This window comes from Xenopus laevis, chromosome 4L, assembly GCF_017654675.1.
Source record: "Xenopus laevis strain J_2021 chromosome 4L, Xenopus_laevis_v10.1, whole genome shotgun sequence".
NCBI lineage: Eukaryota > Metazoa > Chordata > Amphibia > Anura > Pipidae > Xenopus > Xenopus laevis.
The window spans coordinates 97,060,942-97,283,174 of record NC_054377.1 but is presented as its reverse complement, the minus strand read 5'-3'; the positions used below and the strand labels follow the sequence as shown (position 1 = coordinate 97,283,174).

Here is a 222,233-nt window from a genome sequence, read left to right as displayed (position 1 = left end):
TCTCTATGGTCGCGCCGTCACTACAAAAAGACAAAGGTATGGTTGATTTATAATAAATTACAGTTACATTATTATACCACATATAAGAATAGGGGGACAGAAGTATAGAATGAAATAGCTGCATATTTAAGGTTGAGGCATAGTGATGCTTTATTTACAGAGCTGATTGTGCCAGTGAGATTGCTACAGATATATAATTTATATAAATATTCTTAATTTATACATAGGGATTATTTTACAGCTATCATCTTCTTATCCAGATGCAAAAATAATGTGAAATAAAACAGAACAGAATATTTATTCAGATACAATAAGGCTGGGGCTATACTGGAGCAGCACCTTCATCTAATGGCAGAATTATCAAATATTCTTTAAAGTCAACCACACTAAAAACAGTCCCTTCTACCCTATGCAACTAAATTTCCATAGATTTTGTTCTATGTGACATAACTTACTGTATAACACGATAATAGTCGTGCAAGAATTCTTTCCAGAACTCTGGAAGCTTGCATTTGGGCTGTTCTTGATCTATATCCTTGTGTTCCAATTTTTCCAGATATGTCTCACAAATTTTAATAGCCTTCAAAATAATGTCAGATTTAAGGCTTTGTTTTTCAGTGGTCTTTCCAGCTTCTGGAGATAAAGAAAAAAAAAGAAAAAAATGATTATTAAAGTTGTCTGAATAATACAAATACAGATTACTGTGGTAATTACCTATTCACCATGTTGCCCAGTGCACGGTGCACTGGCAGATGAGACGAGGCAGATGAGTGCAGAAGATTTCATACAAATCCCGCAAATGATCAGATATATTGTGTGTGGCCCTTGTCTATTTGGTCTGTGAGCTGATTGGTCAGAGAACATAGGAATTACCCCATGTATGGCTCCCTTTACAAAGCCATAAAATATGAAAATAGCAAGGGCCTGTTTAAAGGTAGGTACCCAAGGATTACAAAATGAATTCAGAGAAATGGCCCACAATTTTTTTTAGAATTCTTGTATAGAACTCTTAAGTCTTTACACTCAGTGAGGAGTAACTGGTCAAAAAAAGTGTTAGCTATTAAGCATTTCATAGGTTTCTATAGCCTTCTTGAGCAAAAGTAATTTTATACTTTGGCAAAGAAATACAAGTTTCCATCGATTTATTTTCCTTGTTAAAGTGGTGGTTCATCTTTAAGGTAACTTTTAGTATACTATGGCTAATTTGAAGCAACTTTATAATTGGTTTTCATTATTTATTTTTTATAGTTGTCTTTCAAATGAGTGTCACTGACCTCTTCTAAAAAGCAAATGCTCTGTAAAGCTACAAATGTATTGTTAATGCGGCTTTTAATTACTAATCTTTCTATTCAGGCCCTCTCCTATTCATACCCCAGTCTCTAATTCAAATTAATGAATGGTTGCTAGGGTAATTTGGACCCTAGCTAACAGATTACTTAAAATGAAAATTGAAGAGCTGCTGAATAAAAAGCTAAATAGCTCAGAAATCTTAAATAATAAAAAATGAAAACCAACTGCAAATTGTCTCAGAATATCACTCTCTACATCATACCAAAAGTTATCTTTACCCTAGTCATATCAGTGATATAGACTACATAGAGCATCATCACAAGAAACATGTTGTAGAAACACTACTCTATAGGAATAAGTTGCATGTTGATAGGAACATGTGCTGTATATATATCATAGCGCCTAGTTAAAGTCGTAGCCAATGGAATTCATGGAACCCTCCATAGCATACACAGTTCACTTACCTAACCACTCATCACGTCTTAATATCCACTGTTTCTGTGCAGGTTTGGGTTTATCAAATGGATAAGATGGAATGTTGGAATCTGACACCCACTTTAAAATGCCACGGGCAGCTGTCTGAATAAAGTCATCTAAAGGAACAAAAGGATAGTCTGTTGTAAAATGAAATCAGAAAGAACTGCCATAGGGCAGATGTTCTGAAAAAAATTTTTTCATTCAGTTTTATGATAACTGAAACATAATTACTGCTGAAAAATAAAACGACTGCCATCTCCCCATATTAAAATAAGTAGGTCTTGGCAAAAGCCAAAGATATCAGTGCTCTTACCGATAAATTCTAGTTGTTCATCTTTCTGCCTCAGTCTGTAGCATCGTGGGACGAATGAGTACGGATCTATATCAGCAAACCAACGCATGCTGCTCAAAAGGGTGCACAACCCAGCCTAACAGAAAGACACAGAGTTAGTGAAATCATAAACCATACAGCTTTGGAGATGTGAACAAAATATTTATAAAAAAAAATGTATATGTACTATGAATTCGTGAAAACGTGAGATTGGATAGGCATTTCAGGGGTGTGGAAATAAGACTTTGGTTAAAGGGGTACTTCATCTTTAAATTTACTTTTAGTATGATGTAGAGAGTAATATTCTGAGACATTTTTATTTGTGGGTTTTGAGTTATTTTGCTTTTTATTGAGCAGCTCTCAATTTGCAATGTCAGCAACCTGATTGGTAGGGTCCAAATGACCTTAGCAACCATGCATTGATTTGAATAAAAGACTGGAATATGAATAGGAGAGGCCTGAATAGAAAGAAGACAGATGAGTAATAAAAAATAGCATTAACAATACATTTGCAGCCTTACAGAGCATTTGTTGGGGTCAATGATCCCCATTTGAAAGCTGGAAAGAGTCAAAAAAAGAAGGCTAATAATTCAAAAACTATAAAAATTAAATAATGAAGACCAATTGAAAAGTTACTTAGAATTTGTCATCCTGTAGCATACTAAAAGTTAACTTAAAAGTGCCCCTTTAAGGTTATTATAGTAGCCAATTAGGGTGCAAAGTTTGATGAGAGTGCAATTCTATTTTATATACCAAATAACAGAATGGTTTCATGTCTATATATATGTACAAGGGGCTCACCTTAGTTGTGAAGCATTTAGAGTTTTGAAAATGGTTTATAATTTGATCCTCGCTGAGTAAATCGTATTTTATTGCGTCAGACCTTGGGAACCAGAGGAAGTTGGGATTTACAGCGAAGAGAATCTTTGCCTACAGAAGAGAAATACACATATTTATGATCAATATTCACTTATGAAAAGAGTGTTTCACTAAATCTAGAACTATAAAATATGAAAAGATTGTTTCACTAAATCTAGAACTATAAGATAATATTAAATGCACAGCTTTCTTCTTTTTACTTGTTGTCCTGTTGGAAAGGACTTCCTAGTGGACTTCCACTCTTTCATTTAACATATTAGGGACCCATAAAAAATCCCTGTGTTACATACATATGAACTCCTACTAAAAGAGATAAAATAGCCCTCTTAGAAGTAATATTCTGTACCCACGGTATGCTAATCTCCCACCCCCATATGTATGCTAATCTCCCACCCCCATATTTTACTCTATATGAAAGATCAGCCATATTAATAAACTTGATATAATTAGCTTTAAAGGAAAGTTAGAGAAATTAAAGTATAAGGTTCCATTAATAAACCATAGCAGAGCAAGCTCAAAAAGTTGGGTTTACCATAAATCTCATGTTTCCCTCTGAATCCACCAATTTGTGGACGTCGGAAGCTGAAAAGCAAACACAAAGATTTCATTTACATAATATTCTCATAATCCAGTAAGTACATGTCGAGATAAAATAGAAAATCTCATCTATACATATATGTTTAATTTCACCAGATTAACACAACTCTAAAAATCCCATAGAAATAAATAGAACGAGATGGAATTTTACTGTAGATCGTTTTAATTTCTAAATCTGCCCCTAAGACATTTATCAAAGAATTCAAAATCTGAAATGTGCACATATTTAGAAAAAATCTTGACAATTCAAAACTTCATTGGTTAAAAAAGTAATATAATGCTCCAATACAGTGAAATCACATGCTACCCTCTAATTCAATGAGATTTTTTCAATTTAATCTCAAAAACTCAAAATTCAATTGAATTATGACTTCCACTGACTTTTAATGAATTTGGCAGCTTTTAAAAAGTTTTTGAATTTCTTGCACTTCATGAATCTTAAATATTCACAATACAATTTGGATAGTAAAACCCAAATCATGGTAAAAAAAAAAACTAATTTAAGGGGGTTATTTATCAAAGTCCGAAATTTATCTCAATATTTTCTGCTACAAACTCAAATCTGCTCTAGTTTGTTAAGCTTATTTATTATTACATTTTCCCAAAAATTTGCTTTGTGGGAAAATCTGATTTTCACTATTTTTTTGGATTTTTTACCCAAAAACTCAGATTTCTTATGCTTTTTGCCTGAAAACTCGGGGTATTGCACAAAACCCAGTGCACATCAAAAAATCATTAGGACTTCTCCCATTGACTTATATGCAACCTCGACAGGTCTGAGATGCTGGATTTTCAGATTTTGACTTTTTCATCCTTGGGGTTTAATAAATTCTGAAAAATTTGCGTTTTTTTAAGTCCAATTTTATTAAAAAAACAAGCAAACAAATTTTTCGTGATTTTTGCTTTTGGAGTTTAGTAAATAACCTCTAAATGTTGATAAACCTGCCCCTTAAATTGGGTGCCTCTCTGGAGGCAAGCACTTCAGCCTAAGCTCCAGTAATATTGGGGACTGATAAAAAGTTTTTCATGGGACTGTATAAAAATTCCATATTATACTGCCTTAGCTATATGTCTCTACATGCTAAATACATTTTGAAACAACATGGATAAAGCTCAGGCAGTGAATAGGGCCAGAGACTTTGATTTTAAAGTAAAAAATCACTTTAAAGTGAACTGCATGTAATAGGATCTAGTAATGATGTGTGGGCTGGCCCAAAGCCCTTGGGTTGCACAGGTTAGGGTTGACTTCCGCACAATCATTGCGAATTTACAATGCCCCACTTCCACCTCTATAAAAGCCAAGCTGTAATGGGTCAGAGTACGGTGCAGAAGGGGCAGGCTAGGGGTGGTTGCGGGTCAACTTTCGACCCCACATAACTAGCATCTAGAGATTTCCAAGTGGTTTATGTTGCACCACCATATTTACCCACTGTATCCCTTTAAGCAGCCTTACCTTTTTTCAAAATTGTCTTTTCCACCCATCCTCTATTCTGCAGGCATTTCCGCAGAACAGGATAACAGCCGGAAATACTGAATATCTTCTTGTCCTGTGAGTTTGAAGAAACACATACATTAATAAAGACTGCCCAACAAAATACTAGAAGCTGTAATTGAGACTCTTGTTCTAACTTTTACATTTTTTGATGTGAAAAAAGTAAATATAAAATGACATATATTGAACCCCTGCTAATGCAGCAACATATGACTGGGGAGTGCTGTACATACATTGCAAAGTCTAGACAATAAATTCTATTGATAGTTTATCACACTAGGGGGCATATTTATCAACGGTCGAATTTCGAATTGAAAAAAAATTCAAATTTCGAAATTTGAATTCAAAAAGACCAACCGAAATTAAGTTGAAATTTTTTTGGTCGAATAGGTCCGGTTTCCATCGAATAGGCCTGTATTCGCCCGAATTCGAATCATTCAATTCGAATGAATAACGCATTAGATTGAATTCGATTTGAAATTTTTCCCAAAAAAAACTTAGATTTTAGTCCACCAAATGACTCCAAATAGGTTCTAGGAGGTCCCCCATATGGTAAAACAGCAATTTGACAGGTTTTAGATGGCGAATGGTCGAAGTCAAATTTTTAAAGACATGATAAATGTCGATATTCTAATTTTTTTTAAATTCAAATCGAATTTGGACTATTCCCTAGTCAAAGTACACAAAAAAATAGCTTGAAATTCTAATTTTTTTCATTTGAAAATTCACCTCGACCTTTGATAAATCTGCCCCTAGTTGTAAGTCGGAATTTAAAGTTCCGCTACGTGAAAAAATCTTTGAGCAAAGCAACCTTTTACTGGCAGTGAAAGGGTTAACTGTGAAATAAAGCACAAATTCCTAGTACAGTTATTATAAAACTAACCTTTATGGCTGTGTCTACCTTCCGGGGTCTTCTTGTAACTTCCATGTTCTTCGTTGTCTCACAAATCAAAGCTGTGTATGGACAAAAGAAATTGTCAACAGAATCCAAAATTTTAAACTCTTAAATTTTTTCATCTATGAAATCATATAGGACCACACATATATCCGCTAACAGATAGATTGTAACTAGTGAGTTGGTTATTTTCCCTGAGTTTATCGCTGGGTATTGTTCCACATAAATGTGTTAAATAGGAATCCATCGCCGCCTAACTAAAGTGCAAAGCACTAGAATGGGATCTAAATTAAGCATTAATTGTTGCTAATCACAAAGTTTATATATGCAACCTACAGTAAGTGCAAATGCTAATGAATTGTGTGCAATTGCAGCTATACAAACTAGGGATCCCTGGAATTACTCTCAGCCTGAGCCTGGCAGTAACTCAAAACTCTAATGTTTGCTTATTAAAAAATCAGATTATATAAACTTGATTGAATACAATTGTGATAAAAAAAAACTTGAATACCTGGAATGTGTGAGTTTATAAGCTCAAAAAATCTTTAAAAATCTTGAATAAAAAAAATTGCTTGAATTTTGCCTAGGACAATTGGCATTGAAATCAAGGGGCTGATTTATCAAAGGACGAATTGAAAATTCTAATTTTTAAATCAAAATTTTAAGTTTATTTTAGCAGTGGCGTAACTACCGGGGGACCTGAGGGTGCGATTGGGCCAGGGCCCGCACCCCCTCAGGGCCCCCCGGCAGCTTGTGCGCCACGAATTCTGGGTGGTTCCGGGCGTACGGAGGCGGCGGGGGGGGGCCTGGCTGCACGTCCCGCGCCAAGGCCCACCCCCTCTAGTTATGTTGCTGTATTTTAGTGTAATTCAACTAGAGAATAGTCCAAATTGGATTTGAGGTAAAAAAAAAATGTAAAATTCGAATTTAGAAATGTATCATGTACTGTCTCTTTAAGAATTTAAAACGTGCAGAATTGGTGTTTTAACCTATGGGGGAACTCCTACAATCAATTTGGAGTCATTGAAAATCTAATTTTTTTCGATTCGAGTTTGCAGGTGGATTCTATTCACCTGAATATAAAAAATGTTTTAATAAATTTGGATTGGTCATTTTTATTTGAATTTCAAGTTGATGGGAGTTGATGGGAGTTTTTAGAAACGCCCAAAAAAACTTGAAATTTTAACCTTGATAAATATGACCCTAAGGGGCATATTTATAATAGGGTTGAATTTCGAATTGAAAAAACTTCGAAATTCGAATTCAAAAAGACCAACCAAAATTAAGTGGAATTTTTCAATCAAATAGGTCCATATTCGGCTGAATTTGAATCGTTCAAATCAAAGTAATAGCGATTTCTTAATCAAAAACTTAGAATGACTCCCCCATAGGCTAAAACAGCAATTCTGCAGGTTTTAGATGCGAATGGTCGAAGTCTAATTTTTAAAGAGATAATACATGATAAATTTCGATATTCTAATTTTTGAATTTTTTTCAAATTCAAATCAAATTTGGAACATTCCCTAGTCGAAGTACACAAAAAATAGCTTGAATTTCAATTCGAAAATTCAACTCGACCCTTGCTAAATCTGCCCCTAACTTTTAAGCTTTTAGATGCTGAGGTTTTTTGTACTTAATAAATACCAAACATTCAAGTTTTTGAAAATATGTCTATTTGTGAGTTTTTATGCAAAAAAATTAGAATTGTGCCAAAAATTTGAATTCAAATTAGGGATGCACCGAATCCACTATTTTAGGGTTTGGCTGAATCCTTTGTTAAAGGTTTGTCCGAATACCAAACTGGATAAACCCCTAATTTGCATATGCAAATTAGGGGAAAGAAATGAAGGGGAAAGAGAACCATATGCTCAGTGTGCAGTCAAACAATTTATAACTTCCTTTTGTGTGATGATTTTTTAGATTTGGTTCAGCCAGGTTGGATTCAGCTGAATCTGAAACCTGCTGAAAAAGGCAAAATCTTGGCCAAATCCCAAACTTTGAATTTGGTGCATCCCTAATTGGAATGTTCATAAATGACTCCCATAGTGTTATGAAAAATTATCCTACTTTTAGCAGGACACTTGAGATAACCATGGCAAAAGAATGAGGGATGGCTTTGCCTGGATGTTTTGGAGTTATCTGGCATTATTATGAGAACTGGTAAGGTGTAAAGATAAAATAAGAACACAAAAAGAGTACATAGTTATGGACACTGGTGCTGTATAAATAAATAACAGCAGAAATTAGTATGGGGTTTTGGGGCAGAAATTAGTATCTTTTGTTAAGTCTTTCAGTGAGTGCTGTTGCTTGGCTACTTACCATCACATTCAGGCTGTTTCGGTTTCATTAGAGAAGTTGATAGTTTTGTTTGCGGCATTTCAGGTTTCTGCAGAGGCACAAAAAAAAAATTATAGACCATCATAATATTTATGGCACAGATGTGGAATCTATTATCCAGAATTCAAGATATATACTTTGAAACATTATGAGGCAGATATATCAAGGGTCAAATTTAGTTTTTTCAAGTTTTTTTGAACTACCATAACTTTGAAATTCGAATAAAAAAAAGGCCAACTGAAATTTATTTTAAAAAATCTGTTATTTTTGCAGTTGAATAGGCTGTATTCGATCATTTGAATCGAAGTAAGATAGAATTCGATCGAATTCGATTGGAAGTATTTTAAAAAAAACAAAACGTTGATTTGACTCCATATGGGTTCTAGGAGGTCCCCCATAAGCTAAAACAGCAATTCAACAGGTTTTAGATGGCAAATAGTCGAAGTTTGAGAGACAATACATGATAAATTTTCATATTCCAATTTTCAAATTTTTTTAAAATTCAAATCAAATTTGGACTATTCCCTAGTTGAAGTACACAAAAAAGATTCTAATTTTTTAACTTTGAATTTTCAGTTTTGACCCTTGATAAATCTGCCCCTAAATCCCAAACACTAAACTCAACATGGTTTTATCTTTCAATATGAACTAAAACGTCTTATTATCAGGACTGTATTTTTGTCCGTTGCCAACCTAGGCACCCTACAACACTGATCCCTGACTGTAAAAGGGTACCCCCTCCATATCTATGGAATACTCTGTGATGCTAGGGCCCATGGCCAATGGAAAATGTCTTATGTGCTCAAGTTAAAACTAGCTCTGACTGAGAAACCTGTGGTAGTGGATTATTGTCCTACCCATTAATTGGCTTATCACTGTATTTCTCCCTATTTCTCTATCTATTTCGATAAAACTAATTCCATGAAAAGTATTAAGAGATCAGAATATAAAAAAGCGTGAATGAAAAAAACACTGAACGATCCGTAAAAGAATACAAATACCTCTAAAACGTCTAAAATTCAAGTTGTTTGTACAATTTCTAGCAAAAAAAAATCTGAAAACCTCTAGAAAAAAAGGTCCAATAGCGCCCATTGACTTCTATGTGACCATGACTTCTTTTACTTGGATAGATTTTTTTTATTTTTGTGGTTTTACACTTAATAAATCTTGAACTTTTTGAGTTTTAGAGAGAGAAACAGATTTTTAGAGAAAAAAACATTTGATTTAGATTTTTTGAAAAAAAAGGAAATCTGAATTTTAGTAACAAATCGGTCCCTAACACTTACCCTATAGATTCTCGGTTGTCTCCAGATGGAATATATCAGATGTTACAATCTGTGGAAAAAGTACCGTACAGGAGAGCTAAATTAGTTATAATTGAAATATTATAATATTCTATTGACCACCCAGGAGAAGCTAAACTAGTTCCCTTGCCAATGTTATGACAATACCCACCCTAATATGAAGTTAGTCTATACTGTATAAATCCTAATAGCTTCTATTTTCTTGATATATGGATGCTCACTATCAAACACACAAATGCACAAGCAACATTCTATTTCTAACACATGTTCTTACTCAATCTAGTGTAAACTAGTCTATAAATGGACAGTGCAGATAGAGCAGCAGCACTCACCTGAAGATGGAGAAAAGCGGGAATCAAAGGAATAAAAAAAACCTCTAGATTGCAGAGTAGATATAGAGCAGAGATGAGTTCCTGTCTGTATCTATCACTGGTCACTAGAGAATGAAGCAAACTGGTTTGGATCGGTAGACCATAAATTGGTTACCATGGCAATGTCATTGTGGCATCACATCAAACAAAACAAACAAACTGGTTACCATGGCAATGTCATTATGACATCATATCAAACAAAACAAACAAACTGGTTACCATGGCAATGTCATTATGACATCATAATAAACAAAACAAACAAACTGGTTGCCATGGCAATGTCATTATGACATCATATCAAACAAAACAAACAAATTGGTTGCCATGGCAATGTCATTATGACATCACATCAAACGAAACAAACAAACTGGCTACCATGGCAATTTCATAATGACATCACATGACATCAACCAGTAGGAGATAAACTGGTATTATTGCATTATTATCACAAATGACATCATAATGCAATCTTGTAGTCCAGTATAAATTTAGTCTCAACTGTATAAATGTACAATATTATTATAATTATAAATTATATAGCTTCTGTTTTACTGACTGTGTCATCTTATAACCACATGACTACCCAAATACCCTTCCTACACTTTTTCTTACTTTGACAAATCCCTAAATTCCTTTCAATCTACTGTAAACATTCAACAAATGGTCACATTGATAGTGAACTAGAAGTAACTCAAAACAGCAGAAAACAAAAAGAATTTTATACTAAGATAGTAAAAGGAGAAAAATCGCAATCTACATCTAGTCCCCCCCAAGAAATAAAGGAAAATTGCCATACAGGAGAGCTAAATTAGTTATAATATTCTATTATATGGAAATGACCACCCAGAAAGAAATACAGGTATGGGATTCATTATCCGGAAACCCATTATCCAGAAAGCTACACTTATCACATTTATTTGACTTCAAACAACATCAATAAATGGCCTAGTTCAAAACCTGGTTTTAGATCCCCCCTACCGACATTGTGGACCCCCCTCAGCCCCAAACATCTCATAAAGGTGAGTGCACTGGGGAGAGGGGGGAGCAGCAGCAATCTGCCTCAGGCAGCGGAGGGGCCAGGATTGCCCCTTACAAGGGCACTGTAGAATTACCGGCAGCCTGGACCAGATGGTTATTATAGGGTTCCTATAGTTGGTTATATCAATATCACTTGATTTGCTTAATGTTGTTGAAATTGGTGTGCACCAGAAGTGACCCCATTTGAGCACAAATGCAGGAAAAACATTTGCCACAACTTGCTCTATATTGGTGTATTGGTTGCAGTTAAGAGAACTAAGTGTGAGCTTGCAGTTATGCTGGAATAATTGGAGAAAATGCCTCGTTGTGGAAAGAACACTGGCATGTCCAAATTTTGCAAATGTACAAATCATTCTGCAAAGTGGCAACATCCTGCATGGAACTTGTAATTCTGCACAATTTAGTTTCATCAACAAAATTGAAACAGTACTTTCAATGCCCTCCTCCAGGTCATTAATAAACAAGTAGAAAAGCAAAGGACCAAGTACACACCATTGTGGTACTCCACTAACAACACTGGTCCAATTAAAAAATGTTCCATTTACCACCACTAGTGATGGGCGAATCTGACCTGTTTCACTTTGCCAAAAATTTGCGAAACTGAAAAATTCGCCAAGATGCAAGTCTATGGGCGTCAAATTTTTTGTCACGCAATTTGGCGTTTCAATAATCCTTACTTTAACCATTAACCTTCTGTGTGGTAGGAAAGGCCCTGAAATAATTTGCTGGGGGTCAAAAAGGTTTAATTACACAACTGCTTAAAGGTATACAATATAGCCAGCTACTTTTTATACCTCCCTGACCAGCAATACCTGGAGCAAATCCCATATGACTAGGATTTGAAAGCATTTCTGTAGCTTCAGCTTCTGCAACGGATTTTTCTATCCACCTTAAATGTTAGATATGGGAATTTTGGCCATTGCTGTTTTCCACCTTAGTATGTCAGTGGTCAAAATGCCCTGGTTGCCATGGACCTAAGAAAGGAAAATTAACTTCCAGATCAATCTAGATTGACTTAACCAGACTCTTCAAGATCTGTCACCTGATAACCTTTACCCCATATCGTATTGCAAACTACATCCTAAATTACACATGTGACTGTTATTTGACAACTTTTTGATAAAATGGCTGTGACTGTGACAAATATTCGATAAAGAAAATTAAAATCTGAATTTATTGTTTAGAAATTGTATTAATATAAAATGTATAATATATAAACATCATTATTAAAGAAATACTCAGCATGGTCATGCTGAATACACTATTGGATTGTATCTCTGGAGATACAAGAAGTTCATACTGTGACAAATCTAAAGGTCTTATGCTTTGTGCAGTTTAGCCCACCACCCTAAACTGCACAAAGGCAACATACTTCTTCACCAACCCACTAGTCTTGGGCTGTCGTGATCTTGATGTACTATTTTACTTAGAAAATTATCTCATTTTATTTGCTTCCAAAAATCTGAAGGAAATTCAGTTGCTTTAAATGTTTTATATAAGGGTTTGTGGCAAGTATATGTCTGTCCCTTGCAGAATAAACAGCACAGAGGTTTAGATTTTCTCACTGTATCTTTTACTGTGCAATGCTTTTGTAAAGTAGGCTTGATTATTGGATGGAGATTGACTCTCACAGTTTTCTGGGTGGCTTTGGTTGCTTATAATCTAGGTTGGGAAGCCTTGGCACACTATAGTCTATTTATTTTGGTACCACAATAACCTTTGCTTTTATGGACTTGGCTCCCCCTTGATATCCCCCTTGATATCATCTAGTACTATTCCTAGGAAGTATATCTATCTTCTTAGAATCGCGAGGAACTTCCAACATTATTTTCGTTTCATTATAGGCTACTGAGTCATCTGGCTTGCTGGAACTCTGCCAGTAATCTTTGATGACCCCAGGAGTACTGTATAGCGCTTCTCTAGCAGGCACTGTTGAAATGAAATTTTGGGAATTTCAATTGCAGGCTAAAATAAAATGTGGTAAAATAGTTAGTTGTGCTACAAAACTATCATTGTTCTAAAAAACACAAAATGCATTTAGCATTTTGAAATTGGTTTATAATTTGATCCTCAATAGTATTTTATTGCATCAGACCTTGGGAAACAGAGAAAGTTGCGATCTACAGCTAAGAGATGCTTTGCCTACAGAAAAGAAACACATATTTATGATCGATATTCACTTATGAAAAGATTGTTTTGCTAAATCTGAAATCAGGGCCGGGCTTAATAGGATTGGACTGATTGCGCCCAATCAGACCCCGCACAGTTCTGGGGGTATTTATACATGGAATTGCCACCGTGCTGTCCTGCTGTGAGTTCTGGGGATATTCATACATTAAATTGCTACTTTGCTGCCCTGCTATGAGTTCTGGGGGTGTTTATACGTGAAATTGCCATTGTGTCATTGTGCTTTGATTTCTGGGGATATTTATACATAATACTGACACTGTGCCATCCTGCTATGAGTTCTGGGGGTATTTATACATGAAATTGCCACTGTGCCATTCGGCTGTGATTTCTGGGGATATTTGTTCATGGAATTGCCACTGTGCCATTCTGCTATGAGTTCTGGGAGTGTTTGTACAGGAATTGCCACTTTGCCATCCTGCTATGAGCTATGGGGGTATTTATATATGAATCTGCCACTGTGCCATCCTGCTATGAGTTCTGGGAGTATTATACACAGAATTGCCACTGAGGTTAGATTGGGATCTACCAGTAGACCTTTGAGTTGGTGATCAGTAGGTCTCAAGGCACTGTCAACAAACAGCTTGTCTAAATCACCCTTATTTTTATTCAGATATTTATTCTGTTAACGTTGCATAAGAAATAGTTGTTTTTTAAATATAGTACTATACATTCTATTATAAATTAATATATTTAAATAATAATTTCCATGTAACAGAATGCTAACAGTGATATTATGGATGTAGATCAGAATGGAACATAATCACTATGCACAACTTTCCCTTGTTTGTTATAGTTCTACAAGAGCAGTGACCAGCTCTGTGTTGTAGCTCCCACCCCCTCCAACTATAGTCAGGTGATCCCACTGGTGTCTAATAAAAGGGCAGCCAAGTTTGGGAGTTTTACTTTGAAAGCAGCTAGTAAGTTGCAGGTAAAACGTATTCGTCCCTTTTATAAAATGTATAATTAAACCATAGAATTCTTAATGAATCAGATGAAAATTGAGCATAGGACTGGCCAGATATGGGATGACTTTGACGTAGTTGGCCAGCTTAAATATATTGCAATATATGGACAAACAATCCCTGTTTTGTTTAAAGGGTAAGGCATTTTTCGGTAGCAGTATGCACAAAATGTCTCTGTCTTAAATATATTGATAATGGGTTGAGTGCAGAGGAATCTTGTATTTGTCTATATGTATTTTGTGGTCACACCCTCATTGCACCCCCGCCTAATGTTTTTAAAAACTAGTGGTGAGCACAACTTTCCCTTGTTTGTTATAGTTCTACAAGAGCAGTGACCAGCTCTGTGTTGTAGCTCCCACCCCCTCCAACTATAGTCAGGTGATCCCACTGGTGTCTAATAAAAGGGCAGCCAATTTTGGGAGTTTTACTTTGAAAGCAGCTAGTAAGTTGCAGGTAAAACGTATTCGTCCCTTTTATAAAATGTATAATTAAACCATAGAATTCTTAATGAATCAGATGAAAATTGAGCATAGGACTGGCCAGATATGGGATGACTTTGACGTAGTTGGCCAGCTTAAATATATTGCAATATATGGACAAACAATCCCTGTTTTGTTTAAAGGGTAAGGCATTTTTCAGTAGCAGTATGCACAAAATGTCTCTGTCTTAAATATATTGATAATGGGTTGAGTGCAGAGGAATCTTGTATTTGTCTATATGTATTTTGTGGTCACACCCTCATTGCACCCCCGCCTAATGTTTTTAAAAACTAGTGGTGAGCACAACTTTCCCTTGTTTGTTATAGTTCTACAAGAGCAGTGACCAGCTCTGTGTTGTAGCTCCCACCCCCTCCAACTATAGTCAGGTGATCCCACTGGTGTCTAATAAAAGGGCAGCCAAGTTTGGGAGTTTTACTTTGAAAGCAGCTAGTAAGTTGCAGGTAAAACGTATTCGTCCCTTTTATAAAATGTATAATTAAACCATAGAATTCTTAATGAATCAGATGAAAATTGAGCATAGGACTGGCCAGATATGGGATGACTTTGACGTAGTTGGCCAGCTTAAATATATTGCAATATATGGACAAACAATCCCTGTTTTGTTTAAAGGGTAAGGCATTTTTCGGTAGCAGTATGCACAAAATGTCTCTGTCTTAAATATATTGATAATGGGTTGAGTGCAGAGGAATCTTGTATTTGTCTATATGTATTTTGTGGTCACACCCTCATTGCACCCCCGCCTAATGTTTTTAAAAACTAGTGGTGAGCACAACTTTCCCTTGTTTGTTATAGTTCTACAAGAGCAGTGACCAGCTCTGTGTTGTAGCTCCCACCCCCTCCAACTATAGTCAGGTGATCCCACTGGTGTCTAATAAAAGGGCAGCCAATTTTGGGAGTTTTACTTTGAAAGCAGCTAGTAAGTTGCAGGTAAAACGTATTCGTCCCTTTTATAAAATGTATAATTAAACCATAGAATTCTTAATGAATCAGATGAAAATTGAGCATAGGACTGGCCAGATATGGGATGACTTTTGACGTAGTTGGCCAGCTTAAATATATTGCAATATATGGACAAACAATCCCTGTTTTGTTTAAAGGGTAAGGCATTTTTCAGTAGCAGTATGCACAAAATGTCTCTGTCTTAAATATATTGATAATGGGTTGAGTGCAGAGGAATCTTGTATTTGTCTATATGTATTTTGTGGTCACACCCTCATTGCACCCCCGCCTAATGTTTTTAAAAACTAGTGGTGAGCACAACTTTCCCTTGTTTGTTATAGTTCTACAAGAGCAGTGACCAGCTCTGTGTTGTAGCTCCCACCCCCTCCAACTATAGTCAGGTGATCCCACTGGTGTCTAATAAAAGGGCAGCCAAGTTTGGGAGTTTTACTTTGAAAGCAGCTAGTAAGTTGCAGGTAAAACGTATTCGTCCCTTTTATAAAATGTATAATTAAACCATAGAATTCTTAATGAATCAGATGAAAATTGAGCATAGGACTGGCCAGATATGGGATGACTTTGACGTAGTTGGCCAGCTTAAATATATTGCAATATATGGACAAACAATCCCTGTTTTGTTTAAAGGGTAAGGCATTTTTCGGTAGCAGTATGCACAAAATGTCTCTGTCTTAAATATATTGATAATGGGTTGAGTGCAGAGGAATCTTGTATTTGTCTATAATCACTATGTAGACCCAGCATTACTAAAGAATGGGCACTCCTGGTCTAGAGGGTCCTGCCAAAATGGTTCCAATTGGGCCCCGCAGTTGGTAAGACCAGCCCTGCAAATACATGAATTAGCCACACATTTATGTGTATGTGTGTAACCAAACACGGCTGCCCATACTAGACGTTGCCACCTTTCCGTGTGGCTGAGACGGGCAGGAGGGTGGGGCTGTGACATCAGTGGGTGGGCTGTGACATAGGTGGGAGTGGCTATGACATCAGGGGCAGGGCTATCAAGGAAATCCTGTCGGTTTTCCTTATTTGGAAAACCGGGCAGGAAGTTTTGACCCGGGCGGCCCTTCAAAATACCGGGCAGTCTGGTTCAAGGTGGCAACCATACGTTTCCTCCTGGTGCAGCAGGCAGCATAGCTCACCCTACTCGCATTTATAGGTTAAATTTTATTGTTTCCCCAATAACAGGGAAATTAACAGGGAAACAATTTCCCATAACAGATATGTGCCCTAATGGTGATAAGACCATAAGGGGTATATTTATCAAAGAGTGAAGTTAGAGATCTCCACAGTCCTCTAGAGTGAAATACTGCCTCTCTCCATTCATTTCTATGGGATTTTAAAGGCGTATTTATCAAAGGGTGATAGTGAAAGTTCATTTGATGAATACGACTTTAAAAATCCCATAGAAATGAATGGAGAGAGGCATTATTTCACTCTAGAGGACGGTGGAGATCTCTAACTTCACTCTTTGATAAATGTACCCCTTATGGTTGTCTTTGTTGCACATACGTTCTTTCCTTCTAGTTTTTGTTTATAAAGGCTACCAACTAAGGGCTTATTTTACTTTATATAAACCTACAGCACTTGAGAGCAATTAGGGAAGCACAAGTCTCCCTAAAGCAGAATTATGCAAGGCCTACATACATTCGCTCGTAGGCTGAAGCTGTTGCTACAAGCTGCTGTTCTCTCAGCTTTGAATTAGCACAGTCTGACTGCAACATGCTCAAACGCCTGAGCACCAGGGCACAGCTTTTTTCTGTGGTTTTGTTTTGTTTTATTGGTTCACCCCGACCGACCTCCATGGAAAGCTGCCAACCAGCAGGCGGACTGGACGAGCTATGCGCCACAATGAATGCGCAGTAGGCGATCTGCCATTGGTTCCTATAGATCTGGGCGGAGGCGTTGTCATGGTTCCCTTCATGGCGTCTAAATGCCTGGCAAAGTAAAGTTGACGGAGTTTCATGTACGTGTGCTGAAATGTGTGGGACTCGCAGGCCATTAACACTGAGACTTTGGTGAAATGGAGTATGATTGGCTTTCTTGAAGTCCCAGAGAAGACAAATCATGTCCGTCACGGGTTTCCCTTCACCGCCTGTGCAGCCAAGACCCTCAGGAAGAAGGGAGCTGCCCAGTCGAAGTTTGGTGCCACTGGTACAGAGCAGTACAGGTATGGCAGTCTGGCAGAGTTAGCAGATCGATAACATGGCGATGATTCAGAAGCATCGTGTATTGGCCTTAAAGAGGAAGTCCGCAAAAACATAACTTTAAGCTTTTTGAAAAGTAATTTCTAGCAACTTTGAAATTAAAAAATATGCAGACTTTTTATAGTTTTTAATGGTTTCTGACAGTTCCCTAAGCCTAGCCCCTTGCTCTCCTGCAGATCTCTGTGACTACTTTGCTGAGCTGGCTGACTACTGTTACTTTGTATCAACAGCCAGCTGTCCTCAGCCTGCATCCTCCAAACCCCACAATTCTCTGCACATGTGATTTCAATAAGGAAGGGAACATCATAGTGCAATGCATTGTGGGTTATGTAGTTCCTGCATGCTGTCTATAAAGGTCCCCATAGATGAAAAGATTTTTCTTTGTTGAACGACTGACCGATTTTAGCGAAATCCGACCAATCCATCAAATTATCCTGAAGTTAGTGGGAATTGAATCTTACGATTTTTCGTCCAATATCTGTCAGAAAATTGATCGGCCAGGTTAAAAAAAATGTATCGGTCCCAGTGCAATCTATCTATGTTTGCAGGGCCAAGCAGGCAGCTACCCTTCAGTTTTCCTAACAATATTGCCTGAAATGGTCTTTTTAGTTGATGGACAAATCGTTTCTAGATAATCGTGGTCCCACGATAACGAAAAGATCTTTTAAAGATCTTTACATCTATGGCCAGCTTAAGCTGTGGAGTAGTTGTTACAATTTGTAACATCAGTGTTTAGTCCCTCCTTCCCTGTCAGGATTTCAAATGATGCAGATAGAAAAGAACAGCTCGACTGCAGCATAGAAAACGACATTTATTCATACTTTTTGAAGAAACACGTAACTGTGATGAATATATTAGGAGTTTCTGTTATGTGGGCCTCTTTATCAAGTTTTGGTTTGGAAGTTGGAGTTCCCCTTTAATAACAATGGATATTATTATTATTTTTTATTTTGTAAGAGAAATGTGGAGACCCTGGGCAAAGCCACCCTGGCACGATATCACAACATAAAGACTACATCCCAAGAGAAATTCTGCAAATTCTGACATCTGCTAATAGTGCTCCAGAGAAACTTGATTTGGCACCACTCGCAAAAACCCGGAAAGATGCAAAGGTGTGTACAGTTTGTGTGAACTGCAGGCATGTCGTTATGCCAGAATACTTACATATTTTGTGTTAATGCAGCATATAATATGCAAACATTATGCTGTAAATAGCATTATTGGAAATAATGTGAATAGAAACAAGCAAAAAGAAATCAGATAGGTGTGCTTGACTGCTTGTGAGAGAGGATGCATTAGATACATTCACCCAACCTTTTTCAACGTGGGGATTGTTTTTAGTGAAGTTATCATGTCCGCATCTACTACCTCTTGTGTTACAGGGAACATGGAACCTTATTGCATTATGCATATGCTTTCCTTATTCTAACAACAGAAAAGTAACAAAGTCTAATTACATATATTAATGTGCACACTCTTCATTGTCAGCAGACCTCCTTACTTTTGGTGCAGGTGCTCCTTTCATGCAATGGGTCCAGGTTCACCATTTGATCCAACCACTTGCTTAAAATCAACACAACAAGTCAACACTCTGAAGGAGGATGCAAATCAATTTGTTTGTGTTTATTCAGAGGTAACGCACAACACTGCCATTGCACACCTAAGGAAGGGCTCCAGTCCATTCTGCAACTTTGTGCCTTACCCTTAATATTACTATGGGTCAACCCACTTTGTGGTAATTTTAAGCAAGTGCTTACTGCACTAGCCTCTATAGATCTGTCAGCTATTATAGTTATTAACATGTATTTATAAAGTGCCAGCATATGTTATTATTTAACACATTAAATACTTCTGTAATTAAAAAGAAATGTGTGTTTAGGTGTGTCTTCGTCCTACTGATAATGCCTGGCACCACCAGCTCAGAAGGAGCAAGTTCAACCACTTGATTGACCAGCCAGTCTGTCTTAAAGGAGCTGGGAGGTAAGTAAACTTTAGATATCCTCACATTTAGATCTAAATTCTTTAAGTAAGTCATACACAAATCAACATTAAATACTGACTTGACAGCTTGTGGTATGGGAATGCCAAAACCTGTGCCAAAATTTGTGTTGGATGAGAATCACATCATTATTTGATGTAATTATCTTGTCTTTTGTCATCCAGGTGGCCATATGGGTCATGGATTTGCTAGTTTGGCAACCACATTAAACAAGTATGTCATTTCATGCATGGCCATCTTAACAAATGTAGACATCCTTTAGCTCCTCAAGAGGGCACATCCATATTGACAAAAATTACAACAAATAGCAATGAGTATGTTTCATGTGGTCAGTTTGCTGTTTTAACAAAACTGAAATGTATTTGGCACTACTGGTTTGTATTTGCATTGAAAAGTTATAGTAGTTGAAATATATGTCTTGTATGCTTAAAGGTGCCCATACACAGGCTGAAAAAAGTTGCTGCCAGATGATGTTGGCAGTTTATTGGCTCATGTGTTGGGCCCACCGACGTTCTTCCACAACTGATATCTGGACGAAAATCTGACAGTTTTAAAAATCCCGTCAGAGTGAGGACCGCATCGGTTTGTTGATAGCATCCTCACTTAGACCACCTGTATTCCTGTCCTTGCGACCTTAACGTGGTTTTATTGGGGAAAGATCCTCTTGTTGGGTGACCTCATCATGCAAGCAGATTTTCAAGTGGGAGGCATCATAGGTTTTGGTAGCATCTTTGCAAGGTGAAATACACTGATCGACCAAAATTTCCTAATTGCTGCAGGCCTTTGTTGTGGGTGTAAGTTAGCAATCTGATAAATACACTTCTAAAAATCCCATAGGAATGAATAGAAAGTGGGTGTTTTTTTTGTGGTGAGGACTAATCTCACATTTTGATAAATCTGCCTCTGCAAAGAATTTTCATACAAAACACAATGAAAGATTGTTTAGCTGCAGATAAGAATTATTGTTAGAAATATGTTCTTTTGTAGTGTATAACGTTCTACAATGTTTCATGTTTCTAGGGACATCTCCTTCCTCTATGATGTTATTCTTTCCGATAAAAGATCAGTTACATCTTTGCAGCCCATCAGCTGCAACAATGACATGCCTCAGGTAGGTTTTAAATTCAGTGTAATACAAACATCCTGTAGTAAATAGGTACAGGTATTGCTATTTCTGCTTAGACAAGCCCTCTCACCTATGTGGGTTTCAGGTATTCCTTTAGAAACCAATAATGCTATTCAAAAAACACAACATGACTCTACAATGGAAAAATTAACTCTATTGCAATACATTGAGGGAAATCTCATATTGTTGTACAGGTGTGGGACCTGTTAACCAGAATGCTTGGACCTTTTAGATGAGGGGTCTTTCTGTATTTTGGATCTCCATAGCTTGCCTACAAAAATGCTAATTTAAACATTAAATAAACCCAATAGGGATTGTTTGCCTCCAATAAGGATTTATTATATCTTAGTTGGGATCAAATACAAGGTACTGTTTTATTATTACAGAGAAAACGCAAATACTTTTTAAAAATTTCAATTATTTGATTAAAATGAGTTCTATGGCATTTTAGGGCCCAACCACCACTCCACCGAGTGTGCCTTCAAGGAAGCAGATGCTGTGCTTTTCATTGCAGATCAACAGAGCTAGGGGAAGAGCTGCTTCTCTCAGTCTGAAAAAATAACAAAACGCAGGTTGAAAGCAGCAGAGCCAATGTCCCGTGTGCCCTGGCCTGGTCACCTTCTGTGCAAGGATCTGATAGGTTGGAGATACTGTTTGCAGTGGTTTTCTGACACTGCCGCAGCCTAAAATGAAAGTTGTATGCTTTAGTGTAGTAGCCAGTGAAGGGGGCAGAGTTTAGGGGGCTGTGATATGAGTAAGGATATTTCTTAAACAAAAGCCATTGGGACATCACTATAAGTAACTGAGATTGGTTATTCTTTAAATTAGACAAACAAAGCCCCCTCTTCATCTATTACTTTGGTTAAAGATAGGCTTAAATTTATTTAATCAGTGCATTACCTTTCGGATGATAAACTTGACCTTCACATTGCTATTTGGTCACCATGGGATCATTTTCTTTCGAACGTGATGTGATAGCTGAAATGTCCATATTGATATTGTGATCTACATGTTTTTTTATTATTCTTTTTTTAGATTCTGTTTTTTGTTTCAATTGTACAATGTATCTACATGCAAGCGTACAAAATGCTCATTCCACTTTGCACTATACTATTTTTTGTAACAAAAATGTGAAAAATTGCTATAAATAAAATTATACAAACAACCAATTAGCTCTGATACTCTAACTCAATTGTGCTGGATTTAAAATGCAACAATCACTATGCTGGGCAAGTAAACAATCTACAATGTTATATACATGAATATATACAGCTGAACAATATAGTGTAATCATTTCCATAGGAAGGAGGTATTCAGGGAAGTCTTGTGCCAGAAGAATACTATATTGTCAAGAATAAAGGTGTTTTGGGACTGGAATATCACGAGGAGTAAGTAGAATCTTTTTATTTTATCTTAACTGAAAAAATAAAAGGCATGCAACAATTCAAACTATCTAGTGTACATAGTGCTACACTTAAATAGGACACAAATGTCATATTTAAAAATTCGGATTTTGAATGTTCCAGGTGTCCATTGTTTATCAAATGTATTAGAAAATGTAAAGAAAAATTTTGATGTTGAGATAAACACAAGCGTGAAAAAACCAATCTGTTTTTCCATGGTCCATTTTTTTCCTTGAATGCTAGCTTATTTTAGAAAGAAATGTGACGATATTCAAGGTCATGTTTATTATGGAAAAAAATATCACACATGCGAGAATCACATTTATTTTCAGTGAGGCTGAAAATATCGAACAAACTTTCTGACTTCTATAGAAACTCGACAGATTTTACTTGCCAAGTTTTTTCTGATGACTTTTTGCGTTTTTTTTTAAAAAAAAAATACCAACTATTTGAGGTTTCAGAATATACTTGAACATATTTTTGCTTTTTGCGTTTTTTCCCAAATCAAGAAAAAGCAGAGGAATAAGTTATGTGATTTTCTCAGATATTTGCTTTAGAATTAACACATAGTACTTTTATCTTGCTATTCCTGATACAGCAAGTATACAACCCTTCTAAGAGATGACGAGAAAAAGCTACGTCTCTTCCCGTCCTTGTAAGTAGTAAGCTATAATGTTTTTAAAAACATTACTATGTATCTGGTTAAATAGAGTGCATAAATGTTCTTCCTTTTGAATATTTGTACAGGAAACCCAGTGGAAGATCAGAGGTTCTTCAGCTGATGAAGGTGATGGATAGCATGTTGAAGGATGCAGGAGTAGATGAACAAGACCTTAGACTGGAAGGCCCAACTCCGGTAAACGTTTATGGTTGCTTGTACTTTTAATTATAATTTCAGAGGTAAAGATAATTAAAACAACAAGAACATGTCGGGAATTATTACCTTGTTCAGTGCTAATTTTAAACCTTTCATTCACTTGATTAAAAGAGATTGTTTAGTAAATCCACTGCTGTTTAGAACATGCTTAGAAAAGTAGAATCATCTTAACCAGCTGAAGTCTGTCCCTACTGATATGTTTTCAACCAAAAAACCATGATATCAGCTAATGCATGGAACCCAGGACTAAAATCAGTGTGTCCGCGACCCTAACTGACTGTGTGCTGTCTGCAAAGTCTGCTTACCCTAGGGTCATTAAACTTTAAAAAAGAGCTACTGAGCCATAGGCCTGTATAGTATAAAACTGCAAATGTCTTGGATTCACTATAAGTAGAAAATGCAAAAGTGCTCAAAAAAGCATCCTGACTAGCTTTGCATCAATTAATTTTTGGGTTTATACCATCTGCTTGGAAGATAGGGTCCCTGCTTTATTTGTTCTGTTATCATCCATCACTGCTAACTTGGTCTTTCTAAGCCCATGTACACACCTCATCACATTCACTATCCTACCCACACCATAATTCCTATTACTTTTCCTTGAGTACAACCCATGGGGGTAGAATATTTTTGTACAGATTTATGGAAAGAGTCAGTGGTGTAATTTGCCGACTGCCCTCCACCCATCTGGAAACAATTTTTTCTGGTGGTCCCTCTCTGGCCGAGGTTGCGGGTCACCTGCGACACTTGCTTGTCTCTTGTGATTTTGTGTGTGTCGTGAGTTGCATGCAAAATCGCAGGTCACCCATGTTTCCTCTGTAGATACACCACTAGAAGGAGTTTAATCGGTGGTATTATTTTTTGTCTTTTAACGTATAAATTGTCTGTTTTAAATTATGGAAGTCATTTTGAAGTCATTATGCAATTTCTTCTAAAGTTGTTTCCTTATTTCTTATAGATACATAATCTGCTGGAATTGCTTAAAGCCGAGCAGAACATATACAACATTGTGTTTCATGAAGTTATCCGTCAAGTCAGCGTGGAGTGCGTGGAGAGAGGGGAGCTGCTTGCTAAGCTCAGGTTAGCAATAAGGAAATCCAAATTGTATTTTACTTACACAGCACCTCATAGTTGTAATAAAGTTGATGCATTCCTGTCTTGCCCATGGCAAGCTGTATAGCATCTTCCATGTGAATGTACAAAGATATTGCAAATAATCATTATGCTTTGAACATATTAACTCTCATGTGCATATGAAGGGAAAGTATACTCTAAGAATGAATACTTAAAGTGGGCCTGTCACCTACCATAAAAAGCTGCATAATGAAAGTCCTCTGCAAATTAAATATGGAACCCCCAAATTGTTTTCATTAAAACATCCATACCTGTTATAAATTTGTTTAAATACCTGAACTGTCAATCAAATATTACCTGCCCTGCCTCTATGCCCGAGGCATAGAGGAGGGGCAGTCATTTACTTTCACTTTCCATTCAGCACTTCCTAGATGTCACTGCTGTCCTCACATTCCCCTTTCCCTCCTCAGGCTCTATAATTGTGGAGGGCACTGCATATGGACATTAGGTCCCCCATTCTGCTGCATATACAAGATTTTGGGGTGATACACAATTTCCCTTAATAACCGTGTCCACAAAATAGCAGCTGCCTGCTTGCTGTGATTGTATAATTCCAAGACAGAAGGAAACAAAATTTAAATAATAAATACAGTGTAAGTAAAGTTTATTTTGCTCAACTAACATGATAGAAAATAATTTGGAATTATTTCTTAGGGTGACAGGTCCCCTTTAAAGTGACCCTTTTAAAGATTCTTACTAGATTGGCATGTACATATCCGTAAAAATATTGCCCTTTTATTTTGTAATGTTCTTTGTGTCACTGATCAAAATCTAGATATCCATTGTAACTGAAAGAAGTATGGGAGTAGAAGACATAGTTCTTTTAATTAATTGACTGATGTTACCAGCCGTATATCCATGCCCTTTATTGGTGTGTGAATATTTGTAGAATTTGGAGTGTTCAACCCTTTCAAGTACAACCCCGTTCAGGGTATCAGGTGCTTATTCTGGATGACCCTTTCCTGCCCAACAGGTCCAGCATACAATGTAGAAACAAACCAGCAGCACACCGATAGTGTGAAATACATGATTTGTTGTTTATGGTTAGGTATAGGTTCCCTTTAAGTGAAATAAAAATAAAAGATAATCTGTACTGATTTAAAGGGTATATTTTCCATTTAAATGTACAATTTCACTTGAGGCCAATGGAAGCTATCTCTTTTCTTGATAGTACAACGTAATCCACTGAAATGTAATATATACAGCTTTTGTCTAAAAATATCTTACATAGATATATGATTGGGCCTTCCCCAGAATAGTTAATAAAGTTGTCAGTATACTTTTAGTCAAAACATTTACCAGTAGTGTAATATTTAATTTTAGGCTACAGATTTATCAGATAACATTTAGTACATTTTCTTTTTGCTTGTGTTGCTTGTCACTTATCTTTTACTGTCTGCAAAGACTGCAAAACTTTTTTCCATCTGGGTAGTCTTATTTGCCATGTACGAAATTGGAGCAATCTGTGGGTATGGATTCTGTGCTTACATCAAGCTGTGCATGAAAGTTAAGATCCATTCATTTGGCAGGCTGAATCTGTCTCTTTTGACCCCCGGGCCAACATTTTAAGATTGTAATATGGGCCTGTGCAGATGTGTCAGGAGAAAAGTGCATTAATGGGCTAACTCTGCAGGAATTTCTTACCTACTCCATTCGTGGGCCCAAAACCTGCCTGCATCTAAAGGGTGCCCTTTATCACCTTTATGGGGTATAAATTAATGATTTGATTTTTCTACAGAAAAAGAGACCAAAACAAAGGCAATGAATGTACATACTGTTTTGTCACATACTGCAATTATCACATGTTTATGTTCTTGTTTTCCTAGCAGTTTTATTTTTTTTTACAGACAGCGCTATGCAATGCTGCTTGACAAAATTCCACGTCAGGTGCTAAGCCTATACAATGACCTTCTGGCACAAAGAGCACTGGATCGGTGCCTGACCGAGGAAATCATTCATTTCAAGGACTCCATTGAGGATATGACAAAGTTAGTCAGAGAACCTTTACAGTGAATGGGTGGTAAAGTGTTCAACAACAAATTAAGTTTTAGTTTAACAAATGAAGTTTTACATTATTTGCATTAAAATAGCAGTAAACAAATATGTTTAACATAATCCCAATAAATATGCCTTTTGTTGTTCTACTGGAGAAAAATCATGGACTGTTTTCTCACAAGCCTAACACTAGCCTAACTCCTAAACACAGTGCTTTATAGAGGAGGAGTAGGTCCGAACTGAAATAGCTTACATGGAATTCAGTTGAATCTGTATTTATTTTTAATGATATTTACGCCCTTGCTTTTATGTTAAACAGATGCATTCAGTAAACTTTTTTTTGTACTGTGGCAAAGTTGTGGATTGCTTAGTAGTCTGTGAATCATGCTGGCTACACATAGTAGCTTTCTTTATTTAACTTGATTGCCTTACAACTTGATTTGTTGTTAGTTTAGCCCATTTGTGGTTTATAGAATTATAAGATCACAGGCAGAAGCCTGCGGCATATACATGTCTATGAAATAATCTTGCACTGCTTTTCCAGCATGACCTACAAAATTGTCATGTCATTTTAGTAGCAAACATTGGGGTACCTCTCCCCCATATAGACTGGCCAAATGAAACTACAGCATTGCAGATGTATTTCCAAAATGTCTTATTGTGTTTGGCACATTTTGTTCACATAATTTGGAAGTAACGTTATTTGGGAGAACATATATTCTCACAACAGGTATATTACTTACAACTATTTCACTAGGCTAATAAAGCTTGATTATTGCACTGGAAGTCTACATCCCCTCCTAAACATACATTGTGAAGCAAACTAGGCAGTGATTCCCACCCACAGCAAAAGCTTGTGTATATTTCCAGGGGCTGCTGTGGAAACAATATGGGTTGCCTGACTGGGCACTCAATAATAATAACTTGGGCAGATTTTTATAAAACAAACTTTCAAGTTGCATTTGATGTAATGCAACTGCCCCATTCCTGGCTTTTCTGTTTCACCCTTTTATGTTCTTCTCATCTCTTTCTGCTTCTTTTGTCTTCCTCTTTATTAAATGTAAAAAAATGTTAACATATGTAATTTTGAAACAAGCAATAATAATGCTCAATTTTTTATGTTTTCTAGTGAGCTGTACCAGGTAAGAGAGCATGACCTGCGAGTGAGCAGAGATGCTAACCAAGCACATGCAGAATTGGCTAAAGCTCTAAACGAGGCAAAGAAGAATGCAAAGTAAGAATATCAATGATGCAACCTTCATAATCCAAAATGCAACTTTTAAGGCACAGATTTGTTTTACCCAAATTTTAGACTAATTTGCATAATTCATGTGTTAATTGCAGTTTACACACAGTTCACTAATATGGGCACAAAGGGTAGGAACTCCAGAGTTCAATAGTGTACTTATACACAGTTGTGTGCAGGCTGGAGAAGGGCACTGATGTTCAGAACAAGTAACTTAATAGCATCAATGCACAATTAGTTTTGCATCCATTCTAGAAAATTGAATGGGTAGTGCAGACTGAAATTTGTTGTGAATGCTTAAGCACTGTTATGAACACAGTCAGGAAACCTGAAAACTATTTAAAGGAAAGGAATAATCACTGATGGATGGCAACTGTTGGGTATCTCCCAGTGATTATAATTGCTTACCTGACACACTGGGCCGGTGCTCCTCTTAATGAAAACTGCACTGGCCTGGGGTTCTTCTGTAGAAGCAATACGTCTCTGTCTTCTTCCACTTCTTCTTTCTTCTCTGCGAACATGTGCATTAAAGTGAAAAGCCGCCCATTTCTTCTAAGTTTGGCTATTACTACATGCACACCTGGACTAGAACTGAGAGTAGATTAGAAAAGAAGATGATGGTGTGGTGCTCCTGCAGTAAGACCAAGCCTGTGTAATTTTCAGCTAACAGGAACACCATCTTGGGGGGCTCTCAGGTAAGAGATTATTATCACTTGCATTTTACCTTTCCTACTCCTTTAAATCCATTTACTTTTTAGATTCAAGCTTTCTTTATTTTGGTTATCTGCTGGCACCTTAAGGTATAGCTTCCAAGTAAGTCTTTATTTACTTTAGAATCCATCCCCACCATCAGTCAGTATAACAAATATCTATTTCTCTATACTACAGTGACTCCTTACACACATTTGAACCTCAAAATCCCAATATTTCAATAGTTCTTTGCTCATGTAATTGCAGTTGAAAGCAATATTGGCCAAAGGTTTACTTTCGGGTTTACAACAGCTTTAACAGCTAAAATTCTGATTCAATGAACTGTTTTAACATTGTAAAAATGGTCCCAGCTTTGTGCTAAAGTATTTTTTAAGCCATCTTGTGTAAAAGAAAGCATAGGAGGGGCATAGTTGAAAGCCAGCGCTGATGCACCAGATCATTTGAGTATCCAACAAGAATCATTGGAGGCTAAAATCAGCATACATGATTTAACTAAATGCATCTTCCCCACATTACTGGTTATGTTTCCAGTGTCCTAGATGAATACCGGGACCTGTATGAATTACAGAGATCACGTCTGGAAAAGCATCTTGTTCACCTAACTGAAGAGAGGGATCTATGGAGCTCTGCAACATACATGATTGCAAAGAAGGTTATTATGCTTAACTTCCCAACCTAATTAATTACACTGTGATACTACAATAAATCATTGAGTTTTGGAAACGGAGTGCTGGTCCTCTTTACAATTATTTATATACTATTTTGGCCAAGCACCCGGAAAACGACATATTGTGAAGGAGTGCGGGTATCATCTGTATTATCGTGTTATATATATAGATATATAGATATATAGAGATATAGAGATATATAGATATATATATATATATATATATATATATATATATATATATATATATATATATATATATATATATATATATATATATATATATATATATATATATATATATATATATATATATATATATATATATAAATATATATATAAATATATAATATATAAATATATAAATATATATATATATAAATATATATATATATAATATATATATATATATATATATATATATATATATATATATATATATATATATATATATATATATATATATATATATATATATATATATATATATATATATATATATATATATAGAGAGAGAGAGAGATACCTCAATAGATAAAATTACCTCACATATTCAGTAAATATAAATGTAAGGTTAATGGTACAAGAGGCTGAAAATCACTGCATAACTTGCTGGCACTATATAAATAGATGATGAGGATGTATCTAAATAAGACATTTTTGAATAGTTACATAGTTAAATCGGTTGCAAAAAGACAAAGTCCATCAAGTCCAACCCCTCCAAATGAAAACCCAGCATCCATACACACACCCCTACCTACTTTCACATAAATTATATATACCCATATCTATACTAACTATAGAGTTTAGTATCACAATAGCCTTTGATATTATGTCTGTCCAAAAAATCATCCAAGGCACTCTTAAAGGTGGGATATGAAATAATGAAACCTATATGAATGTATACTTAAGAATGCTCATTGTTGGAGAAGGTCCATTAATGTATTATGCAAGCATTAATATTTAAATGCAGCTTAGAATCTGTGTATTGGCCCCATTTCAAACACCATATGCAACACAGAGGCTCAGTAAATAGCACCTCTGATTTGCAGTGATTCCAGGCACTTTCTGCAAGGAGCTTTTCCTTTTGTCTGCATGGGTTTCCTTCAGTTTCCTTGCACACATAGAAGGTTTAATTGGTCACTGATTGCATATAGATATTATGGAGCTCCATAGGGGCAGGGAATGGATAAACATATAAGCGCTATATAAAATACAGATAACACTGGACTTTTTTTTTTTATTTATCATTTATTTCATTTAGGTAATTGAGAGGAACAAATTACATTTGGCTCAGAAGCTGTGTATGTGTGAAAAGTCCTGGACAAATGATATAAGGCATTTTATTGTGATGTTGGCATCAACAGTAAGTGCTCTTCCTTATAACATAAGTTGCACATGTAGATTTAATTAACTTAACCTTTTGCAGGTAGTGGTAATATTAGCTCCATGATCAGCCTCTTGCAGGGCCATAGAAAAAGATCTTCACAGTAGGGGGAGCGTCCATCAGATCTTCTTTGTCTGGTCCACACCCATTGTCGGACTGGGGTGTCCGGGACCCTCTGGAGCTGCGACCTCACTACTCTCCCACTCTGTTCTGTATACCCTTTACCTCCTTTCTCCTACTGAACTCACAGTAATGATCGGCCCAGAGGGAATGGAGGAGTGACCACAGCGTCTACGAGGCTTGGGTATCAGTCAGCAGGGCCCATGAGGGCTGGGCTCACCGGATTTTTTCTTAGTGCCCTTCTGGCCCAGTCCAACCCTGTCCAGACCTCACCTGGTAATAGCAAAGATAAACTCGAATCCTCAAGGAAGATTACATTCACTTACCCAGGGAGAGGTTACTAGGGTTCCTAATATAAATGGTACTATAATGTAGAATATTTAGTCTTAACCTTTTACATTTACACAATGACTATTTACCATCCAAATCTTAAGTGATGTTTAACATTTCTGTTTTGTAATATGTGACAATAATCTCTTTTAAGTGGTGCCGTGGAATGAACATACACATATAAATATCTTTTTGCTCTCTTTTTTTATGTTTGTTGTATTGCGTTTATAGGTAGCACCATTTATTTATAGCTATAAATGGCCTGATTTTTTTATGTACACTTAATAATACAATTATCGTTGTGTACAATTATCTATCCAAAATAGGAATTAACTGCCAGACAGTACTGATTCTTGGCCTTTGTATAAATGCAGGACGAGAATCCGTTGGCCTTTTGGCCTCTGCTACTTTCAGGCCGATGCAGTGCTGACAATTAACCCAATCTGGCAGTAGCCTGAATTAGATTATTGGGTTAGGGAATAAAATATATTTTGTGATTCCACTGTCAGCAACCACTACACAAGTAAATAAGTAAATCTCCTACTTGTTACTTCACAGAGTGCAAAAGACCTGATTCAAATCCAGCAAATAACAGAGAGCTGGAGAGTACATATGACACGTTTTGACCAGGATGTGCAACGTAATGAAGAGTCAAACCGGGAAAAAATTTGGATGATCAGGAATGACCTGGATAAATGGCAGCAGCATTTCCAGGATAATGTCTTGTAAATCACTTATTTCACAATAATTTAATGTTAAATAATATCCTGAAATTGTCTTATGCATTCTGCTCTTGAATTACTACTTTAATTATAAGGCTCATATTCTGTGCATCAGCCCTCCCCTGAGATTGTGCTATCTGTTTATTATCATTTGTCGTTCACTAAGCTTTCTTATCTCGGTAACCAGAGCCTAAAGATGTGTGTATGCATTTTGGCTCTGAAATTCTCTCCATGTGCCTTTGCAGAGGTTGGTGCAGTGGCTTCAGGTGCACATAAGAAAGCTGTTAGGTACATAGGGGTTGATTTTCAGCCTGTGTTTATCCAGAGGCTGAGAATCTGTCACTTGTGGCATATGCCATAAGCTAACTCAGTAACTAAACATTGCAACATATACAAACTTTTGTGGACAAACTTTAACTGGACTGAGCAGATTCACCTAACATGTATATATTGCTTTTTTACCCTTATTCTCTCTTCCTGTTAGTGTAAATGGGCGTTTTGAAGAAGTACATGAAGACGTGATTGAGTTAGTATCACAGGACCTCAGGAAGTGGGACAGTGTAAGCAAAAAGCTGTATCTGGTATTACAAAATAGAGTCTGTATTGCTATAAGGTTCAGTTTGGGGAAAGTCCTTTGCATGAAGTCTTAGCTTGGAAGCTAATGCAATATAACTGATTAGTTGCATAAACTTCATCTTTGTACACTGCCTATGGTGTTGAGATTAAAAATAACCGAATCACTGAGACTAGTAATCCTAAATGTATTTTATAATAAAGGGTAGTTACATTCCTTACGTCCATTGCATTTCTTGTTTCTCTGTATTTAGATGCTAAATGAAGAACTTCAGCAGTTTGAGGGGTGTCAACTTCTGAGCTATCAAGAATCCCTCAACATAGCCTTGGACATTCAAAAGCAGTGGACTGAGCTGGGTGAGAAAGTCCTCAGAAGGCATCAAAGTTCAGATGGGGATGTTACTCCCGAAGAAAAAGCCCTGGTAGATATGAAGGGGAAAATACAGCAGCTCTGCGAGCAGTACAGAAGGAGAATTGAGGGAGAAAATGGTGAGTTATCACATACCTTTTTACTTGGATTATTTAAAAGTAGAAATAAACGCCCCTCTAAATCCCAGCCCCCCTTAACTGGCCTCCCTCCCTGCTACCTCTCCACAGATTTTATTCCATTCAAATGCATTTCTACTATTTCTAGTATTTATAATCAAGCAGTATCCTGGTTCTCTTTTTACCTTTCTAACTACTCCTCTGTTGCTTTTACTGACAAATCCTCTCAGAAATCCTTTTTCTCTGTTGTCTCAGGGGGACACAGTGAACACTGGGGTTAAGCTCCACCCTCCAGGAGGCAGGACACTTCTAATTTTACGGGGATTGGCAGAAGGTCTTGCTTAACCCCACACTGAAACAACCTATTCAGTTTTTAAGTCTCTTGCTTCCTAGGAGGATGGACAGTTCTTCACTAAGAAGATAGCCCCCCCCCCCCCCCCCCAGCTTAACTCGGTACCACTTCTGCTCCCTGCCTCTGCCTCTTTCTCTCCTTTGCCTCTCTCTCGCTTTCACCAGTGGTGGCTCCAGTGTTCCCTAAGGGCAGCTATGTTTCTCTTGTTGCCTTGTACCTTGGCCATACCCAGGGCTCCTGCCACCTGAAGCTCTCTGAGGACTCTGGGAATGGACACGGCTACACAGAGGTGGACCCGGGCATCACAGGCGCCATTTTCTCTTTCGCGCCGGAGTTGGAACGCATATATGTTCCAGCCACCATCTTGGAACGCAGCACAAGCAGGGTGCTAGCGTTTTCCACTCTGCTCCTTCTTGCACAGCAGCCACCGGAGTCACTGAGGCGTCCCCGCAGTTACACCTAGGGTAGACAGGAGGCTTGCGGGGCAGCCCTACCAGTCACAGACGCGGCAGCCTTTAAGGATCCATCAATCGTTACTTGATTGTTACATTTAACTAACCTGCAGCTTTTGACAAATATTTTAAATTTTAGTGAGCAAAAAGTGGACCATAGGTACAGGAACTACAGAAAGGGATACTGATTAAATGAAACGTTAATACATTAATTTAACATTATTAAATTAATGATAATGATTCACATTGAACATTTGTGCCACTTTACAGATCCATATGAAATCTAGAAACATGATGTCTCCAAAAATTATTTATTTCTTGTACCCAATCCTGGTGAGTTTCTGGTCTATTTAAGTACTAATGCAGTGCAAAGCCTCAATGGTTCATTAAGGAAGACAAGTGCTAAATTGCACCCGTGCAGTTGCCCAAGTTAACCAGAGATCTTTGCATACATTTTCCAGCTGGTAGCAGACTGATCAAAACTAATTTCTGATAGGTCCTATGGGTAAATGCACTGTTTATAAATATGTTGTAAGGCAATTTGTACAACACTGCTTGTAGCTGCATTAATATAGCAGCAGATTTATAAAGATAACACAATTGTTTCTTGTCAACAGGTGTTGCAGATTCTCTCATGGCATTTTCAAGTAGCTTAAAGGAATGGACTTTGCATGTGTCTGCACTTAAAGGCACTCTACATGGAATAAGAGAATGTGATTGGAGTCAGTTCTGGGAGTTAATTTCTGAATGGAACAACCTCACATATAAAATCTTGGGGCTGATAGGTATTCAGGAATTAAATGAAGAAACTAGTTCAGAAACGTATGAAAGGTATGTCTAATTATATAAGAACTTTAAAAACTATACAATAGATGTACTGTATAATATGCAAGAACAATGAATAATCTGTAATCTGTTAAAAGTGGTGCTGTCTTCAATTATCATGAGTGTCACCTTTATTACATAATTTACCAAAACATATTAAAATAAGCTATGTACCCCCTATTTCAATACATGATGATGTCAGAAGTCACATTAAAATTCCTCAGGGACTCCTCATATACTTATGTTACATTATGTTCATTATTTCCTACAGAACTTTACTCTCTAGAGACTAAAGTGAAAGTATACAAAGATATATAAGGTCTGGTTCAGGGACAAACTTTGAAAGATGAAGTGTGCACTATAGTTCTAATACCAAATGAGTAGCTTTCAATATTCACTAGATAATAATAATAATAATATTAACATTATTTGAAAGATTTTTCAGTGTGAAAGAAAACTGTTCCCACTAAGATAGGTGGGAATTTAATTTAACCTTTGATACTCTTAAATTCAAAAAAAGTGTGTTATGATACTGATCATAACCATGAGTCTCCAGAGACAACTGCATGAGAGAGTTTCATAGACACTAAAGTTTAGTTTATCTCTGCACAACATATTAGGGCTCATTTAAAGTGCAAAAAGAAGGCCACAGTCAACTGTTTGTTTTTTTGCACTTTGCAGGCTGCGTTAGGGTGTGCGCCAATAGCTGCAGGCCTCTGCAGCTCCCTTCACTGATACAGTGCTGACTGTGTTAGTCAGCTCTGTTTTAGCACAGGGGGCGACACATAGCTGTCCCTCCTCCTTCCCTGAACCATGCAAGCAAGGTACAGCGCAGCAGGAGGTGCAGCACTTTCCTTACTGTCTTAAGCAAAGGAGTCCAAGCTACAATTGATTATAATAAAAAGAGGTTTTCTGCAAAAATAAAACAAATATTTCCAAATAAATTCCAAATAGTTTTTTTAAGTACATAAAAAGTAAAAAATTAAAAAAAAGAGGTGGTATCAGAGGGTGATAAACTAGTTGATAAGAGAAGGGAAAAAGCAGAGATTTGGAACTGCTATTTTTGATTTTACACAGCTAAGAAACCATTTAATGAAGGCTTTCTTTTTAATTTACCTATTTCTGATTATTTAAGTATTGTTAACTTGACTTAAAAGTAAGTTCAAAAAAGTTTAGATCATGTGAAAGTAAACAAAGGTCCAGACCAGGACCTGATAGCATTCATCCCAGTGTACTTAAAACGCTTAGCTTTGAGAATGACAAACTCTCTTAGTTGCTTAGAGCTGTGATGCAATCTGTGCAATTCACGGGTCAACCATAATTTAGTGTTCGTGGGGGCTGCGCTCTCAAAGTTACAATGTTGGTAGGATAGCATTTGGAGCATTTAATGGGGATATAATACTAGAATACACTAAAAATCCCAATGTTATTTGTGCCAGCACGGTTTTATGTTTAATCTATCTTGCCAGACATATTTATTAGGAGTTGAAGAAAAGCCTAGATATTGGGTTTAGCTAAATCATTTGACCACACAAAAGGTTACTGAACATTTGCCTGGAGCATATTTTTTTGTAATTGGATAGAGAACCGCATGAAGGATAGACTGCAAACAATGGTTTTAAATATAATATTTTCTAATTGGACCAGTGTTTTTAGTGGCAGCAGGGGTCTGTCCTTGGTGCTGTCCTTGGTCATTGTAATTACTGTTTCTGAAGAGATTCAAAATGTACAAAATCAAATAGATCAAAAAGTCCCAAACCAAGTGTAGTTCCCAGTTCAGTAACGTGTCAGTTCTCTCCAACCTCCAAAGTCAAATAAAGTTCCAAAAAGTGTTACCAATCGTACCTCAAAAGGAAATGGGGAAACAAGAAAGCGTTCTTTTTATACAGATTCACGCTTCTGTGCACACACATTATCAGTGCTGTAATATCCACCCAAGGTTTAAAGTGCAAGTGAATAACTTTCAAACATACTTTTACACCATCAAATAAATGCAATGTGTTTATGAAAGGGAAAATTGAATGAAAAGGAGATATCCACACACCACCTGGCAGTGTGTCTGGTGGTTGAATATACTCACAAATGTTTAAATGGAATTTTGGCTTGAAAATTTGTAGTTAATCCTGAGATTCCTCCTTTGTACTATAAAGAATAGCATGTGCGGAAAAGTTTTATGGTTCTTTAATAGTAAAAATTATTGCACTCAATGTTCCACTTTAAAATGAGTTTTAAAACCTGAGATGGCTGAGAGGTCTGCGGCGTTTCTCAGTCCTCACTGCGCATGTCCATATAGCTTCCACTTTCGTCACCGCTGACATGGTTCGCCGAATGGGCTTCTTCCTTGAGCGATGACGTGTGCTGCAGTGTGTTCGCTCTTTATTGTCCAAGTCCACTGAATTTTGTAACTATAAGTTTCTTGCAGGATGCTGTCATTTTGCAGAGAGATATGACTGCATTAGAAAACAGGCCAGCAAGTTGTCAGATAAAGGTTCAGTGTTGATAAGTGCAAGGTTATGCATTTGGCTAAAGATAACATAAATGCTAGCTATACACTAAATGGAAGTGTTTAGGAGCATCCAAAGAAGGACTTGGTTTTTTTGTGTATAACAGACTGGGGGTTTAGGTCATTGTCCAGTAAAGAGAATAAAGTACTCTTCAGCATAAAAAATGTGACGCATCATGATAGTATGGATCAAAATGCCATATTTGCATTAGTCTAAACAATGAATAATGGCTCATCTGTACATCTGTCATTATGTGGTTGGGAGTCCATCCAGCTGCTTACCATATATCTTCTAGCACAACTAAAGGGACATGTGCTAGAAGATATATGGCAAAAGGCAATCAGCACAAAATATTTATATCAAAAGATATATGTCCCGAGGCTTGAATCCAGTAAAAACAATTTGTTTATTAGTGCTCACATGTTAAAAAACAGATACATACTGACTCCACATGTTTCGCCACTGTGGGGTCAGTATGTATCTATTTTTTAACATGTGAGCACTAATAAAAAAATTGTTTTTACTGGATTCAAGCCTCGGGACATATATCTTTTGATATAAATATTTCATCTGTACATCTGGACATGCACAACAGCTCTTTAAAAGATACAATCTTTGGATAATAGCTGTGTTTATTAAACAGTCACTGACATTTTTTTTGCAGAATGGTGCTGGGAGATGTATTCAAAAAATTGCAGCAATGGGTACTTTCAATGACAAGCGGAACAGAGAGGGATGATCAACAGCTCTCCAGTGAGGTAAAATCAAGCTAAAACCAATGACATGTCTGCAGAACACTAAAATTCCTATGTATATGGGATACTTCGAATCGACCCTGCGTAATTGCTCAAAAATGCCCTTGTATGGAATTTTGAGTGATTACGTAATTTGGTGATTTTCTGTATCCCCTATGTCAAAGTATTTTCTTGTCATTTGTAGTTGCAACAAAACACACTGTGTGGCATCGAACAATTATCCATTTTGGTAAAATTCTGATAAAAGCTGTCTTAAAGAATTCCATTGCCTGCACATTCTGAAAAAGGGTTTCTTACTTAGGTAAATGTGCTGCATACAGCAATGGTGCTTCTTATGGTGAATGTGCTGCTTCATCTGACTCCTGATTATCCACCTGATCTCTCTGAACTAAGTGTTGCTGCTCTGTCTTTGGAGGAAGATTTTAGCCAAGTTACTGTAAAGAAAATGCAAGAAGATGCAGTCAGTTTGTCAGTAAAGTTGAAACAGTTCTCCTGCTTCATTGTTGGGTGAGAACATTTATTGGTATCTACTTTAACCAAGTGTAATTATAAAAATTCAGTAATAACAGTTATGTCACCCAGTTTTGATATGCACCTAAAATAACATAGTCATAACTCAGAATTTCTGAATTTGTTTATATCCCTCTTCAGCTGTTGCCAGGAAATGGTGGAGGACATTTCTATTCACAAAACAGGACATATGGATGAGGATCCTGATTATGAGTTAAAGAAGTTAGAGACAATTAAGGTATTCACTTGCAAATTAGAACTTTTGCTTATTTCTGCATGGGTTTTTATGGCATTCATGAGTAGTATGTAAATACATTCAGATGCGTCTGAATGTAATGGTTACTACCAGAATCTTAAACAATAGCTATTGTGTTGCAGGGGTTGGTCACCTTAAAATTAACTTTTAAAATAATGTAGAGTGGTCCACAAACTTTTTTTTTGACCCGTGAGCCACATTCAAATTTAAAAAGAATTGGGGAGCAACACAAGCATTAAAAATGTTCCCCTGTGGTACAAAACAAGTGCTGTGATTGGCCACTTGGTAGCCCCTATGTGGACTGGTACCCTACATGAGGCTCTGTTTGGCAGTTTTTATGAAACCAAAACAAACCTGGACTTCAAAAATAAGCACCTGCTTTGATACCACTAGGAGCAATATCCAAGGGGTTGGTGAGCAACATGTTTCTCTCAAGCCATTAGTTGGGGATTATTGATGTAGAGAGTGCTATTCTTAGACAATTTGCAATTGGTTTTCATTTTTTTATTATTTGTGGTGTATTTTGTTATTTAGATTTTGATTCAGCAGAAACTGGAATATGAATAGGAAATGGCCTGAATAGAAAGATGAGTAATAAAAAGTAGCAATAAAAATAAATGTGTACCCTTACAGAGCATTTCTTTTTAGATGGCATCAGTAAACCACATTGGAAAGCTTGAAAGAGTCAGAAGAAGGCAAATAATTAAAAAAACTATAGGTGAACCGCCCCTTTAAGGACAGATTTTGCAGATAACTTACACATATATTTGTAGTAACTATGTTGACTTATAATATTAAAAAGACAAGGATTTTGTATGGTAACCGATATTTATCAAGCCTTTTCAACCTACAAAATAGGAGGTGCACGTCACGGTATCCACGTCTACCAGCTCCGTATACAAAGAATGTAGAAGACAGCACTATCAAAGAATAAACGTTTAAAAAGCCTTCATTAGCTTTACATTTCTTTGATCTGAAAAATGCAATGTTTTAGGCCAATTCTCAGCTTGGCAAAGGGCAGCATTGCATTTTTCAGATCAAAGCCATGTAAAGCTAATGAAGGCTTTTTAAACTTATATTCTTTGATGGTGCTGTCTTCTACATTCTTGGTAAAAAGACAAGGATTTTGCCAAAACAATCAAAGAAAAATTGTTCTGCTGACTGGATTATTTAGAAATCCCCTTGCATTCTTGAAAGGTTTATTCATCACAGACTATGGACTTCTTAGCCACAAGCTGGCACTTATGTACATGAGGAAGGAAACTACATGCAATAAGCATTCCCTTACTTAAGTTGAAATACCAACTTATCAATTTAGAGGTTTATACCACCACCAATATAAGTATTTTGATGACACTAGAGGCTGCAGTATTGCAGTATTTTTGACTACAAACTGGTAAATTATGCAAAGTCTTAACATTGTGGTTTTTCAAAGAGTATAGCTACCTTGAAAATAGTTTTGTAACTGCAATAACAAAATGTATTAATGAAGTCCAATATATCTATAGGGTTGATTTTTTTCAAGCCTAATATCTTAACTCTACAGAATTCATGCAATGAGTGGATTGAGACTTGCCAGCTGCTCCTCTCTGAAATTACAAATGATTCAGACCTTACAATGACATCACAAGATCTGGATGGCAGAAGCTTTGAGGTAATTGGGAATAGGAGGATGCACTTGCTTAGTCAGTTATTAATTAGAAGAAAAGATGTATTACTTCTGAGTTAGAATTTAGGTGGCATTAGGGCCCAGCAGATGACCTTACATGAGTATTGTGTCCTTTAAACAGTTACTTTGGCAATATGCAAACGGTGCTGTGTTCATCTTATGCTATCATTTTCCTGTATGAGTCACTTGTTGTTTGTCCTAGCTTCATGGTATGACAATTCCTAATTCTGCCATGTAAATTTGAAGGACCCAAAGAAAATGAACTTTAACATCAATAGCTAAGTAAAGTAGCAACAATATCTGCCATGGCACCAGCCATCCAGAAAGAAACCAGTTCTTGATTCATATTCACAGAAACAGGGCATTTAATCTAACCTGATAAGGTTAACAAAAGACAACTGTTGTGATGGGCTACTACAGATAGCAGATATCACAGGAACTGTGCTGTAGACACATTTGTATAGCGGACATCGAAAAGTAACTTCTTTTTGACATGGATTTTTTATCCTTGAAGTCTTGGCCTGCTGGCCTTCTTCCCATAATGTTGGTTTAAAAAGAGGTGAATCGGAGTTACAAAAGAACTCAGACTACTACTACTTATAACCCAGAGTCAGGTGCACTTCCAAATCATCAGAAAACAGGTAATAGGATATGGTGGATTACCACCAATGAGAAAGTTTAATTAATTATTTTCAATAAAAGTAAAGTTAAAAAGTAAAGTATTGAGCTTTGGAGCATGCAGCATGTCAAGTGATGCCTGAGACTGAAATCTTGTGATCACTTGACAACCCATCTCCGTAACACTAACAGGCCTGGTTGCTGCATCAATACAGGTTGATTGGTATGTGTTTTAATTGGAATTTCTGCAGTTTTATATTCTTAATAAACACCTAGTCAGGAGAAAGGGTGGGTAGTTTGATCCTGCTGAAATGTGCAGTTGAAAGACAATGATGATTCAGGTCAACACATTATTATGTAGCCTCCACCATGAGGAAAGTGGCACCGCTATTGCAGTTTTCTTATTTGTGCAGTTTTCATTTTCAGGAGGTCAGGGTGCTTCAAAACAGAGGGATAGATTCAAAGAATGGGACAGAGATCGAAGATAGTATTTCAGAACAGACTGCAGAAGTAGATCATGTGGCCAAGCCTGAGGTAATTGTAATAATAATTTAAACTACATAAACAGTATACAAATCATGTCTATAAAATACTGTTATTTTGTTTTATATACAATTTTTTTAATATATTTTTTATATATTCTTATGGATGAGAAATCACTCTAATCAAGCTATATCCAAGAAAGCAAAGCTTGTGAAACATGTGATTTGTAAATGGCAAAATATTTGAACAGGTGACTTCCCAAGATCAAGCTGTTCTATAGCTGTGCTGTGTTTTTCACATATTTGCTATATCAAGGCTATTCCAGAATAGTGTACAGTGAGGTACTGTACTTAGCACTCACAATGCTAACCCTAATAAAGGGACTACTCATTTAAGTGCAGTTAGAGATAAGATTGAAGTACTTTTACCAACCACATGGCTGGTCACATACAGCACTTCTATACCTTACCATTAATTTCTGTTCATCTACTTATTTGTTTCATTATAATGTTAGGTGATTCAGGAACCTGGGTTTTATTTATGAAATCTGAAGGATCTATATTGATATATTACTACAGTATTATGTTCCTCATGTAGGAATGTAGCACAGAATTGGGTGAAACTGCTCTGTCATATGAAATCACTGAACATGGAGACACCAAGAATATGTCTGTCAAAGAGCAAGAAATCATCCCTGAAGTAAGCCTGTTTCTCAAAAAACATAATGTACAATAAATAGCAGTCTAAATATGCCTGGATTTAGGGGTATGTAAGGTTATCCCAAGGGAAAGTACCTAACATTCCAATATGATCAAGAACATGGACTACATTCAGACAGTGTCTGCCACTCTGGAACACTTCAGTGGTAACACCACTACTCTTAATCCTACTTGTTTCCCTGCACTGGCAAGGCCTTCTCCTTACCGCCTTTTACTCCTGAAGCAATATGGTATAGTGGCCTATCCCTGTGGTGTAACCTTGCTTACTGAATTCCCTACAGTGAGTTATACTTGGATGGGTCCTAGCTGCCCTAGCTCTGGATGCACATCTGCACAAAAGCCTGAGGGATATTTAAGATAATGATTGAGACCATTCTCCCACTGAAACACCGATCCTGCAGATTGGTTCCTGCTACTACTTCTATACTATAAGCTCTGATGTAGTATGAAAATACCAGTTTTTTACCTCTTACACATGCTTAGGCACAAACAAAAGCAAAATTAATTGGGGACGGACTGGTAATTTTTGTAATTTATGAAGCATGTGTGCTGGTCACCTTGTGCTCTTGATCTCATTATCTCCCACATATATGAAGCTACTCTATCGGATCTAGATCACACACTTTTGTTGATAGTAGTCAGTATGAAGGTAGCAAAATCTCAGGTTTTTAGTAGAACTCATCAGTTGTGAAGGGAGGTCCAGGTGCACCACCATGAACCCTCAGCTTGGGGAGCGGACCACCGTATCGCACCGCACCGTAGTGCCTGCCTTTTTGCTTTATACTCTATTGGATCATCTGAATTTTTCTGCACATGCTTCCATTTTTAGAACCACATCACCAGGAAAGACCCGGCCCCAGATGAATCGACTATTAATCAAGAAATAAGAATCATCTGGCATGATGGTAACATACATAGAAAATCACTGAAAGGAGAGGATATCCCTGTTTCCATTGAGGTTTGAGTTGTTGCTTTGTCTTTTACTCATACTGTGCACTTTGTCCAGTTTTCAGGCAAAGATCATAAAAGCACTGTGTTTTCTTAAACAGGGTTTTCTGACAGGTAGCAGGCCTGGGACTGCTAAATCCATCCAAGCCTTTGACTCCTTGAGGTCACTGGAGTATTTGAAGCAGCGTCTGCTGTGAGTATATTTGCTTACAAACAGGATTTAGCTCATGGGCATCTCTGTTCATAAACATTTGGATAATGCCCAAGGGTAGAAAAAAGAACAACAGTAAGTCACCATAAATCTCATGATGACTAGAAATACTCACTATATGTTAATTAGCAAACTACATACACAGGATGATTCTAACTTGCCTTCCTTAGCAAAAAAAAACAAAAAAGGGGGTTTTAAAAATTGTATTTAAAACTAAATTTAAATACATGTACAGTATACATGTAAGTATATGGGTACAAAAAGAACAGTAAGAATATAAATATAACGTGTTGTGTTTTCAGACTGAGCTGACTTATTCTCAAATTATTGATTAAGATGAAATATTTTATTTATCCATATTTCTCTGTTGTCTCAAGGGGGACACAGGGACTATGGGGTTAAGCTCCACCCTCTAGGAGGCAGGACACTTAGAATAATGAAAAAGGGGGCGTGCCAAGTACTATGGCTTAAGCCCACGCAAGAACCAATCCAATCAGTTTTTAAGTGTCCTGCTTCCTAGGAGGATGGACAGCTACAAGCTCCTTCAAGTTACAAGTCGGTGTAAAACCAGGATCAGGACTACCTGTATTCCTTGAGTACACCCCCCTCGTGGGATGCCAACCGGAGTCATTCCCTGGCCCTTTTGGGCTATACAGACTCGTATAGGTATACCTGCAATCCGTGGAGGGAGAGCAGAAGACCTAACCGGTGTGGCTGGAATGTGAGTATGGTTATTACCTCACTGTTTTTTTTGGTTGCTCTCCCTGCCCACGACTGCTGCTTCCCACCAAGGCGGTCTAGTCTGCGCACAGGGGGGTGGGGGGTGGAGGCACATCAGAGATACCCCCAGGGGGTCTCCAACTTCTATGTGCGCATCCGTTCTATCCAGCTCTCCCCCCGCCCTGCACTTTGGAGCTAAGGTTGTGGTGGCCTCCGGGGGTTAATGGAGCTCTCTGTGGAGCTCATGGAACCATCCGGACTGGGCGCTCAGGCGCGCCACTAGTGAATCGCATGCGCATTGATGCGTGGGAGGTGGCGGACCTGCGTTCCAAGCCTCCCTTTCAGCAGCACAGCAGTTTTCGCACTCCTTCTCAGTCCTCTCCAACTTCCCCTCTATGAGTCACAGACTTGCTTCCCAGCACATTAATTATACTGGTGGCTTCCTACACCTCTCTACTGTGGCAGAGCCACCATCAGACGCACAGGCCTGTCTGTTGCAACCAATCCATTCAGCAGGTATCACAGCCACTGCTTATGGCGGAAGTAAAGTCAGGGGGACTGTTCCCCAGGATGCCAATCTAAAATCCCTGGGGGTCAAGGGGAGCCCCTCTGCAGATCTTGCTCCAAGGGGGCTTCCGGTGTCCCTGTTCAAGGGGGTTCCATCCCTCCCACGACAGCACTGTCCAGCATTGCTTATGAGGACACCACAGATCCTCCCGCTCCCCTATGGGCCATTCAACTCTCTCAGTCTCTGGCGTCTCTTCAAAACCTACCTTCCATTGCAGATAATTTGGGCAAGGTTCTAGCAAAATTGGATACAAGGTCCAAAGGCCAGAAAAATAAAGACACACGGGTACTCAAACTCCCTCTGACGGATCAGCAGCGGGTGGGGACTCTTCTTACTCGGAGGGCGAACTTCACCCCTCCGAGGGTTCCTCGGATGCTGAAGAGGACGAGACTAAGGCCCACGAGGTCTAACACGACATCGAACATATCATCAAAGTTGTGACAGAGGTATCTCAAAGTCACTCAGTCAACTGAACAACAGTCTCAATCTACCAGTTTGCTCAAGAGACAACACAAATCCTCGCTTTGTTTTCCCTCGCATGACCAGCTTTTGGCTATTATACAAGAGGAGTGGGACTCTCCAGAACGCAAGTTTCAAGCCACTTGTAAATTCACTAAGTCCTATCCCTTCTCTAAGGACTTGGTAGACAAATGGTCAATGCCTCCGACAGTAGATGCTCCAGTTTCCAGGTATCAAAATCTACTACCTTACCAGTTACTGATGCGGCAGCCTTCAAAGACCCATCCGACCAGCGTATCGAAGGATTTCTAAAAGCATTATATTCTTCAGCCGGCTCTACTCTTAGTCCTGCCCTGGCCTCAGCCTGGGTAGCCAGAGCCATCCAGGCTCGGTCCAAATCCCTGTTCACAGATATTCAAGAGGGTGTTCCCAGAGCGGACCTTATTTCATCAGTACAATCTATTACAGAGACATCAGCCTACCTGTGTGATTCCACCCTAGATACTGCACAGATCACAGCACGTACATATGCCCTGTCCGTAGCGGCTTGTCGTACTCTTTGGTTGAAGAATTGGACGGCTGACCTCAGTTCAAAAAAGTCCTTAACCTCCCTCCCTTTTAAAGGCCAAAGACTGTTTGGCGAGGATCTTGAAAAGATTATATCTCAAGCCACAGGGGGTAAGAACACCTTTCTCCCTCAGTCTAAGAGTAGACCTTCTACATCTTTCCGTGGCCAACCAGGTCGATCATCAAGACGATACATTCCTCCTCATCGCTCCAACTTTCGTTCCAAATCTACTGACAAGGGACGGCCAGCATGGAAGAACAACAACAAATTCTATACTAAGTCCTCCACCTACAAACCCGCTTCAGGTTGACGGGACACCCCCTCCCGAACTGCGGCAGTCCCTAGGGGGCAGATTGCTACAGTTCCGGGAGGTTTGGAACTGATATTCGTCAGATGCCTGGGTCACCGAGATCGTCACAGAAGGTTATCATCTCGACTTCTCCTCACCCCCGCCCAGGAAATTTCTCATGTCCAGATTCCCATCCGACCCTACCAAGGCACAAGCCTTTCTAGACTGCGTCAACAAGATGGAACAGAGTGGGGTGATTTTGCCAGTGCCCCCGTCAGAGACATTCTCAGGGTTCTACTCCAACCTGTTCCTAGTTCCCAAGAAGGACGGTTCATTCAGACCGGTCCTAGATCTGAAATTCCTCAACAAGCACATTTGATCAGTACGGTTCAAGATGGAGACTCTCCGCTCAGTAATACGAGGGATGGAACCGGGTCAATTGATGATGTCCCTAGACATCAAGGACGCATATCTCCACGTACCCATTTGGCCTCCTCATCATTTCTGAGGTTCGCCTTCAAGAATCACCACTACCAATTTGTGGCGCTCCTCTTCAGCCCCCAGAGTATTTACCAAGCTAATGGCGGTGACAGCAGCGACATTAAGGATTCAGGGGATTTCAGTAACTCCTTACCTGGACGATCTACTATTGAAGGCCAGAACAGAAGAAAAGGGCAAAGGGTATCTCTGCCAGGCGATAGCTCTCCTACAAGACTTTGGTTGGACCATCAATTGGAAGAAATCCAATTTGATCCCCAGTCACCGAATGACTTTTCTAGGCCTCGAGTTCAACACTCTCACGCAGAGGGTTCAACTCCCGCTAGACAAGCAAGACCTCAGACCAATCTCCTACTTCAGTTTCAGAGGCTACAATCTATATTGCCATGAAAGTGCTCGGTTTGATGGTCTCAACCAATGAGGCAGTTCCATTTGCTCAGCAACATCTACGCCCCTTCAGACCAACATCCTGAAGGCATGGAAGGGGGGCCCTTTATCACGGAAGATGTCACTCCTGCCCTCGACCAGGGAGTCCCTCCTCTGGTGGCTCAATCCGAACAATCTAACCGTATGTCAATCCTGGGAGACTCCGGATTGGATGGCGTACTTATTGGAATTGGTGCACAGAGACAGCAGTATCCCCAACAGACACTTCTTCCTTCATGGAATGCAACATTCCAAGGGTCCTATCCTTCCTCCAACGAGGTTTGCAACTAGGACTGAAGCTCAGTTCCTTGAAGGTTCAAGTTTCAGCTCTGTCAGTATTGCTTCAATATCGATTTGCTGTGGATGAATCCGTCCGTACATTCCTACAGGGTGTGGCACACATTGCTCCTCCATTTCGCCCACCAACTCCTGGGTGGGACCTCAACATTGTCCTAGAAGCTCTTCTAGATCCCCCCTTTGACGATTTCAGAACAACTCCTCACTTGGAAAGTAGTCTTCCTTGTGGCAATATCATTGGCCAGACGGGTGTCTGAGATCAGCGCCTTATCCTGCGACCCAGCCTTTCTTGTCTTCCACAAGGACAAGACTGTACTATGCACTCTTCCGTCATTCCTTCCAAAGGTGGTATCATCCTTCCACATAAATCAAGAGATTGTGGTGCCGTCCCTCTGTCCTGATCCCAAGAAAGACAAAGAGCGAAGACCGCACAACCTGGATGTCAGTGTCAGAGCACTTCGTTGGTATCTTGAGAGATCCAAGAGTTTTCGACAGTCTCAGAACCTATTCGTCATACCCTCCGGAACCCGACGAGGCATGGCTGCCTCGAAGACTTCTATTGCGAGATGGTTGAAGGAGACTATTCGGCAGGCCTACCTGGCCAAAGGAAAATCTCCTCCTGAGGGTATCCGAGCCCATTCTACGAGGTCAGTGGGACCCTCCTGGGCATGGCGCAATGCAGCCTCCTTGGATCAGATCTGTAGAGCAGCTACCTGGTCTTCAGTCAACATTCACAAAATTTAACAAACATGACACGTTTTCCTCAGCAGAGGCCTCTTTTGGCCGCAAAGTGTTGCACTCCGTGGTGCAATAACGTGTCTTACCTCGCTCCCACCCTACTGCTTCTGGGGCTGCTTTGTTAAGTCCCCATAGTCCCTGTGTCCCCCTTGAGACAACAGAGAAAACAGGATTTTTTGATACTCACCGTTAAATCTGTTTCTCTGTAGTCGAGAAGGGGGACACAGGGCTTCCCATCCCGATGCGATTTGACCACGTTTGGTTTTCAAGGGAATGTTTTCCTGAGTTACCAGTTCTGCTGTTTACTTGTTTTATTAGCAGTTTCTTTGGTACCAACTGATTGGATTGGTTCTAGTGTGGGGTTAAGCCATAGTACTTGGCACGCCCCCTTTTTCATTATTCTAAGTGTCCTGCCTCCTAGAGAGTGGAGCTTAACCCCATAGTCCCTGTGTCCCCTTCTCGACTACAGAGAAACAGATTTAACGGTGAGTATCAAAAAATCCTGTTATCAGAAATACCTCAGATGTATGCTACCTCTTCTCTACAAGTTCACTTGTTTGCCATTCCTAACTGTTCTCTTAGTGCTTCAGTCTTTTGCCCAGTTGCAGTAGGCCAAATAATATACATCTGCATGTGGTTTATTTATTGTGTTTTGGGGGAGGAGGTCATTTCCTGAAAATTCTATGTCAGCCTACCATTGCTACATCTGTAACTGTATGTGAAGTTGTTTAGCATTCAAGCTTGGGTAATTTAAACAAAACACACAAGTTAAATAGCAAGCTATGGTGGCAGCAGTGGGATATATTTTTTTCATGAACCCGTTGAATGACAATCTATAACAGTTACATTTGCTGCTGGACAGGACACCTTCCAGTCCTTTGATTTCCTGTTCTTTGTTTGTACAGGGAGGCAGAGCTGAGAGCACAAAAGGCAGATGAGAAGTCAGAGGCTCTGGATGAGCAACTGAAAGCAGCTTTACTAAAGATACAGGAACTGGAGAAAACCCCAAAATCTTGTGAAATAGAGGGTAAGGCTGTACCTCTAGTTGTCAATTGCACACAGTAGCAGATTAATGCCTGTCATATGACATTGTTTCCTGATATTAATATAGTGCAGACACATTTTACATTGTGCATTACAGAGATTGTGCATAATTCATATCAGTTAGTGTCCCAGTGGAGTTTACAATAACATTCACACACTATGTTCATTTTTTGTCAGCAGCCAATTAACCTGCCTTTATGTTTTTTGAGTGTGGGAGGAAACAAGAGTACCAAGAGGAAAGCCACGCAGACAAGGGGAGAACCTATACACATCTTTGTAGATAGTGCCTAAATCTAACTCACAACCCCAGTGCTACAAGACAGAAGGGCTACTATGGCTTTTGTAAATGATTAATAGACCATAGCGCAAAAGCCTGCTTAGTGTCCAAGAACACCATCCTAAAAACAGTGTATCAATGCTACCTCATACACTCCCCTTTGTATGCCACTATTTATTCTACTAAGACAGAAATATGTAATATTCCATATAATTTATGTAATTTCCCTATTTACTCGCGTATTTCTGCTCTATAGCTATTCCTTGCAGTGATTAAGTGATTTCTTGCATTTTATCCTAGAAACTCCAATTCACATACAGACTACAGAAGAGGAACTTAGTACCTCGACTCATCCCAAGAAGAAGAGACCAAAGTCTGTCAAAGGCAAAGTGCAAAAATAATGGCTGAAAATATGATTTTAACTGTAGTCATTTCATTTGTTTGTTTGTTTTTTTTCCTCCAATCTATGTTAGGGTACTTGGTTTACTTTGGGTCAGCTTTCATACTGGCAGTGGCTAGGAAATGTTAAGCAGTTAAAGGTGTGTGTGTGTGTGTGTGTATATATATTTATATATATCTATATATATCTATATCTATATATATATCTATATATATATATATATATATATAGATATATATATATATATATATACTGTATATATACACACACACACCCCCTTTTCAACATGAGCTCTATGGATAGGTTGTGTGCTGACCATACTTTTTGCCTGCTGTTTTAGAAATATCTGTGTTTTTTGTTATTCTGGCACTAAACAAGCAAATGGAACCTGTTTCACTATAGTAGTTGTCACTTCCTAGTTCCGAGGAACCGATAAATAGCTGTTAAAACGAATAAGCAGTCCACTAAGAAGCCCCTGATAATGAGTTGAGAGGGGAGGGGTTTGTTTATTCAATAGTAGAAAAGGAGCTATAAACAAATTACCCTGGTTATAAAGGGAGGGTGTGCAGGAAGTTCAGTGAAAAAAAAAATTCAATTAGTGCTTTATAATGGCCAAAAATAGAAAAATAAGGACTGTTTAAAATACTAGGCCCAAATGCATTTTAAACACAAGTCCTATTTATTGTACTCATTTTTAGCAAAGTTATTTTAGGTCTACATAGTCCTTTTAATTAATCTTGTTTGCAAATATAATATTTAACTGTTAATTTGTTATATATAGTATTTGGTGTTCTAATTAACACCACTCTCAAAATATATGGATAGCACTCTGAAATTCTCATTTAAAAAGTCTTTATTAGATGTTAGCTAACAAGCAATGTTTCAGGCCTATGTGGCCTTTTTTTAAGCCCAAACTTAAAGAAGGCATATAAGTAGCTTTTGCTGAGGCTGGGAGAGCACAAGCCAAAAACGCATAGAGAACACCCCCCATATCTAAAGATGAGCTCACTGTGCATGCTGTAGCTGCAGATACATACATAGTAAGTTAAAAAAATTGAAAAAAGACACACGTCCATCAAGTTCAGCTTTTTAACTCTATTTTAACCTGCCTAACTGCCAGTTGATCCAGAGGAAGGCAAAACAACCCATCTGAAGCCTCTCCAATTTGCCTCAGAGGGGGGAAAAATTCCTTCCTGACTCCAAAATTGCAATCGGGGACTAATCCCTGGATCAACTTGTACTATGAGCTATCTTTCACAACCCTGTATTCCCTCACTTGCTAAAAAGCCATCCAACTCCGTCTTAAAGCTATCCAATGTATCAGTCTGTACCACTGATTCAGGGAGAGAATTCCACATTTTCACAGCTCTCACTGTAAAAAAACCCCTTCCAAATATTTAGGCGGACCCTCTTTTCTTCTAATCGGAATGGGGATGGAGGACAAAGATTGAGGACAAACCCCTAAATCACCACCAATTGCAGTACAAAGTAGGAATGATCTGCTGGAATAGGAAGGTTGTGGTAAACTGGTACAAGGCTGAAGATTTGGCAGCTCTGTGGGGTCAACAAAAATTTTAGAAAGTGAACTATTTTTAAGAAACACCCTAGTCTCTATATAAGTTGGGTACATTTATGATGATTTCATGGGTGCTTGCCTCCCCCAGTACCCAAAATTTGCTCTAAAGTAACTAACTCCTGGTTAGGGTCACATAATACTCCATTTAAAAAAAAAAACTTGAGACTTGACATGTTTATGTAATAATTATTTACATTGCCCTTTTTATTTTCTTGGAAACAGTAGATGGCTGGTTACAACCAAACCTCCCCTAGTTTGTATATTAGAAATATACAACATGAAGTATTTCAGTAGTCCATCGGTACCAAATCTTTTGCACAATATTACCCTGTTTTATAACAAAATAAAATGCACTGTATTCAAGAACTGTTTTACGTATATATAAATCAATGATGACGTTTGCATATGACAGTGTATCCATTTCTGATAATGTTATCTGATTATGGTAATTAAAGCATTGGAGAGTCCTTCTTTGTGCCTTGTTCAGTATCATTAACTGACTTAGGGGCATTTAGGGTTGGATTGATCTCAGGCAGCCTGGTCAGGTTCATTAAGTCAAAGGGTAAAGGCAAGACAAATGTAGATGGTTTTTCAGAAGTCATACATTGCAGTGTGTGCAGATATCTCAACTGAATTGCTGTTGGGGATCCAGATAGTTTTTCAGCAGCCAGCTTAATGTATTCAGACACTGTTTTTTCTCCTTCTGCAGCAATTACCTAAATTGTAAACAAATTGGAGAGAAACGTTAGTAATAGTGGTCATCCAGCTGTTAAGCAATTACTCCCAGGACATATATTTTACCTTAGGATGGTGGGGGTTATAGCTGGAGCAGCTCCATTAAATGAAACTTACCTTGACTTTAGCATGCCTTTGTGCTTCTGCTTCTACTGCGATAGATTGCTTTACCTCTTCTGGTAGTTTCACATCCTTACTATAGGGGACATAAGTAATAATTTGGTTTAACATTTATTTGGAAGTGATCTATGGACAATGTTCCTTTATAGTTCTGGATAGCTGTGAGCAATAATGATCTTGAAGTACTTAAAGAATTATCAATGTGTACATAATGTTGCCTGACTGTAGTGTGCGATCACAAACACAGTTGACATTAACTTAAAAAGTTGTGGTTCCACCTCCTCCTTTACTTTTTCCCTTATATACCCTTTAGCTGTACTGTATATGTAGCTAGTGGTAACGAACTGCCACTTATCTGCAATATGCCATGCAAGGTGTCGGCCATTGCATATTGATTCATGAGCATTGCCAAATCATGAAACAGAAGTCCCTATTTCAAATACTGTAGTGTGTTAATTGGAAGACCACGGTAAAGACTTTCCAACAGATCGTGACTGATTTGCTTAAAAATATCTATTTTTCTGCTATAAAGTCTTTCTGTGTAATAAAATAGTTAAGAGTTGGTGCAAGTTTTCAGACATTTTGTGTTCAAGCCTTATTTATGGTCCAACATGAAATCATGTGCTGTACCTTTAGCAATATCCAAGACAGGTTGTAAGCTATTTAAGCAGGGCCCTCTGATCCCATTCTTATATTGGAAATCTTGTTTGTTAGATGATTGTTTTATATCAATGTAAAATGCTGCTTAACTTGCTAGTGCTATATAAATATGTGGTGATGATGATGATGAAGATACAAATTAAGCATTCTGCCCTAAATTCAACTCTAAAAATACACATATTATGTGCCAAATTGCCCAAATGGCAATTTTATGAATAATATATCCCACTAAAAGCCAGAGCCACCAACAAAGCAATGGTAGACTATTCACAAAAGTATCTTCCTAAAATATGTAAAATTTTATTTAAAAAGGCACTATTCCCTGCTCCATAGGCATGTGCCACTTTGGGCTTTATGGTAATTATACTTAATTAGGGTTGACACCTTTAGTGTGTTGGGAAAACAGGCAGGGGGGGGCTGGGTGATGTCAGGGGGAGCGGGTGACATCGGGGTCGGGGCAGGTTACATAGGGTGCGGGACTGATGACGTGGCTATCAGCAATTGGCTAATCGCCATGTCATTCACTTAAATGTCTTGTCCGGATTTCCTAGTTTGGAAACACTCCTGGCAGACCCCATTTAACATAAATAGTGCAAATAGTTAGCCTTTTTCAGCTTAGTGCAGAATTCTGATACTTCATATACTTACATTTCAGTTCTTTCTACTTTGATTCCCCAGTGACAGGTAGCAGCATCCAGAGCCACCTAAAATAAAGCAGCCAGCAGAGTTGATTATATGTTTAACACTCAAAGTATATATATATATATATATATATATATATATATATATATATATATATATATATATATATATATATATATATATATATATATATATATATATATATATATATATATATATATATATATATATATATATATATATATATATATATATATATATATATATATATATATATATATATATATATATATATATATATATATATATATATATATATATATATATATATATAGGTGTGGCATCCAATATCCAGAAACCCGTTATCCAGTAAGCTCTGAATTATGGAGGCTATCTCCCATAGACTCCATTTTATCCCAATAATCCAAATTGTTACAAATGTTTTCCTTTTTCTGTAACAGCAAAGCAGTAGATTGTACTTGATGCAAACTAAGATAAAATTAATCTTTATTGGAAGCAAAAGCAGCTTATTGAGTTTACTCAAGCATTCTGGATAACAGAATGTGTGTGTGTGTATATATTTGTATATGTATATGTGTATATATATATATATATATATATATATATATATATATATATATATATATATATATATATATATATATATATATATATATATATATATATATATATAAAATTATACACATATACACACATATATTGTACAAATATATAATATTATTTTATATATATAATGTGTGTGTGTGTGTATATGTACTGTATATATACATATATGTATATATGTGGGTTTAACAATAAACAATGTGGGAGTAACAATAAAATCCCCCTCATGCAATTATTGGTTATAAGGACAGACCGCTTTTTCAGTTGCAAACTGGAAAGAGCCAGCTTTATATCAGGCTAATAATTAAAAAACAAAAACAAAATAGTGATGACCAACTGAAAGGTTGCGGAAAATAGTTCCATCTATATTTTAGTACTATAATATACCAAAAGTTTTGTTAATGCAAACTTTAATAATTTCCTTTATTTTGTCCTTTTATATTATGTTACTCCCCTGATTATGCAAATGTTCTGACCTTTACTTCCTCCCCAATACTCTTTCTTTCCAGTAAGATATCTAAGAATGCTCGATGTGCCAGAAGTCGTTTTGTGGTAGTCTGGACCAGCAACTGGAAAGCACTGGAGATGTTGCTCACACTGGTTAGAAACTGGCAGGCATTTTCCAAGCGATAGTAACAGATTACATCAATATCCAAAGTAACCAGGTCTTTTGTCACAATCTGTAAGGGGAGAGGAGCAATCACTGATAGAAAGTTGAAGGCTATAAGTCAGAGGTACTTAACCCCTTTATGGCCTGTAACATTGACTCGCTTACATATAGTGACATATCCTTCTATAGTATTTCAACATATTAAAATTTGAGTTATAAGAAAATGAAATACATAAATTGTATGTGCCCATGCAGCGTGAAATTTAGACCTTGTTTGGTTGCAAGGGTCCCATAACCTTCCAACCAGGTGGTGGTTTGAATTACAGATTGGAAGATGAAGAAGAGTGGGGCCAAACAGATGATTAAATAATAACAATACAAATCCAGCCTGGTATCAATGAGGCATATTTATCAATAAGTAAAGTTAGAGATCACCACAGTCTACTAGAGTGAAATTCCTCCACTCGTATTTATCAAAGGGTATACAGATCCCATAGAAATGAATAAAGAGTGACAGAATTTCACTGTAGCAGACAGTGGCAAGCTCTATCTTTGATAAATATGTCCCAATGTGCTTTCTGGTTTTCAAACATGGCTGAATCGAGCCAATTAGGAGACATGGGGCCCAATATTTCTGATAGCCTTAATTGTACTTATGCAGGCCATGGTGGATGGAGGTTAAATCCAAACCTGGCTTCAACTATGAATGCTCCATGTCTGGAATCATTTGCAGAATGTGATCATGAATTATCTTCCTTTCCTGGATCATACGAACTAGTCCAATTTATTTAACCATATTTCAGTGCATGTCATGTTCACTGACAACTGGTTAGTGAAGGGAGGAGAGAGGAGTATGGCATTGTATGGCTCCAGAGAAAAAGGCACCAGAAATGTAGTAAAGGGCAGTGATCTTAAAGTGATACGGACACTAAAAAATATCTTATCAAAATATTAATCTACATTAAAAGATACCTATAAATCATCTTTGTCACTGTTAGATTTGCTTTTGTAAGTAATTGTTAGTTGAAGTTCCTATACCTGACTGTCCCATCTCAGCCTGTCAGAGTTTCTAAAGCTAACGGACTCCTGCTGCACAAATATGGCAGCCCCTCATAGAGGAACATTGGAGATCAGATAGGTAATATAAAAACATCAGGCAAATATTTTAATGGCAAAATTATAAATAGAATTCAAAGACAATGTTATGATAGATATAAAAAAAAAATTCTGGTGTAAGTATCTCTTTAAGCTTATGAAATCTTTAATGGGTTTGAATTACTATGGCCAACGTAATTGAAGGGTGTTACTGATGTTACTGATGCTTAATGTTCTGTATTATATGCACCACTTGCATGTTCATTCCAGTATTGCTGGCATATCCAAAAGTATTTACCTGGTGAAAAGGAACCTCAAAAGTCTTCAAACGAAAGTCTACTTTATGGCACTTGTCCAAGCAGGGTAAGTAAAAGAAGAGACCTGGGAACAAGGATAATATTTTTTTCTGCATTAGTTCACCCATTTTCCAGCACATTTTTAAGTAATTCTATTCTTCAAATCCTGCTAACCCTTAAAGTTATGTGACTTTACAATTCTGGACAACAGAACTCGACGATTTTTTGTTTACAGTTTTTTCCTCAAATATGCATATGAAAATTAGCATTTTGTTTCTTTACAGTATTGAACCTGCCTGTATGTGGCAGGAAACCAGAGTCCCCAGAGGAAATCCTCATGTACAGGGAGACCATACAAACTCCTTGCAGGTAGTGCTTTGGCTGGGTTGAACCCAGTACCAGGGGAGCTGCACCAATGAGGCGAGCTGAGGTACTCGCCGCTTTGCCGCTTTTTTACTAGGAGCGGCAAAAAGCCACTCCTTGTAACTTTCAGAGCTAAATTTCCATTTTATTAAAATGAAAATTTGCCTCTTCTAGTGCAGAGAGCACTATTGCACTCTCTGAACTAGTTATGCAGCCCCCCTGGACCTTGCTGGGGGCTGCAGCTCAGGAGCTGCCTCAGGGCGGAACAACATGCAGAATCGCCCCCTGCTCAGCACAGGTAAAATAATGAAATAATGAAGAAACAACTGTCAGTAGGTCGGTAAGGGTCCCCACTCCCCTTTGTTTTTTTTTTTTACAAAGGGTTTGTGGTTTACTTGCTACTCTAAGGTAATATAAATCACAACTAGGAGAAAAAAAACACTTTTGCTTCTTGGGCAGTTCAGTCATTTAATTTATTATTATAGTAGCATGATCTTAACTAACCAAAAAACCCTAATTTACTATGCCCACGCAATAGAAAACATTACGGGGCAGATTTACTAAGGGTCGAAGTGAATTTTCGAAGTTAAAGACTTCAAAGTACCCAAAAATAGTTTGAAATTCGACCATCGAAGAGGCCAACTTCGACTCAAAGTAAAAAGTGCGAATTAGAAAATCTTTAAGTACTGTCTCTTTAAAAAAGTTAGACTTCGACACTTCGCTACCTTAAACCTGCCGAATTGCAATGTTAGCCTATGGGGACCTTCTATAACCTATAGCCAAGATTTGGCTAAGTTTTTAGAAGTCGAAGTAAAATCGGTCGATCCTTCGAAGGATTTCATCATATGATTGAACGATTTGACCGAAAACGGCCAAATTCGATAAAAAAAAACTTCGACATTCGAAGTCAAAGTAATCCAATTCGATGGTCGAATTTCTAAGTATTTTCCACTTCGAAATTCGAGCCTTGATAAATCTGCCCCTACAAGTAGTATCAAGTGTCAAGTGATTAATAGCAAATCTTATTTGTTTATACATATTACTTATTCCTAAGGGGAAATAATATGCTTGTTTTACCAGGTCCTCGCGCCCTTCCAGAGAGAATGCGCCCCAGTCGGAATATTACAGCACGTTCATATTCACGTACAACCTGCAATGGCAGAATGATTGATGTAATGTATACCACAAGTACGGTTCAGTAAGACATGACACAGTACCATGCTCTGATACAGTGGATGATTGATGTCTGATTTAGCCTATGTACATTTACATGGCAGTATATACTGTCGAAAGAAGGCAGAGGACTATCTATTTAAGTACAACTGCATATATAGTTGTAGTGCTGGTGGAAAACAATTCAGGTGACAGGTGCCCTTTAAAGGATCTGTTCAATGTAAAAATATAACTGGGTAAATAGGCTGTGCAAAATAAAATGTAACCTATAAAGGCTGGAGTGAAAGGATGTCTTACATAATAGCCAGAACCCATTAAAGGGGCCATATGGGACATAACTGTTCAGTTAAGTTCTTCTGAATCTGACCTGCATTTCTCAGGATCAAAAGCAAACTAACTGAACAATTGTGTTTTCAAAAAATCGGTTTCTTTCCAACTGTTTTTTTTCCAAAAAGAACACAATCATTTTTTTAAAGGCTTTTAATAAAGAATAATTAATCAACCCTGCTTTTGAGCTTTCTAGATAATGAGTTTCCAGGTAATATACACCATATTAAAAAATGAGTAGCAAATTTGCTCTGTACCTTAATATTTCTGGCCAGTTTTGGGGACAGAATCCTAAAATGTCCTAACTCTAACCGTGCCTACTACATGCTAGCAACAATATTAAAACATAATTAGGGAGAAATAAGACATTTATGAATGCAGTGCAAAGTGAAATCTTCAGATGCAAATCGCCTTTTTACAATGAATTATTATTTCTCAGAACTCCAGTGTAATTGCAGCAGTGCAACAAGATGCATTTGCCGCAGTTGTGGATAGCGTCAATATGCACAGAGTAACCGGTGTCTATTTTAGCCAGTGGCACTTGAAATTGTGGTTGGGAATGAGTCTCACCTTTACACAGAACCAGATAGATAGTGGCAAGGTAAGGATGACCAGCAGAAGACAACAGAAAATTAACAGCCCTTCAAATACTCTGAATCCTTCAGGCTTCACACCTAACATAGGAACAAGAGATTTGTATTTAGGCATCTTACCAAATTCTATGGCACATGAATAGCTTCCTTGCAGACTAAAGTAGGAGGCATTTACTAAGATCTAGTGCTCTAGTTCTAGTGCAATCCTAAAGCAGATCAGACCTGGGAGAACTGACGACCAAAAGTGGAATTTTCCATAGATTCCTGCTTTTATAATAACTGAGTATGTTTATAACACGCTAGCAATTGATACCTAGTTATCATGTTTTATCTTTCTTGCATGTATGTATGTATGTATGAAAGCCTAAAGGGTTACATTGTGCTAACAGTAACTTTTATCCCAGTCCAGTAACCCAGGGATATTAATCAGAAATACCCTTTCCATGGCCTAATGTAGTAAAGGCTAAAGATGTAAGCTTTGCCATATACTGTAGCTTTATTCGGGGTGTACAGGTTGTTTTTTTAAGTGCTGCATTTATGTTTCTGCTAAGCAAGGGTATCATATATTGAGTATGCCTCAAGCAAGCCAACAATATATTGAGTATGCCTCAAGCATGCCAACAATATGGTACATATTACTGATCTGCTTATATACAAATATACATTTATGTGCACTAAAATAAACCCTGCTAGGTATATATACGCACTCTTTCCGGATTTTAAATACATAAATGGGTGCGTAGGTCAAGTCTTCCAATATAATAAAGCAAATGGACCCGCACTTCTTAGTAATCGTGAAGAAATAGATGTGCATTTCCAACGTTTCGCCCCACATTGAGCCCTTTTTGAAAAAAATGTACTAAGGAGTGCAGGTCCATTTGCTGTATTATATATATATATATTTATAGTTTGGTTTTTTTTTTTTTTTTTTTCAAAAAGAACCAGCAATACCGGGTTATTTTTAGTAGTAAAAAAGTATATTTAGTAAAGCATGGCTATACATGCTATACTATTTATACTTTTTCACTACTAAAAATAACCTGGTGTTGCTGGTTCTTTTTGAAACTATACTAAACCGTAACAGTGCAACTGGGTGAAGCTTAGAAGTGCCATCCATTTTACAATTATATAAAAATATATATATATGTTGTCAAAGCATGCAAAGCAGGGAACTAGAATTAAGATGGTATCATGGCACTACTAGAAATTCCCGGGTCCAGTGCATATTTTTCCATTGATGAACACTGCTGGAGAAGCCTGGAATCTGTGGATCAATCTGTGGATTCTGGAAAATACAAGAGGGGCTGCTGTAAAATGCAATAAACAGTCACTATTTAGTGGGCCTGTGGGGGCTTCTGTATACCTGAAATGCCAGGGCCTATTTTTAATCCCAGTCTGGAACTGCTGCCGGGGAATTAAATTTACAGAAAATTGTTTAAAAAAAACATAGTTCTGGCTATGGAACTATAGAGTAATTTTAGATTATTTTTAAAAGTGGTCACAGTAATGCTCCAGATTTTATATATGTATATTTATTCTTCCAAAGTAGACTATTTAGCCGGTAACAAATTCTTTTTGTTGCTCTATAATCAACGCTGCCATTTAATAATTAACATTTATTTTGGCTTATACAAGACATTCTAGTAAATACATGTGATGCTGGCACATATATATATATATATATCTATTGGTTAACACCATCCTGGTCTGTTATACTGTCTTTTTAATGATAACTAACCAATCTAATCATTGCTATTCCACACACAGCAAATTGTAGAGCGTGCAGAACATCTTATTTATTCAGTATTTGCTCAGCTTTATGCGTGCACAGTTTTTTTTTAATAACTTTTATTTTATCACAGAATCTGACAGTTCATATTTTAACAGTTACACTTTCTGTGAGTTTATAGCATTACATAGTATAAGCCATTTCAATTGCAACCTTGATTTAAGGTTATGAAGCAAGGCAGGGAAGCAGAATGGTAGGGAGTCAGACTTAAAGCCACACAATTATTTAAAGATAAGTTCATACACACTCTTGAAAATAAGAGCGAATATATTTTAAATTAAGCTAATAGACTGCAAGTTTATTATGGGCATACCACGGCTCTGTTACTAGTGCTACATGTTCAACTAAATACAAGCACTTACTGTGGAGGAAGAATAAACACAAGGTTTGTTTTATGTGCTCTCACCCTCATCTTTCTGGCTGGTCTCAAGAAGGGCCATAATTTCTGTCTCTTCCTCTGATACCACAACATCATCAACATCCACTACCGCAGACACCTTTGTATCATTCTTGGCAGATTCTTTGTTTTGACTGCTCCGGGACCTTCCAGAACCATGGCTTGCTTTTTTCTCTCTTTTGGATGCCTGATTGGTGTGTTCCCTCTGTTTCTGTGGAGGCTCCCGAGAGGAGCTGCGGCTGTGGGAACTCTTCTCAGTCATTGCTAGCATGAGCAGTGAGGGGGCAGATGGGCCAGTTTATATGATGCTAGCAGGTGGGACATGTCTAAGAAGAAACAAAAATAAATGTCCCATATTACAAATTCTTACTGGAAAGGCTTAACTGTTGCTGTGCCAGAGATTTGGTGGCAATATTAACTCTGGTAAAGACACAAAATAAAATGTTTTCTACTCACATTTCAGTAGTTCTATCAGGTATGAGACCTGTTATCCAGAATCCTTGGGACCTGGGGGGTTTTCGGATAAGGGGTCTTTCCATAATTTGGACCATCTTTGTCTATTAAAAAAATCAGTTAAACATTAAATAAACCCAATAGGATTGTTTTGACTCCAATAAGGGTTAATTATATCTTAGTTAGAATTAATTGCAAGGTACAGTACTATAATATTAAGGTACTATTGTGCATGTGATCCCTTAAAACAATCAGTTTGGACAATAAGTTTAAGGGTAAATCTCCCAAAATTTGATCAGTAAAATTTATATTGGCCAGTTCTGCATTCTTTCACTTCTGCATTATGATCAGATTGAACATTTATATATGTGATCAAAGAGCACTAATCAGATCATCAGTTAGCTCTAGTGGTCAGACATCCTACCACGTGGCCAGGCCCGGACAGGCAATCTGTGGGTTCTGGCAAATGCCAGAGGGTCTGCTAAAAGGTGCCATAGAAAGTCAGTATTTAGAGGGCTGGTGGGGGCTGTTTGGGCCTCCTTGTGGGCTGATTGGGCCTCTGTGTACCTAAAATGCCAGGGCCTATTTTAATTCTCAGTCCGGACCTGCACGTGGCCTTTATGTGGCTAGCATCAGATATAGAAGATTGTAGTATACAGTATCAGTGATTTCAAAAAATGATTTTATGGGTCTCACTATGTTGCAACACAAAGTTTTGCACTCATTTTTTTTAATAGGGCACAAGTCTTGCATGGCGAACATGTGGTATAAGTGATGCCGCATACATGTGGTTCAACTGGCGAGAGTAGGAGTAGCTATAGGCAAGGCCAATTAACCATGTTAGCACCCACGTATCTGTGCCTAAAGCAGCAGATTGGCGAGTACACAGCATTGCATTGCCATCTGAGCATGCACCAAGACAAGGAGGTGGTACGAGGTCCATTGCATAGGGCCTAGTGTAGCCCAGGCGATGCAGTATTCAGTGGGAACCATGGAACACCTGCGTTCTCAAGACATATGTAAATACAAGTTTCACTTGCGGCAGATTGAGAGGGCACTGTTTATGTTAAGGTTAAAATATAGAGCAGTGTTTATGACTAGTAACAAACAAAAAGTAAAAAAATGGAGGGAATAATATTCTTTGTTTCTCAAGTCACCCCCATTAGTGGTGCAATAACGCTAATAAATGGAGAAATAGAGAAACTGGACAAACTGCAGTTTGTCCTGCTTCTCTATTTCTCCATTTATTAGTGTTTATGACATAATTGTAAGAATCCCATTCCCTATCCTTTTAATGTTTGAGCAGTCAACACATCAATTTGATTTGGGTGTTAAAGGGGTTGTTCACCTTTGAATTAACTTTTAGTATGATTTAGAGAGTGATATTCTGAAACAATTTGCAATTGGTTATCTTTTTTTATTATTTGTGGGTTTTGCAATTTTAGCAATCTGGTTGATAGGGTCCAAACTACCCTAGCAACCATGCTTTGAGGCCTGAATAGAAAGATAAATAATAAAAAATAGCAATAACTATACATTGGTAGTCTTACAGAGCATTTGTTTTAGATGTGTCAGTGACCCCCCATTTGAAAGCTAGAAAGAGTGTGAAGAATTAAAAAAAAACTATAAAAAAAACAATGAACACCAATTGAAAATTTGCTTAGAATTGGTCATTCTATTACATACTAAAAGTTAACTTGAAGGTAAACCGCTCCTTTAAAACTCAGTTCAGCTCAGATGCAGCTTTGAACTCAATCACATGTCTAGATTGTTAATTCTTGCTGAAAATCAAAATTGGGATTAACCATTTGACAGTCTCTCTGTTGTGCAAGAAACTAGAACACATTTTTCCAGGGCAGAAGAACATTTCAAAACTTTCGGTTCAATGACAACCCCTTGGTAAAAAAAATAACACTGAATTCTGTAATAAATTATAATGTATTTCAGCATTTACCCTTTATGTTTGTACCTTCATTAGTAACATGACCAATGTATCTCTGAGATTCCTAATAATATGGTCAGTTAGAATCACTGAAAAGCCTGCAGTTTAGTATGTTTGAAGGATTACTTACTATTGACAATGACTGTCCATTAAAGACACTGCTAACTGCTGCCTAGTAGGGTATCCCAATACAAATCTGCTGCTGCTAGTAGGCACATCTAATGTAAACAGAAAGGAAGAGGAGGATTACATTTTAGTGCTAGCTGAGTCATCAACCCTCACTGCTGCTGACAATGCTGATCTTGGTGACATTTCTTTTACCTTAGAACAACACATTGTAGGAGTTATGTTTTCCAAGAAATTCCAACGAAATTAGAATATTTTTTCTGCCTCCAGCATACTTGAACTGTGTCTTAGTGTAATCCAAATGGTGTATGCCCCTTTTTGGCACATTATATTTGCATGTTTTTAAACTTGCCCCAGATGAACTTCTGCTAACCCATGCACTTGAATGCATCAAGTTGTGGAAATGAGTATTTAATCTCAGTTTTCTGTTGCATTTACTCACAATGTGACTTGGGGGCTCAAACCTTAAACAGGGCTGCACTGTGGCCTGCTTCCCTGAAGTGTTGTTTCCCTGTATTTGCTATCTATGTATGTCGTATGTTATGATCAACAATCTATTGTTGGCCGTCTGGCATTTGCATATATCCCCCAAGTCTGTTTAAGGAAGTTTACCACATATTTGGTCAAAAAAGTGAACTACCCTTTTATATTAATCCTTCCCCTGGACTAGAGCCATGACTATTACTAAATATGGTGTCCTAGCTTTTGACTTCCAGTGAGCAGGGTTAACGTGATTCTCTGAACACATTTACAATTTATGTTCATTTTTTGTTAATAGTTTGTGAAATGCATTTTGACTGCTAATACGACTATTGGCTCAACTGAGAGATGACAATCCCAGGGTTAACTAAAGTTGTTAATGCATCCTCATCTGACAGTGAGCATATTTCAATGGAGGAAAAGTCGGTCAGACGCCATCAGATTTTATCTCGTCGGATGAAAACACAGCAGCATTTGCATACGGAGCGCATTTTAGGACATCGTCAGGGGAAATCGTTGTCCTGCATGCGCTGTCCTAAGCAAGAGGAATGCGACATGGCATGCATTTTTACTCACCCATCCTACGAGGCTGATGTCACGCCTCACTCCTCCCTCCTCAGCCACCCGTCCTGGGTCCTAGCTTCTCCCTCCTCAGTCGTCAGCTCTTGCTCCTCACTCCTTAGCGTGCGCATATTTAGCCCTAAGCCCTGATTATAGTTACTTGTTCTTGCCATTCCTTTAGCCAATAGATGTTTTAGGTTTTTTAATTGCAGCAATCAAATTCGAGCTACAGTTGACGGCTGAGGAGAAGCTAGGACCCAGGATGGATTGTTGAGGCGGGCGGAGTGAGGACCGAGGACCCAGATCGGATGGCTGAGGCGGGAGGAGTGATGAGCAGGACCTGACAGCTGAGAAGGGAGGAGCGATGTCTGCTTTGAGGAGGGGTGAGTGTAAAAGCAGGCGACGTTGCATTCCTCTAGCGTAGGAGATTGCATACAGGTGATGGATTTCCCCTGACGATGTCCTAATATGCGTTCTGTATTTGCATCCAAAAGTCGTGTTGCGTCAGATGGAAAATTTTCCATGTAGATTACACATCACATTTATGTATCGGTCCCATTATATTTGATCAACTTGCGTTTATTCAATGCGACGTCATCATACAAAATCTTCCGTGGAATTAAGCCCTTCGAGCGGGAGGAGGGTTGCCACCTGCCCGGTATTTTACCAGTAAAAATTATGGTTGATCCTAATGTTGTTAATATGGAAAACAGCTAAATATATAGGAAGGCAGGTATTTTTTTCAGAAAAGGTGGCAACTCTAAGCCGGAGACTTTGACCTTGAAAGAGAGCTGCTGAGCAAAAAGGCCAGTATTAGTAGTGTAAATCTGCAAATAATTCAGAAACCCCTAACAAATGGTTAATTTAAATGGCAAACCTCTAAATACATTTAAAGCAATTCATTTTGAGGTGTTTATATTGCCTTTAACAAAGAACACACAAAACAAACAACAGGAGCCCTTTCAAAAAAAACGAATTAGCATTTTCCATACAAATACACTATGAACATGGTATCTGTCTTGGTGAAATAAAACGTTATTAATAAGATCTAACAATGACGCGGCCAGCAGCCACTTGTACACGAATCAAAAGAAATGACCCCTACCGCTTCCTTTCACTGCCAGCCAATGGGGTTCAGGGAGAATACAGGCGTTACGTGACTTGCGCGCTACCTGCTATTGACGTCACTCATCGGCGGCGCGGTAGTTTGGTTGTGGAAAGTGTGCGCGGGGGAAGTGTGTCACGTCATTCATATGGGAGCAACGTGCGTAACACGACACAGGTAAATGTAATTTAGCCCTACATGAAAGTACCACTTCTCACAGTGTTTGCAGTACTGAGTAGCCATTATTCACACTTCGAGAGTGCCGAAATGTTTATATGACAGCTTTGTTTCTTTGTAATATTCGCCATTCCATTGCTCACAATTGTAATAAAAAGCAGTATAGTCGCTGTGCCTGTTGAGGATGAGTGTGTTTTAGCTGTAGGAAACCACGGCCTTTGTAATGGGATTCTTCACTTATGTGTGGGCCCACCATTCTGTCCTTGCCTTTTTATTGCCATTCTATCAATCACCCCCTGAACACACAGATGTTTTGTTCAAAAGAAACATGGTGAATAAAACCATTTTTAATGGCAGAGTTATTCCTCTTAATTTGGGTCCCCTAAGAAAGGGGTTAAGAAATGTTCTTAAAGGAAAACTATAATCCCAAAATTAATACTTGAGCAACAGTTTATATCAAATTAAGTGGCATATTAAAGAATCTTGTCATGCCGATGTATATATTTAAGTAAATATTAACATTTTACATCTCTTGCCTTGAGCCACCATTTTGTGATGGTCTGTGTGCTGCTTCAGAGATCACCTGACCAGAAATACTGCAGCTCTAACTGTAACAGGAAGAAGTGTGGAAGCAAAAGACACAACTCTGTCTGTTAATTGGCTCATGTGACCTAACATGTATGGTTTGTTGGTATGTTTGTGTGCACAGTGAATCATACAATCCCAGGGGGCTGCCCTTATTTTTTAAAATGGCAATTTTCTATTTATGATTACCAAATGGCATATACTACTATAAAAGGTTTTACATACAAGCTGTTTTAAGCAATATATCATTATAGAGACCTACATTGTTTGAGGGGTATAGTTTTCCTTTAAGGGTAGTAGTACACATCACATATAAACTCCAGCGTGGCCATCCCCTACTTGTGTGCGCTGACAAGACTGTAATCTGTCTCTCAGAGCACACACACAATGGATTTTTGCTTGAAGACTTGCAAATGTGCATTTTTTACGGAAATCCACTCCATGTGTGTACTGACTGGCAGATTCACTTGGAGTGACTGCAGATAGGGGCCAGTTTTCTCTAGGTCCAGACTGACAATCTGTGGATTCTGGCAAATGCAAGAGGGGCTGCTGTAAAATGCCATAAACTGTCACTATTTATTGGGCCTGGTTGGGGTTCTTTGTGCCTCTGTGTATTTGAAATATCATGGCCTATTTTGAATTCTATTAGTGCTTTTTCACTGCTGGCTGTGTGCCACTATCCCAAGAGTAATGACAGAAGGATTTCTAGCATATAAATGAGAATGACATTTTGCAGTAACACAGCACTGGACAAAATGTTAGAAATCACCCCAATTCAGAGTAAACTGCCTACAAGTGCTTAGTGCTGTCAGGTGACATGTGCATAATGCTTGGCAAGGTAGCACAGTGCATTTTGGTCATCCCTGCAACAACACTGCAGATATATAGAAAATATGAAGTATTGTCTCCACCAGTTTACTTATTATATCTGTGACACTAGAAATAATGATTCCTGTTTAAGAGGCTTCAAGGTATATTACTAATGGGTTTCTCCAAGACTTGGAGCTAGATTTTATTTTGCATAAGGGAATATATTTTATTCTGGTCAAATGATTTTGTAGCTGTAATTGGGGTTAATTAGAGGCCTTATCTAAATTAAAAAGCCATCAGTGCTAAAAAGCCATCCAACCCCTTCTTGAAGTTATTTAATGTATCTACCTGTATAATTGATTCAGAGAGAGAAAACCCCACAAATTCACAGGCATCTGTAAAAAAAAACAAAACAAAACAAAAAAAAAACCCTTTCTGAATATTTAGATGGGTGGGGTTTTTTTTTTTACTTTAGGGTTGAATTCTCCTTTAAGGGCCTCTTCTCCAGTGTAAGCAACTCCAACTTGGCCAGGCATTCTTTCTTCATAACTGAGACTTTCTTCATAACTGAGACTTTCTATACCCTCCCTTTACCAGCTCAGTTGCTCTCCCAGACACCTGGGTTGAATTCAGAGTAAAAATGCAAGTGTACATTTCTGAGCAAAAGTCCACTCCTTATGTCTGCACCCAAGCCAATGAAGAGCCTCTGTGCAGACACAGAAGTGTGTGGAATCTAACAGATCAACTGAGTCTAAGCAATGTTCCAATTCATTCAAATGTTGAAGTAGTTTATAAATGTTGTGTGTCTGGTCATTTCTGTTCCCTTCTCTGGTGGTCCTATTGACTATTAAAATGGTGTAACACATGTTAACTCTCCTCCAAGACTTCCGATAATGCCTTGCTTGCTTAACAGTTGTTAAAATACCTTAGGCTATGTAGTAACTGGTATCTTGGTTAAAAGACAGATGACTCTCCTACATTGTTTCAAGAGTCGGGAGAAGCAGTGCCAAGAATAAAAAAGGGGCAGTTAGATATTGCTTTAAATAGCAGCATACATATTACAAAAAAAAACCACAGATAATAAATGGAAAGTGACTTATTTGGATGGAGTTCCCTTATCAGGGGCATCAGCACATAACATAGGGCCACTTTGCCTGCTTAGTGTTTCAGGCCCTTCATTTGGATTAAAAAAAACAAATAACTGTCTTCTCCAGGGCTCACAAAGCCCCTTCAGCCCAAAGGGAGCCTGCAGCTGCACAGGCTGCAAATTATTGTCCTCTCTGTTACATGTTATGTAGTGCTTTGGAAATAGATTTGCCTTTTGACATTTGTAAGACAAATATGTCAGTTTGTAACTTTTTACCTAACAGAAATGGAGCAGGAACGTATCATGCAACGGGTCCAGAAGGATGTGCGGTCTTTACTCATTGCTTCAAAAAATGGGCTCTCCATTCAGGAACTGGAACAGGATTACCGAATGATGATTGGTTCTCAAATTCCACTAAGGTCATTGGGATATAAATCAACAATGGAATTACTTTTGGATATGCCAAATGTGGTACAAATCCATACGCAGATGGATGGTACAGTAAATCTGTCTGGTAAGTACCCTGTTTGGATGTATGGTTGTCCCCATTCTGGGAACTAGGAAAAATTGTGTAAAATCCAATAAAATGTTAAATCAGGGAATTGTGCTAAATATCAAGTAGTCAAAAAAATTAACACAGGCATCATAAAACATGTAGAGTGTTAATAGGCTTTAGCAGTTAAGCTATGCTTTGCTATCTTTAAGATAATGATTAAGATTACTGAAAAAACATATAACAAAATGCATCATTGTTTCTATTGTCACAAGCAGCAGACCACAAGACGGGGGTGCATGTGCTTAACATACTTACTCAAGCTGTGTACTGTTCCAAGATGGAGGCCACGAGGAAAAAAACTATTGTATAAAAATTTGAAAATAAAGAGAAAAGTAATCATGGTGGTTCCAGTGGCAGGGTTGCTGCCTTTGTATTGGCAAAAAATATACTTAACATGGCTTTCCTAGTCTTGCCATTTTGTAGGAATGCACTGAAATTGACTGGACCATTGAAAAATGAATAAAATGTAGGAAATTGCATAAATTCTGTTACATATTTTAGTGTTTTGCTACGATATTTAATTACAGTAGAACCCCTATTTTTAATTTTTTTTCCAGGGGACCAGAAAAAAAAATCCAGGAAAATGTAAAAGCATAGTGCTGTGTTAAAGAAACTTAAGCTTCAAGTATTCTAAGGATATAATCACATCAGTCCGTTTTTATCTTAAATACATGACTTAATTGTGTTAATGCTTGTGTTTAAGCAGTGCAGAATTAATGTTATGCAGTTGCTAGTATTTAATACAACGTAATTGCATTTCTAGGAAAACCAGGCCAACATTTTGGTGTAAAATCCAGGAAAAGCACTCATTGAATGCTTTATAAATTGGTGGGACTACAACAAAAAAAACATGGAAAATGTTTGACATTACCTTTTACGGTATTCACTTCTGTGATCCTGCAAAAAATACACAGAAAAAATATCCAAAGTAGAATATTTTGATATAATACACAAAAGCCATGAATATCTTGTAAATTATATCCTTATAAACGGTGAGTTCTGATGTCATCAGTTATAAACGGTGAGTTCTGATGTCATTTCTGTCACATGACTCACTGAAATTCGTGTATTATAATAAATAAAGTACCCCCAGTTGCAAAATATAAGGATATTAGAAGTTACCTCGGAGTTCCATGACCTGTATAAAAACACTCGGCCTTCGGCCTCGTGTTTTTATATGGTCATGAAACTCCTTGTTAACTTCTAATATCCTTATATTTTACAAAAGGGGGTACTTTATTCACTATATATTTTGAACCTCCTGTAGTTGGGCTTTTTTTATTTAATGCAGTCAGTTGTACAAAATTGCATATGGGAGCACATGATAGTATTGTAATTGTTCAACTGAATTGTGCATGAATTGATCTTTCTTATCATTGTACTCTTTATAATATTATACTTTGTTGTAAGAAAATGTACCTATCACTTAACAACAGTTTACCCCACTGGAGCTGTGGGCTGACACTCTGGATGGGGGAAACAATCAAATTGTGTCATTATTCTTATTTGGTTGCATTCTTTTCCAGTCCTTGATAATTTTTCTATCCTGACTCCAAACTTTTTTTCTGGTTGCTAGGGCAATTTACTCCTTGCTTCCAGATATGCATTAAAATTCTAAACCTTATGGAGTTATGTAATAAAAGACTCTAACGGGGAAATGTAATAAAAGTCACAAAGAGCAAAACTATTCGCACCAATAAGAATAAAAATCCTCATCTTGCAATGTAATATTGTTCCTTAAACTGTTATTGCATTGCCAATGTTAATTGCGCACTCTTAAGTGCTTGAAGGTGTCGTAATCTTTTGGAACAAACCTAACGACTTTTTCAGTAAGAAGTTTTATCACATTTACTGCACATTGGCGCAAACTATAAAATTCACAAACAGTCTTCCACTGTCAGAAGTGGTCGCTAAACAGTTTCCGTGTTCGCAAAAGCTATATTAAATTTGCGCAAAGCAAAATTTGTTTGTGCAAAGGCATAACATTTCGCATTGCGAATAGTTTTTCTTTTGCCAACTTTTATTACATTCCCCCGCAAGTGTGCCCAGGTGCAGTAGCCCATAGCAACCAATCAGCAGGTAGCATTTACTGTTCACCTGTTTAAAAGCAATTGGTTGCTATTGGTTACTGCTACTGGGCAAACTTAGTGCTTTTAATTACATATGAGGGTAAAAAACAGGAAATTGTTTCATTACTTACCGTAATTTCTGTTTCCTGGTCACCTTCCATGGCAGCATTCACCAATGGGTTAACTCCTCCCTTCAGGCCAATGGACAGGAACCTCCCCATGCAAGATAAAAGTGCCCGCCCCTCTCATACTCACTGTCTTAGTTGAAAAGCTTGTCCAGCAGGGTGGGACATTCCTTGGTGAATGCTGCCATGGAAGGTGACCAGGAAACAGAAATTACGGTAAGTAATGAAACAATTTCCTGTTTTCCTTGTCACCCATGGCAGCGATTCACCAATGGGAACTACCAAAGCTAACAGGGAGGGACTTCACACAAAAATGCAGTAAACATAACACTTTTATTCAGTAACATTTACAACTGCTTGAAGAACTTTTCTCCCAAATTTTGCTTCCTGGGAGGAAAGGATATCTAATTTATAGTGCTTGATGAACGTATTAACTGACGACCATCTTGCAGCTCTGCAGATTGCTTCTGGCGATGCCCTGGCTTCCATCGCCCAGGAACTTGCTAATGCCCGAGTTGAATGGGCTTTTAACCCCAGAGGAACCTTCTTGCCTGCTGAATTGTACGCCTTTGCAATTGCTGCCACAATCCAGGAACTTATTGTCTTCTTAGACGGAGCTTTGCCCTTTCTGAATCCGCCTGGAATGACGAACAAATGTTCCGATTTTCTCCATGACTTTGTCCTCTCCAAATATATTGTGAGAGCTCTGACCAAGTCTAGCTTATGCCACTGCTTCTCCTTCTCTGTCTTTGGAGATGGACAAAAAGAAGGAAGGGATACCTCCAAATCCATGTGGAACTTCGAGATGACTTTCGGCAAAAACTTAAAAGCAGGCCTTAGCACAACTTTATCTTTAAATATAATTGTAAATGGTTCCACAGCCGATAGTGCAGCTAGCTCACCCACTCTACATGCTGATGTTATGGCCACTAACAAGATAACCTTAAGAGTAAGATTCCAATTTGAAACATCCTCCAGAGGTTCAAAAGGTGGTTTTGTCAGTATGTCTAAGACAAACGGCAAATCCCAAGGTGGTGAATATCTTCGTATGTGAGGTTTAACCCTCTTCAAGGCATTGAAGAATCTTTTCACTAGAGGATCAACTGCCCAAACTTTTCCTGTTAGTGCTGAGATGGCTGACACTTGCACTCTAAGGGTATTCATGTGCAGACCCTTCTCATATCCAGAAAAAAGAAAATCCACCACCATCGATGCTGTAGCAGAACAGGGATCCTGGCCCACTAAAATGAAAAATTGTACAAACTTATCCCAAATCTTGTAGTATTGTGACGATGTATAAGTTTTTCTTGATTTTAGTAGGAAATCTATCACCTTCTCTTTACAATTCAATTTTTTCAGCTCCTTCCTCTCAATCTCCATGCCTTCAAGGCTAGATGGTCCTCTCCGTGGAACTGAAACATTCCCTGGGATAGCCAACCTTGAAACCTTGGGATTTCTTTGGGTTCTCCCAGAGCCAATTTGTGAAGCAACGGAAACCATGGTCTTCTTGGCCAATATGGTATCACTACTATAGCATTGGCTGATTCCCGGTCTATCTTTTTTAGAACCTTCCAGACGAGGGGAATTGGTGGGAATACATAAATCAACCCTCTTGACCAGTCTTGTCTCAGACCATCCACGGCTACTGCCTCTTCGCATGGGTACCTGGAAAAAAACTTCTGACATTTCCTGTTTTGAATGGTTGCCATGGCGTCCACCTCTGGAACTCCCCATGTATCTATCAAGTCTTGAAAGATGTCCTTGTGAAGACTCCATTCTCCTGGGTCTACTATACTGCGACTTAATATACTGCGATTTTCGATCCCAGGAAGATGTACTGCTGTCAGATTCTCCAACCAAACTTCTGCCCACTGGAAAATAGTATCTGCCTCCTGCAGTAACACCATGCTTCTTGTGCCTCCTTGCTTTTGTATATAGGATACTGCTGTGCTCTTAGCTGATCTGCGAAGGCTAACAGGGCTTTTCCTACTGCCCTTAACTCTAGGATATTTGAGGATACTTGTCTCAAATCCCAAGAACCTTGCACAAACAAATCTCCCATGTGTGCCCCCCAGCCGATGCCTGACGCGTCTGTTGTAACGGCTGTCCATTCTGGTTCTCTTAGCTGGGTACCTATTTGCAGATTGTTTGCCACACACCACCAGCTTAGGTCTTCTCTTAGATCTTCTGTTATCTCTAAGCATCTTCTTAAGTTTTCTTGAGGACACCTCACTTGTCTCAGCAAGAAGTTTTGTAGTGGTCTGGAATGCCATCTCGCCCACTTTACAACTTGGATTGTTGATGACATCAAGCCTAGAATCCTTAGACAATGCTTCACCGATACTATTCCCTGACTTCTGAAGTTTTCCACTGCCAGTATTATCTTTTCTTGCTTCATGACCGGCAAGCTCACCAAATTTTCCGGTGTCTGAAATAATGCCCCTAAAAAGATAAGGGATTTGTAGGTATCAGATTGCTTTTCTCCATGTTCACAATCCATCCATGTTCTTGAAGAAACTCCAGGACTTTCTTTGTGTGCGATTCTGCTTCTCTCTGTGTTCTCGCTGTTACCAGGATGTCGTCTAAATAATGAAACACCGAGATTCCTATCTTCCTTAATTCGGCTATCAAGGTTACTAGAATCTTGGTGAAAACTCTTGGAGACTGTGACAGGCCAAAAGGGAGACATTTGAACTGAACGTGAACCTGCCCCACTGCAAACCTTAGATATTTTCTGTGGTCTTGGTAAATTGGAACGTGAAAATAGGCGTCCTTCAAATCTATGTTTGTGAGCCAATCCCCAATCGAAATTGCCTGGATGACTGACGCTAAAGATTCCATCTTGAAACTTCGTTTTTGTAGAAATTTGTTTAGCTCCCTCATGTCCAATACTGGCCTCATAGCTCCTGAGGCTTTCTTTACTAGAAACAGTCTTGAATAAAAACCTCTTCTTTTCTCGTGCCGAGGGACTGTTTCTATTGTGTCAGATGCCCATAGCTGATCCATGTATTCCTGGACCAGACTTTGAACTTCCTCGGATTTTCTGAAAACTGAAATTAGAAAACGATCCTTCTTCGGACTTTTTGCAAACTCTAACAAAAAACCTCTTTCTAGAGTATCGCATACCCAGCGATCTTGAACATCTCTGGCCCAGACTTGAGCAAATTGTGCCAACCTGCCACCTACTCTTATCTGAGCCAGGGTAACCTCATTGCTGCTGTGCTGAGGAGGTGGAAGAAGAGAAACCTCTGGATCTTTTAGAACTTCCTCTCGTGTTCTGACGTCCTGATCTCCATGACGACTGTTTATAGAACTCCCTTCCAGGTTTGTACTGTCTGGAAGATCTGAAAGATCTTTCTTTATCTCTGTGAAAAGGTGTTTCATATCTCACCCTCTTGTTTCTATTCTCTTGAGGTAAAAACACACTCTTTCCTCCAGAGACCTTTTTGATGATCGTATCCAACTTTTCACCAAACAGCATCTCCCCTTCAAACGGAAGCTGGCATAAATTGGTTTTTGAGGCTGCATCTGCCGACCAAGGTTTAAGCCAGAGAGCTCTCCTTGCTGCTACCGACAATGCCATGGATCTTGCCAAGAGATGAACCAGATAAACTGATGCCTCCGACATGAAATCTACCGCCAGTTTGCAGTCAGCTAGCATCTCCAACAGTTTAGGCCTCTTCACGTTGGAAGATATTGCTTCATCTACTTCCGCCAGCCACACCTTCAAAGCCCGGGAGACTGAAGTCAATGCTACTGCTGGTCTGCAGGCTGCACCTGCTGCAACAAAAGATTTTTTAAGATTAAACTCAATTCTTTTTTCCATCGGTTCACGAAACACTGCAGCATCATCTACCGGCAAAGTGGTTTTCTTAGCTAATCTTACGACTGCTGCGTCCACCTTAGGTGGTGTATCCCAACACCTTGCATCTTTCTCTTCAAAAGGATACTTCTTCAGAAATTTCCCCCCTGTTTGGGGTCTTTTCTCAGTTTTCTTCCATTCTGCTGAAATGATCTCTTCTATTGAAGCATGAACTGGGAAGAATATTGACCTTTTCCTAAGAGAAGGAAATAATTTGTCAGCAGAGGATAACTTGGCTGGCTCCAAAGGAAACGTGAGTGTCTGCCGAACTGCCTTCATCAGCGGCTCTATGACTGCCAAATCAAAATTAGACTCTTCATCCATCTCAATTTCGCCTTCCTCTGAACCTAAAGGAGAATCTATTTCAGACTCTGAAAGTTCTCCCTCTGAAACCTCTGATAATGATTCTGTTTGTCTTGCATAAGCATGTCTTGATCTTTTTTTAGATGTAGCCACCTCCTGGAAACCTTGTACTACTGTCTGTTTTATTACTGCAGCCAAAGAATCTACAAGTGCTTGATTCCCTTGGGAAGTTGAGGCTCCTACATCCTCTTGAACTTGTGTTGGAGCTGTTTTTTCTGGCGTTTTATCTTTTTTCTCAGCGGCAGGAAGGCTGTTCAATGACAAAATAGATATATGCATTAGCCCCCTGCAATCTCTCTCTCTCTTATTGGAGTTTTTTTTTTTTTCATACCTTTTCCCTTTGGGGTGAGGCGGCTTGCCCGGCATTCCTGAATCCATTAACGTGCTGCCAGAAGACAAAAAGGGAGGCACCTTTAGATTGCACCTAAATGCCAGATAAATCACTTCCCTTCCTGCACATACCTGTATCTGAAGAATCAGGTTTCTGTGAAGTTCTTTGCAAATGGCTGCCAACAGGAAGCTCACTCCCTTATAAACTCAGCCAGAAGATATGTAGAAACAATAAACCACAAGGTTTCCCTGGTTATATGCCTTAAAATATACATGGCTCAGTGATTTTCGCCATCCCTGGCGTTTTCGGCGCCAAAATCAGCCAGCTTGAACTTTTTCCCACAAGTAAAATGGCGTCCAAGGCTTCCGCCATTACAGTTGCGCTCCTAAGCGCGTCATCCTGCTGCCCGACCGGAACTCCAACCGGCACGTCACTGCGTCTCATACGCGCTGACGTCACTTCCGGGTACACGCGCGCATGGCGCTTCCTTGTGTACCAGCGCTTCCTAACCCGCACAGGTGGGAGGTAAGCCCAGGCCCTCGGTAACTCCTGCAACCTCTCAGCCTTCCCTCGCTAACCCCAGCTAAGGGGGCGCAGCTGGACTTCCATCACAGTAGGGGGGATTAAGAGAGAGAGAGAGCCCCCCTGCTGCTGGGAACACTGCGTCTGCACGCTCCTTGACTCCATCAGCCCAGGACAGGATAAAAAAAGACAGTGAGTATGAGAGGGGCGGGCACTTTTATCTTGCTAGGGGAGGTTCCTGTCCATTGGCCTGAAGGGAGGAGTTAACCCATTGGTGAATCGCTGCCATGGATGACAAGGAAAAAATTTCAAAGCCACATTATTAAATTCTCTTCAATGTAATGCAGTCTGAATAAAACTACAAATAATAGACTTTATGCGCCTCCCGTCATTTAGAACCCCCCAAAACACTTCGAGTCTCATTCGGAAAGAAAGTCTTTGTGTTCTTTTTGATAAAATGAGATTCTGCTGCTCAATCCCACAGCACACGTCTCTCTTTCACCAACGCCGCGCAGCACTTCATCAACCTCAAAAAGAAAACAAAGAACACTGTTGTTAGATATACGCAGGCACCCTGCTTGGTTATTACTCACAGGATTATGCAGATTTTAGATTGCATATCGATATTCATTCACAGTGCGACTTCCATTTCAGTCCGTTGCCTCTTGTTCCGTAGTCCCAAACACACTGATGCGATTCCTGAATGTTCGTTCTTAGCTGCAATGCTCCATTCAATCCAGAAACTACAAATTTCAGTGTTGTACTTTAATGTGGACTGGGAAATCGTATCGGGTAAGCAGATGGAAGGCTCAGAATTGTGATAGAAGTTTTATTGAACTATAACAGTTACAATTAGTTTAAAAAGGAAATTATCGGCCCAATGCGTTTCGTGATAGTTATCACTTCATCAGAGGCTGAATAAAACTATAGCTTAAAGGGATACTGTCATGGGAAACAAAATTTTTTTCAAAATGAATCAGTTAATAGTGCTGTTCCAGCAGAATTCTGCACTGAAATCCATTTCTCAAAAGAGCAAACAGATTTTTTTATATTCAATTTTGAAATCTGACATGCCGCTAGACATATTATCAATTTCCCAGCTGGCCCAAGTCATGTGACTCTGATAAACTTCAATCACTCTTTACTGCTGTACTGCAAGTGGGAGTGATATCACCCCCTCCCTTTTCCCCCCAGCAGCCAAACAAAAGAACAATGGAAAGGTAACCAGATAGCAGCTCCCTAACACAAGATAACAGCTGCCTGGTAGATCTAAGAACAACACTCAATAGTAAAAACCCATGTCTCACTGAGACACATTCAGTTACATTGAGAAGAAAAAACAGCAGCCTGCCAGAAAGCATTTCTCTCCTAAAGTGCAGGCACAAGTCACATGACCAGGGGCAGCTGGGAAATTGAAAAAATGTCTAGCCCCATGTCAGATTTCAAAATTGAATATAAAAAAAATCTGCTTGCTCTTTTGAGAAATGAATTTCAGTGCAAAATTCTGCTGGAGCAGCACTATTAACTGATGCGTTTTGAAAAAAACATGTTTTCCCATGACAGGATCCCTTTTAACTTACCAATTTCAGTACACATAACTTATTAGGAACATGGGAGAATTCTAAAAGTCACCCATCCATAATTAGTCATTTTTGAGTTCAATGCACTTGTGCCTTTATATGGTGTACTTACTACTTTATATGGTGGTACTTACTAATGTCACATATTATATGTACCTGTCACGAACGCCGCCCGGAGCAGTTCCAGGAGCTCCGGGCGGCGCGTCTTATGTCTTCCGGCGTCGCTCCCAAAATGGCGGCGCCCATGGCCGCCACGTGGGTGCCGGCGCAAACACGCCAGCGCATCGACGCCAGCGTCAGGACGTCGGTGACGTCACTATGGCGCCAAATTCAAACATAAAAACGCTACCCAGACGCCAGAATGGCGCCCAAGTATAGGAAACATTGCCTATGTGTATCCTGGGTTCCCTGACACTTGATATTACTATATTCTTGTTCCTGATTGTTATCCTGACCCTTTGCCTGGACTTTGACCTTGCTGTTATCTGCCTGCCTGTGAAACTCTTGCCTGGATTCTGACTACTCCTTTGTTTAACCCTTTGGACACCGCGACCTTGTACCCTCAAGAGGGCTTCCTCCTCGATCCTGACTACCTCCCTGGAGGGAGCTCCCGGCTCCCTGACATTATACTTGGGCCCTGGATCCTACTGAGGAAGCTACGCCTGATGTCGGACGAGCGCTCCGCGGACTGGCATCCCGCATGGAGGAATATGAAGCCCAGCAGTACCGCATAGGACAGGCACTCGATACCCTTCTTTCCCGAGTGCCTCCATCGCCTCCTGCTTCCCAAGCGGCTGTAAATCCTCCCATGGCGGACGTCTCGTCTAGCACAGGTTTCTCGTCTGGTGAGCCTCGTATTCCGCCTCTCCTCGCTTCAGTGGGGACCCACAGGCCTGCAGAGGTTTCGCTACACAGTGCCAGATCCAGTTCGAGTTTCAACCCTCACACTTCCCCAATGAACGTTCCAAGGTGGGGTATGTGATGTCTCGTTTGGTGGGCAAACCGCTTGAGTGGGCAACATCTCTTTGGGAGAAGAATTCTCCACTGACTTTTGATGCCAAGGCTTTTCTTCAAGCATTTCGTACTGTGTTTGATGCCCCGGGTCGGGTCACAAATGCCCCTTCTCGTCTTCTGCAACTCCGACAGGGAAACCGCAGTGTCAGTGACTATGCTATTGACTTTTTTTTTAAATTCGGGTAGTTTATTGAGTGCATAAAAATAGCAGTTTACAAAATAAAGTCAAAACAAGGAAGAACAATGTGTCACAAGTTACATGTCATAGACAAAAAACATTGCAGAAAGTATAACGTGCCGCCATCACTACTAGACACAACAGTTCACATCTGTATTAATACAACTGTCACCTTCCCTGAAACCTGACAGATTAAACTGCTAGAAGTTGTCTTGGGTGCTGGGGGATGCTATTGACTTTAGAACTTTGATGGCTGAGACTTCCTGGAATGACGATGCCTATAAGGCCGTATTCTATCAAGGTCTGTCTATTCGCATTAAGGATGATCTTGTCTCCAGGGAGTTCCCTGATCTACTGGAAGATCTGATTGCACTATCCATTAAGGTGGACACTCGTCTCAGAGAGCATCAAGTAGAGAGGGAGCGTTGTAAACTATTTCAACCCTTGTTGGCACCTCGCTTCCAGAGACCTCTCTTGCAAACTCCAGCTGCTCAAGCTTCTCCTTCTCCTCCGGAGGAACCGATGCAAGTTGGAAGGGCTCGTCTCTCCGAACAAGAAAGACTCCGCAGACGAATGGCTGGCTTATGTCTGTATTGTGGCGGACAGTCTCATTTTGCAAACTCTTGTCCGGTGAAGCCCACGAGTTCTGTTCCCCGAGGTATATCCAGGGTAACTCATGTAGGGGGCACTACTCCGAAGTCTCAAGAGAACACTCACAGGTTTCTCCTTCCTTTACAGATTCGCCTTGCCACTAAGACCATTGTCGGCTCAACCTTCATTGACTCTGGAGCTGCTGGGAACTTCATGGACGCTCTTTTCGCCAAACACATGGAAGTTCCCTTATTCCCATTGTCCACTCCGCTTCGTGTCACTGCCATTGACGACAGACCCCTGGAGGCTGAATTTATCTCTAAGACGACTGGGGAATAGCCTGTGCAGGTTGGGACGCTGCATAAAGGAAGACTATCGTTCCTAATTATTTCCTGCCCATCCGTTCCTGTTGTTTTGGGTCTCCCTTGGCTGCGCCTGCATAATCCCACCATTGATTGGTCCGCAGGACAGATTTCCCGTTGGAGCCCATTTTGCCAGCAGCATTGTCTTCCTGCTGAACCCCTCCAGAGGGTGAATATCTCTGTCTGATCTGAAGACTCTACCCTCCTTCTACAGGGAATTCGCTGATGTATTCTGTAAGAAATCCGCAGAATTCCTTCCTCCACATCGACCATACGATTGTCCTGTCGATCTCCTGCCAGGAACCATGCCCCCTAGGGGTCGCACCTATCCTCTTTCTCCGGCTGAGACTTCCGCTATGAAAGACTATATTCAGGAAAATCTCCAGCGGGGGTTTATCCGCCCCTCTACTTCTCCTGCCGGGGCAGGTTTCTTCTTCGTGGAAAAGAAGGATGGAGGCCTACGTCCTTGCATTGACTACCGGGGCCTTAATAAGATCACTGTTAAAAACCGCTACCCCTTGCCTTTGATTGCTGAACTCTTTGACCAATTGAAAGGGGCTAAGGTTTTCACTAAATTAGATCTCCGTGGGGCGTACAACCTCATCCGCATCCGTGAAGGGGACGAATGGAAGACGGCATTCAACACTCGGGATGGGCACTATGAATATCTCGTGATGCCCTTTGGCCTCTGCAATGCCCCCGCTGTCTTTCAGGAGTTCGTGAATGACATTTTCCGGGATCTCTTGGGAAAGTCTGTGGTCGTGTACCTGGATGACATCCTAATCTTCTCGAAAGACCTTGAATCTCATCGCTCCCAGGTGAAAGAAGTGCTCTCTCGTTTGAGGAAGAACTCTCTCTTCGCCAAGTTGGAGAAATGTGTCTTTGAGGTGTCTAAGATTCCTTTCTTGGGTTATATCATCTCCCCAGAAGGTTTTGAGATGGATCCCGTTAAGGTGTCAGCAATCCAAGAGTGGCCCCTTCCCGTGAGCACCAAGGCTATTCAAAGGTTAATCGGATTTGCCAACTACTACCGGCAATTCATCAGGGGGTTTTCTTCCCGTATTGCACCTATCCTTACTCTCATCCGAAAAGGGGGTAATCCCAGGTCCTGGCCTCCAGTTGCTGTAGAAGCTTTTCAGTCACTAAAGGACGCATTTTCTTCTGCCCCAGTCCTCCGTCATCCGGATCCTCAGTTACCCTTTTGCATTGAGGTGGATGCATCTGAAGTAGGTGCTGGGGCTATTCTATCCCGGAGACATTCTGCCGATGGGAAATTGCATCCCTGTGGTTTTTTCTCCAGAAAGTTTTCTCCTGCAGAACAGAATTACGATGTAGGGAATCGAGAACTTCTGGCAGTCAAGCTTGCTCTTGAAGAATGGCGTCACCTCCTAGAGGGTTCTTCAATTCCGGTCACGATTTATACTGATCATAAGAACTTGGAGTTCATACATTCTCTCAAGAGACTGAATCCTCGTCAGGCCAGGTGGGCCCTGTTCTTCTCCCGCTTTAACTTTGTTCTGACCTTTCGTCCTGGCTCCAAGAATCGGAAAGCCAATGAGCTCTCCAGAAGTTTCACTCCGGGTGATCGTCTACCAGAAAGACTTGAACCTATTATTCCTCCCACCAAGATTATTGCATCCCTTTTTCCCCAAATTGCCGAACAAATCTTGGCCGGACAGTCTTCTGCTCCTCCTAATACCCCCATTGGGATGGCTTTTGTTCCCTCCGAGTTAAGACTTCCTATTCTTCAACAAACCCACTGCTCCAAGCAAGCAGGACACCCTGGTCCTGAAAAGACTCTTGAACTCCTTAGACGTTTAGTTTGGTGGCCGACTATTCGAAAAGATGTCAAAGACTTTGTTGCTGCCTGTACCATTTGTGCCACATCCAAATCTAGCCATTCTCGCCCCAGTGGGTTATTACAACCATTGCCTGTCCCCTCTCGTCCATGGACTCATTTAGCAATGGACTTCATTGTAAAACTTCCCCCCTCTAGTGGAAACACCGTGATCTGAGTTGTGATTGACCGCTTTAGCAAGATGGCCCATTTCATTCCCCTGCGGAAGCTTCCCTCTGCTGTGGAGTTGTCTCAGCTCTTCATCCAGTATATTTTCCGTCTGCATGGTTTTCCTGTGGAAGTTGTCTCTGATAGAGGTTCCCAGTTTACTGCTAAATTTTGGCGTTCCCTGTGCAAAGTTCTGGGTATTACTCTCCAGTTTTCCTCCGCTTATCATCCCCAGACAAATGGGGCAGCTGAACGTGTGAACCAAGCTCTGGAGCAGTTCTTGAGGAACCATGTGTCCCTTTGCCAAGATGATTGGTCTGATCTCCTCCCGTGGGCGGAATTCGCTCATAACAATGCCTGCCACACTTCCACTGGAAGGTCTCCGTTCATGTCGGTGTATGGTCAGCATCCTCAAGCCTTCCCCCAGGACTTTGTGTTGTCTGACGTTCCGGCTGCTGAGGACCATGCGGCCCACATGTCTGCTATTTGGGCTGCAACCAAGTCGAACTTGGAAAAGAGCGCTCTGGTCCATAAGACGTTTGCAGATCGTAGACGTAGACCCTCTCCTCCCTACAAGGTTGGTGATAAAGTCTGGTTGTCTTCCAGGAACATTCGGTTGAAGGTGCCATCTCCTAAGTTGGGTCCGAAGTTTGTGGGTCCATTCTCCATCTTGGAGGTGATCAATCCTGTGGCTGTCAGACTTCAGCTTCCTCCTGAGATGCGAATTCCCAACGTTTTTCATGTCTCTTTGGTGAAACCCGCTACCTCCAACCGCTTTTCTGTGAACCAGTCTCCTCCTCCTACTATCTCTGTGGATGGTCAACAAGAATATGAGGTAGAAAAGATCCTTGATTCCTGAATTTCCAGGGGCTCTCTCCAGTACCTCATCAAGTGGAAGGGCTTTGGCCCTGAAGAATGCTCTTGGGAAGGACACTCTGGTGTGCACGCTCCTCGTCTGGTGAGGGACTTCCACTCTAAGTTTCCCCAGAAGCCCAATCTTGGTGGTCCGGTGGCCCCCCGTGAGGGGGGGGGTACTGTCACGAACGCCGCCCGGAGCAGTTCCAGGAGCTCCGGGCGGCGCGTCTATGTCTTCCGGCGTCGCTCCCAAAATGGCGGCGCCCATGGCCGCCACGTGGGTAGCGGCGCCGGCGCAAACACGCCAGCGCATCGACGCCAGCGTCAGGACGTCGGTGATGTCACTATGGCGCCAAATTCAAACATAAAAACGCTACCCAGACGCCAGAATGGCGCCCAAGTATAGGAAACATTGCCTATGTGTATCCTGGGTTCCCTGACACTTGATATTACTATATTCTTGTTCCTGATTGTTATCCTGACCCTTTGCCTGGACTTTGACCTTGCTGTTATCTGCCTGCCTGTGAAACTCTTGCCTGGATTCTGACTACTCCTTTGTTTAACCCTTTGGACACCGCGACCTTGTACCCTCAAGAGGGCTTCCTCCTCGATCCTGACTACCTCCCTGGAGGGAGCTCCCGGCTCCCTGACAGTACCCCCTGTTGTAAAATATACGGAGTCGCATCTGAGTTTCATGACTCCTATAAAAGCACAGTGCATATAGTAAACATGAGGAGATAAAGAGAACCCGTGGCTGTCTTTCTTATGTGAGGTATGTGGGCAGAGCAAGCCAAAGGGAATTGTGAAATACTCTAAAACAGTTTTCTTATGGCATAAAAAATGGACAGGGAGATGTCATTTTTTGCTTTTAGATCCACTTTGTGGTGGTGGCTGCATTATTTAAAGATACACAAATTTCACTGACTTCAGTGAGGTGACAAATCTGACATAAACGATAGCGTTGAAAAGGGACATTTTTTTACTGGGCATTTATTAAATATTTCTATTGTTTTGCTCATTGTGTGAGTTACATAGTTAAATCGGGTTGAAAAAAGACAATGTCCATCAAGTCCAACCCCTCCAAATGAAAACCCAGCATCCATACATACACCCCTCCCTATTTTCATACAAATTCTATATACCATACCTATACTAACTGTAGAGTTTAGTATCACAATAGCCTTTGATATTATGTCTGTCCAAAAAACATCCAAGCCATTCTTAAAGGCATTAACTGAATCAGCCATCACGACATCACCCGGCAGTGCATTCCACAACCTCACTGTCCTGACTGTGAAGAACGCTCTACGTTGCTTCAAATGAAAGTTCTTTTCTTCTAGTCTAAAGGGGTGGCCTCTGGTACGGTGATCCACTTTATGGGTAAAAAGGTCCCCTGGTAATTGTCTATAATGTCCTCTAATGTACTTGTAAAGTGTAATCATGTCCCCTCGTGACTCATGAATTGTCATATGCAAAAACTGAATGCAGTTATGCACTGCTGTGCGATTTCATAATGTGCAGGTGACTGTATGTGACTTTTGGCAGCCCTGCTGTGGGCAAATGGTGATGTGCAAGAAAATGCTGCTTTATGTTGTAGACTGCTACAACAACTCACTGTATGCAAGAGCTTGCCACTGTGCCTTAACCCATGTAATAATCTCCTGTTGTGCTTCTTTCTTTGCAAGAAAATATTGTCATGCTCACTGTGTACAAGAGACTGTTGCTGTGTCCGGCTGTGTGATAGTAATTACTATGCCCCACTGTGTGTAAGAGCCTGCTGTGGTAAAAGAAAATTCCACAACTATCTTCATTTAGAGCAGGAGTACCCATACTTTACTAATGTGAGGTCTACTTTTAGTGATGTTGTTCCACTATGATCTTCATCCATAAAAGCATTGTTAGTATTCTGATCCATGGAAAATATTACTTAAATACTGATTTTATGGGAAATGTATATTGCTATATTTAAATGAAATGCCTATAGTTACATAGTTAAATTGGGTTGGAAAAAGACAGTCCATCAAGTTCAACCCCTCCAAATGAAAACCCAGCAAACATACACACACCCCTCCCTACTTTTAATTAAATTCTGTATACCCATACCTATACTAACTATAGAGCTTAGTATCACAATAGCCTTTGATATTATGTCTGTCCAAAAAATCATCCAAGTCATTCTTAAAAGCATTAAATGAAACAGCCATCACAACATCACCAGGCAGTGCATTCCACAACCTCACTGTCCTAACTGTGAAGAACCCCCTACGTTGCTTCAAATGAAAAAGGTCCCCTGCTATTTGTCTATAATGTCCTCTAATGTACTTGTAAAGTGTAATCATGTCCCCTCGCAAGCCTTTTTTCCAGAGAAAACAACCCCAACCTTGACAGTCATTTACATAATTTAAGTCTTCCATCCCCCTAACCAATTTAGTTGCACGTCTATGCACTCTCTCCAGCTCATTTATATCCCTCTTAAGGACTGGAGTTGAAAACTGCACTGCATACTCCAGATGAGGCCTCACCAGGGACCTATAAAGAGGCATAATTATGTTTTCATCCCTTGAGTTAATGCCCTTTTTTATGCAAGAAAGAACTTTTTTTGGACAATGTATTTGAATGACTGGGGGATTGGCAGCTGTGCTCTCAATCTCAGCAAGGCACCCCTGCTCCAGGTGTAGGAAATGAAGTCAATTAACAAGAGAGCTGAGAGAAAAGCAAACGAAGAGGCAAGTTCTGCCTCTTCGTTTGCTTTTCTCTCAGCTCTCTTGTTAATTGACAGAACTTTTTTTGCTTTAGTAGCCACAGAATGACACTGCTCAGAATTAGACAACTTGTTATCTACAAAAACCCCTAGATCCTTCTCATTTAAGGAAACTCCCAATACACTGCCATTTAGTGTATAACTTGCATTTATATTATTTTGCATAACCTTGCATTTATCAACATTGAACCTCATTTTCCAGTTTGCTGCCCAGTTTTCCAACTTAGAGAAATCACTCTGCAAAGTGGCAGCATCCTGCATGGAACCTATAGTTCTGCACAATTTAGTATCATCTGCAAAAATAGAAACATTACTTTCAATGCCCACCTCCAGGTCATTAATAAACAAGTTGAAAAGCAAGGGACCTAGTACAGAGCCCTGCGGTACTCCACTAACAACACTGGTCCAATTAGAAAATGTTCCATTTACCACCACTCTTTGTAGTCTATCTTTTAGCCAGTTCTCTATCCAGGTACAAATACTATGTTCCAGGCCAACATTCCTTAATTTAACCAGTAACCTTTTGTGTGGCACTGTATCAAATGCTTTCACAAAGTCAATCACATCCACTGCCATCCCAGAATCGAGGTCTCTACTTACCTTCTCATAAAAAGAAATTAAGTTAGTCTGGCAAGATCTATTACGCATAAAACCATGCTGGCACAAACTCATAGTATTATGATTTGCTGTGAAGTCCATTATCTTATCCTTTATTAACCCTTCGAAAAGCTTTCCTACCACTGACGTCAGACTAACTGGCCTATAGTTTTGAGGCTGAGAACGGGATCCTTTTTTGAATAGAGGCACCACTTTAGCAATTCGCCAGTCTCTCTGCACTATGCCAGATCTCAAAAAATCCGGACAAATTAAGTAAAGAGGTTTGGCAATCACAGAGCTAAACTCGCAAAGTACCCTGGGATGAATATCATCTGGCCCCGGACCTTTGGTAATCTTAACATGTTCTAGTCTCTTTTGAATTTCCTCATGTGTGAACCATGCATCATTAGTTTTATTACTAGAATTGGGACTATTAAGAAGGAAACCTTCACTTACTGATTCCTCATTTGTGTAGACAGATGAAAAATATGAGTTCAGAATCTGCACTTTTATTTTGTTTTCATCAACCAGCTGACCCCCCTCTGATAGTAAGGGTCTCACCCCTTCCTGTTTCATTTTTTTTACTATTAACATATTTAAAAAATAATTTTGGATTTTTTTTACTGCTTGCTGCAATATCCTTTTCTATATAAATTTTTGCTTGCCTTATAGCTTCTTTGCATGATTTATTGGCCTCCTTGTACCTTATAAATGATTTGGCTGTCCCAGCTAACTTGAAAGCCTTAAAAGCACGTCTTTTCTTACCCACCTCAACACCAACGCTTTTACTGAACCAATGGTTAAAGCTCCAGTTTCAAAAATCCCTTCATAACAGAGAGAGAAATTCTATATTTTTCAAGATGTTAAGTTACTTTATATCACAAGATCTAAATTATTGTTATGCCTGCTTTTCTCCAGCTGTAGTTGATGAAGCTACAAGAAAGATTGCTGATTTGGTTTCCTGTCAAAAAGATCGCTCAACTGCAAGATCCCGGAACAGACGTCGTAATATCAGACCTAGATGTCCAGTCGATCTGGTGAGACGAGGAAGAGTTTCCCCAGTGCTGCCCGCAACTGTAAAAAGCGATCTGAGGGACTTGCTGTCCCTCTCTCCTTTACTACTTTCTGAATTGGAAAAGGCTTTTTTCTCTCGTTTTGGCCGCAGCTTTCAATACACTCGATATGGCTTTTACTCTATGCTTGAAGTCCTTAGATCTATCTCTGATATTGTAGAAGTGAAACAAACCAGAACTGGATCTTTGCTGGTGCTTCGGAAGTCCGAGACTGGACACATATCAGCTAGTGAGTACATGATGTATATGGTTTCTGTGCTTATCTTTCAAATCTGTATATGTGTGTATGGATATATACATATCAAGTGAATTTACCTTTATGCCATAACTAGTGCAAAATGTTATAAAAATGAATTGCATATAAAACTGTGGCACATACAATGCTACCAGCTTTTCTCTTGGTTTATAAATGGGTACATCAGAGCCTTTTTAAATACAGCGAAAAATTGCCTTTTGTAGTTGAATCCCTGGTTTCTGTGCCTTACAATTCGTAAACTGCCCAATTATTATAGTTGTTGAAAAAATTCACCCCCTTTCTGTCCACAGATTAATCTTAATGAAACACTTTTTACTCTGTCATCATAGGGGGACACAGGGACGATGGGTTAAGCTCCACCCTCCAAGAGGCTGGACGCTTACTATTAATTAAATTAGTGGGCATGCCTATCTGGCTTTACCCCACACTCAATCCTTCCACAAATCAGTTTCTTAAGTGTCCTGCTACCAGGAGGTTGGACGTCCGACAAGGGATTTTTGTCATCAGCTCATGGCTGTAAACTGGGGTATTACTAGGAGCAGGGATACCTGCTACCATTAGCTCCCTACTTGAATGGTCTACCGGGGTCACTTCCTAGCCAGCTTAGGCTATAACGACCACCCAGACGCTTACCTGCTATGCCCTGGTCATTATGCAGATGGTCTGGCCGGTATGGACACGAGGAGAGTATCTGCTGTTAAGCATACCAGCTCATCTCGCCCTTCTGGCCTGGCAGCCCATGTCCCCGTCCCCCCGCGCCTTATTAGCTTGGCAGCTTCGACCGTTGCCCTTCATGCCTTCCCTCCTCTCCCCGAACAGTGCGCTGTACAAGTGCTTGAGGCTCCTCCACTTTTACTATTAGAGCCTAATTAGGTCGCGAGGAGTGAGGGAGGGCGGGTGCAGGCAAACACTCTCTCCTTCTACAACCCATGACAGAAGGTAGACCAGCGGGTTTATTCTCTAGGGCAGGGGAGAGGGCTGCCAAAACTACGCAGCTTACCTATTTTGCCTGCGCAAATTGCCATATTAATCTGCCTTGTAGGGCAGGGGAACCACTTTGTAGTTCTTGCTCAGTGGGACCGGGGTCCGCTCCCGCCCAAGGCGACGCTACAGTTCCAGCGACTGCACAAACAGGGGACGTGGCAGGTACTTCCCAGGAACAGGGTCCCTCCACAGTTAATGACACTCCAGCACCTCTGTGGGCCATTCAGTTAACCCAGTCACTCGCTTCACTACAAGGTCTTCCTACGCAGAGACCGTGATACCCAGCATGACATGGAGGGTATCATTAAAGGTGTTATTGAAGTACTTAATATTTCTCAAACACCCAAATCACAGGCTAAATCAGGCCTGTTCAAGAGAAAGCACAAGTCCGAGATTTGTTTTCCCTTTCATGAACAGCTTCTCAATTTGATACAGTGGAGTACACCAGAACGAAAATTTCAGGCTACCAGGAAATTCTCCAAATCCTATCCTTTTCCAAAGGAGTTAGTGAAAAAAAAATTGTCAAACCCCCCAGCAGTAGACACACCAGTCTCAAGGTTGGCTAAATCCACTACTCTGCCTGTAACAGGTGCAGCTGCCTTTAAAGATCCTTCAACAGGCGAATGGAATGGTTTCTAAGATCAATTTACTCTTCGTCTGGATCAGCACTGCGACCTTGTTTAGCCTCAGCGTGGGTGGCCAGAGCAGTCCAAGCTTGGTCTGAGGCACTTATCAAGGACATCCAAAAGGGAGTTCCTAGAACCAATCTTCTATCATCAGCACAGGCAATAGCAGAGGCATCAGCCTATCTATCCGATGCCATGTTAGATACATCTCAAATTACTGCTCATACTTCAGCACTTTCCATTGCAGCACGCAGAACTCTGTGGCTCAAAAACTGGTCAGCAGACCTTAGATCAAAGAAGTCCTTAACATCACTTCCATTCAAAGGCCAGCATCTTTTCGGTGAAGAGCTTGAAAATATTATTTCTCAAGCCACAGAGGAAAGAGTACATTTCTTCCACAGGCTAAGAGCAGAGCCACTACGTCTACCAGACGGGGTAAATTTTTTCGTGGCTCAAGCAGGCGTTACACACAAAGAAGTAATTCACCACAGAGCTCTCAGTTTGAGCCAAAATGAATGACAAAAATCGCACACATTGGAAGTCCAACAGGCTTAACAACAAGCCTTCAACTGACAAGTCCACGTCAGCATGACGGACCACCCCCTCCGGAATCGGGGGAACACATTGGGGGCTAGTTACTTCGATTCCGGAAGGGGAGGATCAACCACTCTTCAGATGCTTGGGTAAAAGAGATCATATCAGAAGGATATCACCTACACTTTTTAACCACTTCCCCCAGAAGGTTCATCATGTCCAGGGTACCATCAGAACCCAGCAAGGCAAGTGCCTTTCTAGAGTGCATTTCCAGCATGGAACAAGCCAGAGTGATCATAACAGTACCTCACTCGGAAAAATTCTCCAGGTTTTATTCCAACATTTTCATAGTCCCAAAGAAAAACGGATCTTTCAGACCTGTTCTGGATCTCAAACAACTAAACAAGTTTATCAGGTCTGTCCGGTTCAAAATTGAGACTTTGAGATCAGTGATTCGGGAGATGGAACAGGAAAAACTGATGATGTCCATCGATATCAAAGATGCATATCTCCATGTACCAATTTGGGACCCACATCACCGTTTCCTTCGGTTCGCATTCACAAATCTCCACTACCAGTTTGTGGCGTTGCCTTTCGGACTCTCTTCAGCTCCCAGAGTGTTCATGAATTTAATGGCAGTATCAGCAGCCTTTCGCCTGCAGGGAATTTCCGTCACCCCTTACCTGGGCGACCTCCTTTTGAAGGCCAAATCGGAGGAGAAAGCCAAGAAAGTTTGAGACCAGGCGATCACTCTCCTAAAGAGCTTTGGTTGGACCATAAACTGGTCAAATTCCAATCTGCAGCCCAGTCACCGGATGACATAGCTGGGGCTCGAATTCAATACATTCACTCAAATGGTGCATCTCCCCATAGTCAAGCAAAACAAAATCAAAAATCAAATTTGTCTGCTTCTACGCAACCGAAAATCAACAGTACATCTGGGAATGCAAGTACTGGGTTTGATGGTCTCCGCCATAGAAGCCGTTCCGTTTACCCAGATTCACCTATGACCTCTGCAAGCGGGCATATTAACCTCTTGGAAAGGAGGAGCTCTGTCTCGCAACCTCAATCTATCCCAATCAACAAGAGTAGCCCTCCAGTGGTGGCTACGACCTGCCAACAACGGTCAGTCATGGGAAACTTCGAATTGGAATGTGTTATCCACGGACGCCAGTCTGAAGGGCTGGGCGCAACATGGAACAATCTATCCGCCCAGGGTCAGTGGTGTCCAGAGGAGTTCAGACTACCGATAAACATACTAGAGCTGCGAGCGTTAAGGTTGGCTCTAGCCAACTGGACAGAATTACTACAGACAAAACCAGTCCGAGTTCAGAACGACAATGCCACCACAGTAGTGTACATAAACCGCCAAGGAGGTACTTGCAGCAATGCGGCACTGACAGAAGCACAACAGATCCTCAGCTGGCAGAAACCAACTGTGTAAGACTGTCCGCCATACACATTCCGGGAGTACTAAACACCAAGGCAGATTACCTAAACAGAAATCACCTTGATCCGGGGGAATGGGAACTTCACCCAAACGCGTTCTCAGAACTAGTAAATCAATGGGGACAGCTCGATCTAATGGCATCAAGAGAAAATACCAAGGTTCCTCAATTCTTTGTTCATTACCGAGAGGTCTTGGCGGCAAGGGTGTATGCCATGACACAGCAATGGTAGTTCAGCCTGGCCTACATATTTCCTCCACTCCCCATGATTCCAAGGGTCCTCAAAAAGATCAGACAATCCAAGATCACAGTGATAAGGGTGGCCCCATACTGGCCTCGAAGAACTCGGTTTTACGATCTTCAGGAAATGTCAGTGGCACAACCGATACATCTCTAATACAGGCCAGACCTACTACGGCAGGGGCCCATTGCTCACCACAATCCAGGTCTATTCGCTTTGACGGGGTGGCTGTTGAAGCAGCCATCTGGCAAAAACAAGGGATAGCTGAAGAGGTTGTTCCAACAGTGCTGAAGGCACGCAAGTCTACATCTTCAAAATACTACAGAAGGTGGCGAGACGAATCCAATCTAACCTTTCTCGAACTAAACATTCCACGAGTTCCTGCAGAAGGGTCTCTGCATGGGATTAAAACTCAGTTCCCTGTAGGTACAAGTTTCAGCCTTGTCAGTCCTACTCCAGTCTCGACTAGCTATAGGCAACACAGTACGTACGTTTCTGCAGGAAGTTGCACATGGGGCTCCTCTGTATTATCCTCCGATACCAGGCTGGGATCTCAATCTGGTACTTGAAGCTCTACTTGATCCACCGTTTGAACCACTGGGATCAGTTTCCGACACATGTTGGTGGTGTTCTTAGTGGCGATAGCATCAATGCAGATGAGTCAAGCATCAATCAGAATTGAGCACACTATCATCCGATCCTTCCTTTTTGATATTCCCCAAGGATAAGGCAGTGCTACGCACGGTACCATCCTTCCTTCCTAAGGTGGTGTCATCTTTCCACATCAACCAAGAGATTGTAGTACCGTCTCTGTCCTGACCCAAAGAATGATAAAGAACAGCGTTAAGATGGTATCTTGAAAAATCAAAACCCTTTAGATCTCAGTCATTGTTTGTACTTCCTACGGGGCCTCGGGGTCAGGCCGCTTCAAAAGCTACCATTGCAAGATGGATCAGAGAAACCATTCGGCAGGCCTACATAGCCAAAGGAAAGACTCTGTCTGATGGACGTCGGACCCACTCTACAAGAGCAGTAGGAGCTTCCTGGGCGTGGCGCAACTCCGCCTCATTGGACCAGATCTGCAAAGCGGCTACCTGGTTCTCCTTCCTTATGTTCTGGGACTGCTCTGTTAAGTCCCCATCATCCATGTGTCCCCCTATGATGACAGAGAAAACAAGATTTTTTTTTCTCTGTGATCAATAGGGGGACACAGGGCTTACCGTCCTGAAGTTAAAGTTGACCATTGGTTGTCACAGGATAATTCCCTGGTCTATCTTCTTATGTTATAATTACTTGTTCTTCCTGTTAGAGCACTACTTTGTGACAAACTGATTTGTGGAAGGATTGAGTGTGGGGTTAAACCAGATAGGCAGGCCCACTAATTTAATTAATATTAAGTGTACTGCCTCCTGGAGGGTGGAGCTTAACCCATCGTCCCTGTGTCCCCCTATTGATCACAGAGAAACAGATTTAACGGTAAATTTAAAAAAATCTTGTTATCCTCTAATTTAAAGGACAGGACCACCAACAGGAATTAGGGACCCCATACTACAAGTTAGCCCTCCCCTTAGTCTCCAATAAAAAAGAAAATAGTCCCATGCATGCACAGCCATGCCTCTGGCCCACCAAGCCTCTCCCCTATGCCTTCATGACCCCTTAATCCGGTTTTATATCTCTTGAGGCCCCCTATGCCACAGGTCTCCCGACACCAGTACCCGCTGTAACCCACTGATGGTGGCCCTGTATAGATTTATAAATCATATAAAGGTTACCTTTTTGGTGGTTATTAATAGCAGTGGAGGGCTAAGGAAAGCTTATTATTGCCTTTGCATCCTACAGCTGCTAGCAAATCAGCCAACATGTGGTGCATCCTACACAAGGGAGGCTTTCTGAATAGAGAAACCTCATGTATAGTAAATTAAGTCCTGTGCTGCGGTGCTCATTTTTTGCTGGTTGACAATTATTTTTCTTGCATAAATTGTGTAGTTGTGTACTATGTATACACACAATATAAATTTGTGTTCATTTCAAATGTGTTTTAATACTTTATATGTGTATGTAAATAACATTGAGCATTTTGTATTCAGGTTTGTGTGTCAAAAAGAGTCTTGATTGTCAACCAGCAGCAGTTCCCAACAAAACATCTTGTGTTTTTGAAAAGTGTTTAAATGAACCACAAAGACCTGAAAAGAAACCATCTGAGCCAGCAACATCTTTGAAAATTTCTCCTCCAGAATTCCAAAAGTTCAGTTCCCAAGAACCACAAAGCATAACAAGTAGCAGATCTTTTCTACATAGCTCAAGTAATAAGGAGCCAGACGTAAATCGTAATGTATCTTTGGGTGAATCTAAAAAGTCAATTGAGAATAAAACTTCACCAGCAGTTCCATCAAATAATGTTGTTATGAACAATAGTTTGGTGAAGAATTCCGAGACTTTTGAAAGTCTGTTTACTAGAATGTCAAAACCCGTTTCACATGTAGAAGCAGATCATGCTAATGCATCAGAGCCTAATTCCAGTGACCTAAATTGGCTGGAAAAAAAGGTATACTTATTCAATTTATGCATATTGCCTTATTTTTTTAATGTGTTTTTTAATGTGTTGGAAAACTTGTCTGGGTCGTATTTTATGATTAGACTTTTGCCATATGTTGCCGTTGCCATACATTTTCTTAAATGTATCCCTGTAGATTATTTCCTCTGACTGTATTTTGTGTATATATATAAAGTTTTTTTTTCCATTTTTGCAGCTGGAAAAGGAGCTGAAGCTGTGCTTGGCACGGAAGGGAGCTGGGGGAAGTGTCAGTGATGATCTGAGGAGTGATATAAAGCATGTAGGTTATGCTGGTACTTTATGCATATTTGCAATTATCTCTTCTTTTACAAATTTGTTCAGACTAGTGTCATACCTGGCACCTTTACAATTATGGTAGGTTTTAATTGCTTTTGCCATTGTTTATTTCTAATCTCATGAAAGACACTTCAGGGTGCAAGCTGTTGTTTTTTCTTTTCTCTGAGAATCCTTTTGGTTATTAAAACTGACTATAGCCCACAGTCAGAGTTTGATTAAGGGCTTCATAGCTTCATAAAAGGGCTTGTAGCTGAAAACTGAGATGGGCCTGTTTTCCGGAATGGTTTCGATATAAAAGATAAAAAATGTTTTATTTTATACATATGTAAATATATCAATAGCATTTTTATTATGATAACATGGTAAAAATGTTTTGGTTTTGCTTTATTCTCTTATGATGCTGCTCTTCTATTACCTATACCATCACCTCCCCTCCTCTGTCTTTCATATTTCTGTCCTCTGCTAGATCCTTGTTTTTGGGTTGGGTTCTGTATATTGAAAGCACACAATTCTTGCTACATGTAGGTTGCATATGACTATAATTTATGTTTTAGCATTGAAAGTTTGGGGTCACAGTGGGCATTGTATTGTATCTTCCATATAGTTTAATCTTCCTCTATTTGCCACTGTCCTCAGATTTCTTCTTAATGACTTTTTGGGCCATGTCATACATTTCATTCATGGACTCAATAGGCCATCCCACAGTTCTGCTGACAAAGCTCAAGACCTGACTTCACAAGAGCTTGCTTTTAACTTAACAGTGGCCTGGAGGTGGAAGCACCCCCTGATTTTCTTAACTTTTATCTACATTTGGTGCTCACTCTAGGATTAGATTGCCCTTTTCTTTAAATGGTTGGCTTGGTCTTGCTTTTCTTTCTCTTGCTAGCCTTTTGTTTTTCTCTTCTTTTGTTTTTTCCACCACACCCCTTCTCCCTGGTTATATATGGTATTGTATTTTGTTGAAAATTTTATTAATTCCTTTCTAAAGTTGATTTAAGAGGGAAAAAAGCAATTTCTCTCACCTATATTGGGGGACACAGGCACCATGGGGATGAAGATCCTGCAGCTTGGAGAGTGGACACCAAGAAGTTAAATGTGACTCCTCCTCCTGCTCTGGGCTTCATCCCCTGCCTCCTCCTACCATCTCCAGTTTCTTTTAGTGTCCTCAGAAGGAAAGACAGGACAATTATGGCTGGATCAAATGATCTGAACTACGGTGAGGGTCATGCCACACGGGGCCAGAGAATCTACACTTCCAGCGCACCCCAGCCAGCTAGGTACAGCACCTAAAAGAGGCTTGCCCATCTGCCTTGCAGCTCTACGGAGGACTGCAGGCAAAGCTCCGTTCTTCCCTGGGCTGTTGTTCCCGCTCTTCGGAGGTTCGCACAAGCCTTACACACAGGGAAGTTTCTTATTCTGGGCACAAGCAGACTGGCTGAGCAGGTAAGACACCGGCTTAATAGGTGACTCCCTGCTTCTCCCACCCCGTTCACTCCTTCCCCCTCCCCGCGTGTCAAACTCTCCCGGACACAAAGTACTGCTAGTAGCTCTATTCATCTTTTCCTCTCAGGCAACAGGCTCCAGGTACATGCTCACAGCCGCGTTCTTATTAACAGGCCGCGTTCCCCTTCGTCTCCATGCGGTTAACCTCGCCTCAGCTGCCATTTTAGGAGCGGCTTTGGCGATATCTCTCCTTTCGTGCCTCTGAACGGCTCCATCATAGGTGCTGCTTGCGTCGCTGGACCCACACCTGGTGGGCCTTCCCCCTGTGACATGGCTACTGGCAAGTACTTTGTAGTAGGAAGGGGGGAAACGAGGATATTGACAAGGTACCTTTTACTTAACGGTACTTCGTATGTCTTGCAGACTCATCTGCGCACCCAGAGAGGAATCAAATTCGGACGCACGTCCATCCCCTGCTTCCTCTTATTACTCTGGGAATAGGGGTAGTTCAACATGAACAATCAGATAGAGGAGGCAGCCTCACAAAAATCCTCAGCACCTGCATACAATACATCGCTGGTTTCTTATTTGTCGTGTGCAGGGTGCAAAGCCAAATTCTCCTCTGTTTCTCTGACCCTGTGTGTGCTACATGTAGACACACCAATAGCCCCCCTAATCCCCCGCAAGCACCCAATGCTACGCACAGTGGCCACATGGCATCCACCTCCCAGGGTGGCTCAGAGTCAGAGCTTGTTCGCGCTCTCTCACTCTCACTAGCTGGACGACAAAATTTAACCTGCATCCCAGAGACCCTAGATAGAGTCCTAGAGCGTCTCTCTAACCCTGTTCAGACACAACACAAACGCACAGCGACTGCCAAACGGCCACCCGACTCTCCTCCAGGAGCCATGGGAGGATTGAACACTTCTTCTGAGGAAGAGGGACAAGTACTAACAGATAACGACTCTGAACAAAACCCTGATTCAGACCCCAAGACACCTAGAACCCAGGGGGAAGTGGATGGACTTATTCAGGCAGTCTTTCAAACCCTAAATATTCAGGACACGACTCCTATCTCAGAGACAGGGAAAAATATTTTCAAGAGACAGAGGAAGACTTCCTGTGTCTTTCCAGCATAAGAACAACTTGAGGAAATTGTCAAATCTCAGTGGAAGAACCCTGATCACAAGGTTCAAGTATCCAGACGTTTCTGTCAGGCGTATCCCTTTTCCTCAGGAGTGTACAGACCTCTGGGCCTCACCGCCTACAATCGATCCCCCAGTATCCAGACTGTCAAAGACTACCACCATACCTGTAGCAGATGCATCATCTTTAAAGGGTCCGATAGACAAAAGGCTAGAAGGATTTTGCAAGGCTATATTCACAGCCTCAGGAACAGCCTTTAGACCAATTGTTGCGATTGCCTTGGTGGCAAAGGCTATGGAGGTATGGGTAGTTGCACAGTTGATTGGATCAGAGGACCCCATTACAGATCTCTTACTTTCCCAAATCGCTGATGCTACAGCATACATCTGTGACGCATCCCTGGATGTGGCGAAGCAAGTCCACAATCTCGCAAGATAAGGGGTCATCCAGAATGTTCCCAGGGGAAAAGGGTTTTATTCAAACATATTTATCGTGCCCAAGAAGGGCGGCTCCTACCGACCAGTGTTGGATTTAAAGACTCTCAACCTGTCAGTAAGATCACAACATTTCAAGATGGAATCAATTTAGTCAGTATTAATGTCCATGGAGGAGAACGAATTCATGACCGTAATCGACATAAAGGATGCTTATCTGCACATCCCCATTCACCCCAATCATCACAGATTCCTGAGGTTCTATGCAGCGGGAAACCACTGGCAATTTGTAGCACTACCAATCGGTCTGACATCAGCCCCCCGCATATTCACAAAGGTAATGGCAGCAGCACTATCAGACTGTTGGGCATAACGGTAATCCCGTATTTGGACTCCCCTTCTCCAAAGGAAATCAGTAAGGGTTCAGTCAGACAACGTAACAGCGGTAGCCTACATAAACCACCAGGGAGGCACAAGAAGTCTAGCCACTCTAGCAGAAGCAAGAATAATCCTAGAGTGGGCAGAGCACAATGTTCCAGCGATATCCGCAGTATACCTGCCAGGGGTAGACAACTGGATGGCGGACTACCTAAGCAGAGAAACACTAGATCAGGGCGAGTGGAGCCTACACCCAGAGGTTTTCCAGCTGATAGTGTTGAAGTGGGGCATCCCCCAGGTGGACCTGATGGCCTCTTGATACAACCACAAGGTCCCAAAATTCGTGGCAAGAAGCATCGATCCTCAGGCATGGACTTTGGACGCCCTAATACTTCCGTGGACATTCTCTCTAACCTACGTATTCCCGCCACTGGCTCTTCTACCAAGAGTCATAAAAAAGATAGAGAGAAAAGACTTAGACCATAATAGTGGCTCCCTACTGGCCATGAAGAGCGTGTTAGCAGTCCTCATAGACATGGCAGCAGACAAACCTTTCCATCTACCACTGCGGAAGGACCTTCTTACACAGGGCCCGATTGTCCATCCGAATTCACGTATGTGGGCTTTAACGGCGTGGCTCTTGAGGCCCTAGTACTGGAGGCATCCGGAGCACCACGGGAGGCAATACCCACGATGCTAAGAAAGCCAGTTTCAGCAAAAATTTACCACAGGGTATGGAAAACTTTCATCAGATGGTGTGAAGCCAGAAGTAGAGAACCGAGAATAGCACAGGAAAAAGACATTCTCGCTTTTCTCCAAGACGGGTTTACCAAGGGTCTAGCACTACGTTCCCTAAAGGTACAAGTTTCGGCACTTTCCATTCTCTTCCAGAAGAAATGGGCAATGAGCAACAACATTAAGACATTTATACAAGGGGCTACCAGACTGGCCCCCCCTTATAGGTGTCTTGTACCACCTTGGGACCTCAACCTGGATCTGTTGGTTTTACAGGAGGAACCCTTTGAACCATTGGAATCAGTTCCCTTACTTACGCTTACTGAGAAGGTTGTATTCCTCATGGCGATCACTTCAGCCTGCAGAATTTCGGAATTGGCAGCATTATCGTGCCAGCCCCCATTCACCATCATTCACTACGATAAGGTGGTTCTGAGACCAACACCGGACTTCTTCCCGAAGGTCGTATCAGAGTTCCATCTCAATCAAGACTTGGTGGTTCCGTCTCTGTGCCCAGAACCAAAAAATTCGATAGAGAAGCGACTGAACAGACTACATGTGGTCCGTGCTATCACAATTTACTTGGAGGCTACTAAGAAAATCAGGAAGACAGATTCACTCTTTATTCTTCCAGAGGGACCCAAGAAGGGAACGGAAGAAGGGAACTACGAAAAAGACCATAGCCAAATAGATTCGTTCCACAATAATCAGAGCTTATGCAGTGAAAGGCAAGCCGCCTCCGTTCAAAGTCAGAGCTCATTCCACAAGGTCAATCAGCACATCATGGGCAATTCGACACCAAGCTTCGGCCGAACAAGTATGTTGGGCCACTACATGGTCCTCCCTTCACACATTCACGCGCTTCTACAGGTTGCACACTCAGGCGTCAGCAGAAGCCGCTTTCGGGAGGAAGGTGTTACAGACTGTTTTACTCTGAACACAAAGAGTTACCTAGGGTTCAGGTCCCGCGCTCAGGGGTTGCTTTGGGACATCCCCATGGTGCCTGTGTCCCCAATATAGGTGAGAGAAAGGAAGATTTTAGTACTTACAGTTAAAGCCTTTTCTCTTATCCTACATAAATTTACTTGGAGGCTACTAAGAAAATCAGGAAGACAGATTCACTCTTTATTCTTCCAGAGGGACCCAAGAAGGGAACGGAAGAAGGGAGCTACGAAAAAGACCATAGCCAAATAGATTCGTTCACAGAGCTTATGCAGTGAAAGGCAAGCCGCCTCCGTTCAAAGTCAGAGCTCATTCCACAAGGTCAATCAGCACATCATGGGCAATTCGACACCAAGCTTCGGCCGAACAAGTATGTTGGGCCACTACATGGTCCTCCCTTCACACATTCACGCGCTTCTACAGGTTGCACACTCAGGCGTCAGCAGAAGCCGCTTTCGGGAGGAAGGTGTTACAGACTGTTTTACTCTGAACACAAAGAGTTACCTAGGTTTCAGGTCCCGTGCTCAGGGGTTGCTTTGGGACATCCCCATGGTGCCTGTCTCCCCAATATAGGTGAGAGAAAGGAAGATTTTAGTACTTACAGTTAAAGCCTTTTCTCTTATCCTACATTGGGGGACACAGGCCTTCCCTCCTAGATAATACTGTTGGAAAAATTTTGGGCCTCCTGGTTGCCCAAGTAGGTTATTCCACTTTGGAAAACAAGTTTTTATGGATGTTATTTGTTAAGGGGTGGGGAGACTCCTCTGTTTTGGGTTCTTCTGTTAAACTATTTCATCTTCTGGTATGAAACTGGAGACGGTAGGAGGAGGCAGGGGATGAAGCCCAGAGCAGGAGCAGGAGTCACAGTTAACTTCTTAGTGTCCACTCTCCAAGCTGCAGGATCTTCATCCCCATGGTGCCTGTGTCCCCCAATGTAGGATGAGAGAAAAGGATTTAACGGTAAGTACTAAAATCTTCCTTTCACATTCGATGAAATGCTTAGAAAAAGTAATATTTGCACATTTGTAATAATATGAAACTTGTTATTGCAACTAAACCAGAAACATTTTGCAACCCTACTGTAGCTGAACTGATTCAAGTATATTATATGACCAGATATAGTAGGGACCCTAAATGCATGTTGCTCCATATAAGCAGAAAAGAGCAATTTGCACACTGGCAATGACACACTAATTTTTATACCAAAGGAAAGAGGCACATTTCTATAATAGAATTGGTCTTTTAGAGAGTTGTCTATATCAACGTATAAATTGCTACAAGGCAAAAAAAAATTGCTAAATAAAATATCTGCAGTTATACCCACTTTTTCACAGGTGGTAAATCAACATTCAAATGGGCTTAACATTTCCCAACTCCCTACTGCATTTAAGGTGAGTTTCCACTCATAATTATGTTATAATACTATTCTAGTTGCATATTCTATAAATACTGTCTTACTTTTTCTATACAGTTTTCTTCTTCTTTTGTCTGCAATATATTATCTATTGTGTTAAATTAAAATCAATAAATCTATGCACTTGTTGGCAAGCATTAGAAATCCTTAGGTAAGCTACAATAAGTTAATGACTGAAGCACAACAGAATAAAAAAAATAACCGATGTTCGTTTAAAATGGTACTTAAAATTCCAGCAAATTATATTATCCGTTTTGCCTAAACCCCCATTCAGTCAAGATTTGTGTATGCTGACCCCTCTTCATTTTGTTAATAAGAGCTTTACAGGAAAGGACTTGCCATTTAAGGAACTTGGATTCATGTCTGTAATGGAGCTTGTTGGATCATTAGGTGACATACTGTGTCTTGAAAGCACAGATGAGGGAAAAGACTGGAAGCTGTTTGGCGCAAAAAAAGAAGACTTGGTAGATGGTAAGTAATATATAAATATTATGTCCATGAGTGCAAGTTTTGACTTGTAGCGAAGCCAGAAATGTTAAGTCATGTTCAGTTTTCTACCACTTGTCTATGTCTTCTATTATTAGAATTCAGTGCTGGACTACGTTCCACCAACAGCTCCTTGTCCAGCTGGAATTCTACTCGGCAATCAACTGCCCCTCTGAAACCTGTTGGGACCATCTTTTCTAAAGTGGACGAAAAACTATGGGTAAAGATTTTTGAAAACACTAAGGGGCATATTTATTATGCCGCTTAAAACGAAATTCACAGAAAAAACGGTGTAAAAAACTGTATAAAATAAAAGGCAAGTTTATTAAGGTGTTTTAGCTATGCAAAAGCCATATTTGTCACCGATATTTTACATTGTTTCCTGGCGGAAGTCACTCTTTAAGAAAAAGAAGCATAATTTTTTTTTTACATATGTGGTGTATTATCTTGCTGTTTTTTACAAAGCATAAATGCCCCTAAGAAATTTTATATGTTACTTGCTAGGAGATATGGGTACACAATCCAACATTTGGAGCCAAAAAGTGTACTTCACATGTTCAGTGGCATCTTGTAACCAGATATGACCCCCTCCCTTAAGGGTGTAAGGGTTCTTACCCCCGTATGGTTCTATACATACCAGACATCAGTGGTGTGCAACCTGCCCCTACCCAGATATTCATTGTAATTGGGCACGGTAATCATATTTGGACTCATTGTTTAACTGTGTTGTATTATACAAGGTACCCGGAACCAGTATGTGATACTGTAACCTGTAGGGAAAATAACACAATGGATGGGGCAGCACATTGTAAAGTTGAGTCCTTAATAAGAGAACATTTTTTTTATCTGCATGCTTGCATAGAAAACATTGGCAATGTATATTTAACATATTGCACTTTCTACAGCATTGTACAACAATGGTTTAAAACATTAAAGGGATTGGTACAATTTACACATAAAATAACTATAAGGTGATAAACTTATCATATAGTATAATGAGGCTGACTGTGGTCTTTTATAAAAAAAAAAAAGGTACATCTTGTTTTTATTTTGTATTTAACTTTTTAATTCTGCAACTCGCATATTCAAATGTAAACTGGCGTTTGGTTGACAGCATCACTTAACCGAGTAACCAAGCAGTGATTGGTACAGTAGTATATATAATAAATAACATAAGAAGCATCTTTATAGTCATTCTGTGCAGACTTCCATGTACTTACAGTTATCTTTTTTTTATTTCCATAAAGTGGGGTCCTTTGGAATTGAAGGTGTGTTCTACTGAACAGATTGACATTCCCCCAGATGCTGTAAGAAATCAAAAATTGCATTGTTTGCCTCGTATCAAACATAGCCTCATGATCGGGGTCTATGTAGAGAGCATTGAATCTCCCAGCCAATTCTATGTACGCTGCTGTGGTAAAGATACTTCTGAAAAGCTGGAGGACATGATGATAGAGATGAGGTTGGTAATAATGTCACAGTTAAAAAAAAAAAAAAATCACATTTGTTATACATATACATCACAAAAAGCTAAACAGTTGACATAAAGTAGAGTGTAAGGGGCAGATTTATTAAGGGTCGAATTGATAATTCGAATTTTATGGTCAAAACTCTCAAATTAGAATTATAAATAATCCAAACTCGATTCGAATTTTTAATTTGACTATTGGGCACCTAAAACCTGTCGAGTTCATGTATAAGTCAATGGTAGAGGTCCAGTGTACAATTTGAAGATGTTACTAGCCTTCCTGACATTTCGGAGAAAAAACTCGAGTTCGCGCTTAGTCGAATTCGATTTTAGTTTTCGGGTCAGTAATTTTTGTTTGAGTTTTAGATATTCAATTTTTTTATTAACTAACCCCCCAATCGAGTTTCGAATATATTCGAATTTAATAGCGTTAAAAAAGAATTCACATGAATTCGAAATTTGATCTTTGATAAATGTTCCTCCCCGCGTCGAGTAGAAATTTTTGAGCTTAATTGTAAATAAAGCAAGGAATATGAGTTTACAGATTGCTAATGAGAATGAATTTCACCCTTTGTAATGAGGATACAATAGTGTGAAGAAGAGCAAGGACAGAAGGCTAATAGCCTTCTATGATCATATAATAGCCTTCTATGATCATTTTAATAACAAAATTATTGGTGGCACACAGGGCTGATCTGGCGCCGTAGGCAACCCGAATTTGCAAGCGGATACGCAGTGACATGGCGTTGGGCGTTGACATGGGAGAGCAACAGAGGGGAGGGCAGGGGTGGGGAGAGCAACGAGGGGAGGGCAGAGATGTGGAGAGTGGCAGATGGGAGGGCAGAGCAACAGAGGGGAGCGAACACAAACTAGGGGTAGGCAGAAGACCCTATAACAGTACCTGCCCAGCACCGCCCTATTGTTGCGCCTGATGACAGACAATAGTGATAGTAGCTACTTTAGTGGCTACTGATGTAGAAAGCTGGGATATACTGGTTGTGTTCTGATTCTAATTCATTCTACTATAGGCAATAAGTGACCTACATTCATTTGCAACCGTTTCTGAACGGTAGATTAAAATTCATGTATAAAACCATATTGTTCAACGCAAATTGTCCTTGTGCATTGATGGTAGGGTCCTGGTTATACGGTGAAAATGATTTTGTTTGCCTTTTCATTGTGCTTTATTTTTGCACGATAGTTGAAGGTAGCTATTATTGGTATTTAAATCTTAATAATACTAATCATTTTAGTAAGGTGTAAATAAATAACATTATTTAAGTAATTTCATTTTCACCTGACTAGGCTAAATATATATGCTCATAATATGCTTGCTTGTTCCTTCTGTATGTTGCAGAAGTTTATCAGCTCAGCTTTAAAAGAAATGTCAATTTGGGTAATATTGTTAGAAGAAATTGCAAACTTCCTTCAGCAACTTGTTTTAAAATTACTTGCTTATTAATGTATTTTGCATGTAAATGTGATGCACTCAGAAGGTCCGTTTACTTCAGCTTCACAATGTCTCTTAGTGGCTTCATGAGAGGAAGATTAGATAACTGAAAAAAGACTGTTCAATTGTTTCTACATAAGCAAAGGAGGAAGGAAATAAAGAAACTATACACTGAAACTATTAACTATACGCTTTACTGAAACCAGTAGTTTAAATTTATGGCCGCAGTAGCTTCTATATGCTTCTATATTCCATTAATTATTAATGAGATTTGAAATGGAGCTTTAGTTAAAACATGATAAAATGGGTTTGGTTTAGGCTAAAGGTTTGTGTAAGTAATACATCTACCACTAGTGGAATGTAAAAGAGATACAGTATGGGTTGTTGTGCATGTTATTATAATGCAAGCAAAAATGTATGTCGATGGGAACCTCTCTACAGCCTCTTTAAATAGTTTCGTAAAATCCCAGGTGTATGTCTTAGTATGAGATCAGTGAATAGGGATCTGCTGAACATACAGTACGTTTTGCTTATTGTTTTACTCACAAATAAGCTATGTTTTTTCTTATTTCTTGAGCAAAACAGAGCAAGGTTTTCAATATTTAGTCTTTGCAGGGGCCCTATTTGGCCCATCCAGATGCATTTAATAACCGTTAATAAATGCATCTGTTTATAATTGCTGATAATCATTCATCACGAATGATCCTTTTGTTGCTATCCTCATGTTCTCCCTTTTCTTTTTCCAGACACTGTTATTCCAATGAATGTGTTTCAGAACGATATATAGTGCCTGATAACTGTATATCAGTTGGTCAGATCTATGCTCTCAGGGTTCCTGGAGACGTATGGTGGTATCGGGTTATTGTTCATAGTATCAAGAACTCCGAGCTGCTTGATGTCTTTTATCCTGACTTTGGTAATGTTGCCACTGTGAAAAAAAGTTGGCTGCGCTTCCTCAAGTAAGAACCTAAAGCTTGTTGCACGGCATATTTTCTTTGTCCTCTTATGTGCTTAAATGTTTTAATCTTCCTTTCTTGTCTCACCCGTAGTGTCATTTGAATTTCCTTACATTTTTGGAAATCAACACATTTTACTTATATTTCTGTAATTACATAACTACTTTTTTGTTTCTCAGTGTACACTTGTTTCTTACCCATTTAGGAATTGCTATATGAAGGTTCCTGCCCAGGCAGTGCCATCTTCTCTACCTTTTGTGACATCAACCGAGGTAAAGTAGCAGAATGTAAAAGACATAGCTGTTACAAAATAGCAATGCATTGTTAAAAACAAAACTGTTTTTATGTCCCTTTTCCAAAACATTGTTGCTTTTCTGTGTTGTTCTATTAATAAATCCTGCTTTTTCTTTAAAGGCTCAGTGGTCCACTCAAGCTATAAAACGATTTCGGCAGCTGTGTTCCTGCCTTCCCCTAGTAGGGCTGGTGCTGCAGTATGTACAGGATGTACTCGTTATATTTCTTTGTGACACCTCCTCTGCGGAAGATGTATATCTGCACCAGCTTTTGATTGCACAAGGCCTTGCAAAAATGGAACAAGAGCATGCATGTAAAAAGGTGGGTTTGGGGTCTGACAAAAGGAAAATGGTGCTAGGTTATTCTTACAATTTAATAACATTGGTTCATATTGCACAGCAAAAGAACCATTTCATGAAAATATTTCTAAGGGGAAGGTGGACAGAAAAAGTGGCCAGAAACCTGTATTTCCAAAGCAGTAATTACCAGCCTTACTGGTTTTAGATCTTTCTTGTATACTAGGTATCAAGAAATACTTTCATGCATTACCTGACACCATCTCAAGAGAAACCACAGGAGGAATCATCAAAGTCTTCAGTGCCAAGTGAAAGCAGCCAATCTGAAGTTCTATGTACCAAAGAAACTGTCCTTCAGGTAATATTGTTCTTGTGACAAAAACTGATAAGTGCAGGTTTATTTTATTTGAAAATAAATCAACTGCTAGAATTTAGTAATATATGTATCCAGAGTGTTTGTTTCACTCAGTTCTGTTAAAGCTCAGAGAAGCCAATATATACAAATCATGTCAGTCTCTATATCAAGTCAGCTTCACACCTATAAAAAAGAAACATTAGGCTCTGTTGAAAGACTGGAATTTCCTCCATATCCCATATGATTAATTATAAAGCAGCTAGATTAGCTCAAAATACTTCTGTGGCAGTGCTTACCAGGGACCTTTAGATGGGTGGATATTGAAAATGCCTTGATTTATCCTTTGCTGGTTTCCTCAATATTGTGGACAATATCCAGAAATATACTTACTCTCTCATCTCAGAGGGACACAGGCACTGGAGGTTTAACACTGCCTTCCGGGAGGAAAGGACACTAAAAGAAAACTAAAACTTCGGCAGCCCTCCCAGGGGGCCAGCCCACCTATCACAGCAGGCTACACCCCCTCCGGGAGGCTGTCACTTCCCAGAACGTTAACAAGCTTTATATAACTATGGAGATAACTGGAAACTGCCCAAGGTTGCCCATTGGGTCCCAAGAGGACCAGGATCTTATGCCCGCATCAGAGTAGGCGGTGGTGTGTGTTCTATGCAGGAGACTGCCAGAGAGGCACTCCACCCTTTTGGATTGATACAATAGGGCTGGGTGTGCTTGTGTCCCCCTTTCAATGAGAAGAGAAAAGGGTTTTACAGGTAAGACAAAAATCCCTCTTACTCTCTCATCTCGGGGACACAGGCACTGAAGGGACGTTTAAAAGTAGTCCCTAAGAAGGGTGGAAGAAGATCAAGCCTGAGACTGTACGGCAGCCTGTAGCACCTTCCTGCCAAAGACTGCCTCTGCCGAGGAGGCAACGTGCACATGTTAAAATCGGGTGAAGGTATGAATGGAGGACCAGGTGGCCGCCTTACAAATCTGTTCAACAGATGCCATGTTCCGTGCCGCCCAGAAAGATGCCACTGAACGAGTTGAGTGGGCCGTGACCCTAACGGGAGAGGTTTTGCCTTGATTTATCCTTTGCTGGTTTCCTCAATATTGTGGACCATATCCAGAAATATGCTTACTCTCTCATCTCAGGGGGACACAGGCACTGGAGGGTTAACACTGCCTTCCGGGAGGAAAGGACACTAAAAGAAAACTAAAAGTTCGACAGCCCTCCCAGGGGGCCAGCCCACCTATCACAGCAGGCTACACCCCATCCGGGTGTCCTCTTTTAGTGTCCTCATGGGAGGAGGACACTCTCCCCTTAGGGGAGTTTTTTGTCTACAATTTTTCTTACTTTCATTTAATCTCCCTTTTTTTCCTACAGGTTCCCCCGTGCAGGAACTACGGTTCAGCCACAGGTGGCACAGGGCAGCATTCAGGGACAGGAGCTCCTGCTCGGTTCCCTGTGCCTTCAGGCAGGCCAGAGACGGGAGCCACGGCTCAATTCTCCTGGCTGGAGAGACATGGCAAGTCGCTGTCCCCAGTCGCAGCCACAGTGGTTAGTTCCACGGCAAGCCGCATTCATTTCTCCAGCGGCGTTTCTTTATTCTTTTTTTCTATGTTCCATTTTAAAGTTGGCGCCTTAGCGGTGACGTCATCCTGCTGCGCTGCAGTGCGCTTCGTCGCTCTCCACAGGCTCTTTGCGCCTTTTTCCTCCGTGCTGGTAAGAGCAGGCAAATGCAACGCTGAACTACCTGAGACCAGCTCTTGGCGACCTTGAACTCCGCTGAGCCCTTCCTTCTGTTCAGGCACTAGCAGGGTCAATGCTCCTTCTGGTTCCAGAAAAGACTGCGCAATTCTTAGGAAGGTTCCTCCTTTTCAGACTATTTCAGGCTACATCCGGCTGACCCCTCTCTCAGGCTTGTATATCTGCCTTGCAGGCTTGTACATCTGCTTTGCTTTGCTCCTTGGGCTAGCTACATATTTTATTTTGTTTTCCATTTCAAAAAATAAATAAATGGGGAAAATAATTCTTAGGGGCACCATGGCTGACCCAACCAGAGAAGGTCCTAAACTGCGTTCTGCGCAGGTTTCTGCCAAGGGTACTCCCACTACTAAGGCATCCTTAGCTTGCGCCGGTTGTTGCGGTTGTCCCCAAGGTTATGTGAAGCCTATTTGTCATGCCTGCGCACACCCGGCTCCTCCTCCTACAGTTCCTTTGGACACTCAGGGGGTCCCAGCCTCAGCACCTCAACCCCCCTGGGCAAGGGAATTAGTAAACTATTTCCTCCCTTCAAGGGCTTGCAAGACCCAGCTTGCCTCCCAAACCTCCACTGTGGTAGCCAGATTTCAGACAGGGAGTCAGACGCGGTTGGGGTGCAGTGTGTCAGGGCCGGACGGCACAGGGCAGATGGCTTCCCTCAGAGACATCACTACCGATCAATGTTCTGGAGCTATACGGCTAGCTATCCTTCACTGGACTACCTTCCTCCAGGGCAAGACCATCAAGATCCAGACAGATAATGCCACGGCAGTGGCATATATCAATCACCAGGGAGGCACCCACAGCAAGGGTGCAATGCAGGAAGCCTCACGCATCCTGAGCTGGACAGAGAAGTATGTACCTTCAATCTCCTCATCCCAGGAGTGGACAATCGGACATTGACATTTTGTCAATTTCCCAACTGCCCTGGTCATGTGACTTGTGCCTGCACTTTAGGAGAGAAATGCTTTCTGGCAGGCTGCTGTTTTTTCTTCTCAATGTAACTGAATGTGTCTCAGTGAGACATGGGTATTTGCTATTGAGTGTTGTTCTTAGATCTACCAGGCAGCTGTTATCTTGTGTTAGGGAGCTGTTATCTGGTTACCTTCCCATTGTTCTTTTGTTTGGCTGCTGGGGGGGAAAAGGGAGGGGGGTGATATCACTCCAACTTGCAGTACAGCAGTAAAGAGTGATTGAAGTTTATCAGAGCACAAGTCACATGACTTGGGGCAGCTGGGAAATTGACAATATGTCTAGCCCCATGTCAGATTTCAAAATTGAATATAAAAAAAATCTGTATGCTCTTTTGAGAAATGGATTTTAGTGCAGAATTCTGCTGGAGCAGCACTATTAACCGATTCATTTTGAAAAAAAATGTATTTCCCATGACAGTATCCTTTTAACCTGGTTCTAGCTGCCCTCCAGGGTCCGCCGTTTGAGCCCCTCGCTCAGGCCTCAGATACCCATCTCACCTGGATTCTTGCTAGCAATTACCTCAGCCAGGAGGGTTTCTGAGCCCTCTCATGCCGTTCACCTTTCCTGGTTTTTCACCAGGACAAGGCTGTCCTCCGGCCCCTACCCTCCTTCCTACCCAAGGTAGTATCAGCCTTTCACCTAAATCAGGACATTGTGGTTCCATCCTTTTGTCCACAAACAAGGAGACCGCTCTCCATTATCTGGATATAGTTAGAGCTCTCAAATATTACATCCACAGATCCGAATCATTCAGAAGATGCAATGCCCTCCTGGTCATCCCCACAGGCCCACATAAGGTCTCAGGGCCTCCAAAACCACCCTTGCTAGGATAAATGCAAAGATTTCCAGATCTTACCAGATCGCAGGCAAAAGCTCTCCAGTTAGGTCACGACCCACTCAACTCGTTCAGTGGCAGCTTTCTGGGCGGTACGGCATCTGTTAAACAGATTTGTAAGGCAGCCATCTGGTCCTCCATTCATACCTTCACCCGATTTTACCATGTGTACGTTGCCTCCTCGGCAGTGGCAGTCTTTGGCAGGAAGGTGCTACAGGCTGCCGTACAGTCTCAGGCTTGATCTTCCCCAACCTTGTTAGGGACTACTTTTAAACGTCCCTCCAGTGCCTGTGTCCCCCTGAGATGAGAGAGTAAGAGGGATTTGTGTCTTACCTGTAAAATCCTTTTCTCTTCTCATCGAAAGGGAGACACAGGCACACCCATCCCTATTGTATCAAGCCAAAAGAGTGGAGTGCCTCTCTGGCAGTCTCCTGCATAAACACACACACCACCGCCTACTCTGATGCGGGCATAAGATCCTGGTCCTCTTGGGACCCAAGGGGCAACCTTGGGCAGTTTCCAGTTATCTCCATAGTTATATAAAGATTAACGTTCTGGGAAGTGACCGCCTCCCAGAGGGGGTGTAGCCTGCTGTGATAGGTGGGCTGGCCCCCTGGGAGGGCTGTCGAAGTTTTTCTTTTAGTGTCCTTTCCTCCCGGAAGGCAGTGTTAACCCTCCAGTGCCTGTGTCCCTCTGAGATGAGAGAGTAAGTATATTTCTGGATATGGTCCACAATATTGAGGAAACCAGCAAAGGATAAATCAAGGCATTTTCAATATCCACCCATCTAAAGGTCCCTGGTAAGCACTGCCACAGAAGTATTTTGAGCTAATCTAGCTGCTTTATAATTAATCATATGGGATATGGAGGAAATTCCAGTCTTTCAACAGAGCCTAATGTTTTTCCTGAAAAGGATTTTTTACAGGTAAGACAAAAATCCCTCTATCATAGACCCCATTTTTCAATTCCATTTACGGCTCTAGCAAACTCTGAAAAGCAAGATAATCACCAATAACACTAAAAACTACATGCAATTCATAATAGGGAACACCGAGTTCCCCCGGGTTTAAACTACAGAGCATCCAGTGGTGATTATCTCATAAATTTGTAACAGTATATAACCTAACTCCACACTGTTTGAAAATGGGGCCCACTTGCAAGAAATCTTAAAAATCCTGACAGAAGAATATCTGCAATATTCACAAATCTCATTTTTTTTATCACAGTTTATGCTTCACTCTACTTTAATAGATTCCCTTTTGTAAATGTGTTGTAGAAACCCTTTACTATCCAAAGGGGACATACCTATATTATATGCATATTTGACAGAGGTGAATTTCTTATGTGAATAAGCAAATTAGGTTGTCCTGATTAAGATGTCTGTAAACACACTTGGTACTTCTGCCTCATCGAGGTATGCTAGTTTTATTAGCTCTCTAGCCCAAATAGCTTCTATTATTGAAATGATTATTTCACCTTACAGCCTGAACATGCTCTTTTATGTTTACCTTACATCGGCCTCTCCAAATATTCTACATTTCTCATAATTCATAACTGCTTACTGTGGCCTGTTGGATTATAGCTTTGAATTGGATTTCCCCACCCTATCATTAACACAGTTTAGCCAGCTGATCCCTTTCAATTAAAAAGGGGAGCATGACCATTTTCAAGTCTTTTATCCATAAAAAAGAGTGAGTGATGTTTTATTCTAATGTCCAGTGCCTCCACATTTTACATTCAGGTTATAGATGAGGTTGACCCTGAGATGCCATATTTGGAAGCATTCCCCACAGACACAGATGTATGGGATGAAAACTGGGTTTTCTCTGATGGTGCAGGTGACAGTAACACCACTCCTACAATTCCTAAAGTTGAAACACAAAAACAGGAGAACAAAATCAGCAAAGAGGTTTGTTATTAGTTACTTTTGAAGAGATATATTGTGCAACTGATATTGGATACAATCAGACATTACATTTCTCCCTAAAGCAGAAGCAGCCGTTCAAATTTTGCATGGATTCTGGCGATGCCAGTGTTGTTCATCGTCCATTGGAGGAATTTTACATCTCTTTAATCAAGTCAAGCAAGTCACAAGAAAGTACTGACATACAGCAGTCTTCCCATACAGAGGAGCAGCATTTGGCTGAGAAATCACACAGATGTACAGCAGAGCAGCTCCAAGGTATTGTTAAATAATACAGTACAAGATACAAAATATATAGAGAGAACTGTATATGTTATTCAAGCAGATAATCCATCTGATAAGAAACACAAAAGTTTTGAATGAATAAGTAAATGTATTTCTCAGGGGGACACAGGCAACTCTTGGGGTTAAGCTTCACCCTCCAGGAGGCAGGACACTTAGATTAAAATTAAGGGGTTGTGTCCGGATGTAATGCAAGTTAATTGTTATGTCTTGTTCCACAGGTGGTTCTTCATCAAGTATGCTTTGTGAAAAAAAACTATATTATGAAAACAAGGACCTTACATATTGTCAGCAGCAGTCAAAGTGCAGTTTCAGCCCACTTATAGGATTTCAGAAGCTTCAGATTCCTAGAAGTGCAACACCAGCGGCTTTAGGACCTGCAGCTCGACTTGCTACTGCTGGCAGATTATTGTACTGGGCCAGTGACTCACATTAACATGTAGCTTTGACTATTGAGAACTCATCCAAACTGTAAGCCGTGGAGCTGAAAATTACCCTTTTTGTTACAGATTGAAATTGTATTTTTTTTTCTGACAAATTACTTGAGTACACTGCAGAAGAGTATAATTTAACCTCAGTTAGAAATGTTGTCCAGTGCTAATTTCAAAGGCCAAGAAGAAGTTGAAGGAGTTATGGTTTTAATGTCACCTTTTGGGTTTCTATATCTGTATCATGTGTGTTCTCACCGAATAAGCATGATGGTATAATTATTTGTAAACTGCTGTTCCCTGAAGCCTTGTTGTTGTTGAAGGAAACAAATATTCAAAGAAAATCTGACTCTAAAAGGAGTTAAAACTGTATTAACACAAGAAGTTAGTTAATTTTACTTGTCACCACAAGATGGTGGCATATCACTTGGTCATGTAAAAGATTGTGTAATTCTGTTAAATTAGTTCTGTTTTATTTTTCTGTGTTATATCTTGAAACAATCTTGAAATACAAGTGTTCTCAGTAATAAATAATTTGAAGCAAAATAGAAATGCTTGACTTGTTTTGAAAACTAATTGGAAAATTTGTTTACAAATGACTAACATATTCTATCATCAGGAAATGCATTGGGGTGAATGAAGACAGAAGAACAAACAGAAGAAAACCAATTAAAGCAAAAGTGCAAGTAACAGAAATCAAGACATGAGTTCACGGGGCTTTCACCACGAGAGCTGACCATCAACGTGAACATTGTCGATATGCTCATCTTATTAATGCACCTTATTTTTACAGTTTTTTACTTATTTGCTTTCCTCTTTTTTCCAGATGGGATCACTTACCCTGGCATTGTTATTATTTATCTTTCTATTCAGACCTCTCCTATTAATCTTTTTGTACCATATAGTAAGAGGAGAGCACTCGGTAAGCAGCAATCTGCTGTGGTTGTGCTTATTTAAGACTACTTAGATACACGACATGTTTTAGGCCTTATGTGCCCTTTCTTAAGTGTCCTCTCCTATTCATCTTCTAGTCTCCCATTCAGAAAGCACAAAATGCTTTATTGAAAACAACCATGAAAATGACTAGTTTGAGATTGTCTCAGAATATCAATGTATACACCGTACTAAAGGTTAATTTAGAGAACCACCTATTTAAATGTTCCCCAGAGTTCTTGATTTTGCAAATCTAGGTCATGTAAGGGGTAATTTTCTTAAAGAAAGGCAGCATGCAAAGGGCAAAAAACAGGTACAAGGTGCCCTTTTTTGCACTTTAAACACTGCCTTGAATGTAGACCTCTGTTCTCCATTTTGAGGGTGCAGGGCCCTATGGCTGGCCTACACCCCATAATGCTATGGTTCTAGCACAAGGTACAGCCGCTGTCACACAGTTCTGGCTGAATGAGCACTAAGTGGCGCACTCTTGTGCATCTTATCCCCAGTGTTGTAAATGAACCCTGTATTGTCTGTTCAGACATTGTTAAAGTGAACCTGTCACCCAGACACAAAAAGCTGTCTAATAAAAGTCCTTCAAATTAAACATACAATTTATTTTTTTTATTAAAGCATTCATAGCTGTTGTAAACTCATTTAAAAATCTTAGCTGTCAATGAAATATTGCCTGTCCCTCCTCTATGACTTAGGCGTAGAGGCGGGCAGTCCATTACTTTCACTTTCCATTCAGCACTTATTTGAGATCACTGCGCTTCCCACATTCCCCATCTTTACCATTTAATTGTGTAGCCAGGGCATGGGGATGGGCATCAGGTCCCCCATTCTGTTACACAAACAAGATTTTTAGATGATGCAAGGCTTGACTTAATAACAGTGTCCACAAAATGGCTCCTGTCTGCTTGCTAAAATTATGAATTCCAAAAAACGTAGAAAATAATATTCAAATAATTTATATAGTGTAATTAAAGTTTATTTTGCTTGACGAACATGATAAAAAAGGATTTGGAATTATTTCTTTGGTTGACTGGTCCCCTTTAAGACTAGTATCAGACTAGGCACTTTGACAACCCTTTCTACCTGTCACACAACAAAGGTCCAGCTGTCACTATTATTTGTGATTTAGGTGTGCAGCTTTTCCCATAGATTAATATGGGAAGTGATGACAGATGAAGAGGGGCGTTTTTAACGGCTGCTGTTTTCCACCTGATGTCTGTGGTTGTCAAGCTGCCTAGTCAGACATAAGCCTAAGTGCCTATTGTAAATATATTCACACAACCATGTGCAAAAAAAGCAACTTGTCACTCCCTAATCGTTAACTGAATCCTGCGGCTCTTCTGCAAACATTGTATTTATATTCAGCAGCATCTGGCAAGACCCAGGTTGCACATCCCTTGTGTCTCAGGAAGCTGTAATGTACAGTGAAACAAGACAGAAACAGTAACTGTGACTCAGCTAGTGGTTTGTCTCATTATACAAGATAAATAGCTTCTACTGTCATTCCCAGATTCCGTCAGCTGGTATATCAAGATCAGTAAGTGGAAAGCACAGACTGGCTCTTTTCAAACCCAGGTGGCCAATACAAGCATTAGTGTTAATGTGTACTCTCGCCAGACAAAGCAAGGTAACTGGGTTAAATGTTGCATTTAGGGTATCAATCATGTTTGAATCTCTGTGCATTATTTTGAAATCACTATAGCTTGCTAGTTAATAGTAAATATGTTTCCTGCCTGTTGTGCATTTGGTGCTACATATTCCTAGTTTGCTATGCAGCTGGCTGAAACATACATTGGCTGATGCAGCAACTGCATATATAAATGCAAGTTATACACTAAATGGCAGTGTGATAGGGATTTCCTTAACTGAGAAGGATCTAGGGGTTTTTTTTGTAGATAACAAGTTGTCTGATTCAGGCAGTGACATTATGTGGCCACTAAAGCAAATAAAGTTCTGTCTTGCATAAAAAGGGCATAAACTCAAGGGATGAAAACATAATTATGCCTCCTCATAGGTCCCTGGTAAGACCTCATCTGGCGTATGCAGTGCAGTTTTGGACTCTGGTCCTTAAGAGGGATATAAATGAGCGGGTGAACTGGTTAGAGGGATGGAAGACTTAAATTATGAGGGTAGACTGTCAAGGTTGGGGTTGTTTTCTCTGGAAAAAAGGCGCTTGCGAGGGGACATGATTACACTTTACAAGTACATTAGAGGACATTAAAGACAAATATTAGGGGACTTTTTTACCCGTAAAGAGGATCACCGTACCAGAGGCCACCCCTTCAGACTAGAAGAAAAGAACTTTCATTTGATGTTCAAAAATATAAACCACATCCTTTGGTAATTCTAAACCAAAATCAAAGTTACACTACACAATCCAAATGCAATTGTTAAACCTAAAACAACTTGTATATTAATTGAACTTGGCATATAGGTGTAGAATAGCTGTTAAATACAATTCTTAGAAACAGAATTGCTTCTGTCATATCCTCCTTCATAGAGCTCTTAAATTGGATTTGATTATTTTCACTGCTTGTATTTAAACTTCATTTCGGTAGATTTTTGGCGACTCCGACTCCAGATCCCCAAAATTGCTCATGTGATGGCTGATTCTGTTAATGCTTTTAAGAGGGGCTTTTAATTTCTTGGACAAACATAATATCCAAGGCTATTGTGATACTAAAATTAATACAGATATTGGTGTATATATAGTTTATGTGAGTGTATGGAGGGGTCAGTGTGAGTGTGTGTGTGTATGTATGGATGCTGAGTTTCATTTGGAGCTGTTGAACTTAATGGATGTTGGTCTTTTCAACCCGATTTAACTATGTAACCCTCACAGCTCCAGGTCTCCTCAAACCCACAGCTTTTTTTCAAGATGTGTCATTGAGAAATTTAAATGGTGGGAAGATAAAGAAGTTCATATGGTCGCAGTGCTTCTAGGAAATAACTGGTTTGAAATTGAAGGACAATATCGCATTGAACAGTAACATCCATATATGCTAAGTATGCACCTCATTAGGAAAAACCTTTTGCCATTGGCTCCATGCACTACCAACTACGTGTACAAGGTTTAAATAACCAAACAACCACCCCTTAAAAATAAACAAGTGTCCGTTATCCACAAGATCCAGTTTCAGAATAGTGTTCAAAAAAAGTTCATATTAATATCTGGAAAGTAGGGATGTACCGAATACCGAACCCTAATTTGCATATGCAAATTAGGGGTGGGAAGGGGAAAACATTTTTTACTTCCTTGTTTACTGACAAAAAGTCTTGCGAATTTGCATATTCAAATTAGGATCCAGCTGGGCAGAAAGATTCAGCTGAATCTGAATCCTGCTGAAAAAGGCAGAATCCTGGATTCGGTGCATCCCTACTGGAAAGTAAAAAACACTATCCTGAAACCGGATCTTGTGGATAATAACACTTGTTTATTCATGAGGGGGTGGGCTGTTTGGATATTTAAACCTTGTACACCTAGTTAGTTGTTTCAACGGACGAAGGCTGTTTGATTCGCCTCGAGTGCCGCTACCTAATTTTGTTCTTGTACTCGTTTTGGAAGTGCCGTCTTCCCAGGGTCCATGCACCAGGCGCTAATCTAAAGGGAAGGGCCTGGGTGTGCATGTGACTTATTCTACAGCTCCATGCACTACCTACAATTTATACTAGTGGAGGTGACTGCTTTCTAATGCAACAGTGACTGCAGTGCTTTACTGTACAGTAAAGTATAAACAGGGGGACAATCATAGCAATAAATACAAATTACGTGTTACACAGTAACATAAAATCATAAATATACAGAGTAAAAAATGTCATGCAGCATAAAACAAACTTGTATTTCTAATCAAATTTGGACTATTCCTTAGTCGAAGTACACAAAAAATAACTTGAAATTCGAAAATTCACCTCGACCTTTGATAAATATGCCTCTTAGATTGTAGTATTTCTGGTCAGGTAATCTCTGAGGCAGCACAAAGACCATCACAAAATGGTGGTTCAAGGCAAGAGATAAAAGGGCTATACTAATTTAAATATATTCCAGTTTGGTAAGATTCTGTAATTGCTTAAGTATTCATTTTGGGGTATAGTTTTCCTTTAAGTTTATTTGGTTTGCTGAACCATCAGAATTAGAAATGTCCCCATAGTGTGTTATTTGCCACTGGAGTCCTACAGTAACAATCCACTTGTTTCCCATTTTCAATCCCTGCACTTTATCTTTTCCCTTCTTCCATAGTCTGAATGTTCATGTTTGTTTCTTTCAATTCATTCATTATTGTAATGATAATGCCATTCCATGTCCTTCAGTAAAAATGTGTCCAAGAAAAAACTGTCAGCAATTGCTGCTGAGCACCTTGATTGCAGAGCATTGTGCACTTACCACTTCACTTTTTATTTAGAAGGTTTATACTTGGGCTTTGCATGCTGTGCTGTTAGTACTGACTGTACAAAAGAGGGACTTCCTGTATGTGACCGCTCTCTGACCCACAGCCCTCAGCTCTGCTGGAATCTATTAGAATGATGAAAAGCAGGCTTGGCCATAGGGTAGTATTCTGGAGCTCTACATCCTACTCAACTTTGCTTATCAGTGATTTACATACATGAAGTATTATTGTACTGGCTTTAAATAAGAACTGCTTACAATGTGTTGTTCTATAGTGACAAACCTATACTAACTATATATTCTCCTTTCTTTTCTGATTTATTATGCCTTTAGTGCATTTTAAATTTACATTTTATTATATACTTTTGATTTGTATGATTTCTTTACAAATGGAAGAAAAGTGATTATAATCATAAAATATACAAAAGCCATGAATATCCTATAAATTATATCCTTATAAATGGTGAGTTCTGATGTCATTTGTCACATGACTCACTAAAACTTGTATTATAATAAACAAAGCACCCCCAGTTGCAAAATATGAGGATATTAGAAGTTACCTTGGAGTTCCATGACCTGTATAAAAACACTCGGCCTTCAGCCTCGTGCTTTAATATAGTCATGAAATGCCTAGGTAACTTATAATATCCTTATATTTTACAAGAGGGGGTACTTTATTTACTATATATCTGATACCATCAGCCGGTGCTCCTGTTCACTTAAAACTGCTTTAGCCCAAGGTATTTCTATATAACATGCTCACAGCTTTTTCTGTCTTCTTTCCATTCTGGTCAGGGCAGGCACATCCGCAGTAGAGTACAAGCCATGCTTTGAAATGAAAAGACAGCTTTTTCACTTTAATGTACATGCCCAGGCTCAGAGAAAAGAAGGAAGATCCAGCCTTCTACAGAAATACCCCTAAGCGTCTGGCCACACGGGCAGATTCGGGGAGATTAGTCGCCAGACGACAAATCTCCCCTATCTGCCTTCCGCCGGCTAAAATGGAAATCGACTGGGGGCAGGCACACAGCGGTTCGTTTTCCGAAGTTTCCTTGTGAGGCAATTACGGCGACTTCGGAAAATGAAGCGTTCCGTGTGCCTGTCCCCAGGCGATTTACATTTTAGCCGGGGGAAGGCAGATCGGGGAGATTAGTTGCCGCGGTAGAAGAGGAGATTTGTCGCCTGGCGACTAATCTCCCCGAATCTGCCTGTGTGGCCAGACACTAACCGGCGAAGATTTCTGTTAACAGAAGCACCGACCCAGGGTAGCAGATAAACTATTAGACTCACTGGGGGGGATGCCAAACATTTGTCACACCCCCCCCCCCAGTAATTTAAACTTTACTTTTCCTTTAAAAAAAAATTACAAATACATTTGAATACCAGGTCAAGAATAGATAAAACAGATGTATGATTACAAGAGATTAGGATTTGAGTGTTACAGTATCCATTACCAATACAGTGAAATTGGGGGGCATGCCCATATCATATGGAAGAATTTTGCAGCTCTCGAGTTACAATGTGGCCAGCGTCATCAGGCCTTTGTGCTATGGACTTGAGCCTAGATGGGGTAATATATTTGGTTTATAATTCTACATTATACCAGCCTGTCTCTAGTTGAGATTAAGTTAAAGCAGTTATCAGTAGCCACATCCCAATTATCTGACTTTAGTTGTGGGATGTGGTTTTGTCATTTGATTTTTGGTATATAAGTCAGAGTTCACCGACTCCATTTTATTCTTTCTACCCTGGGATCCCATGCAATAAATAAGAATTAAATTACTTCTACACTGCACGTGTGCCATCCAGAGTGGCACAGGGGATCCCTGTTGTATGTAGAATACCTGGGCCCAAAATGAGTCAAAATGCAATATGTAGTGCCTGGGGCATAGTAAAAATTATTTGCTCAGTTACATTGTGTCAAGTATTATGCAAAGGATGTCTGTATTAGAAAGTTATCTCCAATAAATAAGTTTAGAAGTTAGAGAAAAGTTATGCTACTGTATTACTCAATAGTAAATCCAATCCATGACACTTGGTTTCCATATTTAATACCTTCTATATTGCTTCTCTTTCTTCACTCTTCTCATGACTGTACAGACTTCTTCAAAAGCAGAAACAAATAATCTGTAAAACAGCGCTTCACAAGGAAGCTCAGGGGAAGACAAAAAAAGAATGATCGAAATATAGTGTAGTAAATTCTAGTAATTAGCCACCTTTATGTGCAAATCACTGTATTACTCGTGGAACCCACTCCAGCATCCACCAAACCGTAGTTAGCCTTATTTTAAAGGGTCACCATTAGGGAGAAGGTGGGTACTCACAGACGTTTAAATTGGTTATGCACTTATCTGTAGATTTAATTAGTGCTCCTATTCCAATTGTTGTCCGATTTTGCTAAAAGGAAGAGTGCTTCATATAGTGTAAAACGTTCCTTTAATAAATTAGTGTGTAGGTTAAAATCCCACTCACATAAAAACAGGTAGAATAGGCATATAGCAGTCTTTCCCCAGATCCGCAGTGCTTTTGTCCGATCCGCTGCACTTGGAGTTCAATTCATTCAAGCTGGCAGAATCCTCTCCTTGCAGCGTGTTCCTCTCCCGGGCACACTCTTGCTGACGTCTCTAAGCCCCGCCTGACGCGTTTCGTCACTATGGACTTCCTCAAAGGCTTCTATCATGTGTACAGCACTCTTCCTATTTACGCATAGTCGTTGCCATGGTTATGTGTTCTTCTGTCTGTCATTAGTTTTAAAATGGCACAGCACTTATTATAATAATCTATACATTGCAAAGCCTTGTGGATAGATCCTCTTGTACCATTAGACAGAGGGTATATCTGACTATATAGGGGGGGGGGGTTATATAGGTTGCCATGGGGGCCCCATGTAAATTCCTATCCCCTTTAAAGTATATTAACCAAGGTCTTTTAACTAGTTTATTTTGCCTTATTTTTTATATCTTTCTATAAAAATGCTCGTAGATTCACATCAATATTAAGGACCTTTGGGTTTATGGTCTCCATGGCATGCATCGCCCTACTCTCACATTGTAGTGTTTCCCTTATTTGGTCACCCTCTCGCCACTTCCTGTTAATTTGTTCTATCCACCACTATATAAAACCTTTTGGATTTTTTTCATGACAATCTTTAAAATGTTTTGAGACGCTGTGATTCTCCTTTCCCTTTGTGATATTACCAATGTGTTCCCTTATTCAAACCCTGTTCATCCTATTCGTTTTTCCAATATATTGTAGTCCACATGGACACTGTAAACAATACACCACATTTTTTGTTATGCACTTAATGCTTGGTCTAATTTTAAATTCAGTTCCATTACTGGTAGATCTAACAATTTTTTCTTGGAACCATATTTGCAGGCCTTGCATAAGGAGCAAGGATAAAAACCGGCCCACATGGTTTCCATTTGTGTGCTTTTTGTTTTATCTGTGGAAAGGTAGCTCTTTGTTAGTATTTGTTTAAAATTGTTTGCACGTTTGAACACAATTTTTGGTTCATTTGGGGATTACATTTCTTAGGGTTTCGTCACACTGTTATATTCCCCAATGTTTTTTGATTATTTTTCCTATATTTTTGGCCAGGGGATTGTAAGTGGTGGAAAATATAATTTCTTGACTATCTTCTCCCTCTCTATCTTCCTTTTTATAAGGTCTTGTCTGTCAATTATGGCAACTTTTTCTTGTGATTTCTTAATCCATTCCTTCTTATAGCCTCTATCCTTGAATCCTTCACTAATAAACTCTATTTGTTTGAGACTTTTTCTGAATCTGTACAGTTTTTCTTTACCCTACACATTTGGCTGAGAGAGATGCTCTGGATCCACTGTGGATGGTGATTACTATCTGGAGCCACATCATTTCTAGTCTGCTTTCTTCAAAAGCAGACTAGATTCAAACCACCAACAGATTGAAATCCTTATAGATCTCACCCTTTTAAAGTCTCCTCCCCTTCTTTTGATTGTTTGATCCTGACATAAGGTGGCCATACACTGAAAGTTCAGCTCAGGTTGCCAAACAATCAGATCTTTCTCCAGATCAACAAGTCGATGCTGATTTTCAAACTTGCAGATCAACATCAGCCCCAATTTTGGCCACATATCAGTCAGGCAGGCCTGTCAGAGGTCCCCATACGTGTGCTTATAAACTGCCAACTTGACCCATTGCCAGTTTTTTTTATCAGCCCATGTATGGCCCCATTTACAGGACTGTGGAGTTGGTACATAAATCCTCTGACTCCTCAGTTTAAGATACCTCTGACTCCTCTGTTTTTTACAGTAACACCAAAAATTTAAAGTGTATCAAAGCAAATAAAATATAATGTACTGTTTGCTTCAGAAAAAATATAATATAGTTTATTATATAAACAAGCTGCTGTGTAGATATGGCAGCAGCCATTCAAGATACTGAAAAAAGGAGAAAAGACAGGTTACTTAGCAGATAACAGACAAAACACCATTGTGTTTGACAGGGCTTATCTGTTATCTGCTAAGTAACCTGTACCTTTTCTCCTTTTTTCTAGCTTGAATAGCTGCCCCCATGGCTACACAGCAGCTTGTTTATATAAACTATAGTTGTGTTTCTGAAGCAAATACACAGCTTTTACCAGTGCAGGGCAACACTACATTATATGTTAATTACTTTAGAACACTTTAATTTTTTGTTGGTAATGTTCCTAATGTAATTTCCATGTTGATTGAAAGAAGTTAAATACACAATTTACAAGGCATTTTATCACTGCCAAAGCTCAAAAATATAAACCATATCATTTGGTAATTCTAAAACAAAATCAAAGTTAAACTACATAAACCAAAAAATGTGGAAACCATAAAACAACTTATATATTAACTGAACCTGGCATATACAGTAGCTGTAGAATAGCTGTTAAATACAATCCAGTATTGTTCTTAGAAACAGAATTGCTTCTGCAATATCCTCCTTCGTAGAAGCTCTTACATCTGATTTGATTATTTTCAGTGCTTGTATTTAAACATATTAGGAGTTGGAGTCATTTTTGGGAACTCCGACTCCATATACCCAAAATTGCTTCTGACTCCAACTCCACGACTCCGACTCCACAGCTCTGCACATTTAGTTTGTCTCTCAATGCTCTCATCATTGCCCTACCCTCTCCATGTTAAAATCTCTATTGTGGCTCCCTTTCAAGCAAAGGATAACAGAAAAATGAGTCTGCAATATAAAAAAACATACAGTATATAGAAAGTTGCTGTGCTCATTCAGTTCTATGGAGTCACCTGGAAATCAGATGAACATCAGTATTTGTTCTTGGTTTGTAAATCACCACCACTATACCAAGGCTGGAAGATCTTTGGGGCAGGAAACATTTGTATTTGTGACTCTTAAGAAATGCTGGGAAATATTTTTCTAGGCAGCTACACATACATCTCAGGATGTCAGGTATTGCATTTAATTTTAAGTACACTGATCAAATATACAGTACTTGCCAATTGCGTGCTAAGTGTTAGGAAACTAGTCCAATGTATATTTGCTGTATATTTTGTCTCTATGAGGGTAGGACTCCACGAGCGATTTTGTCGCGATCCGACGCGCTGCGACAAAACGCATGCGAATTGTTGCATGTGACAAAAATAAGGTAAGAGATAGAATTGTCACATGGTGTCGCAGCGTTGATCCGACTGTTGGATGCAGACAGTCGTGTCGCGTCGGATCCATGCTGCAACACCATGCGACAATTCGAATTGTCGCATGTGTTTTGTCGCAGCGCGTTGGATCGCAAAAAAAACGCTTGTGGAGTCCTACCCTAATACCCCAAGTATGCTTCTTTGTGTTATTGTTAAATGAGCGAGTTAAGAATATATTTTATATATATAATTATTTATTAATATATTTTATACACTCAATTAGTCAGTGGATTCACAAAATGTAGAAGATATATTATACTGTACATATACAGCTACTGTACAATGAGCCAGATATAGTATACAGTACAGATGTAGCTACTGTACAGTACTCCAGGTATGGTTTCTGAAATAAAAAGACTTGAGGCGGCTAAGGCACATAGAAGGGATGGCAGAATATCGGCTGTATAAAAGGCATATAATGGGTAGCCAGGCAGACCCTACAAGAGAAAACTGCATAGATAATGTGCAGGAGGAATAATGGAAGGTAGAGAAGAGCAGAGAAGCAAGTGCATACATTTCTACTGCATTTACCTGTAGTTTCATTAACACTCAGGACTGGACTGAAAAATCTAAAAACCTGTAATGCTGTGGCACCCCAGCAACCTAATCTTCCACCCTCAGCTGCACGAAACTTAAAGTACAACAAAATGGAAAGTGGCACCTGCATAGAACTGCATAGGTAAACGATAAATGTAAAAATGTAAATGTTTATTTACAAAACATCCTTAAAACAGCTTTGTGCTTTTCATGCAATAAGCCCTTAACTTTAATATTACAAAATCTGTCCGAAAGCAATTGAAAAAAGTATTTTTTCCCCAGTAAATATGTCTGCATGTCTTCTTTTTCAGCAGTTTCTTTATCTCCTATGGACACAATGGCAATACCATAATGCCATAACCAGTGTAGTAAAGGAGAAGTATCAGATCTCCCACAGATCAGATATGATATACAGTTATTTCAGCTTCCATTAGCAATGGGTCTGACATTTCTTGAGGACTGATATTATTGAAAGTGAAAAGTAGATTTGCCGATGTCTCTTGCAGTGTCTAACAGCATTTCACCAGGAGGCAAATCATTTCCATATGTTTCAGTAGAAGAGCACCACTAGCTATGATTTGCACTGCCAACAAAATATCCGATGTTTACAATAGAATGAAATATCCTCAAGAAATAAAGAATTTATGCTTTCAGTACCATATGGCAGAGCAAATAAGAATGGTAGAAAAAGAGTAGCAGAAAAAAGAATGTAACCAGATCACTAGCAAATTGTGTCTGTTGTTTTAATTTGTTTCCTAATTTCTGAAATAGAAGGAAATATCAGTAGAGTTCTGATGCTTTGTCTTGAAAAAAACAGCAGTCACAATGGCATGTTATAGTTCTGCCGTGCCTTGTGCTACAATATTGTATACTACTGAAAATGAGCACCACATCGAATAACTGCTTTCTTTAAATGGTTAATGCAGCTGACTTTTTACAGATGTTGTTATACCAGAAAAGAAATATACACATTCAATTACAATCCTGTGCCCTGTGCAAAGAGACTCGGGTGATAACTAGCACCAGCTGCTGTGTGCAGCCTTATATAATTAGCTTTCAGCCTTTCCTAAGGTAACAAATTAGATTGACGATGGAATGACTTGAGCCTGCATTGTTCCTCCAAGGGCATTCATGTGCACATGTGATCTAGTCTCCATTCCCCACTCCCAAATTCATTATGACAGCAGTAGAAAATGTGCCTTATTAATAAGAATGGTTTATTTGCATGATTTCCCCCATTGTTATATAACAGCTGCAAGACATACAACTGGATTATTGACTCTGCAGTTACCCAGACTTCCACTTCCATCCCTTATCTCAAAATTGCCACTGTGTCTTGGTTTATGCCATTCTTTCTAGTTGCTTAAGTAACACACAATATTATATATATATATATATATATATATATATAAGTAGTATATAAATTCTAGTTTCTATGTACTCCGTTTATGGACTTTATAGACAAATGTCCCACATTTTATGCAGCTACTTAAAGGGGTGGTTCGCTATTAGGGCCCTTACACATGGGTGTTTTGAGCAGGAGTAAACCCACGCCATTACTGTCAAGGGGGCTGTACTCACACAGGCGCATGTAAGCGCCAACGCAGGTAAAATGCAACATGCTGCATCTCAACCTGCGTTTGGTGTTTACATGCATCTGTGTGAGTACAGCCCATTTGACAGTAATGGCGTGCGTTTACTCCTGTGCTCCCCTGCAGCTGAACGCATGAAACTGGAACGCAGGGGAGCGCAGTTCAAAACACCCATATGTAAGGGCCCTTAGGTTCACTTTTAGTATGTTATAGAATAGCTGATTCTAAGCTACTTTCCATTGATCTTCATTGTTTGTTTTTTATAGTTTTGCATTATTTGCCTTTTTATTCTGACTTTTTTCCAGTTTTAAAATAGGGGTCGCTGACCCCATCTAAAAAGCAAATGCTCTGTAAGGCTACAAATGTATTGTTATTGCTACTTTCTATTGCCCATATTGCTATTCAGACCCTGCCCTAATTATATTCCAGTCTCTTATGCAAATCAATGTATAGTTCCTAGAGTAATTTGGACCATAGCAACCAGCTTGCTGAAATTGCACACCGGAGAGCAGCTAAATAAAAACATTTAAACCTCAAAAAATAAAAAATGAAAATCAATCACAAAGTTTCTCAGAATATCACTCTACATTATACTAAAAGTTAACTTCCTTTTTAATGATTTATTTTCACAGTCTTCATTTTAGCGTCCATATAAAATATTGGTATTACTGTTACCATTTCATTTTAGTTGAGGATGATATGGAACTACTTGAAAGATCTGGGTTGCTGTCTATTCTTAATATTTGCTTCTGGGTAAGTTCTGGCTTGTAATATGCAGTTATTTATAGACTGCCGGCTGTAGCCTTGGTTTTAGAGCTGTTGGTCCATGCTTGAAGTGTCTGGGCATATCTGCTATGAATGAGATATTTCTTAAGACAAGCTAAATCCTTAAACTAAAAATGTCATGCTACAGTAATGACAACGGATCAGTGGATTTGTGGTTTGTACAACTATGTACTGCTTTAATGTAAGTGGTGATGAAGATGTAATGGTTGGAAGGCACTTGCCATTCCAGTGTAAACCTTGGTGTTGGTTTTATATATATATATATATATATATATAGTAACAAAAGAGTCCGCATACACAGGTCTTTTTTGTAAGAAAAATATCTTGTTTATTCAACATTTTGGCTCAGCTACATGAGCCGTCTTCCTGAGCCGAAACGTTGAATAAACAACATTTTTTTCTTACAAAAAAGACCTGTGTGTGCGGACTCTTTCGTTACTCTACTACTATTGATGTTCAAGTTCCAGCACCTAGGCATCCATTTTGTGCTCTGAGTGCACAGACCTAGTTAAAAAACATAAATAATAAAAAACTAATTGCAAATTGTATCAGTATATCACTCTATATATTATACTAAAAGTTAATTTAAAGGTGAACAACCCCTTTAAGAACATTGCTACAAATCTGGAGTAATGTATACAAAGTTTAAAATGCTTGGTTATGTTTTTAGCTTGTGTATGTACAGACTAGAAAACATTAAGAATACTCCCTAAAGATTGATTCAGTAATTGAAAGGGCTCCAATCAGACCCGAATTTCTGGGCAGGCCACAAAGGCATGGGTCTATGGCAGCAAAGGTCAGGGGAAGGCATGCCACCCACTGGCCACATCTGAAATTAAGAAGTGCTGGTGATCAGGGGAACAGCTCCAGGGGAGCAGCAGAGAGTGGGTTCGGGGCATGTGAGTGGGAGAGGGTGAGTGCGAGTGGAGGGGTGCAAGGTTGAGATAGGGTGCAAATGGCCTAGAGGGCACACCAGCTTTAAATCCAGCACTGTCCTGGTGTTTGACAGGAAAAATCTGAAACTATAGTTACATTAAGGCTTGTGTGGAACCTATATATGTATGAGAATAGGTTCCTATAACTGTTGTGATGCTTGAATTATAGTGGGGAAAACGGATAAAGGAAACATACATTATTTATATGTTCTTATCATCTATGAAGAAAAAACTAGCCAGGGCCATACTATCAGGCCCGCATTTGTGGAAAGGCCACCTAGGCCCAGGCCTAGGGCAGCAGGATTTTAGGGGGGCGGCATGCTGCCCAACCACACACACATTGGTTCAAAAACACTGGGTACAATAATTTTTTTAATTTCCCGTGCGACAATACCCATTGCTCCAGTCCAGATGATGAAAATTTGCACGAATAAAGGGGAGGGGACAGGGTCGACGAACGGCAGTGGGCCTAGGGGTGCCCACTATGTAAATCCAGCCCTGCATACTATATTAGGAAAAAGACAGAGGAACACAGTGAACACAAACTAGGGGTAGGCAGTAGACCCTTTAAAGGAGAAACAAACCCCTTATCCTCGGTGAAGATTCAGGGATCGAGTTCCTGGCAGCCATCTTTCGGGTTTTAGGTGATCTGAGAATGAGACCTCTGGATCAGCGCATGTGCAGTTGGGGCAATTTCCGAAATGGATGGAAATTGCAAAATTGCCAGAAGAAGACGCGAAGACCTGGAAAATGGCTGTTGTGAGCTCCAATCCCTGAATCTGCATTGAGGGGTAAGTAAAAAGTTAGGGGCTTTTGCCCTGGATATGAGCTAGGCTGGGGGGGGGGAGGGAGGGGGGTTTATGTAGGGTAGGGGGTAGGGTTTTTTTTTATAAGGAGTTTGTTTCTCCTTAAACGGGTACCTGCCCAGTGCTCCCTTATGATTGCACCCCAGGCAGGTTCCTCTTCTGCCTACCCCTAGTTCTGTCCCTGATCAATACAATACTGTCTAGATAGCTTTCTCCCAATAGCTCAGGTTGGAAATTGTCCATTTCAGCCTGTGATCCCATTGGTTGATCTGGAAGACAAGCAGCAGATTGTTTGCTGGGAGAGTTCATCTTTTTCCCATATGAGAAAACAAATTTGCCACCGCAAAACTCAATTTTTTTTTTATTGATAAAAGCCCCATATCTTATTTTTCATTCAATGAATGTTCTTTTCATTGGCCATTCAAACATACTGGTAAGGCTACACCAAGAACTTTATTAATCAGCGGCGTAACTAGATATTACTGGGCCCCACAGCAAATTATTATTCAGGCCCCCAAAATGTCTAGAGGTTGCCCTCTATTGCCTGTATTTATTGAAATAATATATGAATTAGTGCCTCGTGGGGCCCCTATACCTCCTGAGCCCTCTGCAGCTGCAGGGTCTGCTTTCTCTGTACTGTTAAGCCCCTGTTATTAATCTTCATACTTCTACTTATTATGATATAATGCTGTGTTCCCTTTAATAAAGTAATAAACAAAAACCAGCCCCGCAGCTAACACCCAGTTTGGTATTGTGCTTGTTCGATATTAGCAGTAATGTTTGAGCCGTTGGAGAAGTCGCACAAGCGCTTGAATAAAAGCAGATGAGGTGAAGTAAAAACGCGCAAGGATTCGGCACCCGCTAACACTACGGTGAATGGATGGAGAATTCAGTACCTTGGACAGAGGACAGAGCAGCCTGAGGCTGCAGGTGACTGGACTATATGTGTGACTCTTATTCTGCGCACTTTGTACGTCGCTCCTTCCGCTAATCAGCGCGCACTGGCGCAATAGCAGCAGCCGACTCAATCTCTAATCACATTCCCTCATTGATGATTAGCCAGCTGCCGTTCGGGTCCGCACTGCAAGGCTGATGCAGGAAGGGGTAGATCTCCCAGTATTTCCTACATTATCTCAGTTCATTGGACGAGCCCCAATGCTGGGGGAGGGGAGGCAACAGCGGCAGCAGCAAGACCACCACTTGCCCATGTTTCTGTCTATGCCACATACACAAGCAGCTGCGCACAGCTAGGAGTAGAGGTTTCACTGACCTCCCTGTGTAATGGAATTGCTGCAGCAAAGCTACCCTGGGACACATTAAAATAGGTTTAATATCTTCCTCAGGACAAGACGCCCCTGCTGTGGATCACATCTCATCCAGAATATTTTATATTTGTAAGTACTAGTACTGACCTTATTTTCTCTTCCTCTTAGCCAAAACCTCCTTCCCTCTGATATTTCTATATATATATATATTCACATTTCTTCTGTCGATTTAACTTCCATTCTGCCTTATTCTATTACATCATGGTTTTGTGAAAATATTCACCATAATGGCAGCCCCTATCATCTGGCCTTGTGTGCCCTGAATGATCTGCACTGTGGGGGCTTCTGCTTTATTCATGTGAAATCTCTTCTCCCTGTTTGACATTGTGTTGTTGGCTCGGTTGCCTGTGATTCTCAAGTGCCTATGGCTAAACACAGGTGCATCTGGTCCCTTCAGTGCAGTGACGATATCTTGGATTGAGAATTTTATTTAAAGAGAAGAATTGTGAAACCTAAATGTGTGTGATATGGATCTTATTGAATCATTTGAATAATGAATTGCAGTATCTGCTCATAATGAACCTGAACTAAGGGGAATCTCTTCAGTGGTGCCGGCATCCCCTAGAATTCTCCATCAGAGCAGCATTCCTATTAACCACACGGCTGACCCATTATTCTATTCTGTGCTTGCTCACATCCATTTTTATGAAGCAGGACATTGAGAACTCTGTGTTGTGTAATTGCAGTAGTATCAGCAGGTGAGGTTTCAGCAGAATGTCTGTGTGGTGTATATAAGCAACCGCATCTATTCAACTGGTTTCTGCTAATAGTTCCCACAAGAATTTTGTTTGGGTTTATGATCCACTCTGTGTGATTAGAAATAGCACTGGGTTAAAACTGCCTACTGCTATTCATTGTATTATTCTCTGGAGAGCAGCAGAGCTAGAGATGGCCAGGGATCCAAGCCTGAGCTCTCAGTTTAGGATAAGGGCAGGGTTGCATAGAGTTAGTGCTCACTTTTTAAATCTGGAGCCCCAGATTAATCACTAGGTCTGCTACTATTGAAATAGTGTTCCCTCATTCTGCTGTCTTCTTGAAACTCTGGCTGAAACTACCATTATAATATGAATGTAGCATTATTAAGAAGGTTACATTTCACTGAATGGATATAGTTTAAAGTGTTTGTTATAAGGGGGAGCCCTGTATGTGTAATTGGGATTATATTTAGTAAAGTAATATTTACATTGAACATTTCTGGGCCCAAAGTAATCGCCACCCCAAGCCCTAAGTTTGACAAAACATTCCTCCAGGTTGTCTGTAAAGGTTCTTATTCATCCAGGCCATGATATGTCTATAGTAATAAGTCAAATCAACTGGACTTGTTGGTTTGACTTATTACTATAGATATTCCTCCAGGTTTGGTTTAATATACACATTCTTTGTGCTTTAAGGCTTCTCGCTTCATTGGTAAAGCATGTGACAGCTCATTTATGGTGGGGGATAAGGTACAAAACATAAAAAATTGGTCAGTACAGTACAGGTTTTCCTTGCCCCATTGAGTGTGGTGCTCTGTCCTTTGGACCAAATTTTCCATCTTTTGGGTAAGATAAGTGCGCAAAAGGTTATTTTAAAAATATATTTGCACAGCAAATGGGGGTTTATGGAGTAATGTGCATTAATCACTATCGACTGCTGTTAAAGGAATTCTGTCATGATTTTTATGATGTATTTTTTATTTCTAAATTACACTGTTTACACTGTAATAATTCACTCTACAATATAAAATTTAATTCCTGTACCAGCAAGTATATTTTTAGTTGTAATGGTGTGTAGGCAGCAATCTCAGGTCATTTTGCCTGGTCATGTGCTTTCAGAAAGAGCCAGCACTTTAGGATGGAACTGCTTTCTGGCAGACTGCTGTTTCTCCTACTAAATGAAACTGAATGTGTTGCAGTGGGACCTAGATTTTACTATTGAGTGCTGTTCTTAGAACTACCAGGGAGCTGTTATCTTGTGTTAGGGAGCTGCTATCTGGTTACCTTCCAAAATGTTCTGTTGTTAGGCTGCTTGGGGGGGGAGGGGTGATATCACTCCAACTTGCAGTACAGCAATAAAGAGTGCCAGGTCTGTCAGACCATAAGTCACATGACTTGGGGCAGCTGGGAAACTGACAATATGTCCAGCCCCATCTCAGATTTCAAAATTAAATTAAAAAAAAATCTGTTTGCTCTTTTGAGAAACTGATTTCAGTGCAGAATTCTGCTGGAGTAGCACTATTAACTGATGCGTTTTGAAAAAAAGATTTCCCATGACAGTATCCCTTTAACTATATGGCTCTCTGCCTAAAATTAATTAGGTCAGGGTTGTCCAGCAAGAGGCCTGCAGATCAGATGTGGCCCTCTAAGGGCTTTTGTCGCTTCTATGCCATTCAAGGGCTCAGCTAAACTCCTTGTATGACATTATGATTTATGTATTATTTGTGTTCCAATTATTAGGCATATTGGATAATTGGGCCGCCACCACTGAATAAAATAAATACAGGTATGGGACCTGTTATCCAGAATGCTTGGATTGGAGGTTTTCCGGATAAGGAATTTTTTCATAGTTTTTAAACATTACATAAACCCAATAGTGTTGTTTTGCTTCTGGTAAGGAGTAATTATGTCTTAGCTGGGCTCAAGCACAATATACTGTTTAATTATAACAGAGATAAAGAAAATCTTTTTAAAATGCGAATTATTTGCTTAAAATCGAGTTTACGGGAAATGGCCTTTCTGTAATTTAGAGCTATCCGGATAACAGGTTTCTGGATAATGGATGCTATACCTGTACCATGGCACACGCACACACCAACAATAACTTTCTGCAAAATTAGTGTTTGAGATAGTGTCCCGCCCAGTTGCAGCTATGGCTGATGGCCGATTCCATCAGGTCAACATTCCATGAATACAGCAGGTCTTTTCTTTCCCAAAAAAGGATAAAGTAGGTGAATACAGACAGCAATACAATATATTATTTGTTCCTGCAGTTAAGTTTATACAGCAGAGCCAGAGTAATGAGTCAAAGTGCATTAGATGGGAGAAGACTATTAGCAATACTGTTGATTGGAATAGTCTGACCTGTGTTTCTACACATAGTCTCAGGTCAGCTGCTGCTACAAATCCCTGGGTAGAAAAGATGTTCTTGACTGATGTTCGGAGAGTGTTAGCCATTTGTATCCTTCACTTTATATATAGCATGTGCTTCACTGCATTCTGGCATCTTCCACTCCGCTCTGTACCATACAGGGGCCTTTAGGGGATTAAACAATACTTAACAGCCTCTTTTTAAACTTTCACAAACCACAAAACAGACAGACCACTAACAAGCCGGACTTAATGCTGGAAATGTGGGGGATTTGAATGCAGATCATGATCATCCATAACCTGATCTTTAACTAACTGCCAGTGATTTATTATTTATAAAGTGTGTGTGTGTGTGTATGGGAATGCTCAGGCACATCTAGCTTCAGTTCTATTATATCCCAGACATCTTGAAAAAACAATATCAAATATAAATGTGGTGCTCTGTCCTGATAAAACATTCCAATTTCTACATAGAGTACAATTATATTATTTACATAGTAACATAGTAGATGAGGTTGAAAAAAGACATTAAGTTCAACCTATTTGCCAAAGTGAAACCTACCTTTGAAATAAAAGTGTGCCCAATTCAGAATAATGTGGCACCCTACTAAGAGCCCTTCTTCAGTTTCTCCGGTGTACATACAAGCAGCATTACTAATACCAAGAGACCTAAAAAGCAATGTCTATGTTGTAGTGTATGAAGAATCAAAGTAGATCACATCTACTGCAACCCCACTGCCCAACTTCCTACTTACATCGTCATAAAAAGAAATTAAATTTGTCTGACTATCTTTCATAAAACCATGACGAGTATTTTTTAAAATGCCATACTCCAGAATATAATCTTCAATGTGATCCTTAAAAGCCTTCCACAACAGATGTCATATTTACAGGCCTGTAATTGCAAAGCTGAGATTTAAATCCCTTTTTAAATATTGGAATTACATCAGCTTTCCTCCGATCCATAGGCACCATATCTGATGGGAGCCTGAGAAAATCATAAGCCATTGGCAGCTGGTTTGAGCTGAGCCATGAGTTCAGAGTTGATGCTGTAACTCTAACACCTCTGTTGTATTCATTGAGGGCAAGTTAAAGGAGAAGGAAAGCTCCAAGACAGTTTATTGCCAACATATTAGCCTCACTAGTGCAAGCTATAACACTATATTTATTCTGCAGAATGCTTTACCATACCTGAGTAAACAGCTCTAGACACTGTCTCTGTTTATTTAGGATAGAAGCTGCCATATAACCTTGGTGTGACATCACTTCCTGTCTCTCCCTGCTCACTTACAGCTCTGAGCTCAGATTACAGCAGGGATGGGAGGAGGGAGGGGGAGAGGAACAAACTGAGCATGCTCAAGCCCTGCCCTGGAGGTTTCAGCTGAAAACAGGAAGTCTGATACAGAAGTCCATGTGTACACAATAGAAGGAAAGAAATGTGGTGTTTCTTTTGACAGAGGACTTAGAGCAGCATTACTCTGAGGGTTTACTGGTGTATTTATATAGACCTTTCTGATAAAGCTTACTTAATTTTAGCCTTTCCTTCTCCTTTAAAGAACTCCCTTGTGTTTTCTTACACAATTCACCTGAAGCTGACCTGCCATTGTTAATACTTCAGTCTCTTAGTGCCTCTACAATATGTATTGCAGAGAAAGGGGTTTCTGTTTCAAGACTTCATGCCTTTTGCCTTTTTAAACATACATTGTATTTTTTGTGCATCTCTCAGTCATAATCGGGATTTCAATGTCAATTTGTGCAAATGCGATTTATTCCAGGAATGGTTACAATAAATGATTATAAGGTTGACTCTTGGCTGGCTTGACTGGTGAAAATGATCATTGATCCCAGTTGTCAGGTACTGCCACAGGTGTGTGACTTGCAGGTAGGAGACTATGTGCTGGTAACCTGGTGTACACATGTTAGATACTAGATGAAAACTGGGAGCCATGTTGTGGTGAAAGTAAATTATTTAATGAATAAAGAAGCGACAAATCAAATCATTTCCACTGAATGTATCAATTTTGGCATTACATAGTTGATACAAAGTTCATAACAAAATATCATTAACACTAATTCAAAAAACAGAGGAAAAAGCAATGTAACATTAATGCTGATTCAGAAAACAGAGAGGAACAATATTCGTTTAGCCCAGTCAGAACCAAAGTATTCAGCTTCTTAATCCAGAAAACCTCCCTCTGGAGCAACAATTTTGACCGGTCTCCAAATATGATCAATGGCAAAGTAACGGAATGTGGGGAGCCTATGTCCCACCTCGAGAAAGTTGAGCCTCTGTTTTAAATGTTGACCCTCCGCTTCAGCTCCTCTTCAGAAAAGGCGACAGGGCGACGATCAATCGTGCAGCGCTCCACTTGTCCTCCCTGGCTATCTCCTATAAGGAAGGCAGGGAGGAGAAATTAAAAGTTTTACTCTAGAACACTTTTTTGTTACAAATATTAGAAATTATTTTCTCCCTATTATAGGTTTGATGGGGGATTGATCGGATGACAGCTGGAACTGTAGTCATCACAGGAGGAATCCTAGCGACCGTCATACTTCTGTGTATTATTGGGGTTCTGTGCTACTGCAGACTTCAGGTCAGTCACATATATGATGTGCAGTGAAAACACACAGACAAATATGTTCAGCACATAAATGCTAGTTTTGGTTGCCTTGGCTGCAGATAGCATACCACAGACTAAAAATGATGCTTCAAAGTATGTAAACCACCAAAACTGAGGAAATACCCCAACACAGAAGGGCTTATTTATGAACCAACAGGCACATATTATGGGAGCTCCAGTGGATGCAAAATTATATACACTTTGCACTTTTTTTCTGCTGGTTGCTTAAAGGAGAAGGAAAGTTGTTTCACACTTGGGGTGCCAAATGTCAGGCACCCCCAAGTGAATGTATTTACTTACCTAAAACCCTGGGCCGGTGCTCCTATCAGCAGAAAACAGCACCAGCCCAGGGTTATTCCCGTGAGTACCACTGAACGATCCTCTTCCGGCTTCTTCTTTTTTTCAAATTTCCCGGGGCAGACGCATGCGCAGTAGAATGAAATAGCTGACTTTTTAGTTAAAGTTCGGCATCTCACTCTAATGCTCATGCGCAGCCGCAAGAAGAAGCCGGAAGATGATCGCTTTGTGGCGCTCACTGGAATAACCCAGGCCGGTGCAGTTTTCTGCTGATAGGAGCACCGGCCCAGGGTTTCAGGTAAGTAAATACATTCACTTGGGGTTGCCTAACATTTGGCACCCCTAAGTGTGAAACGACTTTCCTTCTCCTTTAAAGGGATTCTGTCATGATTTGATTCCTGAACCGATAAGTAACTGAAGTTTATGAGAGCATGAGTAACATGACTGGGAGCTCCTGGGAAACTGACAATATTTCAAGCCCCATGTCAGATTTCAAAATTAAATATAAAAAATCAGTTTGCACTTTTGAAAAACTGATTTCAGTGCAGAAGTCTGCTGGAGCAGCTCTATTAAAGGAGAAGGAAACCCCCTGGGCGCAAAACCCCTCCCCCTCCCCTGTGTTACCCCCCCTCCCTCCTCCCCCCTGGCCTACCTGTCCCCCTGGGCAAATGCCCCTAACTTGTTACTCACCCCTCTGCGCAGGTCCTGTCCACAGAGTTCACAGTCGCCATCTTCTCCCAGGCGCGTCTTCTTCCTGCTTTGACCGGCGTCTTCTGGCGCATGCACAGTAGGAACAGTTACCGGTACGGATGCCGAATGTCACAAAGCTTTCCGATTTCATTCGTGACATTCGGCGCATGCGCAGTAGATCCGTACCGACGAAATGCTCCTACTGCGCATGCGCCGGTCAAAGCAGGAAGAAGACCTCTTGGAAGAAGATGGCGCCTGTGAACTCCGTAGACTGGACCTGTGCAGAAGGGTAAGTAACAAGTTAGGGGCATTTGCCTAGCGGGACAGGTAGGCCAGGGGGGAGGAGGGAGGGGAAGCAACACAGGGGAGGGGGGGAGGGTTTTGCGCCCACTGGGTTTCCTTCTCGTTTAACTGATTATTTTTTTAAACAACATGTTTTCCCTTGACAGTATCCCTTTAATGCAAATCCACTCAACCTTGCTTCAGTTGCGCTTTTGTTGGCAAATCTGTTGGAAGGTGAGTGCTCTTGAGGGGCGTCTTCTTGTGTAGCTAAGGGGCATGAAAGGAGATGCCCTGATCCTTTCTCCTAATACTAACACACTGCTGCAACTTGCACCCACCAGTGTGCCATTCACATTCAGGTGCAAATCTGTACAGTTCTGTAATGAAGTGCAATAATTTGTGGCTGACCCTGGTACAAGGACCTAAACAGGATGTTTAGTGTGTTTTAACCCAAACTTTTAAACTTGGCTGGGTTTTAGTTAGCAAATTGTGGTGTAAAAAGTGGCACTGGAAAAGTTATTTCTGCTACACTTTTTACCCCTCCTGTATAAATATGCTCCTTGATGTCAGCTGTCAGCTCACTATTTCTTCTATGCTCTGCCTTCATGTGAAAACCATAATGTCATAATTTCAGAATCTAAGATTTGTACTCATTCTATACAGTATGAGGTGCAGAGGGTAATGAGACAAGGACAGAAGTGATCTTTGCATGAGCTGTAAGAGCACAATCTTAGTGTTCTTGCACTTCTGTCCATTGTAAATGTCTTTGTTTTCTTCCTGTAACCATTATTGATTAAATATTTTTCAATATTCCTATAAATGCCTTTATACTGTACACACAATTTAGATGCTTTATATGTGCTTTGTAGCTGTCATTTTGTTTTGCTCTGTTGGTCACTGATCTGTTGGTCTCTTCAATGTACTGTTATACTCAGTCATAGTCATTAACTATTCCTGGCCTGACCAGTGAATCTCCGTTTATTTTAGCAATTTCATGGCTGCATTGGGCAGACATATGTATTTTGGTTTAGAGCACATAATATGACACATTTCTCATGATTAAACTTTTTCTCTTTATTATAGTATTACTGCTGTAAAAAAGAAGAGCTTCGTGACGAGGCAGAGGAGGTTCCAGGTCACCGGACTCACTCCCACTTTCCTTGCCATGACTGCTCTTCTTCTCACCTGGACAATATGCCCCATACTATGGTGTCACCAGCCTACTCCCCATATGGGTCTCCATACTACATACGAACTGCAGATAGCATGTGCAATGGCAGAGAGAGACCTCCCTCCACCCCCACCCACTACACAGAGCCAGGGTCCCTGCTTATGATGGCGGGTACACCAAGCTTATCTAGAGGGTTGCATGCTCTGAGCACCCAGGTATGATAGAGGATGATCTGAAAACCTTTGGACTTCTAAGCTGTGTCACTGCCAAGGAAAGCAGACTGTATTGCCCACTCCCTCTAAAGAATGCTATTGAATTTAGAATTGTTGGAGGTAGAGGAATGAAATGTTGGTGTCAACAAGTTCCACTGCATAAATTACAGAACCATATGAAAAGTAGCTCTTCTCCCCAACTTTATCTTTCTGCAGCAGTTTTACTGACACTCTGGAGTAAGGGTCATTTATTTTCTTTGCTATTACTAACTGCCAATCATCAGGTTTCCTACTACTCAGAGACTGCAATGCTTATTTTCATATGGATTAATCAGTGTTACCCATTAGGCTTTGTTCCCATGAGTGTTTAAACATGCAGTGCAGTTTTATATGTCCCCTGCACAGAAACCCAAGCATGGACAGACTGTATTCTGCCCCATGAGTCTGTACCAAGAAGAACTGAGACCCATGGCAAATGCAAATAAAAAGTGAATAAAATAAATCAGCATTGATCTCTGTTCCTGTACAGACTCGAAGGGCAGAATGAAAAAAAAGTATATTTAAACAGTGCTAGAAGGTCATCCATTCAACCTATCTTCTCTTTTTTTTCCCCATTGGCCGGTAATTTCTTGCATGTTTGTGTGGACTCCAACTCATCTCAAATTAATAGGGTTATTGAACATACAGTATACTGAATATACATTATGCTCAGAAACCCTTTATAGTGGAAAACTCATCCAATAAACTTCACTGATTCCAAAGAAGAAATTGTGTTGCCATGGGATGTTACATATCTGCACCGCATGGCAAATGCATGTTTAGGCATTGTGGATACAGAGTCTACGACCTCACTTTTAGAAATTACAAATGCCAAAATCAAGCCAGTCACCATTGTGAAAAAATTAGAATATTAAAGATTAAGAAGGCTTAGCTTCTACCCTCAAAAAGAGACCAGTATATCTAAATTCATATGTACAGTCTGTTCTCCAATGGAAAACATTCAGTTGGTAGGCACCTAAACATATATTTTACTCTCCTTCCCTTTATGTTATTAACAGATGGAATTACAAGTGCTGGATATCATTGCTTCTAATATAAAAGGTATATTGAGCACAATGTTCCTTACTGAGTTTGCAAAATAAATGTATAATGAGCACTTGATACAGAAGTATGCATTTGGGCAGCATTCCAAAACAGTTAATTTATTAAAAGGTTTGTTCATCTTTGAGTTACAGTTTAGTATGATGTAGGGAGTGATATTCTGAGTCGATTTGCAATTGGTTTTCGTTTTTCATCATTTGTGTTTTTTGAGTTTAGCTTTTTATTTTGCAGCTGTCTAGTTTGCCATTTCAGCAATCTGGTTGCTAGGATCCAAATTACCCTAGCAACCATGCATTGATTTTGAAAACAAGACTGTAATATGAATAGGGGAGGGCCTAATTAGAAAGATGAGCATCTGTTTTTAAGATGAGCTCAGCGACACCCATTTATTTAGCAGCTCTCTAGTTCAGGGGCGGACTGGGCCAGCGGGACACCGGAAAAAAACCCGATGGGCCTTGGCTCTTTTGGGCCCCGTCAGCCCAGACCCGCTCCCTGCACTTCCTCTGTCCCTGAAGCCGGATGTGCTGCACTGAAGAGATAATCACACACGCATTCCAGGGGTGGGAGGGGGTTAGTGCAGAGGCAACTTTGCGGCTGGAAGGAGATACTGTATGTGCGAGCGCGCGCTCCGGGGATGGGAGGGGCATAGTGCAGAGGCAACTTTGCGGCTGGGGGCTCGGTGGTTGGTGTGGGGGGCCCCTGAGGCTGCAGGCCATTTGGGCCCTGGGCCATCCAGCCCGACGCTACTCTAGTTTGCCATTTCAGCAATCTGGTTGCTGGGATCCTAATTACCCTAGCAACCATGCATTGATTTTGAATACAAGACTGGAATATGAATAGGGGAGGGTCTAAATAGAAAGATGATTAATAAAAACAATACATTTGTAGCCTTACAGAGCTCAGTGACCCCCATTTGACAGCTGGAAAGAGCAAATAATTGAAAAACAATAAAAAAATAAATAATGAAGACCAATTGAAAAGTTTCTTAGAATTAGCCATTCTATAACATACTAAAAGTTAATTTAAATGTGAACCACCACTTCAAGAGGATAATGTCTAAGGCTACATACACAAATGCTATTCTGTTCCATGTGCTTCCCTTAGTGTTCCTCCTGCTGACAGCATGTGGCAGTGGAGGGAAAGGAAGAGGCTCTTATGCATTTGGTTCAGTGAATATGTATTTTGTTAATGCAGAAAATACAGGGATCAGCATTTCCTTGGCTCCTGCCATTTATTAACAGAATATGAAACCCAGCAGAACATTGGAATAATAGGGCCCGCTGACCCACTTTTTCAGTGGGAACTTTATATTATGGATGCTCTAAATCCAACATTACCAAAACCATGATTAGTTTGTGTGGTTTAGATTCAAGCAAATCAGAATGTGGTAATCAATGAAGTAAATAATCTCATTGATAAGAGCTGTTGAACTAAAACTCCCAGAAGCCTCTCACAGCCTTTTACTTTTAGTGAATGCTGGGAGTTGCAGTTCACAGTGGCCGGAGAGCCACAGGCTGGTCACTCCTGATATACTGTATAGCCTGTTAACATACTCTATAATACTTTACCAACTGTATGTCTTTTATACTATTCGCAACAAAATTTTTCTTTCCGGGGGGGAATCTGTCAGTGGTTGCTCTGTGTATATACACATAACATTTATATCTCAAACCAGCCCGGGGGAGTTTGTAGGTGACTGTTGGCCGCTAACTGCGCATTCGTGGCCACTTCAACCATATGCTCCCTAAATATTTTTCTACTCACATTTTGTTTTCCACAGCAATCTAATAAAAGAGCTGAAATAAATGTACATAAAACACAGGACACAATATGTTTATATTACTGAATGAAAGGGCTGCCATTTTGTGTTACTGTTCTAGCTGAGCCTTGTTTATGGATCTTTTCAATGTTACAGTTGGCCGGCGCCATAAATGACTGCCTATATAGGACTCACACTGTAAAGAATAGTATATTATAGGGCTAGTGTACAAACATAAGTATGCATACACATTGACGCTAACAACCGAGGCACTTTCCATGTCTATATATGCTAGAAATTTACTCAGAAGATCCAAAAATATATAGGACTACATAGTCAGGCCTAGTAACAGCCTACAAATATGGCCAGCCTGTCTGTGTAATGCTGCCCTTAACATATAAGCACAATAATTGAATCCTAAATCCTAAGCCACTGTGTAAGGAGCATCCTAATATTTTGGGTAATGCTGGGAGTTGCAATTTGTTTTGGAAAAAAATACTAGCCTTCCTTTAATTTTCCTTTCTTCCCTATAAATAACATTGGCACTAAGCTTTATTATTTATTTACTGCTGGTCAGGTGGCAAGCCTGGTTGGACATCTGTGATATAAGCTCTCTTCAGTTCCATCATAGCCCGTTCTGCAACTTCTGCTTCTTTACTGTGAATCCGTGAATGAGAATCTAATTTGAAATGCATTCATATAGACTGTGTGTTAGATGACTGGGAAAGTGAGTAAGAATACATGCATGCTTTAATATCCAGTTATTTAGATTCAGCTCTAATGGCAATCCTTCAATCAGACAATAGGGGATATTTACAACTCCGGTGCTCCATGCAGAGAGCAGTTTCTGGAGACACAGCCCAGCCCTGTCATTATATACTTACTCTAAGAACAGGCCCTGATCCATGCAACTGACATGCAAGTTAGGTGGAGGTAGGAGGCAAGAAGGGAGGACACCTACGTGTCTCCCTCCATCAGTCTGCCCCTTTAGAATCAATCTCAGTCTGATGCAGGCTGTACTCTATTCTAGAGTCTATTCTAGGCACAGTCTGAAGGTCTCTGTGCTCCAAAATCGGGTGTAGCAGCCTGTGACTATTTATACAATCCCCCAATCAGTAGGCAAAGTACAAAAATATGGCCGATTGGGGCCTGTTTTTGCACTTCGTACAATGCGTGGGACATTGTAAATTTCCCCTAATGTGCTTTAATATATTTGGCACTAGTCCTCTGAGGTGTCACCCGATCAGCATGGCAATCACAATTTTAAAGCTGTTTTCCCATGCTGGGAGTGGTGGTCTCCTGCCTATTAGCAACCTTTCAGCTTTAGTTAAATATGGAAACTGCATCTTCTCTGTTCCACTTCAGTTCTCTTCTGGACCCTAGTGAACAAACTGGTGTTGTAAGTGTGAGGTGGAGCTTGACAACAACCAGAATTGGGGGAGGGAGTGTTGAGGCAAATGCTCAGCAGCAGCCGCAGCAACAGGAATTTGTATATTTTTCTGGTTGTTTTCTTTGTTTAATTCCAAATTTACCAAAAGAAAGCTGGTTCACAACACAAATATTGATATGTATGCCATTTCTTACAATAAATAAGTATTATGAACATTTTACTTGTATTTATTAATGAAGGCTTCAGTAATATTCAGACTTTAAATATGTAAATCGGAGGTGTTTTAGATTTAGGAGACTGACCTTTCTTCCACAGATCCACAGTCTACATAAGTGACACATCCACATCTGCCAACTCTAAACCTGCCCAGGAGATCCCAGGAGCCACGGGAAGATGATGAGGCACCGCCATTAGGCACAAAATACATTTTTGGGAGAGTATATCGGAAATGTTTTTTCCCTAAATAAACATTTTTAACGGCTTTTGTCTATTTCCCAGTGTTCAGTGCCAGCCTGCTGTTTACTAATCATCGTTAACATCTTCAAATTGCCCACATTTGTCTGAGCATTATTAAGATTATTTTCTTTGCATTCATAATGACAATTTAATTTGGCCAATACATTCCACGTTGTGGAAAAAAAACATTTTTGCTTATAGAGGTGTAAATAATCTTAAACTGTCATTAAGATGTTTTTCAATGTGGCGCAGACTCTCTTACACAAACACTTACCCCCATATGCAGTAAAAGCCACTAAGTTTGGCCAGAAGCAGTAACCCATAGCAACCAATAAGATGTTTGCTTTTAAACAGGTGACCAGTAAATGCTACCTGCTGATTGGTTGCTATGGGTTGCTGCTCCAGGGCAAACTGAGTGCCTTTTACTAAACCCCATACTGTATTGTATTCCACTTTAACTGCAATGTCAAGTTAACTGCACTTTTGCGACGTGTTCCCCTAAATGTCACTCCTGTTACAAAAGTAACTACAACTTTTTCTCAAGTATAAGTAAATGCATTTTTTTTGCAAAGCTGCTACACCTTAAGCTGGCCATAGACGCAAAGATCCGATCGTACGAATCAACGTACGATCGGACTTTCCCATCTCCCGACCCTCCACTAACCATTCAGATCAAAGTCTTTACCATTCCGATCAAATAAGAACAGATCGCCCAATGTTCTGCCCCTGACAGCAATCGTACGATACTTATGTCTGACAACACAAGTGACAGTCTCCCTCTGAAAATCGTACGATCGGCAATACACGCAGAGATATTATCGGCAGGCGACAGAAATTTTCTAACCTGTCCGATCGACCAAACGACCGATCTCCGACGGACGAAAAATGACGGGACTCTCCACACATGGTCCGAAAATCGTACGAATCCACGATTCGTACGATCGGATCTTTGCGTCTATGGCCAGCTTTATTCGTCATTCTACATTACATTAGTTGCAAATATGGAAGAGATCATTAGTAAAAGAACAATCAAGAGGTACAGCAAATGCCCAGACCCCCATGTGTAAAAAGCTACAAAGCTGTACAGTAACCTATAACAACCAATAAGAAGTTCCCTTTTAAAATGATGACCACTTTTTGTGTTACCTTCAGTGGCCATATTGGCTTCCAACCTTGGTTGGATTCATCTGAAAGCAAGTCAAGAATGAAATGGGACTTTTCTGCCCTGTGGGAATCAACCACCTCCAGGGTTTCAAGAAGCTTTACTTATTTTGCCTTCTGGGTTATTTAATAATTTCAGTGGAAATCACAGCAACTTTACAACACGGTAATTACAACAGGGAGGGCATTTTTAGGAAATCTATTTACATTATTATTATAAAAACTTTTGTAAGATACCATTTTTAACTTTTGATTTTCTCTGCATTATTTGTTGGACTTCCCATGTGTGCTACCTAGGGTTGCCACATTTTCCAGAAAAAATACAGACGTTCCTTTATATTTATCTTTTTATCCCTATTAATAACATTGGGTCCAACCATCATTTTTACCGGCCAGGCCTGTAAAATACTGGCTAGGTGGCAACCCTAGTGCTACCCCATATAGCTGGGCAATTTCATGCTCGCAGGATACTCTGCACCTTTTTCTCCAGCAGACTGTGCGGCTGCCTTCTAGTGATGGTCAGGAAAAACTCAACCTGCACCCAACTCTAACCTGTAAAATGTTCATGGGCGATTCTGGGCACATTGCAGCCTGAGGCAGCTTTTGGTCTGCCACCCCTACCTCACATTTTCAGGGAGTCCGCATTGCTAATTCAATTTTTGCAACCCCTGATAACTTTTGGGGGGGCGCTGCAGCCTGAGTCGAGTTTCTCATTGGCGCAGCGCCCCTGCCATTGTAGGATGCACCCAAGCTGTACCCACGTCTTCTCGCTCTGTATTTTATTTCTATGTGCACCTCTGGTTAGAAGACAGGGAATCCTTGGGAGCAGAGGAGGAGTGTACTTTCCCAGTTTGACCCACACACAAATTTCATCCATCAGGGCGCACACCACTACTCCTTTCCCTAGACGTACTCCATGTCAGTACGTTACGGGATAGCCCCTCCTCCCTGCTCCAATTAGAAGGAACCTCCCCAAGCCTTTAAAAGGCCAACCACACCCACCTACCGGCGTCTTTTTTTTCCTTCTCTTATGCTCTTGGCTTTGTTCTCTGAACAAAGGCCTCAATCATTAGAAGCAAATTTTTGTTTTTCTCTTTTACGCCTAGGAAAGCATTAGGCCTGCCCGGAAGGCGTCCTAGGGACAGGGGTTTTGGTCCATGGGACCTTTTTTCCCCCCAGCACACTACCTCAGACCTGGAGTCTTCTGAACTTCAGCTTTTGAATCAGGTAAGGCACTGAGGTGCAATGTTTGCTACTCCTTGTCTGCCTGTATTTCAGTTGCCTTCCTGTATTGCTATCAAGAGCATTGGGTGGCAGGTGCTTGTCCCCCCATTCGTGTGCCCTCCCGACCTGCCCAGAGGGCCTCAGGCGGCACTGGTGTATGTGGCCCCTACACCCCATTTTTACGAATGGGCGAGGGAGGTGGCAGTTAACTTAGGCTAATTAGTTAGGGGCCTGAACCTTACTGCCCCCTGTTACCTTTGTTTTATTTTTGTTTTAATGGGGGCAGGTCATGGCCAACTGCCTCCCTCAACAGACTTTCCTAAGGTGGAGGTAGTTAAAATATTAATAAAAAATATAAAAAAAGTTTCGCTATAGGCTTCATATTATAGCAAACTTGGGCCTGTGCAGGAAGCACCAACACTAATTATCCAATTCGCCTCAGTATAACCTACGCAGTTGCTTTGGGTTCCCTGCCTATGCAGACACCAGCTGAGTATAATCAACCCCCCACTGAGTGCAGACACCAGCTGAGTATAATCAGGTCCAGCTAAAGCAGGGATCCCCAACCTTTACAACCCGTGAGCAACATTCAGAAGTAAAAGGAGTTGGGGAGCAACACTAGCATGAACAATATTCCTGGGTGCCAAATAAGTTCTGTTATTGGCCATTTAGTAGCCCCTATGTGGAATGTCAACCTACGTTAAGGCTCTGTTTGGCAGTACATCTGGTTTTTATGCAACCAAAACTTGCCTCCAAGCCTGGAATTCAAAAATAATCACCTGATTTGAGGCCACTGGGAGCAACATCCAAGCGGTTGGAGAGCAACATGTTGCTCGCGAGCTACTGGTTGGGGATCACTGAGCTAAAGCAAGTGGAGATGGCCCCGCCCACTCTCTAACTCAGCAAGCTAGGAAGCTGCAGCCTCAGGTAAGTCCTGCTGTTGTCAGTAAACTTGTGAGGCCTGTTTTCCCGTTAACAATAGAGTGTCCTGGAATTTGTGACATTAAAGGGTCTGCTTCCAGCCTTGCATAATGAGCAGCAGGTAAGGAGTGTGTCCATATGCTGTTCTGCAGTGTACTAAAGTCTAACTAACTGCTTGCATGCTATATATTCATATGCTTATCTGCACTGTGCCTGGTTATGATTGTTTCCTGCCTGAAAGCACAAGCCATTTACAAATAGGACACCAGTAGCCCTATTGAATATGGATCACTGGGCTGGGGGGGCTGCTAGGCTCTGATATATACTTGCTATAAACATCAGATAATCCATAATATGTATTGCACTATTTTTGTTCTGCATTCTATGTTTTGGCTATTGCTCACATAGAACAGGTAGCCATAATAGAGGTCGAGCAAAGGTCTGGCTGAATGCTAGGGCCTGATATAAGCTTGCTCTATGCAGCAGCTAATCTAAACTATGGACCTCATGTTTCCGTGATTGTACCTGTGCTCCTATTTTGTTCTACAGCTTAAGCTCTGGCTATTGCTCACAGGTAAAACGTGGCCCTACAGGATGTAGAGCACAGGTCTGGCTGGCAGCTAGGCCCTGAGACATGCTTGCTCGAAGCAGCAGCTAATCTAACTATGTATTTCATATTGCTGTGATTGTACCTGTGCTACTATTTTGTTATACAGCTTATGCTCTGGCTATTGCTCACAAAGAACACGTAGCCCTGTGAGATGTAGAGCACAGATCTGTCTTGCTGCTAGGTCCTGATACATGCTTGCTATAAGCAGCAGCTAACCTAACTATGTATTACAGGTTTTCTGCAGTTTATGAGTTGGCTATTTCTCTCATGGAACAAGTAGCCCTAATGGATGTAGAGCACAGGCCTTTTGAGTTGCTAGGCCCTGAGATATGCTTGCCCTAAGCAGCAGCTAATATAAACTATGTATTTCATGTTACTGTGATTGAATCTGTGCTTATATTTTCTTCTGCAGTATATACCCTGGCTATGGCTCACCTGGAATAGGTAGCCCTAAGGTATGTAAAGCACAGGCCTGGGAACGGCTAGGACCAGATTTACGCTTGCCCTAAGCAGTAGCTAATATTTTATGTATTACATGTTGCTGTGATCATATCGGTATGCTCCTATTCTCTGCAGTATGATATGCTCTAATTATTGCTCACCTTGAACCAGTAGCTCTAATAGATGTAGATCACTGGACTGGGTGGCTATGAAGGTCGGATATAGGTTTGCTCTGACTGCAGCTAACCTAAACTATGCATTACATGGGGTTGTAATTGTTTCTGGGGTACATTCAGGTTTAATCCAGATGACTACTGATAGGGATACCTACATATGAATGTCTTTTCATTCCATGGCATTGCTCCTGGGATAAGATATGGCTTAATAAATTAGACACTAGGCAATATTTTTTCCCGATGGCAGGTAAGCTTAACTTTGTCTTGATAAACACTACAGGAGTTCTGAAGCCTGTCTGTCATAAGGATTGCTGGGTTAACAATAACCACAGGTATGTACTACTTTTGGGACCATTGAATGTACATTTTTCCAGATTCAGCAGCCTTGTATCACCGATCACTGCCTGAACGAATGGAGGACCAGATAATTGCTTTGCCCAGTCAATTGTGCAGTTTATTACTACCCACGCAGCTCGAGCTCTGGGGTCGGGTACTGTGCTCTACCAGGAGCTTAGGACTCTGACCGAGGTACATATTATTATCACATATTTTAATATATGCTTGCACCATGGCCCACATCCTGCAGGGGGATTCTACTGCCTTCAGAACAAATGCTCAATTAATGGATAAACTCCATAATACAACTGGTCTACCAAGCAACATATATGTTTGCATCTATAAGAGGGCCATAGGCAGGTGCATATATTTTAATACTAAGGCATGTATATGAGTGTGTATATATGTTTGCACAGATATCTATATATGATTTGTGTCCTTGGGATGGGTTCTTTTTTGGAACCAGAAACGTTGGCTCAATAAACCTATATTTTTATGCAACATATAGTATTTTTGAAGATTCCTGGAACAATCAGTACTTGAACTCTTCATCCATAAATTTCACTATAGCAGCCAGGACATCTGGCTAGTTTCTAGGGGTGCAACCTGTGGAAATTCCATATTCATAGGTTTAAGGAAGAACAAGGTATACAGTTCTCTATGCTTGGCTGAAGGATCCCCAGATGTATTTCTACCATTTTCTAGGGTGACTCCTTAGTGCCTCCTACAAATTAGAGAGGGGAGCCACTACCCAGTGTTATTCCTATACTATTTCTACTGATATTCTTAATGTCAGGATAGATGGGACATTTTATCTGCCAATGCAGGGTGTCTATAGAGACAGGGTACACATACATATCAGGCCACTGGGAATTTGCATAAGGTATATATTTCAAACCAAGGGTTTTCAGGCTATAGGAGTCCTCAGTGTCTTGTTAGTCCATAGAGATGACCTCTGTTCAAGTCTGGCCCAGGATAGGGATATTCTGCTTATACTACCTTATACTATCATCAAAACGGCTTTGTGACTTAAGGCTCTGTGTCCAGAAGGCACTTATTTTGGGCCCATTTATTTATTTTTTTTCTTCAATTTCTCAATCCCCTAGTTAGTGGTCTTTTAGAATACAGGGCTGGCTGTTCTTCCACACCAGATAGGTAACTGATTGGACAGCAGATGGAGGCGTCCTAGGAGCGTTAATTATTTTCCCTCTCTATGTCTGTGCCCTCTTGGAACACCAGCAGTTTTGGATCTTTCCTCCTTACAGTTACATACTGCAGTTGCTACTTGTCCTATTGTTTCGGCCGAAAATGTACTTGGCTCTTCTGAGCAGGATCATAGTCTTCCCTTAAGTGGGACGGTTGCAGTCATTACAGTAGAGTGTAATCTCTTACCACTTCTAGTCATTAATTTCATTGAGAATGAATTAAGGATATTTTATGTATCTGTCATACAGGTTTGTCTAGCTTCAAATGGGATGCTTGGAAGTATTTTTTTTTTTTTTTTGTCTGTTTTGACCATGTCTGTCACATTATTCCCTATGCTAGGGGGATTACATTTACACCTGCTGAAAATTGTGTCTGAAACATTCGCACAGAGCTCAATGTCCAGGTAACTTCCAGATACAACACTCCTATTATCCTGGTTTGTTCTCGGATTCACATTCCTGTGCCACTCCTGATACATATGACCCAGCATGACTCTAGTAGATCAGAGGCCCTTCTGACACTTACTGGAACATCCATAGCGTCCCTCCAGTTCCAAGGTCAGCCTCAACGATTAAATATGTAGTATAGTTGATTCCACATATAAGTGGGTCCCTTATGGGTAGAGAGAACACAGGTTTGTGGGTGACTAGAAACATTTATCCAGGGCATATAATCTGCCTCCATAAATCTTGGAATTAGTCCTTTAGTTGCACTGTGGTTATTGGGATCTGTAACCTTAGCGGTATTCAGTTATACCTCTCAGAGTACTAGGTTGGGTCAACCAACAGGGGCTCTTTCTTAGGTACTGGAGTTGCTCAACTCTTTACAGTTAATTGAGTCTGCCTCATCACAGGACCTTACACAGGGTAAGGAATTCTAATCCCAATTATTTTCTCAGGTGCCCTTGTCTCCGATCTTTAGGATCTGCTTTCGGTTAGAACAGTCCTGACTAACATGCATTCTGATATGAAGATATTTATGGTACTGGCCTTGGGTACCTCAGGGTTCATTGGATATCCTACATTTATGGATATATCCTAAGTAGATCATTTCTATATTGTGTCTGTTTTGGGTTCTTACTCCTACCAAGTGTTTCTTACAGGTACCTTGCAATTTGCACTGAATTTAGGCATACATGTGATGAATGCTATTTGGTGAGTAGGAGAGTAAGTATTTCAGCTTGCTGAATTCGCCTTTTACAGGACTGTCTTCCTCTCTCTCTCTCTTCTGGAGGGTGAAGTGGTGGTTAGTGAGCTAACTTGTTCCTCACTCTCAGTGGGCTAACATCTCTCTCTCGCGCTCTCTCTCTCTTTCTCTATAGTATATGCTATACTATAGCTCTATTCTTAGCCTGGTGAACTTATTCTGGGGTTTTCACCTGGACTCTCTATATTAAGGTAAGGAGTTTGCATGATGGTGGACTATCTAGTCAGAGATACTCCTTTCCTTATTACAGTTTCTTCTTAAAGCATATTCCCTCCCATGGGATAACGTTAACTTGCTATGTCCTGTAACGTACTGACATGGAGTACGTCTAGGGAAAAAGGAAGATTATTTCATACTTACCGAGATCTTCCTTTCCTAGACGTACTCCATGTCAGTACACCCGCCCTTTCTTTTCCGGTAATTTAAGAGCTTGTTACAAAGACGTAGGTGGGTGTGGTTGGCCTTTTAAAGGCTTGGGGAGGTTCCTTCTAATTGGAGGAGGGGCTATCCCGTAACGTACTGACATGGAGTACGTCTAGGAAAGGAAGATCTCGGTAAGTATGAAATAATCTTCCTTTTTCTCTGTTGCTTCATTTCTCAGCACATTTCTGACACATTTTTGAAGCTTCCAGTCCAGGTTCCCTCAGAGTATAATGCTGGCATTGTTGACATTGCAGTGTACTAGAAGCAAGGAATGCTCACAAAGTTGATTGAAAAAACATATAGCCTTTAGCATCTAGCTTGCTGGGTCAGATTAGATGGGGGTTGGTAGTGAGTCAACTTTTTGTCTACCAGCACTTGAACATAGTGACAACAATTTCAGCAAAGGGCCTGTGTAGCCCGAAACGTTGCCTATGGCATTTGAGTAAAGTTTTGCAAAATTTTTCAAAAATACCGGAGTGCAGCTGCTTTATTTTCTACATGTATACTTTGCCCTGGCAGGGGGTACGGCTTGCACCCGGGGCTGCAAGGAGCCTAATCCGCTTTTGAAGCACACTTTAACTACATTAACAATTTCAGCAAAGCTTTACAGAGATTATACATTATTCTCATTGGTTCTCACTCCTGGCAAAGCTTGCAATCTAAGGTTCCTATCAAACATACAGTTTCATTGTAATCAGGAGCCAGTTAGCCTGTCTGTATATATTTAGAGTGTGAGAAGAAACTCATGTAGAACACATTAACTTCTTACAGATAGTGCCCTGGTTGGACTCCAGTGCTAATAATCAGCAATGCGAACCACTGAGCCTTCAAGCTGCCCTGATGTTTTCTACTGAGAATTATTATGTGTCTTCCTGACCGTCATCCTCTGATACTGATGTGTCTGCATGTAGGGCACTAAATGGGCTCAAGTTTCAACATGCATGGCCCTGTGCCAATTAACCTTCATGTACCCACAACATTGGATGATACTGGAATTCTTGCTGTCCTTCTGCACTTTTAGTACCTGCCTCATTTGTACAGAACCTCTGGAAAATGACTGAGTTGTTGGCTCCAGATGGTGCAATAACTGACAGTACTCACTGAACATATCTCCCTGTAATTTAATTGGAATTGTCAGTGCAGAAAATAAAAAAAATTGATTTAAGTGAAATGGCCATCTGGGGCTGCAGAAGATGGATTTCAATTAAGCAGGCAGGTCACAGGACACCTCTCTGAGGAGCAGGCTTACACTACAGAAAAGAAAATGTGCTTCAGGTGCCTGTGTATATAAGGTACAAGTCATCCTGTGCACTTGGTTGGTTTGGCTATGCCAATGGTAACTAATGGGAGCTGATCCTTTCTATCTCCCCTCTCAGCACAATAACAAATGCGTGCACTACAGTACGTCAGTATGAGTCCAGTATTACATCTATTGGTTTCTATTATTAATGTCTGACTGTTGGGAAAAACTATAGATAAGCTACTGGATGATATCTGCTAATGTATATGCTGCTCTTCTTTGGGTGCCCAACAGGCAACATTCAGTATAATAAATAAATAAAGCTAACTATAACTATGTCTGTGGCAAAAATAGAGAAATTTAATTACTTACCGTAATTTCTATTTCCAAGTCACCTACCATGGCAGCACTCACCAACATGAGTATTCCCTGCCCCTCAGGTCACTGGACAGGAAAGGGTTAACTCCCAACCCTATAACATCCGCTCTGCACTGCCCCCACCTTGTCTATGTTTCTTAGCTTCAGAAGGGAGGGAAGTTGGTGAGTGCTGCCATGGTAGGTGACTTGGAAATAGAAATTACGGTAAGTAATTAAATTTCTCTATTTCCCAAGCCACCCATGGCAGCATATCGCCAACATGAGAATTTCCAAAGCCAAAAGAAGGGAGGGACAACAACTGATGCTTAACATTTATTATGAATGCAATACAGCTTGCAAAACTTTTCTCCCAAATTTAGCCTCTTGGGAAAGAAAAACATTTAACTTATAATGCTTTATAAATGTATGCAAGGAGGACCATCTTGCAGCCTTGCAAATTACGTCTGGCGGCGCTCTGGCTTCCGCCGCCCAGGAAGCAGCCAATGCTCGAGTAGAGTGAGCCTTCAAGTCTCTAGGTACCTCTCTGCCTGTTTTGTGATAGGCGAACACTATGCATTCAACGATCCATCGACTGATAGTCGCTTTAGACGGGGCACAACCTCTTCTAGGACCCCTCGGAATGACAAACAGTCTTTCTGACTTCCTCCACGCCTGTGTACGGGTCAGATAATGAGATATTATTCGAACTAAGTCCAACGTATGCCACTGTTGTTCACGCACTGTTTTGGGATCTGGACAAAAGGAGGGCAAAGTTATCTCCAAATTCATATGAAATTGTGATACAACCTTCGGAAGAAATTCAAATGCTGGTCTCAAGACCACTTTATCAGGGAACACCACCGTATCAGGTTCCTTCGCTGAAAGAGAATGAATATCCCTTACTCTGCAGGCTGAAGTGATCGCCACCAGAAATAAAGCTTTCAGAGTAACATGCCAATCCGAAGCCTTTTCCAACGGTTCAAAAGGAGCTGCCATCAAAACCTTTAAGACTAAAGGCAAATCCCATGGAGGCACCCCTAGTCGTCTTATTGGACACACTCTTTTAAGTGCATTAAACAGGCGAATGACCAACGGATCCTCAGCCCATGGTTTTTCAGTTAATGCCGACAGTGCCGAAACTTGTCCTCTCAAAGTGCTGACACTAAGCCTTCTCTGGTACCCAGCAAAGAGAAACTGCACCAATTCTGACGCCCCAGGACATCTGGGATCAAATCCTTTATCTTCCGCAAATTTGACAAAACAAGACCAGACACGTTAGTATTGACTTGACGTAGAGTGCTTTCTAGATTTCAACAGCAATTCTATCAGATCTTTGTTGAGGCCTATACCTGATAACCTTTGCCTTTCAACTTCCACGCCCTCAGAGACAGGTGGAACACCTCCTGAAATGGAACTGGGCCCTGCATCAGCAGATCTTTCACAACTGGAAGTTTCATTGGAGGCTCCACTGACATCTGTCTTAGAAGTGGAAACCAGGGACGCCTGGGCCAGAATGGGACTACAGCAATCACCTGTGTCTCCTCTTTGTCTATTTTCTTCAATACCCTCCAATTAATGGAAAGGGTGGAAAGACATACCCGAACATCCCTCTCCAGTTCTGATTTAGGGCATCTATCCCACTGGATATCCGGGACGGGTACCTTGAAAAGAACCTCTTGCACTTGTGGTTGTGATCCGAGGCCATGAGGTCTATCTCTGGATTGCCAAATCTCTTGGTAATGGACTGGAACACAACGGGATTCAGGGACCATTCTCCTGGCTCCAAGGAATTTCTGCTTAGGAAATCCGCCTGCACATTCATTTTGCCTGGTACAAAAAAGGCTACTAAACCTCTTAGGTTTGATTCTGCCCATGACATGATAGTTGACAGCTCTTGTATCAACCGCGCACTCTTGGTGCCTCCTTGTCTGTGTACATATGCCACCGCCGTGGCATTGTCTGAACGGATTTTCACCCACCTGTGTGTTATCCTCTCCGAGAAGGCCAATAGCGCCATCCTTATTGCCCTCAACTCCAATACATTGGAAGGAAGATGAGAGACTTCCCACTGCCCTTGAGCTGACAGACCGTCTAACATGGCTCCCCAGCCTGTTTGAGAGGCGTCTGTTGTAATTGTGACGTAGTCTGGTTCTGTCAACGGCATTCCTCTGGTTAGATTTCTCGGGATCAACCACCAGTCTAGGCTCGCCATCACCTGACTTGGAATATGAAGAAGTCTCTTCAGATTTATGGGATTGGTTGACCCTGAACCCAGAAAAAATATTTGAAGGGGTCTCATGTGCCATCTTGCCCAACGTACCATCTGAATGGTGGAGGAAAATAGACCCAGAATTGACATGCAATCCTTGACGGACACTCTGGTGAGCTGTTGAAAGGATCTCACTCGGTCCATGATGTATGAGACCTTCTGATCTGGAAGAGACACTATCCCTTGAAGAGTGTCCAAGCTGGCTCCTAAGAAAATTATCTTCTGAGTTGGCACCAGATGACTCTTCTGCCAGTTTATCACCCAGCCGAAGAGTTGCAGAATTCCAATCGCTTTGTCTCTGTTTTTTACAGCTTCTTCTTCTGAGTTGGACACCAGAAGTATATCGTCCAGATAATGGAAGGCTGGGACCCCCTTCACTCTCAGGAAAGCTATTACTGTTACTAAGACCTTTTGAAAAAGTCCTTGGAGACGTGGACAGGCCAAACGGAAGGCAAGTGAACTGCACGTGTTGTTCCTGAAACACAAACCGCAGGTATCTTCTGTGTGGACCATACACTGGAACATGAAAGTACGCGTCTTTGAGATCCAGATTTACCAACCATGCTCGAGGCGGAATTGCTGCAATTATGGATGTCAGGGACTCCATCTTGAATTTTCTGCAACGTATAAATTGATTTAGTGGACGAAGATCTAGAACTGGTCTGAAGGCCCCTGAGGATTTTTTTACTAGAAAGAGTTTGGAGTAAAACCCTCTCCTTCGTTGCTCCCGGGGTACTGGTTCTACAGCACCGGTTTCTAGCAACTGATCCATATATTCTTGGACTATTTCCTTTGCACCTTGAACCTTCGGCACCAAAGAAACTCGATACACATCGTATCTTGGGATCCTGGAGAATTCGAGATGGTAACCTTCTCTTATAATCTCTAAAACCCAACGATCCCGAATATTCTCGGCCCAAACCTCCTTGAAGAGTGCTAAACGCGCTCCTACTGCACAGGTTCGAGCCGGCCTGATCTCATTGTGTTCTGTGTGAGGAGGAGCCGAACCCAGTTGCCTTTTTTGCCGGTTGTCGTGGCTCCCCTCTAGAAGATCTCCATGGAGACTGTCTGCCTTGAGACCTCCCAGGTCTGTACTGCCTTGAGTTACGAAAATTCCTATTCTTAGGTGATTCAGCTCTTGGCCCATGACGTCTGAATTTCCTCTCTTGTGGAAGAAAAACACTTTTCCCACCAGACACCTTTTTAATAATTGAATCCAGACTCTCACCGAACAATCTGTCTCCTTCGAAAGGCAACTGACACAAATTGGCTTTAGAGGCAGTGTCTGCTGACCAGGACTTCAGCCATAGTGCTCTCCTTGATGCTACTGAAAGAGCCATTGATCGATGGAAGCTTCTGCCATGAAATCAGTAGCTATTTTTAGATCAGACAACATCTCTCGCAAGACTGATCTTTTGACATTTGAAGAAATGGCATCTTCTAGATTGTTTACCCAGATCTTCATCGCCCTAGAGGTTGAAGTTAGTGCAACTGCAGGCCTGCAAGATGCCCCGGCAGAGACAAACGCCTTCTTCAGATCCAATTCCATCCGCTTTTCCATCGGATCTCTAAACGCACCCGCATCGTCAACCGGAAGGGTAGTTTTCCGAGCCAATCGAACCACTGCCGCATCAACTTTAGGTGGATTATCCCACAACTTTGCATTAGGCTCATCCACAGGGTATTTCTTTGCAAATTTACCTTGAATAACCACTCTCTTTTCCGTTTTCTTCCACTCTGAGCTAATTAGCTCCTTAATTGAGCCATGAACCGGAAAGGTAGAGGAACGCTTTTTCACAGACGGAAACAACTTGTCTGCAGAAGAACTCTTTGGTGTCTCTTCCGTTAAGCTTAATGACTTCCTAACTGCCTTTACCAGACTCTCTACTGTGGAGGCATCAAAGGCAGACTCATCCGCAGAAAAAATTTCACCTTCTTCTGATAAATCCGACTGATCATCCGCCGGATCATAATATTCGTCTTCTGAAATGTCCGAAAGGGACTCATACAGCATTTCCCGAGACCTCTTAGGCCTCCTGCTTGAAGAGGATGCTTCCTGCACCCCCTGCACCACTGCTTGCTTAATTAGGGACACTAAGGCATCCAATTGGGGTGCTGTAGAAGTTTGAGGCTCAGCCGTTAAGGGTTGCTCCGCCACCGACTGCTTTCTTGCTTGTTGACTTTCCACCTTCTGTGCTTCAGTAGAGGCAGAGAGGCTAATAGGAAAGAAACAAGCACCATTAGCCTCCACTCTCTCCCCAACAATAACTCCGTTATCGTTTGCTTACCTAGAAACTTTTGGCTGCACTCCTCTCCCAGAGCCAGACTGATCCATGTTGTCTGTAACCTATGAGACAGGCAATAGTAAGCACCCTTGCGTCCAAAAATAGAGAATTTAAGTTCCTCCATGCTCACCAACACACCACGCTTCACTTCCAATTCCGTCGCGCGTCGTGACGTCAGACGCCGGCGCACGCGTCCGTCGCTCCAGAAATAACGCGCGACCAAACTGACGCGCGACCGGAAATGACGCGTACATCCGGCCGGTGGAACGCAAGAACGCCTGGCTCTGGGAGGAAAATTACGTACTTCCTGCGTCTGTTAGAAGCGGTTTTCAGAGGATCCGCACTTCGCCACCAAACAACACGGCCAGTATTTAACTGTGGGCCTGATAGGTGGAATTTGACCCAGCCATTGGTCCTTCTTCACCGCGATCCCCTCCGGGGAGCATATGGGAGGCATCAGGGCAGAGAGAGAGAGCAGAGAGACCCTGGAAGCGGTAAGCTACACACGTGACCTGGACAGGAAAAAGACAAGGTGGGGGCGGTGCAGAGCGGATGTTATAGGGTTGGGAGTTAACCCTTTCCTGTCCAGTGACCTGAGGGGCGGGGAATACTCATGTTGGTGATATGCTGCCATGGGTGGCTTGGGAAATTATATTTTTGCTAATAAACTGAAGATGTGGATTTAGCCAAATGACTCTTCTTGCTCCAGATATTTTAAGCAGAGTGATTTCAATAGCCTAAATCTGTGCCCCTCATCTCCCACCAGAAGCCAAAATAATGGGACAAAGAGCGTCAGGTCCCCCGTTATAGTAAGGCCTCAAGGTGAATTTAAACAAATCTAAATTAGATTCAAAAGGAAAGAATAGAATAACATGATCATACAGCATTGTCCAGTTTGGTTCTTGTTTTATTTAGAATAATAAAAATACATCTTTGTCTTCAGCCATTGTCACTTTTGCTGGAGCCAGATATGGCGGCCGTTGTCTCATGGATACAAAGCTTGGATTCAGTTTCAGACCTGTGATTAACTAGGATCCACATGTATGGTGTGTGTTTTTTTAAATAACATTCTTTCTTAATAAGGCTGAATTGCAGTTTTACAGCTTTTACATTTCCATATATTGTATGTCACTCATTGACCCTTAAACCTCATGGGATGCCAAGGGTCATGTGTCATGAAATTGAAACTGCAGGAGAAGTCAACAACTGGGAGACAGGCTGTGTCTGTTCCAGCACCTAATGCCCAATTCACTTGTAAAAACACAGTACAGTAATAGGATACCCTTCTACATGTCTGGGAGCTAGGGGAACACATTTAAGGGCAATATGCTAATGGTTTCTTTGGCCTTGTTGGGGTATGAGGGTAACTGAAAGAGGAGATTCAGGCAAATATTCACATCAACAAAACAGCAGATTGATCACTAGGCACCATAAGGCTAAATTAAAATGTAGAGGTAAAATAACCACTGCCAAACATTCCCTTCTACTACATCTAGCATACCCGAAGTAGTGGAACTGCAGGGTTATTAATAGGAGAGCACCTGGTGTATTTTAATCTGTACAGGATTCACACCAATGAGGTTAGGAAGTTGTGCCAGCAGATGGCAGTCAGGGGGATTTTCCCCCACAGGCTCGGCAGCATGCCTTGCGGTAATACCAGTGGGAGCACAGCTTGACTTTCAGTACCAGGGAACAGTTTGCTGTTGCTTTGTCTTCACAGTTTTCTTCTAAAATGGAAAATACACATGTTTTCAACCATCATGAAATGGAGGCAATTCTAATGGTTTATATTAATTATAGTTTGCAATTTTACTCTAGAAATAATATTTACAGATATACTAGAACATGATAACTCAGGTGCACGTTTATATTTAATAGTATTCCATAAGACAGGTAACAAATACCCATGGGTGCTGATGTGATAGGGTGAGGTTTTAGACACACACTCACGTGCACACCCGAGCCCTAAGGAGTAGTAGACCTGGTGCTCAGACCCTAGGAAGTCGGCACTTCCACGATACTGCACGAAGGAAGAAAGCAGGTACCGGCACACAGGTGCAATTCAAGTAGGGGAATTAACCCTTACGTGTTTATTCAGTCGACACACTACGTTTCGGGGGGCACTCCCCCTTCGTCAGGTGATGACGTCATCACCTGACGAAGGGGGAGTGCCCCCCGAAACGTAGTGTGTCGACTGAATAAACACGTAAGGGTTAATTCCCCTACTTGAATTGCACCTGTGTGCCGGTACCTGCTTTCTTCCAGGGTGAGGTTTTAGAGCATAAATAACATGGCTGCAGATGTGATAGGGCTTGGAGCATAAATAACATGGGTGCAGATGTACTGAGACTCATGGTACTCATGGGAAGAGGAGGTGATAATGATAACCAAGGGAACATATTGGTGCAGAAGTTCCATTGATACAAATGTGGATTCAGGAGCCCTGAGTGTAGATGAAATACAGCTATAGGGAACTAATGTGAGGAACGACACTGTACAGCACAAAGTATCCAGACACTTTCTCAGTCTGAACACTCATTGTTAAGTTCCAAAAAGTTTCAGGAAGCAAAGTCAGCACAAGAACTATTTGTTGGGAACACCTAGTGGAAAGGCTCCTCGAAAGAATAAAATATTTTATACGCTTGCTTTAGAATGAGGTGCACAGGCAGGTGGCTCAAGGAATAACCCACTGGGTTTAATGGTTAATCAAAAGGACAACTTTTGGGGGGACCTACCATGAGTGCAGAGGTGTTGGGTTCTGGGAAACTTTAGGAGATGCAGATGCCCTGAGACTTGGCAAAGTTACAAGGAGCTTGTTGAATATAAATTTCAGTGTACATTATAGGTGGCCAATAGACCCAACAATGATCTGTCTGCCCTATACTAAACTATACTATAATTGGCTTTAACATATTCTTTGGAATAAATTTAGTTTTATCTACTAATAAATATGTTCTATGCAATCCATTCAGATTATTTTAGGCCCCTCCATATGCCCCTAAACCTCAGCACATTTGCACCTTTGTTAGGTCTCCCTGAGTACACAATTCAAGATGAATAAGACAAAAAGGCTTTTGTCTAGCTCTTAAAAAGGGATCAGATACTATGCATTGCTCTCTATGGTTAAAAGTAGGAAACGGTTATTTACTATTTCTTTAAGAGTATTATGAGTACAACTACTTACCTTACCCATAGGGACTAAATGATAAACCTTGAGTCACTCAGACTGAGATTAGCCAGGAAAATCAAGCTTAGCATCTCTGCTGATGCATTGCTTGTACAAATACTGTATGTGCTTAGTTTGTCTGAAACCACACATATTGAGTGACAAAATGCTATAATGCATGCACCTCAGTAAAATGGCAATATTCTGATTTTACAGAAAAAGGTATTTATACAGGCCAGAAACAATGCTGGAGCTTGGTGATACAGAAAAGTTAGGCGTATGGGAATTTCATGCTTGAATTGACTGATTGCAGATGTGTGTAGTTTATGATCATGCTGACATTATATAAAATATCTTCTAGCATATGGTCCTGTATAATGGTCCTGTCCCCTCTGCTATATGAGGATTTCTTCTTCCTCATCTGTTTGTGGTCACTTGATTATAAAAGCGAAATATATCCTCCCTACAGTGATAATTTACAAGACTTGAGGGTCATGTTAACCAACCACCAGTCACCTCCAATAAAAATACTCAAATCCTGCAAATACAAATCTATGTTAATTGGTGAATTATTAGTAAAACCTTTCGTGGGGTAACTGTGGATACCACTCATTGGCCAAACCAAAATCATTTAAAAATTATATGTAAATGTAATTGCTTTTGAAAGCAGTGTCTGGCCCTTTTTATCCTATGTGGATATTGTCCTGAATACATGTACCATGGAAACAATGCAGAGGTATCTCACTCTCCTTCAGCCAAAATCTCAATTCTCCCAATGCCATGCATGCTCGGTGATTAACACTCCTGTTAAGACAGATCATCATGGAAGCGTGCAAGGCACCATGGGAATTGGAGTTTCTGGCTAAAGGAGTGCTGAATAACTTTACATTGTTTCAACGGTACAGAACCAGCATTTTAATAACAAAGGACAGACAAATACTGCTTTCAATTTCATTTACAAATAATCTTAAACATGTTATACAAAATGCTCAGGAACTGGGGTTTTCCAGATAAGGGGTATTGCCATCATTTGATCATCATACCTTAAGTCTGCCAAAATAGGATAGTTTTTCCACCAATAAGGATGTATTATTTCTTAGTTGGGTTCAAGTACAAGGTACTGTTTTGTTATTACAGAGAAAAAGGAAATGTGTTTTAAAGTTTTGAATTATTTGATTAAAATGGAGTCTATGGGAAATAACTTTTACATAATTTGGAGCTTTCTGGATAATAGATCCTAAACCTGTACTACAACAAACTTGGAAAAATTCTTTCCACAGTGGGAATCTGTTATGAACAGATATATAAGCACTTTCTAAATATGTAGTAATAATAATCATAATTATTAATGCATAGATGGGTAGGAACATAACATTTCTGGACCTTTTCTATATTGGCCTGTTCGTGGGGTTTGTGAGAGCCTATCTATTTACAGTTGACTTGTTCATGCTGACAGTTCAGAGTATGAGCTCTTAGAACTCACAAGACTAACAGCGAGTATAGGTATGGGACCCATTATCCAGAAACCCGAATTACAGGAAGGCCATTATAAGAAAATAATTCAAATGATTTCCTTTTTCTGTGTAATAATAAAACAGTGCTTTGTCCTTGATCTCAACTAAGCTGCATGAATCCATGTTGGTAGCAAAACAGTCCTGTTGGATTTAATTAATATTTAAATGAATTTTAGCAAACTTAAGGCATGGAGATCCAAATTACAGAAAGATCTCTTATCCGGAAAATCCCAGGTCCTCTGCATTCTGGATAACTGGTCCCATACCTGTATAATATAGTAATACATAGCAATGGCATGGGATTGTTAAACTTATTACTGGTCATAAAATACATTCATATTATTGATTTTGTCTCATTTGGTACGTTATGTTACCTGGAGCCTCGGTGGGGCATGACTGCAGCTGGCATGACTGCTTGCTTTCCGGTTTTGTAGCTGGGTCACATCCATGGCCCACCTCTTCACCCTGATAACACTTCACTTCTCGGACCTGCAGGCCAGATCCACAGGTTTTGCTGCACTGTAAACAAAAGGAAAGCTGTGAATTCAAAATTGCCATAAGTGCACAACACATACAGCTTCATTCATGCAATATTAATCCAAGCATGTCCTTTATTATAAAGCAAGCTATTTGATTATTTAGGAACATTACTTGCATTAGTGCTACCATCTACTGAAATTTAAGTTAAAACACAAACTCACAACAGTTTTTCAACATTTACATTTTTGATGTCAGAAAAAAAGAAAGGTGAAAATGAACTCGGCATTATCTGACATTGCTCTGTTGCTCTATGTCAAGAAGCACTGGATTCTCATATATATCCATTACACTTGGACTAGGCCATCAAAACCATTTTTCTGATCAGCTCCCCTCATTGTATCCCCACCCACACACACACACAGTGTAGGTCAAAGTATGCCTGCATGTAATCACTGACCTTAAGTGCCACCTAAATAGTCCTCCTGGAAAGTTAATACAGTGTAGCTATATTGAGGCTAATATGCTGACACCATGGTATATAAATACATTTCCTTATCATTTAAGATTTTTTTTAAAAAAACAACCTATACTATACTGTTTGCAAAGGTATTTAATCCCCACACATATATGTGCCATCTTTGTACCTTGTTGGGGAGTGATATTGGCCCAGGCAGATTTGTGCTGGGTTCTTCAGTCAGGTTGTACATTGATTTTTCAAATAGTGCCACTGATTCCCCATTGGATAATGACATGGCCATTGTAGGACATTCACCTTTCACCATGTTTTTGAGCCTGTTCTTGTTGCACCCAGTTCTATTTTACCTTATGTTTGTTCAGTTCTTTAGACTAAAATAAATTATCTTGCAGTCTTGTCTTTTGCTATTTATTCTCTTTATTTAAAGTTGGTTGTCTCACAGCATGATGCCACCACCACCACCACTATACTTTATTGTAGTTAAGTTGTTTTTAGAGACTTTGGCAGTGTTACATTTCCACCACCAGGCCTATCTTGGTCTAATAATAAGACCTTTTGCCATACTGCAAACTGTCACTTTCATACTTTCTGGCACAAGATAAACTTTCACATTGTTCTTTCTGAGTAATATTTTTATTTGTGCCATCTTTCAATAGAGGACAAGATTTAGTATGGCTGGCCTATGCCAACAGTAAAGTAAGGTGGTGGAAGCATTATGTAATACGACTGCTTTTCATTAGCAGGGTCTGGGATTTTTGTAAAATTCGAAGAACTGATGCAAACTATTGGGAAATCCTGATAGATAATCTGCTCACTATGTTAAAAAACAAACGTTCATCATTTTTACCAGAAAGCACAAGGCCAAAGTTCAAGGATCCAGTCAAATCCATGATCTCAATGTAACTGAGTCATTCAAATAACCTGAAACTACATCTGCAGAACAATGGGCCAAAATTACTAAAACTGCAAAATCATGGTTTTGGGACCACAAGGTTAGACCCAAACAATCTCAATTTCCTATTATAAAATAATTTAACCATAATTTGGATGAACACAGTTCTAGCCTGAATATTATATCTAATGACTGTAACTGTAAAGTGGTATATCTCTGGCGATCCTTAAGCTGGCCATACAATATGAGATGTGCTTGTTTGGTGAGATCACAAAACACGCTGGGTCATTTCAGGATGATCTGATAGCTGGCTGAGGGACCAAAGATTGGATCAATCTGTGGGTCCTGTTGGATGAGGACTGCATCAATGTGCTGTTGAGATTCTCACCCAATGAATTTCACAGCCATATATTGGTCTGGGCCACAGACATGACTTGGTCTTGAGGTGCTCAGTTGGTAGCTTTCATTGGCCCCCGTATGACCACCTTTAATTCTGTTTTGTTCAGTTCTGTTGAAATGTGAGTCTATTCCTTGTGTGCTGTATTTCTGTGTCTATGAAAAGTGGCTCCTTTTCTAGTCCACTTTACAGAAATGGCTCCTTGCTTCAAAATTTTGTACCTGGTTGTAAACTATAGGAAGTACATGTAGCCCCTGTAAAAAATATTTTGAAGCCCTGCCTAAACGATAAATCTTGCTTGACAAAGGGGACCACCCCGAAACGTTGCATCGTGTGCAAATAAACTTCTGCAAGGGTTTTCCCTGCTTGATCGTGCCTGGTGTGCCATTGCCTTTTTTCCTTGACCATTGTTCTAGGGGGGTGCCGATCCCCCCAGGTATTTGAGCACCCGGCAGAGTTCCTGAAGGCCAGGGTGTGCGAGGTGAATCCCCCCTTTTTTCTAAACGATAAATCTAGCCATGCACAGACTGATATTGTGCTGCAACTCTGCTACTCCCGACAGTCTATTGACCTGTGTATGAGGCCAAAACACTAAGGGATCAGCTAAGGGAGTAGCAATAAGTGTAGCAGATCCACTTGCTGCTGAGGTGCAATAGGCTCAGTTCTAATATATAACTGCAAAACAAGTTTTCTTTCCCAAGGTCTAGCAAGGTCTAGTAAAATGTTACTGAGGTGCCTAAGAACCTTTAATGATTCTGGCTTAAACACCTCCTAGCACTTTCACGCAATCATAATTTAACTGCCAGTAATGTTTCGATGTTTTGCTTAACATTTGGAGGAATATTTAGTTTCAGGCTAAATCATTTGGTTCCATGCATCCGTTCACACTAATCTCTGGGGCTGCCTCATTCACTCTGGGTACCTGTGACCAGGTGGTGGTGAACCAGGCAGAACAGGGTCGCTGGAAGCACGTTGTTCTCAGCTCTGGCTTCAGGGATAGATCGCACATATAATCACCATATTCCCGATACAGCCCATTCTCCAGACCAGCACATAATACACGTCGTGTTTTCTCCCCACGCCCACACGTGGCGTTACACTGCCGGCAAAAACCACAAGCCACTGGCTATGATGTCCTGTTATGGTCCAGTTTAAAAAAACAGAAATACTAAGCACTGCAGCCTAACTGTCCTGACTGGTGTTTTTCTAGGCTGGAAGATAAAGTTGCAGCACTGAATTTGCTAAAATTCTGTACTGAATTCTTTGTAAAGCACGTTATAGCGACTTATTGGGATTCTCAACAGAGTGGGGATAAATTGACATAGAATTTTTGCAAGTCCCCAAGCAGTATATGACACTCCATGTCCATTCCCCCAAAACCTTTGATACAATATGACTGTATGTAGCACAAAATGATTCGTACTGAACTTCATGGATTTTGTTTTTTTATCACACCCATTCCCTAGTAACAATACCTGTCCCCAATCCTGTGGTACCCAGAGTGGGGCACAGTTCAGCTCCCCACAAGGCTGCATGGCTATAGGTTTGGTGTCAGAGTCACAGTGGGAATCTGGAATCACTTTCCCTTCTTTGTTGCGACAAACCACATACCGACTCATATGGCCCTCACTACAAGAACCCGAACACTGAAAGGAATAACAAATACTTCAGACAGACACAATGGTAGTTAGCACTTTTCAGCCCCCTGCAGCTGCTGCGTTTACAGGGAAAAAGACATTAAACATATTTTTCATTCCTGTATTCTTAAACTAAAATACCCTGGTTCGCCCAACACCCTATGACTGGGACAAAAGCAAAGAGAAATACTTTTGTTTATAGCGTGGATATTTGGATCAGCAATGCTTAATGCTGGTGTCTATTTTTTTTATTTTGCTGGTGTCTAATTCTTATTATCTTCCTTATAGCACAGGATATAATTTATTAAGACACATATAGCACATAATTCATTATAGAGTATAATGGTGCTACATGCATTACATTCAGTCTTAATGTCATCATTGGCAGATCTCTTTTACTTTTGCAGAGCAAAACATTTAAAATGCAGACAAAAAAAACAGTGCCCATGACAATTTATAAATTATTATTCTACCTGCATCTAATAAGATGAACACTTACCGGGCCCCACTCAGACGATGTCCAATGATGGTCACATGGGGGACCCTGACATGACTTCTCAGCTTGGGGCTTAATGGACTCATCACACTGATGCAAATCTGAAGAGCATCTTACCTCCCTACTCATCATCCCTTCAGATCCACAAGAAGCTGGGCACTGTGGAAAATGCAGAGTTTGAATAAAAAGTGTGCAGAGGCTATGACCCAAGAATAAAGATGAAGATGAATTGAAACCTGCCACGAGATGTTTGCAGAGAATGCAGCATGATATATTCAGTAGAGAAGGAAAAAGTAAAACCAGAAAGTTGATAATATGCAATATACCTCAGACCATTCAGCCAACTCCCACTGTGGTCCACATGGCTTATTCTTACACACTTTCTTTTGTGGGGGTCTTGGGAGTTGAGCACCATCACACTGTTCATCATAAACAGAGCTATCAAGCCCTGGGGCCAGCATCTTCCAACACCGTACTGATCGCACCTGTATCCCCTGTCCACAGCTACGAGAGCACTCGCTCCATCCACTGGACTCCCACCTCCAAAAAGAATGCATTGTGTGAGCAGCTCAAATGCCTACTTAGAATTTACAATTAGTTCTGTGTTTGTTTATTTCTTACCTTGGCATACATTCTCTTCCTGAGCAATATTCTTGGGTGGGCTCTGGTCTTGTTGTGGGATCACAGTGAGATTCATCTACTTCTCTTCCATCATATCGAATGCACAAAGCATAAGTGAAACTGATTCCTACAGGTGAGTCATAAACCATAAATAAGTGGTGTGTCACTGGTGTAGTCCCACTATCCCCTGCCTACTTGTCACATAAATTACCTGAGCTGCATGTGGAGCTGCAGGGGGAATATGCTGATACCTTCCAGCGATACATATCAGCCCGACTAATGTCTTGCCCTGCCACGTCACTGTAGAGACAGAAAAACACACAGCAATCAACAAGAAACCCTTGAGGGTCACAAAATCTATAGACAGAGGAAATACGAATAACAGCTAAAGAACTCCACAAACAGGAGTAATACTTAAAATGGAAGCCCTACATGTCTACAATCATATATTCTCTTAATATCTGATTAAAGAAGTATCATGATTTACAGTTGGAGGAAACAGAGGAACATTTAACTGTAAACTTAAAACTCCATGGGGCTAATTTATCAACACTGGGCAAATTTGCCCATGGGCAGTTACCTATAGCAACCAATCTGTGGTTAGCTTTTTAAAGCCAGCTGCAAGTAGAATAATGAACGCAGCAATCTGATTGGTTGCCATGGGTTACTGCCCATGGGCAAATTTGCCCAGTGTTGATAAATGACCCCCCATGGGGCAGATTCACTAACGGGTGAATTTTCATCAGTGTTAGTTTCGCACCCCTCACACCACTTTGCCAGGCGCAAATGCGCTACGAATACGCTAATTCACTAAATTGTGAAGTTTCAACCTGGGCATTGAACGCTGGCGACTTTTTTCTAGCGTTACTTCAGGCTGTGCGAGCATTTCATTTCATTTGTGCCTAGCGAAACTTCGCTAGTGATCTTGCGCTTAGGTCAATTTGCATTGGGCGGGAAATTTAAAGTTGTATGGACTTCTTTATATATAAATGTTGCTGCAAATGGTTTAAGTTACCGGTTTTTATTACACATGTCCAGGGAACCTTAATAAAAACAAGAGTATTAATATAATGCCCTACACATGAGCCCACTGTAAAATTAATGTTCCATTTGCTATAAAATGTCTTGAGAAAAAGTCTAAGTTAGGACTTTTGCAAGCAATCCCAATTCAAAAAAAGGAAAAGTCGCCAGCATTTATTGAAGTTTTTCGGCAGACAGGATATGATGCAAGTGACAGAAGATTGAGGCAGATCTAGCTTCTTTTTAGCCCTTTGCCTGGTCTGAGGTGGCAAAGTCAACTCTGGCGAAAGAGGTAACATTCAGTAAAATCCGCACTTTAGTGAATTTGCGGAGTAACGATCATTTGCCAGAGCAAAAAGTTGCCTGGTGATAGAGTGCAAATGACCGCTAGCTACTGTCCGGTCCGCAAGTGAATTGGCGCATGCGCCTGTTAGTGAATTGGCCATGTCCCTGCGGGTTGCAACCCTGGTGAAAAGTCGCTATCGTTAGCCACTTCGCCCATTAGTGAATCTGCCCCCATGTAATGCTCCCTCTGCCCTATCTTATGTACCTGTTAGTGACGGGTGATTGCAGTGGCTGTGTCACAAGACTGGACCCAAGATGTTCATAGGCAGCCGGCAGTATTAGACTGTCCTGAAGTTGTTTTTTTTCCACAGCAGAATCTGGTAGTGTCTGACTTCCAGCAAACAGTGTCTGGCACAGGGTAGAATCACTCTGCTGGTCACAAAGTCTCCACAGGTCACTCTGTAGCATAGCCTGAGGGGATTCAGTGCTGGGCAGCAGATCTGGAACAGAGAAGTATGTTGAAATATTTTTTTTATGAAAGTCAGAAATATAAATCTCTTCTGTTTGTACTTCTACTTCAATCTCTACTTGCTGATTTTGAAGTTCCAGCATCCTCCTTGTGGCAACAATGATTTAGCAACAAATTAATTTTAATGTTAGAGCAGACAATGTTATTTATTTCTGGCATCACAAATGTATCTTTCTGAACACTACTTAACTGTTATAGGGTCACTAATATTTTAAAATTTTCAATAAATAAATGTTTCTCCAGGATGTGAAAAACATTTGATTTTTGTTGTTTCTTTTTAGGGCAAAATCAAATGTTTATGATGTAGAGAGTGATATTCTGAGACACTTTGCAATTGTTTTTCATTTTTTATTGTTTGTAGTTTTAAGTTATTTAACTTTTTATTCAGCAGATCTCCAGTTTACAATTTCAGCAATCTGGTTGCTAGGGTCCAAATTTCCCAAGCAACCATGCATTAATTTGAATAAGAATAAAAAAGGACCCAAATAGAAAGATGAATAATTAAAAGTAGTGAATAATAAAAGGGTCAGTGATCCCCATTTCAAAATTGGAAAGAGTCAGAAGAAGAAGGTAAAAACTATAAAAAAAGAAAAATGAAGACCAGTTGAAAAGTTGCTTAGAATTAGCCAATCTACAGTGTTGGACTGGCCCACCGGGATACCAGGAAAACTCCCAGTGGGCCTCTTGCCCTTAACCATTTGGCCTATTTCATGGTCGTTCCATTTTTCTTTATGAGAACAAAGAGGCTTAATTATGGAAGAATATAATATAGTATGTAGAGAAAAAAGACTAGGAGAATAAAGAGGTTAAGTGAGGAGAGGAGGTATAGTAGTTTGGAAAGTGGGCCCTCAGCCTAAGGTTTTCTGGTGGCATCCCAGTCCGACACTGCCAATCTATAACATACTAAACGTTAAAATGAAGGGGAATCATCCCTTTAAGGTGCCCGTAACAACTACATGTGACACAGATCCCATTGCTTTGTGCACAATGTATTTTTAAAATCAGGTGTGAAACCTGCATTCTTCTAATATTGACAAAACAATGAGACATTTGCCATGAAGGTGAAATTTACCTTCTTCTTCTCTTTCATTTTGCTCTTTGCTGGGTCTCCCTGAGTGCTGGTGCTGATGCAAACCTTTTCCTTCCTCTGGGTTTAACCAGCTCCACGTATCAGATGGATCTTGCAAGTCTCTCTCAGATCCTCTTTGTGACTGACTATGTAAATCACTAGCAGTGTTGAGAGATTGTTCCCTTGGACCAGAAAGAAGAGGTAGATGTGGCTCTGGGACACGGGGCACGGTGTATTCATAAGTTATGTGAGGAATCTTCCCATTGAAGTTGTAATACTAAATACAGAAAATATAGACGTATTAACTCGCGTAGCATAGACTTGTATGGCTAGAAAATTCTAAGGAATTACTCTACAAATAAACACAAATTTACCCATGGGGCGAGGAGTAAAATCCCCAAACTTAGTTTACAGGTTAAGTGATTTCATGCTGGAGACCCAATCCTTGTGGCCATTTCTTTTTATCCTGGAGAAATCACAATCTCCTGGTGTCCTATCATATTATTGCCATGGGAGGAAAGTACTATGTCAGTAGTCTGCTTTCTTTTTATTTAGTAAAGTACTACAGGATACAGTGGGCATAAAGGAGAAGGAAAGTCAGTATATACTTACCTGACACCCCATGCCGGTGCTACTATCAGCAGAAAACTGCACCGGTCCAGGGTTGTTCCAGCAAACTCCATGGAGCTATCGGCTTCTGGGTGTGCATGCGCAATAACGCATGCGTTTTCCCCCGGAAATTTGAAGAAAGAAGAAAGCTGGTTGCTCCGTGGTGCCCCTTGGAATAACCGCTGGACCGGTGCAGTTTTCTCCTGATAGGAGCACCAGCCGAGGGTGGCAGGTAAGTGTTTATAATCACTTGGGGTGACTAACATTTGGCACCCCTAAATAATTATGCCTTTCGTTCTCCTATAACACCACGTATAACACAATGGACCAGATTCAAGTCAGTGAGCAAAATGTATCTCATGGTTTATCACAAGAAAACTCATGAACAAGATTCAATTTGAGGAGTAAAAACTTTTCTCCTAATTCAGTTCCAGTTTTTTCCCATAGAGTTTTCATGTGATGAACAGTGAGATACATTTTTCTCACTAAATTGGCATTGCATCTCAAATTGAATCTCTTTCAGTTGGATACTAGCAAATACAAAATCCCACAAATGATGTTTTAGCACATTGTGTAGATTACTTATTTTATTAGAATATTTTGATTCTTGAGAAGTAAACAGTGGGGTTCATTGAGGACTGCAAGTGCAGTGAGCAACTTGAGCTTTGCCCCAGTTGGTTGCACGTAAAATCGTTTTATCAAAACGTCAAAGGAGTCAAAATGCTCTCTTCGCACTTCAGTTTAGTTCCCCTTGTTGCCGCTCATTCCTTCCATTCCAAATCTGGTGCTACTATACCTATTGACGCAGAGGAACCCCGGAGCTATCACCACATCCTGACTAGGTGTTACCTCCAGGGTTCCCACAGCAACCTGCGTCAATTGCTGCGCCAGATAGCAATGGCATTAGATTTATTGCCCCTTTGTGCCCACAATGGCACTGAAATGTTGGGGGAAATGCTGCATTGTGGGAAAGAACATATGGATTGTGCTCAAAAATGCACTTTATTCACTGCACTTGCAGATTCTAATCTTCTAATTATAATAAAACCCTCTATTTAAGCAATATGCTTGGCTGTGCTCACAAAACCATGTCATCAATTCACCTATTTTACTATTTGTAAGGGGGGATGATGTTAGAAAATAACTTTCCTTTACAGAAAAAGTGATGCTGCAATATGTAGATATTTCCATGACTCTGTAGAACTTATTCTGCACGAAATTAAGCTGAGAAGTGTCACTTTAATTCTGCTGGAATAATATCTTAGCAAATATAGCTATGCTATATTTTTTAGAATTTTTTTGTAGAAAATGTTGTATTATAGCACAGGACTGCTTTGTACCATTGTAGTTCTTGTGTAAAATGTGGGATCAAAAATGCAGAATAATAGGCTGTTATTTTCACATATCAAGAATGTCAAAATATGGAAACATTTACATATTCTAAATTATTAATGTGCCTTTAAGTTTGGAGGATACCAGGAGGGACTGCTGTATCACACACACCATGAGACCAAGGTATTGGTGATGATCCCATTCATTATTAGCTTGTTTAGGTGGGGGTTGAGGATTTGTTGGTTTCAGTGAGTGATGAGAGATCAGGTTGGAAGGTTCAGATGGACTGGGGTCTCACACACACACCATGACACTGAGGGACTGGTTGGTTGGCCCCCGTGCAGTAAGATACTCCAGTCCCTCGCTCTGCATGTTTGGTGGTCTTCGGTACTTCACCAGGGTCCCTGCAACGCGAAAATTCTGAGGATTGTCCATCATCATATTTCCGTTGATGTAAAAATTTCCTGCAGAGTCTGCCAGAGCTGAACACAATGAAAGACATGTGAGATGTGGGAAAATATTGAAAGGTCAGGTCATAAAAATCAAGTAAAATGGTTTAGGACACACAAGCAGAGAACTGAATCAGCCCTGTGTGGCATTAGCCTTACATCAGGTTGGTTTATAAAAGCTCAACACAGGCAGAGAATGGAATGGGATACTAATACTATCAGTCCAAAAGATAGATGGGCTTTTGTAATAATGGAGAGGTAAGGTGTAAAAAAAACAGCCCCTTGTGTCTAATCGTTGATTATTGAGCCCTAGAGTCTAGAAGAGCCATAAGACTTTTCGTCTTAGTGTTTTCATCACATGGAAAACTGTGGCGGTAAAATCATCTATCCAGCTGCAGCTGTTTCAATTTCACATGAATAGACAAAGCACTTTCTATGGTGCTGTCAGATGGGGATCACTCAAGAACAGTCCCTTTGGCCCTTTGGGCATGGGAAGTGGCTGCAGACAGCTATGTGAGAGAAAGGAAGGAGGCTTAACCATTTCATTTCCCTTCCCTATATATTTCCCCCCCAAAACTACTATATTTTTCAAAAAGTTTACACTGTTTACAGACACAAAAACAAATGTATTATTTGATGACAAAGTCCCTTTAATCCATAGCAAATAATCAGCTTGAGCTACTGGAAAGGTAGAAAAGTGTAAAAAAGTACTGTGATAAGTCGGGAAGAGTGTCTGCTCAGGTCATATATTAAAATGATAATATTGAAATAATAAAACACTGTTGAATGATGATTCCCAGACGAAATTGCTTCCCATAATAAAAAGTGCCCATCCAGTTATAATCACAATGAAAACAGCACCATTGAGCATCCCTTTCTTACCCAAAATATTCTCAGTATTCCTCTTTTCTGTAATAAGAACATCAAAGGCTCCAGCTGGGATTGTTGTGATTAAGGCGTATCCTTAGGAGACAAAAATAAAGGATTAATGGCTTACTTGCACATATACAGAGCAATGGTGACAATATATTTGCTGTATATGGATGTGTATTCATATGTGGTACACACTGTGGGGCACATTTACTTAGCTCGAGTGAAAGATTAGAAGGAAAAAAACTTCGAATTTCGAATGGTTTTTTTGGCTACTTCGACTACGACTTTGAATCGAACGATTCAAACTAAAAATCGTTCAACTATTCGACCATTCGATAGTCAAAGTACTGTCTCTTTAAAAAAAACTTCGACCACCTACTTCGCCACCTAAAACCTACCGAGGTACAATGTTAGCCTATGGGGAAGGTCCCCATAAGCTATCTAGGCAATTTCTGATCAAAGGAAAATCGTTCGATCGATGGATTAAAATCCTTCGAATCGTTCGATTCGAAGGATTTAATCGTTCAATCAAACGATTTTTCCTATGATCGTTCAACGCCCGAATATCGAGGGTTAATTAACCCTCGTTATTCGACCAATAGTAAATGTGTGTTAATCACATATGCAAATAAAGTGTATCCAGAGGGGAGCTTCACAGCTTTCTATTCACTCAGAAAAACTCTGGATTATGGGAAAGCTATCTCTCATAATGTAAATTTTAAGAATAGGTATAATGTTTAAAATGTCTCCCTTTTCTCTGTAAATAAAAAACAGCACCTTGTACTTAATGTCAAACTAAGCTGCATGGGTCCATACTGGTGGAAAAACAATACTATTGGGCTTATTTAATATTTAAAGGGTGTGTTCGTCAACAATTTGCAACTGGTCTTCATTTATTTTAGTATTTGCAGTTTTTAATTATTCAGCTTTTTGTTCAGCAGCTCTCCAGTATGGAATTTCTGCAGCTATTTGGTTGCTAGGATCCATTTTAACTTAGCAACCAGGCAGTGGTTTGAAAGAGAGGCGAGATGGACCTAAATAGAAAAATAAGTAAGTAAAAAGTAATAATAACAATAAAATTGTAGCCTTACAGAAGAATAGTTTTTTTGGCTGCTGGGGTCAATGACCCCAATTTGAAAGCTGGAAATAGTTACAAGAGTAAAGCAATTCATTAAAAAAAACTATAAAAAATCAAGACCAATTGATAAGTTTATAAGAATAGGTCATTCTATAACATACTAAAATAAACCTGAAGGTGAAACACCCCTTTAAAAGTTTTTTTTAGCAGACTTAAGGTATGGTAAACCAAATTATATAATTATACAGACAACCCCAGATATCAAGCATTCCAGATAATAGATCCTAGAAATGTACAGGCTTTTTTTTTAATTGTGGTAAGCTTTGTTTTAAGACCTTTTGATACTGTGACTGCAGAATTACATCAAACTCATGTCTAATCCTGACTTATATTGCCTAAATGTACAGCAGGAGGCAGTGTTTCAACATGCAACCCTATCAAAGGTCTCTATGTAGCTAGTGAATTTCTGCTACACTATTTACAAAGTAATAGTTTTGTACATGATAAATATATTTAATCTCAAATAGCAAACACTGTTCATAATGTCTATAACACCGGTGTGTGGCATAAAAATATAGTAACACCTACTGACTGTAAGCTCCATGGGGCACAGACATCCCAACTGTGTATTTAAACTCCTAATATTTATTTTCACTGTCTAATTTATAATAAATGAACCCCTGTTTGGCTTTAAGCTAGGCAAAGCACTGCATATTTATGGCACCATACAAATAAATACAATGCAGCACAATCATTTTTTTTCATAGGGCAATCGGACCAGTTTTTGGATCAACACTAAACATCATAGCAAGACTAATAATATCAGTAACTTATTCAGTATCATGTATTTCTAAATTTGCTAAGTCATTTCATTCTGACCATCTCCCTTTGCATACTATAGGGCACCATTTCTTCAGACACAACCTCCTCATGGCTGCAATTTTGCTGTAGTTGTGTGGGGAAGACACTGCACATTAGGTAACAAAAATATGGCAAATTGTATCTTAAATTGCATTTTGTGCACTGTACTTGCATTCCTAAATGAATGTCAAAGCAATGCAAATATATACTTTTTCCAATATATTTTAAATACTGGGTTCTCTTATTTTCTCCTCCCTCTATTGTAAACTCTTTCATCTTCCACACTCCTTCCACACTGTTTTGCAACTTTATCCTCTTCTTCTCTCCCCTTCATGCATGTTAACTCAGTCCTCCCCTCCCCTCAGTGTTTATTAACCCCTTCATCTCCATCCCTCTCCTCAGTTCTTTCCTAAAACTGTCCTCTTGTTACAATACAACTATAAAATACAAAAGCTAGAAAGCAATGTAAACTGTTAAACAAATTACAACAAACTGTTAAACATACTACAATATACACAATATAAATAATCAAACATGTAAATAAATAAAAAGAACGTAAAATATTTTGCCAATTTAAAAAGTCATAAAGCATAAATGCTTGTTGAAAGTCTATATGGCCAAAGTTCAAGCCTCTGCCTATTTATATACTCTGTGTGGTATGGCAGGGAGTGTAAGTCACAGCATTAAGACTCTGTAGTGACAGGGTCATCATAAATAAACAACCTGGACGTATTACATGATGCTATAGATATGTGTAGAATTTCTAAGTTTAGAACCCAGAATGTGATGCTTTGGAAGCTCATATGCTTTTCTATATAAGTCCTGTGCTTACCATTGTCCTTGGCTGATGTAACGCACACACTTACCCAAGACACACTTTCTGAAGTTTCCAGATACCCTATAACATGTACTTCCATCACCACCACAAACGCCACATCGATCCAAAGACTGGGCTGAGTACAACTTCCCATCACACCCCACTAGCTGCCACAGAAATAGAAAAAAAGAAAACACAAGCAGAAGACTTTTTTCATTGGCTGCCCCATCTCTGCCTTGGTACCTACAGCATGTACAGAAGCTTCAGGATTACTATTATTATATACATTATTAATCTGATGGTCTGTTTATTTTTCTAGCAAGTATGTTTTAAGAAACAGACTATATATAAAATAAAATGCCAGTTATAACTAAGGTTTACATTAATTTTATTTTTCTACAAATGAGTCAGCATTGTGTATATGCATAACCGACATTATTTATAAAAAAAAAAAAGCTACAATACTGAAATTTGATAAGGACATTTCTAAGGAATTAGTGACCCAGTGGGCAATAACTGAAAAATGTAGAATGTTTTTGTTGGCCATACTGGGACATGGGAAATGTTGTACATAATTAGAAACACATACAGAAGATTGGCAATAAATGGCCATTATAATGCTGCCCCTTATGAGAGAGAGGATGTGATTGTAGACGTGCAAGCAAGAGAAATTTAAGCATGGGCTTAAAAATGAGCTGTGTAGGCCAGCAAACACTGGCAGCAATGGTCAGTTTAAAGTTGCAGATTTTCCAGCCATCTCAGGTCATTTTGCCTGGTCCTGCACTATGCTGCACTATGGAACTGCTTTTTGGCAGGCTGTTGTTTCTCCTGCTCAATGTAACTGAATGTGCTGCAGTGGGACCTGGATTTTACTATTGAGTGTTGTTCTTAGATCTACCAGGGAGCTGTTATCTTGTGTTAGGTAGCTGTTATCTAATTACCTTCCCATTGTTCTGCTGATGGGCTGCTGGGGGGGGGGTGATATCACTCCAACTTGCAGTACAGCAGTGGAGAGTGACTGAAGTCTATCAAAGCATGTCACATGACTGTGGCCAGCTGGGAAACTGACAATATGTCTCGCCCCATGTCAGATTTCAAAATTAAATATAAGAAAATCTGTTTGCTCTTTTGAAAAACGGATTCAGTGCAGAATTCTGCTGGAGCAGCACTGTTAACTGATGTGTTTTGAAAAAGCACATCAGTGACAGTATACCTTTAAGTTCAACTTTGGAACACACATGAAGCTACAGTATTTAAGTACTAAGACTTTCCACGTGATACCTCACACTTTCCGCTGATACAGACTCCCTGATAGGTCCTGTCTCTACAACTTGTTCCATCATGGGCTGGTACCAGTAGCTGCCTCTCTCGGGATGTACTGGTGCACTGAAGATCACATGGCTTACTTGAGATGCTGGTGTAATCATCTAAAAAAGACAAAGAAAGACTGACAGTCAGTCATGACACCATTTATATCAAATGGTTTGAATAGCCTATGTATACTTTTATGAGTTTCCTGGTTGTACATCACTGAACATTTGAGGGCTCATTTACAACCTTATTAGCTGACTGAAAGGAATTGAAGAAGAGCAGAACATTGGTGGCTCCTCTTCACTTTCTGCTTTTCTAATCGTATGGGAGGTTGGCTTTAATGAATGGAACAAAGTAATGATGTACATGCAAATAAATGGCCCCTTGTACAATGGCCGTCTGTTCTGCCCACAAATGACCACCTTTAAAGGTTTTCTATTCCTTTTAATAATGCTACAAACCCATTTGTAAGACAATCATAACCTAACATGGCAATGTGCCCCTTTGAGCAGCCTATGACCAGCCTATAGCCAGTTTCTACACAGTATCTATTAGAATTAAGTGAAAGGCAACAGGACATTTAGAGTTTTTTTATTCCTTGAAAATGTTTCACCACTATTCCAAGTGGCTTCTTCAGTTCATCCGAGTGGTTTCTTTAGTTCATCCGAGTGGCTTCTTCAGTTCAATGTCCAGTTGCCTATAACTTAATTCTACTAGATACTGTATACATCATGACCTGGAAAAATGAGAATCTTCATAGAAGGTTTCTACACAAGTTTACAAAATTCACAGCTTGTATTATATTCACAAATCAACATGTCAAATATGGCCATACATCTTGGAGTAACTCTGGTGTATGTACTTTAGAAATAGCAATTACATATGGAATTAACACCACAGAAGTATCATAGTGCTATTTTCCATGACACATCTTTTTTTTCAACTTCACATGTTTCTAAATATTCCCATTTATATAAATGGACTTGCTATAGTATTGGAAGATGTAATTGTCACTGACCTGGATAAAGGGGCACCCAGTGATGATAGATTTTTCCAAATGCTTTAGCATTAAAGGCAGAGCATTGGTATTGCTTGAAGCTCACAGAGCCAGCTGGGCACAGCTGAAATCAGAAATATCAAAATGTTCATAGGATACATAACATGTCTGGGCATAACTGCCTTAAGAAAGGTAGCCTAAAATATTATATAGCAAGGTCTAGTAAAACCACAATAGCGTAATTAGTACTCGGGGACAGGAAGCAACCATTAATGGCCACAAATCTGCCCGTGGAAATTAAACCAGTCCCAAGAGAAAATCATGTTCCCAGCAAATTAACAAACCTCTATCTTATTCTTCTTCTTTCAGATGGCGGCTAAGTTATGTATCATTATCCCATGCAGGCTTTTGGTAGCAGAAGTTAACATTTAATATTAATTAAGATAAATATTTGTTAGAGCCCCTGGAGGAATATTCTGTACAAACCGCTGCTGCATTGTCACTATATGACCATCATTTCTCTAATAGATTCAGAACACAGCATAGCATGTTATCCAAGGCTTACATTCTTTCTGCTGACCAAGTATAACGACTGATTCTTTTTAAGGGGTAGGTCATCTTTATATTAACTTTTAGTATGATGTAGACATTGAAAGTCTGAGACAATTTGCAGTTGGTCTTTTTTTATTTTTTGGGGTTTCAGTTATTTTGCTTTTTGTTTAGCAGCTTTCCAGTTTGGTATTTCAGCAGCAGTGTCTAATTTGATCTAGCAACTAGTCAGTGGTTTGAATGAGAAGATAAGTAATACAAAGTAACAATAAAATTGTAGTAGCACAAAGCAATCGTGTTTTGACTATAGTATCAGTGACTCCCTATTGGATAGCTGTAAAGGCTTTTACACATGGGCGTTTGTGCGCTCCCCTACATTGCACTATCTTCCGTTCAGTCACAGGGGAGCGCAGGAGCAGACGCACTGAATTATTGTCAATGGGGCTGTACTCGCACAGGCACATGTATGCGCCGAACGCAGGTAAAATGTAACATGCTGCGTTTGGCGCTTACATGTGTCTGTGTGAGTACAGCTCCATTGACAATAATTTTGTGTGTCTGCTCCTGCGCTCCCCTGTGGCTGAACGGAAGGAAGTGCAACATAGGGAAACAAACGCCTGTGTTTAAGAGCCCTAAAGGAGCAGAGAGCAAGGTGAGTTTGTTTTTATACATATTATGCCATTGTGCCGCTGTTGGTTTCCAGCCACACATCCCACTCCACATCTGCTCTCATGCCCACCAGGATGAACAGCATCAGAACAGCAGACATGTAACATGTTTCTTAGTTACCCCTATGTGTGTGCTAATCTGTCAGACAGAACAGCATTCCTGTCAAGGTTAATGACTGAGATTCTTCATATGTTGGGGCAGGTGGTGGCCAAATGTAAAGCCCTTGGTACATAATTTATAACTTCCCTTTAATGCAGTTCTCTGCTTAGCTTCCTAAAGCATCTACCAATCTGCAGCTGTGTGTAGCTCTCCTAGCATTCACTGTTAATCAGCTTTATCTCTCTGTGTTGTTAAGGGGGCAGTATACATGCTGTTTAAATGAATAGGGCTTGTACTAAACATACATTATTGTATAGTATTTTAATTATTTCACATGTATAGTTTTTGTTATTTCTTGCTCTAAACAGGGCAAAATCTGAAACTTTAATCATATTCTACTTCAGTGATCCCCAACCAGTAGATCCCCAACCAGTAGCTCATGAGCAATATGTTGCTTTCCAACCTTGGATGTTGCAGGTGTTTATTTTTAAATTCTTGGCTTAGAGGCAAGTTTTGGTTGCAAAAAAACTAGGTGTACTGCCAAACAGCATCCTTGAGGCAGACAGTCGACAGTCGCTACCAAATAGTCAATTACCACCCATTTTGCCCTCAGGAACTTTTTTCATTCTTGTGTTGCTCCTCAATTTTTTTTACAATTGAATGTGGCTCATGTGTAAAAAAGGACGAGGACCCCTGTTCTACTTCCTGATCCCTACAAGCACAATCAAAGCTTAAACAAGTAAATGGGACTTTACTTTCAATTTCAGACGTTTCCCTGTTTACTGGAAGAAATAAGAAAAACAATACATATTTTATATATAAAACAATAGGCAGATACAGTAGTATGTTCAGCACAACCCCTATTAATTGATCAAATGTTGAAAGGGGGGCAAATTGCCACTTTAAAATGGTTATGTTAATGAAAGAGTATATACTAAGCACTGTGTGGGGTTGTTGGACTGAACTGTGTTTTATATCACCCAGTGAGCTCACACTACAGACTTTACTATCATTATGTGGGGCAGCTTACATTAGTAACACCAGCACATGCTGGGTAATTTTTTAAAGGACAGACCCAAAGTCAAGCAATCTTAAGCACTTTTAACACTACATTATCACAGGCCCGGACTGGCAATCTGTGGGTTCTGGCAAATGCCAGAGGGGCTGCCATAAGATGCTATAGAAAGTCTCTCATGGCTGCATGATCCCAGGATCTCCACAAGTGATTCCCTAAGCAGCTGGTCTAACTTCCACTCAGCTGTGTAGAGTTTCTCCTATTCAGATTGTATAGATTTCTGCTTTTGTTTGCGGATCAGATGCTAAATATACAGTTTGGCTCGAGTTACAATGTACTGGGAATGTACTGCATAAATAAACTCGAGTCCAAGGTTGTGGTATGTTTTGTTTATCTGTTGCTTTAAATGTAGCACTAAAGTAAACGGTCCATATTTTATTTTTGCATCCATGGGTCCCTGAACATACAATTCACAATTTGGGGCAAAAAGCACAGGAAACGTAAGGCTGGTTCGCTTCAAAGACCACCAAGCCACTCCTTTGGGCTATGGATGGCAGTGTATGAGTTAGACATGGTTATGTGCAGTCTATAAAGTTATATATGAGTAATTACATGTTTACGTGAGAGTAATTACAGGGTTACGTGTGGATAATGACAAGGTTTTTGTATACATTTTACAGACTTGTGTGTGAGTAACAGTTATTTCGGATATGCTCACTTGGGGGTTACACTGGGTTATACTGATCATTTACTTTTGGTATTGTAAAGAATTTAAAAAAAAAAATGTACTGGCAATTAAGCACCAGGGATATTCTATAAAGCTGCATACACACAAAACTAAGATTTGTGCAATGGAATTATTGACATCCAGTGCTATCCTGCTCCAGGCTGCTTGAAACAGTGATACTTTGGATATTACAGAATAAAATAATTTATATTTACAGCACTAAGGTTTATTCTAACTGCTGACAAAGAGCCCAATCTGACAGTATAAGACATGCATGCCATAACCACTAACAACTTACCTCTTTTTGGCATAGCTGGTATTGCTTTGAATTGCCCCCACACACAGTGTTGTCTGTTCCCAAAACTGTTTGGAGCCTGTAGCAGGAAGGTAACATTGCTTTTTATCTCAGTTCCACATAAAAAGGTTGAATGCATACTTCACTTGAGGCAAATGTTGTTTATAGTGCAACAGTCAGAAACATGTATGTAAATATTTCCATGCAATATCTTTATTTTGTTGAAATGTAATACAAGTTCCTGTAGACATATGAGCCATATGTGTGTCCACATAAAGTTTGCTCCATCTGTATATTCCCCCCGTGCACCCCATGCATCTCACAATGCCCAATCACATAGGTAGGGGCCAGGACCTTTCACCAGGATATATAGAAGCAAGTCTGCATGTAGTGATCTGCAAAACTGTCCCTGTTCATGATTCCAACACTGTTGTAGGGCCCTTTAACACGTGGGGTGGTTTGGTGCAATACTGTGAATATTTAGCCAAAATATAAGTTTGCTGTGGCATTTTTTAGCAACAGCAGAAAAAATGTCAAGTGTGCCATAATAAAAATAATAATAATAATTGAATAAAAAAATTAACTGCATTATGGGTATTTATTAATGTAGCAGAACAAAATAATATAATTTGTGGCTAGTATTAATGCAACACAGTACTACTTCATAACTGACAGATCTAACAATTTTAATGTGTACAATACGGTGAACATTAAAGAGAACTGATACTCCTCCCCCTCCATCCCCAGCATCCTTCCCTTAAAGTGGCCATACATGCACTATTCAGCTGTAGTGAAAATGAACTAAACCAATGGTCGTAGGAAAGCTCATAATTATAACATATATGTCCACCTTTAGGATTAGGCATATATTTACAGTGCGTGCTTACCTCTGGCGTAGACAATGACGCTCTCGAGACATAACTCCTCCTCCACATGTCCGAGAGCAGGTGGACCAGGAGCTCCACTCTCCCCACCATTCAGCCACCTCTTCATCCCACACCTCACTGCTGTCCTGACAAGACCATGGAGCGTCAGCAAACAACACAATGGAATCAGCTCACAAGTGGATGCATGCAGCAGATGGCAACACAATATACACATAGCACTGGTGTATTTAAACATGGTAGATTTCATATGTATTTACATAGTATAGCCAACTTAATGCTGAATTAAACTCCTTGATGAACTGGATAGCCACACACTGAGCATCCCTGGCACACTTATTTGGGACAATAGTATCTTTTGCTATTTTATTGCTACAATATTTCTTGGACTGTTCGGGTCCATCAGTTTACATAAGAAGAGTGATGCAAGTAACTCTTTTAGGTACATGATGGCAAAAATGCACACATTTTGGATTATAATACTGTTCCAAGCAATTGGACTGTAGTTTACTGAAGCAGTTTAGGCCAAACATTCCAGTGTGCCTTTATCCTTTTTGCCAATTTACAGTTAGCTTTTACAGCTCTGCTGCAGCATAAATACTAAAAGCAACCATCGGACTAGTTACTCTGGGTTTCAGGACTGATGACATTTTGGGTCATGTTATTACACACATTACACTTACAAACTGTAAACATGCTGACGAAGACTGACTTAGGGGCAAATTCATCCAGGGTCGAATATCGAGGGTTAATTAACCCTCGATATTCGACTGGGGAATGAAAATCCTTCGACTTCGAATATCAAAGTCGAAGGATTTTGCGCAAATAGTTAGATCGAAAGATCGAAGGAATAATCCTTTTAATCAGGCACGTTTCAGGGGCTGCTGCCGCCTGAGGCAGCAGCCCCAATGCCGCCCCTCCTCCTGCTCCGCTCTTCTAACTACCAGCGTCGGAGCGGGTGGAGGAGGGGCCGCATCGCTAGTGCAGTGAGCGCTATTGCGCTCGCTGCGCTAGAAGAGCCGAATTTCCGTTTTAAAAAACGGAAATTCGGCTCTTAAAGTTACCAGAGGCGGCTTTTTGCCCCCCTGGTAACTGGCCGCTCCGTGCCGCCTGAGGCAAGATTCTCACCTTGCCTCATGGCCGGAGCGGCCCTGCTTTTAATCCAACGATCGAAGGATTATCCTTCGACCAAAAAAGTTAGGCAAGCCTATGGGGACCTTCCCCATAGGCTAACATTGGGTTCGGTAGCTTTTAGGTCGCGAACTAGGGGGTCGAAGTTTTTTCTTAAAGAGACAGTACTTCGACTATCGAATGGTTGAATAGTCAAACGATTTTTAGTTAGAATCCTTAGATTCGAAGTCGAAGGTCGAAGTAGCCCATTCAATGGTCGAAGTAGCCAAAAAAACACTTCGAAATTCGAAGTTTTTTTTCTTCTATTCCTTCACTCGAAGTTAATGAATTGGCCCCATAGCATCACTGAGAAAGAACAAATGACGAATGAAGGATTTTTCTATAAGCTTCCCACATTCCTTTTGGGAATGCAACACAAGTAGGGATGCACCGAATCCAGGATTCGGTTTGGGATTCGGCCAGGATTCGGCCTTTTTCAGCAGGATTCGGCCAAATCCTTCTGCCCGGCCAAACCAAAACCTAATTTGCATATGTAAATTAGGATTGGGGAGGGAAATCGCGTGACTTTTCTTCACAAAACAAGGAATTAAAAAATGTTTCCACTTCCCACCCCTAATTTGCATATGCAAATTAGGATTTGGTTCGGTATTCGGCCGAATCTTTCACAAAGGATTCGGGGATTCGGCCGAATCCAAAATAGTGGATTTGGAGCATCCCTAAACACAAGCATGCAAAAAGTCCAAATAAGGGCTGTGATTGGCTATTGGGTAACTTCTAGGCAGAACTGGCAGACTACAGGAGGCTCTGTTTGGCAGTACACTTGGTCGTAATACAACTAAACTTGCCTCCAAGCCAGGATTTTGATGGCAAACTAGTGCCACGCCATGGGACATAAATGGAGCTTCAACTTAAAATGTCCTCTATAAATGCTTAATGATTGTAGAGCAGGAGTAGGCCACATGTCGCCCTCCAGTTGTTTTTTAATTTATCCCAGCTTTTGGCTCTATCTGTGGGATTCTGAAAATGGTCATTTAACAGCACTTACATGCCCCGAGGTTGCTCATGCCCACTTGTTAAGGGGGAATCAAAGTCTTCTGCTAGACTGCTGATTATGAATCTATCCAGAGAATCTGGTTGACCAGTGGTCCCCTACACCAGAGAAATGTTTCTGAATATCTCCCAGAGGAATTAGAATGTTGTTGCCAAATTGCTTAGCCAGCAAGTGTGCCAATTCCTATAAGAGACCACCTATTAAAAGTTGGGTACATTTCCTGTAGTGAGTAAAACATCATTTAACACAAAGCTTCCGGGCAGAATATCTATTTTTGTAATATCCTAATGAAAAAGTTATGATTCCATTTGGCATGACATGTTTTTCTTTGTTTTTTCAAGACAACACTTGACAACACACATATGCCAGCCAGGACCACTACCAAAAAAGTTGCACTGCTTATAATATGCTCCTGATAAGCGTACACTGAATAGCAATAAACAAGATCTAAATAAGACATCTCAGCATGGTTTCTTGCAATTTAGAATGAAATATGTGGACATATGTGACTCTCTTAACTAAAGACCAGTGGGCCTATGATCGAAGGCAGTGCTGTCCAATTGGTGGCCCAAGGGCCAAACCCCCCTGGTGTTGCCCCCATATGAAAGTCTGTCTCCTGTGACTGCTTAGCATGTGTAATCTTTAAAAGGTATCAGTACTGAGATTAACTGGCCCCTGCATTGTTTACACCTCAAATTCAGACTATAAAATCCTGCATTGTTCACATCAGTAATCCCCCTGCATTGTTCACTCCTGTAACACCACTATTGTTCACACCTCTAAAGCCCTGTACTGTTCACATCTCAGACCCAGACTAAACGTGCCCACATTGTTCACCTGTTCACACCTCATACAAACTGCTGGAGGGGCACCAGTATGAATTGTTCATCTTTGAGTGGCCCTGATAGGTTTCCCTGTATCCTATTCTATTCTGCCTGCCATATGCTCCCTGTGTGTGTTCCATACTCTGCCTTCCCCATGCTCCCTGTGTGTGCCATACTCTGCCTGCCATATGCTCCCTGGGTGTGTGCCATACTCTGCCTTCCCTATGCCCCCTGTGTGCCATACTCTGCCTGCCCTATGCTCCAGGTGTGCGCGCCATACTCTGCCAGCCCTATGCTCACTGTGTGTGCCATACTCTGCCTGCCCTATGCTACCTGTGTGTGCCATACTCTGCCTGCCCTATGCTACCTGTGTGTGCCATACTCTGCCTGCCCTATGCTACTTGTGTGTGCCATACTCTGTCTGCCTATGCTCCCTGTGTGTGTGCATACTCTGCCTGCCCTATGATCCCTGCTTGTGCCATGCTCTTCCTGCCCTATGCCCCCTGTGTGTGTGCCATACCCTGCCTGCCCTATGCTCCCTGTGCGTGCCATATTCTGCCTGCCCTATGCTACCTGTGTGTGCCATACTCTGCCTGCCCTATGTTCCCTGTGTGTGCCATACTCTGCCTGTCCTATGCTCCTGGTGTGCACACCATACTCTGCCTGCCCTATGCTCCCTGTGTGTGCCATACTCTGTCTGCTCTATGCTCCTTGTGTGTCTTATATGTATTAATATGACTTAATAAACTTGTTTCTTATATGAGTGATGTGTGATATCCCTGCAGTGAGTACAAACCATTTGGTTGTTTTTGGTGTGCTACCACCATTAATGTGGATATAGTCTTAAAAGTTCTTGTGGTAACATGGGTGTTGTTTAAAGTAGGTGTGGTTTAAAAACAGTGCGTGGTCAACACTGGCTTCCATTATCGGCCCTCCAGCACTTAGGCCAGAAAAATTCTGTCCCTTTGGTACCACAGAAGTTGGACAGCACTGATCTAAGGTATTCAGGTGGGCCTGTGGCATCCCAGTGCGGCAATGTTTAAAAGGAGTCTTTAGCAGTCTAGCATGGGTTTCATCTGTTTATAAAGCTTTTGTCTGTATCTTAAACATGTGCTAAACTGACCAAAAAAGCCTGGAGTGTATATATCCAGAAGATTTGGCTTCTCATTCATTTATTTGCATGGCTGTGGAAATAAAAATGTTGCTTCTGACAAAATACTAGATCAATAAAAAACAGCAAATCTTTTAATAAGAAATCTAAGCTATTTGTTGCTGAGAGACATCACACGGCCACCCCCCTCGGCCCTCATTATAGAACAGAAGAGACACAGGGCAAGAACATGACATGGAAGTAATTTAGAAACCAATTACAGGAGGGGGTGAGGATAAAACAAGAGTAGCTCAGGGAAAGAAAGAACTTAAATATTAAGATTCATCTTGAGAGAGGTAGAGGAAAATTACTTCCCTAAGGGCAGGTCACTCTCCCCCCTCTCTTTCTCTCCCTCCACTACCCCCAGGCCTGGTAGTGTTAGAAGCTGTAAACTTCTCCTTCAGCTGAAGCGTTTGATCTCGGACTTAAAAGGGACGCCAGCAGAGCTGGATGGTCCACCCCTTCGATGCAGGATGGGCAACAGCAGAAGGAAAGGATTAGGAAGAGAGTGTGAAGTTATAGATGGAGGGGGGTGAGGGAATGGAGAGGGATGGTAGTAAATGTTGACAGATGAAAACAAAAGACCACTTCTGTTTTATTCCTTAGAACCTCCCTAAATTCTGTAGAATGACTTTAGACACATGGGATGTCCAAATTACAGACCTCCAGCTGTTGCAGAACAGCTCCTGTCACCCCCAGCTGGAGGGCCACAGTTTGCCAAAAGATAGAGCACTGGAAATTCTGCCAGTGTGGGGGGTTAGTATGAGCAGAAACATGTATAATAGAGGTACAGTAGCTGCTATTGGGGTCAGGAAACTCTTGATTCCATTGCCAAGGGTAATGTGAGGTCCCACAATTCACAGATCACTGAATCTGCAAATTCCTTCACACTTTACATTTAAAAAGTAGAAATGCATTGAGGCGAGACGAATTGCTGCTCCTGGAAAAGTGATTTATTTACATTACCAAAAGTACCCCTATGCTTTCTAAGGAGGTGACCCTATACTTTCTAAGAAGTCCTTTAGAATACATCACTTGAAAAAAAGAAAAAAGAAATAACCACCTGGCTGCCAGATTGTAACAGAATAAAGAACTCAATGAGAAATCAGTTGAGGAACAGAGAAGAACAGATACACAAATATATATATATATATATATTAAAAATCATACAAAAACCATAAATATGAATATCTGTCATTTTACAAATTGATATGAACAGATTTTAATATTTTATGAAAACGCCAATGTTGGCCATTCACCAGCAGGTTTTGCTGCAGATCAGCCCTGTATCTGAGTTCTATGGGCTCCCTATTTTATACTAGATTAAGTCACATTCTGATATCGTTTAGAGACATTCCCATCAGGAACTACTGCCTTGGGCAGTAAAGGTGTCCCTCATACTACAGATCTGAATGCCCCCCAATGTTACCTAATCATTAGCCTATAGAATGAGCAAGTGAATCAGCTCTATTTTGCCCTCCCATATGGTGTCCAGTCAAAAAGCTGCTCCTTTTGTGACTATTCCCACAAACGTCTGCTTTAAATTGGCCACATTCGAAGACATTGGTCACTGAGAGGGGCTTAACTACAGAGGCGGGAAGCAGACCCTACAGTTGCTGGAGGCCCAGGAGTAGAGGGGCCAGGAAGAGTCTAATTAATGAACAACTTCAATATATCAGGGTAGCTTTGGTCAATGGATGGCAAAATTGGCCAACCCTGGCCAGTACTGCTTCACCATAACTGTAAGATTCCAATTGTTTCTAATCACTGCACATTGGGCCAAAATGTGACAAATTCAGCCCTGATTCTAGGAACCTTTCAACCTTGCACAGCCCTGTAATCTGCCTGCCAAGGACCTTTTGGATTTCACAATGCTCCCCTTTTCTAACTTGAAAGAAAATACAGAGGCTTTAAAAGAAAACATAATGGTAATAAATTGTAGTCATGTTCAATGGTGAAACACAGATACAACAAATAACGGTTTACCCCCTGCTGTTCACTCATAAACTCCATGCCCAAAGGCACATTAAATCAAGATAAACACAATGTGACTTACATCTAGAGAACACAGATAAGCTACCTGGCAATCTAAATGGGTTGGAATGTCATTTATCAGCCTTATGTCTGATTTGCTGTTTAGCTTGGATATAAATGCACATACATTACTATGCAAACTATTTATACATAATTAAATGAAAAAGGCCCTGGTGATTAACGTGATACTGACATTAAGAAACTAATTTTAAAAATATGTACCTATAAGTCATGTTGATCTTTTTTTGCCGAGGTTTGTTTATGTAAATTATTGTTAGTTGAAGTTTCTAAACCTGTTTTGCCAACCTGACTGTCCCTTCTCCACATATCGTACTAACAGACTCCTGCTGCACAAATATGGCAGCCCCCTCATAGGCGATCAGTTAGGTAATGTAAAAGCATTGGGCAAATACTTTATGGCAAAGTTATAAGTAGCTTTCAAAGGCAATCTTATGATAGATGTTAAAAGAGTTTAATTTCTGGTGTCAGTATCTCTTTAAATGATGGTAGAGAACTATCACAGACCAGGGAAATCCAACCTGTGACTAGAGTTGCCAGTATTTTACAGGCCTGGCCTGTAAAAATGATGGTTGATTCCAATGTTATTAATAGGGAAAAAAAGATGTGTGTGTGTGTGTGTGTGTGTGACCCTCCAGCTGAAGCAGAAATACAACTCCCAGCAGCCTCCTCTGGGAATATTAAACAATATAACAACATGAAATTCATAGTTTGACAGATTCTAAGTTCAGACCAAGCGGGTGCCTCCTGGACGGATTTCATGTGGTAAATAAAAGCCCTATTTAAAGAGACTTGTCTATTAGATTGTATAATGGGAGGACACAATAAAAGCGTGCTACAGTATAAAGTATACACGGCTACTATGCAGACACATGACTATAGGGATAAAAACAGGGAGAACATGTCCCATACAGACACATAATTATAGTCACTCCCAAGCTATGCAGACACATGGGTACATAAATAGTAGGCTACGAGCTCCAGTCTATTGTATATAAATATATTGCCGATGAAATCCTCATGATGTGTCTGCTACATTTTCTTTGCTGACTGAACAGCCCATGTGTCATTCATAAAAAGCATCTCGTGGAATCCTATTCACTCTATTACCCCTGCTGCAGCCTGCACTGTATATGCGCCGCGCAAAGCTCGCTCAGCCACATGTACTAAGGGCACAGCTTCACGGCCAGGCAGGGGGCAGCAAGTTGAATGAACTCTCAGCTCTATTATGCGCGCGTGTAAATACGAGTGAATGTGAGGAGCCCACACAGCCTTGTCCCGCGCTCTCTCTCTGACAGGTAAATGCGCAAAGTTGGCACCGGTTGAGGCGCTAGTTGCCAGAGGAGCCTGGGATGAGTCGGTTGGTGGGATTGCTGTTACCTTAACGCGGGTCTGAGATCCGGGGTGCAGGCAGAGCAGGATGAGCAAGCGGAGAAGCCCGAGGAGGCGGAGGAGAGAGACAGACATCCCTGTAGTGCAGCTGCGGCAGGAAAAGCCTCGGGACCGGCGGCAGGGGCAGCCCGCTCCCTCCCCGCATGGCCAAGTAATTACAGGCTCTGAGCTGTGTGAGGCTGGGGGAGCTCCGAGCCGGGACAGGGGGAGGGGGAGAGGGCACACGAGGGACAAGGAGAGAAAAGATGGGTCAGGGGAGGGAGAGGTAGGGAGATAGGGCCATGAAGGGGTGGGGGCAGATAAAGAAGGAAGGAGCTGACACACTGGCTCAGAGAATCGCACACACTGGGGAACCTGCAAGGCTGGCTTGTGGGCTGCAGTCAGGAGCTGCTGGGATGTTCAGTCAGGTGAGTCGTGACGGTTTGCACCTCAATGGAAGGGGGTCCACTGTGCTAGGGGAAAGAATGGCTGAGAGGTTGGAAGAGTGTTTAAATTAGGCAATGGGGTGAGATAAAGAATTATGGGGAAGCTAGGGTAGACAGGGCAGTGAGATTAGTAAGGGGTCATAGGGGAGGAGTGAGGGGGGCATACAGTTTACCAGGAAAGGAGATCCCTCTGTTACAAGGAAAACAGACTAATACTAACAACATATAATTCTCCACTAAGTAATGCAAATTTCAAAAGTAAAAGTAGTAACCTGCGCTGTATGCTGGCAAATGCACAGAGTTTGTCAGGTAAAATGGGAGATCTAGAATTAATTGCATATTCTAAAAAAATATGATATAATTGGTATCACTGAGACCTGGTGGGATGAAACATGTGACTGGACTGTGAATTTAAATGGTTACACCCTTTTTAGGAGGGACAGGGATTAAGAAGGGTGGAGGAGTGTGTTTGTATATAAAGCCTGAATTAAAGCCATGCATTAAAGAAATAACCATATCTGGCACTGGTGAGGGTGTAGAATTTGAGATTTTGACTGGGCAAAAGGTTACAAAGAGAATTATCATTGGTGTATGCTATAAACCACCTTGTATAAGTGTCGAGTATGAAGCCCAGTTACTCTTGCAGATACAAGCGGCTTCACAGCTGGGTCAAGTTGTTGCTATGGGTAACTTAGATTATCCAGACATTGACTGGGGTAATGGGGTTGCCAAGGCAGAAAAAGCTAGTAGGTTTGTAAATATGCTAAATGACAACTTTTTATTCCAGCTCGTTCAAGAACCTACGAGGAATAACTCTCTTTTGGATCTTGTAATAACTGATAATACTGAACTCATCTCTAGCATTTGTGTGGGTGAGCATTTAGGGAATAGTGATCATAACATGGTCTCCTTTGAGATTCTGTTGCAGAAGCAATTCTATAAGGGAGTAACTAAAACACTAAATTTCAGACATGCAAACTTTGACAGTATAAGGGCATCTCTGCAACATATTAAGTGGGAAATGCTCTTCACAGGGTTAAACACAGAACAAAAATGGGAAGTCTTTAAAATGCTGCTTAATAAATATACATGTCAGTATATTCCCCTTGTAAGCAAGGAACAACATTGCAAAGCGAAACTTTTTTGGTTCAATAGAAGTGTTGGTGTTGAGGTGGGTAAGAAAAGGTGTGCTTTTAAGGCTTTCAAGTTAGCTGGTACAGCCGAAACATTTATAAGGTACAAGGAGGCCAATAAATCATGCAAAGAAGCTATAAGGCAAGCTAAAATTGATATAGAAAAGGATATTTCAGCAAGCAGTAAAAAGAATCCCATATTATTTTTTAAATATGTTAATAGTAAAAAAAATGAAGCAGGAAGGGGTGGGACCTTTACTTTTAGAGGGGGTCAGCTGGTTGATGAAAACAAAATAAAAGCGCAGATTCTGAATTCATATTTTTTGTCTGTCTACATAAATGAGGAACCAGTTATTGAAGGTTTCCTTCTTAATAGTCCCAATTCTAGTAATACAACTAATGATGCATGGTTCACACATGAGGAAATTCAAAAGAGACTAGAACATGTTAAGATAAACAAAGGTCCGGGGCCAGATGGTATTCGTCCCAGGGTACTTAGCGAGCTTAGCTCTGTGATTGCCAAACCTCTTTACTTAATTTTTCAGGATTCATTAAGGTCTGGCATAGTGCACAGAGACTGGCGAATTGCTAATGTGGTGCCGCTATTCAGGTGGGCAGATGATACTAAATTGTGCAGAACTATAGGTTCCTTGCAGGATGCTGCCACTTTGCAGAGTGATTTGGGAAACTGGGCAACAAACTGGAAAATTAAGTTTAATGTTGATAAATGCAAGGTTATGCACTTTGGCAAAAATAATATAAATGCAAGTTGTACACTAAATGGCAGCGTGTTGGGATTTTCCTTAAATGAGAAGGATCTAGAGGTTTTTGTAGATAACAAGTTGTCTAATTCTGGGCAGTGTCATTCTGTGGCTACTAAAGCAAATAAAGTTCTGTCTTGTATAAAAAAGGGCATTAACATAATTATGCCTCTTTATAGGTCCCTGGTAAGGCCTCATCTGATATGCAGTGCAGTTTTGGAATCCAGTCTTTAAGAGGGATATAAATGTGCTGGAGAGAGTGCAGAGACGTGCGACTAAAATGGTTAGAGGTGTGGAAGACTTTAATTATGAGGGTAGACTGTCAAGGTTGGGGTTGTTTTCTCTGGAAAAAGGGTGTTTGCGAGGGGACATGATTACACTTTACAAGTACATTAGAGGACATTATAGACAAATAGCAGGGGACCTTTTTACCCATAAAGAGATCACTGTACCAGAGGCCACCCCTTCAGACTAGAAGAAAAGAACTTTAATTTGAAGCAACGTAGGGGGTTCTTCACAGTGAGGACAGTGAGGTTGTGGAATGCATTGCCGGGTGATGTTGTGATGGCTGATTCAGTTAATGCCTTTAAGAATGGCTTGGATGATTTTTTGGACAGATATAATATCAAAGGCTATTGTGATACTAAGCTCTATAGTTAGTATAGGTATGGGTATATAGAATTTGTGTGAAAGTAGGGAGGGGTGTGTGCATGGATGCTGGGTTTTCATTTGGAGGGGTTGGACTTAATGGACTTTTTTCAACCCGATTTAACTATGTAACTATGTAACTAAAGTGTTGGACTAGTGGGCTAGTGGGAGAGTGAGTGAGTGGGTTATGTCTGCTTAAAGGGGTGGTTCACCTTTAAGGTAACTTTTAGTATGTTATAGAATGGCCAACTCTAAGCAACTTTTCAATTGGTTTTAATTTTTTTTTTTTTTATATATAGTTTTATAGTTATTTGTCTTTTTCTACTGACTCATTGCAGCTTTGAAATGGGCGTCACTGACCCCTTCTAAGGGCAGAGACACAAGCAGCTATTTCTGGAGATTAGTCGCCCAGCGACAAATCGCTTCTTCTAAGGGCGACTAATCTCCCTGAACTGCTTACCCTCCGGCTAGAATGTAAATCGCCGGTGGGATGACACTCGGAACACTTAGTTTTCCTGGGATGCCAGGGGCCCACCATTAAACCTTACTGGATAGGACCACTTTCTAAACTATTATTCCTCCTCTCCTCACTCAGCCTCTTTATTCTCCTAGTCTTTTATCTCTATATACTATACTCAATTCTTCCATTATTAAAGAAATAGGGAATGGCCATGAAATATGCCAAATGATTAGAAGCAAGAGGGCCTACTGATACCTGGGCCCATCGGGAGTTTTCCTGGTATCCCGGTGGGCCAGTCACCGAAAGTTGCCTCATGAGGAAACTTTGGGCAACTTTGGAAAACGCAGCGATCTGAGTGCCATCCCTCTGGCGATTGAGATTGTACCCGGGGAGAAGAGGCAACTAAACCTCCCCCGAATCTTAGTGCGCTCCCTTACCCTAAAAAGCAAATGCTCTGTTAAGCTACAAATGTATTGTTAATGCTACTTTTAATTACTAATCTTTCTATTCAGGTTCACCCCATTCACATTCCAGTCTCTAATTCGAATTAATGCATGGTTGCTAGGGTAATTTGGACCCTAGCTAACAGATTACTTAAAATGAAAATTGAAGAGCTGCTGAATAAAAAGCTAAATAACTCAGAAACCTCAAATATTAAAAAATGAAAACCAATTGCAAATTGTCTCAGAATATCACTCTCTACATCATACCAAAGTTTATCTCAAAGGTGAACAACCCCTTTAATAAAACTAAAAGGTACTGCCAATAGACTAGTGATACAGAAGCAGATCTTCCTATAGACTAGTGTGAGAGATACACAGAGACAGGGCTGCCTGCAGACTAGTGTGAGAGATACACAGAGGTAGGGCTGCCTATAGACTAATGTGAGAGATAGTACATCCTGTAGACTTGTGTGAGAGATACACAGAGGTAGGGCTGCCTATAGACTAGTGTGACCACACAAAGATGGAGTGCTCTACCTCATGCAAGTGTATAGACTAGTGTGAGAGATACACAGAGGCAGGACTGCCTGTAGACTAGTGTGAGAGATACACAGAGGTATGGCTGCCTATAGACTAGTGTGAGAGATACCTACTCTTGTATCTCTCACACAGAAGCAGATCTTCCTATAGACTAGTGTGAGAGATACACAGCGATAGGGCTGCCTGTAGACTAGTGTGAGAGATACACAGAGATATGACTGCCTATAGGCTAGTGTGAGAGGTACACAGAGGTAGGGCTGCCTATAGACTAGTGTGAGAGATACACAGAGGTAGGGCTGCCTATAGACTAGTGTGAGAGATACACACAGCAAAAACCTGGTACTGTAGACATTTAAATTGTACTTTTCAAAGTTTTGATTTAGCACCAAAATGCAGTGCTGCATCATGGCAATGTCATAAGGAAGCAACAGAAAATCCACTGGTTCAGTGGTGTGTATGCAATGAGTTAGCATAGCTGTGATGTTATATTGCAGTTTAGTGATGGCAAGACATAGTGCTTGTTGCACCTTGACTCACCAATCAGTACCTATAGAGGAAGCAGACCCTGTAGTTTCAGGGGGTCGGTGAACAGAGGGTCAAGTCTACTTCCTCTAAAGCTGTATATAAATACAATTAATTAATTTATTTAGTTGTAATATTGTTGTGTAGGCAGCCGTCTCAGGTCATTTTGCCTTGTCATGTGCTGTCAGAAAGAGCCAACACTTCGCTATGGAACTACTTTTAGACAGGCTATTGTTTCTCCAACTCAATGTAACTGGAGGAGTCACAGTGGGACTTGGTTTTTCACTATTGAGTGCTATTCTCATATCTACCTGGGAGCTGCTATCTTGTTACCTTCCCATACCTCCCAACTGTCCAATATTGAGTCCCGTTTTTGACAGTTTAACCCACAGTCCTGCATTTGTACTGAAATGTCACGACTTTCTCTTTCATCTCCTGCTCTGAACAACCAGAAAAACATACAAAGTTTCTTACTTCATTGGCTTTTGGTAGAGAGCCCAGAACAGCCACCAGGTGCACTAAGATACTTTTATAACAATTTTGAGAACAATTTTGTTACAATAAACAGGTCTCTTCGGAGAACTTAGACTCAACTTAGAACTTAAAGGGCAATTCACCTACATTAGCAAAACTGTAATAACTGAAAAAAAAACACAGAAATGTGTTCAAACTTACATAACCTGCCAAATTTTGTAAAATGAACATGGTAATTAGGGGGTGTGGCCACAAATATGGGCGACGTGAGGCGATTTTGTCCCTCTTTTTATTTCCAAAATGTTGGGAGATATGCCTTCCCATTGTTCTGATGATGGGCTGTTGGGGGGGAGGGGGTGGTAGCACTCCAACGTGCAGTGCAGCAGTAAAGAGTGACTTAAGTTTATCAGAGCACAAGTCACATGACTAGGGGCACCTGGCAAACTGACATGTCTAGCCTCATGTCAGATTTCTTAATTAAATACAAAAAAATCTGTTTACTCTTTTGGAAAACAGATTTTAATTGAAGTTTCTGCTGGAGGAGCGCTATTAACTGATGCATGTTTTCCCGTGACAGAATCTCTTTAAGCTGAAATGCATTGTCCATATAAGATAACCAAATTTCTGCAGGAAATCAGAAAAAAATTCCTGAGAAAGTTCTAAGAGGAAGCATCACTTAACAAAAAACATTTTTTTTTGTATTGGAATGCTGTGACTATTCATATATCCTCAGTTTAAAAATTAGCCAATTCATGATAAAAATTAAAATATAAAATTTCTAGTAGTTTTAAAAAATATGGGAATTTTGGCACACCAATATCCCTACCTTATGTTCCTTTCACTCTAGCTTTACCCAAAGAGGGGTTGTTAAATGTAATTGAGGTAATTTTCAGTCACTATGATGCAATGTCGTCTAGCTATTGTTTTGCAAGTACTTGCAAAATCAGTTCCCCCTGGGCTTGGCCAAAGTCAGGTAAGTTATTTCACTTGTAGCTTGTTAATATCATGCAAACGACCTATGATTTTTTCCATCATTATCGCTATTACTGTATTTCTAATAGATGTTGATTTGTGATAGAGATATACAATTTTTCACATATTCTGATGGCCTTCCCTTCATATCCAACCACCACACCCCATCCCATTTTTATATGATTTTCTCAATTGCAATATATGCAATTTAATATCACAACAACTAGACTGTAAAATGCATATTTGTAACATTTCCTTTCCAGTTTATGAAACCTGATAAAACAAATAAGAAAACCTGAACTGTGCAAAGAAGAGGACCTATCAAGCTAATCTAGGCTTGTGTCTCTTTGGGGTGTGAATGTATTGCTGGTCTGTGTAAATAGGAATGGGTTAAAGGTTTCTGTATTGTCATTTTGGTTGGGGCTTCTAATGTTGATACAAAGCCACAGACCACCATCCTTTTCCTCTACAAAAAATAAAACAGGCCAAAAAAACTCACATTTCAAGTTGTCTTGAATGTACACTCTTGTGGCTAGTTTATGAGGGGGCAATAGGGTAGGTGCAGTCACAGGAAGGCATAGTCCATGGAAGTAGGTCAATGGGACACTAATATGGGTGATGGGGGAGAGAGAAAAGTTTTGCAAAATACACATTTGTCTACACAATGTCTTAAGAATTGACTGAGAAAAATTTGTCCCTCTTTTTACTTCCAAAATGTTGGGAGGTATGAAATATGGTTCTAGCATCCTTCCTTCTCAGAAGTGGAACCCCATTTTATGCTGAGGGCAATCTATTCCTCCTTGGAGGTTAAGTCTCTTGACACAAAGTCATACTTTGGTTGCTTGCACTGTCCAATACCTTACGATTTCAACCAGTTTCTACTACAATAGTATTAAATTTGATTTCACATTGACTGGCTGTAGGCTTGGCCTGATGGATCAGTATTATTTGAGAAGAAGTGGTTTCAACATCTCCATTGGCATAAAAAAAATGTTTATAACTGAGAAGGAAGTAGACAATTTACAAATGGAGAGTTGAGGTCCACTTTAATGACTCATCTGCCAGTACAGATAGATAAAGTAACTCTGGATAGCACATTTGGAAGCAATCAAATTGGAAAGATGCAGATAAGTGCTTGAATAGACTCAATACCAGGAAAACACAGAGTTCTGCTGGGTGGTTCTGTTGTAAAGGTGTATATCTGGCCAAAAAATTCAATATCCTTCCTGGCTAAATAGGCTTCTGCAGTTTTATGGTGGGCTTAAAGAATGTTGGAGGCAACTCGGCTGAGGAGGAAGCAGGGGTCTGGCAGTTGAAAGTCCAAAATAACTTGAAGAAACCAGAATTCAGGCTAGATAGATCAAGACAGGTGGCAGACTGACAAAGTGTAATATGCTGCTGGGGTTCGAACCACGTACATTTGCGCTCATGATGCAGTCTGCATTAACTCTGCTCCATCTGGTAAGTACATCTCTAAATTGCCAGATAGAAGTAGTCTGCTTCAGCTGTTTTTAATTTGGTCACAGCTGTTATGATTTTACCATCAGCTTCCCTATAAATCCCAAATTCTGAGTTCATTCTCTGACCTTTGTAGGTCATTTCTGCTTGAACTTGTATTGATCTCCTGGTTTTGACCTGAGTCTGTTTTCAAGTGTAGCTCCCGATTCAGTTTGCAGTTGTTTATCTGGTTCTGACCCAGTCTGTCTGACTACACATTGTTCTGTACTTTCTGGCTCTATCACTGAGTTTAATGGTTGTCTCCCTTGTAATGTTCACCCCCAGTGGGGGGGGTCTCTCCATTCTTATACACTAAGAGCTAGCGGCACGCTAGTAGCTGAGGGCCAGGTGGCAAAAGACAATGGCTAAAATAGAATCTAGTTACTACCCTGGCGATCAGAATTGTCTTTTGTGACACAAGGTCAGCAGCAAGCAAAATATTCAATTAGAGACACCAACATTGAATAAGGGGTTGATTCACCAACCTTCTCCATTCCATATTTCTGCAAAATAAAAAAACTATATAAATTGGATTTTTATTTTAAAGGGCTTGTTCACCTTTGAGTTAACTTTTAGTATGATGTAGAGAGTGAAAAAAATTGCAGTTGGTTTTCATTTTCTATTATTTGCGTTTTTTGAGTTATTTAGCTTTTTAATCAGCTCCCCAGTTTGCCGTTTCAACAATTTTGTTGCTAGGGTCCAAATTAACCTAGCAACCATGTATTGATTTGAATAAGAGACTGAAGTATAAATAGGAAAGGGCCTGAATAGATAGATGAGTAATAAAAAGTATCAAAAATAAGACATTTGTAGGCTTACAGAGAATTTGTTTTTAGATGGGGTTAGTAACCCCAACTTGAATCCCAGCAGCAAACCAGCACAATCGATGGGCAGTAGTCAGTGTAGCAAGATTTTGGTGTGTTTACATTAAGAGGTCTCCTCCTGTTGACTCAGGACAGGCAGATGAGAAACAATGGCATAAGATGAATTATGTTACACAATACTTTGCACTGTTCCATACTACCTTGAAGTGCTGGACATAATTTCTTTAGGTTACAAGATCATATTTTCCCCAAGTCCCCTGGTGAAAGGATTTGTGCTCTCCCATAAAGCCTCTCACTCTATAAAGATAAAATCTTTGACTTAGAAAATTGAATATTATTATGCACTTGTATAATATTATTAAAGGAACAATGACAGTTTGGCATTTTCAGTCAAGCTGGATTTCAACAAGCTTTGCTCCTGTGCATAAATATTCCAAGAATTCTTTTAGTAAAAGAGAAAGGGCGCACAAGCACGAAACATGTCGGCATTAAACAAGTAACCGCAGCATTTTCATGCTTACTGAGTACTCTCCTCTTTTCTCTTTTACTAAAAGTATTCATATCAGGAAAGTGGTGACCTGAATGAGGAAAGTTGCAACATTATCTTGAACCAAGTGGACTGTGTGTTTTTGGACATTACAGTATCTTTGGAACGATATTCCAAGAATTACTGAAGCCTCAGGATACTGACAGATTATATTACCTCCTGCAGAGTTTACAGAGTGCACTGCAAGAAAGAAGTTAGTGTTTTACTAAGATAGCCAATAACTCGTTTATTTTATCTAGGTGTATGACTTATGAATTGGTATAACTATTTATTCATAAAATAATTTCCATGTCTTCCACAGAATTGCTGTATGTGTTCATATACATTTATAAGGGACTGGTTTAGTTACCCTTTATTCAGGCAGTCCCCTAAAGTTTAGAAAACTAAGTAGATCCTTAGTTATAGATGGAAAACTCTTTCCTGAGTTAAAGTATTCTCATTTCATTTTTACAATGTGTTTATTATTATTCGTAAACAAGTCAATAATGAAGCAGTACATAAACAAAACTCAAAAAATTTAAGATACAGTAGCAAATAGTGCCCTTCAAGAACAAACCTAGAGAAATAAAGATCTAACAAAAGATTAACGTATTCTCCTAGCTATAACTGTTAGGGGAACGCACGTGTTCTCCTTTTTCTTCCTGGATTCTCCATGAGACAAGATTGTAGCCTAGGTAAAGCAAGGCCTAGTTAACGTTATGGATATATATATATAAATATATGGTTATAGATCACACTAGGGGGCCTATTTATCATGTTGTGTATATTGTGTAAAACATTGGAGATAAACATCACCAGTGATGTTGCCCATAGCAACAAATCAGCAATTAGATTTTAACAGTCACCTACAAGTTAGAAAACAAGCAAATATCTGATTGGTTGCTACAGGCAACATCACTGGAGAAGTGAGCTAGTAGGGTAGCTAGTGAGCAACCTGAGCTCCACTGAGGAGGTTATTACAGACTAGAGTCATGGATGCACTGCTCAAGAGTAGGCCTAGATTCCATTTGAGATGCCTGAATGCTGGGATGACACTTTCAATAAAATATTAAACCATAAAAATAAGAGAAGAATCAAAAAGCAAGCTTTTTTGCTGTTGTCTATAGTCGTGGACAGCAATATTGTCTTGTTTCACTATAACGATTACAGAACTTTGTTATTTTACTCAGAACTTAACAGGGCTAAAGGGGTGGTTCATCTTTGAGGTAACTCTAAGGGGGTTATTTACTAAACTCCAAATGCAAAAATCATGAAAAGCCTGAGGATGGAAAAGTCTGAATCTGAAAATCCGGCATCTCAGACCTGTCGAGGTTGCATATAAGTCAATGGGAGAAGTCCTAATGATTTTTTGATGTGCGCTGGGTTTCGTGCAATACCCTGAAGTTTTCTGAGTTTTCGGGAGAAAATACTGAAAAAAATTGAGAAAATCATGAAAATCAGATAAAAATCGAATTTTTTTTTTCCCTAAAGCAAATTTTCGAGAAAATATACTAAATAAGCGTAAAAAACCTGAGCGGATTTGATCGGAGTTTGTAGCAGAAAATATTTCAGACTTAATTCGGATAAATACATATGTAATGTCCAATACCTAGCAACTTTGCAAATGGTTTTCATTATTTATATTTTATCGTTTAAGAGATATTTGTCTTTCTCTCTCTTTACAACAACTTTTAAATGGGGGTCACTGACCCCATCTAAAAAAAAACAAATACTCTATAAGGTTACTAATGTATTGTTATAGCTACTTTTTATTACTCTTCTTTATATTCAGGCTCTCTTCTATTCATATTCCATTCTTGTATTTAATTCAGTGCATGGTTGCTAGAGTAATTTGGATCCTAGCAACCAGACTGCTGAGATTGCAAGGTGGAGAGCTTCTGAATAAAAACCTAAATAACTCATAAACCACAAATAATAAAAAGTGAAAACCAACTGCAAATTGTCTCAGTATATCATTCTCTACATCATACTAAAGGTGAACAGCCCCTTTAAGTCTAAATACTGCCAAAATTGTATCACAACTGTGCATGTTTTAATGCCTTGGACACAAGCACAACTTCCACTGAAGGAAACAATGAAGCCAGAATTATGTGCAAAAACACTGCATCGTGGGCAAAAAACACGGCAATCTGTCTTATAAGTTGTATTTGCACACTGCAATTAAAGGGACTATTCATCTGATTAATTGCATTAATCTTCTACATCCCTCTATTGTCAGTTTGGACCCACTTTCCCTTGCAAATTGCTGCAGTTCTTCCTGAGGCCATCCAGATTTTTAGATCTCTCCACATGTGTTCAATGGTATTTAAACCTGGACTCATTGCAGGCCATTTCAGAACAAGCCAATGTTTTGTCTTTAGTCATCCCTGGGTGCTTTTTGAAGTGTGCTTTGGGTCATATGCCTGCATGATCTGTGATAGAGACCAGCTTTCTTACACTGTTCAATATTGTGCTTCAAATTGCCTTGGTAATCTTCTGATGTTATGATGCCATACACAGACTCAGCAAGAAATCCCAAAACATTCATGAAGCTCATACATATTTCATTGTAATGATGGTCCCTATAAACAGAAATGTTGTGCATTACCAAAAATATCTAATTTAGTCTCATCTATCCTAGAGACATTCTGCCAGAAGAAATTTGGATTGTGCAATTTTTTTTGCCAAACTGACATACCTTGCATTTACCATGCAGATAAAGGTCAGATTAAATAAGATTGCAATTGATCTCAATTTGAAAACTAACTTTTTGTCATTTTTGGTCAACTTTTCTCATTTGTCCAGGTCCATTTTGATAACATTGCATATGTTGCGCGCAGACAATTCGAGCTAGTTGAATGTGTGCCTTTTATATTTCAGGCAACTCTTGAGTATACAAACAAATTAAAGAAGAATCTTGAAATCCAAATATTTCTTACAACTAAAATGTGTTCAATTTATTATTTGTGTTATTCCACTGCAATCAAAAGATGTACATTTTGGAATAGCATAGCATTGGTGAGAATATTTTTGGTGAAGCTGCGTCATTGGCAACAGCATGCAAGGAAAAAATAAAAATAAAGAAAACAAAAAGTTGCGTCAATGACTCATACCCATTCTTTCTACCAGTATCAGAAATATATAATGTAAACATAACTTTTATTATAAATAGTTAAAAACAAGTAAAGTAAAAATACTGCATGTGTGTAAAACCAAGTAACCAATCACATTTTGTAATTTTTACCTTGCACACTACAGCTACTTCATCTTTTTTTCATTTTTTATTGTGGTAAGAGAAATCTATGTATTAACTGCATCCATTTGACCCACAATTCAACTTTGTTCTAATTTATAGATTGTTTATTCCTAGGTAAAATATTATGCCTTTATGAAAACATTATAAGGATAGTTTATTGTAGTAAAGCACACACCATTTACAATCTATTTGTGTAAAAACCAAACACAAAGATCCACAAAAAATTCTGACCTGAATACAGTTTTCAGGCAGTTTTCTAAGAACCAAGCTTTGTACTGACAGCTCTTTTGTGGCGATTTGCCAGCTTTGTGGTCGTTCTGTGATAAGAAGCTTGTGTTGACATGATGCATTTACATGAAGACATGGGAAGGGGCCAGGGATGAAACTGAACTCTCAGAACAAGAGTCATCTTCAACTCTGAACTAGATGCAACTGCAAATCTGTAGCATCCTTTCTTGGCTATTTATTTCACTCCCTATGCTATGAAATACAAAATTATTATTATCACTGCAATAGCAGTTTGGTGGTCTGTTGCAGATTGTGCTGGATACAAGCAGAACTGTCTTTACTGGCTGTGAGCACCTTGTCCCAGAGTATACTGTAAGTGAAGCAAACGGTCTTCTTCCATTAATCGGAGACCCTTGCTTGTATTTGGGGCATTAGATCTACATTTCAAGCTCGGACAGCAGTGAAATTAGAACTGACATATAGGAATTGATGAGCTGAGCATCTATATTTCTGGCACAAATCAAAGGGAAAGCAGAAGGTCAGTTTTGGTGCATTTGCCCATGTCCATGTTTCATGGCTAAATGCCAAGCTGGCATTAAAGGAGAACTAAAGCCTAACTAAAGAAGTAGCTAGAAATGCTGTACATTATGTTTTGGGCTTACAGTATGTACCAGCCCAAGGCAACCACAGCACTTTAGCAGGGAAGATTTGTGTCTCCAAAGATGCCCCATTAGCTCCCCATCTTCTTTTCTGATGATTCGCTGCACATGCTCTGTGCTGTTGTCACTTACTGAGCTTAGGTGGCCGGCTCACAATATACAGTACACATAGAATAGAAATGTCACAATATAAGGCAGATTAGTAATTAATTCAGATAATTATTACATGGCAGCACAGAAACCAGTGCAATTAGCATCAGAATCTAACAATCCGCCCTGTAGCATCAGTTTATATTACAGACAAACTTCATTTTCTGCTGGATAATTTGCGACAACCCCTAAGCTTAGCTTTCCAACAGCTGCTCAGAGCCCACTGAGCATGTGAGTGTCGTAGACACTTTCCAAGATGGTGACCCCCTGTGACAAGTTTGAAATCCTGGATCATTGTTGCTAATGAGAAGCTGAAACTTTAGGCTGGTGCAAAAAGTCCATTGTACAAAATGTGGCATTTTCAGCCACATTCATTTTTATGTTTTAGTTCTCCTTTAAGCCATCAAACCTTCAGTGTGCATCCTTACAAAACTTTATTATGTGATTAAAGCTGACCACATTTGCAAGCAGTGCCGGACTGGGACACCAGGGGCCCACCCAAAAACCTTAGACCAGGGCCCCTTTCTTTCTCTCCTCACTCAACCTCTATTCTCCTAGTCCTAGTCTCTTTTCTTTACATACTATAATCTATTATTCCATTTTAGCCTCTTTGTTCTCATAGAAATAGGGAATGGCCATGAAATAGGCTAAATGTTTAGCAGCAAGAGGGCCCACTTTCACCTGGGCCCACCGGAAGTTTTCCTGGTATCCCTGTGGGCCAGTCTGACACTGTTTGCAAGGATTTAGCGTGCTGTCACTGGTGGATATGAATATGATCAATATCACAAAGCTGAGGGGTGGAAGTATAGCTGTTTCATATGTAGTAAAAAGGAGCAAGCTGTATCATTTTGTTTGGTGTACCATCTCAATCTTCAGTATTACCTGTATGTTGAGGCCCAGTTACTTTATGCCAAGCTTAATGATTTCCCAACAAATAGTTGGGTTAGTAGTGTGGCAGATTTTTTAAACATACATTGTGCAGTCTGTAGTAAAATGTTTTGGTGTGTAGGAATGTCTATGGATTATGACATTATTAATATTCCAGGATATATGGATGCTGGATAATATGTTTTTTTGGTTAGGATTCCCAGTGCTCCTTCCTCCTACAGATTTTCCAGTCTGTCTTTAAGCCCCAGGACTTGTGTTTCTGTCTCTGCCTTTCCCAGGCCTGTTAGTACGTGAGGGGGCTGCTGATGTGACTTCCCTCTGTCTTGTTTCCTGTGGAGATGAACCTGAAGGGGAAAAAAGTCATAAGCTGAGACAAGTATCATTAACTCTGTCAACGCTACAGTAGACTTTTTGTATTCTAAATCGATCAGTTACCACATGAGCTCCGGCTAGTGAGAATAGTCCAGCTTCTGCACTTCTGATGAAATGTGCTCACTTGCCAGTTGACAGTGCACAGAACTCAGGCGAGGCAATCTCCTAGTAGCATTACTCTGTCCTCCTTCTTTTGAGTGAGGAGTTATGTAAAATGGAATCAGGTGCTTTACACTAAGCTGGGAGGGGAAGTCTGATGTGCACACTGGTGATCAGCCCACAGTAACAAAGCAGCCTCACTAGCTCCTGCCCAGAACACATCTTCATCTGTTACATATCGGATCTCCAATGCTCAGTTCTTCACAGAAAAAAAAAAAGAAACCAAAAACATTAAGCAAGTAAGTTGTGATTATATGTGTATCTACATCTTTATACGTTCATCATCCCCATATGGTATTCTTTGTTCCATGAAAAAGAACATATCACCCAGGGACAGACAGACTTGTTCACAGGGTTTTAAGAGAAGTGCCAGATGACCAAGTTATGAATAGCCCCTTAAATCTATTCAGATGTTCTTCCTGTCCTGGACCATAACTTTCCTTAGCTGCAGTCAGAGAAGACCAAAAACTGAAGGTTTAACAGGGTGTACAATACTAACCATAGGGACAGTAGGCCCTGCCACTGGGGAGGGGGGGGAGATACCCACAGATCTAATTTTGTCAAAGGTGGGATGCTTTTTATGGCAACTATGTAGACAGGAGGGGATTAAAGTGTATGTATATATGTCTGCATGGTGCACAGGAGAAATTAGTTATAAACAAAATAAAAATTCCAAACATTTTAATATCAAAGCAGAATATCAGTTCACACCCCTGATCTGTACGCATTTCATTATGACCCACCCATTTGGGGCTCTACAATTCTGGAATGTCTCGTCTACAATCTGGGGCATCGGGAGTTATGTGGAAATTGAGTTCATAGAAAAGAATGTGAGCAAGAAAAAGAGGCAACATTAGAATAGGATCAGAAAAGAACCAAAGAGAAAAATTAAGATGGGATACAGGTACAGGGTAGAGAAAATGGAGCAGAAGGAAATGATGTATACTGGAAAAGAAGACATTGAAAAAAAAAAAAACCAAAAGATGGTGGAATTATGGAATGACCAAAATTAGAGAAAGAGAGGTAATGAAGAAGACAAAGTACACAAGCAAACATTTTCTAGCACCACTTTATAAATCAGAAAAAAATTTAAAGTTGGCCCCTAGAATAAAAAGAGGTGGTCTAAGGGAAGGTTTTAACCTTTACTCGTGGCTAAAACAACACTGTGTTCACACATCCTATTAGGGCTTGTGTTGAAAAAACATTTTGCCTGTTGTTTTAGTCATTCAAAAGCTACGGTGTTTGTTACTTCTTGAGTCAAATATGGCAACAGGGAAATAGAAGCTACATCATGTTTGGTACTTGGGAAGCAGATAATCACATTGTACATGTGACAGGTTCGGAACTAGGGGTAAGCAGAGTAGGCACGTGTCTATGGCACAAAAGCTGGGGGGTCACCAGGCACATACCACTGTCGCCCAGGGTTGGACTGGGGGGCCCAGGTCCCACCGGGACCACTGTCCAGGGCCAGCCTCCCGGCCCCTACTGCGAATCGTGGCCGGCGCGCACACCGATTTTTTCAAAGTGGAGAGAGGGGGTCTTGCCCGGCAGGTTTTTTTTCCCGGTGTCCCGTCGGGCCACTCCAACAGCCTCTTCTATTTGCCCATGTATCCATGCCTCCGCACATGCGCGTTGATTTGCACAAAAGTGTCAGTTTGCACATGTGCGCAGCCAGCCCAACTCTGCCCAGTGAACAGGTAATCTGCCTACTTAATGGACTTCTTATCTGTAAGTCAAAGCAGTTTCGATAAAGATGAGTGAAGGTGTTTTTATAGAAAGCTATATTATATTATTATCTATAGTTAAACTTACAGCTCACTTATAGTAAGATAATAGTTATGTGCGGGTCGAGAAAAACTCGACCTGGACCTGCCCGACCCGCACCCGACTTCAGAGACTGAGGTCTCTGAGGAAGTGTTCAAACACGAAATGCGTCAGACCTCAGACAGTATTTATAATTAATCGGATGTTTAAATAAAGTACAATGATTTTACCTATGGTCTGGAGATGAGTGATTTGTGAGAAAAAAAAAGGCACAGGAGTGCGCTGCCTCTCAACGATGGATTCACACCCAACTTCCCCCTTCCATTTATAGGCCCGCCCTGCTGATGATGTCACAAAAGGCAGGCAGGCACAAGCCTATAAAACAGGAAGTCAGGCTCGTATGCCAATCCACATAGACATTTAACACAGTAGATAACTGTCACAATCAGCACCCAAGATTCCAGAACCAATGCTAGGCTCCCTGGTCTCGGCTCTTGCTTCTGCCTATAACAGCCGCCAGCTAATTGGATGCCGCCAGGTCTTATTAAGAGAGGAGCCAAGCTAAGGGTTCTGGACGAGCATGGGGGCACGATTGTTTAACAAAGTCTTTTAGGCAAAAGGTCACAGTTCAAGGAGCAGACTGAAAACGCAGTCAAACCAGACCGGGTCGGTGCAGGCAGAATTCAGGCAAAGTCAGATAGGCAATGGTCAAAACCAGGATATCAATCAGAAGGGTCAGACAGGCACAGGTCAGAATACGGATTTTAGAATAGTCGGTTACCAGTCAGATTAGTCAGGCAGGAAGGATTCAAAACAGGAATCGGATACAAATAACAAACAAGAATAGCACCCAGGAACTCACTAAGACAAACCAAACAACGGGCAATATGAAAAATACACAAGGTCCCTTTAAATACCTTTAAACTTCGCGCCCCAGCGCTGACGTAATCTCTCCAGTGCCACTTGTGCATTACAAAGGAAGAATGTGCCGCGCACGTCATAGAGGAACCAGCAGCCAAGAGGAACAGATCAGCGAGGCGGGCATCCCCGCCGGCCCACTAAACAACCAGGGTGAGTGTTCCTCACATTACCCCCCCTCGAGGAGGGGCCACCGGACCCCCAGGTTTCTCAGGAAACTTAAGATGGAATTGTTTCCTGAGACGATCAGCCCTAACATCACAAACAGGAATCCAAGAATTCTCCTCAGGGTCGTAACCCTTCCATTGTACTAAATACTGTAACTTACCCTGCACAAGGCGAGATTCAAGGAGATCTTGGACTACAAATTCAGGCTGACCTTCTACCAACATTGGGGGAAGAAATGATTGTTGACGGACCTGTGAAGTTGGTTTTAAGGGCTAGTCCACACGGGGAGATAGCGACGCGTTTGCGGTCGCGGCGACAGAGCGCCGCGACAGTCGCCGCGACCGGCGCAGGCGACAGTTTTGTATGGGCGCCTATGTAAAAACGCCTGTGCTAACCACACGAGGCGATGCGCTTTTCAACAGTCGTCTGAAAAAGCCTGGCGAGGCATTTTCAGGCGACTGTTGAAAAGCGCATCGCCTCGTGTGGTTAGCACAGGCGTTTTTACATAGGCGCCCATACAAAACTGTCGCCTGCGCCGGTCGCGGCGCTTTGTCGCCGCGACCGCAAACGCGTCGCTATCTCCCCGTGTGGAATAGCCCTAAGAGAGACACATGAAATGAGTTAGAGATCTTAAAATTATCAGGTCATTTGAGACGAACAGAAGAAGGATTGATTATTTCAATAATGGGGTATGGACCAATAAACCTTAAGTTTGATATTTTTGTGGATAACCATACGGGGTCTCCTACCTGATACTTAGGTGCCTCCCTATTGGACCTGTCAGCTGCTTTCTTTTGAGCAACCGGAGCTGCAGAAAGAGAATTGTGTACCCCAGACCAGATTATGGCAAACGGCTTAACAGAAGAACCAGAAAAAGCTTTTGGATGTAAAACATTAACAATAAAAAAATGGAGATTGGCCAGTAGAAGCATGAGATGCATTATTATAAGCAAATTCGGCCCAGTGTAATAGCTCAGCCCATGCGGATTGGTTGTCAGAAACATAGCATTTTAAGAATTGCTCAAGGAACTGATTAACCCTCTCAGTCTGACCATTGGTTTGAGGATGATATGTGGTAGAAAATGACAAATCAATCCCAACCAAAGAACAGAATTCTCGCTAGAATTTACAAACAAATTGTACCCCTCTGTCAGAAACAATATTGACTGGAAAACCATGTAATTTGAAAATATTAGAAATAAATAACTCAGCCAACATCTTAGCAGATGGGAGGTGTGGGAGGGGAATAAAATGACTCATTTTGCTGTATCTATCCACCACTACCCAAATTACTGTCTTCCCTTGAGATGGAGGGAGGTCAACTACAATATCCATAGACAGATGGGACCAGGCACTGTCAGGAATAGGCAATGGCCTTAGCAATCAGGTTTCTAGAAGATTTTGACCTCTGACAAACTGGACAGGAATTAACAAAACTTTTTAAGTGAAGGCCACCATACATCACGAGACAATAATAAAGAAGTTTAAGCAATACCAGGATGTCCCGCCATTTTAGAATTGTGAGCCTCACTAAGAACCTGTTCCCTTAAATCCTCAGGTACAAATAACTTCCCAGAAGGCGTATTTACAGGGGCATGAGTCTGTGCCTGAGATAAAAGTGTGGCGAGATCTGACCCCAAAACCGCCACAATCATCTCACTGGGTATGATAGGAACACACTCAAAAGGTTCAGACACGTTTGACTCAAAACTCCTAGAGAGTGCATCAGCCTTAGTATTTTTGGAACCAGGCCTGTAAGTAAGAGAAAAATTAAACCGAGTAAAAAATAGAGCCCATCTAGCCTGCCTAGGATTCAACCTCATACAGACTCAATATATAAGAGATTTTTGTGCTCAGTATAGACCGATATGGTATGTTTAGCCCCCTCCAACAGGTGTCACCATTCCTCAAAGGCCCATTAAATATCCAACAATTCTCTATTACCAATGTCATAATTGGCTTCAGCAGATGAGAATTTTTTAGAGAAAAATGCACATGGATGCACTTTGTTGGTTATTGGTTGCCTTTGAGAAAGGACTGCCCCAACTTCTGAGGCATCAACCTCTACAATAAAAGGTAAAGTTGTATCGGGTGGCGAAGAATAGTGGCAGATACATATTCCTTTTTCCAGGAATTCAAAGGCTTGAATAGCCTTGGGAGGCCACATACTCGGATCAGCACCCTTCTTGGTCAAATCCGTAATTGGGGACACCGCCAAAGAAAAGTTTTTAATAAATTGACCATAATAATTTGCAAAACCTAAAAAAGTTTGAGTTACCCGTAAAGAAAGAGGCTGAGCCCAGTTCAATACGGCCGTAACCTTCACAGGATCCATCTCTAATCCCTTGCCAGAAATGTTAAACCCCAAAAATTGGACAGAAGAAACTTCAAAGGTACATTTTCCTAGTTTTGCAAACAAATTATTCTTTCTTAACCTGAGCAACACCTCCCGAACATGTTACTGATGGTCACCTAGGTTAGAAGAAAAAATTAGAATATCGTCAAGATATAACACTACATACAACCCGAGTAAGTCCCGGAAAATGTCATTGACAAATTCTTGAAACACTGCGGGAGCATTACATAGGCCAAATGGCATGACCAAATATTCATAGTGGCTTTCTCTGGTATTACAGGCTGTTTTCCACTCATCCCCTTCCCTGATACAAATGAGGTTATAAGCACCCCTAAGATCAAATTTAGTATAGATGGTAGCATTCCTAACCTGATCGAATAACTCAGAAATCAGCGGAAGGGGATAGCGGTTCGTGATAGTAATTTTATTAAGGCCTCTATAGTCAATACATGGACGAAGACCTCCATCCTTCTTGCCCATGAAAAAGAACCCAACACCACCTGCAGGGGAACTCGAGGGCCTAATGAAAACTCTTTCAAAATTTTCTTTGATATAATCTTTCATGGCCTGGGCTGGGTAAAGAAAGAGGATAAGTTCTCCCTGCCTACCTCGGCAGTCATAACGCCTATGTGGGGGTAGTGTTTCAGCGGCTTTCTTAGAGAACACATCAGAAAATTCTGCATAAGCTGCCGGTAAACCCTCTAGGGAAGTGACTGCTGCCATTTGACGAACATTTAAACAAGAACCTTTACATTTTAGACCCTACTGAAGAATTTTCCCAGTTACCCAGTCTATACCTGTACCTGTAACCATTGGTAACCCTAAAATTAGAGGAGAAGATGAAGAAATCTCAATAATATGGAAGGATAACTCATCAGAATGCAAATTGTTAGTGCACATAGAAAATGCCACAAATTTTTTGGCTACCAAACCTGACCCCAAAGGGCTTTTGTCAATGGTCAAGATTCTCATTGGAGGAATAAGGGGTGTTAGGGTTATACCTTACTGTGAAGGCAGCATCCGAAAGATTCCCTGCCGCCCCAGAATCCACAAAAGCAGAAACCTTAATAGAACCCATAGGCCAGGTTAGAATAACAGGTACCATGATCCTAGAGGAAAATTGGAGAGAGGAAACTTCTTGACCCAAATGGAGCTCCCCTTCTCCATTTAGGCTTTGAAGTTTCCCTGCCTCTCAGGACACTGGTTAAGAAAATGACCCTTATCCCCACAATAAATACACAGACCCTGAGACCACCTTCTGGTCTTTTCAAGAGTTAGATGAGTGATACCCAATTGCATGAGTTCTTCCTGAGGCAGAGGCACTGAGGGGTTAGAAGGCTTAACATAAGTATACCCAGTAGGAAAAGAAGTACCCATTTTCAGCCCTTCTCTCCCTTTGTCTTCTATCAACTTGGATGGCTAAAGACATTAGATCATCCAAATTAGCAGATAGAAGGTAATTTACTAGACTGTCTTTTACAGTTTCAGAAAGCCCTAATCGGAATTGGCTACGAAGAGCCATATTGTTCCAACCAGTCTCTACAGACCACCGGCGGAACTCAGTGCAATCCTCTACATCCCTTTTTCTCTGGCGTAATTTAAGAATCGCAGTATCGGCTGCGGAGGCACGATCTGGGTCATCATAAATTAATGCCATACAATTGAAGAAGGTTTCTAGGGAAAAACGGCAGGATCAGAGGGGGATAAACCTAGTGCCCATATTTGTGGATCGCCCTGTAATAGGGTCATTACAAACCTCACTTTTTCCTCTCCAGTAGCAAAGGAGTGATGGAAAAAGCTAAGGTATAATTTACATGCCTCTTGAAAGATATAACATTTTGTCCTATCCCCACTAAATTTTTTGGGGAAGGAGATTTTTGGTTCATGGGATTTATTACCAAACACTGCAGATGGACCCTCTCGGGCGGCAACAGGAGGTTGAACTGCTGGATTCAGAACCTGTTGTGCAGCGTCCAGCCTGTGAGAAAGGTTATGCAGACCTTGAACAAGGTAGTCCTGTTTCCGCTCTTGATCCTCCAAGCGCTGTAGAAGAGTGGCGAGGAGCGCTTCAGTAGTGGGAGGAGTAGCGGCAGCATGACCTTCGGCGTCCATCTTGGGCCCGTTATGATGTAAAGATCGGCAACCAGAATCCAGAACCAATGCTAGGCTCCCTGGTCTTGGCTCTTGCTTCCGCCTTTAACAGCCGCCTTTCACCTCGGGAGGAGTCCTCGGCTAATTGGATGCCACCAGGTCTTATTAAGAGAGGAGCCAAGCTAAGGGTTCTGGACGAGCAGAGGCGCACGATTGTTTAACAAAGTCTTTTGGGCAAAAGGTCACAGTTCAAGGAGCCGACAGAAAACGTAGTCAAACCAGGCCGAGTCGGTGCAGGCAGAATTCAGGTGAAGTCAGACAGGCAAGGGTCAAAACCAGGATATCAATCAGAAGGGTCAGACAGGCACGGGTCAGAATACGGATTTTAGAATAGTCGGTTACCAGGCAGGGGTCAGGATCACAGAAGTCAGATTAGTCAGGCAGGCAGGAGTCAAAACAGGAATCAGATACAGATAACAAACAGGAATAGCACCCAGGAACTCACTAAGATGAACCAAACAATGGGCAATATAAAGGTCCCTTTAAATACCTTTAAACTTCGCACCCCTGCGCAATGACATCATCACGCTGGTGCTGCGCGCGTCATAGAGGAACCGGCAGCTCACCGAAAGTGTGGCGGGCGCTGGCCCACTAGACCACCAGGGTGAGTGTTCCTCACAATAACATCCTTACTGTCGCAAGTGTAAAAAACTTTCAGGTTGATTTTAATACAGTGATTGTGGGTTGGTCACTGAAGCTCCAGGTATTATGCCTGTGCAGTGGCCACAATTCCTACAAGGGAATGTGACTGTAGTTTTTGTAGGAAAGGGTGTTAGCGGTCCCTGTGTAGTTGTTTCCTTATTTTTAATCAAATCACTTATGGTCTTGCCTCTCCTGTAAGAGAAAACTGTGGTTGTTTAAACAAATGCCATATTTAAAGTTAGACTGTAAGATTCCCCAATGTTTAAGAATAATATTCCTACAGGGCTTGGCATTAGTGTCAAAAGATGTGATGATAGGGATACGTTGTTGTGTTTAATATCCCCTTGCCTTTCTAACCAAAGTGTCACTGCGCTGCATTTGACGCCTGCATTTTGGAGCAGCGCGTCGGATCCGTTGGAAACGCACCGAAGTCGCCCATGTAGTTCTACCCTACAGCCCTGTACTGTTCCACCTCAGACCAGTGTCGGACTGGGGTGTCTGGGGCCCACCTGGGTTTTCACTTCTGGGGCCCCCACCCCTAGCGTAAGAACCAGGTGTTCTAGCGGACTAGAGAAGTCTGACAGCTGGTGCCCCTTCCATCTCGTAGGATATCGTTGTCTTTTAATTCCATTTACTCCAAGTTCTTCGGATTCCCACTTCTTTTTTTCGATCCCCTGCATTGATGTTTTTTCATTTTTTTTACTCTTTCTTACTCTTACTCTTTCAATATTTTCTCCTTCACTGATCCTTTTTAATTATTTTTTACATTATTTCTCTGCCTTAGTTTTCTATGCAATTTGCTCCTCTTTGTCTTTCCATGTGTCATTCTCAGGACCGGATTTAGTTGCCGCGGCCCTGAGGCCGGCAGCATTCACTGCCTGCCCCCCTCAGGATTCCGTGCATGCATGGGGGCGGGATCACAGCCAGGTATTTGCAGTCCCAATGCCCCCCCTACTCAAGGTGCAGTTGCAGAGGGGTCAGGAAGAGCAGTGGACTGCGCTCCTAGACCCCGTTCTCCATGTGCTCTAGGCCTGGGACTTTGTGGCCTTGCCACAAATCCGGGCCTGGTCATTCTCTTCTACCCACTACATGTGCAGTTTTTCCACATTATCTCAAGTCACATGTACCATTCTTCCCCTTCATCTACTTTTTTGATATAATGTTATCTAAACCCCCTGCTTCAATCTCCTTTTATGCCTAAGATGCCATATATATCTGCTTTCCCTGTACTTTTTCTTCAGACTTGAAATACTTGTAATTTTCAGTCACAGTCTATGTAGTTCAATAAACCTGGAGGAACACATTGTACAAAAGAGATGAACTCCGGCCCCAGACAAATTCTTTCAGTCACTGAGCTAGGTGGATCGGTTGCTTCTAGCTGAGCTCTGTCCCTGACACTGATTAGTCACTGCGCAACAGCAGCAACTCTGTACCAATCTTCTCTGTGGCTCCAATAGTGTCTGACTGCGCCCAGAGTTCAGTAAAGGGTTACAAATCAAAATGATTGCACTGAAGCGGTTTGTTTGGAAAATAAGGCAAACGGAAGGTAAAAGACTTTCCACATTACTCATTTGCAAGACTGCACCCCCAGTCATCCACTCATTCTGGCCCTGCCTGCCCCAGTCTTAAACACATAGCCGACGCCAGCCTGCATCTCACCTCCCATGTTTGCTAATGTTCTCTTACTTGAAGGTGCAGCTCAAAGTTTCCGGAACAGTTAGGAGTAGGCCTGGGGTTGGTGGGGCCCTCAAAGACTGGGGCCCACCGGGTTTTTTCCGGTGTCCGCCGGCCCAGTCCGACCCTGCCTCAAACCCAGACTGAAAGTGTCTATATTGCTCACATGTTCACACCTCATAAAACTGCAGGAGGGGCATCAGCATTGTGCCCCCTGTGTGTGCCTTACTCTGCCTGCCATCTGGGGGTGGAGGCTGTGTAATACACAGGGAGGATGAGGCATATGGATTTAAGGGTATATTTTAATATGACTAACATTTGGTTTTTTGGTGTGCTACCACCAATAAAGGGGACCTGTTACCCAGACACAAAAATCTGTATAATAAAAGTCCTTTTCAAATTAAACATGAAATCCAATTTCTATTTTTTATTAAAGCATTCATAGCTGTTGTAAGCTCATTTAAAAATCTCGGCTGTCAATCGAGTATTGTCTACCCCTCCTCTATGCCTAGGCATAAAGGCGGGGCAGGCAGTTACTTTCACTTTGCATTCAGCACTTCCTAAATGTCACTGCTCTCCCCACATTCCCCCATTCTCTTCTCTTGCCTTAATAACAGTGTCTACAAAAGGGCTGCTGCATGCTTGCTATAATTATGAATTCCCAGACTGAAGCAAGCAAGATTCAAATAACTTATATAGTGTAATTAAAGTTAATTTTGCTTGACTAATGTGAAAAAATAGAATTTTGAATATTTTTTTTGGGTGACGGTCCCCTTTAATGTGTACATGCTCTTAAAAGTTCTTGGTAACATGGGTGTGGTTTAAAGTGGGTGTGGTTTGAAAACAGGGAGTGATCAACACTGGCTTTCATTACCCTCCACTATGTAGGCCAGAAAAATTCCAGCCCTTGGTACCAAAGATGCTGCACAGAACTGATGTTTAGATTGAGTCAACTTGCAATTTACAGTTTTAATTTTTTTATTTGTGATTTTGAGTTATTTAGCTTTTTAGTCAGCGTCTCTCCAGTTTGTAATTTCAGCAATCTGGTTGCTAGAGATCAAATTACCTTAGTAACCATGCACTAATTTGAATAAGAGAATGGAATATGAATAGAGGAGGCCCTGGAAAGCAAGATGAGAAAAAAAAAGTAGCAATAACAATAAATGTGTAGCCATACAGAGCAATTTTTTTAGCTGAAAGCTCGAAAGAAACAGAAGGGAATTGTTTTAAAAAAAATGTGCAGATATATTTCTGTAGCAGAGCATTTTAATATGTGAAATGTGAATAGCAAAGAGCCAACGTTTTCCTTGTTTTAGTTTTCCTTGTTAATTGAAGAGGCAGCAGTACATCTTCAGTTGAAAATACATTGATTTGAAATGAAAATACATTAGTTATGGTAATCAGGTTGTGCTGTACCTGACAGATGAACCGGTTATTCTCCTGCATAAAGTTTTCCATGTGCAGTTTCTTGCACGGGGCATTCTGAAGGGTGGCCTGAAATTTTTATTTGATGGAGGGGCCTTGGCAAGACACCTTACCCAATATATTAACAAACAATTTTTATGAAATTTATGTGAAAATAATCCTTATTGTGATCATTATAACATAACTTTATTTACTAGATTATTTCACAAGCAGAAACAAGTCACGAGTAGCACTTTTGGAAGCAAAATTACACAACTTAACATGATCTTAAATATTGCTTTTATACAACAGTAATCGTTTTTATTCCCACAACAGCAATCCTTTATTATGGATTTTAAGCACAATTATTTATGTTTCAGAGAGTACAAAACAATTCTCAAGTCATTATGAATGTACATTTTATTTGTGTGTTTCCTTTAGCTGTGCTGCAGGTTTCAATTGTGCGAAATGCTGAATACCCAGAGGTCACATAAAAAAAGAATATCATACAAGCAAACATTTGCAAGTGTGATTTCCTTCAAACAATTTGTCCATTTGTGTCTCTAACTAGGAGATGTCTCTCTTCCTGTGCCTTGTTCCCCAGATGTTTGTCTCTCTTGCAACAGATGTCTCTTGCAGACTTCAGATCCCTATCTTTCCATGTACAGCTTCGGCACAGCTGATAAAATCATCATGTTCTGAGCTGGGAACTGATAGCTTCTCCATGTGTGGTCCAGGAAACAGTTTGTAAAAGAATATGGATGAAAGTTCTACAGTATTTTCAGCGATCTTCATTTTTCTTGCTTATCTCAAAAATTTACTTTTTATGTGTTTAATTCAGGATTAAATAAATCGATTGCTATTTGAATAACAAAATGAAATTTTAGGGGTCATTTACAATGCACCACATAGTGTGCAAAAAAGTAGAGATGCACCGAATCCAGGATTCGGTTCGGGATTCTGCCTTTTTCAGCAAGATTTGGCCGAATCCTTCTGCCCAGCCGAACCGAATCCTAATTGGAATATGCAAATTAGGGGCGGGGAGGGAAATCCGTGACCTTTTTGTCACAAAACAAGAAAGTAAATGTTTTTTCCCCTTCCCACCACTAATTTGCATATGCAAATTAGGATTAAGTATTCAGATTAATCTTTCACAAAGGATTCGGGGTTTGGCCGAATCCAAAATAGTGGATTTGGTGCATCCTTAAAAAAAGGCCTCTATTCATCAGTAGTGTAACTAGAGTGCGCCGGGCCCCCCTGCAAAAAAAAACCTTTAGTGGGGACCAGCGCAATACAATCCCTATCCTCCCGCCCATGCACCACCCCAACTCTGCCCACATCTCTGACTTGAGTTCTTTTCATCAACCTGTAACAGAGCGGCTGGGGAGGAGGGGGTTTTCTTATTAGCTATAGAGGAAGCAGAAACCACAGTCCGGGCCTCCCTGTTCACCGGGTCCCCCAACGACTGCAGGGTCTGCTTCCTCTATAGTTATGCCACTGCCTCTATCAGCCTTTTTTTTTGCACTCGATCACACTTTATGGTGCATTGTGTAAGAAGCCACTGACCTTTGTGCAGTTGTGGAACAAGACTCTGCTTTATTGCGACCCACAAATGCAATAGTCCCCAGCTTTTGCTCTGTCTTTGGGATCTGAAGGTGGAGCATCTCTAGCATCAGTGTGGCTATTATGTAATGCAACAGCAGGAACTGCGCAGTGTGGTTTGCACACATTTGATGTTTCATTTTGGGGTGTTTCTCCAGGCTGCAGGAAAAAGATTGCAAGGCTGGAACTATCCTGCAGCAACTGAGATAGTTGTGATATGCAAAAAAGCCTGATACACTCTGCATGTATCGATTGTATCAATATTAAGTAAATCTAAACAAAAAAACTAAATTGTAGTAAAATTGTTCATAGCAATTTTCAGCTTCAGCACTATTTAACTGCCAATATAACAAATTTTTGAATTTTGCAACAACAGCGCCAACTCATCAGATCCTTTAACTGTACAGTCAAAGACATATACTCTCAGAAGGAAAGGGAGAATAGTTGTTTTTTAAGATGGAAAACTCAATAAAAAGACTTGAAAAGAAAGAAAGAGATAGTTCTGATTTTGTTCTGCTCAGGAAAGAGACCAGAAGCCTCAGATACCCTTTCTCATCTCTTTTCTGACCAGAGCAACATCAGAACAATTTTCAGTTTCCTTCCTAGATTTGTAGCTTTGATAAATTATATATAGAAATAACAAAATACAATGGGCATCTTATACATTTAAATACTCCTGCAATGGGGTCAGGTGGGGCTTTATCTGACTCACTAGAAGAAACACTTTGTCCTTGGATTAAAAAAAGTCCAACATTTTAACTTCAGGATGGGATTAATAATTGCACTTTACTGTTCCTTGCAATATTTCATGTCCCAAGAACTTTCATACACTAGTGCTACCGCTCCCCAAGTATTTCTCCTTAGAACTGGTAGCTGCTCCCAATAGACACACACACAAGAGCCGTCTTCACAAAGGGACTTCACACCTGTATCTTTATCCTCCACTTGGTGGTTCACTAACGGAAACATATTCACTTCAACAGTAGCTCTAAAGAATGCATATTACCAGGGTTCAAAACCTCTGCTCAATTTGGCTACAACTTATTAAGTGAAAAGGGAAAATGGTTTCATATTTACTTTAATTTTCTGCAGCAATTCCACAGGCAGGTAATAAAGCTGCAGCCTAACAATGCCTCTTTAGTAAGCATGCATGCATGGGGTTTTTACTTGTGCTCTGCAGTGATTATCAGCCCTAGTATGCATGCTTAATACACTGTAGCTGGACTTTGGGTTTTCCCTAGTCCTCTCCATGTCAATACTTTACAGGATGGTCCCTCCCTCTCCTAATATAGAACCCACCCACCAATTCAATAAATTCTAGACACCTACCGCTCTTTCGGCAACTAATTACAAGTTATTACCCTTATCCATGAAGTCCTAGGGGCAAATTCACTAAAGTGCGAAGCGGCTAAGGCTAGCGCAAATTCGCCAGCGTGACGTCATTTCGTTACTTCGCCGATTTACTAACGGGTGCTGGCGTAAATTTGCTATTGAAGTGGACCTACTCTAGCACTACTTCGCACCCTTACGCCAGGCGAAGTTGCGCTATGGCGAATGGGACGTAACTACGCTAATTCACTAACTTGCACATTTTACTGAACGTTACCTCTTGCGTCAGACTTGCCTTCGCCACCTGAGACCAGGCGAAGTGCAATAGAGTAGATAGGGATTGCTTCAAAAAAAATTTCTAAGTCCCAAAAAACGCTGGCGTCTTTTCCTTTTTTAAGGGTGATAGGCTGAAAAAGATTGTACATTTTTTGGGGGGTACCCTCTTTCCCCCATACATTTCCTAACATATGGCACCTAAACTATACAGTGGGCACATGTATAGGGCATAATATTTTATGAAGTTTTCCGAGGCTTGTATAGTGTAATGTATTTGCTGCTACATATATGTCCATTGTAATTTAATTTGGCGCCGTATGCAAATTAGGCATCACTAGTGTAACTTTACTTTGCTTGACGAATTAACACTAGCGCAACTTCGGATGTTAGTGAATTAGTGGCGCCCTGGCGAAACTTCACCTGGCGAAGCCTGCGCTAGCGCAACTCCACAGGTTAGTGAATTTGCCCCCTAGGGCGGGAACGATCTTGACATGGAGAGGACCAGGAAAGGAAAATAACAGTAAGTATAAAAAATTCTCCCTTTTCCCTGGTCCTCTCCATGTCAATACTTTACGGGATGTAGCAAGTTAACCGTTGCAGGGTGGGAATGACTACAAAACCAATATCATATGATGCAGAAACTTTAATGTGCGGAAGAAGCAGAGATCAGTATTTTGGAGCCGAAAAGGGACAGTTCCGCGGCTCTCACATCCAACTTATAATGAGGAATAAACGTGCAGAGTGTAGACCAAGGTGCTGCCCGACAGATCACTTCCAAAGGAACAAACGCTTCGGCCACCCATTAGGCTGCTTGCCCCCTGGTTGAGTGTGCTTTGATGGCCGATGGTTCTGGCAACTCTGAGGAGGAATAGGCCCTTTTGATCACCCATCTTATCCAGCGAGAGAGTGTTGGGGTTGAAGCAGCTTCCCCTTTTCTGGAGCCTGAGGGAAGAACAAATATTCTATCCGATTTTCTGATTGAGTTAGACTTCTCACAGTAGGCTTTTAAATTTTCCGTGAAGTCCAGAGAGCGAAGCTCTGGAGAATCAATTTCATCAGAAAAGGCTGGCAAAACGAACTCATCCCTAAGATGAAAGGATGAGACCACCTTTGGTTTAAATGATGAGCAGAATCTCAGAATCACTTTATCTGGGAAGAAGGCTGGACTGTCTGGAGAAAACTTGAGAGCTTGCAACTCTCCCACTCTCTTTGCCAGATGTTATGGCTACCAAAAAGACCACTTTAAGCGTAAGCAGCCATAAGGAAAGGGATCCTGCCTCTTTGAATGGAGGAGAGGACAACATCTTAAGCACTCTTGGCAAGTCCCAGCTTGGACACTATGGCCTTCTGACTGCTAAGATCCTGATTGCAGCCTTGAAGAAATAAGCAACTAGGGGATGCTGTGACCACCTAACTTCTGAGAAGGCTGAGATGGCTGAAACGTGAGTACTAACAGTACTAACACTCAGACCCTTTTCCAAACCTGACTGCAAAAACTCCAGGACCTCCGCAACTTCCACTCGATGGGTACTGGAAGGACCTCGACCACTAGCAAAAATCTCCCAGACCTTTGAGTATCTAGTATTTGTTGAAATCTTTCTTGACTTTTGTAGAATCTGAATAACCTTCTGTGAAAGACCCTGAGCCTCTAAGTTCTGCCGCTCAGTCTCCATGCCGTAAGTGCCAGCCGACCCGGGTCTGGATGTACAAATGGGCCCTGGACTAGGAGATCCTCTGCGACTGGAAGCTTCCAGGGTTGCTTCGTTGAGAGCTGGACTAAGTCTGTGAACCACAGTCTTTGGGGCCAAGCTGGGGCTATGCAAACTACCTCTGCCCGATCTTGTTTGATTTTCTGAATAATCTTCTGACTCAGAGGCAGAAAGATATAACTGAAATGATGAGTCCACCTCTGAGTTAGGGCATCCACCCCTAGGGCTGCTGGATCCAGCTCCCTCGAGAAGAAAAGGGGACACTTGGTATTGCTGGACGATGCCATAAGGTCTGTCTTTGGTTGAACCCACCGTTTGATCAATTTCCTGAATATCCTTTGGTTTAAGCTCCAGTTGTGATTCACTACTGCATACCTGCTCAGAAAATCCGCAGCCTTGTTCATCTTCCCTGGCAGATACACAGCTGCCTGTCTGCCTCTGCCCAACGGAAAATCGGTTCCACCTCAGACAAGAGAAGAGCACTTCTTGTTCCTCCTTGTCTTCTTATATATGAGACTGCATATTATCTTCAGTCTTGTGCCCTTGAGCTGATCTTGAAAGAACAGGCATGCCTGGAGGATGTACTCAAATTAATCATATAAATAATGGAAAGAAGTACAAGATATATGATTTTATTAATTGTCAAACTAAGGGAGTAATATACTTAATTGAATGTGAATGTCCCATAAGATACGTTGGGAAAACCAAGAGGACATTAGGAACAAGGATATTGGAGCATGTGGGCGATATAAGAAGGAAATCAACAAAAAGTACAGTCGCCCGCCACTTCAATTCTGTACATAGTGGTAATGTAAAAAATCTAAAAGTAGTGGGCCTTGAGCAGGTCACACTGGGCATTCGTGGTGGAGATATAGACAAAATTTTGCTCAGAAAAGAGTTACAATGGATCTATGAGCTTAACACAAAATGGCCTAATGGCCTAAATGAAGATATTAAATTCGGAGTATTCTTGTGAAAAAGTTTATTTATTATCATTTGATTGCTAATGTTTTTTGTTCTGTATTGTTTTTCTTATAGCTTATGCAAGCAAAGTTGCTCTGTTCTCATAACATGCCATAGTAAATTATGGTGATGAATATGGATATAGGAGGCAGAAATGACCTGTTATAAAATAAATACTGATTTCAAGCTTATTAAGCTATTGAAAATCGTTAAATGTAATAATTGATGGTTAATAAATAAAAAAAAGTTTAATAATATCCTAGTAAGTAAAAAACAAAAAATTTAAGTTATAATTGATTAATCCAAATGTGGAGATGACCTATGACACTTCATAACATAATTAATGGTTTATATTAAATAATTAATCTGTGTGTAAAAAAATGTTAAAAAAGTTGTATGTACAAATAGCAAGTTCATTGGTTTAATATTCTGACGTATTTCACTCTCAGGCATTTAAATAAGTTGCCAGGTAATGACATCATCACGCCCTGACGAAGCCTGTCTGGTGAAACGCGCATTGGCGTGTCATGATGGAGGAATCACCCGCTCTTAACTAAAGGTTGTGATAAGTCTGGATGTTACTTGAATAAGCCGCAAGATCCAGAGATACACGTGCATTCCCTCGTCTGCGATATCCGCGTCTGAGATATCCGAGTCTGGACAAAAGACATTAACACAGACCTTGAACTGAGGGTAACGTATACTTGGAGCAGCTCACTCGCAGGCATTCAAATTGCAGCCGACGCACAGTGAGTCAATCAGTGTATCGATTTACTGTTTCATAAGCTTGTGGCAAACCGACACGGCTGCAGAAAAAGTGAAGGCGGTTTACATCGTTACATGCTTTCAGTATTCCCTTCTACATAGGATACTGTATTTTCTAAAAGTAACAAATGACTCTAATTATTTCCAGCACGTGGAATCCCTTCAGAGATTGTTCTCTAACAACCTAGAGCGGGTGTCTTCAGTGATTCATTCCTCCGACATTTCTTTCCCACATCAATTCCTTTCTCCTCTTCAATAGGAATCCATGGACTTTTTAATGCAAGCTCGAAGCATTAACTCTTTTTCATGAACTAATCTCAATTTATACGTAATTGTTTCATGAATTGTGATATTCTATCTATTGTATTTTTTTTAAAAAATGGTTAAATGACATCAACTTTGTACACATGATTTGCAAAATCTTTTTAATAGCGATGAATTAAAATTTACACCTTTTAAAAATATATTGTGTCATAGGTATTCTAATTGGATGGCTAAAAGTACTGGAGTTCCTCAGAATGACCATATGTTAGTATAAGTCACCGTGTGCAAAATGGAGACACTGTCTATTTCTTTCTAATTATCCTTTTTTGCCTCCTGCACCGCCAAAAATTGTTGGCTGAGTGAGACTAAATTATAATATTGGGTGAGTGCTATGCCATTCTTTACATTTAATAGTTATATGCCTGGAGGATGGCCCTTGGTTCTAATACATCCTAGTTGTGCTCCCCAACCTATTCCTGAAGCATCTGTAGACATTATCAGCCAATTTCCATGGAATAGTTCGGAACCCAGAGAAAGATGCAGAGGAGTCAGCCACCACTGTAGGTCTGGAATTAGTGAGGGGCAAAGCTTGATCAATTGACTCTTGTCTTCGCCGTCCCATTGCTGAAGGAACATAAACTGTAGCTGTCTCATCCTCCAATGTGCCCAAGGGACTAACCCAATGATGGATGACATCATTACCAATATCTTTAGGCACAAATTTGCTGGAATATTGAGAGAGAGGAGCAAGGAATTGTCTCCTTGAGGGTTTCCTGTCTTGCAGCAGACAGGGAAAATGTTCCCCTTCTGGAGTCCAGTACTGCACCCAAGTACTGAGTCTGAGATGGTGTCAACTGTGATTGATCTCTTCATTTTGAAATGATGCTAGGACTATCAGATCGTCCAAATAATGGAATATCCGGATTCCTTGCCATGGAAGATAGGCAATCAAAGTCACCAAAAGTTTCGAGAATACCCTTGGTGCCGTGGATAGACCAAAGGGCAGACACCTGAACTGAAAGTGATCCTTGCCCACCTTGAATCGCAGGCTGGTACGTGGTGGTATGCATCCCTGATATCCAGGGAGCACATCCAATCTCCTGGAGCAATCGTTGCCTTGACTAATTCTAGAGATTCCATTCTGAAATGTTGAACTCTCAAGGCCCAATTGACCTCTGTTAAGTCCAGGATTGGATGCCAGGCTTTTGACGCCTTCCGTACCCTAAAGAATATTGAGTAGTTCCCCAGGCCTCTTTCGTCCCTTGGAACTTGAGTGAATTCCTTTTTGACTCAACATCGTATTTAGGCATGACTGAAGAGCAAGCCTCTTTACCGGACATGAGGGAAGGGGAGATGGGCAAAAAGAAGGACATGGAAGA

General features: G+C 40.5%; 5 protein-coding genes across 9 annotated transcripts; 3 read left to right on the top strand and 2 right to left on the bottom strand.

Moving 5' to 3' along the window:
- The first annotated feature begins 17,502 nt into the window (after positions 1-17,502).
- On the top strand, positions 17,503-49,924 carry LOC108714366 (axonemal dynein light chain domain-containing protein 1). The gene is made up of 26 exons (XM_018258530.2): positions 17,503-17,790; positions 18,785-18,939; positions 19,707-19,807; positions 20,847-20,937; positions 22,255-22,340; positions 22,954-23,010; positions 23,103-23,211; positions 24,188-24,309; positions 26,211-26,351; positions 27,488-27,592; positions 28,847-28,967; positions 30,247-30,348; positions 31,378-31,544; positions 32,026-32,101; positions 32,369-32,603; positions 34,022-34,235; positions 37,398-37,491; positions 37,790-37,995; positions 38,140-38,236; positions 39,801-39,908; positions 40,968-41,075; positions 41,622-41,723; positions 42,573-42,701; positions 42,793-42,884; positions 48,371-48,492; positions 49,087-49,924. The coding sequence occupies exons 1-26, from the start codon at positions 17,688-17,690 to the stop codon at positions 49,185-49,187; spliced, it is 3,144 nt and encodes a 1,047-aa protein (XP_018114019.1). The 5' UTR covers positions 17,503-17,687; the 3' UTR covers positions 49,188-49,924.
- Positions 49,925-51,128: 1,204 nt separating this feature from the next.
- Positions 51,129-60,700, bottom strand: nphs2.L (NPHS2 podocin L homeolog). The gene is made up of 9 exons (XM_018258529.2): positions 60,643-60,700; positions 60,196-60,512; positions 57,978-58,081; positions 56,985-57,057; positions 55,547-55,629; positions 54,020-54,223; positions 52,926-52,981; positions 51,615-51,693; positions 51,129-51,478 (listed from the first exon to the last, which is right to left on the bottom strand). Exons 2-9 carry the CDS (start codon positions 60,455-60,457, stop codon positions 51,212-51,214), a joined length of 1,128 nt encoding a protein of 375 aa, XP_018114018.1. The 5' UTR covers positions 60,458-60,512; positions 60,643-60,700; the 3' UTR covers positions 51,129-51,211.
- A 4,175-nt stretch (positions 60,701-64,875) lies between these two features.
- Positions 64,876-112,831, top strand: tdrd5.L (tudor domain containing 5 L homeolog). Of its 3 annotated transcripts, NM_001097130.1 has the most exon segments (17): positions 64,988-65,030; positions 67,796-68,026; positions 86,202-86,585; positions 92,533-92,990; positions 93,196-93,279; positions 99,709-99,765; positions 100,106-100,259; positions 100,373-100,494; positions 101,522-101,736; positions 103,939-104,151; positions 104,354-104,420; positions 104,563-104,763; positions 104,965-105,096; positions 110,407-110,574; positions 110,655-110,847; positions 111,093-111,342; positions 111,919-112,831. In NM_001097130.1, coding segments are annotated over 15 exon segments (2,892 nt in total). In that variant the 5' UTR covers positions 64,988-65,030; positions 67,796-67,797; the 3' UTR covers positions 111,308-111,342; positions 111,919-112,831.
- Positions 112,832-127,845: 15,014 nt separating this feature from the next.
- LOC108714365 (protein FAM163A) lies at positions 127,846-141,321 on the top strand. The gene is made up of 4 exons (XM_018258528.2): positions 127,846-128,356; positions 133,833-133,946; positions 136,326-136,628; positions 141,191-141,321. The coding sequence occupies exons 2-4, from the start codon at positions 133,854-133,856 to the stop codon at positions 141,209-141,211; spliced, it is 417 nt and encodes a 138-aa protein (XP_018114017.1). The 5' UTR covers positions 127,846-128,356; positions 133,833-133,853; the 3' UTR covers positions 141,212-141,321.
- Positions 141,322-156,075: 14,754 nt separating this feature from the next.
- On the bottom strand, positions 156,076-188,332 carry LOC108714364 (ADAMTS-like protein 2). 3 transcript variants are annotated; one of them, XM_018258526.2, is made up of 17 exons: positions 187,921-188,330; positions 180,336-180,460; positions 179,452-179,527; positions 176,116-176,218; positions 175,068-175,213; positions 173,836-173,953; positions 171,040-171,120; positions 170,015-170,190; positions 167,771-168,044; positions 166,435-166,669; positions 165,076-165,164; positions 164,865-164,991; positions 164,570-164,783; positions 164,247-164,402; positions 163,586-163,756; positions 160,241-160,385; positions 156,076-156,913 (listed from the first exon to the last, which is right to left on the bottom strand). In XM_018258526.2, exons 1-17 carry the CDS (start codon positions 188,005-188,007, stop codon positions 156,795-156,797), a joined length of 2,442 nt encoding a protein of 813 aa, XP_018114015.1. In that variant the 5' UTR covers positions 188,008-188,330; the 3' UTR covers positions 156,076-156,794. The 3 variants fall into 3 exon arrangements, with proteins under 3 accessions (XP_018114015.1, XP_041446457.1, XP_018114016.1); XM_041590523.1 differs by having other exon boundaries at positions 180,336-180,455; positions 187,921-188,329; XM_018258527.2 differs by lacking the exon at positions 163,586-163,756 and having other exon boundaries at positions 187,921-188,332.
- Positions 188,333-222,233: the final 33,901 nt, after the last annotated feature.

Bases quoted from the DNA above. Each gene is read 5' to 3' on its own strand.
- LOC108714366 (XM_018258530.2), top strand. From the start codon at position 17,688: ATGTCCGTCACGGGTTTCCCTTCACCGCCTGTGCAGCCAAGACCCTCA. The intron at 32,604-34,021 runs GTGAGTTATCAC...TCTTGTCAACAG, and splicing joins GAGAATTGAGGGAGAAAATG to GTGTTGCAGATTCTCTCATG. The intron at 41,076-41,621 runs GTAATTGTAATA...TTCCTCATGTAG, and splicing joins ATCATGTGGCCAAGCCTGAG to GAATGTAGCACAGAATTGGG.
- tdrd5.L (XM_018256301.2), top strand. From the start codon at position 67,798: ATGGAGCAGGAACGTATCATGCAACGGGTCCAGAAGGATGTGCGGTCT. The intron at 86,586-92,532 runs GTGAGTACATGA...TTTTGTATTCAG, and splicing joins GACTGGACACATATCAGCTA to GTTTGTGTGTCAAAAAGAGT. The intron at 110,575-110,654 runs GTTTGTTATTAG...TTCTCCCTAAAG, and splicing joins AGAACAAAATCAGCAAAGAG to CAGAAGCAGCCGTTCAAATT.
- nphs2.L (XM_018258529.2), bottom strand. From the start codon at position 60,457: ATGCTAGCAATGACTGAGAAGAGTTCCCACAGCCGCAGCTCCTCTCGG. The intron at 57,058-57,977 runs GTGAGACTCATT...CTGCCATTGCAG, and splicing joins CTATCTGGTTCTGTGTAAAG to GTTGTACGTGAATATGAACG. The intron at 52,982-54,019 runs GTCAGAACATTT...GCTTTATTTTAG, and splicing joins GTATTGGGGAGGAAGTAAAG to GTGGCTCTGGATGCTGCTAC.
- LOC108714364 (XM_018258526.2), bottom strand. From the start codon at position 188,007: ATGTCTGTCTCTCTCCTCCGCCTCCTCGGGCTTCTCCGCTTGCTCATC. The intron at 173,954-175,067 runs GTATCACGTGGA...TTTCTGTGGCAG, and splicing joins GTATCAGCGGAAAGTGTGAG to CTAGTGGGGTGTGATGGGAA. The intron at 164,784-164,864 runs GTAAGAAATAAA...TTCTTTTTGGAG, and splicing joins GGAAGAGAATGTATGCCAAG to GTGGGAGTCCAGTGGATGGA.
- LOC108714365 (XM_018258528.2), top strand. From the start codon at position 133,854: ATGACAGCTGGAACTGTAGTCATCACAGGAGGAATCCTAGCGACCGTC. The intron at 133,947-136,325 runs GTCAGTCACATA...TCTTTATTATAG, and splicing joins TGTGCTACTGCAGACTTCAG to TATTACTGCTGTAAAAAAGA. The intron at 136,629-141,190 runs GTATGATAGAGG...TTTCTTCCACAG, and splicing joins TGCATGCTCTGAGCACCCAG to ATCCACAGTCTACATAAGTG.